The sequence below is a fragment of the Macaca thibetana genome, chromosome 20 (assembly GCF_024542745.1).
Source record: "Macaca thibetana thibetana isolate TM-01 chromosome 20, ASM2454274v1, whole genome shotgun sequence".
NCBI classification, from domain to species: Eukaryota; Metazoa; Chordata; class Mammalia; order Primates; family Cercopithecidae; genus Macaca; species Macaca thibetana.
The window spans coordinates 36241215-36529572 of record NC_065597.1 but is presented as its reverse complement, the minus strand read 5'-3'; the positions used below and the strand labels follow the sequence as shown (position 1 = coordinate 36529572).

Sequence of the window (288358 nt, the reverse complement as noted above, 5' to 3'; positions counted from 1 at the left end):
CAACACACATTTTCACACATGCAAACTCACCCTTATTCATACACACATACCCTCATACACACTCACCAATAAAAACTTGCAATATACACATTTTCACACATGCAAACTCACTCATATTCATACACACATATCCTCATACACAGTCAGCAATAAAAACTCACAACACACATTTCCACACATGCAAACTCACCCATATTCATACACACATACCCTCATACACACTTACCAATAAAAACTCGCAGTACACACATTTTCACACACGCAAACTCACACATATTCATACACACATACCCTCATACACAGTCACCAACACAAACTCACAACACACACATTTTCACACTCATACGTGCACGAACTCATACACTGATATACACATACTCACCCACATGTTAGTAGACTCATACACATTCCTGCATGCATTCACACACACATTCCACATGCACACACATTCTCCCACACACCTGACACATACATCATGCTTTCACAGATCAAGGTTCCAGTACCACATCTGTGTCACCTCCAGTACATTTTCATACACACTCTCAAAAGAGATCTCTGCAAGAAATTCCAAGACTTCCCACCCTCTTCCCGGCCCGCCATCATCCTTTTGGGTGTATTCAGGGGCAGCCAGGGCCACAGTTATCAAACTGTATCCCAAAGAGCTCTTCCACTCTGCAATCTGCTTTTGCCTGAGATCTCTGTATCCTTTACTGAGAAAGTCTGATTCATTTCCCAGAAATTTTTATCTGCTATTAATCTTTCAGGATACAGTTAGTGTTGTGATATATTCAGATATTGTTTTTGGGCGGCGGGGGGAGGGGAGGGCAGATTTCAAGTGGCCGTCCCCTGGCAGTTTCAGAGATTACTCAGTGCTTATAAGCAGCTCAGAACTGTGTGACAGCATTTCCAAGCAAGGGACTTACAATCATGTTTCATTAATTCGACGTGAATGAAGCCTCATTTCTGGCCTTGAGGAGCTTAAGATGTATGTGAAATTAATAACAGAACAGATGTCTTCACAATTTGGTTCCTCTGGAAAAAAAAAAAAAAAAAGAACCTGATTACTTTGAAAACTTCAATGCTTTAAAATGCAGACCCAGGGAGTGTTTACTCCAGGGTAAAGAGTTATGCCTTGATATCGTCCACGTCTCAGAACTAAGTGGAATTTAAATGTCAGGTTTATATTAAATAGTCATATTCCCCATCATGACATATAATAAACAACAGCTTATTACTTTCATTAATAAGATGTGTTGGACATTTAAACTAAAGCTTTGGAGAGAAAGCCTGTATCTCCTGAGCAGGAGGTGCTGGGGAGACACAGGGGACACGTGGGGGTATATTCAGGCAGCCTGGTTTTTAGCTTTGCTTTCTGATAATTTAATCATTGATTCCTCATAGGAAAACAAAATGCATCTGTGCTCACACAAAACTCACCACTTTATAAAGAAGTTGAGCCGCCTCCCGCGGATGTGTGTGCCGGAGGCCGAATGCTGCGTTTCACAGGACACTTGAAGTCCTGCCTCTTTATTATTTCTTCCTGCCTGAAATCTTGTTTCTTTATCTAGGCTTCTGTGACACTAAGTGCCTCTCAAGCTGAATTTTAACACTCCTCAGGGCGCAAGTGTGACTGCACACCAGGGGGGCTGGGTTTTTATTTCTGAAAGTCCAAAGAGGAACAGTGTAATGGAAAAATTACCCAAGGGGAAGTTATTCTGGAGGAGCAGGAAGAGAGAACAAAGGCCCCCAGGCACACGGCCAGGAGTTTCCCTTGCCCTGAGTAGGCAAGTGAATGAAGTTTTCAGGGGAAAGCGGTTCTAAATGGGGAAGCCCAGGGTTCCCATGTTAGGCCTCAGAATCTGGTCTACTGTAATGACTATTACAACCACTGTAATGACCCTTCTCTCTTTCTAGTGCCACTGTGTGTCCTTGAAACTGTCACCTTCCCACTTTCCCCCATGGAGAAAACAAGAGCATTGGACCAAATGGCCAGCTTCTCACTTTGACATTCTCCATGTCCTCTAAATTTGGCTTCCATGACATGTATTTTACTATGTCTACCTACTCCTCTCCACCTCCTTCTCCTCAAAATTGGACTGGGTGTCAGGTGCCATGGTATAGTCACCTCTGCTGATTGCCGCAGATACGATGGTCACAGGAAGCTCATGGGCAGGGGGTCTTCTCTGGCCCCAGCTCTCCCTGTGGATGTGGCCTTGGGTAAGATGCATGCTATGGGTGCCAGGCGTGGTGGCTCAAGATGCATGGTGTGGGCACCGCGTGTGGTGGCTCGTGACTGTAATCCCAGCACTTTGAGATGCCAAGGTGGGAGGACTGCATGGAGTTTGAGACCAGCCTGGGCAACATAGTGAGACTGTCTCCACAAACAAATAGAAGGCAAGCATAGTGGCATATAGCTGTAGTCCTAGCTACCTGGGAGGCTGAGCTGGGAGAATCGCTTGAGCCCAGGAGGTCAAGGTTGCAGTGAGCTGTGATCATGCCACTGCGGTCTAGTCTGCGTGACAAAGCAAGAGCCTATTTCAAAAAAAGAAAAGAAAAAAAAAAGATACGTGGTGTGTTTGACTCTTGGACTTTTTATGTGGAAAGGGATGGAATGACCCTCACCCAGGACTGTCATGAGAATGATACAAGCTGGTGCACACTGCGTTTGGTATACAGCATAGAAGCATAAAAGCTCCTGTTAGTATTCACAGCTAGGGATCACAAGCAATGTGCAGGAGAGAGGTAACCAGGGGTGAGTGCACTTTTGGAAACTCCCTGGGCTGCCACAGTCCCCTGCACTGGTGTTGAAGGAGGATTGTCTAAGTCTTCCGTATTCTTGACTGATATGGGGGCGGTACATGCACAGCAGTGGACACCTGGGCCAGGATGCAGAAGGCAGGCTCCATGCAAGGGATTGGGGGCAGCTCAGTGTCAGGCACTTATCACCCCGAGTGTGTATCCCAGTGGTGCTATGTAGCAATGCCAGGCCTTCTCCCTCTTGAGGGAAACCAGGGATGTGGAATTTTATGTGAAAGCTTCTAAGCTTTGAGTAGAGATCACTACAAGTCTGCAAGCCATTACTTGAAACCACTGGGGCCAGTCATTTAAATTTCAGTATTTAAATTTTCAGATTTCAAATACTATACAATGAGACCACCATTTAGAATGCGACATCTCCAAGGGGGGTCTGGGAAAACATGTCACAGCCAAGTCCATTAATACTTTGGCATCAAAATAATTATACTCACAAAGAGTGGTGAGACATGGGACTCAACGCTTTCTCTCCTTGTGGGGACCAGGCCAAGCCCCCACCACACTAGCAGAGTCAAGGCAACTGTGGTTGAGGCCTTGTGACCCAGTTTCCTGCAGCCAGCCCCACTCACTCCTAGAAGAATCATAGGAGCCATAACGCTTTGGGATTCCTGAACTGAAAAGGCCATGACAACCACTGTGTAAACCCCACAATCACTGCATAAGGTCACCACACAGCTCCAAGTGACAGAATCCCAAGCCAAATAGGTTTAAACAAAGAATAACAATAGCAATCAAGTTTATTAGGTTATAGGAGAGAAAAGTCAGAGGTGTCTGTTCAGAATCACCTGGATCCAGGTGCTCGAACAATGGCCCCTGGACTCAGTTTCTATCTCTCTGCTCCATGTTTGGCTGTGTTGGTTCCATATTCACACAGATACGTACCTCGCGGTAGCAAAAAGGCTGCCAGAAGCTCCAGCTCCACATATTTCTGGGATTGGTCCCCAGGCAAACAGCATCTCTTCTGTCCCTAGAACAAAAGCCATGGGTTATCTCTAGGGCTCTGAAGGGGTCCCTTGCCCATCCTAGAGCCAATCACAGTGGTCAAGATTCCCTGTCTGCCTAGAACTAAGGATAGGTTCCTTCTGGCCCATTCTACCCAGAGTTCAGAGTCAGAGAAACTGAATAGAGGCCTGGGTGGGGGCAAAACCGTAGGTGTCTATTACCAGGGTGACTCAGAAAACCCTTTCATTTCAACACAGCAGACAATGAAACTAAGAGAGGAGGTGAGAATTGGCCAAAGTCACACAGCAGGGTCACTGGCAAAGCCAAGGCTGTGATTCCAATCTCTCACAGTTTGGAAATCCCTGCATTGTGCCACATGTGATTAGTGGAGCCTGCTTGGAGGCCTTCCCCCATTTCCTATGTCTCCTCACCCCTAAGGGGGAAGAGATGATGAAAACCAATACGCTAACAAGAATATGTCCTCATGAGTGCACACTCGCACGCACACACACAACCCTCATGAGCAAAAAGATCACAGCACTCCATTAGCAAGCTTGTGCCAGAGTAACTGCAATTTCTCTTTTCTTCTCTTATACATCCCTCATCTCTGGAGAGGTCTCCACTGAGTCCAGTGCAGAGTTAGCACTCAATAAATGTCGCTATTATTATTGTTGTATTTCTCATACTATGAATTACTCTCTTCCACACTCTCCTTGGCCTAATCTGTTAATTTACCTTGAGGTACAAATGATTAAGCAGAGTGAGTATGAATGGCCAAGCAGAAGGACCAAGGGAGTTGGCGTTTTTAATAAGAGCCAGAGCCTGAATTCAGCAAAAGGCATAAAACCTTCATAATTATCAATGAAGACCGGTTTCTCATTCACCTCATTTGATTTTTAAAAAACAAAAAACAAAACCAAAAAACAATCCTATGAGTGAGATTAGAAGGGAATCATCTCCAACCACAGATAAGAAAGCCGAGCACTCCCAAAAAAAAATTTAGCTAAGGTTTTCCAGATTTTCCTGGGAAAACTGGGATAGAACTGGAGTCCCAGTTTAGAAGAGTTTTACTAAAGGTACATGTGTATGCATGCATGCACATAAGCATCCACACACTCATACTATTAGAAATACAGGCCTGGAGTGGAGACTCATGCCTGTAATCCCAGCACTTTGGGAGGCCAAGGTAGGAGGATCACTTGAGGCTAGGAGTTCAAAACCAGCCTGGGAAGCATGGCAAGACCTTGTCTCTACCAATAGTAAAAATAATTAGCCGGGCATGGTGGTGCACATCTGTAGTCCCAGCTACTTGGGAGGCTGAGGTGAGAGGATCACTTGAGCCCAGGAGCTGCAAGCTGCAATGAGCCATGATTCCACCGTTGCGCCCCAACCTGGGCAACAGGGCATCCATATCTCAAAAAAAAGAAAGAAAAGAAAAGAAGGGAAAAGAAAAAAGAAAAGAAAAGAAAGAAGGAAAGAAAGAAAAGAAAGAAAGAAAGAGAGAGAGAAAGAGAGAGAGAAAGAAAGAGAGAGAGAGAGAAAGAAAGAAAGAAAGAAAGAAAGAAAGAAAGAAAGAAAGAAAGAAAGAAAGAAAGAAGGAAGGAAGGAAGGAAGGAAGGAAGGAAGGAAGGAAGGAAGGAAGGAAGGAAGGAAGGAAGGAAGGAAGGAAGGAAGGAAGGAAGGAAGGAAGGAAGGAAGGAAGGAAGGAAGGAAGGAAGGAAGGAAGGAAGGAAGGAAGGAAGGAAGGAGAGATATTGCAATACAAAAACAATGTATTTAAAAGCTCACCAAGTCATGAACACTCATAGAGCCTTACTTACATTACTCATGCCCTGATTTAACTTTGCATAACAGTATTAAAAGCTCCTTGGGCCAAATCTTTAAGTCAAGTAGGAAATAAGCTCCATTCCCTACCACCCCCAATCATTACCCCCCGCAAGGCCACCACATTAACCTCATTTCCTACCTCCCACTTTTATTTATCTCAATTATGATGAAGATTTTTTTCCCTTTGCTAACAAGAACTCTATTCAATTCAATTAACATTTACTGATCTCCTAGAAGGTAATTAGTATCTCCACTTAACTGACCAGGAAACCGAGATTCGAAAGAGTTTAAGTAACATGTCTAAAGTTGTACAGCTAGACCTAACCATTTCCTCCTGTCATCCTCTGGCCGAGGTGGCCTGTCATTTGATTCTACCCAATTTCTCTCTTTTTGAAGCCAGGAAGCATGGGTGTTCAGGTCCTAACCTTGAAAAAGGTGGGAAGAAAGCAGTTTTTCCTGGCCCCCACTTCAGGCCGAGTCAGGTGCATTCATTCACTCGACAACATTTACTGAGTTCCTACTATGTGTTAGTTCTCCTAGGCTTGAGGTTTTGAAGGATTTGGAGGGTAGAAGAGAAAGGAGAGAAAACAGTCCTTTTTAATTAAAGTATAATTGATTCCATAAATGTTTGTTCTTGGGCTAAAGCCTATATTGGCAAACACCAATGGAAAAATAAATTCAAGAATCAAGTCAGCAATATTGTATACATATCTCATCTACATCTATATCTATATTTATGCATAATATTCTATTTTAGTAGGTAATACATATACATTAGTAGGTAATACATCTATATCTATATCTATGTTTATGCATAATATTCTATTTTAGTAGGTAATATATACATGTGGTAGAAAATTTTAAGTTACAAAGTCTCTTTCACATACCAGCCACCCAGTTTCACCCCGTAGAAACAATGACTTGTTTCTAAGGGTCTATCCAGAGAAAGAGAAGCATGTACTATTGAGTCTGCTTATTTCTCCAGAACCTTTTCAAAAGAGTATACTGTCAAACTTTTTTTTTTTGGCCAATCTAACCAATGAAAAATAGTACAATTGACCCATGAACAACATGGGGGTTGGAGTGCCAACTCCCATCACAGTCCAAAATCTGTGTGTAAGTTTGGTCTCCCCAAAAATGTAACTACAAATAGCCTACTGTGGACCTTACCAATAACATTAACAGTTAACACATATTTTGTATGTTATAAGTATCATATAGTACATTCTTACTATAATGAAAGCTAAAGAAAAGAAAATCATTAAGAAAAGAAAATATATTTACTAATCATTAAGTGGAAGTGTCTTAAAAGGCAGGCACAGTTCATGTAATATATATATTTTTTTAATGTTGAGATGGAGTCTTGCTCTGTCACCCAGGCTGAAGTGCAGTGGTGTGATCTCAGTTCACTGCAACTTCTGCCTCCAGGGTTCAAGCGATTCTCCTGCCTCAGCCTCCCAAGTATCTGGGATTACAGGCACCCACCATTATGCCCGGCTAATTTTTGTATCTTTAGTAGTTAAAGAGTTTCATCATGTTGGCCAGGCTGGTCTCGAACTCCTAACCTCAGGTGATCTGCCTGTGTCGGCCTCTGAAAGTGCTGGGATTACAGGCATGAGCCACCTGCACCTTGCCTTTATGTAAATTTTTCAAAAAAAAATCTTCGTGTAAGTGGACTTGTGCAGTTCAAACCCATGTTGTTCAAGGGTCAACTGAATTTCATTTTCCTTGAGTGGTCTGCTCATATTCTCAGCACATTTTTCTGTTCAGTCATTTGACTTTTTCTTATAGATTTATAGAAATTCTTTATGCATTCAGAAAATTTGTTATTGCAAGATGGGAACTGCAAATATTTTTTCACATTTATTTTGCTTTCCTTTAATGTTTGCTTTTTTTTGTTATGCAGCCTTATAAAGATTTTCTTGTAGGCAAATTGATCAATGTTTTCTTTTATGGTTTCCAATGATTTAGTCATATTTTGAAAAATCTTACCAATTCCAAGATTATTTTAAATTTTCTCTATATTTTCTTCAATTCTTTTATGTTTTATTATATGTATAAAAACATTGATTCATCTGGAATTTATTTTTGTATAAGTTGTGAGGTAGGGATCCAACTTTATATTTTTTCCAGATGAGTACCCACTTATTACAAATATTTATTAAAAGATGTATTAAATGAGCCTTCTTTACCCTAGTTTTTGAAGTTCCCAAACCTTAATAACAGCTGTTATTTCATTAATCTTCACTTAATTCATTGCTGGAAGGTTATATAATGACTTCAAACTGATAATACCACTCACAATGCTTGTGGGAGCCATTTTGCACAAAGTTTAGATGATATAGATAACACTGCTTTGATGAAGGACAAGGACAGTAAGTACACACCAACCAAAGAGCTACATCCAATTGATGTCATAAATAAAAAACATGGTGGGAATACTTCACATTATGCAACTCTGATTGTGTTTAGGTTTCAGCCACCAAGAGAAAAAAAAAATTAAATACCAAAACGGGATATGAAAGTGCATTGCTCTGTAAGTAAAAATCTGTCACGTGAAAGTGGAGGAGAGTCTTATGTGAAATGCAATTCCTAGTACACATCGACTCATCCCCAGCTAGGACAGCTTCCAGAACGTGCTGCTAAACTTGAGGTTGTGACCCTACAGCCATGACACTCAACCGCCCCTCAACCAGAGCTCACCTCATTGCTCTACAGCAACAGTTTTAACTACTGGGGCTTGCCTGGAGCTTGAGGTGATCCTGGGACCTGCCTCCCACCAGGGAAGGCCTGAGTGCTCTTTAATCTTCTTAGAGCAAAATCCACTGAGCAAAATTATAATTTGATATGGCTGCGCTTAACCAATAGAAACTCATAAACCATCTTAACATCATAATGCATTGTGAAAAAGAATTGCTAAGTACCATGAAACATATGAGAACCCCAGGCTTCCATTCATCTCTAGCTTTATGCTAGAGCAGCATATTAAAGTGATTTCAACTTCAGAGCAGAGCTCCCCAAAGAGTGCTCCAGTCTTAATTAAAATGTCAATGAAATACAAAAGTGCATAAGGGACATTTTCCGGAATCATTGCTTTTTAACTTCTGGATGGCCAGCTGATCCTTTCCTCAAGTCTGCCTGCATGCCCACTCAACACAGGCACCCAAACTACCTTTCTTTTCTGCCATGGGGAACCCTTACCTAGACTTTGTTTTTTTGTTGTTGTTGTTTGTTTGTTTTGTTTTGTTTTGTTTTTGAGACAGAGTCCCACTCTGTCACCCAGGTTGGAGTGTAGTTGTGTAGTCTTGGATCACTGCAACCTCCGACTCCCAGGTTCAAGCGATTCTCTTGCCTCAGCCTCCCGAGAAGCTGGGATTACAGGCACCTGCCACCACACCCGGCTAATTTTATTTTATTTTATTTTTTTGTATATTTAGTAGAGATGAGGTTTCGCCATGTTGGCCAGGCTGGTCTCAAACTCCTGACCTCAGGTGATCCATCCGCCTCAGCCTCCCAAAGTGCTGGGATTATAGGCGTGAGCCACCACACCCAGCTGCGTAGACATTTTACCATTCCCCTGGGATACTGGAATGAGGTGGGCTGCAGAGTCTTCTCTGCATCTTAAGGCATTTTAAGGCATGGGTTAACATCACCTGGGTGCACAGCCCAGAACTGCAGAATGCTGGATGAAGGGGAAGATTAAGGCAAAGTAAGAAAATATCAGCCTCAGACTAGCTGGTGCAGCATCAGCAAACTGAGGGGAACAAGAGAGACAAAAGATTTTCTTTAAGTGAAGAGTTGATAATGCAGATACCTATGGGACTGACCAAGTGATGTAGCTGAGGATATTGGGGAGGTGTGGGGATAGTAGGGAATGGTAGGGACTGTGGTGAACCAGAAATTATTCTCCCTTCAAAAGGGGCAGCTGCTCTTCAGCTTCAAGATTGTTTTCATGTGTAGTGCAAACCTGGTGTTACTATGTCTTTTGATTTTTTTTTTTTTTTTCCTCAAGAAAAGCTAGAGCCAGCTGTGGTAGCACTTACCTGTAATTCTAGCTAGTTGGGAAGTTGAGGCAGGAGGATTGAGCCCAAGAGGTTGAGGCCAGTCTAAGCAACGTAGCATAACCCTCTTTAAAAAATCATAATAATAAAAGCCATGAATCTGCATTTTCAATATGTGAAATCCCCTGATCTTGTACTGGCTACTTATTATTTGAAATCCTTGTGAGGGTCAACTGTATTATACACACACAAAATGTGTGTGGACAAACTCTGGCCTTCAATCCTGGGAGGGGGCTGTTAGGCCTCAGCTTTTTCCCTTTTCTTAATTTTAATATCCATTCATCCATCCCTCTATCCATCCCTTTATCCATCCATCCATCCATCCATTCGTGTATCCATCCATTCTTTCATCCATTTAATTTTTTTATGTTTTATTTTTATTTTGAGATGGAGTCTCACTCTGTCACCCAGGCTGGAGTGAAATAGCGCGATCTTGGCTCACTGCAAGCTCCGCCTTCTAGGTTCACGCCTTTCTCCTGTCTCAACCTCCCAATTAGCTGGGACTACAGGTGCCTGCCACCACGCCCAGCTAATTTTTTTTTATTTTTAGTAGACACAGGATTTCACCGTGTTAGCCAGGATGGGATTAGAGGCATGAGCCACTACGCCTGGCCCATCCATCTGTTTATTAATTCATCCATCCATTCATGCATCCATCCATTCATTTATCCATCCATCCATTCATTTATCCATCCACCCATTCATTTACTCATCTATCCATCCATCCATTCATTCATCCATCCATGCATTCATCCATACATCTATTCATTTGTTCATTCACCTATTCATCCATTTATATGTCCACCTCTGCATCTATTTATCTACTGAATATTTGTTAGTGCTTTCAGGTGTAAGATAATGAGATAGAAACGGGAATGAGTCCAACCCCAAATCCAATCTCATCTCCAGCCTTATCCTGGTCCTATTCTTGACTTTAGAGAAGGAGACAGCCAGGTATAGGTTTTAAATAATACTGTGTGCATACTTTTACAGGCCAGGGATTAAAAGTCAATGTTGGCTGGGCCCCATGGCTCATGCCTGTAATCCCAGCACTTTGGGAGGCTGAGGTAGGAAGATTGCTTGAGGCCAGGAGTTTGAGACCAACCTGAGCAACATAGCAAGACCCTGTCTCAACAAAATAAAAATAAAAATAAAAAAGTCAGCTGTGTATGGTGATGCATGTCTGTAGCCCCAGCTACATGGGAGGCTGAGGAGGGAGGATCGCTTAAACTTAGGAGGTCAAGGCTGCAGTGAGCTATTATGGCGCCACTGCACTCCAGTCTAGGTGACAGATGAGATGTCTCTAAAAATAACAGAAAACTAAAAATTTTAAAAGTCAATGTCCTTAGACCTCTCTTGGCCTCTCAGTTGTGTGTGACCTTGAGCTGATGCCTTTCCATCTTTAGGTTTCTCCTTTTCCATAGCACAAACCAGAGAAACACTTATGAGACTCTAAGTTGGCACAGTGGTGATTTCTGCTCAGTCCTTGACCTCATCTCAGGCCCAAGGCCAATGTTGATCTTTGTACTGACATCACCTCTGTTTAGAGAGCTTGTCTTAATAGGCTCTCCTGCTTGAATCTGCCCATGACTTCCTCCTTGTGCCCTGCCTGGACCATAGCCACAAGAAATGCCTCCATAATTGCTGAGATTGCAGCATTTCAAGTTTTTAACAATGGAGAGCCTAGGAAAGTGGCAGCCATCACCACCTCAGAGAGTAGTGACTGCCTGGGCTTCAGCCAGAGAGCTATTGCCAAGTGCGGGACTTTCTCCTCTGTCCCCTGGCAGTCCTAACCATGTCCTTATGCATGGTGGGGGCACGTACTGTTTTTTTTTTTTTTGAGACGGAATCTCGCTATGTCGCCCAGGCTGGAGTGCAGTGGTGCAATCTTGGCTCACTGCAAGCTCCACCTCCTGGGTTCACTCCATTCTCTTGCCTCAGCCTCCGGAGTAGCTGGGACTACAGACACCCACCACCACACCCGGATAATTTTTTGTATTTTTGTTTGGTAGAGACGGAGTTTCACCATGTTAGTCAGGATGGTCTCAATCTCCTGACCTCGTGATCCGCCCACCTCGGCCTCCCAAAGTGCTGGGATTACAGAGGGTGGGGCACATACTTTTAACAATGCGGGGAAGGCAGACCCTGCCTCACAGGTGGTGGCCCTTCTTGCTGTTGATGTGAGGTCCCTGGGAAGACGCCAGCCATAATCATCCACTACCTGATGCCACAGATAACTTGTGAGGGCAGCCCTTTGACTCCTACTTCTGTATCCCTGGTGCCTTGCACAGAGATGGCACATAGCAGGGCAACGTTGGTAGATTAACCGACTCACTGGGGAAAGAATCGTTTCACTGATGGATAATTCAGGAGCCAGAAAGGAGAAGAAACTTGCCTAAGGCCTGTTCCTCTCTTCTCCTTCTCACTGTCTTCATACACACCACACACACACACACACACACACACACACACACACATCCAGATACCACACAGGCACACACAGTCACACATAGACACTCACAGAGAGATACTCAGTTCCCAGACAGACACATTCACATGCAGACACTCACACTCACACATAAACACTCAGATACCAGACACACACACTCACATGCAGACACTCACACTCACACATAAACACTCAGATACCAGACACACACACTCACATGCAGACACTCACATTCACACATAAACACTCAGATACCAGACACACACACTCACATGCAGACACTCACATTCACACATAAACACTCAGATACCAGACACACACACTCACATGCAGACACTCACATTCACACATAAACACTCAGGTATCAGACAGACACACACACATTCACACAGGGACACTCACACACTCAGAATGGAAACACACACACATGCACAGACTGCTATAGTCTAAATGCCTGTATTCCCCAAAATTCCCATGTTGAAATCTTAACTCCCAAGGTGATGATGTTAGGAGGCAAGGCCTTTGGGCAGTAACTGGGTCATGAGGGAGGAGCTCTTGTGAATGGGATCAGTGCCCTCATAAAAGAGGCCAGAAAGAGACCTCTTGTCTCTTCAGCTACATAAGGACATAGCTGGAAGTCACTGTCTCTTAACCAGAAAGGGAGCCCCAACCAGACACTGAATCTGCTGGTGCCATGCTCTTGGACTTCCCAGCCTCCAGAACTGTGAGCAATAAATTCTGTTATTTTAAGTAACCCAGTTTATGAAATGTTGTTATGGCAGTCCAAATGGACTAAGACACAGGCACACATACACAGACAGACATACACAGACAGACACATAGACACACCCATAGAGGTACATGCTTACACACTCAGACTCACATATGTACAGACCACATACACATAGACACATGTATATATAAACACATGCACACAAACGTGTAAACACAGGCACATAAAGACACACATATAGACACACACTGTCACACACACATACACATATAGACCCTTCTCTAACATTTTCCCTGCATTTTGCTCCTGGAATCCACTCCTGTATCAACAGTCATTCACCCAGGGCTCTTGCTCAAACTCTTTGTCCCAAGTGCAGAGGTGCCCTTTCTCTTACACCTCTGTCAAAGTTACACACGTTGTCAGGTTCATGCTAAATATTTGACTTCTCATTCAAGTTGCCCCCTCAGGAAAACCTTATTCTTTAAACAGAGGTCTTGTTCCCGGGCCTTAGGGAAAAAAATAAACCTGGAGGGACCTTTCCACTGGTGGGGAGAGATTTCCTCAACATTCTTGAAATCCAGTCTTCAGGAAGCATTTACTTCTCTTGAGACATGAGTAGGGAACCCACCAATTCATGGCTTAGGGCAGCCTTGACCTTGAGCTGGATAAAACATTTTTGTCCAGAGTTGTAATAATGCAATGTAGCTTTTTTGATAAAAAGCTTAAGATGGGCTGGGCATGGTGGCTCACGCCTGTTATCCCAGCACTTTGGGAGGCCGAGGCAAGTGTATCACCTGAGGTCAGGAGTTCGAACTAGTCTGGACAACATTGTGAAACCCTGTCTCTACCAAAAATACAAAAATTAGCCAGGCATGGTGGTTTCTGCCTGTAATCCAGCTACTTGGGAGGCTGAGGCAGGAGAATCGCTTGAACCCAGGAGGCAGAGGTTGCAGTGAGCCAAGAACACGCCACTGCACTCCAGCCTGGGTGACAGAATGAGACTCTGTCTCAAAAAAAAAAAAAAAAAAAAAAAGCTTAAGATGGTGCTGTTAGACCATGAATGCCCACTTTCTCTGTGCCTGTTTCGCAGTGTTTTCATTTTCCTTATCGGCTTATCTTTTTCTTTGTGTCTTAGATCATGAATCCGTATATGTCTCCTGCACACAGTCACTGGTTTGGAGTCTTTTGGGGTCTGTTTTCTGATCATCCATCCAGCAAGAGACCTTTATTCAATTGCTGTTCAAAATTTATGACACTGTTTCATCTCCAGCAGACAATTTGGCCATAATTTAACATTTGTGTCCTTTCAAATAACTCAAACACTTTTTGTTCCATTGTCCTAGATGCCCTATTTGGGAGGCAGGGATGGGAAAGACATGCCTGGGTTTGCTTTGGCTTTGTTTGAGCCAGTTGCTGAGAAGTAGTGTATGTTTTGTTCAGCTCATCTGTCTTTCCAGCTTTTGATCAATAGCAGAGTGTGTGTTTTTTATCCAAAAACTAACCAAATGTATTCAACAGATTATACATTAATTTTACCATCATGACATCGTATGAACAGATAATCCACAAAAAAGCTCCATATTTCCTAAAAGTGAATTTAATTATAAGTAGTAATGTGTGCTGGAGAATTATAATTATGAAAAGTCATGTTCTGTAAGTCTGAAATGACAGATTATATTTCAAGGGCTTATTGCAGAGGAATTAAAGGACCCAGTTTATTAGTTGTAAATGTATGATTATTGCAGCTTTGCTTTACACACACACACACACACACACACACACACACAATCACAGCATATTCTAGCTGGATTTAATACATATAATCCTTTCGACAAGAACCGTATTTTGCACCAAAAGCTGCCACTCCATTAATTTGTTTGTGAGACAGAGACAGGCAACTAATCTTTGTCTTCTGATCCCTGAATAGCAATAATTTCAAGTACTTTGTGGGCATGTTTTGTGCCCCGTACTCCTATCCGCACAAAGCGATTAAGAAGTTGACATGGATTGAAGAACAGAAATATTATTGCCCAAAAAGAAGCAGAGAGGGTCTCATGAAGGCTGGGAGGTGCTGACGCTGCAAAGGACTTGGGCCTGGGCTATTTGTTCATACAACAAATATTTATTGAATGTCCGCTATGTTCTAGGCACCATACTAAGTATATTCTACCTGCTTCCTCAATTGAGCCTCTCAGAACAACACCAGAAGGTAGATATATTGTAAACTTATTTCACAGATGGGGAAACTGAGGCTCAAAGAAATCAACTAACCTGCCCAGGGTAACCGAGTTTATGAGTGGTAGAGGCGGGACGTGAATGCTGGTGTGTTGGTGAAAACACACACTTTGGGGCAGTCTGGCATGTCTACAGCAGCATCAAGTGGAGTGAGAGGGCTGTGTTTATAACACTCTCAAAGACAGAGCTGGGGAAGGAGGAGGAGTCAATTGTCCTGGGTCAACCTGTGGAGGATGGCATCAAGGGAAGCCCAAAAGGATAGAGTGAGACTTTGTAGGCACAACATCGAGCTACACCCTGAAGGAGTAGAAAGTTTCTCCAGGCACAGAAAGAGTATTCCTGGCAGAAGGAACAGGTTGCAAAGTAGACAGGTTCCGAAGAACATAAAAAAAGGCCCTTGTGTTTGCAAAGGTGTGACAAGGACTTAGGGTGTGAGGGAGAGCTGAGGAGAGGGACAAAAGGCAGAGGCAGGAGGTAAGCCTGGGATAGTCCATGGCAAAGAGCCTTTACTGCCAAGCTAAGGAGCTTAGTTTTCTCCTGTAGACAATGGGGAGCCAATTCATGAGCAGGAGTTGGTTGTATTGGAGGATGAGATGGTCAACTCACTTGCCTACAGGGCCGAGTGGGTAAGAGATATGAGGAACAGACCTAGTGAGATTGGGTTCAGGACTGTAATCCCAGCACTTTGGGAGGCCGAGGCAGGCAGATCATCTGAGATCGGGAGTTTGAGAGCAGCCTGACCAACATGGAGAAACCCTGCCTCTACTAAAAGTACAAAATTAGCCGGGCGTGGTGGCACAGGCCTGTAATCCCAGCTACTCGGGAGGCTGAGGCAGGAGAATCACTTGAACCTGGGAGGCAGAGGTTGCGGTGAGCCAAGATTGCACCATTATATTCCAGCCTGGGCAAACAAAAGTGAAATTCCATCTCAAAAAAAAACAAAAAACAAAAAACAGGCCGGACACGGTGGCTCAGTGAATCTGCTTTGACTCACTGAGTGTGTCAGAAGCAAAATTGTGTCTGTTCTGAGCCTAGGCTTCAAGTGACCTTGCACATTTCCATCCTCTGCCTTCGAAGCCGCTTCCACCATGAAGACAAGCCCAAGCTGCACTGCTGGGGACCAGAGTCCACATGGAGCAGAGCCACGCCATCCCGTGGGCTGCCTAGACCCGCCCAGCTTAGCTGACCATCAGCTCTGCAGACAAAAGAGAGCCCAGCCCATATCAGCCAAGCTCAGATCAGCAGAACCACCTAGCCTGCCTGTAGACTAATTTTAAAAAATGTTGTATGAAACCATTATGCTTTGGAGTGGTTCATTAGGCAGCAATAGCTAACTGATATAGCAACTAATTCATGTTTTAAAAAGCAGCTCGGAGGCCAGGCGTGGTGGCTCATGCCTGTAATCCCAGCACTTTGGGAGGCCAAGGCGGGCGGATCACGAGGTCAGGAGATCTAGACCATCCTGGTGAACACAGTGAAACCCCGTCTCTACTAAAAATACAAAAAAAATTAGCTGGACGTGGTGGTGGGCACCTGTAGTCCCAGCTACTCGGGAGGCTGAGGCAGGAGAGTGGCATGAACCTGGGAGACAGAACTTGCAGTGAGCGGAGATTGTGCCACTGCACTCCAGCCTGGGCGACAGAGTGAGACTCCGTCTCAAAAATAAATAAATAAATAAATAAATAAATAAATAAATAAAAATAAATAAAAATTAGCTGGGCATGATGGCATGCACCTGTAATCCCAGTTACTCAAGAGGCTGAGGCACTTGAACCTGGGAAACAGAGGTTGCAGTGAGCCGAGATCACACCACTGCACGCCAGCCTGGCAATACAGTGAGACTCTGTCTCAAAAAACAACAACAACAACAAAAAAAAAGGGCAGCTCTATGTGACTCCCTCCCTCCCACTACACAAAAATAGAGGGTTCAGAGACTCAGTCAACAGCATTTCTGGTTCAACAAGCCTCGAAACTAGCTGAGTTCTATGTTGCTGGGGTGGGGGAGAGGAGAGGTCTAAGGACATGTCATACCCTGACACCATTCTGTCCTTTTCTGGGGGGTCGTTTCCAATCATGGACTCCCTTACAGCCTCAGAATCTCCAAAAGCAGCTCGCCCAGGCCCCACCCAGCTTCCCTCCTGCAGTGCCTGTGCCCAGTTCATGCACCAGTCTCCAATCCAGCCATCTCCCCTCACCCCTGGCCCTCAGCTCCATTTGTCTGGGGCTGTGACACCCAAGGTCTTGGAGCCCTATCAGGTTGGTGCAGAGGTAATTGCAGTTTTACCATTGAAAGTAACGCAAAACCACATTTACTCTTGCACCAATGTAATAGATGCTAAAAAAAATGGCTTTGTTTGGGAGCTCGGGACAACAGCTGGCCGAATTCAGAGAAGCAGGACTGACTGGGATCTCCACAATCCTCACTCCCCTGGGGAATGGCCCCTCCAAAAAGCACCCTGCAGCCCCCTGGGCTGATTTCATGGGGATATGCAGGAAGCCAGCCACTCCTGCTTACAACTACTCAGCACTGACTGTTTTTCAGACACCATTCTCAGCATCAGATGAGCAAAATCTAACACTCTCAGACGCCATCTGAGGTGGGCTGACTGAATATCACCCGCGGAAAAACGCGGATTTGTAAAAGAAGAAAAAGAATCCCCCTTTGCTAGAGTGGGGTCCTATTTCCAGCAGCCAAAGAGGCCAGTGCTGAAAAACGCCCAGCTGGTCTCCAAAGCAGAATCTCCCGATGAAACAAGCCTCAGAAAGCATTTACTAGCATTTCAGGTCATGGCTGTTACAGATGAAACGGTGCCTCACCTTCTGCACCCCTCTGGCCCCCGCACCTTCTATCTTCCTATCTCAGGAATTCTCCACAGAGACCTGGAAGGACAGCTGAGTGGACCAAGAGACCACGCAGGGCCGCTGTGAGGGGCCAGGGGACATGGAGAGTGAGCTGCCCAGGGCAACTGCAGAGAAGGGAGCTTGGGGAACAGAGGGAGACCACAGGGAGAAAGAGCTGAGTGCAGCAGCCTGAGTCCGTGATTTTCAAGCCCCCCAGCTGGCCTCCCAGGGTTCTTGTAATCATACTCTGACTCCCTTCTCCTTAGTTAGCCTAAGGGGGCTTCTGTTTCTTGTTCCCAACTGCTGCCTCACTAAGATAGCCTCATTTTCAGATCTCTCTAAGGATTGCAGCCTTTCCTGCAATTCCTGCCTGGGATGGCTGCTCCTCCAGGCCTGGCCTGGATGGAAGGTTCCAAGTGAGAACCTGCACCATCGCTGCTTCTGTGGCATCGTCCACCTCTGAGAACCACTCCAGAGGACAAGCAAGGCTGCGGAGCCTTCCAAGAGCTCCATGTGTCTGTCAATGTCTTCAAAACCTGGTCTCAATGCGTCCTTTTTGCACCCACAGCCAGATAGCTAACCACACACACCAGGATAGAGGGGCCCCGCCCTTTTTCTATCATGGGAAAGGAAATTGCCCAGGGAAGGCCTTGCCCAGTACAGACATGGCAGGCAATGCTGAGAGCTACAAAATTAGAATGCAGAGACTTTGGAATCCTTCTAGAAGATATTGTCTTTCAGCTATTAAGACTATAAGGGTTGGGCATGGTGGCTCACACCTGTCATCCCAGCACTTTGGGAGGCTGAGGTGAGGTGGGAGGATCACAAGGTCAGGAGTTTGAGACCAGCCCGGCCAACATGGCAAAACCCTGTCTCTGCTAAAAAGACAAAAATTAGCCAGGCATGGTGGTGCACGCCTATAATCGCAGCTACTTGGGAGGCCGAGGCAGGATAATCACTTGAACCTGGGAGACGGAAGTTGCAGTGAGCCGAGATTGCATCATTGCACTCCAGACTGGATGACAAAGCAAGACTCTGTCAAGGAAAAAAGAAAAAAAGAGAGAGAGAGAGAGAGAGAGAGAAGGCAGGCTGCCTAGCCTAGCTTTGTCATGACTAGTCTACTTCCCAGCTAAGCAACATTTGTGCAAGCTGTTTCACCTCTGTGTGCCTCAGTTTCTTCATCTGTAAAATAGAGGTAATCATTTTACACCTCTCGATAAATGCCTTTTAAATGGATTAATGAATACTTGTAAAACACCTGACACATTGTGTAAGCCCTTGTTAAATGTAAACTTTAAATGTTAAACGGTTTCTTTCTTTCTTTCTTTCTTTCTTTCTTTCTTTCTTTCTTTCTTTTCTTGTTCTCTCTCTCTCTCTCTCTCATTCCCTCTTTCTCTCTGTCTCTCTTGGAAGGTCTTACTCTGTAAGTAGTACAGTCTGGAGTGCAGTAGTACAATCATGGCTCACTGCCTACAACCCCACCCTAAGTCCCTCTGGGATTCCATGATGGAGGTACTTATTCCAATTAGGGTCAAGCTAGAGGAGTAGGCGGCTGTGGCCTAGCTGTCAATTCGTCAGGACTGGTCATTGGGGAGGAAGGGCAGGAACCAGGTGAATTCACTAAGAGTGGGGACAAGAGATGCAGAAAGGTCCAGATTTGGAAACTGACTTGGGTATCACAGTTAGGGCTCCAGAGGACTCCAGCCTGCAGTGGGAGTTTGTAAGTGTCTGAGTTGTGGCTGGGATGGCAGTGGACAAAAGTCAAGCTGTGCCAGTTTTCCTATTTGAAGAGAAAGGGAGCAGGGGAAGCAGAGTTCTAAGTGGTACCGTTGAGAAGGCAAGCTGTGTCCTCAACCTGGCCTGGCGGGAGGACTGGGTTGCAACTTACAGGAAAGAGGATTGACTGGATTCTTAGAAAAACAAGAGCCAGGGCTTGTTGCTACGCAGAGGGATTGGGGTCACCAGCTGGCTGCTGTTACCGTGACTGATTCCTGATGCTTTGGAATTCAAGGGCAGGAGGCACTTGGGGCACTGGCTGAACCTTGGCTCCCTGACCCCTCCTCAGCCCCCTTCCTGGACTCCACAACATATAAGACATTCTGATGGTCTATTTCTCCTTCCTTCTCATTGTGCTCTTCATTTGGTGGAGTGTGTGGTAGGGATAAAATCTTAGAGATGTTTATCTGAGCCATAGAGACCTTATGGGGGGTGCATTGGAAATAGACAAGCAATCCCAAGCTCACCTTGCCTGGGTGCCTGCGGAGGGCAATTGCACACTACTGGTAGAGTGTGGTGGGGACCTGGGCCTGAGTGGTCAGGGGAGACCTTCCAGACAGGGGCTGGTGGAGTAAGGTCATGCCCATAGGTGGGAAGCCACCCACACAGAATCACAGCATCTCAGAAGGGCAGTGCCAGAAAAATCCCCAAGGACCTCATTTTCCTCGGAACACAACTCAATTCTTTGGCTTGGCCAATCAGGCCTAGGGCATCTGGACCCAACTTCATCTCCCTTCATTCTTCCATTGTATCAGTAGGGTCATTTGCATGTAGGCCACAGAAGGAAACTCTGTCCAACACAAGCAAAGGGGGATTTGTCAGAATAGGATAAGGGAGCCAGACAACTGGAGCAGACATCAAGATGGGAACACCAGGCCTCAGGGTCCCACAGCTCCTGTGCCTGGGCTGCCATTGTTCCATCTATATCTATGTCACTCAAGGTCATATGCATGGGCTGGGCACGGTGGCTCACGCCTGTCATCCCAGCACTTTGGGAGGCCTAGGTGGGCGGGTCACCTGAGGTCAGGAGTTCGAGACCAGCCTGGCCAACATGGTGAAACCCCGTCTCTACAAAAATACAAAAGCTAGCCAAGCCTGGTGGTGGGCACCTGTAATCCCAGCTGCTCGGGAGGCTGAGGCAGGAGAATTGCTTGAACCCAGGAGGCGGAATTTGCAGTGAGTCGAGGTCATGCCCTTGCACTCCAGCCTGGGTGACAAGAGTGAAACTCTGTCTCAAAAAAAAAAAAAAAAAATCATATGAGTGTCCCATTGGCTGAGCCTAGACCACAACCCCACCCTGGCAGGGTAGTAGGAGGGAGGCTTAGAACTCTCTTGGCTTCTGAAGAGGGCAGGACAGTAACCCAGTCCACCTTCCCAGCAACACTGTCCTCAGTAGGAAGAGGGACAACTCCCAAGGAGGTGGGGACACAGGTTCTCCAACCAAATCCACAAAAGCTCATTGTGCCTGTCACTCACTCTGCTCCAGCCACAGTGGCCTTCTTTCTGTTCCTCAAATACCATAAGCTTGTTCCCACCCCAGGGCCTTTGCACTTGCCATCTGCTCCCACCCCAGGGCCTTTGCACTTGCCATCTGCTCCCACCCCAGGGCCTTTGCACTTGCCGTCCGCTCTACCTGGAACACTCTTCCCCTTGTTCTGCATGTGACTGCTTCATTTTCCTCCTTCATGACTCACACCAAACAAGGGCCTCCAAGAGGCCCTCCCTGACCACCCATTCTCAAGTTGCCCCATCAGATAATCCTGACCTCATCCTTACCAGGTCTCCCAGCCATCTAAAGTTACCTTGTTTATGAGTCTGTTTGCTTTGTATTTGCTGTCTCCCCACCGGAATGCAAACACCACAAGAGCAATACTGGAATGCAAACACCACAAGAGCAATGACTGTGGTTAATTGCTGCTATACATCCAGCACTCAGTACAGGGCTTAATAAACATTTACCAGGAAAATAAACATATAGAGACAGAGAGCCCCAGAGGGAAGGTGCCTTGGCCAAGGATGCCCAGAGAAAATACTGATGTCATTGAGGGTGCAGAAACCCAATCTTGCCTGCTCCGGGAGCACTGGATGGCACCAGCCTAAGAATGTGGGCACCACAGCAGATTGCCTGGGTCAACGCTCACTCTGTGTGTAACCTTGAGTGAGTTTCTTAACTTCTCTGTGCCTTGGTATCCTCATGCATAAAGACATGATCATAATAATAATGCATTATCAGGCTGTGACAAGGATCACATGAACTAACATACGTAAAGTACTTAGAACAAGGCCTAACAATATTGTAACACTGTCAACAGGTGCAAGCTATTATGATTGGAAGCCTTCCGTGTCCTTATTTCTGATTGCCCAACCCCACCCTCGGTCCAACCAGGATGACGAATGGGCAAGCCAGATAGCTACAGTAATCGACAGACAGACAAACAGGAGCATCATATGACCCAGGGACAAGCAAGTCCCACCCCAGTGACACTATCTCACTGTTGCAGAGCTCTTGTTTGCAAAGTGTAGCTAGGAGAACCCAGGCCTCCTGATGGCAAATGCTCCTTCTTTCTGCCCCCCCATGTGCCAGGAGTGAGGAGGGAAGATACCTGCTGGCTCACTGTGTGGTCGTGGGTGAGTACATGTGACTCTCTGGGTCCCCCTTTCCTCATCTTTAAATTGCAAACAAGAACCTCAGCCTGTCCCGTCCCCCTCTTAAGAGGATAAGTAGTGCCAACAAATAGTAAATGAGCTTTCCAAGACGTAAAGTGGATGCTGATTTTATTACCAAACAGGTGAGGAGCAGGTGCAAATGCTTCAGCAGAAGTCCCTGTAAGGTCATGATTCTCAAACTTAAACTTTTCCAGATTTAAGAATCACACTGGAATCTTGTTTAAAATATAAGTTATATGGATGCATTCCCCCAAATTCTGATTATGTAGCTCTAAGATGGAGTCCCAGAATTTTTTAAAGAGCCTCATCCTCAGGTGTTGCTGAGGCTGAAGCTAATGGACCGTGATTGTGCGTTAAAGCCACTAGATGGTGCCATGAGCCCAGAGAATGGGCTGATCCAGGCGGCTCTGAGCCTTGAGGATGCTTCTCCAAAAGTGGCCACCAGATGGCGCAGCCTATCTGCAGAAGGAGGCGCGCCTTAGAAATGTGGGATCCGGGCTGGAGTCACCCCGCCTTAGAGAACCTGTGGTCTGAGAGATGCACAGACCCTTCCATACCCAGGTAGTTCTAAGCCCAAGGAGGAGCTCGGCGGCCAGGGAGGCCCAGTTCTATTTCAGGGTAGTGAGCATCCAATCCCATCCTCATCAGAGCCTCATCTGCCAATGGTCTCTGCACCTCCTCCCAGCATAGAAACCTTGCACTCAGTAGGTACTCACCAAAGACTTTTGATCACTTGATTTGGACAGATACACACACACACACACACACATACACGCATACACAAACATACACACACACACGCATACACATATGTACATATATATCCACACACACTATACATACACGCACATATAAACATACACATATACACACACATACGCATACGCATACACATATATGCACATACAAACACACACGTGCATATATACACACATATCTACACACAAACACACACGTGCATATATACACACATATCTACATACACACATATACACGTATACACATACACATCCACACACATATATACACATACATACACACAAATATAAAACACATATACACGAATATATACACATACATATATTTGCACATATAACACATATATCCACACACACACACACAAACCCCTGTACACACACACACACACATACACACAGACCTGCTTGATGAACACTGTAGGGAACACATTATTATAAAGATAGTGATCAATTACTACATTTCTACTGCATACATTCCAGGCACTGTAAACACCAACAAATTCTTGCCACAGCCCTGAGGGAGAGTCGCTACAATTATTGGACAAATAAAGGGAGTGAGGCTCTATGAGGTTGTCACCTGGGGTCACATGATCTGGAAGCCATATTCAGTACCCAGATGTGGCCGCAGATGAAGGGCTCGGAATCAAGGAGGACTTTCTGGAGGCAAGGAGTTTTGAGCTGCCTTTGAAAGTAGGGTAGAGTTAGGCCAGGCGCGGTGGCTCATGCCTGTAATCCCAGCACTTTGGGAGGCCGAGGCGGGCGGATCACAAGGTAGGGAGATCGAGACCATCCTGGCTAACACGGTGAAACTCCGTCTCTACTAAAAATACAAAAAAAAAAAAAAAAAAAAAATTAGCTGGGCGTAGTGGCGGGCGCCTGCAGTCCCAGCTACTGGGAGGCTGAGGCAGGAGAATGGCTTGAACCCAGGAGGCAGAGCTTGCAGTGAGCCGAGATCGCGCCACTGCACTCCAGCCTGGAAGACAGTGAGACTTAGTCTCAAAAAAAAAAAAAAGTAGGATAGAGTTGCCGATGTGTCAAAGGGAGGGCGTGTGGAGAACATCCCTAAACTAGGGGAAACCAGTGAGCTGAGGGTGGTGGAGGGGCAGAGGGATGTTGGCTGCAGGGATGCCACAAAGGGGCACGAGACAGCAGAGTGGGGAGCTGGGCAGACAGAGAACCCAGCAGCGGGAGAGGTAGCGCAGTTGCAGAGGAAAGAATCAACGATTTGGGTTCCAGCACTGCGCTTACTTGCTGTGTGTCCTTGGTCAAATTCCTTAACTTCTCTGGGCTCACTTTTCCCATCATATTCGTAGCCTAGTCACCCCTGAGTTTATTGGGAGAACTGAGTACAACAACCTGTGTGAAAATGCCTGGCACAGTTCCTGGCTCAAAGTGAGCCCAGGGGATTGATGGTTGTCCTCCCTTTGTTGTGTAGCCCAGGCAAATCCTTTCCTGTACCTCAGTTTCCCCATCTCTCCAGGAAGGCTATGTAATGTGGTGGTTAGGTGGAAAGACTGTGGCATTAGAGAATGCCAAGGCATATCCTGATGCTGACATTAAGTGTGTGACCACAAGCGAGTCATCTTCTCTGTGCCTCAACTTCCTCAACTATAAAAGAGGTTGCTAACCATGCCACCCATTTCAAAGAAATATCCTGGAAATTAACATCTGTAAAAGACCTACCACGGTGCCTGACATGCAGTCAGTGCTGAGTCTTTCTCCCAGCGTTGGCTGTCGTTAAACAGGGAAATTGAATTGGCTCATCTCTGGGAATTGCATAGATCTGACATGCTGGTCTTCAGTTAGCAGCCCCTAACTGCCCAAGGACCCCACTTCTGGCTATGCCCCAACCTGGGTCTGTCCTTTCTCCGACCATTTGTGGTCTTCCATTCTACAGGAAGGCAGGCCTGGAAAGGCTACCAGTAACAAATGTGGGGCTACCATGTTCCCTCTCCTCTGCAAAAGTATTGTCCCCAACCCCACCCCACCTGAGTGACAGTGCCTTAACCCAAAGGACCAAGTGTCCATCAGGAACCCACAGTGCTATGGGGGATTTTCTCAGGACGGACTGCCTAGGAGGTCCAGACTTGGAGACAAAGAGTGAGCAGGAGATTTATCAGGGAGTGCTCTTGGAGTTACCACCCTCAGAAGGGGAAGGAAGGAAGCAGAATGGGGCAGGCAGAGAGGTGGGCTGCTGTGCAGTCTCCACAAAGACCTCGTCCCACCTCACAGGGAAGCTCTAGAACTGAATGGCACATCAGAAGTGTTCTAAATTGGGCTGGGCACAGTGGCTAACACCTGTAATCCCAGCACTTTGCGAGACTGAGGCAGGCAGATCACTTGAGGTCAGGAGTTTGAGACCCTACCCTGGCCAACATGGTGAAACCCCGTCTCTACTAAAAATACAAAAATTAGCCAGGCATGGTGGCACACACCTGTAATCCCAGGAACTCAGGAGCCTGAGACAGGAGAATCACTTAAACCCAGGAGGAAGAGGTTGTAGTGAGCTGAGATCACCACTGCACTCCAGCCTGGGCGACAGAGTCAGACTCTGTCTTAAAAAAAAAAAAAAAAAAAAAAAAAAAAGAAGAAAAGAAAAAAAGAAGTGTTCCAAATTGGGAAAAGGAGTGGAGCCTTTCTGATTGGGCACCAACCAGCCTTGGATGCCTGAAGCCCCAGGAAAGGTCGTGAACTTCAGGGAGGCTGGTCTTTTCTGCCAGGGCAGCATCATACTAGCAGCTGGGCACAGGTCCTCCAATCAGAGACAGATCTGGGTGGGTAGTGTCCTCTCTGCAGCCTCCCCAAAGACAGGAGCCCAAGCTGATCTGAGCACATTCCCGTACTGCACAGGGAGCTCACTGCTTGGTTTCCAACTAGCTCCCCATAACCTGGGCTTCCCAGGGTTGCTCAAACAGCAGCAGGAATGTGGCCCCTTCCTCACTGATGTCCTGGTGCTCCACGGGGGCCAGATCTCTACTCTGATCTCTTCCACCCCATGGTGCCAAAAGAGGAAAACCCAACCCCCAGGGGCACAGGAAATGGCAAGATCTCTGCCTGGCTTAGTGACCTGCAGATAGACAGACTCACACCAGGACCTGTGGCGATTCACTAGCCTTATTCACTGAGGACTCCTTCTCTGGGGGATGAGTCCTGCCAGGGAGAAGCTCAGTGGTGGCCTTTCCAAGGTAACACTTCTATTGCCCAGGGAGCTTCTAGGTACAAATAATAGAAATGTTACTCAAATTGGACTAAGTGTAAAAAGGGCTCACTAGATTGAAAAATCCAAGACTAGATTGGTTTCAGGTATAGCTAGATCCAGGATCTCAAACAGCATCACAAGGCCGTGTCTTCTGCTCCCTTGCTCCTCTCTGAGGAGCTCCTTGCCCCAGACAGACACGTTCAACAGTCTCCTGTGCCCGTTCCTAAAGTTAGCATCATGTCCCTGAGGGATCAAGTCTCCCACCGGCCTGGGGCATACACTGGTAGGGACACCTGCTTTCTTGAGGACAGCCTAGTGTGCTGTGAGCAGAATAGAGAGTGGGGGTGAGCAGGCACAAGCAACAGCTGTCTCAGCGCCACGTCCTGTCCTGTCCTGACCATCCCAGCCAGAGGCCACACGTTTGGACAAAACCAGTCAGAGGCTGTGGCTAAGAACACAGCAGGGAGAGATGGGGAAGTGGGCTGGGGCAGAGTCTTGGAGGACACAGAGACTCAGGGACTCAGAGACCCCAAATGGGGGTGGTGGAGAGAAAATGGGATGGGGGAAGCAATGAGCAAGGTGGGGGTGGAAAGCAAGGAAGCCAACTGCCCGCTTGTCCTTGCCAGCCCAGCCAGCATCTTTAAGCTGTCTTAAGGTCCTGGAGTCTACCCATGAGTCCAGGCTAGGCCGAACAGGTTCTCACCAGTCCTCTGTCTTGCTGAGGTCCCTTAGGGAAGTGGGCCTACCTTATGAACCCTTTAAAGCCTCATTCTTTTTATTTGCTGTTGGGAAGTCCCACCTAGAGCCTACCCTAAATTTCTCCTGCTGTTGGTTACAAATAAACAATTCTATCTTCAGACTCCCAAGTCTAAAGTGGTCTATCCTTACCTTACCTCCACATGGCAGAAAGGAGAAGCTCCAGGACAGAACCTGTGCCTTTATAAGACAAGAAATCCCTAGAGCTGGGCGCGGTGGCTCACGCCTGTAAACCCAGCACTTTGGGAGGCCGAGGCGGGCGGATCACAAGGTCAGGAGATCGAGACCACGGTGAAACCCCGTCTCTACTAAAAATACAAAAAATTAGCCGGGCGCGGTTGTGGGCGCCTGTAGTCCCAGCTACTCGGGAGGCTGAGGCAGGAGAATGGCGTGAACCCGGGAGGCGGAGCTTGCAGTGAGCCGAGATCGCGCCACTGCACTCCAGCCTGGGCTGGGCGACAGAGCGAGACTCCGTCTCAAAAAAAAAAAAAAAAAAAAAAAAAAAATCCCTAGAGTTTTGAGTCAGCCAAATGACTCCTGAGCATCCCAGGGCAGAGCCCCCAGTGCTCTGCTTAGCCTTTCCTTCTACCCTGGGGACCACCCCACCATCCACAACTCCAGTTACCGGGCCTGCCTTTCCATCTCTCCATATCTAGGGAAGTGTCATTCATTTCTTCAACCACGTATTTATTCAACAGATGTTTACTGAGCACCCATTATGTGCAAAACCCTGTTCTGAGTACTGGAGATACAGCTGACATTCAAGTGCAGGAGTCAATTTTAAAAAGTCAGAAATCAAAGTAACAAGATTGTTTCAAGACAGCAGTAGCTGCCAGCAATGAAATTACACAGGAGTGACTGGTTTTAGGGGATGATCAGTCAAGGAAGGCTTCGCTAAGGAGGTGGCACTGGAGCTGAGACCTTAAAGATGAGAAGCTTTGCAGTTCAAGGGAACATTTAATGCAAAATCCAGTGGGGACAGATGTGTCAGTTGGGTCCTCCAGGAAGCAGAGTCTGAGATGAAGCTATAAATTTGGGGGACTAAGAAAATAAAAGGGGGATGAAGCATATTTGAAAAGAGAGAATCTCAGACCTCCAGAGAGCTCTGAAAAGTATCAACCCACCCAATGGGGAGCTCTGGAGAAAGGATAGGAGTCCCACATTTAGGCAGATACGCCAGGCTCTAGCCTCCTGCCACGCTTAATCATTAGCTGGGGCTTGACTGAAAGGAGGATGGCTTAGGCTTAAAGGCTGAGGCTGTCATTTCACTGCATTCTGCTGCTGAATGGCAAGTTCTTTCTTTCTTTCCTTTTCTCTTTTTTTTTTTTTTTTGAGACAGGATCTCGTTCTGTCTCCCAGGCTGGAGTGCAGTGGCGCAATCTCGGCTCACTGCAACCGCCGCCTCCAGGGTTCAAGCAATCCGCCCAACTCAGCCTCCTGAGTGGCTGGGACTACAGGCATGCGCTACCACTCCTGGCTAATTGTTGTATTTTTAATGGAGATAGGGTTTCACCATGTTGGTCAGGTTGGTCTCGAACTCCTGACGTCAAGTGATCTACCTGCCTCAGCCTCCCAAAGTGCTAGGATTACAGGCATGAGCCACTCAGCCCAGCCTGCAAGTTCTTTCTTAAAAAAGGACCCCAGCAGCCACCTCTATGCGATCTTTCAGGAATAGAGAGAAGGCTGGTGTGGCCCAGGCTGAAAGAGCAAGGGAAAGAATGCGAAGATAGAGGCCAGAGCTGGGCTCTCCTCTTTGCCTCCCTGGGTGGCTCTGCACCTCCCACCCTCAGACTGCATTGCCCAGCTCCTGTGCTCCCTGGGCTGGACTGGGTTCTGCCAATGGGAATGCGGCAAAAGATAAAAAGGAGAGAGGAGAATAAAGTCATTGTGTTTATTTCCGGATTCCTCCTGGGAGGTCACCTGGGGCTGGCTGCTTCATTCATGGCCTCTGCTGTGTGCAATTTTCCCTTCTTTTGGGTTCCAGGAGTTGCTCCCTCTGGTCAGCCCTCTGGGCCTGGTGCTTCTGGCTCAGGTCCCTGCGTGCCACCCCTTGGCTTCCCTTATACCCTACCCCTGTGCTTTGGAATTAATCCGTCGTCGTCAGCAGTAAGCTCTCCTCGAATTATCCTTATCCGGGAGGGCCATCTGCTCCCTCCTGGGATCCCGATTGCTGCAAAGAGGTCATGGCAGGGTGTGGAGGGTTCTGCAGGCCATGGCAAGGAGTTGTGGTTTTATTTTAAGAGTGAGTCAAAGTTGGCAAAGGGTTTTAAGAACAGTAGCCAGGACTTCTAAGCCTCTGGAGCTTGGAATCCATGAGCCTGGAGTTGAGGCGACCCCCAGAGAACCTAAATGTTCTGGGAGGCCGTGGCCCTGGGGAAAGCCCTGCCTCTGCTCCTTAAGGGTTGTATGTCCTGGCGCCCTTTCGGGCCCATGAATGCTTCTCAGATGTACCTGGGACCTGCAGCAGGACAGAGGGCAGGGACCTCGGGCAGAGGGTCTCTCTAGCCTTCATGCTCTTTCTGGCCTTTCCTTCTACCCTGGGGATGACCCCACCAGCCCCAACTCTGATTACTGGGCCTGCCCTTCTATCTGCCCATATGTAGGGGAGAATCATTCATTTCTTCAACCATTTATTTGTTCAACAGATATTTATTGAGCACCTACTATGTGCAAAACCCTGTTCTAAGTACTGGAAACACAACTGACATTCTAGTTCAGAAATCAATAAAGAAGTCAGAAATTAAAATAACAAGATTGTTTCAAGACAGCAGTAGCTGCCAGAAAAGAAATAACACAGAGGTGACTCATTTTAGGGGATGATCAGCCAAGCAAGGCTTCGCTGAGGAGGCAGCACTGGAGCTGAGACCGTAAAGATAAGAAGCTTTGCAGTTTCTTATCATTAAGATGGGAGGTTTCTCGGCTAAGATGTTTCTCAGCTAAAGTCTTTCACTATTTCAGTCAAGACTTTCAGGTTGCAAGTGACAGCAACTCAACCCAGGCAGCTTTAAGCAAAAACAAAACAAAACTCAAGGGTTGACAGGAGGAGATTTATTGGCTCACAAACTAGAAAATGAAGGATACATCTGGCTACAGGCAGGGCTGGGTCCAGGGTTTCCACTGATTTTTTCGCTCTGTTCCCATTGGAGAAACTTCAACCTCGGGAAGCCTCTAACCTTAAAGGTAGTTCCAACCTTAGGTCAGACCAACTTCATTTATAGCTGAAAGTGTAGATGCATCCCAAATATAGGCATAACTCCTAGATGCTGCAAGTTCAATTCCAGGCAGCCACCATGAAGCAAATATTGCAATAAAGCAAGTCACACACAATTTTTGGTTTCTCAATACACATAAAAGTTATGGGCAGGGCATAGTGGCTCATACTTGTAATCCCAGCAATTTGGAAAGCTGAGGGGGCAGCATTGCTTAAGCCCAGGAATTTGAGACCAGCCTGGGCAACATAGTGAGACCCTGTCTCCACAAAAAAATTAGCTGGGCATGGTAGTGCATACCTGTGATCCCAGCTACTCGGGAGGCGGATGTGGGAGTATCACTTGAGCCCAGGAGGAAGAAGCTGCAGTAAGCCATGATTGTATCACTGCACTCCAGCCTGGGTGACAGAGTATAAGACCCTGTTACAAAAAAAAACCAGTTATGTTTACATTATGTTATAGTCTATTAAGTGTGTCATAGCATTATGTTTAAAAAACAATGTACGTACTCTAATTTAAAAACACTCGATTGCTAAAAAAAAAAAAAAAAAAAAAAAAAAAAAAAAGCGAACAATCATCTGAGCCTTCAGTGAGTCATCGTCTTTTTGCTGACGAAGAGTGTTGCCTCATTGATGATGGCTGCTGACTGATCAGGGTGGTGCTTGCTGAAGGCTCGGGTGGCTGTGGCAATTGCCTAAAATAAGACAATAATACAGTTTGCTGCATCGATTGACCCTTCTTTTCACAGAAGATTTCTCTGTAGCATGAAATGCTGTTTGATAGCATTTTATCTACACTAAAACTTCCTTCAAAATTTGAGTAAATCCTCCCAAACCCTGCCACCACTCCTTTATCAACTAAGTTTATGGAATATTCTAAATATTTTGTTGTCATTTCAACAATGTTCACAGCATCTTCACCAAGAGTAGATTTCTGTCTCTAGAAACCATTTTCTTTGCTCATCCATAAGCAGCTCCTTATCTGTTCTAGTTTGATCATGAGATTACAGCAATTCAGTCACATCTTTAGGCTCTACTTCTAATTCTAATTCTCTTGTTATTTCTATCACATCTGCAATTACTTCCTCCACTGAAGTCTTGAGCCTCTCAAAGTCATCCATGAGAGTTGAAATTGACTTCTTCCAAACTCCTGGTATGTTGATATTTTGACCTCCTCCCATGAAATCATGAATGTTTTTATGGGCATCTGAAACGGTGAATCCTTTTCAGAAGATTTTCAATTTACTTTGCCCAGATCCATCAGAGGAATCATTATGTATGACAGCTATAGCCTTATGAAATACATTTCTTAAATAATAAGACCTGAAAATCAAAATTACTCCTTGATCCATGGGCTGCAGAATGGATGTTGTGTTAGCAGGCATGAAAACATTAATCTCATACATCTCAATCAGAGCTCTTGGGTGGCCAGGTGCCTTCTCAATAAGCAATAGTAGTTTGAAAGAAATGTTCTTAAGGGCCCAAGATTTTTGAATTAGCAGGCAAGCATTGGCTTCAACTTAAAGCCTCTAGCTGCATTAACCCCCGACAAGAGAGTCAGTCTGTCCTTTGAAGCAGGCATTGACTGCTCATCTCTAGATATAAAAGTCCTAGATGGGATCTTCTTTCAATAGAAAGCTGTTTCATCTACATTGAAAATCTGTTGTTTAGTGTAGCCACCTTCATCAACGGTCTTAGCTAGACCGTCTGGATAACTTGTCACAGCTTCTCCATCAGCACTTACTGCTTACCTTGTACTTTTATCTTATGGAGACGGCTTCTTTTCTTAAACCTCATGAACCAACCTCTGCTAGCTTTAAACTTTTCTTCTGCAGCTTCCTCACCTCTCTCAGCCTTCACAGAATTGAAGAAAGTTGGAGCCTTGCTCTAGTCTAAGCTTTATCTTAAGGGAAGGTTACGGCTGCTTTGTTCTCCTATCCAGACCACTCAAACTTTGTCTGTATCAACAATAAGGCTGTTTCACTTTCTTTTAATTTGTGTGTTCACTGGGATAACACTTTGAATTTTCTTTAAGAGCTTTCCTTTGCATTCACAACTTGGCTACCTGGTGCAAGAGGACTAGTTTTCGGTCTCTCAGGGCTTTTGGCATGCCTTTCTCACTAAGCTTAAACATTTCTAGCTTTTGATGTAAAGTGAGAAATGTGCAGCCCTTCCTTTCACCTGAACACTTAGAGGCCATCGTATGGTTATTAATTGACCTCATGTTGATATTGTTGATCGTAGGATATAGGGAAGCCCACAGAAAGGGAGAGAAATGAGGAATGGCCCGTCAGTTGGTAGAGCAGTCAAACACACACATTCACAAGGGTGATTAAGTTCACCCTGGTATATGGATTAAGTTCACCCTGGTATTCGCTTTCACTCGCGTCCGTGTGAAGAGACCACCAAACAGGCTTTCTGTGAGCAACAAGGCTGTTTATTTCACCTGGGTGCAGGCGGGCTGAGTCCAAAAAGAGAGTCAGTGAAGGGAGATAGGGGTGATGCCATTTTACAAGATTTGGGTAGGTAAAGGAAAATTAGTCAAAGGGGGTTGTTCTCTGGCTGGCAGGGGTGGGGGTCACACGGTGCTCAGCGGGGAAGCTTTTGAGCCAGGATGAGCCAGGAGAAGGAATTTCACAAGGTAATGTCATCATTTAAGGCAGTGACTGGCCATTCTCACTTCTTTTATAGTGGAATGTCATCAGTTAAGGCAGGAACCGGCCATTGGGATGTATATGTGCAGGTCACAGGGGATATGATGGTTCAGCTTGGGCTCAGAGGCCTGACATTTGTGGCACTTCAAAACAATTAAATAGTGACATCAGAGATCACTGATCACAGATCACTATAACAGATATAATAATAAGGAAACATTTGGAAATATGGCAAGAATTATCAAAATGTGACACGCAGACATGAGGTGAGCACATGCCATTGGGAAAATGACATCAATAGGCTTGCTTGACGCAGGGTAGCCACAAACCTTCAATTTGCAAAAATGCTATATCTGCACAGCACAATAGGGCAAAGTGTGAATCAAATGAGGTAACCTGTACCTCCAGCTAAACTCCCAGAATTAATTTTCCTTGGCTCCAACGGATTCACAAGCCAGTATCTGAATCATCACCTCGCCAAGATGTCTGGATCTGCTTTTTAGCCCAGCCTGGGTCACATCGCCACTGTAGAGCCAGGAGGTGGGTCATACCTGCTGAACTCAGACCTAGAGTTGGGGAGAAGTGGCTTCCCAATGGGAAACTAAGGGGCAGCTAACCAGAAGTAGGAGAACAGGGTCTTGGGAAGGCTTACATGGCAGATGGCCACTACCTCCCTCAATGCTCTGTCCCCTGCTTAGCATCCCGCATTGTCATTTCTGCGTCTTCATCAATAAAACACTATCTTAATGCCACTGTACCCCAGCACCGAAAACAGTGTTCATCAAAAACGTCCGGAATAAATGACAGAATTCATGTCAAATCACGATGTCTTCTAATCACAGCCCACGTAGTTTTCTGGGGCTGCTGTAAGAAAACACTAGAGACTGGGTGGCTTACAACAGAAATTTATCCTCTCAGAGTTCTGGAGACTAGAAGTCCAAACTCAACATGCCAGCAGGGCCATGATCCCTCTGAAGCCTCTGGAGAAGAATTCCTTCTTGTCTCTTCTGGCTTCTGGGTTGCAGGCAATTCCTTGTCTTGCAGGCATTCCTTGTCTTGCAGGCATTCCTTGTCTTGCAGCTACATTGTTCCAATTTCCGCCTCCATGGTCACATGGAGTTCTTCTCGCTGTGTGTCTCTGTGTCCAAATTTTTGTCTTCTTATCATGATAACAGGCATTGGATTAGAGCCCACTCATCTTAACTTGATTGTAACTGCAAAGACCCTATTTCCATGTGAGGGCACAGTCACAGGCATTAGAACTTGAACATATCTTTTTGGGGAATACAATTCTATCCACTAAACAGCATTTTTGCCTCTACATTAAGATTGACTAAAAGATGCTGCAGTAACAAACATATCCCAAAAGCTCCGTGGTTCATTGTATAAGAGTTTGTTTTTCACTTACGAAGTCTGTAGTGGGTCTAGTTGCTTTCACTTTATGACTTTGCCAGATCAACACGGGGCTCCCAGGGTTACCATGGCAGGGGAAGAGAGATTTACAGGAGTGCACAGGAGCCCTGGAGCATATTGCATGTGCTCACCAACAAGCCCATTATCATCAGATACTGCCTGTTCTCTGCTTGTCCCCTGGGCCATTCTAGGCCCCAAGTGAGGGTTCTTGGATGTCACACAAGAAGGAATTTGAGGCAGTCCATAAAGTGAAAGCAAGTTTATTAAGAAAGTAAGGGAATGAAAGAATGGCTATTTCATCAGCAGATCAGCCCCAAGAGCTGCTGGTTGCCCATTTTCATGGTTATTTCTTGATTATATGCTAAACAAGGGGTAAATTATTCATGCTTCTCCCTTTTAGACCATATAGGATTACTTCCTGATGTTGCCATGGCACATGTAAACTGTCGTGGGGCTGGTGGGAGTGTAGCAGTAAGGCTGACCAGAGGTTTTTCTCATCATCATCTTGGTTTTGGTGGGTCTTGGCCAGCTTCTTTACTGCAACCTGTTTTATCAGCAAGGTCTTTATGACCTGTACCTTATACCAGCCTCCTATCTCATTTCGTGATTAGGAATGCCTTAACTTGCTGGGAATGCAGGCCAGCAGGTCTTAGCCTTATTTTACCTAACCCCTATTCAAGATGGAGTTGCTCTGGTTCCAATGCCTCTGACATAGTCACTGCTGGGCACAGAAGCCTCTCTCTCACTGAATGCTGATTCTGCAGCCATTGCCATCTCTGAATGGGCACCAAGCCCGTACACTGGAAACTGATGCCCTTGGAATGCCATAACCACAGAGGCTGTGAAGAGGTACAGTCAAAGCTCCCCTCTGCCAGAGGAGCCCCAAAGCTATGTTATGTAGACCCCAAAGATTTTCCGAAAAGGTTAAAACTCAAACTGAACAAGTGTAAATGAGCTACACCTAGTGAAGGAAGTCACATACAAGGCAATACGACAGAGAGTGGTGAGGACTGTGGCAAACCAGCTAAAGGGAGCAGTCACTACTCAGCTTCAGCAAATTACTGCCATATGGAAACTGGCATCCAGTATTGCCAGATTTTTGGGAAATTTTTTTAAAAAAAGAAAACCAGAAAGTCAGATTTTTACATGAAGTGTCCCAAATTTCAAAATGCTGTTCAGGCTGGATTCAGCCCACAGGCCACGAGTTTGCAGCCCCTGCTTTAGTGAGACAACTTTTTCCATTTTCACTCTCAGCTCTCAGCTCTCCAACTTGGCTCTCTGGCTATTCACAGGACGTGGACACGAGCCCAGTGGGGCTGGGCCAGCAGGCAATCCCCCTTCCCAACTGACCTCAGTCTTGCCCTCTCCAAAACAGCCAAGGTCTCTCACTGGGTCAGGCTGAAGGGCCTGGTTCCCTCCTGCCGGGCAAGGTCCCTCCCAAGAGGCTCCTTTAAAACTGACTCTGGCAAGTCAGCAGCACACACCCCCCTTCAGACAAGCCTGAACTTGTCCGAAGCCCACTGAGACCCAAGCCGCAGAGACTTTTCCAGCTGTGATGATCAAGACTCATAATCGTGACCTCCAAAGCCCTCCACAAGCATATTGCTCCTGATTCTTTCAGCCCCTGACCTTGCTTCTCAAACTATTCCCTGCTGAACCCCAGTCCTATCTGCCCCCTTCCTAGGCTGGTCCTTACTGACCCCTCCAGCTCCATCCCCTCACCCTGTGCCCCACCTTTTTCAGACGGAAAAAACTTCCTTCTCCAGTGCCTCTTGCTGTTTTTCATCTCTGGGCCTTTGCCAATGTTCCCTAGATTGTGCCTAAAACTTTTCCCATATTCCCCACCCAGCACTCCACATCTTTAGCTCTTCAGGTCTCAACTCAGAAGTCACTTCTTCCAGGAAGCCTTCCTTGATTGTCTTTGCTAGTTTAAGGGCTGAAGTCAGGTGTTCCCAATAGCCTGCGAGAGTTTCCCATCGCAGCTTATCTCTCAACTGTCTTTCCTGACAGAGGGAGAGGACATTCCTCAGAGAATGTTGTCATGGGGAGAACCTCAAAATTGGCATCCAACCTGAGAGGCCACATGGATTCTTGGCTTGGCTCAGGAAAGGATTCAAGAGTAAGTGGGGAGTTCCTGGAACTGAGGGCTCCTCCCCTTTTTAGACCATATAGGGTAAACCTCCCCACATTGCCATGGCATTTATAAATTGCCTTGGCACTGGTGGGTGCTTCCTTTAACATGCTAATGCATTATAATTAGCATAAAATGAGCAGTGAGGATGACCAGAGGTCCCTTCCTTTGCCATCTTGGTTTTGGCTGGCTTCTTCACTGCATACTGTTTCATCAGTGGGGTCTTTGTGACCTCTATCTTATTAAACCAGTCTTGACCAATTTCTATCTCATCCTGTGACTGAGAATGCGGACCCTCCTGGGAGTGCAGCCCAGCAAGTCTCAGCCTCATTTTACCCAGCCCCCTGTTCAAGATGGAGTCGCTCTGGTTCAAACGTCTCTAACGCGGGGCCCGTGACTACTCTGTTTCCCAAGGTGTATCTAGCATCTCGCACTACGCGAGGCCAAGTTAAGGCTTACACATTTGCAGAAGGAAAGAGGTAGCGAAGCAACCTGGGACGTTCCACTGTTTCTGTTTCCATCTCTCTATCTCTTTCCATCTCTGTTCATCTCATTCCTCTCTGTCCCCATTTCTAAATATCGAAAATTTCTGTCTCTGACCATCTATCATTGTGGCTGATCATCTGTTTCTGACCATTCCTTCCCGTTCCTGACCCCAGGGAGTGCAGGGAGTCCTGGCCCAGCCGGCGTTCCTCCAAGTAGTACCACTCTCTAACCTCAGGACGTCAAGGGCCTAGAGCGACAGCGCCAGATGTTTCCCAGCAAGGGGTTCTGAGGCTGTGCGCCCAGATCTCGAGAGAGGGAAGTGGGGTGACGAGGTCTTGCACTGAGGGTGGACGCGGAGGCCAGAAGTAGCAGGCGGCCGGGGAAAAGAGGTGGAGAAAGGGAAAAAGAGAGAAAAGAGGAGGAGGGCGAGTAGGGGGGTGGGGCAGAGAGGGGCGGGCCCGAGTGCGCCCCCCACCCCCAGCCCGGCCCTGCCAGCTCCCTCCCAGCCCAGCCGGCTACATCTGGCGGCTGCCCTCCCTTGTTTCCGCTGCATCCAGACTTCCTCAGGCGGTGGCTGGAGGCTGCGCATCTGGGGCTTTAAACATACAAAGGGATTGCCAGGACCTGCGGCGGCGGCGGCGGCGGCGGCGGCGGCGGCGGGGGCGCGGGGGCCGGACCATGAGCCGCTGAGCCGGGCAAAACCCAGGCCACCGAGCCAGCGGACCCTCGGAGCGCAGCCCTGAGCCGCAGAGCAGGCTCCAACCAGGCGGCGACGCGGCCACACGCACGGAGCCAGCGACCCCCGGGCGACGCACGGGGCCCGGGAGCGCAACGATGGAGGCGCTAATGGCCCGGGGCGCGCTCACGGGTCCCCTGAGGGCGCTCTGCCTCCTGGGCTGCCTGCTGAGCCATGCCGCCGCCGCGCCGTCGCCCATCATCAAGTTCCCCGGCGATGTTGCCCCCAAAACGGACAAAGAGTTGGCAGTGGTGAGTTGCTGCGCTGGCCTCAAGGAACCAAGTTTAGACAAACTTCGGAGGCAAAACATGGGGGTGTCTCTCCCCCTGCCCTCGGCGGTGGGCACACAGTGTGGGGGAGGGGCTTCGGTAAACAGCTTGGGGGGTCTTTGGTAAGCTATTGGAGTGATGTCTTGCAAACGGTGGGGGATCTTTTGTAAGCAGAGAAGACCTTTGATAAACAATTTGGCAACCTTCAGGATACAGCAGTGGGGCGAAAAACAAGCCAGAGAGCGGGAGAGGGGTGACCTGGCAAACTACTGGAAAGGGACTCTTATGTAAATGGCGGGGACCTCCTCTAGTATCTGGGACATTTGGCAAGGGGGGGCGGTCTTTGTAAACAATTTTTGGACACATCTGGGCAGTTGCTAAGGGCTCTCGCCAAGCGTCTTGGTAGGCCTTTGGCAGACAGCTAAAGGGGTCGTTTTTGCTAATGTAGGACTTTGGGAACGGGGCTCTGGCACACAATTTGGGTAAATTTATGCGCGCATAAGGATGGGAGGGAGCTTGGCCAACGCGGGGCTTGGCAAACTTCTAGGAACCTTCAGCACAGATCCGGAGAGGGGCCTTTAAATAAACAGCTCAAGGGGGCCATTTGGGAAGTGATTGGGGCAGGAGGGAAGCAGAGAGCGCATCTTTTTTCACCTGGCTTAATGGACAAATTGGTCAAGGGCTGGGCCTCGGAAAGTTTCCTCGAACTTCTCCAAAGGGTCGGAGGAAAGAAGGAGAAAGCTTGCCCGGCAGGAGGGAGGAGGAGTGGGGCAGGCGCTGGAGGGCCTGGCGCGTGGGGCGGGGGCGGACTGCGCTCCGCTCGGGTCGGAGAGCGGCCAGCGAGTCCTCCTTCCTGGCTGGGTTCCCAAACTGCGGTTCAGATGTTGTCTTGTGAGCGTGCGCGCGCCTGGCTGGAGGGACACTGAGCCTGGCCGCAGTGTTGCGTAAGTAGGGCCTGAGGAGGGAGGCCAGCCAGGGACCCTTCAAGATGTCCTTTCCACTCCGGGGGATATCTGCTCCCTTGTTGCCTCAGCCACCCTGCCCTCCAGCCTCCCCCTCAACCTGTCCGGGAGAAGACGCCCATGACCTCTGGTCACCCTAGGAACTCCTTCAGGAGATGACACCTACCCTCTCCCAACTCTCACCCTTTCCAGGCAGCTAAGTCTCAGCCCCCTCTGGATAGATGGGTTGGGAAACCTCTGTACATTTTTAGAGGGCTACTTTTTTCAAGGGTCTGGAGCTGGCTAGCATAATGATGTGGCTGTTGGGTGGGGCTGAGAGTGGAGCTGTGGGACAATGACAAAGCTGCTTGGGTTCCTTACACTTTTTCCAGCCAATGGGTCACAGGATGAACCCCTAAACTGGGGCTCAGCCTGGGGGCCACATGGGTTCTTGGCGTGGAACAGGAAGGAATTCAAGAGCCAGCCAACAGAGTAAAGTGAAAACAAATTTATTAAGAAGCTAAAGGAATAAAAGGGTGATTATTCCATAGGCAGACCAGGGAATGGGCTGCTTGAGTGAGTATACACACGGTTATTTCTTGATTATATGCTAAACAAGGGGTGGATTGTTTAGGAGTTTTCCGGAAAAGGGATGGGGAGTTCCTGGAACTGAGGGTTCCTGTCCCTCTTAGACCATATAGGGTAACTTCTCCATGTTGCTATGGCATTTATGAACTGTCATGGCGCTGGTGGGAGTGTCTAATGTATTAACATCCTAATACATTATAATTAGCATATAATGAGCAGTGAGCACGACCAGAGGTCACTTGCATTGCTGTCTTGGTTTGGGTGGGCTTTCTCCAGCTTCTTTACTGCATCCTGTTTTATCATAGGGGTCTTTGTGACCTGACCTGTATGTTGTGAAATCAGTCCTGCCAACCTCCTGTCTCATTCTGTGGCTAAGAATGCCTGCCCTCCTGGGAATGCAGCCCAGCAGGTCTCAGCCTCATCTTACCCAGCCTCTACTCAAGATGGAGGTGCCTGGTTTGAACACCACTGACAAACGGAAGTCTGTGTTGTCCAGAGGCAATGCAGTGGGGGTCTTAAGAAGATAGCTCTGGACTTAGACCCCTTGGCTTCAAATCAAAGGGTGCGTGAACTAACTAGCTGGCCTAGTGATGATCTTGGGCAAGTGACTTCTCAGTTTCTTCATCTGCAAACTGGGAAATTCCATATCTCAGGGTTAAAAGAGAGGTAATCTTAGGTGCTTACCTAGCACATGGTAAGTACTCAATAAGCACTAGTCATTATTCCTATTATATTATTATTATGTCCTTGATTTCCCCTTTCCTAACTACTTCCAAGAAGGCTAGGACCATTGTCAGAAGATCTCCTGGCTCTTTTCACCGTTCCAACAGGGCACTTATCACATACTTCATTTTGGTTTTATTTGTGATCTATCAGCCTCCCTGCTAGGATTGAACTTTAGAGACAGAGCTGTCTATCTTGTTCACCAATTTATCCTCAGCAGTAGCACTGGGCTTGGTACGTGGTAGGTGCTAAAAAGTATTTGTTGACTAAATAAATGAGTCTGTTGCTCCCTGAACCTCTTTGCAGGGACCTGCTCAGTTTTGGCCTCAGTTTGGGCAAGGCCAGTTGTATGGCTCCTGAAGGACAGCACTGCTTTATTTTTGCAAATGGCTGATTCAGGATTTGAACCCAGGTTTGTCTGCTGCCAGAGCCCATGCACATAGTCTTTGAATCTCTTTAGAAGAAAAAAGGAAGAAAAAAGTCCCCAAGTCACCAGCTGCAAGGTAGATAAAAGAGTTGATAGAGGTAAAAGAAGGATGCTGGAGTATCACGTTTCCTAGCACAGGCTCTGGAGCCAGATTGCTTTGTCCCAAATCCGGATCTACCATTTGTGAACTGTGTGATCGTAAGCAAGTTTCTTAACCTCTCTGTGCTTCAGTTTCCTCCTCTGTATAATAGGGATATTATATCTACATTATAGAGTTTTGAGCATTAAATGAATTAACATATTCTGACTTTCATGCCTGGGCATATAGTCAGCACCCAGCACCAACAAGCGGTAGCTATGCTCTCTATAGCTGTATGTCCTGTCGCTCAACTAAGGGGTGCCAGTGCTGATTTGGGAACCCAGTACTCCACCCAGTGCTCTGGGACCCCTGGCTTATATCTTGTCTGGACTATGGCACTGGGTTGGGGGCTGATTGCTACAGCCTGCTTTGGTTAATACTGTGCCATCTTAATGTGGCTGCTTGCCTTGGGGGTGTGCATTTCTTTCAGCAATACCTGAACACCTTCTATGGCTGCCCCAAGGAGAGTTGCAACCTGTTTGTGCTGAAGGACACACTAAAGAAGATGCAAAAGTTCTTTGGACTGCCCCAGACAGGCGATCTTGACCAGAATACCATCGAGACCATGCGGAAGCCGCGCTGCGGCAACCCAGATGTGGCCAACTACAACTTCTTCCCCCGCAAGCCCAAGTGGGACAAGAACCAGATCACATACAGGTGCCAGGGCAGGGCTTGGGGAGGCAGGGCCATTGGGCTGAGGGACACGAGCCTCCTTGACCCATGCATTCTCTCCACTCAGGGGATCCATGAAGTGTCTTTTGTGAAGGCTTGGCATCTTAGGGAGTTTCAATACACAGTTCTTAGAAAATGAAGTCAGACAGACTTGAATTTCATACTTGCTAGCCATCAGACATTGGGTTCCTTTTCAGTGCTGTGAATGTTGGCTTTCCAATCTACAAAATGTGGCTTTAAAAATGCCCTTCCCCACATGGTTGGTTGGGGAACTAACCTAGACTGAACTAATACAAACGACTTCTATGATTTTTGACACAGAGCAAGAGTGTAGTAATGCTAGCCATTGTTATTGTTTTTAGATGAGGTCATTGGGATGGGCAGAAGGAACGTGATGATTGGTAGCTAATTGAGTTTAGCAGCCCAATTGGGTTATAAATTGTTGCTAATTGGGCTGAGAGCTGTGCTCTGTATGGCTGCTGCTGGGTTCCAATGGTGAGATCTTTGCCTTATGCCCCATAATGCACACTTATGGCCCTCCCCCACCAGCCAGAAGTGACAGATGGAACTCCTGAGCTGAGGCCTAAAAATGTTGGCTGGCCTGGGACTCCCTGGGTCTTCAAGGTATCCTGGGAAGTTTGTTCTTGGCAGTGAGCCCTGCCTAACCTACACACACATACATGCAGGCACATGCTCACATATACATGCACATACTTGTGCACCCTTCCCATGCTTGTGCATATACTTGTATGTTCACATACACACACACTCAAACTTTTTCACATATCTGTGCACACACACATACTTGCATATGCACACACTTATGCCCATGCATACACACTCACATGCATTTCTACCACCTCCAGGATCATTGGCTACACACCTGACCTGGACCCAGAGACGGTGGATGATGCCTTTGCTCGTGCCTTCCAAGTCTGGAGTGATGTGACCCCACTGCGGTTTTCTCGAATCCATGATGGAGAGGCAGACATCATGATCAACTTTGGCCGCTGGGGTAGGCAGAAGATGGGGCAGAAGAGGGGCCAGCAGGGAACAGCGTCGAGACGAAGGGGCGAGATGGACATTAGAGGGATGTGGGGATCCTGAGGGCAGCTTAGATAGGACAGTAGATGGTGTGGACCCTGGGGGTGGTTTAGATGGGGGCAACACAACACGGAGTGGACACTGGAGAGCCACGTTGACATAGGGGCAGATGGTATGCTGTGGTGTAACCTGGAGGCCGTCTAAACCCGAAGCAAGTGGTCTACTATGCTGTCCAATATGGCAGCCATTGGGTAGAATATACATGGCTATTTAAATTTAAATTAGTTAAAAATTTAAAATCGGTTTCCAGGTCACATTGGGCACATTTCAAGTGCTCAAAAGACACAGGAGGTTAGTGGCTATTGATTTTGGACAGCACAGACAAAGAATTTTCCTCTTATCACAGAAAGCTCTGTTGGATGATGCTGGTAGATACTGAGGAAGTGTAGATATATGAGAGTGGTTTGGAAACAATGGAGCAGTGTAGACATGAGAGGAAGGGTCATAGAACCCGGGGCCAGGTGGCCATGTGAGTTTATGGTGTGAACATTGCCAGTAGCACAGACATAAAGGTAGGTGGTATAGACACTGAGTGGTAAGTGATGAAGGTAAAGAGCATGGGAAACAGTGTAGACAAGTGGGTGGGTGGTACAGGCCTTGGTGACAAGGTGGGCATGAGGATTCGTGTTGCAGATATTGGTGATAGTGTGACATAAAGGCAGGATTGTGGTTAAGAGGGCGGTATTGACAAGAGGGTGGGTGGCATAGACACTGGGGCTGATGAGGATGGGGTGAGGACACTAGTGTGGTAATGTGTGTATGTGGTAGGTATAGTGTCATCGTGGTAGTGTAGACAATGAAGGTAGCGGGTATGGATACTGGGAGTCATGTAAACCTGGGAGAGCAGTGTAGACCATAGCATGGTAACAACCGGGTCAGCAGATCTCTACCGAGCCCCAGTGTTTGCAGTCCTGGATAACCCCACTGGGATGACGGAAGGGGACAGGTGCTGGGTGGGCTGACAGGCTCCACATGTAGATGGGGTGGGAGGGGTTTCAGGGTCTAGGTGGCACAGCTGGAAGCTAAGACCCAATGTGTGTTTCAGAGCATGGCGACGGATACCCCTTTGATGGTAAGGACGGACTCCTGGCTCATGCCTTTGCCCCAGGCACTGGTGTTGGGGGAGACTCCCACTTTGACGATGATGAACTATGGACCTTGGGAGAAGGCCAAGGTGAGAAAGGGGCCCTCTGCATGCCCCAGACCTTCTCTCCTGTCCTCTCTCCACTCCATCTGCTTGGACCGGAGAGGTGGGAGGGGAGCAAAGTCACACATCTGGGTGAGTCAGAATCTTGGTCTCCAAAGAAGGCATGGAGAAGTCCAACCTCCCCCTTCCATGTCACCCTTTAGTGGTCCGTGTGAAGTATGGGAACGCCGATGGGGAGTACTGCAAGTTCCCCTTCTTGTTCAATGGCAAGGAGTACAACAGCTGTACTGACACTGGCCGCAGCGACGGCTTCCTCTGGTGCTCTACCACCTACAACTTTGAGAAGGATGGCAAGTACGGCTTCTGTCCCCACGAAGGTGAGCATCCACTCTAGTACCCAAGACTTTCCACCTCAAGCTTCCAGCTTCCCCGGCTCTCCACTGTGCTCCACCCTCCACACTCTCCAGGACTGGCTGGCACTGCCAGTCAATGAGCATCCCTCCAACATCCTTCACTCAGTTCCCCCCCAACCTGATCTGAGCCATTGTTGTTTCTCTCCCACCAGTACCATGATGAACATAATACTTTAATTAAATCAAGTCGATTTTTTTTTTAAGTTTCACCATTAGCAATCATTTAGGAGTCACAGATTTGATGTGCTAATTATTTATTTCTTACATATATTGGAGTAAACTTAGAACTATTACAATGCCCAGTGGTTCTCTCTAGAACCAGTCTTTATACTTCAATCAAGATTGATACTTCAAGGGCATGAGGAAAGGCTTGCTGGTAGCTGGAAACCTAGCAGTGTGATAAGGAGGCAGGACTCAGACCAGGGCTGGACTCAACCTGGTTTGCGAACTCCAACCGAGGAATTTCACCTATTGCTCCAGCCTTGGTCCTGATGCTGCCTCTGCTAATGCGTGTGTGTGTGTGTGTGTGTGTGTGTGTGTGTATGTGTGTCTGGGCACAGGGGCTATACCATCTGCCTCTCTTGGGCACTGTCTTTTTCTGCCTCCTGTGTAGCTTGTGTCTGCATCTCTGTGTCTTGATAAATACTGTAGGCTTGACTCAGTATTTGTGTTTGTGTGCTTGTCAGTGCCTGAGACACAACATTTTCAGATATTTTGAAGCCACATGGGGGAAACCTTTTAAAATGGGGTATAGATATTGACATACACACTCAATCCTTTCTAAAAATATCCTTAACACACTTCATAGTCTTGATGGTGTATGTAACTTCATAGTCTATGAAGTCATCATATTTGATAATTCTGCAGATTGAAAGCCCAGAAAACCTGGGGAAAACAGAAAAAAATCTAAAAATTTTTATCACTATCTTCTTTCCCATCTCACAAAGACTCTTTAATCTACATAGACTAAAGACTGTCTTTTTGTCTGTAATTTTACATCTGTGAATCTCCCTAACCCCATTGTAACTGAAAACTAAGCACCAACCATCTTCACAGAACGAAAGAAACAAAGAACTAGTTAATTCCTTTCCTGTTTACACTTTTATTACCAGAGCTAAACTTTATATTAAGTAAGAGTTTAAGCCATTCACCATTAATAAGTCAGAAATTTTGAAATAAAAATATTTTTTGTATCTTGCGTTTCCCGGTAAGGATTACATGTGGCATTAACCCTTCCCTGTGTTACCCCTCTGATAGGAACAGAATGCTTTGATGATAGGTAGATGTGGAAACAGCTGTATTTCATAAGTTTGGGAAGGGTTATTCCCTACATTGGACATTAGTTATTTACTTTGTGCTTAGCCAGATGCAAGTACGCACAACACGCACGTGTCTGGGTCTCGAGGCAGAGATTCTTGTTACTCAGCCCCTGCTGACTGCTGAGTCAGTGTCTGATTCTTGCCATCCTTGTCAGGGGAATTTGGGAGGAGACAGGGGCTTCCTGGGTGGTAGAAATGCGGCTGATGGGAGGTCAGAGGCAGGGGGCTGGCATTGGTCAAAGTTAACACTTTGCCTTTCTCAACTCTGAGGCCACTAAGGTATCTGGACTCAGTCTTGCCTTTTCTCTAGGTGATATTTTTTTCTGGCATTGCGGGACAAGGTCTTTTGGTAGAGAGGGGAGCAGTGAGGATACAGGACTCCAAGTTCTGTGGTGGGAGGCCAGGCACTGGGCTCCATTCTGGCCATGGTGGAGTTAACGGGGGCTGGTGAGGTCACCTCTGGCGCCGTTGTGCACAGATGGTCCTTGTTATGGACTTGTGGTTTTGCTAGTTGGCAATTCCAGAGACACACCATTTTTTAGCTTTGGGTGGATGAGGGGAAGATGGGGAGAATCCAAGACACACAGGCCAGGCTCTGAACCCCACTCCCTCCCCCAGCTTTCCAGTTATGGCCCCTGTCTTGAAGATGTCAAAGTAGAAGCCCAGAGTGTTTAGTAAAAGGAACCTGAAGGCACCACCTTCCTCTCCCTCCCTCCTCCTCTTCTCTCTTTCTCTCCCTCCTACAGAGACTGCAACAAGGCCATCCTGGAAGGGGCCTGGGGTTGACAGGAGGTAAAGCTTTCTTTCTGTATATGCGTGTGCACACACACATCTACATGTATGAGAGTGACAGACTGAGCAAGAGAGATTGAGATTGGTGTGTTTTGTAGTTTTTAGTTACAACCTTCATTCACTTGTTTCATTTATGTGACCATGAGCAGTTTGAGAACCAGCTTTGTCCTAGCCTTGATTTCTCCACCTATCAAACGGAGAGAGATTCTCGTGGTCCTGCCTGCCATGACTGTTATATTCATGTCATACATCATTATTTCATGAAATTTGCATGGTACAGGCATGGACCAGGCAGTGTGGACAGTGACCTTGGGGCTGAGGCAGGGTTCTAGAAGCCTTTGCTGTGTCCCAGGTGTCAGCCATTTTGTTGTTGGGTGGTCCATAAGATCCCAGGGGAGGGATTGGGATAACCAGGGAAGCAGGGCTTCTCTCTGGGAGCTCAGAGAAGCAGCTCCTTACCAACCAGTAGAGATGTTTCCTTAATATTTTAACAATGCATCAACTTCACTGATGTGAACCGGCAGATGGGCAGCCGGCCAGCTGTATGCCCATGGAGGCATGTCTCATTCATATCCTTCTCTCTCTCCCCTACCCCTAGCCCTGTTCACGATGGGCGGCAATGCTGAAGGACAGCCCTGCAAGTTCCCATTCCGCTTCCAGGGCACATCCTATGACAGCTGCACTACTGAGGGCCGCACGGATGGCTACCGCTGGTGCGGCACCACTGAGGACTATGACCGCGACAAGAAGTATGGCTTCTGCCCTGAGACCGGTGGGTGCCACTACCTCTCCCTCCCTCAGGGCCCAGCACCTGCTGTCTAATAAAAAACCCATAAGACTCCCTGTGCCAACCTCCTTTCCCCAAGACAGGGATGCTAAGACATCTGTGCGAATGACATCCACACCCAAGATGTCCGTGCAGCTGGTCAGGATACCTGTCACCTGGTATGGCCTGGACACTGAAATCAGAACAGACATTGGGTATCAATAGTTGAATTGGTGACACCTAAATGTCAGGCCTGCTCAGGATCCTCTCACTGACCTGCATCCCTTTTCTCTCAGACTCTCTGACAGATACTTCTCTCTCCTCCTCTCTGACCCTTCAGTCTCTCTTCCCTGCCTTTCCTGGTCTGTATCTCCACCTTTTAGTCTGTTTTTTATTAAGAGCTCCCTGCTTTCTTCCCTGTCCCCCTCTTGCCCTCCTTCTCTCCATTTCTCCCTCCTTTCCTTCTTCCCTTCCTCCACCAGGAATTTACTGAGTGCCTGCTTTGTGCAGCAGATGCAGAGGTTGGTCTCAGAAAAGCCCTGCCCAAGGGGGCTCACAGTTGAGGAGCGTGTGCTGGTGCCATCAGCTTCATCCAACTCCCTTTGCCCCTAGCCCATCTGCCCCTTTCCATGGGAGGCTCATTAGAACTCTGAAATCTGGCTTCCTGGGTTTGAATTGCAGCTGATACTTCCTAGCAGTGTTGGCTCGGGGAAATTTCATCATCTCTCTGATCTCCTGTTTCCCATCCATGAAACGGTGTGCCATTCAGTCCCTCCTGCACAAGGCTGTTGTCAGGGGTGGGGTGAGATGAGTCTAACGATACAGTGCCTGGGACTGAGTCTGATTTAGGTGTGGCTTGCTAAGGTCAGCATCATGTCATTGCTTCCTGGTGGTAGCCTCAGACTCTTTGCTGTGCCTTGACCTGTATCCCTAACCCCACAGCCATGTCCACTGTTGGTGGGAACTCAGAAGGTGCCCCCTGTGTCTTCCCCTTCACCTTCCTGGGCAACAAGTATGAGAGCTGCACCAGCGCTGGCCGCAGTGATGGAAAGATGTGGTGTGCGACCACAGCCAACTACGATGACGACCGCAAGTGGGGCTTCTGCCCCGACCAAGGTACGAGGCCCTGGTCATTGGACAGAGACCCTGGACATCGCCCTTGCCCCTAAACTTGCTCCCAAAACCTTCCTGAGACCTCACCCACTTCAAGCATAGACACTGCCCCCCAGACACCCATCTACCCAGACCGGCCCACCTGGGCTGAGACAATGCCCATCTCTGGTGGAACCAAGGTCCCTGCTTAGATACTGCCCATCCAGGTGGAGGCACAGCCTCCAAAACCAGACCCTGGCAGACCAGATGCTGCTACCTGCCTCCTGGGCAAGAACCGGCCTTCCTGAGGAGTCACTACTCTTGCCTTCCCCTTCAGCCACCCTCCAGGTGGGCTTGTAACTACCAAAAAATGGCTGAGTTCTGAGCACAGGTTACCAGAGAGACAATTCTCCTGAGACATTCCCACTGCACAAAGAAGTGCCTTCAAGGAGCTGGTGGGCAGCAGAAGAAAGGAAAAAAGAAACAGCCTCATGCTTGAGCTGACCCCATGGTCCACGCAGCCCTGGGGAAGCCCCCAGAGCCCTCCCTCCCCCATCAGTCAGCACCATCTGTTACCAGGTGTAAATGGTGGGTCCTTGTCAGTCCTGGGTGCTGAGGATGCAGCTGGCTGGGACAACTCTCTGCCCCCTAGGACTCACAAGCTTGGGGGAGAGAGTGCCCAGGAGACAGCTTGTGACCTCACTGTGTGCTTGGTGCAGTGAGCAGGGTGCTTGGGGCCCTGTGCCCACTCCAGGTGCAGGGCCCAGGGTTACAGGGTTACTTAAAGCTCCCTGATGGCCCACAGTGGCCAGGTGAGTGGGCAGGTCCAGGGCTTGTCAGAATTAGGCAAGCCTGTCTTTATGTTACTTTCATTCTTTATAATCATCATGAGATGGAACTTGGCAGATGTCAGTGGACAGAGGCTGGCCAAAGAAGGTTTTCTTATCCCTTGCTAAATTCGTTGCTAGGACACATTCTGATTTTACCAGCCTTCTACCTAAAGGTGGGATTCTCCATCTTCCTGAGTAGTTCAAGGATCCAGAGCTCAGTGACTCACCCAGGGTGAATATTATAGTCTCCTAGAGCTGCCATGACAAAGTGCCACAAACTTATGGCTCGAAACAAACCCCATGTATTCTTTCATGCTTCTGGGAGCTGAGGTCTAAAATCAAGGTGTCATTAGGGCCATGTTCCCTCTGAAGGATGTGTCACTCCAGTCTATGCTTCTGTCATGATATGGATGGCCGTCTTCCCCCTCTGCCTGCCTCTCTTCTTTTATTTATTTATTTATTTTTTGAGATGGAGTCTTGTTCTTGTTGCCCAGGCTGGAGTGCAGCGGCACGATCTCGGCTCACTGCAACCTCCGCCTCCTGGGTTCAAGTGATTCTCCTGCCTCAGCCTCCCGAGTAGCTGGGATTACAGGCATGCGCCAACATACATGGCTAATTTTGTGTTTTTAGTAGAGACGGGGTTTCTCCATGTTGGTCAGGCTGGTCTTGAACTCCTGACCTCAGGTGATCCACTTGCCTCGACCTCCCAAAGTGCTGGGATTACAGGTGTGAGCCACCGCACCTGGCCTCTCTCCTCTTCTTATAAGGTCACAAGCCATATTGGATTAAGGGCCCACTCTGGTCCAATCTGACTTCATTTTAACTTGCATCTTAATTACATGTGCAAAGACCCTATTTCCAAATAAGATCACATTCACAGGTCCCTAGGGTTAAGACTTGGGCAAATCTTTTCTGGGGGGACACATTTAACCACAACAGGGTGTGACAGGTTTTGCTCGCTGGCTGTGGCTCAGCGTGTGCAACCACGCTAAGCGGGAATGGTTTCTACTGCTTTCACTTGGGCAGAAATGGTAGTAACATGGGGCCAGCCTGTCCCCACTATCTTACCTCTTCAGAGAACCTGAGGAGCTGGGTTTGTAGAGCTTATCTTTTATAGAGAGACACAAAAAGCCAGGAAGCAGGATTTTAAAATGAATAGGGTTTTAAATAAAAAATTCACAGATACTACTTGTCCTCTTCCTTTATAGCACATCTGTCCTGATACTAACCTGGAAAGAGACAAGAGGACTTTGGCTGACCCCACTTGGAGGCAAAAGGCACTAATCCCAAAATTGTGTATTAATCCCAGAAAAAACAAATCAATACATGCCGCTTCCAGGGCTCTCTAGCCTTACTGTGGGGCTGTCCTCAAAAGTCTGCTTCACTGGGTCAGATCCTGACTTCTCTCTCATCTCTCCTCCTGTCTTTCAACCCTCTCCCCTCCCTGCAACCCTCAGGGTACAGCCTGTTCCTCGTGGCAGCCCACGAGTTTGGCCACGCCATGGGGCTGGAGCACTCCCAGGACCCTGGGGCCCTGATGGCGCCCATTTACACCTACACCAAGAACTTCCGTCTGTCCCAGGACGACATCAAGGGCATTCAGGAGCTCTACGGTAAACCTTGGGGGGTGGGGGATAGGGTGGGGGGAGGTCATGTAGCCTGGGATGGAGGCCCAGGGGTTGGGATCAGCAAGATCTCATCCAGCCAGGAGTGCTGGAGACAAGGGCAGGAAGCGGGAGTGTTGACCTAGTCCTGGGAAGGCAGAGCAGTTCTGCAAGGGGATACTTGGATAACTCTTCCCTATCTGAACAATGCTAATATCCATGTCACTCTTAGCTCTCCATTTCTGGGTTTCTCCCATTTTCTAGGTGAGTAAGGTCACCTGGTGCAAGGTTACACAGGTTTGAGCAACCCAGTGGAGTTTAGAATCCAGAAGAATAGCCAAGTACAGGACAGAGTTTTCCGTCATGTGGAATTACCTTAACAGTAGGCGGGTGGAAGCTTCTGGTTTTCATAATAAGCTTTGATTTTAGTATGTAATAGAAACAGAACAACCAGTGCCTTAAGCCAGTGATTTACTTATTGTTGGTGCTTACAGTGAGGCTAGAGTTTAAAAAGTCTGTTCAGTTTTTTTTTTTTTATAATGAAATATTTAGCCGGCCGGGCGCGGTGGCTCAAGCCTGTAATCCCAGCACTTTGGGAGGCCGAGATGGGCGGATCACGAGGTCAGGAGATTGAGATCATCCTGGCTAACATGGTGAAACCCTGTCTCTACTAAAAAAAAAAAAAAAAAAAAAAAAAAAAAAAAACAGCCGAGCAAGGTGGCGGGCGCCTGTAGTCCCAGCTACTCAGGAGGCTGAGGCAGGAGAATGGCATAAACCCGGGAGGCAGAGCTTGCAGTGAGCTGAGATCCGGCCACTGCACTCCAGCCTGGGTGACAGAGTGAGACTCCATCTCAAAAAAAAAAAAAAAAAAGAAGTATTTAATGGTCCTGGTGATATCTGAGCCAGGCCAAAATAGTGAAAATGGTGATGAAGTTTGGGGACCGCTAGACTCAGGAAGAAGCCCAAGGTCTGCCGTGAAGGGTGCTGGGTTCAAGCGTGGCCTCTGCCCCTCACCAGCTACAAGATATTGTGCAAGTCTTTATACCTCTTTGGACTCAGTTTCCTCATCTCTAAAAGAATTGCTTATCATGAAGAGTGCCCCACTCTCAGTGCTGGACACACCAGTGGCCCCCTGACTGCCCTGACTCTTGTGGGTCTAAGAATCTGAGCTTTGGGTTTGAGTCCTTGGGCAAGTCACTCAACTTTTCTGGGCCTCAGTTTCCTCACCTGTGAAATGGTGCAATAATGATACCCCACTCTCAGGGATACAGAGAGGACCGATTTGGGTGATATCAGTAAAAAGCGAATCTAAAGTACAAAAGGCCCCAGGACTCCCAAAGTCCAGGCATCTTCTTGTTATCTTACGGAGCTTACACTAAGGCCAGAAGACAATTTCTTCTGACTCTTAGCAGATTGGGTGGGCACCCCTGGGGGCTCAGCCTGGTGGGGAGAACCTTTGCAGCTGCAGAGAGTCTAAAGTCAGGCGTTCTCCCCCAGGGGCCTCTCCTGACATTGACCTTGGCACCGGCCCCACTCCCACGCTGGGCCCTGTCACTCCTGAAATCTGCAAACAGGACATTGTCTTTGATGGCATCGCTCAGATCCGTGGTGAGATCTTCTTCTTCAAGGACCGGTGAGTGCAGGAGCTTGCTTCTTGTCCTCCTTGTCTCCTGTCCTCTGCTCTTATACTATTACTCTTTTCCCTCACTCTTTGCCGAAGGCCCCACCAAGTGCTTCGCAGAATGACCTGTATTAGGCGGTTTCTGGTGTGAATCAAACAACCTCCAGGTTTCAGTAGATTTTTTGCACCCAAGCATTTTGTTTGCTCTCCTATAGTCTGTGGGTCCACTAGTTATCTTGGCTTCCAGCTTCAGTTTGGGTTCAGGTATGCTCTGCCTGTTGTTCTAATGGGATTAGCAGCTACACATGGCAGATGACATGGTGCTAGAGGCCAAATTGAACTACACAAGTGCATTTAAAGCCTCTACTCACATCTTGTCTGAGAATATTCCACTGCCTGAAATAAATCACATGGCAGATCCCAACACCTACCCTAGAGGGTGGTACTGCAAAGTCGCATGGAGATGTACATGAATGCATAATCCTAAAATCGAAATGGAGGGAAGAATTGGGAACAATAATTCAGTCTACCACAGGCCTTCTTCTAGAATGGCGTTGCCCTCAAATGGCCAGATTACTCTGTGTTTGGGTGGTGAGCGACTGCAGAGTAGAAAGAGGTGGTATTCTACCTGCTATAGGTAAAAATCACCACTCAGTTGACTAAAGGCTGAGGTTTACCCTAATGTCCTAGCTCCCTGGAGAATGGCAGGCAGTATCTAGGACCTCATTAAAGGGTACTGTCCTTCCATTCTTCTATCATCCATCCATCTACCCATCCATCTATCCATACCTGTATCTTTCCATCCATCATCCATCCAGCCAGCCAGCCATCTATTATCCATTATTTATGATCCAGCCATCCATTATTCATTATTCATCCATTTATCCATTCATAGAGCGTAGTAGTTGAGAAAATGGACCCTGAAGCCAGGTTGTCTGGGTTAGAATTCTGTACTTGCTACTTACTGGTTATATAATCATAGCCACGTTAATTAAGTATCTTCTTTGTACCTTGGTTTCCTCATTTATAAAATGTGGCTAATATTCCAACCTATCTCCTAGAGTTGTTGTAAGGATTAGATGAACTTAGCGCTGAGAACAAAAATAATGCCTGACACAGAGTAAGTGTATTCATATTAGCTATTATTATTGACAAATAATTGTTTGACATCTACTGTGCCAAATACTTGGCTAGGCTTTAGTAGCTGGAGGAGGAAGAATGATGTTCTTGGGACAGTGGGGTTGGGGGCTGCTAGATCAGTGTTCTCAAAGACAGGAGCGTGGGCCTCCCATAACAGAACCACCTAGAGTGTGAGTATTAAAAGGTGGGTTTCTGCCCCCAGAGTGTGAGTATTAAAAGGTGAGTTTCTGCCCCAGCTTCAGACCCTCCTGACTGGAATCTCTGGGGATAGGCCCCAGGAATCTGCATCATAGCAGATTCTCCCAGTGATTCTGATGCACATTGAAGTCTGCATCACAAGTACAGTTTGAGAAATAGGCATATAGAGAACTGAATGGCAGGATCAAAGAAAAGTGATCACAGAGGCATTAGGTGCTTTTGTGGGCACATCCCAGTCAAGGAAGACTTCACAGATGCAGCAGCATTTAAGCAGAGCCTTTAAAGGAGAAGCAATAATCTGATGGGGGTGACAAGTTAGGAGGTTCTTTGAGACAGAGGGACCTGCAGAGCCAAGCCATAGTGATGTGAAAGTTTCTGGATTAACCAGCGAGAATCTGGTGAAGCTAGAAGATGTTCCATAAACTTTCAGGAAGGATTTCCTCTACTCTAGGCACTGGGCCAGATTCTGGGGTGCAGATGCTTTGCCCTTCACAGGGTCTGCTGGCCAATGGGGAAATGGCAAGAATGCAATGAGAGATGAGACTTAGAATGTAGTGAGAAATCAGGTCCCATCAGGCCTCGAATGCCCAAACCAGGGTATGTAACAGCAGATGTCAGCGCTGCTCTGCAGTCCTCATTGTAAGGATCTGGCAATGTCCTTCATCTGGAGCACCTCCCACTAAGAAAGCCCTGACCACACACACAGATCTCAGATGTGTGGGGCCTAGGAAAGGATGCAGAGCCCAGACCCAGGCTGGAGCCATCCCTGGCCTACCACATCACAGTTTTCTTTCAAAAGGAACTTGATGAATGTTTAATGGGTTTGTTTGATTAACCAGTAAATATTAAACATCAACCACGAACAAAAATTGCTGCTAGACACTGGTGAGGGTGGGGGTCGTGAAGGACAGTATCACAGGGTGATTAAACTCAGACTTTGGAGTCAGATCTGGATTTGAATCTTGTTAATAACTAATTTACTTAGTCATTGATGTAGTAATAACTAAGTAATTTGAATCTTAATCTCTGTGAGCTTCATTTGCTAAATAAAAATTGTGACACCTTCCTATGTTAGGATGTTTTGCTGCAAAAACAGAGATGATCCCTCTGCAAACTCAATCCAGCCTAAACAGTAGAAAGAAATTGCTTTCATGTGGTACAAAGTCCAGGGGTAGAACTGCCTGCAGGGGCAGAGAGAGGGTCAGTGACTTGATGTCTTTGTCCACTGCTAGCCTCTGCACTGAATTCATCCTAAGGCCGGTTCCCCCTTATGGTCATAAGAAGGCTACCAGTGGTAATTGGGGCTCTAATCCCTCCCCTCTCCCAGGAAGTGAGAGAGAAAGAGACACGCACAGATACATACACACAGACCCCCAGATGTGAAATAAGTCTGTGTGTTCCGTCTTAACACTACTGTAAGTCATATGGCAACTGCTGAATCAGTAACAGTGCCAGAGAATGCTAAACTCTGATTGGCTTCGACCAGTTCTCAAACTTTGGCATGCATTAGAATCATCTGGAAGGCTTGTTAAAACACAGATTCTGGGCCCCGAGCCCAGAGATTCTTATCTGTAGATCTCTGGAAGGACCCAATCATTTGCATTTCTAATAAGTTCTCAGGTGCACAGATGCTGCTGGGCAGGAGACTGCACTTGGAGAACCAGTGGCTTAGACCAATCAGTATCTACCCCTAGAATGGGAGTCGGGGACACAGGGTCTGAGGAGGTGAAGGCTGGATCATAAATGTGGAGTTTTGTGAGGAAGGATGGTGGGGAAATAGATAATAAATGCTAGGTAGACCATCCAGAGTGCATGCTGTCTTATAAGATTGTGAGGATTAAATTACAAGGCACAAAAAGCGCATGGCACTTAGCAGGACCTCAATAAATGATAACTCTTACTCTTGACAAAGTACACAAATTCATTTCATTTTAATTCAGGAAATACTTGAGTGTCATCAGCTACTGCCCCAATTGGCTTCTAATCAAACAGGAGAGTTAAGACAAACAGACACTACTGTTCCAGGCACTCAGAGTTGATGATTTTGAGAGGCTTAGAGAGGGAAAACACAATATGGACAGAGGTAGTCAGGGAAGGCTTCCTGGAGGAGGTAGAGGGAGAGAACAAGGTAGGAGGATGTTTTTCAGCTCCGGCAGATTGCAGATAGAAGCTCTGCCCATTCTCCAGTCCTTCTCCAACCTTCCTTTGATCTTGCCTCCCACTCCCATCAAGGGATCATCTCTGGGATGTTTCTGGGTGGGTTTGGGGGGTGCGTGTGGTTTGAGCTGCAGGGTGACTGAAGATGTGGTTTCCTGTGCCCCCTTGCCTCCTGCCAGGTTCATTTGGCGGACTGTGACGCCACGTGACAAGCCCATGGGGCCGCTGCTGGTGGCCACATTCTGGCCTGAGCTCCCGGAAAAGATTGATGCAGTATACGAGGCCCCACAGGAGGAGAAGGCTGTGTTCTTTGCAGGTGTGTGGGAAGCACCCTTCCTTGGGCCTCAGCTCCACAGGACTCTGCACTAGGGCTCCTGTGTGTCCCAGGCTCACTCCCCCTCCCAAACCACAGTTCCTATGCACCCGTGGGTGCTCCCTCTCCTTTATGGATTCATTCTTTCAACATCATTTCCCACAGTGTGCAACTCATCTGGGAGACTGGTTCCGACACCCAACATCAGATAGCATTAACCTTCAGTGTACACATTTCATTTTCTTAATTCTTTTCAATCATCTCATTTCTTTTCTAGAAGAAAAAAAGTCTCAGTTTAGTGCTGGTGTGTCCCTAACACCTTTGTAGTGATACAGTCTTTGGCAGGTAACAGTTTTAGTTCGAATGTTTTAAAGAAGATTTGTTTTCATTTTTACTTTTAAACACAAATTGATTTTAACAGAGGTAGGTAGTTATAATAGGGTGAAGTTTCAAATCAGGACAGAAACGGATTATTCAGTAACTGATATTTTGACAGTCAAAAAACATTTTTTAATAAATTTGTTTTTAAAGATTTCCAAATGAAATCACTGAAAGCTGAATATTAAGTAAATAATAGTACAAGGAGTCCCTAGAAGTGGTAAAATCATCAAGGTGAGGTCTGTATGGCTAAGGTTTGGGAAGCCCTGCTTGTTTAACATTTATTGGAGCATTTCCATGTGCTGGGCTTTGCCAGACCCTGGGGATACAGGCTCTGCCCTCACGTTGCTCACAAACTACTTGGGGAGACAGACAGCTGGGGGTTCTGAGGGGGTAAAGAAGGACTTAGGAGGTCCCTGCCCTGGTCTGAGGTGGGATCCTAGAGAAGATAAAGGCTCAGCCAAGACTATGGGTACTTATTGTCTCCACCACCTGGCTCCCATCTCCCCCATCCCACCATAATCATGGGTCCTGGCCAGGACAACTGCTGGCTCCTACGGCACCTTTTTGCAAATTAGCAAAAGGTGCCTCTTCATGGCAGGCGAGGCCCTTAGAGTGCACGACTTGGTGAGCAGAGTGTGAGCTGGATTTATCCCCCAACTCACTTCCTTGACCAGGCACCTTCTGTAATTGACTTCTGAAGTCCTCTGTGTGAGCCCTGATTCTGGGCACTGCAACCAGGAGTGAGCAGGAAGTTGCACTCTGTTGGGAATGGCTGCAGTGGGGCCCGAGGACAGACAGATGATGGGAGGAACAGGCTGGCCTAGGGCATGTCAGCACCAGCCAACACACCCTTTGCTTCCACCCTAGGGAATGAATACTGGATCTACTCAGCCAGCACCCTGGAGCGAGGGTACCCCAAGCCACTGACCAGCCTGGGACTGCCCCCTGATGTCCAGCGAGTGGATGCCGCCTTTAACTGGAGCAAAAACAAGAAGACATACATCTTTGCCGGAGACAAATTCTGGAGGTAAGGGAGGGCGGTGGGTAGGACAGCAGCACAGTTGGCTGTGAGAGACAGAGAAGCCGTCCTGAGGCTTCAAGCCTCCTGGGTCGGGTTCAGAGGTCGGTGGGCTCTGGATGCCCTCTCTCTGGTCTCTAACCTCTGAGATATTGCCAAAGGTGAACCATTCTTGTCACATTACTGATATAATTCTGGTTGGAACATCCTTTCCCTTTGCAGAATTCCTTTGATTGGCCCATGTCTGGTCTGGACCCCCACATTTTGAAATGACTCACTGAAGAAGGGGGTAATAAAAATAAAGATAGTAACTGCTCCTACTGACACTGTGTGCCAGAGACTGTCCCAAGGGCTCTGTGAGGTGGGAATTATTACTCCTCCCATTTTACAGATGAGGAAACTTGGGTTCAGGAAGGTTAGGTAACTGTGGCTGGACACAGTGGCTCATGCCTATAATCTCAGCACTCTGGGAGGCCAAGATGGGCAGATCACTTAGGTCGGGAGTTCCGGATCAGCCTGGCCAACACGGTGAAATCCTGTCTCTACTAAAAATACAAAAAATTAGCTGGGCATGGTGGTGCATGCCTGCAATCCCAGCTACTCAGGAGGCTGAGGCAGGGGAATCACTTAAACCCGGAAGACAGAGGTTGCAGTGAGCCGAGACCATGCTACTGCACTCCAGCCTGGGCAACAGAGCGAGACTCCATCTCAAAAAAAAAAAAAAGAAAAGAAAAAAAAAAAAAAAAAGAAAGGTTAAGTAACCAGCTTGGAGTCACACAGCCAGGTAGGGACAGGTTGGGATTTGAACCCTGGCATTCTGTCTCCTGGGAAAACGTGTTAGTCTTCACCACTATTCTGTACCTGAGATGGTGGGGTAGGGGATTCCAAGAGATGGGGGTACATGATGGCAGAGGACAAAATATTAAGAAGACTTAGAGATGGGTGCAACAGTCATCCATAGAAACCAGCATCCAAATCAGACCTTTTGGAAGGAACAGGCACCCTGTGGCGTGGCCACAGCAGGCCCGTGGCTGTGGGTACAGGTTGGCAGGGGAACAGTTTGGAAGTAGGTGGTTCTGTGCTCCAGGTTATCTACAGGGAAGGGTCCAGTTCTGAGGGGCTATGGTCATGACCAGGGAACCTAATACCCAGGAGTGGCTGGTGAGAGGTAGCCCAAACCTCAGGAGTTTGACTGTAATTCTTCACACTTTCTAGAAAAGGAAACAGAGGTCCAAAGAAATTAAATAACTTGTCCAAGCTATTGAGATATGTGTGTTTGCACAACGCCAGGATTATAGCTACTTCTCTTGTATTCTAACCGAGTGCCCCCTCCACTATACCTGCCAGTCCATTTGATTAGTGGGGAAAGAGTGATTGGGGCACAAAAACTTGTGGTGTGTCTTTCTATCCCCTCCCTCCTGGTATCCCCACATTCCTTCTGTGGCTGCCACTGCATCTGGGCTCTACCCAAGAATTTCAGAGGGTACTCCCCGAGGCCTTTGTCTGCCATCCCCAAAACAATCCCATTTACTTCCCAAGGCCTCTGTCTTCTCCCCCTTCCCTCCTCCCCACTCTTCTGCCCCCCAGCTGCCCTGCATTCAGAAACTCTTTATATCCCAGGCCTGCCCATGTCAGGGTGGAATTCCAGACATATTGCTAAGACACTTAGCAACCTAAGCTGATTGATATCTCAAGCCTCAAGAAAGAAAACAGTCAGGCAGGAAACCACAGAGCAGGCTTTCCACCCACAGGCTCCAGACACTAGCAGGCGCGTGTGCACACACACACACATACACACACACACGTACTGCGAATGACATCTCAGCATTGTAGGAGCCCTCAATCTCCAAATCTTAGAATTGTGGCTGGTGAGCGGCACAGACCCACAGAAACGTGAATCTTAGAATCCTAAAGCTCTGATGTTTTCAGATTACGGTGTTGGAAGGACTTTTTAAATCACTTTCCCAGGCACTGTATCTATGTAAACATGCAAAAACAGACCTGTTCCCAGCATATAGGAGCATGATTGTGTGCACACGTGCGCACGCGCGCACACACACACACACACACACACACAGAGGCATGCAGGTTGTGGCAGTGCCTTGCTGGGTTTCCAGGCAGAGTTATTTGCCTCCCAGTCCTTTTCCATAGAAGCCCACCTCATAGAGCCAGAGCCAGGACAGACAGCCTGCTCTACAGAGGAACCACCCTGAGACTTCCTGAAAAGGGGCAGAGCTGAAAGGCCTATCAGAAGCTCTGGGCTGGCTTCCAAAGGAGACAGATCTCTATTCCAAGAGAAGTGGTGAGGAGTCTGCAGAGGCCCCCGAGGCGTCTTTGCTGGAGAAGGAGAGAGAGCCCCACAGTGACAGAGGCTGAGCAGCTGTCTTCAGCATGCCAGGAAAGGCTCAGGCCCTGCTTATAGAAGCTTTCACTAAGCCACAAATATATGTTCAACATCTGCTGTGTGCCAGGCACTTAGCTAGCTGCTGGAGAGACGGAGTCAAGAAATCATCCCACCCTGCCCTCATGTAGTAGAATGAGGGAAAATTATGTAAACACATTTGAATCGGATAATGATGGCTGTCAGTATGGGGCCTCTACCACAGCCCAGCCTGAGACTATGCATATCACCTATATTTCTCAGTTGAGATAGATACTGTTAGCTCCTTTTCCCAAGTGTGGAAACTGAGGCTAAAGTGGCTGAAGGAAAAGCTGGGACACAAATGTCTTGTGTTCTTAACACCTGCTATACACGGCAACTTCTAAAGCTGCAGAGAATACCACATCTTCGGACACCACAGTGCTTGCATTCTTTCTGGATGAAAAGAACTTGGAAGCAAAATAGTTCTCTTATCTGAGCCTCAGTTTTCTCATCTGTAAAAGCGGGCTTGACTTCTGCCATCCCCACCTTCTGTGGGTAGAATGAGAAAGAAATAAAGTTCAAGCGTGGGACACACATCTCCAAACCATCCTAACACTAGGGAATGTAGTTTGAGGGCTCAGTGGAGGTGCCTCGGATGGGAGTGTTGGGATTTTGAGCTAGGGAACTTGGTTTTGGTGCCCCAGGCCATGAGGAAGCATGCCAGGTTTTGTAAGAACGAGTCTAAAGCTGCAGCTGGGATTAAGGAAGGCTTTTCTGGCAGTTATTTGGGGTGATGGCTGAGGGAGAAGTTCCCTCTAGAAGGGAGCATATAGGGAAAGCTGCTGTTGGGGTCCAGGGTGGAGGTGGTCAAGGCTGGCTGCAGAGAGGAAGAGAGCCCACTAGGAGGCACTGTGGAGCAAAGGGTGGCTGCTACCAGGATGGGATTGAAACATCCGTTTAGAAACAGCTCCAGTTGGGCAAGACTTGATCTTGTTTACTAGGATATCCATAGCTCCCATAGTGGGAGCTCAGTAAATATTTACGGAATAATGAAGTGGAGAAGCAAAGGAATCAACGTGACAGCAGCGTTTAAAAAGTTCTCCAAAAATCTTAAAAAACAGAAGGGTTGCTAGCCAGGGAAAAGGACATACCAACCGGCGCCCAAAGTATCTACCTAAATTAAAGGCGGGGCCCAGGATTGCTGTGGCTGGAACTGAGGTGGCACCCTGTGACTAACAGGCCTTGGACTCACACATACCTACCACCTTGCATTGTAACCTCACTGCCCCAGCCGTGATCATCTCCCAGGGCAGGGATTGTCATCTCCCTTGATAGATGAAGAAGCAGCAATTTTTCCAAGCCACAAAGGGAAAGAATGGTGGGGCAGGTTCCCATCCCTGGGCTTCTAGTTTAGCACTCCTGGGATTACAGCAGGGATTTGCTTGTAAGGGAGCTAACATTTCTTAAATACCTACTAAATATTTATGAGACATGGGGATAGAGGCTCTGCATGCGCTATTTTATTTAATGCATGCATTACATTAAATACAATAAATTAGACACAACCCCATTTTACAGCTGGTAAAACTGAGGCTGTATGGAAAGCGGTTAACACACTGTTTGGCATGTAGTAAGTGCTTTATAAATGTTAGCAATAATCATGAGATTGTTTTTATGGGGTCATCCAAAGTCATATAATTAAAAGTGGTAGATTTGAGGTTCAGACTCAGGTCTGATTCCATGCTCTTCCTTCCACTGCAGCCGGCTGCTTCCCTGAAGGGCTAGGTCTGGTTTCCCAGGCCTAGCCAGGAGCCATCAGCTGGGTGCTCCCATCTAGGCTAGGGGGGAAGTGTCTTTTAGAGAGGCCCTGCTGGTTCACTGTGTCTGTTTCTTTACAGATACAATGAGGTGAAGAAGAAAATGGATCCTGGCTTCCCCAAGCTCATCGCAGATGCCTGGAACGCCATCCCGGATAACCTGGATGCCGTCGTGGACCTGCAGGGCAGCGGTGAGCCACCCAGGACTGTCTCCGCTTTCTAGGACTCCCCGCCCCTAGCCAGGGCCCAGCTCCTTGCAAACACACACTTCTTCATTGTGCAGGGCAGGCAGGCAGGCGGCGCCCGGGAAAACAAATCAACTCCTTCATCCCGGTGCTGGGAAGGTTTCCAGATCCCTGACCTCTGCTCCTTGGCCTGGCTCCAGGCAGTAAGACCCAGAAAGGCTTCTTACAGCTGCAGGGCCTGGAGCCAGGGCAGGGGAGGACGGAAGACCTGGGCTGGGGGAAGAGGAAGGAACATGGGCTCCGTGCTGTGGATTCATTCTGGGGTTTGGTCCAGGCCCTTTTGGGTTTCGTAGGCCTGTGACCACCTCCCATTAGCAGAAGGATGGCTCCATTTGAGACAAGGCAAACTTTGTCATGCTCTGTTGCTCATGTGGCAAAGATCCCCTACTCAGCCAGTTTGCCCCTGGCCCCTTGCTGATTAAAACACAACCAGTAGCAGCGAGGGATAGAATTTGGAGTTTGAAAGTCATACTCTTGAGGAGGCATCTGTGAGCTCTCTGGGGTCCTGGAAATGGATCCAGTTTGGCTTTTTTAGAGGAGATTTTAACTAAATTCCACAGAATTTTTTTTTTGAGCACCTACTGTATGCTAAGCACAGGTCCTGACCTCCAGTAGCTGAAGGTCTTATATGTCCAAGAAAAAGCAGTGTACAATCAGATGCTAGACTAGGGATTATCTTCAAGAATAAACATCTATTGAGCACCTACTGCATGCTAGCATATTAATAGTAAATGAATTATGTATGTCAGGAGTCATAAATTCCAACAGCTCCATGGATCAGGCAGGTAGCACAAATGAGTAAAGCAGGCAGGGGCAGACAGTGGGGAATTGTGGAGTCTGCGCTGAATCAGAGAGCACGTGCCTCATTTACAGGAGACAGTTGCTTCTCACCTTCACATAATTATTGGCGGGCAAGATTAGGAGCTTAGGCCAGGTGCCATGGTTCACACCTGTAATCCCAGCACTGTGGGAGGCCAAGGCAGGAGGATTGCTTGAGTCCAGGAGTTTGAGACCAGCGTGGGCAACACAGTGAGACTCTATCTCTGCAAAATATATTTTTAAAAACATTAGCTACACATGACGGCACACACCTGTAGTCCCAGCTAGTGGGGAAGGTGAGCAGAGAGGATCATCGGAGCCCAGGAGTTTGAGGCTGCAGTGAGCCGTGTTCATGCCACTGCACTCCAGACTGGGCGATAGAGTGAGACCCGGTCTCAAAAAAAAAAGAATGGAGTCTGGTATTGTTAGATATTCTATATTAGACATTCTATTTTTTTTAATAGAAGCCGGATATCTGTATTTTTGTATGACTTTTCTGGATGTTTACATGTTGGCAAGTTATTCAGATTTAAAGACAAAACTAAACAAAAAAACTTGTGAGAGTCAAATAAAACCCATCTGTGGGCCTGATAGGACTGGACGTATCCAGTTTTGCCACCTCTGGTACATGGACTGTGCTTAGTTTGATGTTTGTGTTAAGTGGGGCTATTGTTTTTAATAATAGCATATGTTATCTGACTTAATGCTCACTGCAAGCCCTAGAAGGTTGATATCTTTATCCTCATCTCAGAAATGAGTGAACAGGGAATAAGAGAGCTTATTTCACAGCCATTTTCCTTCTTCCAGTCCCAGAGGGGGCTCTTCTGGGCTTTTGTTGTGTTTTGGTTTTGTTTTTATTTTATTTTCTTCAATCAGCTCAGGCTGAAACAATTGAATTTTGTTTTTTTAGAGATAAGGTCTTGCTCTGTCACCCAGGCTGGAGGCACAAACATAGCTCACTGCAGCCTCGAACTCCTGGGCTTAAGCGACTCTCCCACATCAGCCTCCCAAGTAGCGTGGCCTACAGGAATGCACCACTATACCCAGCTAATTTAAAAAAAAGAAATTGTAGAAACGGGGATCTCTTTATGCTGCCCAAGCTGGTCTCGAACCCCTGGGCTCAAGCAGTCCTCCTGCCTCAGCCTTTCAAAGCTCTCTTCTGGTTTAAAAACTTCTTCCCTATGCCAGGCAGAAGTTCAAAGTTCCTGGGAACCTTCTGTGTGCCAGAATGTCAGGATAAGGGGGTCACAGTCTCTTCTTTATCCCAGGTCACAGCTACTTCTTCAAGGGTGCCTATTACCTGAAGCTGGAGAACCAAAGTCTGAAGAGTGTGAAGTTTGGAAGCATCAAATCCGACTGGCTAGGCTGCTGAGCTGGCCCCGGCTCCCACAGGCCCTTCCTCTCCACTGCCTTCCATACACCGGGCCTAGAGCACTAGAGAACGACCCGGAGGGGCCTGGCAGCTGTGCCTTCAGCTCTACAGCTAATCAGCATTCTTACTCCTACCTGGTAATTTAAGATTCCAGAGAGTGGCTCCTCCCTGTGCCCAAGAATAGATGCTGATTGTATTCCTCCCAGGTGCCCCTTCCCCCTCCAATCCCACCAACCCTCAGAGCCACCCCTAAAGAGATACGTTGATATTTTCAATGCAGCCCTGCTTTGGGCTGCCCTGGTGCTGCCACACTTCAGACTCTTCTCCCTCCACAACCTTCTGTGGCTCACAGCACCCTTGGAGCCAATGGAGACTGTCTCAAGAGGGCACTGGTGGCCCGACAGCCTGGCATAGGGCAGTGGGATGGGGCATGGCCAGGTGGCCACTCCAGAGCCCTGGCTTTTCACTGCTGGCTGCCTTAGAACCTTTCTTACATTAGCAGTTTGCTTTGTATGCACTTTGTTTTTTTCTTTGGGTCTTGTTTTTTTTTCCACTTAGAAATTGCATTTCCTGACAGAAGGACTCAGGTTGTCTGAAGTCACTGCACAGTGCATCTCAGCCCACATAGTGATCGTTCCCCTGTTCACTCTATTTAGCATGTCCCTACCGAGTCTCTTCCTCCACTGGATGGAGGAAAACCAAGCCGTGGCTTCCTGCTCAGCCCTCCCCGCCCCTCCCTTCAACCGTTCCCCATGGGAAATGTCAACAAGTATGAATAAAGACACCTATTGAGTGGCTGTGTTTGCCATCTGTTTTAGCAGAGCCTAGACAAGGGCCACAGACCCAGCCAGAAGCGACAACTTAAGAAATCCGAATCTCTGCTCCCTGCAGGGCACAGGTGATGGTGTCTGCTGGAAAGGTCAGAGCTTCCAAAGTAAACAGCAAGAGAACCTCAGGGAGAGTCAGCTCTAGTCCCTCTGTCCTGTAGAAAGAGCCCCCAGGAAACAGCAATTCTGTTGCTTTATTGTGGCATCTGTTCAAGGTTTGTTTCCTCTTTAAGTCTCAGTTTCTTCATTAGCAATCATATCAGTTTTAATGCTACTACTAATAACAATGAACAGCAACGATAATATCCTCCTCCATTAATAGAGTGCTTTCTATGTGCAAGGCACTTTTCTTGTATCACTTAATTTAACCTTTCCAACCACATAAATAGAAAGAGGCTATTATTAGTTGAATCTTATTGATGAAGAGACTGATGGCTCAAGAGAAGTGCTTTTTCCAGGGTCCCATAGCTATTAGGGACCTACGAGGCCAAAGGATAGCCTAGCAGAGGAGCTTTAGCCCTCAAACCAGAATCTCCACCACCCTCTGCCACCCTCAAAACCACTCCTGCTACCCTCCCCCACCCCCACAACCATGCTGGGTAAACACAACTAGGGGAGAAATAATGTGCTTGCTTCTAAACACAACTGGTATTAATGGATAAGCTCCTTACTCCTTCCCTACCAGTCTACCCACCCCTAATCTATATAGAAATTCTGGAGCTACTGCTGAACAGAAATGGAAGGCCTGGGGTTTTTCTGAGGCCCTTTCTGGCTCCGATAATCTGATTGATAGTATATTGCTTCTGGCCTCTTATGATGGGGCTGGTGATGAAGGTGGGTAAGGAGTGAACTCTACAGGTGACCTCCTCAGTGAACCTGATGTCATTGTTTCTCTCTCTGTTTTTCTTTTTTTGAGTCGGAGTCTCTGTCGCCCAGACTGGAGTACAATGGCGCAATCTCGGCTCACTGTAACCTCCGCCTCCCAGGTTCAAGCGATTCTCCTGCCTCAGACTCCCAAGTAGCTGGGATTACAGGTGCACGCTGCCACACCCGGCTAATTTTTTTTGTATTTTAGTAGGGATGGGGTTTCACCCTGTTGCCCAGGCTGGTCTCAAAATCCTGAGCTCAGGCAGTCTACCCACCTCAGCCTCCCAAAGTACTAGGATTACTGGCGTGAGCCACCGCTCCCAGCCCCATCTTTTCTATCTTTTATCTTCCCATGGCCTGCCCCTTCTGGCTCAGATTCTTTTTGTTTCTTCTTCTTCTCCTTCTTCTTCTTCTTCTTTTTTTTTTTTTTTTTGAGACAGCGTCTTGCTCTGTCACCCAGGCTGGAGTGCAATGGCATGATCATAGCTCACTTCAGACTCGATCTTCTGGGCTCAAGCAATCCTCCCACCTCAGCCTTCTGAGTAGCTGGGACTGCAGGCATGCAACAGCACAGCCAGCTAACTTTTTACTTTTTTTTAGAGACACGGTGGGAGGAGGGGGTCTCACTTTGTTGCCCAGGCTGTTCTCGAACTCCTGGGCTCAAGGGATCCATCCTCCTCAGCCCCCAAAGTGCTAGGATTACAGGTGTGAGCCACGACACCTGGCCTGGCTTAGGTTGTTGACAGTTGGAAACACATCTTTCTGTGCAGGTATCTGGCTAAAGAGTCTCAAGGGTCTGCCAGTCCCAACTTGAAGACCCCCTAGACTGGGGAATCTTCTGTCATGGCTGTAATACACTGTTACTAATGTTACATTGAGAGAAAAGTCAGTGGCATAATAATGCTTAAAACATGCCATTTCTTCAGTGTTTCTCTATGAACACTACACATGCATTATTTTATTTAATCCTTGCTACAATTCTATGGAGTTAGAATAAATCTCTCATTCCTAGACAAGGAAGCAAACTCAGGTTAAGTGACTGACTCAGAGCCACACATCTATGTGGTCGGGCTGGAAGATTGTGAGATTCAGAGGATAATTTTGGAGAACTCCAGGGCTCAGACTCAGATTTTCATCCTGGCCTTCCTGCCTGCTGTGAGCAGAGTTGATCAGTAGGGATGAGTTGATTATCATCTCTTTCCTTTAACTCTCAGCCACTCAGGGTTGATCAACTGTTCTCAGATAATGGGACAAACCCCTGCCCTCCCACCCCCACGAGCACCTACATAGGTCCAAACAGGCTTGAACTTCCTCAGTGTGAAATGGAGCCACAGCCCAATACATTTCCCTTTTCTGGTCAGGTTCCTCATCTAGCGAGGAGGGCAACTGTAATTTTTGCCTTTTCCGGTAATAGTAGCTCAGTTTTCCTCTAGAGGACCATCTCTCCCCTGTCAGTCCATTATGTTTTGAGTGAAACAAATTCCACTCCTAGTGCCATCATGGGTGTTTTAATATTAGTTCACTTAATGGAAGAGCCCGGGGGAAGTGGTTGCTCAATGGCATTACTGGATCCAAGTTCTGATTATCTGAGAATACATTTATCTCCATTTTACAGAAGGCAACTGAGGTTCATGGAGATAGTGATTTGGCCAACGTCACAGGCCCAGTAAAAGGGACTGAAAATCCAGGTCCGCCTGACGCTAAAGCAGGGAACTCTGCCTAGTGTCTCTCTGTGGAGTGTTAGGGATCCTGGGGTACCCTTCAAGGTCTTGGCTCTGAAGGAAAAGCATTCCTCTCCGAGGAGACAGGCTATATTACCAAGGGGGTGGGGCCAGATGCCTGAGGGGGTGTGGCCAGAGCCTGGGGCGTGTCAGAGCCGAAGGGGCAGGGCGGCAGCAGCTGGCTTCTAGGTAACTTTAGCGCCTGCGCAGAGGCTCCCCAGCGTCGCCGTAGGCTGGGACTCTAGTGGGTCTTCGGCACAGTAGTGGCTGCAGCGCCCGAGTAGGTCGTTTCGGCCGGGTTCCACGCCCGGCTCGACCATGAGCCGGTCCGCCCAGGCGGCGGCAGTGGCGGCCACAGTGCCAGCTGCCGGCGTCGGGAACGTAGGGCTGCGGCCACCCATGGTGCCCCGTCAGGCGTCCTTCTTCCCGCCGCCGGTGCCTAACCCCTTCGTGCAGCAGACGCAGATCGGCTCCGCGAGGCGGGTCCAGGTGAGGGGCGTGGGTCTGACAGGGGAGGTGGTCTGAGGGGGATGTGGGTCTGAGGGGAGAGGTCGTCTGAGGGGGGCCTAGGTCTGAGGGGGGTCCAGGTAAGGGGTGTGGGTTTGAGAGAGGAGGGCGGCCGAGGGGGGGCGTGGGTCTGAGGGAGGGAGGTGGTCTGCGGCGGGCGTGGGTCTGAGGAGGGAGGTGGCCTGAAGGGGACGTGGGTCTGAGGAGGGAGGTGGCCCGAGGGGAGCCAGGGTCTGAGGCAGGTCCAGGTGATCGGTGTAGGTCTGACAGGGGAGGGCGGTCGAGGGGCGCGTGGGTCTGAGGGGCGTGTGGGTCTGGGAGGCAAAGGAATCAGAGAAAGAAAGAGCAGTGGATCTGAGAGGAGAGGACTCTTGAGGGACCGTGAGTCTGAAAGGGGCAGAGATGTGCGTCTGAGAATTGAGGACATTTAGAGGATGATCTGAGCGGGCACAGGAGGGGAGAAGATGCAGGGAAGATGCGGGTCTGAGAGGAGGATCCGAAACAGGAAGAGACAGAGCTGGCTGGTGGCGCAGGCTACAGTCCATGCCCCAGAAGGGAGAAGGAATCTGAATCTGTGACAGAAGTTTCAACTTGAGTTTATTAGAGTGTAGTGGGAGGCAGATCTACCACGGGAGAGTAGACTTGAAGAAGCTTTTTTTTTTTTTTTTTTTTTTTTTTTTTGCCTTAGGAAAGAGAGAAGTCAGTATGGGATGGATAAGAGTGAGGCAGAAGGCAGAAAGCCCAGGTCTGTGATTAGAACAACAGGTAAGGCTGGAAAGATTTAGCCGAGCAGGAGCATGATGGAAGGTGCGAAGTCAGAATCAAAGAAAAGGGACAACTGAGTCAGCGTAGGTTGTTCAAGAAGTTTTGGTCCAGAATCAGTCTTCACCTAAAAATGTTTCCTAAGTAGAAGCATGAGAAGTAGTAGCCCAGACTGTTTTCCATTGTTAAAAATGGCTATACTGTTATTCACAAAGAAAGTTTCCTTTCCTTTCCTTTTTCTTGTAAAGGGTTCCTTTTACCATTGGCAGTTGCACTCTTTGGACTTCCTCTTTGTTGAAATTAGTGATCAGAGAACAAGATAGGCCCTGCTAACCACATTTGTCCTGTGTGTTCTGCAGGGGGACAGGGGGAACAATTTTGAAGTTTTCATGTCCATCTCACACATTACTTTGGATTTGAAGTCGTATAATATTTGCAATCAGCTTGTATGCACTAACACCATTGTCTTCTACAGTGGGGGAAGGTTAAGTGCAGAGCTAAGCAACACAGGTGGCGGCTTGAGTAATGGTAAATGGGTGTCTGGTTGAAGAGGAATGTGAGAGAGGAAGAAGATAAAGAATATGGTAATACCGCTTTGTGAGGAAATTAAACGTTTAAAAATGTGATCTTCATGTCTTTAAATGAATAGATATTCTTTTTGTGTCTTGACATTCTGAAACATTTGTAAATACATAGACCATTGTTCAAGATTAAATTTAGTCTGATTTAGTTAAATCATACTTAAATGAAAATATGCCCATCTATTTGACTTCATATTTTGGAAAGAATCAGAATGGAATGTTGATAAATATTTATATTGAACCTATAATAAATTATTAAGTTTTTCCATCACCTGGTTTGTTACTGTTTAAAGGTCTCTTCCAAATAACTCTCTGAGAGCTATAGTATAATGGAATGATAGCTAGTCAATTATAGGACCTGGTCATTTATTAGTTGTGTGACTTTAGCCAAGTCACTTAACCTCTCTGAACTACACTTTTCTCGTCTATTACATTGGAATATTAATAACTCAAAGGAGGGCTAAAATTAAGTGAAATAATCTGTTATTGTTTGTTGATCTTAATATTGATAATATTGATAGTTATCCTATTTATTTTCTAGAAAGTATATACTGTACTTAAAATTTACTACTTGGATTAAATGGGATTTAACAAAGTCTGGATATTAAAAATACTTTTTAAATTTATATAGATCAGAGATACCAAAGAGGTTTCAATGGCTTGAGTCATCTGGGTAAAGGGAAGATTTGAATAGGCATGGTAGAAAAACAATGTCCATATTATCCAGTTTAAAAGATGGACATACTTTCATTTAAGTATGGCTTAGTATAATTAATTTAGGCTAAATTTAATCTTTAATGGTGATCAATGTCTTGCTTAAGGACTGTTGTCCTCACATTTCAGTAAGAAAGTTAAACAAATAAGTACAAAAATATATAATCTCATGTTTTAGTAAGTGTAATGAAGGAAAACCAGAGAATAACACTGAGAGGAGGCCACCCAATGGAGATGACATATTATCAAATGGAAATATGATGGGGAATTCTCTTAATTTGTCAATGAGTTAACTCAAAATTGATTTACTATTAAGCACTATTATTTGTTGCAAACCTTGAAGATGGCACAGAAAAAAAAAAGTTGCCTAATATTTCGCAACTTGTTCAGCTAAAATCCATATGGGTTGCTCAGTGTAGATATGAGTGACTCTTATGCTAATATACTTTAACCTCATTCCAACTCTTTCTTCAGGGTCTATGCTATATGGCCTTTCTTTCAGTCAAGATTATTTCTTGGTCTTTTAATAATGATACCTCTTCAAAGAGAATCTCAGCCAGTGACCTACCAGAGTAACTTGGGAATTTGAGTCATCTCATCTTTCTCCACAGTACTCTTCCCCAGTATACCACCATACTTCATTGCACCACCATTCAAATAAATATAACATTATCTAAAAATAGTGTGCTTACCATGTACACAGAGCTTCAAGAAAAATCTCCTGGATCCAAGATCCCTTCTATATTATAGTTCTGAAACTCCTACTCATCTTAAAACATATTCTGTTTTATAGGAAATAAGACTGATAGCAAAGTTTCATTATATTTGTAAGTCAGTTTTCAAGTGAAAAATAATTTAACAGGACTAGTTTTAGTCTCAGGAATGGTGGAGTAGCTTAATGTAGACAACCCTTTCCATGCATAACAATTATAAACTGTAGTCAAAATAGGGAAAACTTCATGAAGGCACTATAGAGCAACACAAATCAGACAGAAACTGGAGGGATTTGTTGCTTGAAATAATAGTTCTGTACTGTGAAACATTACCCCAACCCCCTTTTTTCACTGAAGGTTGTCACTTGACACCATGTGAAGGGATTGTTAGAAAGCTTCAGTCTTATTGGCCTGATATATCAGAGCACAAAGTTCAGGACTATCAGAGTGGCTAAAAATTGAAGGAGGAAGTCCCAGAAAGGAGGAAGCTAGAAATGAGGGAGCCCCTAAATTGGCATATAAATTATCTCAAAACGTTGGTCAATTCCTGAACTGTATATTTACAAAGGAGCCTTCAAGGGCCCTGGAGGAAAGTAACAGCTGGAAGGAAGAAGAAACTGGGCAGACATTTCAACTGATAGACGCTACAGGGAAGGCACAGTTAGAATCCCACCAAATTAAGAAGACCTTGGCAAATATCTCAGGCTTTACACTGAAACCTCACAAAGGTTATACCATAGGAGAAAAACTAGTCCTATACCCTAGGACTAAGGCTTCAATCTAAGTCTAAGGGCTAGCTTCAAACAAATTTTCCCTTAAAAAGTATAAAACTAAGGCTTCACAAGGTGAATGCAATCAGCCAGAATTTTACCTACCTACTAGGACAGAAATGAACATTCTTGAGAAAAGGATAACAGAATCCAGAATATCTGTAATATATCACGCAAAATGGCCAAAATACTATAAAAACAATATTAGACATTCAAAGAAATAGGAAAATGTGACCTATGATCAAAAGAAAAATCAGGCAATAAAAATAGACCCTAAGATGATCAAATGTAGGACTTTGCAGAAAAATACTTTAAAGTAGCTATTATAAAAATGCTCAAGGACTTAAAAGTAAAGAGTGGCATAATGAATGAATAGTTGGAAGGAGCTTAGCAGATAAATAGAAAATGTAAAAGAGAACCAAATGGATATTCTAAAACTGAAAACTGTTATATCTGAAATGAAAAATTCACTGAATGGGCTCAACAACACATTGAAGATGGTAGAAGAAAGTATTAGTGAACTTGAAGATGGGTTACTAGAAATTATTCAGTCTAAAAAGCAGAATGAAGAAAACTGAGATGAGACATCAGCAAAACTGGTGAAGTAAAGGCCTCTGAAAATTATCTTCTCCATAAAGCAATGAAAACACAAAAAAATTATCAGAATCAACTTTGTCTTAGCTCTGAAAATTAACCAAAGGCTTTCAACAATCCAAGGAGCATTTATTTAAGAGTGCTGACTCTTAGTTAAAATAGTAGGCTTTGTTACAGTTTAATTTTATTCTCATCCCTCATCCTCATCTCTGCAGTAGCCTTAAAAACCAGCGTCCTACAGTCATAATGAAAACCAGCAACCTGTCAGCCACTAGAGGGGGAAAAATAGTGTTAGAGCATTTTCAAGCCCCATTACCAAGGAACTGTCATTATTGGCCAGTCTGGTGGCTGCCTGGAAGGCCTTATTTGCAAGACTGTCTTTATTTGATTTGTCTTGGTGCTTACACAGTGCAAATAGCCTTTTCTCAAGGGTGTTTGTCAAAAACAATCAGAGGAAAGCGAATGCAGTGGTGCACACCTGTAGTTCCAGCTGTTCAGGAGGTTTATGTGAGAGGATTGCTTGAGCCCAGAAGTTCAAGGCCAGCCTGGGAAAAATAGGGAGACTCTGCTTCTTAAAAAGTAAAAATAAAAAAATCAAAGGCAATTGCTTAACATCACAGCTGCCTGAGACAGTAACAGTTGGAGCAAACAGTAGGCTAGCCAAAAACCTTAAAAGAAAAGTTAAGGGATGAGATGATCATAGGGGACTTTAAAAGCTTTGACATATTCCTAGGAATCTAGAAGGCTGTCCACCTGAGTAAGGCTTTATTCATGCTCAAGGCTATGCACATGTCCTGAAAATATCGAAAAATACCCTAAGCTCTCACCTCTGACTAACCTTGAGGGACTGTACAAGCAGAAAGTGAAGGCTAAGGCAGAGTTGTCATCTGTCACCTGACTGTTTGTGATGTGCCCCTATGTGCACAAAGAGACCCTTTGCAAGCATCAGGAAACTTATTGGTTTCAGGTGCTTAAGAAAATCTGTAATCATTAGCTGATTACTAAGCTAACGGGTCAGAGACTTTAACTTTAGTAGCCACAATGACAAAGAATACAAGCTTTACAAATTAGTTTATAAAAGACACTAAACAAACAAATAACAACAAACAGCAACCACGACAAACCCTGGAAAGGGATGAGAATCATTTCCAGGGTTGCTATATTATTTAAGATGTTTAGTTTTAATTTAAAAATTGCAAGGTGTGTAAAGAAAAACAAAGTATAGCTTATAAGTAGTTTAAAAAGCAGTCAATACAAACTTTCCCTGAGGAAGCCCAGACTTTAGTCTTACTATACAAAGACTTTAAATCAGATATTTAAAATATGGTCCAATAACTAAAGGAAACCATGTGTGAAGAGCTAAAAGAAAATATGGAGCAGGGTATCACCAAATGGGGAATATCAATACAGATGCAATGCGTGTGTGTGTGTGTGTGTGTGTGTGTGTGTGTGTGTATTCACTAGAGGGGCTCAACAGCACACTATATCTAACAAAAAAGGAATCAGCAAACTTGAAAACAGGTCAACAGAGATTATCTAGTTTGAGGAACATAAAGAAAAAAAGATGAAGAAAAATGAACAGAACCTCAGAGACCTGTGGATACTATCAATTTTACCAACAGATTCATAATGGGAGTTCCAGGAAAGGAGAAAGATGCAGAAAGAATATTAGAAGAAATAATGGTCAAAAACTTAATGAATTTGATTAAAAACACTAATCTACATTCCCAAGGAGCTCAAGGAACTCTAAGAATAAACTCAAATATACCTATATCTACAGATATGTTATGTACATTATGTACAAAGAATCCTCAACAAGATTAATGACTGATTGCTCATCAAGAGCCACAGAGACCAGAAGGGAGTAGCAGGATGATATATTCAAAGTGCTGAAAGAAGACTGTCAATAAAGAATTGTATAGCTAGAAAACTATCCTTAAAATGAATTATAAACGAGCAAAAACTGAGAGAATTTGTCATTAGCACACACATGCCCTAAGATAAATAATAAAGGGAGTCCCTCAGGCTGAGATGAAAGGATACTAGACAGTAACTCAAATTCACGTGAAGAAATAAACAGCAGTGGTAAAGGTAACTACATGGTTAGATGTAAAGGACAGTACAAATGTAATTTTTTTTTGTTTGTAAATCTTTTTTTCTCTTATCCAACTTTAAAAACATCTACATAAAGCAATAATTATAAATCTGTGTTGATGGACATACAATGTATAAAGACATAATTTGTATAACAATAATAGCAAATAGGAGAAAGGAGGGAACGGATCACAGTTTTTGTATACTATTGAAATTAAGTTGGTTGATCCGAACCAGATAATTATTATAAGTTAACATGGCAACACTTAGGACAATCACTAAGCAAATTCATTTTTAATATAGCAAAAGGAAGAATGAGGAAATTAAAATGATACACTAGAAAATATTTAACACAGGAGAAAGCAGCAATGTAGACATAGAGAAATTTAAAAAGACCTAAGACATATCGAAAACAAATAGCAAAATGTCATATATAAATCCTACCTTATTAGTAATTACATTAAATATAAATTGATAAAACAGTCCAATTAAAATGAAGATTCACAGAATTGATAAAAATATATAACTGTGCGCTTCCTAAAAGAGACACACTTTATTTATTCATTTATTTGTTTACTTACTTCAAGGCAGGCTCTTACTCTGTCGTCCAGGCTGGAGTGCAGTGGTGTAATCACAGCTCACTCTAGCCTTGACCTCCTGGGCTTAAGTGATCCTTCCATCTCAGCCTCCTGAGTGGCTGCAACTATAGGCATGCACCACCACACCCAACAAATTTTTGTATTTTTTATAGAGATGGGATCTCCTTATGTTGCCCAGACTGGTCTCAAACTCGTGAGCTCAGCAATCTTTCCACCTTGGCTTCCCAAAGTGCTGGGATTATAGGTGTGAGCCACCATGCCTGGTCAAGAGACACACTTTTGATTCAAATACACAAATAGGTTGGAAGTAAAAGATGGAAAATGATATACCATGCAAACAGTAGCCGAGAGAGAGCTGGAATGGCTGTATTACTATCAGATAAAATAGACTTCAAGACAGAAATTGTTGCTAACGAAAGACATAATGATAAGAGGATTGATTCATTAAGATGTAATAATTATAACCATATATGCATCAAGCAGCAGAGTCCAGAAATACACAAAGGAAAAAGTGACAAAATTGAAGGGTGAAAGACAATTCAACAATACGAGAGACTTCAATTACCAAATAATGATAGAAGGTAGAACAATGAGACAGTATCAATCAGGAAATTGAAGACTTGAAGAACCCTATAAACAGACTAGATCTAACAGATATGTATGTAGAACACTCAACAACAGCAGAAAACACATTCTTCTAGTGCCCATGGAACATTTGCCAAGGTAGATCTGTATGTTAGACAATAAAACAATTCTCAATAAATATAAAATGGTTAAAATAATACAAAGTATGTTATTTGACCACAGTAGATTGAAACTAGAAATCAATAACAGAAAAAAATTCACAAATATGTTGAAATTAAATTACTTCTAAATAACCAACGATTCCAAAGTAATAATAAAACAATAGAGAAAAATAACAACTCTAAAAGTTGGTACTCTGAAAAAAAATTGACAAATATTTATCTGCACTGACCAAGAAAAAAAATGAAAGAAGACTCAGATTAAGAGAGGACAATATTACTGACCTTTCCAAAATAAAAAGGATTACAAGGAATTATATAAACAAATGCATGCTAACAAATAACTTAGTTCAAGTGGACCAATTTCTAGAAAGACACAAAATACCAAAACTGATTCAAGAATAAATAAAAAATCAAATAGACCTATAATATATAGAGATTAACTAGTTCTTAAAAACATCCCACAGAGAAAAGTTGAGGACCAGATGACTTCAGTGGTGAACTGTACCAAAGGGTTAACAAAGAATTAACACCAATCCTTCACAAGCTCTTCCAAAAAATAAAAGAAGACAGAGCACTCCCCAACTCATTCTGTGAGGCCAGGCCTACTCTGATACCAAAACCAAAAAAGGACATTATAATAAAAGAAAACTACAGACCAATATCCATTGTGAATATATATGCAAAAATCCACAATAAAATGCTAGCAAACTGAATCCATCAACTAATAAAACGAACTATACCATGGCAAAGTGGTATTTATCCCAAAAATGTAATTTTGGTTCAACATAGAAAAATTAACATGAGCACCATATTTATTGAATAAAGGGCACAAGAACATCTTAATAGACACAGAAAAATGATTTGACTCACTTTCATGATAAAAACCACTCAATAAACTAAGAGTGGAAAGGAGTTTCCTCAGCCTCATAAAGGGCATCAGTGAAAAATGGCTAACATTATACTTAATAGCGAAACACCAAAAAGTTTTCTTCTAAGATCAGGCACAAGACAAAGATACCTACTCTCATCACTTCTGTTCAACATTGTACTGGAGGTTCTAGGAAGGGCAATTAGGCAAGAAAAAGAAAAGACATCTATATTGGAAAGGAAGAAGTAAAACCATCAAGAAGGCATGATTTTTTAAACAGAAAATCCTAAGGAATGCACAAAAACACTTGGAGCTAATAAATCAGTTCAGCAAGGTGGCAGGATACAAGATCAATATACAAAAATCATGGCATATTTTTTCACAAGCAACAATCTAAAAATGAAATTTAAAAACAGTTCAATTTAAGTTAGCATCAAAAAGTTAAATATTTTAGCAACAGAAGAATTCTGCATTGAAAACTACAAAATATCATTGAAAGAAATTAGAGACGACTTAAATAAATGGGAAGACATCCTGTGTTCATAAATTTGGAAGACCTAAATTGTTAAGATAATGACACTCCCCAAACTGATCTACAGATTAGTATAACCCTTATCAAAATATCAGCTGGCTTCTTTATTTTTTGCAGAAATTGATGAGCTAATTTTAAAATTTGTACAGAAATGCAAGGGACTACAACCAACCAAAAGAATCTTGAAAAAATAAAACAAAATTGGAGAACTCACATTTCTCATTTTCAAAACGTACTGTGAAGCTACAGTAATCAAGACTGTATTGTACCAGTAAAAAGACAGACATCTAGATCAATGAAATAGAATTGACAATACAGAAGTAAATTCATACATCTGTGGCCACTGATTTTCCACAGGATTGCCAAGACGATAAAATGGGGAAAGAGTAGTTTTTGCAACAAATGGTCTGGGACAATTGGATTGACATGTGCAAGAGAAGGAAGTTAGGTCCTTACCTCATAACATATACAAATTAACTCGAAGCAGATTAAACTACTAAATGTAAGAGTTAAAATCATAAAACTCTTAGATGAGAACGTAAGTGTAAATCTTCATGACCTTGAATTAGGCAGTGGTTTTCTAGACGTACAACAAAAGTACTAGCCACCAGAGAAAGAATGGGTAAAGAGGACTTCATCAAAATAAAACGTTTTGTGTTTCAAAGTACACTACAATGAAATCGAAAAGATAACTTACCGAATGAGAGAAAATATTTGCAAATTATACATTTGATAAGAGTAGAGTGTTCAAAACATATAAATAACTTTTAGAACTCACCAATAAAAAGATAACCCAACCCAACTATCCACCCATACTTCTATATCCAATGAAAATATTATTCAGAAATGAAGGGAAAATGAAGACATTTTCAGATAAGAATGGAGGGAATTTGTTGTCAGACCTGCATTCAAGAAATGGTAAAGAAAGTTTTTTGGATTGGAGGAAAATAACACCAGATTGAGACTTGGATATACAGGAAAGAATGAAGAACACTGGAAATGGTAAATATGGAAAGAATGATATAAAACTTTTTTCTTTATATTAATTTCATCAAAGAGCTAGAAAATGTAACCATTTAATACAAAAATTATTGTTTTCTTGGGCTTATATATATTTAGTGGTAAAACACATAACAATACTGAAAGGGTGGCGGATGGGATGGAATTGTACTTTTCTTACACTTTCTGTGAAGTGGTACAGTATTAACTCTGAGTACTTCATCTTATGCTAAGCACACATTGTAATCTTCAGACCAACTGCTGACTAAAAGTACAAGAAGGTATAGCTAAGGGGCCATTAAAGAAATTTAAATGGATCACTAAAGAAAAATTTCATGAACTCAAGGAAGAAAACAGAAAATGAGAAACAGAAACATGAAACTGATGGGAACTGATGGGATATATAGAAAAGAAATAGCAAAACAGTAGATTTATACCCAAATAATCAATAATTACATTTAGTATACATTAATTAACATCCTAACTTAAAGGCAAAGATTTTCAGACTGGACAGAAGAATAAGACCCAGCTCTACATTAATCCACAGTACATACACTGTAAATGTAAATACAAAGATAAGAAGGAAGAAAAGATAATGTGGAAATAGTGTAAGTGTAAGAAGCTGATGTGACTGTATTAATATCAGATAAAGTAGACTTCAAGACATGTCATGACATCAGATATAAGGAGGAACATTTTGTAAGGTCAGTGGGAAAACTTAGCAGCACTTAATGTTTATGTACCTAATATCAGAACTTTGAAAACTTGAAGCTAAAATTGAGAAAACTAAGCAAAGAAATAAATAAAACATAATTGAGGATGGTAACACACCTTTCTTGGTAATTGACAGAACAATCAAACCAAAGATTAATAATATAGAAAATTTGAACATTGGTAACCACTTCTACTGAATTGACATTTATGGAACACTACCTCCAAAAGTACCAGAATATAATTTCAAGTACACATTTAATGCTTACCAACATAGACCAAAGGCTGGATCATAAAAAAATCTCAATCAATATCAAAAGTTTGAAATATTACAGAGCATGTTCTCTGAACACAATAAATTATATTAGAAATCAATAACAAATATATCTGATAAAAATCCACATATTTAGAAATCAAGCTGTATAATTTAAAATAGTCCTTGGGTCAAAAATATATTACGAGTGAAATTATGAAATGTTTTAAACTAAATGTGAACAAAATGCAATGTATCAAAATTGTAGGATGCAGTTAAAGCAGTGCTTGCCAGTAAACCAATACATTTAAATACATAGAAAAGAAGAAAGGTTTAAAATTAATGATTTAAGTTTTTACCTTCAGAAGCTGGAAGAACAAATTAAACACAAAGTAAGTCAAAGAAAGGAAATAATAAAGATAAGAGCAATAATCAGTGAAATAGAAAACTACATAGAAAATTAAAATCAAACATTTGTCTAATAGATTAATAGAATAGATTAATGGAATTGATAAATCCTTACCAAGACTGATAAGAAAACAAGACAGAAAATACAAATTACCAGTATCAAGAATGAAACAGCATGTATCATTATAGATTAAATGGCTAATAAGGGAACATTATTAACAACTTTATGCCAGTAAATTTGAAACATACATGAAATGGACAAAAATCCAGTGTATCAAAAATAGACACAAGAACTGGAAAATATGAATAGCCCTTTATCTATGAAGGAATACATTTAAAGAAAACGTTTCACCAAGATTATTTTACTAGTAAATTTTGTCAGACTTTTAAGAGTACAATAAAATCACTCACACAAGCTCTTTCAGAAAGTAGAGAAGTGTGGAACAGTACCCAACTAGTTTTATGGGGCTAATATTACCTTGATACCAAATCTGAAAAAGACATTATAAGAAAAGAAAATTATAGATCAATATTTCTCATGATCATAGCCATAGAACTCAACAAAATATTAGCAGGTCAAATATGGCATTGTATAGAAAGGATGATACTGTATATCACTTCCAAGTTTATCTTATATCAGGAATATAAGGTTGATGTAACATAAAATTCCAATTTCAATGTAATTCACCATATAAGCAGAACATATGATAAAATGCCTGTGATCATCTCAATAGATGCAGAAATTTCATTAATTCACCTGACAAAATTCAATACCCACTGGTGATAAAAATATTTTCTTAGTAAGATAGAGATAAAGAGAAACTCTCTCCATCAGATACAGGGCATCTACAAAACACCCACAATTAATATCATAGTGGTAAAATATTGAATCTGTTTCCTCAAAGGTTTGGGATAAGACAAATATCTTGTTCACCACTTCTGTTCAACATTATGCTAGGGATCATAGCCAGTGCAATAAGAAAAGAAAGGAAATAAAAGACATATGGATTAGAATGGAAAAAGTATAACTGTCGTATTCACAAATGGTATAGACTGTATATGAAGAACTTCCTAAGGAATCAACAGAACAACTAACTATGAAAACCAATAAGTGAACTTGACCAGGTCATAGGATAAAAGATCAAAAGTCAATTTTACATTTATATACTATAGGAGCAAACAATTGCAAAATGAGATCAAGTAATCTAATTTATAACAGCAATAAAATGGCATTCAATACTTAGGAAAAACCATATAAGACCACTACACTGAAAACTACAAAATATTTCTGTGAGAAATTAATGAAGACTTACATAGAGAGATATACCATGTTTATGAATTGGAAGAATCAATATTATTAGAATGACAATTTCCTCCAAATTGTTCTGTAGATTCATTTTGAAATCTCAGTAAAAATCCTAACAGGCTTTTGTGTATGTGTAAAAACTGACAATTCTAAAACTTATATGGAAATGCAGAGTATCTAAAATGCCTTCAGAAAAATGATGAAGAAGAATGTATGGGCGGACACACACTACTTGATTTCAAGACTTACTTCAACACTGTAGTAAATAAGGTAGCAGAGTATTGACAGAAGTATGATGAACAGATCAATGCAACAGAAAGAAAATCCATACATTAATATTCAATTGATTTTTTGCAAAGTTGCCAAGAACATTGAGGAATGTTAAGTCTTTTGGTGCTGCAACAACTGGATAAATTTATGGTTAAAAATGAACCTTAATCCACACTGCATACCACACAAGAAATGTCATTTAAGATTGACCATAGATTGAAATGTAAAAGTGAAAATCATACAGCTTCTAGAAGAAAAGAATATAGAGTATCTTCAGGAACTTGAGGTAAAGATTTTTTCAGAAGGACACAGAAAAGAATTAAACATAAAATAAAAGTTGATAAATTAAACTTCATCATAATTAAAATTGCTTTAATCAAAATATACCACTAAGAAAATGAGAAAGCAAGCCACAGAATGAGGAAAAAAGTATTTTCAACACATATATTGACAAAGGGCTTGTATACATTTATATAAAGAACTCTTACAAATTGATAAGAAAAAGACTAACAAACCAGTAAAAATGGGCCAAAGACTTGAACAGACACTAATATTAGAAGTTAAAGGAATGACCAATAAGTATATGAAAAATGTATTCAGCATTATTGTTCATCAAGGAAATGCGGGTTAAAGCCACATGAGATATACCCACTTTAATGGCTAACATTAAAAATAAAAAACTGACCATACCATATGTTGGTGAGGATGTGGAGCAACAGGAACTCTCATACCTTGCTGGGGATATAAACTGGTGAAGTCACTTTGGAAAACAGTTTTATAGTATTATATAAAGTTAAACATGCCCTATGACCCAATGATTTTATTTTCAGTGAAATGAAAATGTATGGTCACACAAAGATTTGAAAATTAATGTTCATATGAGCTATAATAGCTGAGAATTTATAATAGGCCAAATGTCTATGAACAAGTAAATAAATAGATTGTAATATATTCATACAATGGAATAGCACTCTCCAATTAAAAAGAGTAAATACTGATATATATGACAATATGGTTGACTCTCAAAAATAGGAAGTGATCAAGCCAGATATAAAAAGGTAAATAAATGCTATGTGATTTTATTTATATGAACATCTACAGCAGGTAAAACCACAGTGAAAGAAGCCTATCAGTGGTTGCTTAGGTTTGGGGAGGGTGTATTAATTGCAAAGGGCAAAAGAAAACTTTTTGGGATGATGTAAATATCTTGATTGTGGTGGTCATTGCATAAGGGTATGCATTTGAAAAACTCATAATCTATAAACTTAAAATAGATGTTTTTTCTTTTATGTACATTATACCTTAATAAAGCTTTTTAAAAGTCTGCCAACACCAAATGCTGGCAAGGATGTACAGCAGCTGAAAATTCTCACACATTTCCACTTATACTTTTAAATGACACAACTTTGGAAAACTGGTGGTTTGCTATAAAGTTAAATAACATCTATGAGCCAGCATTTTCACTCCTAGGTATTTACTTAAGAGAAATGGAAACATATTCACATAAAGGCTTGTACAAGAATATTCATAGTGGCTTTATTCATAATAGCCCACAATTGGAAACAACTCAAATGTTAATCAGTAGGATAATCAATAAGCAAATTGTCATATGGTCACATAGTTGAATAATACTCTGCAATTAAAAAGAATGAATTACTGATGTATGAAACAACATAGTGGAATAAAAAGTATTAAGTGGAAGAATGCATAAAGTATGATTCCATTTATGTGACCTTTAACAGATAAAACTAAATTATGGTGATAGAAATCTAGTATTTGTTACCTAAGAATATAGGGTTTGACTAGAAGAGGCACAAGGTGACTTTCTGGGAGTGGTAAATATGGTTTGTGTCTTAATTGTGGTGGTGGTTACATGAGTATATATTTATTAAAACTCACTGAATTGTATACTTTAGATCTGTACATTTCCTTGTGTTACTGTTTAATATTCTAAAGATCAGATAATTAGAATATTTTGGCATTTTTTTTCTAAATTATTTGATGGTGCTCAGAATCATGTAAGGGCCAGTAGAGACAGAAAAAGAAGGCTACTGTTTGAGTAATATAATTAGCTTATAGAAAAAAAGACAATGTGTCATACATAAGCACAATCTATTTTACTCAAACGGCAGTGCAGTAAAAGAATTAAGAGCACAAACTTTATAACCAAACTAAGTTCAAATCCTGGTTCTACCACTTGTGATCTTAAGCAATTTAACTTCCTCTGTGTTACTCCTTTCTGGTTTGTAAAATTTGAAACTTAAGGTTGTAAAAACTAAAAAAGTTACTACATGCCAAGTGCTTAGAATGGCTGGTATATTACATAGTAAGAATTCATGTATTATTTGCTATTCTTATTTATTTACTTTTCATTTCTTCTTAATTTTTTTATTTTCGCATCTATCTCCTTATTGTTATTGGTTATAAAGTTCTGGCAGGTATATATATAAAACAATGTATTTACTTCTTCACACTCTGATGCCTTCACTCTTCTACCTAAAGCTCTCAAAAAGCAATTTCTCCTTCTTACCTTGCTAGCTCCTACTTACTGCAAGATTGTTCAGGCTACAATTCCTCCAGGAAGCTTTCCCTGGCTGCTAAATCAAATACACCTTTTCTTTGTTCCCCCAACATTCTCTATTCGCTTTCATGGGTATGCAGATCATTTGTCTTATGGTTTTCTTTAGTGTTTCTCTTGCTACACAGTAGGCTTTGTGAAGTCAGATATAATTTGTTTTTTTCTTTGTGCTTAAATCCTTGTCTGGTACAGGGTAGTAGTCAATTCATCCTTGACTAAATGCATGAACACCATAAAAGTCTCCTGTTACATGTTTCTGTTTGATAGCTTTGAATTAAAATAATGGCCATTCATTTATTTTTACCAACTTTGACTTTCAGATTTTTCTTCTTGGGATTATCCTGCTTCCAATTCGTGTCTTATTGGTTGCTTTAATTTTATTACTTGCATGGCCATTTGCTGCAATTTCAACAGTATGCTGTCCTGAAAAGCTGACCCACCCAGTAACTGGTTGGAGGAGGTAAGAAATGATTTTGTCCAAAATATTAGGACATAATATTAAATTAACATACATTAAATCAATGTAAAAAGAGTTCATCATAGTTTAGTCAGTGATTTTATCTGTCTACTCAATAATAAATTTTACAGTTTTATCAGCCTACTCAATAATAAATAATTTATTTTTATTTCTCATATGAAATATGTAGAAAGTACTGCCCAAATGCCAACTACATTATGATAATCTCCTAAAAGTTGTAATTTCCTAATGTTAAAATATTTTGTTTTCTGAGTTACTGCCAAATGCGATACATCCCTAGTTCAGAAAGATACCCAACTACTGTACTTGAAATCACTGAAGCTACAAAATACCTTGCTCTCTTCTGTTCTTCCTCAGTTTTCACATTTGCTTTTCTCCCTCTACAACTTTCTGCAGTGGCATAAGTGGATTAGTTATATTATTTTTATTAATTACTTTAGTAGTAATTTCTATTATAACAATTATTAATAATAATTATTAACCAATATAGTCTAGTTATTTTAAACATTAGCATGAGGCAGAATGGAACTGCTTTTCAGGCATTATCTAATTAAGATGGTAATAGAGGAGAAACTGATCATGAGTTAACAAAGCTACTGGTAAAAGTTTATTTTTATTGAACAGAACCAAATTGTTGTGATCTGTATGCCTTAAAAGTGCAGCCTCTTATGTGGACTCCACGGATTCCATGTGAATTCCAAATCTGTACATGGGTTTTAGGGCATTGTCAAACTCTTTGAAATTGTTGCCCAATTTTTGTACGCAAGAATATTTTTGTATTTAAATCTCAAATGTGAATGCATCCTCCAAAAATTTTGAGAAAGACTGTTATAGAAACTTTTAAAGAAATATGTAGTTTGCTGTTCAGTTCATGTTCCAGTGAACAAATGTCACTATCAAAGTGGAAATGGATTCAGTGCTGGCAATGCCCCAGAGAACTCTCAGTTCTTGCAAATCATACTCCTTTGTTTTATAACTCAAGGTTGTGTAGTATAAAACAATGCTTCAAGGGATGTTTTTATGACTCACCAATTCTTTTCAGATTACCTCTTTGGTTTTTATTGTCAGTGGCTTATGAAAACTTAGGATGATAGAAGGAATAGTCTAAGTAATCCAGACAATAGATATAATAAATGTTAGAAAAGAAAGTTTTACTTTTGTCAATTAAAGCAGTATCTCTTTCTCCTCTCAAACAGGTAATGTCGAAGTTATTATGTGGGACCAGACTTAGAGCCATTCTTTAAATATGTTAAATAGGAGTGTTTAATGGCTCAGAATATGGGATAAATATAGTTGTCAGAAGCTACATCACTATGGATAAAAAATAAGAGGTGTGAAAATTTGATAAAGGAATATACTTCGTCTCATTACATTAGTAGAAATCTCATCTCTAAACTAAAGGAGAAGAAAGGGAGGTACAGTTTCTGTGCCCTCTGGGAAAGTATTGTGGTTTTCTTTATCTCCTTCTTGTGAAATAAAAGTCACAGAAACTTCTTTGGAGCTAGTTGCTAATAGCTCCTCACTATATTATTACAAAAATGTGAAGAGAATTAGACGAAAATCCTATTTTTAAAAGCTGAAGGCCGGGCGCGGTGGCTCACGCCTGTAATCCCAGCACTTTGGGAGGCCGAGGTGGGTGGATCATGAGGTCAGGAGATTGAGACCTTCCTGGCTAACACGATGAAACCCCGTCTCTACTAAAAATACAAAAAAATTAGCCGGGCGTGGTGGCGGGCGCCTGTAGTCCCAGCTACTCCGGAGGCTGAGGCATATTTTCATATGAAATACTCTGACATATTTTGGTTTTCTTATTGTATTACAGAGTAAAACCTTGCTGCTAGCTTTAATTAACAAAGCTAATTATGTCTTTTCTATATTTTCAAAGGAAAATTACTCAAACAGCTTTGAAATTTCTGGGTCGTGCTATGTTCTTTTCAATGGGATTTATAGTTTCTGTAAAAGGAAGGATTGCAAGTCCTTTGGAAGCACCGGTTTTTGTTGCTGCCCCTCATTCAACATTCTTTGATGGAATTGCCTGTGTTGTAGCTGGGTTACCTTCTATGGTATCTCGAAATGAGAATGCACAAGTCCCTCTGATTGGCAGTAAGTACTTGTAAGGTAACGTAGATAAAATATTTTCATGCTCATGCTTTAAATTAAAATAATCATATATAGTTTATTGATAAACTTTTTAAAAAGTTTAAACATTTCAAACGTATTTACTTTATTGTAATAAGTTACTACATGGAAATAGTATATTTATGAAAAAAGATTAGACTTCCCTTTTATAGCTTCATAACTCTTTAAAACTTTTTATCACTATATCATTATGTCTTTCTGTTCTTGTATATAGCCAGAAAGACTAGTTTTCAGATACTACTCATGCTTGATTTGAGAGAATTTAACCCATGTTTGATTTGAGAGAATCTGTGAAAACACAGGTATATGCTGTTTCATGAATTTATCTTCAGGATGTTAGGCTGCTAAATGCAGTAAGTGATTTCTCCTCACTCTGTTTTCTTCATTATTGCCCCCCAAATCTCCATGAGGGACCTATGTGTAGCTCTTTGAAAATTATGATGTGGAACAATAGGTACTTCCTGCCATAAAAAATAATGACGCAAGTGAAGTGTTTTTCCTACCACATGCTTTGGTCTCCCTCAAGAATTGTCTCCAAGTAACTACTCCCTGTTGTCCCAAGGTTATTGCAAACATCAGATGATGAGAGAGTGTGAAAGTTCCCTGATGTTGCCTCAGTGCTCTGGAAAAGTAATAGTAGTTCTTGCAGCTTTGTCATTCAGCTAAGACACTTTTTTTTTTTTTTTTAATGTAACTTCCATGCTTTGTGTAATGTGGCTTTTTCCTGAAAAATTGTGTAGCAATAGATTTTTGGTAAATTGAAGTTGATTTTTCATGTGCTAGGAAGCTATTTCAAAAAAATGTTGTGCTGAAAATTGCAGTATTATGAGTAATGGTTACTCCTACTTATGTGTACTATGAATTCACTTTTCAAGGTATTCCTAAAGTAAAACAATAATCTTGTAGCATATTCCAAAGGTTTAATGTCAATTGAGGAAGAAGACCTTTAGGAGACCTTTAGGGAGAAAATTATATTTGCTTTCTTTTGTATTTTTGCTGCTTACTTCTGTTAAATTAATAAAATGTTTTTAGTTGTAAATATCCACTTCTCCTTTCAAAATTAGAAGCTAAGTTCTAATAAATTGTTTTTGAATGGTTCTCTTTGATTTGCTCATTTAAATTTTCCATACAATGTGTTATATATCCAGCATTATTGCTGTGGTTGCTTTAGCCAAAAAATGGCTTGCCTGTGACTTTTCATTTGTTTTAAAGGAATGTTACGGGCTGTGCAACCAATTTTGGTGTCCCGTGTAGATCCGGATTCCCGAAAAAACACAATAAATGAAATAATAAAGCGAACAACATCAGGAGGAGAATGGCCCCAGGTAAAACATGGTAGATGTTAATTTAAACATATTGGGAGTTTGTTAATTGTATGTCTGTAGACTTATTCATTTGGATCCACAGATATTGCTATCTGTGGACACCTATACTAGGTATCTTTAGCATAATAAGTGCAGAATAAATACAGTAGCAAGTATTAAGAAGTCCTCTTCCCCATGAGATACTCCATGGAATTAAATGTATCATTCTTTTTTATTCTCCAAACTCTTTGAAGCAATTTTCTCTTTGTGTTATAAAAATTTGATTCTCTAACTCTAAATTTAATTACCACTTTAAAGATGAGATAGGAAATACCTTAGTATCTATTACCGTTATACTAAAGTATCTCCTATTTCATGTTTTAGAAGCTTAATTATATAAGCTCAGTTATACTCAATATTGTGGTGGGTAAATGATTAAGATCTTTAATCTCACCTGAGGTATATTTAGATAGTGCTTTTCAGTTCAAGGGGCATATCAAAATCACCTGTAGAACTGTTTTTCAAACTTTACCATCTCACCACCCCCTTCCCTTGAATGCGGGGGTTGAGGGGGGTAACATTTACTGCAAAATAAGCCAAGGGTGATTCTAATAGGAACCCCTTTATCTTTGCCCAGTTGAAAACAACTCATCTCTAGCAGACTAATAGTCCTACAGTTATCTGGCCACACATGATGACATGAAGATGTTAAAGTCCAAGAGAAAGTATGTGACCAAACAGGTTGTTTTATAAACCAAGGCATGGAAGGAATGATTAAAAAGAGGATTGTGAATAGGTGGCATTGGGAGTAGGGTTTGATTTTTCTCTGTGGATCCAAAGAATATATCTAGCAGTGGTAGGTGGGAGATAACAAATAGATAAATTTCAGCTCATTTTGCTCATCTTGAGGAAGAACTTTCTGTCCGGAAGTGGAATGGTCTGATGTGTAATCCTTTTCTAGAATTTTCAGGCATTGGCTGAACTACCACTATTGTAGAAAGAATTAAAGCATTAGAGATGCTAGGTGACTTTTATGGTCCCTTCCAGCTCTGAGATTTTACAATTCACTGTATATCCATTAATTGTTAGTAGTTTAGTTGTTGAATTTTCACTGAATAAAATATATTTGATATTGTATCCTATTGTTATAGGAAACCCACTTTTAAATTGGAAAATGGAATTATATCTATTCATAATTTTTATTTTATAAATAACCTGTTATTGTGGCAATGTAGCCCAATAATGTTTTCCCTATCTAATTATCATAAAAACACTTTGCTAACTGCTGTGAGTGCAGGATTTTACTTTATTTTATTTTATTCACTTAGCAATTTATTCATGGCTAAATTTTAAAAGCATCAGAAAATTAAGTTGCTATTTTACTTAGTTAATGGGGAAGCTAACATGCTGCTTATCTTTTACTTTGAAAACATGAAGAAGTATGTTAAAAGCTAAAAACACTGCCTCAAAAAGAAAAAAAGATATTAAGTTGTATTCCACATGTCAACTAATTCAAGTAAACATAAAGCACATTGTACACATATCTTTTTTCCTTTGTCCTCAAGACATGCCTGAACTATATGTTGTGGGAGTAAATATTAATGGGAAAACTGAAACAAAATTGGAAATTATTTGGTTAAGCATATATAGCAGAAGAAAGAATTTAATGTAGCCTAATGCACACTTTGACCATGAATTATGCTCTCCATCTTTTAGGTTTATTCAGATCATTAGTTTTATCATTAAGAGACATTTGTTAAAACTTAAATCCATTTTCTAATTAAATTAATAGACAGCACTTTCTTTACAAGAAAATTGAATAATCTGATGGTAGCTTTCATTAGAATCAAGTGTTAGCCTTTTATTTCATTTTTGTTTTTGAAGCATTGGCAGCTGTTTGTGAAGTCATAAGAAAGCAAGTAAAGAGGTAATTTATTAATTAGATTGAAATATTAAATCTATTCCTTTTTTCCCAAGATACTAGTTTTCCCAGAAGGTACTTGTACTAATCGTTCCTGTTTGATTACTTTTAAACCAGGTGAGAAAAATTAAATTATGTATTCTAACAAAGTAATATGGAAGATTTCACAAATGATTTTATAGAAATACACAAAATAACTCTTGAGCTTGCTCTGAACATTTTTTTCTTTTCTGATTGCAACTTTTTAACACTGTGGATCCACAGAACTCACTGCTTTGCTTTCTCTTTTGGTGTCATAATTCCTCTCCCCTTGGAGTGTCCACTCCATGCATGTATGCTTAGGATGAGTGGCTGTGTGTATGTTTGGGAACCCTCACAGACACGTGAGGTTCTATGCCATCAAGTAGAAAACCTATCTCATTATCATTATAATGTCTTCAGTTGCTTTCTGTGGTTCATTTCTTTTTTAACATTAGAAGTCAGTGAATGCAGCTTTCATTATAATTTGTAATACTTTAAAATGTTTTTGTATTAGCTGCTAGAATGCTCAGCAGCAAAGTTATGACTCACTTCTAGCAAGTATGGTGGTTCTTGCTTCAAGCATTTGGTTTCATGTAGGCTTTCTTATTTTTTCTTTGTCTCGATTTTATCATTACTTAAAAAATTCTGTTGAATATTAACACTTGGAAAATGAAAAAAAGTGGAGAAATAAATCAATGAATAAACAAATATTTTAAGTGGCATAGGCACAGCATTTAATATTTTGCTTCAGTAGTTCTTAATTCAAAAAAAAATCCCTCATTTTGGTAAGTACTAGGGATTTATCAACATTTAGCAAACGATTTCTGTTATACATACTCTTAAAATATTCAGTCTATTTATACTATTTACTATTTTGTCTTTATCATAAAACTTTTATTCACATAAAAACACATTATAAAATTTCAACATGGTTGCAGGAGCCTTCATTCCAGGAGTTCCAGTGCAGCCAGTCCTCCTCAGATACCCAAACAAGCTGGTAAGCATAGTATTTCACCACAGGAAGAATTTCAGTATTCCAAGTAGCACAGATTCTCTGGAACCCCTTTTAATATATAAATAAGGCTGTGAACAGATAAATGGTGGAAGCAAATGGGAGAGCTCATTCTGCTCACCACATCTAGTTTTTAAAATTTTGCAAGATAGGCACATATCCATTGATACTAATATTAAATATTATTTTGCTATTACTGAACTTCAGGAAGATATTTTCTTAGCCTCTACTCTGTTGTCACCATGTTGGTGTGATTAATTCCCAGATTAGGGTCTCATTAGAATGAGTAGTTACAAATTTGTGATTTTCATTAACTCTAGAAGGAAAATTTTCTTGATTCAGTGTTCATTGCTAGTGAAGAAGTATTGAAATAGCAGGATAAATATGGAAGAGGCTTGGTTTTTCATTATTGCACTAATTGTGTGAGCCTTGGTAATAAGTAGCTTAATTAAATAAGAAAACACCTGAGAAAACTTAACATCTTTTTTTGTTTGTTTTTTGGGTTTTTTTGTTTTTTTGAGACAGTCTTGCTCTGTCATCCAGGCTGGAGTACAATGGTGCGATCTTGGCTCACTATAACCTCCACTTCCTGGGTTCAAGTGATTCTCTCTCCTTTCTCAGCCTCCCGAGTAGTGGGGATTACAGGCGTATGCCACCATGCCCAGCTAATTTTTGAATTTTTAATAGAGACAGGGCTTCACCATGTTGGCCAGGCTGGTCTTGAACTCCTGACCTCAAGTGATCCACCTGTCTTGGCCTCTCAAAGTGCTGGGATTACAGGCATAAGCCACCAAGCCTGGGCTAACTTAACATCTTATATAAAGTCCAGAGTTGATTCAGGAAGTAGTCTCTTCTGTTCCAGTTGGATACATTGTTGTCTTCTAGATATTGATTGTACCACCATTTTCCTAAAGAAAGATTTTTGAGGGGATGTTTTGGTTCTGAGAGGAACTTTCTTTATGAGAGAATTTATATTAAAAGCCAGGATATAATTATTAGTTATCTCTAATATGTAAGTTTAAGGGTTATTGATCAAATCAGTTTTGTATTTAGAGGCTGGTTTTTCAACCTTGGACATCTATGGTTAAAAAAAGAATTAAAATCTATAAAACTTTTATTCATTGTACTTCTGCCTATAGGTTTGATTTATTGTGTGTTCATATTATTTTATTTCCCCCAAATAAGATTTTTTTTGAAAACTGATATATTCTGAGTTTTTTGTAAGCAAATTAATTATCCAGATATATTCATATTAGGAGAAAAGTGGCTAAGCATGTAAAATAGTTTTTAAAAAATTAGAGCAAGTCATTTCATCAAAAGTTGTTGACATTAGGAAGATCTTTGCTTTGCAGATATGTAATCCAAGAATTCATAGGTCAGTTCACTGTTCTTTAATAATAATGTATTTATTTTACTTCTCAACGTGTTGCTTTTAGTTTCAGAAAAATATAAATGAATCCCCATATTAAAATAAGATCTTTATTTTATTTAGTGTTTTTCCTCCAGACTAACAGCTAAAATAATTTTGTTATTATAGGATACTGTGACCTGGACATGGCAAGGATATACATTGTAAGTCACTTATGTCCATTATTAGTTTATATACATTTTATTTTAGTGAAGAAAAAGAAAGATCATTTATTCATTCTTTTAAAAAGTGTTATTTTAAATTCTTATTATATTTAAAAACATAAAGATTTCTGATCAGAGCCCTAAGTCTTATAACTGATAAGTCTCTGTAGAGAGCATCAATGTCTTGCACTATCTTGACCACTAACCCCTCAAGTCCCCTGTATGCAAAATTCTAGTCATCTGTCTCATTCAAATGGGTCTCAAGTGTTTGTCTGCTAGTTTGTAACTGACCTAGTTTGCATCATAGTTAGCTTTAATTTTGCAGTTTTATTTCCATTGCAGATTTGGCATTATCCAGTGTCTCTATCCTTACTTACTATGTTGGTTTAAGCCATTCAGAAAAATTTAGTCATATGGCCTGAAATAGCTATGATGTGTCTGATATGAGTTGAAAAAATAGCTAACCAAGATTTCAGTTCTGTTGTTGGATTTGAAAAGCATTGGAATCAGCAGTTTCTATAAGTACTTTACTTAAGAGAGAAGAGGAATACAGTTTCATTATTAAGCAAGCTGATGTGAAGTAGGCCTTTAAAAAGAACAGAACATGTAGAAACTTGGTTTCTCTCAAGATCGTTTGTTTAGTTCCCTCTGAATAAGTGAGCCTGTTTAAATTTTGGTGAGAGCCATATGAAACACCTGGATTTGAAGACTTCCTTTAGGGTCTTACCCAGTTTTCATATTGTTAAGCACAAAGCTCAGATAACATTGTTGATGGATAGGTGACAATCACTTGGAAATATTTAAGGAAATCATCAGTTGCCTTAGGCACATTGTAGGCTTTTTTTAGATACCTTCAGCGTAATCCAGCCAACTTCTGAAATCAAAACTGCGTAATTTCTCCACTTTGTATATATATACATTGCTTTGAAATAATAAATTTAAATCAGAATATGTAACTGATGGGACAATAGAATAAATATTAACACATATGAAACATTTATATTCTTGTTATGCTCCAGTCCTTGATAATTAAAGATAAGCAAATAACACCAAAAATAAAGAACATAAATTGTAAAGGATATCTAAACAGCATATTATCTTTCACTTACCAAGAAATCAATTTATTCATTTAACTAAAATACATGTTTCATGCCATTACTTATTTTGAATTCCTGATTGCTTTTAGACATGGGATAATTGGGAGAAACAGGTAGTATGAAAGTATTTGGGAAAACAAAGTGCCTTAACAATGGATGCGTAGCATACTTCCACTTCCTGAGGTGTGCCATCCTTTGGGCCTTTACAGGTTAAGTTCCTTACAGAGATAGTGATGTGGCCAACAAGACTTTTTTTGGTTGCCCAGCAGTCCAGATTAATGTGGTGATCAAATAGGAGAAAGCTTTTCTAGAAGAGTAACTGAGAATAGAAAATATAATAGACAGGTTTAGTTAATCTAGCCTTCTCAACTGAGAAGTATGTGAGAAGAGGAAAAGGAAATTAGGAGAAAGAATTCAGGAATGAAAGGGAGAAAAAATATTTCAAAAGTCAAAAAATTTTCAGGACTTGTAAACAAACACAAAATCTTTAAAAGGCACAGCTTTGTGTTGTTCAAATGTCACATTGCACCTATCTATTGCAAATCTCACGTCCACTTTTTTCTTCTCATCTACTTAATATTGTTAGCACTGTGTCTGTTACTTCTAAATCTGTTTTCTCAATTGCCCTTGCTCAAAGTGCTACTCCAGATACGGATTCTAAGAAACAGATTTTATACCAAAACAAATATCCCAAGGGAAAGGAGACTTAGAATAAACTTAGAGAAGTTTTGTATCAGTCTAAGAAGTATTTGGTCTGTCTGTAGGGTGGACAAGACAGGTTAGATTTTATGTGTGGTTTCATATTTTGTACAGTATTCAGAATTTTCAGAATAGAATATGCATCTATTAAAGTAATTGAATTCTACAGCTCCATTTAAATAATTAAAAACAATTTATGCAAGATAGTGTGGATTGACTTTAGAGTTTATAGATAGTAAAAAATGTTTTTCTTTCAAATGGAAGACTTGTGAACTGACACATTAACAATTTATAATTAATTATGAAAGTGATATATCTACTTTCTAAATTCTTTCTTTTAACTAAATTCTTAAGCTCCTAAATTCCTTAAATAAGTCGCCTCAGGTAATTTTTACAGATAAATTATATTTTAATTTCTTAACAGTGAAAAGAGATTGGTTGGTTCTTTTCTTAAATGTGTAGTTTAATCCATTCTGCCTGGTTTCTGGGTCAATTGTCTAATGAGACTAAACTAAAAATCCAGTAGAAATCTTATCCAGAGGGTCTAAATATGTACTGGAAAGCTGTAAGTAGGAACAGCTATTTCAAACATTATCTTTGAGAGGGTTGCTTAACTACTTTGAAGACAGCCTTTGCCTGCCTTTACAATGAAATTTGAAACTTTCCAGATTTCCTCATAACTAGAACATTTATTAATAACTGGGACAATTTTGATAAAGCTTCCGCTTTTACAGAAAGGCCCATTGATTTAATGTCAAAAAAGAGTTCAGAAATGTAATGATCTACCTAGGAGTTTTCTTATAAACACATTTACATACCTTGAAATGTGGCCTTGGGTATATTCCCTAGGGACTTGGGCCTTTGAGTCTGTGTTGTCAAGGAAACTTCAAATTTGTGGTTTAGTCTGTTGAGCTGAGGGTCTGACTCAAATACGTATTTGGTATTCATTTGGTGATTTAACTTTTGAATAATAATTGTCAAGAATACTTGTCTAAGCTGGGCACAGTGGTTCACACCTGTAGTCTCAGCTACTTGGGAGGCTGAAGTGGGAGGCTCACCTGAGCCCAGGAGGTTGAGGCTGCAGTGAGCTATGATTATGCCACTGTACTCCAGACTGGGTGACAGAGTAAGACCCTGTCTCAAAAAAACAAAAAAAGATTAGTTGTCTAGGCCCAAAAAGTGTTATAGCTGCAGTGTAGCATTTATAAATGCAAAATATATATGAAGTGTGATGTGGGGGTATTTGTGTATAAAGAAATGGTTGTTGAATAATGTAAGGTGATACTTGCATTACTGTATAAAAATAGCCTTTTCTTTTTTCTCTTCAGCATTCAGCTTTGCATGCTTACTTTCTGCCAGCTCTTCACAAAGGTAGAAGTTGAGGTAAGTCATTCAAAATGTAGCCTTGGAACTTGAGATTTGGCCTTGCCTTTAATTTTGAACTTCTAGTCTAGAAAGACCAGATATAAAGGTCCATCACCCATAACATAAACCCTGGTGTTTTACAAATTGTGTATATAAACCTAGCCTGTCAGATTTAGCCCTTGAAATCATGTTAGAAAACACCTCTAGATTCTGAAACGTAACCACCCTGGCTGGCCAGAGGGGCATCACCTTGCTCTCATCTTTTTACTCCTTTAATGCTGACACCTGCCAAATTGAATGATGTATTTTCACATCCTGACAAAAGGAGCTGACCATAGCTGATAGAGCCCCATACCTCTTTAAAGAAAATATTTTATGAAAGCTAAGAGATGCTACTTGGGGTCTAGGGGAGAGACATAGAGGTCAGAAGACTTCACTGTGAAATCACCCTGCACATGAAAAGTCCAAGGAAATTCTGTCCGGGAGGCAGCACGTATTATCATTCACAGGACAGTCTTTTGGTTTGAGTTACAGTGGCAGGTAGTGAGAGAGGAGTTATTATAACATTCTGAAAATTTCAACCAGGTTTTTAAGGCTCTAAAGGTTGGTTCCAGAGCTGTTCTTAGTTTCTAGATATGATGTAGAATGGACCCCTGAATTCAGAATCCAGTGGGTTTTAGCAATACCCTCAGGTAGTCTCTGAAGAGAGACGGTTTGATCATGGGTCTCCTGGATTTTCTAATTGCATCCATGGATTGTGTAATGAAAACCTTAAGTTTGCCTGTGTCATACAGAGTTCTGAGTGGGGTCTAGTGCCTAAGTGACAGGACTGTGGAATTTAATTCACAAGAATACTATTTTGCTCTGTTGGATAGCTTAGTGATTTGGCCATTTAGAGATTGTTAGCAATACCAAATGGTTTAGGAGGGCAAATTACATTTCAGAATGAGTTTAGTGAAATTTTCTTGAGATTTGCATGGTTTCTGCCTGTCTTGAAAATATCTGTTTATTAATTATATTTCACACCTCCCCACTTTTAAAACCAGCTCAGTATCTCTCACTGTGGCCAAAAAACAAACAAACAAACAAACAAACAAAAAAACAGAAAACAAAACACACACTTGTTCTTGGGTTTTTCTTAGAGGTTCCTGGGGAACAAAAACTAATAAGTTTAGAAAGTATCAAGGTAAAGAAAATGAATTTTTTTTTTCTCAAGACTACTCAGTGCCTTTGAAATGTCTGACTTACAGAACCTTTTTCTCTGGATATTTCCCGGAACCAGTGTTCTATAGAATACACTTCAGGAAGCCTTATATCATACTATTTCTAAATACTCTGAGCACTGCTCTTGCTTTTCCAATAGCTGCTCAGGTAGTCTAGGCCTGTTTTACTTTTCTAAAAAAAAAAAAGAAAACTCATACTTTAAAAAAGCCATGCTATCTTCTCTGCAAGATATTGTCTCTTCCTCTCAATGCACCCCTCTGTAGATAAAACAAGATCTAGCAGCACATATAAATATTGGCCCGGCGCGGTGGCTCAAGCGTGTAATCCCAGCACTCTGGGAGGCCGAGGCGGGCGGATCACGAGGTCAGGAGATCGAGACCATCCTGGCTAACACGGTGAAACCCCGTCTCTACTAAAAAAAAAACAAAAAACTAGCCGGGCGAGGTGGCGGGCGCCTGTAGTCCCAGCTATTCGGGAGGCTGAGGCAGGAGAATGGCGTAAACCCGGGAGGCGGAGCTTGCAGTGAGCTGAGATCCGGCCACTGCACTCCAGCCCGGGGGACAGAGCGAGACTCCGTCTCAAAAAAAAAAAAAAAAAAAAAAAAGTACACAAAGCTGTCTTTTTTGCCGTAGCATGTCAATGGTCAAACTGCATTACAACAGAGGTATTCAGAGTCCTCTTTTTGTTTTTTTGTCATGACCATTATTACCACATTTCCTTTCTGTGTCATGGCTTTCTTTTTTTTTTTCTTTCATTCTTTAAAAAAAAAAAAAATTACAATATTTGCATTCTCCAGCCAGTTCTAAAACCTGTTTGGATCATATTTTTCTGGCAAAGAAAACAATGTATTATTTGTTCCATAACTTCACAAATAAAATGACTTTCAGCTGCTTGAAAATAGCCGCATCGACAGAGATTTGATGAATTAGAATTGCGGTGCAGAACAAGAGGATGGGAATTTGTGGACTTCAAATTTAGTACAGATATTCTTATTTTAATTACTTTTACTTTAAATTTATGACTCCCCCTTTCACCCAGGTGACTCCTGAATACTTTATGATATTTTAATATTTTAATACTCACTGTTGGATTTAACCGAAATGTATCCCAGCAGCCCTTCAGGCACTAAGTATACCATGCCCTGGCTTGAAGCTCTGTAAGAGCTGGGCCATCTCTGAAGTTCCAGCTTTTCCACTATGTCTGACGAGGCCCCGCTTGAGATTGGTTTGTGGTCTCAGTACATTTAGTTGCTCCAGTTTCAATTGTTTTGGTTGTTCTCAAGTAACCCCCTTTTTTCTTTTTCTTTAAAATTGATGGAAATCCTTGCTACTATCTTATTTTAAACATGGTTTTGGAACTTCTTGAATATTAGGTAAACCTAATGTAAGATGTATTATTCAAGAATATGGTATTAATTTTATGGTTTTTCAAATGAACTTTGAATGAATTATTAAAGTGCCCTTTTAGACACTCTTGCTTTTGTGAGTCACATGACACCCCATTATGTTGACTGCCATATCCTTTAGTTTCACACGTTTCCTCTCAGTAATGATGACTACCGAACTCTTTAATTACCAAAATCATTAGATATCTAAGATGTAATGAATCTAATATTTAGGAATATTTTCGTTTGTTTTTTTTTTTTTTTTTTTTTTTTGAGACGGAGTCTTGCTCTGTTGCCCAGGCTGGAGTGCAGTGGCGCGATCTCGGCTCACTGCAACCTCCGCCTCCCGGGTTCCCGCCATTCTCCTGGCTCAGCCTCCCGAGTAGCTGGGACTACAGGCGCCCACAACAGCGCCTGACTAATTTTTTGTATTTTTAGTAGAGACGGGGTTTCACCGTGGTCTCGATCTCCTGACCTTGTGATCCGCCCGCCTCGGCCTCCCAAAGTGCTGGGATTACAGGCGTGAGCCACCGCGCCCGGCCAGGAATATTTTCTTACCACCTCTTCCCAGCCCTCTCTGCTTCCCAACATAGAAACATACAGTGTTTTTGAAAAGGTTATTATATTCTCGACTCTTGGATCTTAAAAATATAGTTAGTTCTAAACCTCATGTCCTGTGTAACTGTTCTGCTGGCATCCTTGAACAATGATGAAGATGTCTGTCTACAGTATGGTTCTACTAAAAGCTATTCTTTGAATTGTAATGCGGCATAATGGGTGTTCTTAAAGTATCTTTTAGTCATACTTTTATTAACCAGCTACTTCACAAGTATACGTTTATAAGGATATGGCTTAGGGCATAGGGAATAAAATAGCTAGTAGGAAACATTACAAAATGTGACCAGCTACTTCACAAGTATACATTTATAAGGATATGGCTTAGGGCATAGGGAATAAAATAGCTAGTAGGAAACATTGCAAAATGTGACATGAATTAAGAGTCTGCTAGTTTATCTTATGAGAGAGAATACATGCTAAGTCACACTATAAAGCACTAAGTGGGCCTCTGCTAGTTTATGAATGGAAACAAGCCATTTACACTGACTGTGCAGTCAGTTTCCTTCATAGGCTATATCTCAGTTTGTATTCAAAGCATGTTGACTTTAGAAGCCATCTAGTATATATTATAGATACATAAAAATTGTCTGTAGTGGGCATATTAAACATGTAATAAGTCCCCCCTTATCTGTAGGGGATATGTTCCAAGACCCCCCCGTGAATGCCTGAAACTGCAGAAAGTACCAAACCCTATATATACTCACTTTTTTCCTAAACATACATACCTCTGATAAAATGTAATTTATAAAATAGGCACAATAAGAGATTAACAGTGATAACTAATAATTAAATAGAACAGTTATAACAATATAGATAAGAGTTGAATGTGAATGTGGTCTTTCTCTTTCTCTCTGTCAAAATCTCATTGTACTATACTCATCCCTCTTCTCCTTGTGATGAAGAAAGGGTAGCGCAGGAAGGCATGAAATTTCATCACCCTACTCAGAATGGCATGCAATTTAAACTTATGAATTGTTTATTTCCAGACTTTTTCATGTAATGTGTTTGGACCATGGTTGACTGTTGGTAACTAAAACCACAGAAAGTAAAATCCCAGATAAGGGAGACTACTGTATTTTCATTAGGAAAATTCATTTACAAAGCTTATAGTGAGCTTATAGTAGCTAGTTTTAGGCCTAAAATGCTCTGTGATGGGCAATTCATTTCCTTAAAATAATAGAAAGGTTTTTTTTATTTAAAAAGAATTTCTGATTTAGGGAAAGATTGCAATTAATGATGAGTATTATGATCAACAGCTATATGTATATATCACTTTTAAGATCTGTAGAGAGTTAATTACTTAGGGAGGATTCAAAGACATTTATATAGTTTATTTAAGTATCCAAATGCACTACAATTATTTGTAGTTTTTAATCTAAAATGAGCCTTTTAGAAAACCTCAATCACACAACTACACACACACACCGCCCCCCCCCCATATATATACTTGTTCTAACAAAGCTAATTTCTTCTGGAACTTGGTAAAATTCTGGAATATGTGAATACTAATAGAGAAATAAAAAGGGTATTAACTAGAGTTTTTGTTCTAATCCTGTTACTACCTACCTGTATGTGCTTGAGAAAATGAAACCTTTCTAAGCCTGCATTCTCACTGACAAAAATGGGGATAATGACACCTAATTTATAGAGTTTTGAGGAGTCATAAGGTTACTTATGTGCTGGCACATAGTAAGTGTTCAGTAAGCACTAACTTTTACTTTCTGTCTCATCTGGATGTTTCTGTTCTTTTGGGAAGGAAGCAGCAAACATTGTTTATAAATATCTTCCTTATTTTGCATTTTTTCTCTTTGAAGATTTAAAAGAAGAATTATAGAAAGAACTAGAACTGCACATTTGTTAAGATTGTCCTTTTAAAATTCTTTTCTGTTTGTTGCAAGGAAAAAATAAAAGATTGATTATAGTGTCATAATTCCTCAATCTTCCTCATCATTTTTTTTTTAGTAGAAAGGAATGTTCTTGATGTAGTCAAGAAAAAATGAATAAACTAGCTTTAGTGATACGGAGCATTTATGTAAGTGACTGGCTTTGGTTGATGGATGTCTTAAATAGTAGGCTGAAGAATTTTATATCTTGCTTGTATGCAATTTAAGGACCAAGAGGAAGTGGGGGACTCTGGGACCAAAAGCACAAACAAGAGATGTTAATCTGAGAAACATGTCACTTAGTCTGCTCCTCATCTGGGACAGGATGGTGCAAAGTTAAGTATGGTGAAGGCACAGAGAATACTGTATTTGAAAGGAGAGGGGAGTGGAGATATGAAGCCAGTTTCAGGTGCAAAAGAAGGGAGTAAGTTTACATAAGCTGTCTTCTTTATAAAGTTGAAAGTGAAATGCCATTTGTCCAGGGAGAGTGAGGTAAAAGTGGAATTGCAACTTGAAAAGCATGGAACATATTTAACATTTTTAGCATCTCTCAGTGGTCCCTAACAGGAATATGAAGGCAAGATCAGGAGAGGTGGCTGAGGATGTGTGATTGGCACTGTGGGCATGGCAGAAGTGAAAGATTCTAAGTAACAGGTCATACAGAAGTATCCGACTCCCAAGTCCAGTGTAGATAGGCAGGGAGATGTTGCCAGAGGGAGTGGAATGATTAAAGAGGGATGATTAGATCCAGATGTGACCATTAAGTTGTCATGGTCTATGCAAGACCAGATTAGGGGAGAAATAAACACTAATGGATAATGAGGGGAAACTGATTGAAGAACTTATCAGAAATTAGAGTCATAAGTTTGTTTCCATGGCTGAAGTAGAGTCTAGAAGAATATCTGTGGCCAAGATGTCAAGTGAGTCATCAATGTGAGTACTGAGGATACTGAGAAAAGATGAAGTTAGAAAGGAAAACTTCGGGGCTTGAAGTCATTAGGGTATATAGGTGTGTGTTGGGAACCATAAAAGATAGTGGCAATCATGTTCCCCTTTCTTTGATTGATTTTCCTTTCCAAATAAAGGATACATTCATACTGTGAGTCTTGAATGACTGTACAAAATGGAAATGTGATATAGAGGGCAAGGTCTTATCCTAGGAGAGGTGACTTTTTATTAGAATTTCCACTGAATTGCTTCTTAGGAGGAATAGGGCCTCCAAGGCCCATGGGTGTCAAATTTAGGATTTTAATTATTTTGTACTCTCAGTGGATCTTTATTCCTCAAGAATAAGATGCCATGCCAATATGAGAGTTATTAAAAATCATTTTATGAAAAATACTACCTGCACTAATAGAAACCAAACCTGTATTTCATTGTATTATGTTTGGTTAACAGTGTGGCAGCAATTTGTTTTTCAGGTTTTTCAGTATGTGCTTTTATGACCTACAAATCAAGTGTATTACAAATGGTTGTTTGGCTTTTTTAAAAGATGAAGAATTATATGGCAATTAAAAATTTTAATTTCTTACACTGTTTTGTTAGAGATTTTGTGAACGTTAATTTCAACTTACTGTTTTTTTCTTGGATTTTATACTAAGAAAGTTCAAGAAATTTTACTAGATCAGGATGCAGGGAATTTTTAGAAATACTTCTTTGCAAAGATAGTTATTCTAAATATATAAGGATGTGGGGACCTCTGGTGGCTTAGTTTATTTTTCCATCTTAAAAAACAACTATGCAAAATAGAGAGCCACACACAGAATTCCAATGGGAAGGACTTCAGAGATCATTTAGTTAAATGTTTTCATTTGACAAGAGAAGGCACTGAGGCTCCTAAAGGCTAAATGACTTTTCCAGGATCACACGGCAGATCTCAAGCAGCAACCCAGTCCAAGAACTCTTTCTGCAGCTTGCAGCTGCCCCCTTAGAGAGGAAATAATCAGATAAATGTGAAAAGTAAAAATGTCCTATAGCACATTATTCTATAATTCCATACATTTTCTCTTAAAAATGCCACTTGCATCCATGTCATCCTCCACATCCTCACTCCCTCTACTCAAGGTCTTATTGTCTCTCCCACGATTGCAGCTGCTTCCAGACATTCTCCCCACTCTTAGTCTCTTCTTTGATGCATCCACTCCTTACTGCTGAAGTTACCACTCAAAAACTTGGACCTGGTCATGTCATTCCCTTGCTTAAATGTCACCTCTGAGATACCAATGCTCACAGGTTTCTTAATATGATTGACAAGACGTGAAAACAGGTCCATTTGGGAAAAAAAATGGTATTTTCAACTACTTCTAGTTACATTCTTTATTTATCAAATGGAAGTGGTGGGATTTACCTCAAGGAATTGTTTAGAGAGTTAATCATATAAAGCCCCTAATATAAGATACCCGGCACACAGTAGATGTTTAATGGATGGTAACTCTTATTGGTGGATTTAGCTCATTGTTTCATAAATTTCTACCCTACTGAATGGAGAGCTTCTTGAGGGCAGGGACTTTGTTGTCATGTTTTTTAGGGCTTAGTGCAGCACCTGAGCACCTATTTTGGGGAAAAATTAATGAAATAAAATAATGTATGTAAAACACCTAGCATGATGCCTGGTTTCTAGTTATAATTCAATAAACAGTAACTATTGGCAAAAATCTCACTTATCCTTAAAAAGCCACCATCAGGTATTAGTTCTTCTGTAGAGCACCCTTAACCGAATTAGCTTTCTTGTGTGCACTCTCTCCCTAGGCACCACCTTCCTCTTTGGCTGCATTTCCTTGGCCCCTGACAAAATTAATCCTTTCCTACCTCTTGCTCTCATACTCCAGGAAGGATGGTTAGTGGAGAAAATAGGGTTTTTTTGAATCTGACAAATCTTGGGCTGAATTCTGGCCATGTGACTTGTATGCCTTTAGGTAAGTTAATTAAGCTATTGAGCCCCATCTATAATTGGGGGCAATAGAGGTAATGACACTTAGCATATGGGGTTATTAATGTGTTGTTCTATCTTATTAAAATATTGATCTTCTTTAGAGCAGGCAATAGGTTCCTACTAATCTTGCCTGGTATATAGTAGGTGCTGAAAAATATGTAATAACTTGAATATGGCACTAAAACCTTGTTAATGTTAGAAAACCATAAATAAAAACAAGAACAATACAATTGAGGCATCACAGAACATCAAGTGGAGAAAAAATACAATTAAAAATGCTAAAGCAAAAAATGATGGTAAGCAAAAAGCTGTAAAGCCAATACTAAGATTTTTTTTAAAAAGCAGAATAAATGACTAAACAAAGTTCAACCAAATAGTAAAAATATGGTTGACATTAGAATAAATAGAGAAGATGAAAGACAAAAAGAAAAGAAAAAAAAAGTTCACATAAAGGGATGGGAGTAGTTGAAAATGCAGCTCGAGGAGAAAGATTTTAGTAGCTATAGCTTTACACTTCCAGAATTCCAGACACTGGCTTGTTTCACCCTCACAGTCACCAGGGAAGTAGTGATCATAGCCCTCTTTTTAGAGTTGAGGAGATGGTTCAGCAAAGTTAAAAGACATACTAGTTAACACACAAGCAGACCCAGGGCTTAGAAACAGATCTCCTGAATCTAAGCCCAGTGTCCCATTACCTCATATAAGCTATGTTCTAGAAAGGTAGATGCTTTAATATATTGATAATGTATAAATTAATTTACTTGGCATTTAATGTCTTAGGCTTAAGACATTGTTATAGAAAGGTATATTTGTCTTTCAGTTTATGCCAGTTCAAGTACCAAATGATGAAGAAAAAAATGATCCTGTCCTTTTTGCTAATAAAGTCCGGAATGTAATGGCAGAGTAAGTGTCTATATTTGATTATAATTTGTAAATAATTTGAAAATTATTTGTACATGTTGTTTAACTCGTTTTAGGGATTTTTTTTTAACCCCTGAAGGCCTCGTTCCCCAACTCATTTTGATACATAAAATAATGTGCCCAGGGATGAGGTCAGTATAACAATCTATAAATATTTTCCCCAGCTGCATACCACAAATAAGGAAATATGTCTTTACTGGAAAGACTGGGGAGGGTTCAGTAACCAGAAAAGACCAGTCAGTGCCTTGCACAGGGTGGATTCTCCTAAGCTGGCCCGCCACTGTCAAATGAGCCTTGTGATGATCTCAGTGGTTCCTGACGTGGCCCACCTTCTATTCCTTCGACCTTCATATAGCTGCCCAAGGCTGAGTGTTTCTAAGGTGTTACTGACTGTAGCACCAAAAAGGAGAAAGTTTGCCATGTAAAAAGATGCATAGAAGAGGGAAAAAGTCACCTCTTCATGGATGGCTATAAATTAGGATTTAGAAACTATAAAACATAAGGTTAATATTTTCCTGCATATAAGAGAGTTGTAACTGGCCATTATTCTGACTAGATAAATCAACCCCTATCTTGTAATGAAAGAATGTTTTATACTATACCACCACCCAAGCAGCCTCAGAGCCTTCCAGGTGTGCACCCTCTTCCCACATACCACCTCCGTCATTCCCAGTAGTAAGTTTGGAGCTAATAGACCAGCAGTGTTTATTCTCTTAGTAAAAATTCAATGAGAACTCTGAATGTAGCTATATGTTTTATTCTAATATATGTATCTTAATATTTTTCTGCAGAATAACTATTTTCAAAATAGAATAAATGTTTGGCAAAAAATTTGCTATTAAGTGTATAAATATGTGGTTGTTTTATCTAGTTTCTAGATCAGCTACAAAGTTAGTTTTTATGTTGTTTTCTTCTCTTCCTTTCTTATGTTTTCATGTCAGCTTATATCCAAAAGGTAGAAAGCAAGATAATTATCAGAAATTGAGAGAACTGGGCCGGGCGCGGTGGCTCACACTTGTAATCTCAGCACTTTGTGAGGCCAAGGTGGGCGGATCACAAGGTCAGGAGTTCGAGACCAGCCTGCCAACATGGTGAAACCCAATCTCTATTAAAAATACAAAAACTAGCCAGGCATTGTGGCATGCACCTGTAATCCCAGCTGCTCAGGAGGCTGAGGCAGGAGAATTGCTGGAACCTGGGAGGCGGAAGTTGCAGTGAGCTGAGTTTTCATGCCACTGTACTCCAGCCTGGGCAACGAGCGAAACTCCGTCTCAAAAAAGAAAAAAAAAAAAAAATGAGAGAACTTATATCAGATATTTTGGCTTCCCAAATTGTGCTTAGAAACAAGAGAAGGGATTTGTTTAGACAGCCTTTTTCTGAATTCAAAGGTGTGGAGGTAATAATGACTTGTGATAAAGAGTAAGAAAGACCTTGATTAGCTGCACAACCTTGGACAAGTCTCCTCCAAATCCCCTTCTCCTCACATGTGAAATGGGAGTTAAAATCATTGCCTTGTCTTTCTCATGGTTTTGATTATTAAGAGACTCAAGTAGGAAAATATATGATAAAAGCATTTGAAAACACAAGTACTGTGGTAAGCCCTCAACTTATTTAACATTATCCTTACATCAACTCTATGGTACAAGTAAGAAAGCTGACTCAGGGAGGTGAGTAGTTTGCCCAAAGTCACATTAGGTAGTGACTGTCTGGGCTAGAACTCAAATCCACATTTCCTGTTACCAATGCCCAAGCTCTTAACTATTATACTATACCATTTATTATTCTAAGTCCCAAAATATTTTAAAATTTAATTTTACATCTTATATATTCTTATACCAAAACACTTATTAACCAAAGAGCTTAGAAAAAAATATTTTAGACAGAAAAATTTGTTGTTGTTGTTGTTGTTTTGAGACAGAGTCTTGTTCTATCACTCAGGCTGGAGCGTAATGGAGCGATCTTGGCTCACTGCAACCTACACCTCCTGGGTTCAAGTGATTCTCCTGCCTCAGCCTCCCGAGTAGCTGGGATTACAGGTGCCCACCATCATGCCCAGCTAATTTTTGTATTTTTAGTAGAGACGGGGTTTCGCGATGTTGGCCAGGCTGGTCTCGAACTCCTGACCTCAGGTGATCCGCCTGCCTTGGCCTCCCAAAGTACTGGTATTACTGGCTTGAGCCACCGCACCCAGCTGAAAAAAATGTTTTATTCTGATTGTATTCATTCAAAATTTAATGTTTCTAGCAATGATTCAACAAAATCTAATACAGTTTAAAGACATAATTTTATGATTTTCACTGAATATTTGTGAATAAAAATTTAGTGAAGAGGAATCTTTATCTCATGTACTGCATGTTTTTTTTGTTTTTGTTTTTGTTTTTTGGTATTCAGTGTTTTTCCAGTTCCTATAAATATGTATTTTTTTTCAAATTTAATTCACTATCATTTAATCTGTGTGTAGTGAAGTAGGAACTAGGAGCTATACTTTCACTTAAGGATGGAGGATGTTTAGGTTTAGAAGAAATATTAACTTATCAATTTGCTTCAGTATTTTTGGAAGATTGCTATGTAGCAAGAAGGTGATCTCTAGCTATAAAAGATGAAAAACATAGATAGCTAGCAATTTGGATAGACTGTTTACTTACACTATATACAAATGCCATTTATATGTTTTTTTTATTTTATTTATTTTTTGATATGGGGTCTCCCTCTGTCACCCAGGCTAGAGTGCAGTGGTGCAATCTCAGCTCACTGCAACCTCTGCCTCCTAGGTTCAAGCGGTTCCCCTGCCTCAGCCTGCTGAGTAGCTGAGACTACAGGTGTGCCACCATCATGCCCGCGTAATTTTTGTATTTTTAGTAGAGATGGGGTTTCGCCATGTTGTCCAGGCTGGTCTCAAACTTCTGGCCTCAAGTGATCTGCCTGTCTTGGCCTCCCAAAGTGCTGGGATTACAGGCGTGAGGCACTGCGTTCGGCTCCATTTATCTGTTTAAACAGTACCCTCCACAGGCATTCTCTTTTTGTCCTTACAGTAACCATTTGGAATAAGGACAATATTCATTCCTATGCACAGATGAGAAAAGTGAGGCTTCATCCACAGCTGGTAAAAAACTCCACTAGGACTCGAACCTAAGTCTTCTAATTACTTTCGATGAGACTGAAGGCAACTATTATCATTATAGTTAAAACACAAAACAAAACTTATCAGCAACACAGACAGAAGCATGTAGATATAAGGAGATTAACCTGATCCTTAGTAAGTCTGCAAAGAAATGGAGAAACATGTCTCTTTGTCAAGAAAAGCGAGAGTTACTGGTTTAAAAAGTAGTAAATACTTTTTCATTTGCTGTTGTTTGGAACCAGTTAAAGCCTAATGAAATATGATTACTTTTTTTTTAAAAAAAAATGAATTTTAGTTTGCTTCTTAATACTTTCAGAGCTCTGGGAATACCAGTAACAGATCATACCTACGAAGATTGCAGATTGATGATTTCAGCAGGACAGCTAACATTGCCTATGGAAGCTGGGCTGGTGGAATTTACTAAAATTAGCCGGAAATTGAAGTAAGTGTATTTTAAAATGACTGTACTTTCATAAAGTTGTTCAAAGGGGATCTGAAATCCTATCTGTTTATTTTCTCCTGCTCTAGTTCCCACTTGGTGTTTATTAGGAAAGTCGGAGATGTGAATTTATCTCACATTTTATTCATCTACTTTTGCTTTTTCAAGAACAGTTAACTCAGAGAGATGTGCATTGGCCACAGGAGGAGACCAAGGGATAATAAATATGGATCCACACAGATCTGCCTCCTTCTTCAGAGGGAGTTAGTGACTCAGAGAAGTTAGTCCTGCCACCTTCTTACAAGGACAGCATCATTAGATGATACTGGCATGTGGTAGTCAAAACTTCACATGTGAAACATGAATTGATTTGTATAGTTGCAATTCTTACCATCACTGAATATTAAATACTTGCCCTAGATCTACCTTTTTTTCTGGATACCTATTTTTTAAAAAAGGCAAAAATTCTTCTTTGTGCTCTTATGATCTAGTTTAAACCATTGAGAACTTTCTTGTTGAGCTATTTGCTGTAAAAGGTATAACCCTCAACCTCCCTCTACCCTTATTGCAGTTAATTCTGTTCTCAACCCTATCTGGAATTTGCAGAATTTATTAACATCCTGTCTATGAAGGAGATGAAGAACCAGTTACTATATGAAAGTTCAGTATTAAAGTATAATATTTTGATAACTGGTATAGAAAATATTATTTATATCGTAAGATAAAAATGTTTTGCTTTTGTTTGCGTATTATGGTCACAGTGTTCTGTAGATTTAAAAAGTTTAGATAGTCACTGAAATTGGGCTAAGAAGTATGTGTTAGCTCATTTGTTTAATTCAACAAAGCAGAAATAGGGTATGATGTAAGCTACAGTACATTTTCCAGTGTTTTATCACAGTGGTTTTTCATAACTAATCTTGGAGGACATGTGTATAGTCTAATGAATCCCCCTATCATAACGTTTTGTGAAATATGAATTCATTATCAGCCTGAAAGCTTCTTGAAAGCAAGAATTGTTATTTCACCTTTAAAAACTTAGTAACGTGCTATGGACTCACTAAGTAATGTTTAGATTTAAAATACTTGCTTTCTTATTTTCTTCTCATGAATAATTTATTATTCCACTACAATGTTCTTCTTTTTATTTACTTTTCTTTCCCTGAGATATTTAAGATAATTGTCAGTTATATAAGTATCCTTTAAAAGATTAAATGCCTGCATATATGTTCAATATGTGCTTTTAAATACCTATTTTATTCTCCTTTACAAATTTAACACTTAAAATATTTTTCTCTCAGATACATTAGTAAAATAATGCCCATAAAATGTCCATGTGAATTGTAAAGGGCTAATAACATGTATCTATAATTCTTTGTGTGTTTAGATTAGATTGGGATGGTGTTCGTAAGCAATTGGATGAATATGCATCTATCGCGAGTTCCTCAAAAGGAGGAAGAATTGGAATTGACGAATTCGCCAAGTATTTAAAGTTGCCTGTTTCAGATGTCTTGAGACAACTTTTTGCACTCTTTGACAGGGTATGTTAAAATTTAATCTTTCACATTTTTACTCTGTCAGTCCTACAGTGAATAAATCAATATGGTAGACAATTTGAAAAACTTGATAGGTCAGTGTTAGAAGAATCAAGGCTGAGCCTATGGTTTAATTGCATGATTTTGTTTTTTTCTCCTTCATAGCAATATTAATAATTGTGTGTGTGTATTGTAACATTTATTATAGTGTCGTATATAATATATGTATCTATTATTTTAGTGTAATATAATATAATATAATATATCTATTATTTTAAATACCAGGTCAGAAATAAATATTGTGGCCATATAACCACATTTGTGGTATGGAATTGAAAGAGTTTATATAATTGGCAGAAATTTTAAAATTTATATCAAAACTCATGTATTGATGACATGCGTGTTAGAATTTTATTCTGAAGGTTTTAGACTTCCACAAACCTGGATGAAGACCAAATAGATTTTTATTTTCAAGTGACGTTTTGTAACAAAGATTTTAATTAAAATCTGGCCATTTTCCATTATATTGGGGATACAGTTTGCTGCTTATGAATATTTAAGTACATGCAATTAGATAACTGAATTGTCAAAAAGTTTCCCTAGGAAAACTGTATCATGACTTCAGGTTTTCTATTTTTTAATTTGTATTTTAATATATAAAATTGATAGTATACAGAAATTAGCCAGGCATAGTAGTGCACAGCTGTAATCCCACCTACTCAGGAGGCTGAGGTGGGAAGATCACTTGAGCCCAGAAGGCGGAGGTTGCAGTGAGCCAAGATCATGCCACTGCATTCCAGCCTGGGCAACAGAGCAAGACCCTATTCTCAAAAAAAAAAAAAAATTGATAGTAAAATGCACTCTTTTGGTTACAGTTCTATGAGTTCTAACAAATGCACAGAAGCATGTAACTACCACTGCATTCAAGATACACAACAGTTGAAAAAATATATATATTTTCTTGCAGTTATTCCATTTGTAGTCAAGCCCTTCCCCCAGTTTTAAGTCCTGGCAGCCACTGATCTGTTCTCCATCTCTATAGTTTATCTTTTTCCAGATGCCATATAAATGGAATCATACAGTATATAGTTTTTTTGAGTATGGCTTCTTTCACTGAGTATAATGCATTTGAGATCCAGGCATGGTGTTTTATAGATCAATAATTAATTCCCTTTCACTGCTGAGTAGTATTCAATTGTATGGATGTACCATAGTTACTTTATTCCCTAGTTGAGGCAATTTGGTTTGTGTACAGTTGGGGACAAATATGACTATAGCTGTCATTCTAAGCATTTGTGTATAGGTTATTATATAAATGTAGGTTTTCCTTTCATTTCACTTGGGTAAATACTTAAGAGTAAGAACCCTTTATTTTATCTTATCTGAGAATTAGCTTATTTTGCATTCATTCTGAAGGATATTTTTGTTGTACAGGCAGGTCTTGGAGATGTTTAGGGTTTGGTTCTAGACCACTGCAATAAAGGGAGTATCACAATAAAGTGAGCCATATGCAGTTTTTGGTTTCCCAGTACATAGAAAAGTTTATTTATAATATAGAGTAGTCTAGTGAGTATGCAATAGCATTATGTCTAAATAAACAATGTATATACCTTATTTTAGAAATACTTCACTGCTAAAAAATGTGAGCAATCATCTGAGGCTTCAGCAACTTGTAATCTTCTTACTGATGGATTGTCTTGCCTCAATGTTGATGCCTGCTGACTCATCAGGATGGTAGTTGGCTGAAGGCTGGGCTGGTTGTGGTACTTTAAATAAATAAGACAACAGTGAAGTTTGCTGCATTAATAGACTCTTCCTTTCATGAAAGATTTCTTTGTAGGCTGGGTGCAGTGGCTCATGCCTGTAATCCCAGCAGTTTGGGAGGCCAAGGTGGGTGGATCTCCTGAGGTCATGAGTTTGAGACCATCTTAACCAATATGGTGAAACCCTGTCTCTACTAAAAATACAAAATTAGCTGGGCATGGTGGTACTTGCCTGTAATCCCAACTACTTGGGAGGCTGAGACAGGATAATTGCTTGAACCTGGGAGGCAGAGGTTGCAATGGGCCGAGATCATGCCATTGCACTTCAGCTGGGGCAACAAGAGCGAAACTCCATCTCAAAAAAAAAAGTTTTTTTGTAGTATTCGATGCCATTTTATAACATTTTACCACTGTAGAACTTCTTTCAAAATTTCGGTCAGTTCTCTCAAGCCCTGTCATTGCTTTATCAACTAAGTTCATGTAATAGTCTAAATTAATTGTTGTCATTTTAACAATGTTCACAGCATCTTTATCAGGAGTAGTTTACATTGCAAGAAACCACTTTCTTTGCTCATCCATAAGAAGCATCTTATCCATTCAAGTTTTATCAAGAAATTGCAGCAATTCAGTCACATCTTCAGGCTCCATTTTTAATTCCAGCTCTCTTGCTATTTCTACATCTGCAGTTACTTCCTCCACTGAGGTCTTGAACCCCTCAAAGTCATCCATAAGGGTTGCAATTGGCTTCTTCCAAACTCCTGTTAATATTGATATTTTGACTGTTCTTAATGGCTTCTAGAATGCTGAATCTTTCCCAAAAGGTTTTCAATTTACTTTGCCCAAATCCATCAGAAGAATCGCTAGCTATGGCAGTTATAGCCTTATAGCATTTCTTATGGCAGTTATAGCCTTATAGCATTTCTTAATAAGGCTTCAAAGTCGAAATTACTCCTTGATCTATGGGTGGCAGAATGGATATTGTGTTAGCAGGCATGAAAACAACATTAGCCTCCTTCTATATCTCCATCAGAGCTCTTGGGTAACTAGGTGCATTCTCAATGAGCAGTAATATTTTGAAAGGAATCTTTTTTCTGAGCAGTAGGTCTCAACAATGTTCTTAAAATAATCTTTAAATCATCCTATGAACAAATGTGCAGTCATCCAGGCTTTGTTGTTCCATTTATAGAACACAGACAGAGTAGATTTAACATAATTTTTAAGGGCCTTTGGATTTTCAGAATGGCAAATGAGCATTGGCTTCAACTTAAAGCCACCCACTGTATTAGCCCCTAACAAAAGGATCAGCCTGTCTTTTGAAGCCTTGAAGCCAGGCATTGATTTCTCTCTAGCTATGAAAGTCGTAGATGGCATTTTCTTTCATTAAAAGGCCATTTCATCTATGTTGAAAATCTTCATCAATTATGTTAGCTAGATTTTCTGGATAACTTGCTGCAGCTTCTCCATCAGCACTTGCTGCTGTACCTTGTACTTTTATGTTATGGAGACAACTTCTTTTCTTAACCTCATGAACCAACCTCTCCTAGCTTCAATCTTTTCTTCTGTAGCTCCCTCACCTCTCTCAGCCTTCACAGAATTGAAGAGAGTTAGAGCCTTATTCTGGATTAGGCTTTGGCTTAACAAAATGTTGTGGCTTTGACCTTCTATCCAGACTATTCAAACTTTCTTCATAACAGCAATAAGACTGTTTCACCATCTTATCATTTGTGTGTTCACTGGGGTAGCACTTTTAATTTTCAAGAACTTTCCTTTGCATTCACAGCTCGGCTGTTTGATGCAAGAGACCTAGCTTATGGCCTGTCTGGGCTTTTGACATGCCTTCCTCACTAAGCTTAATCATTTCTAGCTTTTGATGTAAAGTAAGAAATGTGCAACCATTTCTTTTACCTGAACACTTAGAGGCCATCGTGGGGTTGTTACTTGGCCTAATTTCAGTATTGTTGTGTCCAAGGAACAGGGAGGACCAAGGAGAGGGAACAAGACTGGGAATGGCCAGTCAGTTCATGGAACAATCAGAACACACACATTTATCAATTAAGTTTGCCATCTTACATGGGCAGAGTTTGTAGTGCTCCAAAATAATTATAAAACAGCATCAAAGATTGCTAATTATATATCACCATAGCAGATATAATAATAACAAAATTTTTTGAAATATTAGGAGAATTATCAACACATGACACAAAGACATGAAGTGAGCAGGTGCTGTTGGAAAAATGGCACTGATGGACTTGCTCATGCAGGGTTGTTACACATCTTCAAATTGTTACAAAAAATACATTATCTTTGAAGTTCAGTAAAGCAAAGAACAATAACATGAGATAAGCCTGTATATAAAATTCTGAGTGGACTGTTCTTTTCTTTCAACAGTTTAATAATGTCCTACTTTAAGTTGCCTCCATGGTTTTGCAGCCCTACTAGTTGTTCTTCAAGTTTTGACTTTCCTCACCAATCCTCCTCCTATGCTATTTTGTCCAGAGGTAGTTGCTTTTTGTATTTTGTTCAAAGTTTCCAGTTATAGTTGAGAATGATACACTGGCTAAATTTTCCATCCATCTTGGCATGTAACAAAAGTTCCAGCTTTATATTTACTATTGGGAAAAAAAAGTAGTTTGTAAAGAAAACATTACTTGATGACCAAAATAACCAGGGCTTTTTTCTTTTTTCCCAGAGCACAGTACATTCTTCTAATGACTTATTCTGTGACCTCATAGATGAACTATTCTTTAACAAGATGCTGTTAAGCCACCTTCTTTTAGGTGTAGTGCCTGGACCTCTCTTCTGGGCTTGCATGCAGCATACAAATAATCTGTTTTCATGTATTAAATACTAATGTATGACTGCAGCAGTATTACTAAAAAGTGCAATGAAGATTTAGGGGAAGAAATAAGTAAATTATTGTTTGTTTGTTTGTTTTTTTCTTGAGACTGAGTATCACTCTATCTCCCAGGCTGTAGCTCAGTGGCATGATCTCAGCTCACTGCAACCTCTGCCTCCCAGGTCTAAGTGATTCCCCTGCCTCAGCCTCCCAAGTAGCTGGGATTACAGGCATGCACTCCTACACCTGGCTAATTTTTACATTTCTAGTAGAGACAAGACTTCACCATGTTGTTCAGGCTGGTCTTGAACTCCTGACCTCAGGTGATCTGCCCACCTTGGCCTCCCAAAGTGCTGGGATTACAGGCATGAGTTACTGCACTGGCCACAAGTAAATTATTGGATGTAACTGTGCAAGTTGGAAAATTAGAGGTACCTTTTTACTTGTATGATTACTAATATTTCTAAGATTTATATAGAATTTTCCACTATGTTTTTGGAAACCATGCGAGTAATTTTAAATAACATTTCTATATATATGAAACTAGTAATGGGAAAGAATATGGCAGGGACCTACAAACCAGGACAGGAGGCAGGGAAATAGGAAGGGACATGAAACAGGGACAAAGGACGAAGTTTATAGCGTATCTTAGACATTGTGCTCATAAGGAGTTTTAATCAAAATTAAAAATAATATCTGTAGAGCTTTCCCTGTCCTTCAGGTGTCAAACTATTATAGCTAGCAGTTACAGAACTGCTATGACACCATTTCTGTCTTTTGATGATTGATGATACCTGCCAACACCCTCATTGTTTGTACAGCACTGTTGAGTATAGGAAGATTTGAGTGGGGAAGGGGATATAAACCAAAGATTAAAATAACTGCCAGCTAGCTGATTGACTAACTCAGACTAGAGAGAACAATTGGCCCAGGCAGTTGGAAGACTGGTGAGCCTTTGTAGCTTATTTGGTTACCACAGTTTTGCATGAACTGATTTGGTAGGCTGACATATTATTTTATAATCGTGGGGTTTTTTTGGTTGTTTGTTTGTTTTACTTCTTTGTATGATATGTCTGAGGTTTAGATATAAACCATAACTGTTCTTCAAAACACTTTTCTTTTGATCTCCAACATACTGGAAGGTAGAGAAAATAGTCTGGAGAATTAATGATTAATGCATTTTCACCTTTCTTTCCTTCCTTTTTCCTCTCTCTCTCTCTCTCTTCCTCTCTCTCTCTTTCTGTTCTGAACACACCTGAATGTCTGTGCCTGTGAAGATTTACTTTGTTTTGAGAAGTTCAATTGTGCAATTGATGCCACACCTTATACACATACCCACTTTCCATGCTAGGCTTGTTTTCTCAGTCTCTGTAAGTGATTTAGTAGAGGGACGTTTGATGGGAAAGGCAAGAAATTTCAGCAGCTCCATAGCTTGTTTCTCTCAGGGTGGTTTATCTTGCTAAACTAAGTGCACAATGGGAGGAAAGGGAGGAAGGATGGGAAAGAGAAAAGGTAAGGTGTCCCTGTTGCTCTTTCAGCAGGTAGAAATTCCTGCAGTGGAAAATGCTCCCATACGCCCTTCCCATATTCCCTTCCCACTTTATCCTCCTTTCTCCCTTTCTTCTTTTTTTTTTTTCTCATCTTTTCTCAAGTCTAATGCTGTTGTGGTTGGCATTTAGGGGATGGAGGGAAAACCTCAATATCTCTCCACCACTCCCTTACTTTTTCTTCCCACCTGCATTCTTGGTTAGTCTGCAAAAACTTCATAATATTTTTTGTCTCAATTTATCCTACAAAAATATGCTATTAGCTCCTTCTAACATGTCTTTAGATTCTCAGATATTTGATGGCAGACAATTTGAAGGTCCAACAGAAATGTGGTATTCATGATCTAAAGCATGGCATAGTTCACTAGTTTGGGATAATTTCCTTTGGAAGGTCTCATATCTTGGAAAAACAAAAAAGACCCTTTTCAACTTTAGGTTTAAGTTAGCTTCTTTATTTTCGTGAATGTGTTCTTAACTCTGGTTCAGAGGTTCATTGGGGATTAGTTAAATGTCCAGATGAGTGAGAGCTAAGGGCTTAAACAATGGTTTAAAACAGTGGCTTCTCAACATTTTGTATGTTTATAATTCAGATTAAGAGTAGATGTTATGCCAGCACACTTGAAGGGATTCAAAGACACTTAACAAGATTAGGAAAGTTTTACAGTGGCTAAATCAGAATTAATTATAATACAATCATTTTTACAGTTATAACAATGTCTTGCAATGTCCATAGCAACATCATTCTTCATTTCATCCTCCTTCAGCATGGTGTTATTCAGCAGTTGTGTGCTGCCCTGGCAGCAGTATCTTCTGTACCTATAAAACAGTTCTCACATATTTGTGTAAGCACATAATTTTTTTTGCAAGCTTGCCAATATACCATATTATCTGCCTCTTACCTCCTACCACAAGCAAGTCATGTCTCTTCCACACTACATCTCAAGATGCATTCATCTTAATTTTCTATCTAACACTGTCACCATACTCACTAGCAGCAAAGCTGTATTTCAGTCAGGAAACTTTTTCTGCAAAGGACCAGATAGAAAATATTTTTGACTTTGCAGACCATATGGTGTCTGTTACAACTATTCATTTCCACTATTATAGTGCAGAAATGGCCATAAAAATACATAGATGAATGGCATGACTGTGTCCCAATAAAACTTTATTTACAAAACAGGCACCAGATTGGATTTGCCCCTCCAGCTGTAGTTCGCTGGTCCCTACTGTATTTCCTAAGCTGATGAAAACAAAGCATGCTTGTAGGTTTAAGAACTGGATTGAAGGATTACTATAAGTCACTATAAGTCTGACTTATAGTGACTGTTATTAATTCGTGGGTATTCTACATCTGATTTAAAGGGATCACTAAGACTCTTTATTATTGACTAATCTGTCTAGCTCTTGTAACTATCCTCCCATAGTTGTAAGTAGTGGTGTATCATTCATCTTCACAGATGAGAGGAAAAGAGTGAGGAAATTGATTTCTAATTCTCAGCTGTAGCCTGGCATGAGCTCACTTTCTCTTTTTACCAACACCATTATATGCATCATAGATTATTCCTTAGGAAAATTTAGATAGATAGTTATGATTTCCATTCTGTAAAAAATTTAACAACGGTCATGATTTTTCCCATTTCTGCCTCCTAACAAGTACTTAGTTCTTCTGGCATTACTATGTACTTTGTTTAAATATTAGACAGGAAAAGTTTGTGTATACTTTAGCACTTTGGCAATCCAGCCTTCTTGGCTATTGTAAATTTCTGTAGATGTTTTATTACTGTTTCACATTATGTGGAATGAATGTGTTTCTTTATTCCAAGTTTTTCCTGTCTGCCCTGTTCTTGTTCTTGGTATTAGTTCATGTGTTAAATCTTGAGTGCCAATAATAACAAACATTCTTGCCTGCTCCTTCCTGTTAGAGAAGGTAGGGTGCTGTAGTGTGCAGGTTTTCTGCTCATGCTGAGAGTTAGGACAGGGCACTTAGGTGGCTTAAATGACTGGAAATAAACAGTGAAGTCTTCTATCTTTTAAGTTTCCAGTTAAGGTTTTATATGTAATATAGTATTTCATAATTCACATGAAAAGAACATTTTGATTCTAATCCCAGTTAATCAGGATTTGCTATATGAATTCTACTCCACAACTTATATGATATAGTTTACAAAAAAAAAAAAAGGCTATAACTTTCTGGGTGGGACACATAAACTTTTCTATTCAGTTACATGCCTTGAAAGTTTGGTTCTATATGTCTGAGTATTTCCCTATTCAATTCTCAGGTTCACTTAGTTCCTCCATTTAGTCCGTCATAGTATTTCCTATGTCCGAGTGTAGTTAACTAAAATGTCCATTTAGACATGAGAATTATATGCTTTACTTTTGGCTTCTCAGTGCAAGTATACTTGGGAGATGCATAGAGGAAACAGAAAGGAGACTGTAAAATTAAAATGTAAGTTTTTAAACTAGAGCAAGGTAGTAATTACTGGCCTCCTCCAAGAGCACAAGGAAGTAAAGAACAAGGTTTTGTAAAGAGAAAATTGTGTCATATCAATTCAATTTCCCTCTATGACAGAGTGACAGTCCAAGATGATAAGGAAAATGAAATAGATTTCATCTATATGGACTCTAGAAAGGCTTTTGATTTCATCCAACATGACATTCTTATCAACAAATTAGGAAGGTCTGGTCCAGATCATGTTGCAGTTAGATGAAAGCCTGACTTGACAGAAAGGCTTCATCTAAAGTGGGAGTTGTGATTCCTTCTGTTATTCTAGATGAGGTTCAGTTCCCCTTGGAATTCTGTTTGGAAAGCAACATACTTAATAGGTTTCAGTCACCAGACAATATGTCAAAGTGGGAATAAGGGTAAGTGAGCATGTCTTTAAAAGTTGTGGAACCAGACCGAGATAAAGAAAGATTAAATTAAATTAATATATAGCATAAAAATGTCTAGGCGCCAGAAGGAAACTAAATACAAGAATGATGTTGCTGTCACAAATCTAGATTCACAGAATTGTAGAGCTAAACAGACATTTGGATATCAAATTGCCTATCTTCTTTATTTTGCAGAAGATTGCCAGCTCAAGAGAGGAAGTTACATGCCCAAGGCCACACAGCTGGTTAATTGCAGGACTGGGACTAGAATTCCTAGTTTGGTATTCTTTTTTACTACAAACTGTCACTATTGACTTTTAAAAAAATAATTCTCTTGAGGCATATTTTACATATCATAACTCGCCCAAGTATACAATTCAATAATTTTTTTTGTGAATTTACCAAGTTGTGCAGTCATCAACTTTCAAGCAGTTTTAGAACATTCCCATCACCCCAGTATGATTTTTTATGTCATTAACTGTTAGTTCCTGTCACCTAGTTATCCCCTAGCCCTAGGCAACCACCAATCAACTTTCTATCTCTATAGATTTGCCTTTTCTGGACATTTTATATAAATGGAATCCTATAATGTATGTCTTTTGTGTCTGGCATCTTTCACTTAGCATAATGTTTTAAGGTTCATCTATCTTGTAGCATATATCAGTCATGATTTTATTGCTGAATTGTATTCTTTTATGTGGATATATCATATTTTGCTTATCTGTTCACCAGTTGGTGAACATTTAGGTTGCTTCCACTTTTGGACTATTTTGAATAATGTTTTAAATAACATTGTGTCTCAGTGTGTACTTTTTAAGTCTAATAACTTGGTTCCCCAAATTGGGACTAAATTATCCATCAGATGTGGCTTCTTCCCCTCCTACACTTTTTTTTTTTTTTTGCAGATATGGATGGTAGAGTTCCCACAGACAGAAATTAAGGTTGCTATTAATGTTCTAATAAATAGCCATAGGGGATTAAATCATCCAGAGGAGAAAAAGCTTGTTAATCTAATAATAGTCTTTTATTCTATGATGGCTTATGAGAAATTGTTAGCCAAATGCCCTCCATCTTCACAGAAAATAAATGAGAAGAATTGAATTTAAACCACAGCAAAAAAACACTTCAGACGGGCACAAGGAGGCACATTTTATGTGACAGTCGATATTATCAAGTTAATTTGCAATATTATAAAAACAAAGTTCATGTAATTTTCTCTGAGAGAAGCTTGTATGAATGTGTTTAAATCTGTCTAAAGCCAGATGGCCCCTTGTGATTCCCTAAAAGGAAGACAGTTCTTCTGTGATACTTTTGCTGAGTAGTTAAAGAAGACATTTGGCTTTTGGTGTTCACAGAGGCCATTTCATTGTGCCTATGAGAAATAAAATCAGTTGTTGGAAAGTTTTATACAAACCACTCAGTGTGGCAGAAGACAGGACATTGCTCTCATGTCCTGGACAGAGCGATGTCCCCTCGCTACTATTCTCTCCCTAATAATAGCTAGAATAATCATTATTCAATTCTAGAATTACATAATTTCCAAAGTAATTTCACATCTAATCTCCTTTTGACTTTACATTTGAGCTGTCAGTAGTTTCTACAATTATTTGTGAGAGAGACTCTGCCACATAGCAGTCAAAGCCCTTTCCAATTTGATTCCATCTTATTGATCTCTCTTTATCTCTCATCACTCCTAGCAATAGAGTCTCATTACATTGTACTGTTCACCATCTCTTGAATACCTCATATCCTTTAGCTCCTCTGTATTTTTGCTAGACTGTCCTTTTATATATCCCTTATCTATTTGGAGAACTCTGACTCAGTCTCTAGTCAGGTCTACACATGATCTCTTCTATAGGTAAATGTTCTCCTTTCCTTTGCCTCAGTGGAATTCACTGATTCCTTTTTGCGTGCCCATACTGGTTTGGTATCATAGGACAGTGCACTAGCTACATGACCTTGGATAACTAGCTTAACTTTTCTTGAATTTTTCTTACCTTATCTGAAATACATTTGTATCTTCCAGAGGAATTCAATCAAACCTAGGCTCTAAAACATATTACATACAAATACAATAGATTAGTATTAATAGTAGAAATGTGAACATAGACTTCATATTATAATTGTAACAGTTTCCTATAGTTCTACTTGATTCTTGAGCACAGCCATCCTGCTTTATTCACCTCTGTAACCTAAGTACTGAGCCCAAGTCCTGATACATAATAAATCAGATTGAATCATTTAAAGTAAGCAAGGGAGATATTATTATTATCATTTTGTAGATTTGAAATTGAGACCCCAAATGCTAAGTAATATAATGACTTAATCATTAAGTCCTAGCTACTTTTCCCCAAGTTCACCAATAGAACTTCCAACAACCTCTGGAGGATTTGTACTCTGACTATAACTAGTATTAAAGGTAGGATTTCTCAAAGTATTATCTGGGCTACCTGTTGCAGACTGACTTCTGAAGATGCTTATTAAAAATATAAAATCAAATCTCAAAAATACAATGTTGGGGGGGGGGAGGGGTGGAAAGCCAGACACATAAAACCTGAAATGAAAGAGAAGACATTGCTACCAATTTTACAGAAATAAAAAGGATGGTGAGTAAGTACTATGAACAACTGTATGCAACAGATTGCATAAGCTAGATGAAATTGTCAAATTCCTACACAAACTACCAAGACTGAATCATGAAGAAGTAAAATATATGAATAGACCTATAATTAGCAAAGATATTGAATCAGTAACCAAAAACCTCCCAACAAAGAAAAGCCCAGGACCAGTTGGCTTCACTGGAAAATTCCACCAAACATTGAAAGAAGAACTAACACCAGTTCTTTTCAAACTCTTCCAAATAATTAAAGAAGAGGGAATACTTTCTGATTCATTCCATGAGGCCAAAGTCAGATAAAAACACTAGGAGAGAAGAAAATCACAGAACAATATGCTGTATGAACATGGATGCAAAAGTCAACAAAATACTGTCTAACAGAATTCAATAGCACATTAAACAGAATTCAACAGCCAAAGTCAGATAAAAACACTAGGAGACAAGAAAACCACAGAACAATATGCCATATGAACATGGATGCAAAAGTCAACAAAATACTAGCAAACAATTCAACAGCACATTAAAAGTATTATATACCATGATAAAGTGGGATTTATTCCTGGAATGCAAGATAGTTCAGTATATGAAAATCAATTAATGTAACACAGCATATTCTCAGAATGAAGGGGAAAAATCATATGATCATCTCAACGGATGCAGAAAATGCATTTGACAATATTCAGTACTCTTCCCTGATAAAATCACACAACAAACTAGAAGGAAAATGCCCCAACATAATAAACACCATATATGAAAAGTTGATAGCTAACATTATGTGCAGTGATGAAAGACTGAAAGCTTTTCCTCTAAGATCAGGAATAAGACTAGGATGCCACTCTCATGCTTCTACCAACATGGTATTGGAAATCATCACCAGAACAGTTAGGCAAGAAAAAGAAGTAAGAGGCATATGAATTAGAAAGGAAGAAGTAAAATTATCTCTGTTAACAAATGATATGATCTTATTTGTAGAAAACCCTAAAGATCCCCCCTCACACATACAAAAAACAGAACTAATTAAGGGACTTAGCAACGTTACAGGATATGAAGTCAACACACAAAAATCAGTTGCATTTTATACACCAACAATGAGCAATTCTGAAAAGGAAACTAAGAAAACAATTCCATTACAATGGCATAGAAAAAAATTAAAATACTTCGAATAGACTTCAAGAAGGAAGCTAAAGACTTGTGCACTGAAAACTACAAAGCACTGCTAAAAGAAATTGAAGAAGAGACAAATAAATGGAAAGATATTCCATATTTATGGATTAGAAGACAATATTAAGAGTCAGTACTTCCCACAGTGATCTACAGATTTAAAGCAATCCTTTTCGAAGTCCCAATGTTTCTTTACAGAAATAGAAGAATCAATCCTAAAATTCACAGGGAATTTCAAGGGACCCTGAATAGCCAAAACAATCTTGAAAAAGAATAACGAAGTTGAAAGCCTGACATTTCTTCATTTCAAACCTTACTTCAAACCTACAGTAATCAAAACAGTGTAGTACTGGTTTCAAGAAAGACATATAAGCCAATGGAATAGAATAGAGAACCCAGAAATAAACCCTTGTGTATATGGTCATATGATTTTCAGCAAGAATGCCAAAACCATTCAGTGGGGAAAGGACAGTCTTTTCAACAAATTGTGCTGGGAAAATTATATATCCACATGCAAAAGAATGAACTTACCTTACACATATACAAAAGTTAACTCAAAATGGATCAAAGATCTAAGCATAAGAGTTGAAACTATAAAACTCTTCAGTGAAAACAGAGGAAAAACTTCAAGACACTGGATTTCTCAATGATTTCTTGAATATTACACCAAAAGCACAGGCAGCCAAAGAAAAATAGATAAATATGACCGCATACAAATTTTAAACTTTTATGCTTCAAAGGACACTAACAACAGAGTGGAAAGGTAACCTGCAGAATGAAAGAATGAAAGAAAATATTTACAAATTGTATATCTGATAAGGGATTAATATCTAGAATATTTAAAGAACTCCTGCAACTCAACAACAAGAAACCCAACAAATAACCAGATTTTAAAATGGCCAAAAGATTTAAATAGACACTTTTCCAAAGATCTTCTTTGGCCAGTAAGTATTAATACATTAAAAGATGTTCAACATCATTAATCATTAAGGTAATGCAAATCAAAACCACAATGATGTACCACTTTACACCCATTAGGATGGCCATTATTAGAAAACAAAACAAAAGAGAAAATAACAAGTGTTGGCAAGGATATGGAGTAATTGGAACTCTTGTGTATTGCTGGTGGGGATGTAAGTGGTATCGTCAATATGGAAAAGCATATGGTAGTTCCTTAAAAAGATAAAAATAGAAGCATCATATGATTCAGCAATTCCACTTCTTGGTATATACCCAAAAGAATTGAAAGCAAAGACTCAAACAAATATTTGTATACCCATGTTCATAGCAGCATTATTCCCAATAGCCAAAAGGGCAACCCAAGTATTCACCAATGGGATAATGGAAAAACAAAATGAGTATATTAATGCAATACAATATTATTCATCATTAGAAAGGAAGGGAATTCTGACACATGCTACAACATGGATGAATCTTGAAGAAATTATGCTGATTGAAATAAGCAAGTCACAAAAGAACAAATACTGTACAATTCCACTTATATAAGGCATGCAGAGTAGTCAAATCATAGAGATAGAAAGTAGAGTGATGGTTACCAGGGGTGGGAGAAGGGGAGAATGGGAGTTATTCTTTAAAGAGTACAGTTTCAGTTTTGCCAGATGACAAAAGTTCTGAAGCTAGTTGGTGGTGATGGTTTCACAATGCAAATATACTTAATGCCACTGAACTCTATACGTAAAAATGGTTAAAATAGTATATTTTATGGTATACATATTTTATCACAATTTTAAAATATTTAAAATTTTTATAATGAAAAAGTAATAGATGAAAGAGTCTGTACTTTCTGATTTAATTTATTTAAGGTGCAGAAATAAATCTATAGTATTAGATATCAGGACAATGGTTATCCTTGGAAGAAGGAAGTAACTGGAGAGAAGTATGAAGAGGTCCCTGGGGTGCTGGTGATGTTCTATTTCTTGATGTGGATGCTATAACATGTATGTGTTCAGTCTGTGAAATTCTTTGAGCTATCCATTTGTGATTTATATGATACATTTTTTACATGAATATTACACTTCAAAAAAGATTTTAGCAATGTCGATCACAGACCCCACAGCAGACCTATGGAATCAGAATATCTGGGAGTGGGAACTCAGGACCTTGCATTTTAAAAATCTCTGTCCTAAGTTTTTCTTAGGACTACTTGATTTTGAGAATCTTTGCTAAAGGAAGAGGATTAGATAAATATTCTTCCAATGCCCAAGATTTCTTCAATTCTATCCTAACAATAAATATTTCTTAGAAAAGAAATTTTTGATTTCCTTGCATCATTTACCTTCTTCCTGTTAGGAAAATGCACATCATGTTTTAGGTGCTGAGACACAGGACTAAGAAATCAATGACATAAAAATGCAGAGTTTAATATTTTTTCTTTAAAACTATTATCCTAAGGTGTCATACATACTATAATTTATGAATATCTGGAAGAGTGAAAACAATTTTATTGAGGCCTTGTAAAATATGGCAGGTTCTAGGACCTCATGGAACTCAGGTATCTTCAGGAGGATGTGAAACATCACATCATGGGGCGTGGTGCAGTGTGAGCAGGTAAAGAAAAGCCAGTTCTTCCACATGTAAACACTTGAACTCCATTTCATCTTTTCTCATACCATCCCTAAGATTGCAGCAGCTTTCACATTTGCTTGTTAAACTGAAAGCATGTTTCTTGCAAAGGCTCTATTGGAAGGAGCAGATCGAGGTCTTGGAGAAGCTCTTGGAGGCCTCTTTGGAGGAGGTGGTCAGAGAAGAGAAGGAGGAGGAAGAAATATTGGAGGGATAGTTGGAGGAATTGTGAATTTTATCAGTGAGGCTGCAGCGGCTCAGTATACTCCAGAACCGCCTCCTATTCAACAGCATTTCACCAATGTGGAGGCCTCAGAAAGTGAGGAAGTTAGGCGATTTCGGCAACAATTTACACAGCTGGCTGGACCAGATATGGAGGTGGGTGCCACTGACCTGATGAATATTCTCAACAAAGTCCTTTCTAAGCACAAGGATCTGAAGACCGACGGTTTTAGTCTTGACACCTGCCGGAGCATTGTATCTGTCATGGACAGTGACACGACTGGGAAGCTGGGCTTTGAAGAATTTAAGTATCTATGGAACAACATCAAGAAATGGCAGTGTGTTTATAAGCAGTATGACAGGGACCATTCTGGGTCTCTGGGAAGTTCTCAGCTGCGGGGAGCTCTGCAGGCTGCAGGCTTCCAGCTAAATGAACAACTTTACCAAATGATTGTCCGCCGGTATGCTAATGAAGATGGAGATATGGATTTTAACAATTTCATCAGCTGTTTGGTCCGCCTGGATGCCATGTTTCGTGCCTTCAAGTCTCTGGATAGAGATAGAGATGGCCTGATTCAAGTGTCTATCAAAGAGTGGCTGCAGTTGACCATGTATTCCTGAAGTGAGCACTGAGAAGTCAAGAGGAGGACAGGAGGACAGGACTGAAAACCTTGCCATGCTGTACGCAGTTGCTGATACCCTGTGCAACAGCTGTCATTTCCTGGCGAGCTCTTTCACAACCCTACGTATTTCTGATTGTGTGCTGCCTTTTACTGCTGAATTAAAACAGATATTTCATGAAAAATGTTCTGAGTGGTTTGTATATCAGGTTTTTGAGATTTGGATTTATATGGACTTACATATATATGATGGGGAGGTTGTGGGGTAGAATTCTAACGGAGTAGATTTTAAAAGGTGTTGCTTATTTGGTGAATAAATTCCAAGGAGTAGGAACTTTATTATTGTTGTTATTGTTGTTAAGAATGAATTTTTTAAATCCTGGAATAAATCAAGAAAACCCTCAGGAGATACATTTTCCATTTTAAGAAGTTGGGGAGAGAGGTTCAAAATCTGTTTTTCTTGTAATTTTACACCTGGTTCTTTCCATTATGTAAAAAAATGAAAAGTGCTTTTTAGGAAACTTATTTAACCGTAAAGAAACAGGTTCAGACAATGAAATTAAGCAGTTTCATATAAGGGTAGCATTTTTAAAAAATGATGGAGCTACTACCTAAAATTCTAAAGTTCTTTAATTCTGTTTCTTTAGTAAAAAGCACATAGCAATTTTGTTTTGTTTTGATACATTTGTAAAGAGAGTCAAAGACATTGGGGAATAAAACAGTATACACTCATAGTTCAAAAATGTCTCTAGCTGCCTTAATGAATCAAAATGTTCGCTCTTACACGTACTTCATACAAAATCAGGCATGCCCTGCTGACGTTAGCCAGCTCTTGTCGTGTCTTGTCCTGCCTTAGAGCAAGGAAAATTCTTTCGTTCATCTTTGAAAACTACAGGCAGGAAACAAGCAGCAAACAAAGAAGAAAAAAGAAAAACACATGAACAGTAATCAGTTAAATGGAATGTAAACCAATATAGAGAACAAATATTGCTGACTATTGCAATTGTTCTCAGCCCTGGCTGCAATTTGGAATCACTGGGAGAGCTCTTTAGGAATACTAATACTTGAGTCTCCAAATATGTTAAATAAGACTTTTTAAAAGTGGGGCCCAGAGATGAATATTTTTAAAGCTCCTCAAGTGATTCTGATGATCAGCCAAGGTTGACAGCCTCGATTGCTTTAAAGTAGGGCCGCCTCACAGTATTTTTCAAGCCTGTCTCAGCCAAAACTAAGGCCAAACAGGAGAGTCAGTGTTGCCAGCATTCAGGAGAAGGAAGATAGAAATACCAAGAAATTGCCACCCAAAAGCTGGGGTAGTTGTGCCTTTCTTGTGTACAGACCTTGGTTTGGTTTTATAATTTTGATAACAGGCTATTATAGCAGAGCAAACAGAATCCAGAATCCCGGTGCCAGTAGACACAGCTAGAGAGGCTGCATTGTAAGTGCTCAGTTCCTCTGTCTGCTATTTAATTGGTCTCCACCCATTCTGCTTCTCTGATTTTTAATGCATTGTCTCTATCCCAGGCTACTTTGGAGGGTCATCCTGAGTTTGCAGATAAATTCTTCCTTCCTCTTTGGACTCATTTAGAAGAAAGTTGTAACTATGGAAATGATGTAACTAGCCTGTTAACATCCACAACTTCCTGTTAAAAATCCCTAGTGAAATGTGGAGAGGTTGGCTTTTGGCCTTCGTGTTCACCATCATCACCATCATATAATATTTATGAAACACCACACACATATAATTCTGAATGGAGCCAAGCACAGAGATCACATCCACTTTCCTCAAGGGACTTGTAATTTAACCTTGGTCTGGTATGCTACTTAGACCAGGTGTGGTTACACAAGAAGGAGGCTGCTGCCAGCAACCACACATTAATATCAATCTCTCTATTTTAGAATAAGTCCAGGAATATGTTAGGCATGGATGTAGTAAAGTAGCCAAGAAAGGGGAAAGCTGCCAGACATCTTTTAAGGTCTCAGAATATTAGGTTTATAATTTAACCTTTCCACAGGATGGTTGTGGAAAGAACAGTGTAACCACATTTTTGTTCCTCACTTTACTGTAAATGTTTCATAAAAGTTAAAACAATCATCTCACACTAGGAGTAGTATTATTGCCCTTGCTCCTCAAGTTAAAGGATTACCTACTTTTACGATTCTCTTCTAGCATGCTCACGGAAAAGCATCCCGAAATTACCTAAGTTTCTCTCCTGTTCTCTTCTGAATTTGTGTAAGTAACCTCAGACATCAGAGTGGATACTAGAAACTAAAACATCTGAACTTTTCCCAAGTAACCAAATATTTAGCGTTGTGCAGAACCAATAGCCTAGCAAGTGATTGAATTTCTTAGTTTTCATTCAATATTTGTAAAGGCACATTTTTAATGTTAGAAGCAATACTTAACTTGACACCTTTTTAAAAATTTGCCTGTTCTGTATGCAAGACTATTTATAGCCTAAGATTTATATAAGATCATTCATATAACTCCATGCCATTATTTTCAAATTTCTAACATTAAGTAATTTAATCAGTGTAAATTGAAAATCATACTCAGTGATAAAAATATATGAAATTATACATCTACATTTTTAAATTTCAAAATATCCCATGTGATTTTGAAAGTAACTTTATCTTGATATAATCCACTAAATTTTATAACCTATAAAAAAGGAAAAGAACCATGTGCTCTGTAACTATGAACAGCAAACTTCCAAAAACATTCAAAATTTGTATGTGATCTTAAAGGTCACTTTAAAAATATTTTTGGGTAGTGGTGCATGTGTTTTTAAAAGTTGGTTTATCTAGCTACCCCAGTCAGAAATCTTATCAGTACTGGCTAGACATGGTAGCTCAAGCCTGTAATCTTAGCACTTTGGGAGACTGAGGCAGGCTGATCGCTTTGAGCCCAGGAGTTCAAGACTAGCCCGGGCAACATGGCAAAACCCTGTTTCTACAAAAAAAATTAAAAATCCCCACAACTAGCCAAGGAAGTTGGCACACGCCTATAGTCCCTGCTACTCAGGAGGCTGAGGTAGAGGATCGCTTGAGCCCGGGAGGTCCAGGCTGAGTGACACAGGGAGACCCTGTCTTGAAAAAACAATTATTAAAAAAAATCTTATCAGTAGTATTACACAACTACACATATAGTGGGGACTTAAAAAATATTTGTGGAGGCACTTACGACGTATGGATATTTAATGTGCCTACTGATCTTGAAGAACCTTCTGAATTGCTTTTTAAAAATATTTAAGTATATTAAAACAATTTTATTCCTAGAAAATTGATACAATTTATATGGTTAGAAATATGCTCTTAATCAGAATATTCAGTTAAATAGAATACTTCTTCGCATACTCTTCTGCATAACTGAGAATTTACTGTATTTTAATACTAATACTCCTTTCGATTTATAGAGTATCTTTCAAGATGTGAAGACTTTTTTTCTGTTGGTTGCTGTCAAGTAAATTCTGTTTTATGTAAACATTTTAAAATTATTTTGACGACATTGATTATCTCTCATTTACAGGGATGATATATATCAGTTATAACACAACAAAGAAAAATAGTCCCTCTTCTTGAGGGACTATCATTGCAAAATGTATTCAAAACCATATCCTTACATTTTGCTGAACATAAAAAGTTATAAAGAGTATCTAATTCCACATGAATAAAGATGTTGAATAAATTCAATGGTGACACAACTGGAAGGAACTGATACCTGAGAATCAGACACATGAGAATCACCACGTATTTTTTCAAGAGTTTTAAGTGGACAATATTTGAACAAGTAGCCTAGAGCTTCCTGCTGGCCCTGAAAGCTGGTGTTGTGTGACTGAGCAGATGAAATGTGCTGGGGGGCCATGAGCTCACAGTGACCTCCCCTCACACACACTTCCATGCTTTTCTGATCCTGCTGACTTCCAGGAAAGGGATGGCGCCCACTCTCTGGAGTTTCCATGAGACCATTATCTTTTCTATTTGTACTTACCCAATGCAAGTCCTTAGTTCCAACTCTGGACTTCTCTGGGCTCCAGATTAGGACAGGTTATGGAGAGGGATTATGGCCTCCCTCCAAAGAGCTGGTCTCCTTTGAAATGTGGCTCTGAAATATTTTCAAGTCTAGATTTTTTTTTATTAAGTTTATAATTCTTCCTGGGGACCTCAGTAGGTTTTTAAAGAGAAGAACCAAAGATTGTGGAATAATTCTTATCATGATACTGATTCAATATTTAAGAATTAAAAATAGTATATTTTGCTGTATAATTTTTATCTATTTTGGGGTACATTTTATCAAGCCATTTGCTTTAGTTAGCAGCCAGATTAACTAAATTTTAATTGCAGCTATGGCAGTAGTTAGTTTTGTGACCTCAGAGAAAGTTTTGTCTCATTTTTTTCATTGGTAAAAATGAAGAAGTTGAATGGATGATTTATAAGATTCCTTCCAGTTCTAAATTTTGTTATTCTGAATTTGGAATCTTAACAGTGTATTGATTTACTAACCCAATAATATAATCTCTCAGAATAATTTCCATGCTGCTTTTTCCTTCACATTACTAGGATGAAAACATTCATATACCCTCTCTTGTGATCATCTGCTTTAACATTCTTTGTCATTCAGAACCACTCATATGTTAATGAAATTAGAGGTCCAGAATATTACCTTGTTCTGTGACTAGTGGTAATGTTAAGAGTTTGTCACACTGCTGTTTCTCCATCTGCAAAATGACTTAATGATGCTTGACCTGTGTTACACATAGGGTTTGGTAGTATAGATAAAAACTGGATGTCTCACAATAAAGATACAACATAAATTCAAAGGAGTATTTCCAATTATTCAGATAATCTGTGATAGTAACTTCAGTGTCCATAAATCATTCTTGGATCTGTTCTTAAGAACTTCTATTTAAGACTTCTATGTTGCTTAGTGGAAAAAGTTAATTGCAGAAGAAATGTATCTATGTTGAGCAATATAGCCATGTTTCAAGAAGCTCCTCAGCCTCTAAGGCTCAGTAAAAACAGCCCTCCAGAGTGCATAAGAAAATTAAATGGTGGTGGCAAAGATGGAAAAGATTTCCTTTAATACTCTGCCTTCTCTGAAACTTCTAGAGTGATGAAAATGTAGATACTGACTGTGGTGCTGGTTACCATGGTGTATACATTTGTCAAAACACATCAAACTAAGCTGGGTGTGGTGGCACATGCCTGTAGTTACAGCTCCTCTGGAGGATGACGTGGAAGGATCTCTTGAGACAAGGAGTTCGAGCCTGTAGTGCGCTTATGATCGTGCCTATGGATAGCCACTGCGCTCCAGCCTGGGCAAGAGAGTAAGAGCATATCTTTAAAAAAACCAAAAACCAAAAAACACGTCAAACTCTACATTTAAAATGGATGCATTCTGTTGAATGTAAATGTAATCAACACAAATAAAGCTGATTAAAGAAAAGGAAAAAAAAACAAACAAACAAACAGAAAAAACAGCTCTCTGACAAACTGGTAATCAGACAAAAGGAAGTCAGAGGACCTGAATGTTTGTTTCAGAAATAAACCTTGTTCCTTTAGGGAAATCTCGAAACTTCTGTTTCTACCTTCTCTGGTGGGAAAGTGAGATTAAATTATTGCTCCTTTTAGTTTCCGCCCTGCAGTAAGATAAAGTAATATGGTGAAAATGATTCTTAACTTTTTAAGTTTGGGTTGCTTTGAGAAGCTTATAAAAGCTACATTTTTCTCTAGAAAGATGTCATAAAAATTGCATACCATTTCAGGGGCTTCACAGCCCTCCCTTCCCCAAATTCATCCATGAAACTCCAGCAAAGAATTCTTGGCTTAGTGTTTAGAAGTGAAAGTTCTATGAACCTAGAGTAGTAGGTAAGGGTAGATGAGAAAAAGTTTGTTCTTGTTTTTTTTGTTTTTTTGTTTTTTTTCCCTTAGCCCCGTCTCTGTGCCGCGGAATGAGAATACACTGTTACACGAAGAAAACAGCCCTTGCTTTTAAGAAACTTTTGATTGAAGTGTAGATACTTCATCACAGACAATTATCATACTCTTGTGGTGTCAAATATTATTATTAGTCTATCAAATTAAGTACTGCCCTAGCTTTGTTGTTACTAGCTCATAGTTTATCTGGGAATGTATCACTTGAAAATTTTGCTGCCAAAATGATTCTAACACCTGGTATTATAATCAAGTACTTACAGTTCTCTTTCTTTCTCCTTCCTCCTATACTCCCTCCACCTCTCTATCTTTTTCTAACACTTCCATCTCATTTGTCTGTTCTCCTCTTCTCCGTCTTTCTTTTTTAGTTCTCTGTCTGGTCTCTCTTCTTTCAGTCCTCCCTATTGTCTGCCTTATCTCTCTCTCTGTCTCTCTCTCTGTCTCTCTCTCTCTCTGTCTCTCTCTCTCTTCCTTTTCTCCTAAGCTTTCTTCTCTCCATTTTCATCTTCTTAGTGCTCCTGTCTAGGTAAACAGTTAATGTACAGGGAAAACTCTGTATTTAATCAGCCCGAATTACAATGATCAATTTCTTCCTTTATATTGCCATCAGGAAATGCCTCCTAAGGTGTATTATACTAGTTATGCTTTATTTTCATTGGCTTAGAAGTGCAAGATCTTCTGGGGTGATTGATGTCCCCCAGGGCTATTAAAGTTGCCCAAGTTTGCTTCAGTTGCTCCTGGTTTACTTCAGATTAAGCCTGGAAGAAAGAAAAAATGTAGCTGTGATTATTGCCGTTTTTCTTTTCTTTCCATTTTCCACATGTGGAAGATTGCTTAGTAACCCTTTAGGACCCTTAATGACCCTTTGATGTTGGTCTTTATGGCAGGACCACCAGTAATTGTGGAATGAACACTTCACTCACACAAAGGATGAAACTCACAGGTCCTGCCTCCCAGAGGGGCTCCAGTCATGGCAAAGCTGAGCTCAAGAACCCACACTGGGTGCCATTGAGCCATGATAAATGGCCCCAGTCATAAATAGTTTATATTTATTGCTAAACAGAAAATATATTTTTCTTCCTTCTTGGGAATAGTTGGGCTACTTGCTTGCTGTTCCTTCTCAGTGAGACTTTTCTCCAAATAGGAACAGTGAATGATGATGTTGAGCTATAAGACATACCTGAATTTCACCTTGTAGTAGGATTAATAGTAATTCCACTAGTGGCCCTTCTAATTAATTTCTCCCATCCTTTCACAGAACCATGACGGCAGCATCGACTTCCGAGAGTATGTGATTGGCCTGGCTGTCTTGTGCAACCCTGCCAATACAGAGGAGATCATCCAAGTGGCATTTAAGGTAATGTCAGCCCCATTGAAAGCATCTTGGTCTGCCTTGTAAACAAGTGTTGACTCTAAGTGTATTATTTGGAAATCAGTGAATCTATTACATGATTTTATAGATCTGCTGTGACATGTACAGGACAATAATGTGATTAAATCAGTTGCTACTGAGAATAAAGAAAACACAAGCATTTGTTTACGCAAAAAGTCTCTAGAAGTAGCCTAATTAACAGCATCAAGATTGAAGAGCAGGAGATTTCACAAGCTAACTTAAAAAATTATTTCTTTTCAGCTTCCCCATTTTGAAGCCCCAAAGGGGAAATTTATAAATAAACACCACCTGTCACTAGTCATCCTAATTCACTCTCTGGAAAGTTCTGATCTATCCTTATTTTCTCATTCTGTATGTCAGTGATATTTTCAGTGGTACTTTTTTAAAATGACATTTGTTTTGTCATTGTGGCATCAAGTGAACACCATCATAAATGTCCCAAGTTCCTGCCCCTCATGGCTTTCTGTAGTATCGCATATATTTTCACAGCAATACAGGGGTCTAAATTGGGAGCTGATGAATAAAATTCATATCCCTGGTTCCCACAGAGCTTGATGAAAGTTTGAATTTTGAGGACCATTTACTTACAAGTGCAAAAGAAGAGGGAAGAATACATTCCCAAAATGTGGGTTCTGTTCTGAGAGTAAAGGGGCTTCATCTAATCAGTATGTTTAAATATGATATGCCCTTTTTGTTCTAAGGTCGTCTCTCAAGTAAAAGAGAAACTTGATTTCTCTCGTTGTCTTGCTAAGCTGTGTATATTTGCCCTTGTTGTACAGCCACGTAGTTCCCTTGCTTTCGTCCAGCAGGAGAGCTGCAGACCTTCTCTGTTTCTGTTTTCTTTTTTTCTTTTTTTTTTCTGAGACGGAGTCTCACTCTATTGCCCAGGCTGGAGTGCAGTGGCGCAATCTCGGCTCACTGCAAGTTCCACCTCCCAGGTTCACGCCGTTCTCCTGCCTCAGCCTCCCGCGTAGCTGGGACTACAGGTGCCCACCACCACGCCTGGCTAATTTTTTGTATTTTTCATAGAGACACGGTTTCACCATGTTAGCCAGGATGGTCTTGGTCTCCTGACCTCACGATCCGCCCGCCTCCGTCTCCCAAAGTGCTGGGATTACAGGTGTGAGCCACCGCGCCTGGCCTTCTGTTTCTGTTTTCTACTCATCTTTTCCTGACTTTCTTGGAGAAGAATGTCTCCCTGCAATTCCAAGAAGTCTTTTCCCCCTCTATTATCTAGAAAGACTTTCTTCTTCCAAGAGTTCATTTCTTATGTCTTAGAGGCCACTTGGGATGAGCCTTAGGAATTTTCATGCGCACTATCATTGATAGAAGAGCCCCTGAGTTTACTTTTTATTTCAGATTGGTTTAAACTGAGTTAACTGCTAGGCCTGTAAAGAACCTAAATGGTTGATGCTTAGCAGATGGTCATAAGGCAAGGGCCAGACTTTTTCCAAAGTTTAAATCCTTCAGCTTTTACAGACTTATTCATCATAAAACCTAAAATTACACCCAGCTAACTTATTCTGATCTAGATATTTCTGTTTCTGTTTGGGGATTGTATGTGTAATTGTAAGTTTAGTTGAGCAAATGGTCATTTTTGGTTTACCAATGAAAGACCTGATATAAAATTTGGCCTTTAATCACAGTAATTACGTTTTGAAAGAAGCTGTGAGATTTTTATCTAGCTTAGACCTTGGTTTGGGGAAGGGGAAGGGAAGAAAGGAAGGCTTAAAACTATAATTACCTTTTTTTTTCAGTAAGGCAAGAATTATGCTTTACATTGGTTATTTTTTAACCCTCCTTTTCAAATGTGTTTTATGTTTTGGAAGTGTTTTTGCATACTTTTTATTTAGTAGTATCCTTTTATATATAGGATTCTTTTACATACTTTTATTTGGATAGCACTTCACAGTTAATTTCCCATCTTTTATCTTATTTCACCTTCACAGTGACACTTAGAGGTAGAATAGTAGTCAGGATTCTTCATTTGCAAGCAGTAAGATAGACTGGCTGACTGACGCCAAAGTGGAATTATTTGTAAGGCCAGGGAGTAGACTCAAGGGAAAACTCACAGCCAGGCAGATTCAGAGGTCCTGGCTGCAGGAATATCCTTACACCCTCCCTGGGCACTGCAGTTAAAATGAGCAAACTTCAACTCTGTTCATAATACACATTTCAGGGAGGGTCCAGCTGGTCTTGGGCCATGTGCTTGATGGGAAAGACAGAATGTTTTCATTAAGATTCCACATTATTCTGTGCAATGGGGAGATATCAGTCCCCATTTCAAAGGAAACTGAGGTGTTAAACTTTCTACCAGAGTCCGGATCATGCATGGGGTTTACCTTAGATCTAGGAACTTTGTAGTGGGTAGTGACGAGCAAGTGAGGGAAATTGAAGAGTTTAGTGAGGGGAGTTATGGCAAAGGGCACATATAGAAGAAATAAAAGTCTCTAGTATGGACCATGTAAAAGGAACTTACACAGAAGTGAGAGACACCAAAGCACCAAACCTGGCAAGAATTTAGACTGTTCAGATGAGTTGGTGCAAACTGTTTAGAAATGGAAGGCCTCTGAAGAAAGCTTAGAGCTTGTGAGGAGGGAGCTATGACTGAGTCCCAGCAATTACTGTGTGAAGTCCAAGGCACATGAAGAGCCTGAGGTCTACAGTTTGTGAAAACAGATGCCAATTCACTTTTCACTTTTCAACTATTGTATCCCCTAACTAGGGACTGAGTGGTAAGAAATGGAATTGAGACCAGAGCTTTGTCTGCTGGGGCAACAAATCTCAATTTCAAGTTACATTTTTTTTATTCTCCTACCCTTTAGGGACCATTAAAACATGATTCAGTATTTGCTTATTATTTTTTTCATAGTTATCACCCCTTATCTAATACCTGTTTTTCTCCGTTTTTGATCTTGTATTTGGTCAGAAGTAGAAATCTCAACATCAGGAACTCTAGATATTATCTGCCTGGATTTGGATGCCCCCTGTACTACTTGCAAGTGGTGTGACCTTGGGAAAAGTTACCTAACTTCCTTGTGCCTCAGCTTTCCCATCTGTAAGATAGGACTGACAGTGGCACCTACCATAAGACTATTGTGAGGGTTGAGTGAGTTAATACATGTAAAGTGATTTGAACACTTTTGATCAGTGCTTATAAAAAGTAAGTACTCATATAATTAAAAATTCTTAAGACCCAGGAGAGGATTTTGAATATGGAATATTAATTATCCATCAGTTATCCTTATTTTGCTGCATGACTTTCAGTCTACTCCACTCTACTGCCTTTTCCCCTCCTCCTAAAACATATTCAGTCTCTCCCTTCCTAAAATAACCTCTTTTGTGCTTGGGTACTACCCCGATTATCTCTTTCCCTTTGTTTCATAATTTCTTAAAATGAAGAGTCCATACTTCTTGCCTCTGCTTTTCACTTCTATTCATCTCATGATTCCCATTACAATCTGGCTTCCGGTCCCCTGAAATTGTTTACTAAAGTCATCAGGATCCTCTGATAATCAAATCCAACAAACGGTTTTGCTTCTTGCTTGGCCTTCCTATGGCATTTTGCTCTGTTAGCCCTTACCACTGTTAGCATCTCTTTCTCTTTCCTGAACACACCCCCTTAGCTTCTAAGATGCATGCTCTTATTTCCTGGTTCTCTTGTCTGGCTGCTGCTTCTAAGCCTTTTCTGTCAGTTCCTCTTCACTACTCATACCTCAACTGTTGCTGTTCCCAGGCCTTGCTTTACTTTGTGCATTCTCTACAGATAAGCTGAAACATGCCTATAGTTTCCATTTTTACCCAAATTCATATCTCAAGACTCCTCAGTTTCCTAAACTGATATTCTGAATCTCTTATTTACTCCTGGAACCTCTGATTCAAATTTAACCTATCTAGATCTAATTCTTGATCTCATTGGCACTTGTTCTGTTTTCCCACTTCGGTTAATGTAATCAGCTTTCACCCAGTTGCCTAAGCTAGAAGATATCATTTTTACTTCTGTCCTTTCCATCACTACAGACCCCTTATTGATATGCAAGTCTTGTCTTTGCTTTTTATGAATTCTATCCCTTCCTATCCTTCCTACATCTCAAAACCAGACTCTTAATTGGTTTTCCTGCCTCTGGTTTTATCAACCTCTTGCTCCCAATTCATCCTCCATACTCTGCCTCAAAGTTTTCTCAGTTCTCATGGGATCATACTACCTTCACTCCCATTATAATCCTACAGGATTTGGTGAGGAATTATATACACACCATGATCTGATTCCTGTTTGTCTCTATCTCCTGACTGGAGCCCCAAGCAATCACTTGCCATTCCCTGTATATTCTGGGAACTTCTCTTAATGTTCTAAGACCCAACTCAAATGTCAACTCCTGTGAAGCCTTCTTGGACCTCTCTGGGTAGGATTCATTATGTTCCCCATGGAGCTCCCCTGTTATGTACCATCAGTATAGCTCCTGTTTTAATCCTGTCTCTCTCAACCGTCAAGCTACAGGTGTTGTGAGGGTAGCAGAGATGATACTTTCTTAATATACATATTTCTAGCCCGTGCCACAGTAGATGTTTGAATTATTAAAGACTTTATTTTCTAAGATTATTCCCTACCACTATGACCCTGAGGGAACTAATTCTTACATTTTATTTTCTTCAGCTCTTTGATGTTGATGAGGATGGCTACATAACAGAGGAAGAGTTCTCTACCATTCTACAGGCTTCCCTTGGAGTGCCTGACCTTGATGTTTCTGGTCTCTTCAAGGAAATAGCCCAAGGGGACTCAATTTCCTATGGTGAGTAGGCAATTTGGCCTCCTGACTTAGTTTACAAGGAGGGCATCCAGACTATGGACTGATGATCAAGAGTGCTGTTTGTCTTAACTAATTACATTAATAATAGACATAATAGTAATAATGATGACCACAGTAATAATAGTAGTAATGGCATAATAGTAATAGCTAATTATGAGGACTTATATGCTAGGCACTCTTCTAAACATTTTATATATATTAACCCATTTAACCTTTATAGCAAGCCTATCTAATCGGTATTCTTAATTATTCTTATTTTACTAAGATGCAAAGAATTTAAGTAACTTATCTAAGATAATTTAGTTAAAGAACATCAGAACCACAATTCAAAAACCAAAACAGTTTGGCTTTGGAGCCTGCACTATTGACTCTATACTTTAGTGCTCTCACTGTAAAGTGTGTCAGTGTAGCCCGGCAAAACTGAACAAGTAAACCAAATAGGTTGCAACTATAGTAAAGGAACATGGACTGAGGCACCAACAATAATAGTAGCTAAACCATTTATTGATGTTTACTATTAGTGACCTATGTAACTTTTCACATTCCTTGTCTCATGCCATCTTGCTAGCAGCGCCTGTGAGTTAGGGTCTATCAGGGAGAAAGACCTTGTGGCAAAGTGGCAGGTCTATCGATCAGTAACTGTCTTTTCTCTTGATGACTCAAGTCTACCCATCAAAACAAGTTGCACTGGGCTGAAGTTTCTCTATATTCACAGTGTAGTTGTTGAGAAACACACCTCAATGGAGAGGCCAAGATAATTGTTTCCCCCTCTTGGGTTTGATGTGGTCATGGATGTCAAACTGGCTTATCTTCCCCAGTCTTTCCCCTGAGGCTGGAGGGAGACTCCTCTTTAATTACTCTTTCCTTATGGTGTTCAAGAGTTTCAGCTTGTTAACTTTCATGGGATGGGAAAAGTAGATCACATACTTCTCTTACTTTTAATTACTGTCATTTAGATAATTAAATGCCTAGAGCACTTAATCTATTGAGTTCATTTGAAAAAATAGCATAAAATGGGAAGTATAAATACTGAAATGAAACTTATGAGTCATAAACTCATTTGTACTAATTCTTCCCTGGCTATTTTCTTTTCATAAGTAAGACTATTACTCTAAACTACTAAATTTTGAAAAACTATTGGAATAACTACTTCAATGGAAGCTAATACTAAAAATGATTTGTAGAAAACCATTATAACCTGTTGATTTAAGTAATTTTGCAGGGAAATCTGCTTTGTTTTTTGGAGTTCAACCTTTTTCTTTGCAGAATACAGAATATCTCCCCTTATTCTGCAAATAGGCAAATCTGCTATTTTTTTCAAGCATGTTTGAAGTATTTAAGTATAATTTTGTTTAAAAAGTAGATATTGATATCTGTCATGAATGTGACCATTTAAATTGTTTAAATGTGATCCTTTAAATCAGGGGTTCCCAACCCTTGGGCCATGGACCGGTACTGATCTGTGGCCGTTAGGAACAGAGTTGCACAGCAGGAGGTGAGTGGCAGGCGAGTGAGCATTACTGCCTGAACTCTGCCTCCTGTCTGATCAGTGGAGGCGTTAGATTCTTGTCGGAGTGCATGAACCCTATTGTGAACTGCGCATGCGAGGGATCTAGGTTGCATGCTCCTTATAAGAATCCAGTCCCTGATGATCTGAGGTTGAACAGTTTCATTCTGAAACCATCTCCTCCATCCCCTTTACAATCCATGGAAAAATTGTCTTCCATGAAACCAGTCCCTGATGCCAAAATGGCTGGGGACTGCTGCCTTAAATTACTTTATTTTCAGTTTTCTGTTATCTAAATTAATGCTCAAATTCCACGTAGAGTCAATCACAGGACTTCTAGAAATGAGTTACTCTTTAATGCCACTGACATCCCAACAGAAGATCTTGATCTTTTGGCCATAGTCTTGAAATTAAAGTTCTTGGTTTCAGTAAATCAACTGTCATGCTCACTTATCTTCGAAGTCACTTAAGTCTTCTATGTGTCTCTGTCATTGAAACAGACTCATGTAGATAAAACTTTATTTTTATTTCTTTCTATAATGTATCCCTAGAAACTAGAAACTTTATTTTGGAAGTTAATAAAGAACAATTAGTAGTTTGCCTGATTTAGAAATAAAAAGTGGTTTATTAATGCAAAACAACATTGCAATTGCAAATAATGATTTGGGTTCAATCTGGTGACTTCCTCATCACTAAGACCTGTTTGTATATTTGTTTTTTTTGAGATAGGGTCTCACTCTGTTGCCCAGGCTGGAGTGCAATGGCATGATCACAGGTCACTGCAGACTAAGACCTATTTTTATATTCAAGAGTAAGGTAGTCTAATGTGTCATGACGCAGACCCTTGCTTATCAGAGGATTTTTAAAAAGTAAATGGATAGAAATAGGACATTAAATTTATTTAAATTTAAACATTAAAGTTAAAATTATTTTATTATAGAGCCAAATGGCAACTAATCCAAAGACCATGCTGTCTTTGCTGTAATAAGCTCAATAAAGTTTTTTCCACCCAAAAGTAGAGAGTAGAAGGATTTAAAAATAGAAGACAGAATAATATTTCAGAAACTCCAGGTTACTGGAGGATTGAGGTTCAAATCCTGATAATTAACTAAGCCTTTTATAGCCCTATCCCAGCTTCTAAAACACTTGAGATAAAAAGAACTCCTCTACTTGGAGGTCTTGTGGTATGATTATTATATATTGTACACTTTCCTATCCATTATTGATTATAAATCAAGGCTCAGCTTTTTAAGACTGTGTTTTTCTGTACCAGAGTTAAGGGCTCAAATAATTCTAAAAACCAGTTATAGAAAGTGGTGGGTAATAGAATTTTTTAAACATTTTTTAAATTGCTAGAAATAACAAAAATACAGAAAACTAAATAAAACATATAACGCACAATGAAGTTTTATAAAGTGAACACCTGTGTAACTACCACTCAAGTCAAGAAATAGAGCTTTTCCACAACTCCAGAAACCTCTGTGTGCCCTTTCCCAACCACACCTCTACCTCTCTCTTAAAGAAGAGGGTTGTTATCCTGACTTAAAAAGGAATCTCTGCCTTGCTTTATTTTACTTTAACAGTTCACCCCTAAAGTATGTCTCTTTAAATATTAAATTTTAGTTTTGTCTAAGTTTTTGAACTTTATATAAATAGACTGATACAATTATGTGTTACTTTATATCTTGCTTTTTTCATTAAACATTATGGCTTTAAGATTAATCCACATTGTGACTACTAGCTGTTCATTCATTTTCATTGCCTTATAGCCTTATGTTCCATGAGTATGACACAATTTATTTATGCATTTCTACTGTTGATGGACATCCAAGTTGTTTTTATTTTTTATCTATTATAAATAATGTTGCTGTGAACATTCTCATGCATGTCTCTCAGAGTACAATATGCACAAATTTCTCTAGGATATATACCTCAGAGTAGAATTAATGGGTCAAAGAGTATGTATATCTTCAACTTGACTAAACAATGGAAAAACTATCTCCCAAAGTGGTTGTACAACTTTTATTTTCATCAGCAATATTCATGTGTTGAGTAGTAGAATTTTGTAATAATTGCATTATTAGAGTCATTTATTAATCTGCATCATGTCAAAAGAAGATTCACCCCAACTTATTGGATTTTTTTCTTTCTCTTCTAGAGGAATTTAAAAGTTTTGCCTTAAGGCATCCAGAATATGCTAAGATATTTACAACATACCTAGACCTCCAGACGTGCCATGTGTTTTCCTTACCAAAAGAAGTCCAGACAACCCCCTCCATTGCCAGTAATAAAGTCAGCCCTGAAAAGCATGAAGAGAGTGCCTCAGACAAAAAAGATGACTGAAAGCAGTATTTCCAATAAGGAAAACACAGTAGCTTTTGCTTGAAATTGTAAAGGCACTTATTGATAATACTTTTAATGTGTTGGTAATGATGTTTAAAATTGAAAGATTTTTTAAATAAAAATGATAGATTTTCTTACTAAAAATGTTTTTATTAACCTTGCTTTTATTGGAAAAAATCAAGCAATATTTCTTTTTCTTTTATATTATATCGTAGTTTACTGATTCGTTTACTGGTGATACATATGTTTTTATGGATTTTCCAGTTTAATTTGCATATACAAATGAATGCAATGGTCTTACTATTGGTGAGGATTGAGCAACCTTATATAAAGTTTTAAAAATATAAACACTTTTTAATCTACTTTCCTCTAAAAATCAATAATATTCTATTATTTCTAATCCTTTTCCATTTGGGAAATAAGAATGAAGAATCTGAGAATTTTACATCTATAACTTTAAAGATTCATTTTCCATTTAAATTTCAGTGTCTTGGATCACTGAATATGGGAAGGGAGAGCTTCATTAATTAGATGCAACTTCTTAAGAACTTATATTCTCTTTAACATACATCTCTATTGTAGTTTTTTTCTCTTTTGTTTTTTGAGGTGGAGTCTTACTCTGTCACTTAGGCTGGAGTGCAGTGGTGCGATCTTGGCTCACTGCAACCTCCACCTCCCGGGTTCAAGTGATTCTCATGCCTCAGACTCCTGAGTAGCTGGGATTACACGTGCCCACCACCACACCCACTAATTTTTATATTTTTAGTAGAGATGTGGTTTTGCCATGTTGGCCAGGCTGGTTTCGAACTCCTGACCTCAGGTGATCCACCCATCTCAGCCTCCCAAAGTGCTGGGATCACAGGCATGAGCCACCGTGCCCGGCCTGTTGTAGATTTTCTTAACTACTTGCTAAGGAAATCATATCCTTTTACATGAACTACAGGTTTAGAACTTGGTTTTAAGACAACTGCTATGGCCAGAGGGTAAATGGGAATTGCCTTATTGAAGGTAACGTTGATTGGCTAATGAGAAAATGAATTGTTTGCCACAGAGTTGAATTTAATTTGAGTTAGATAGTTCAGAATGTAGCACTTGCCCTATAAATGAATCAGATTTGTTCTATTTATATAATATTAGAATTAATATATTATCTTCCAAGTGGGAATTTTATTTTGTTAAGTAGACTCTCAAATTTTAGAACTTGTGTGAAGTATCTTCACAGAAAACACAAAAGGTTTCAAAGTATCACCCAAAGCTAGGGAATCAAAAATCCTACTTTATTAATGCAAGACCACAATTTATGACCCGGGCAGGAATCCAACAGCAACATTTTTCCTTTAGGTTAAGCAATAATTTTTCTGAATTGCCATTTTTAATGGGTCTCATACATGCATATTGCTAATATCATTCACGTTTGAGATTTTCAACAAAGAACCAATTTATTAATATAATGTACAAAAATAGTTGGCTTATTTTCTGAATTCAGTCTTTGAAATAAAACTCCTTGTTTTGGCTGTGTTTCTGAATGTATTGGTGATTCACCTCCAAGCTAATTTTTTAAAGTCATTTTTGAAGTTGGGAAGTCTCATGAGAGATGTTGAAGTATGTGTTTAATCAAGAGTCATGATTTCAAACTAGTTTTACATATGAAGCAGTTAGTGTTCTAATTTAATGGGTAAATGTGTGTTTGGATAATTAAATACCTGAAAATTTTATCCTTAGGTATATGTAATTATTTGCCTCTTATATGTCTTTTTTTTTTTTTTTTTTTTTTTTTTTTTTTGAGATGGAGTCTGGCTCTGTCGCCCAGGCTGGAGTGCAGTGGCCGGATCTCAGCTCACTGCAAGCTCCGCCTCCCGGGTTTACGCCATTCTCCTGCCTCAGCCTCCGGAGTAGCTGGGACTACAGGCGCCCGCCACCTCGCCCGGCTAGTTTTTTTGTATTTTTTAGTAGAGACGGGGTTTCACCGTGTTCGCCAGGATGGTCTCGATCTCCTGACCTCGTGATCCGCCCGTCTCGGCCTCCCAAAGTGCTGGGATTACAGGCTTGAGCCACCGCGCCCGGCCTCTTATATGTCTTAAAGCTATTTAAACAAAGTGTTCAATGAGCCAAAACAATTGTTTAAGTAATTAGAACAGTACGTCTTTATCATAGTGTCTGTCATATGCAATGAATGTATGTAATACTAAAAAATCATGACTTTTATCAAAGAAAAACCACACATTAATCCTATTAATCATGAAAGCATAGCACTGTAAATTAAAGGTTTTCTATGACGCTCTTGAAAGTGATCCCACTGCTTTTCTGTTTTAGAATAATATTTTATGCTCTTTATTTCCATTTCTGTGAATGTGATATTTCTATTTTGTGATTATGTTACTGAATAAACAAACTTGCTACATAAAATTCTTAGCAATTAAAAAAATTCTGGTTCTGCCATTTTGTCTTGAATGTAATATACCTTTTTAGTATCATGTTTACATATTTATGAATATGATTAATCATCTTTGTTTGCATTAAGCTTTATGAAATGTCAGAAATAGTTTTACTCTAATGAAAAACTCAAATTTTGCCAAAAGTAGCAATATTCTTAAAGACATTGAATTTTAACTGGTTGAATTTTATATAGTAACACATGTCATGATCATCAATATTATTGCAGACCAGGACTCTGCTTATATGCCTTGCTAATAACAAAGATTTCTTTCACAGAGGCTTTTCTCCTCTTAAGATTTAAAGTAAGAATTACATTTTATTAAATCAGTTAAATGCACCATGGTTTCATATAATAATATAAAAAAATACTCTTTGAAGTGAGAAATATTTTATCCTAAAACCTCTAAACCATAAAAATTCAATTGAAACAGTTCTGTTGAAGGATAATGACATACTGACTGCTTATAGACCAAGTTGCTCGCATTATGTGTGTTTAGTCCTCCTCTGCCACTGCTTTTAGAGCCTTATAAGGCTGAGTGTGATGATAATGCTAGCTCTTATGGATATTTGAAGGAGACTGCCTCCCTTTTAGAAGACATCTGTTCTACTCTCTGCATGAGGCACAGCAGTAAAGCTATCTGATTCCCACAATCAGAACTCTCACCTTCAAACTATTACCGAATGCAAGGTGGTTCATTGAAGGCTATTAATTGATGCTCAAATAGAAGGGCATTGACTATATTGGAACAGATGGACTCTCTACTACAAAAGTCTTTGGGTATTTGTTTCTTATATAGAAAATGCTAACATGGATAGAAAGATACTGGTACAAGACCATTCCTGGGAAAGCAGACTTTTTACATTTGTTTCCTTTTCTGCGCATTTGAATGAACGCCTCAAGTTTTTGTTAAATTGTTATATCAGAGTGATAAATAAGTGCTATGGCTTGATAGAGGTGAAACTCTTCATATATATTCAAAATACGTATCACAAACTTTGGTAAATAGGATAGTAATCTGAAGAACTTTTGCCCTTTTTACCTCATTTACTGTAACTCTTGTTCCTAGGTAATCGTTCTCTCCCAACAAACCTCTCAAGTGTCTGTGTAACAACCAACATGTTCTAACAAATTGTCTCCATTGCACTTCAGCCAGCTCCCTATTTTTTATAACGTATTAACTTTATCATTTTCTTATTTTGAAGGAACCTATGCACATTAGCAAAATTAAAAAGGTAGAGAAAAATATAAACAGAAAAAATTATGTTTACTTCTACCACTTTAAATCAACTATTACCAGTTTTACACATATTTTACTCCATCTTTTTTCAAAGTTTCTTACATTTTCAAAACAACAATGTGTATATGCTGTTTTATATTCTACTTTTTCACTTATAGCATAACATTTTTCAATGTCATTAAAATTCTCTGCAAATGTAAATTTTAAAAAGTGTACCTACTGTTTTTTGGAAATCTGTAACAAACTATGTGTAATCATTCTTCTAATATTAAACATATTGTGTCTAGAATTTATTTCTTCTGGTGGGTTCTTGGTCTTGCTGACTTCAAGAATGAAGCCGCGGAGTTCATGGTGAGTGTTACAGCTCTTAAAGGTGATGTGTCCCGAGGTGGTGGTTCCTCCTTGTGGGTTCCTGGTCTCGCTGACTTCAAGAATGAAGCTGCAGACCTCAGAGTGAGTGTTACAGCTCTTAAAGTTGGTGCGAACCCAAAGAGTGAGCAGCAGCAAGATTTCTTGTGAAGAGCAAAAGAATAGAGCTTCTACAGTGTGGAAGGTGACCCGAGCCGGTTGCCACTATTTGCCCAGGTGGCCAACTTTTATTCCCTTATTTGGCCCCACCCAGGTCCTGCTGATTGGTCCATCTTACAGAGTGCTGATTGGTCCATTTTTACAGAATGCTGATTGGTGCATTTACAATCCTCTAGCTAGACACAGAGTGCTGATTGGTGCATTTACAATCCTCTAGCTAAACGGAAAAGTTCTCCAAGTCCCCACCCGACCCAGAAGCCCAGCTGGCTTCACCTCTCCATATGAGTTTGACTTTCATTTGGGATCTATTAAAAAATCCAACTCAATATTCCATAGTAGTTCATAATTAGAAATAGTTTGCTAAAACTTACTGAAAAATCTGCTGAAGATTTTATAATTATTAAAATTGGTTTGAAACTACTTTTATTACAGGAAAATTTTGATATTATTATAGATTACATCGAGTATGGTAATTTTAACCATAACTTAGCCTGAAGGTAATTTTATGTGAAGTTAACAGGTTCGTGTCTTTTAAAAGTGAGTAGATTTCATCTTTTCAAAATATTTTTTCCTTTGTAAAAGTAACAAACAACAATTATTACAATAAGCAATAATAATTATAATTGCTACCTATTTGGATTACCTATTGGCCTACTATGTATTAGTCATTGTGCTAAGTGATGTACAGGCATCTTATTTACAGTTCAACTCATTTGAACCTCAATGACTCATAGTTTTGTTTGTCCCTTATTTTATTTAACAAAATTTAAAACTATTTCTAAGTCACTCATTAAATGACAAAGCTTAAATCAAATTTTGTCTGATTGTAAAGGCCATACTAATCATTTATATAAAACAATACAGCTGCCTGATTTATAGAATTTATAGATTTAGCTTCTGCCATATATTTTCTTACTGATGAATGATATATATCAAATGTTGACTTAGTTTTTAAATGGAAGACAGAGACGGTTTAGAATGGCCTATTTTCAGTCAGCCAAAAATGTCAAAACCTTCTGAGTAGTCCAGGTACTGGAAATCAGAGACAATTTGAACTTCAGGATACTACAATAATTTTTTTCCTTTGTGGGTAGTGGTGGAGCATGAATTCTCTACTTCTTATCAGTCCTTCTGCTGTGATGGCCCTTTTGGTCACACCTCTGTTCTCAAAATAAGAATATAATCAAAAAAGTAGAGTTTGAGGGAACTGAGGACTAAGTCAAAAGTGGGATACCTAGGACTTCATTCTAGTTACTGTGGAATTATCTCCTTTGCTTTTCTTCCTGTTTGTGCTTTTTCTATCCTGTTAATTCTCTTGCCTTATGGAAAGCACAGTGATTATTTCAAAGCATAAACCAGACATCACTTCTCCAGTTTAATTTTTTTCAAAGGCCCATTGCATTTTGGAAAAAAAATCAAAATATTCAACATGGCCTACAAAGCCCTGTCACCCTTAAATAGGGTGTTGAGTCTGGCTCGTACCCACAGTCTAAATCTCAACTGTCTCCAATCTCCTCCCTCATTAAACTCCTACCAGCAAATCTTTTCTTCAAACTGGCTAATGCCCTATTCTAGCCTCAGAGTTTTGTGCTGCTGTTCTCTTAGCTACAGTGTTCTTCCCCAGGATTTTTATCTGGCTTTCTCTTCCTCATTTAGTCTTTTGAACAAAGAGCTTCATTGAGATATAATTCAGAGACATACAATTTATCCATTTAAGGTATACATTTTAATGTTTTTACTATATTCACAGAGTTGTACAACCATCACCACACTCTAATTTCAGAACGTTTTCATCTTGGTTCAGATTTTAAATCAAATGTCACATCATCCAGTAGGAACTCCAATCACTAATTAGAAATGCCCATTATGTTTCTACAGACATTCTCAATCCCACTACCTGTTTTGTTATTACACTTGAACTTACATGAAATTATTTACTTGTTTATACATTTATTGTCTGTTATTCCTAGCACATAGAAGGTATGCCTGACACATAGTAAACACTCGATCTTTGATGAATGAATGAATAATGATAACATTAATTTTTTTTTTTTTTTTGCTTATTCTGCCTTGTATTGTGTAAGATTAGAGACAATCCTTACAACAAACTTGAAAACCCAGACTTATGATCTCTAAAACTCATATGTAAATTAAGGCTCAGAGAAGTTTTCATCACTTGCTCAGAGTTACATAACTGGTGAATACCAGGGCTACATTTCAAACCCAAGTCTGCCTGACTCTAAATAAAGGGATGTTTGATTCAGCCAAAGTAACCTGAACCCTTAAAATAACCAAACAATTGTTTGACAGGCTTTAACTTCCAGTAACATGGAAACTAGATAACCTGAGAACCTGCTGGGCACAAAACCCCTAGAATACTGAACACAATATCACAAACGTATTTTGAAATGCACAAGATGAACATGCAAAATACTGAGGGAACTCCTCAATGGCCAAAAGTGGAAAGCAGCTGAAAACCAGAACTGTGTAAAAGCCTAAAAGTTACAGTTGTCCTGTAGACATTTGTCAATCTCAGTAACAAAGGGACTTAGTATTTTTTGGCTATGGAAGACAAAAGACAAGCTTTTTGTATAAGGTGGGAATGTTCAACTCAGACCTCATAGCAGAAAAAACAGATGAAGGGTTAGAGGCTCAGTAAAAGAAAGAACTGGAAAAATCCATCTTCTGACAGAAAAGACAATGAGGAAAGTTTTCTGTCTTGGGCTGGGTGCTTGGTTGGAGCAGGGGGGAAGAATCTCTGATTTTTCAAAAAATTTCAATTAAAAAATGTTTCAAAACTCATTTTATGGCCCAGTCTGTGTATGTCTTGTTGAATGTCCCATGTGCATTTGAAAGGAATATGTATTCTGCATTTGTTGAGTGTAATGTTCAATAAATATAAATTAGGTTCGGTTAGTTGGTAATGCTATATAAACCCTCTATAGCCTCACTTTTTGTCCGCTTGTTCTATAATTATTGAAAAGGGGATATTGAAATTGTCAACTGCAACCATGGTTTTATCAGCAGTCAGTTTGTCTGACGTCCTGCCCTTAGATTCATAATCACTTATGATTTTCATTGTCTTGATGAATTGACCCTTTTATCATTATGAAATATTCCTCTTTAATTCTAATAATGCTGCTAATGTTACCATAGCTACTCCAACTATGCCAACTTTCTTATCATTAGTGTTTGCATGGTTTATATTTTTTCATCCTTTTACTATTAACTTGTGTCCTTATTTTTTAAATAAATATTTTTAAACATCTCTTAAATGAACATTTTATGACTCATTCAGGCCTTGATTTTTTTTTTCTATCTGACACTTTCTGTCTTTTAATTGGAGCATTTACTCCACCTACATTTTATGTAATTATTGATACAGTTAGGTTTACTACCATACAGAGTCTACTATCTTGCTTTTTGTTTTGTTTGTTCCATCTGTTCTAGGATACTCTCTCTTCTTTTTCTGACTTCTTTTGAATTAATCATTTTTTTGACATTTTATCACTTTATATTTTCTTTTGACTTATTAGATATAATTACCTATTTTTAATGGTCGCTCCAAGGCTTACAATATCTTTCACATCTAAACTGTATCTTTAATGTAATATAGTCTACTTTCAAATAATAGTATACTTTTTCACCTATAGCATGTGAACCTTACAACAATATACTTTCATTTTACTCTACCTTATTATTCTGCTATTGTCATATGTTATTTGTGTGTTTTAAACCCCACAAGACACTTTAATTATTTTTGTTATAAATAATTACCCTTGAGAGAAAGTAAGGCTTTGATAAAGAAAGGTATTTTGTATTTATCTACATATTTACTATTTCTGGCACCCTTCATTTCTTTATGTAGTTCCACTTTTCATCATTTTCCTTAAGCATGAGGACCTTCCTTGAACAGTTCTTGTAGCACAAATCTTCTGTCGATAAGCTCTCTCAACTTTATTTTGTCTAAATATGTCTTTATTTTGGCTTCATTTTTGTAGAATATTTTTGATGGATACAGAATTCTAGGCTGATTTTTTTTCCTTCTAGTACATTACAGATTTCATTGTCTTTTTCTTTTTATTGTCTCTGATGATAAATTAACAGTAATTATCTTCCTAGTTCTGTTGTATGTAATTTATCATTAGGCTACTTTTAACGTTTTTTTCTTTATTACTAGTTTTGAAAAATTGTATTATGATTTGCCTTGGTGTGATATTCTTTATGCTTTTGGGGTTTATCGAATTGCTTGGATCTGTAAGTTTAGAGTTTTCATGAAATTTGGAAAATTTTCAGCTATTTTTTTTCAAATAATTTTTCTGCCCCTAATCTTTCTCATTTCTCTCCTCTAATTACATATATGTTAGACCATTTGAACTACCCCATAGGTCACTGAGTCTATGTTAATTTTTTTCATCTTCCTTTTTCTGTATGCTTTGGTTTTCATATTTTTTGTTGCTCTTCAAGTTCACCAATTGTATCTACTGCAGTATAAATGTTTCATTTCAGATACCACATTTTTTTGCTTATTGAATTTTTATTTAGTTTTTTTCTTAGCTTCTATTTGGCTAATGAGAATTCCTATTCTCTCATTGTGTTCATAGATTTCCTAAATTTCTAGAATATATTTATATGTAGTTTTAAAATTTTTATTTCCTATTCTGTCTTTGTTATTCCTGTTTCTATTTCTATCAGCTGATTTTCCTCCTAGTAATAGGTCATATTTCCTTTTTCTTCACATGTCTGATAATTTTGTGTTATATCCTGGACATTATGGATCCCACTTTATTAAGTGTCTAGATTTGGCTGTCATCCTTAAATCGGGTGTATAGTTTTGTTCTGCCAGGTAATTAATTTACTTGCAGATCAGCCTGGCTCTTTCTAGGCTTATTTTAAGGTTTTACAATAAAGGAGCCATAGTATTCTTTACTCTAGGATTAGATTAGCCTTGTGCCTAAGGTGTAGCCTTTCTGAGGGTCTCTTTTGAATCTCCTGGATATTCAACAAAGTCTCTATGCTCTGGCTCTATGCTCTATGTTCCAACCTTATGTGAGCTCCAGTAGTTATTCAATATACAACTTCCTTTGTAGATATTCTTACCTCAGTACTTTTTTGTTTCTTCAATAGATGTTCTTTATCTGGCCTCATGGAGTCTTTCGCTGAGCATGTGTGGCTTAGTAGCTATATTAGTCTACTTAGGCTGCCATAACAAAATAACACAGACTGGGAGGCTTAACAAACCAGAAATTTATTTTCTTACTGTTCTAGTGGTTAGAAGTCCAAGATCAAGATGCTATTAAGGATGGTTTCTGGTAAGATTTCTGGTTTATAGACAGCTGCCTACTCATGTGTCCTCACATGATCTCTTCTCTCTATACATGTCTGGAGAGAGAGACAGAGAGAGCGCGCGCTCTGGTATCTGTTTCTCTTATAAAGACACCATTCCTATTGCATTAGAGCACAACTCTTATGATCTCATTTAACCTTAACTTACCTTTCTAAAGGCCCTGTCTCCACAGACAGGCACGTTGAGGGCTAGGGTTTCAACACATGAATTTAGGTGAGGGGGATGAAGACACAATTCAGTTTGTAACAATAGTTAACCAAAGACTTAAGGGGTTTCTTATAGAGATTTCTGTAGCTCTATCTATAACCAACTTCCTTTTTCTCAGTACCATACTCCACACTTTCCAACCAACTTAGCCTCCTCAGGCTCTAATCTCTGTCTCCTTAGCTAAGTGACACTTCTGTATTCTGTTTGGGCTCTTGCACTCTACAAAACAGTCCAGAAAATTTTCTAGACAGAATAAAACAGAGTGGTCATTATATCACCTCATTTGTTTTCCTTCTCTTGGGAATCATAGTCCTGCATTGCCTCTTGTCGGAAGTCTGAAAATAGTTTTCATATATTTTGTTCATTTTAATAATACTTTATAGCAAGAGGGCTAACCAAGTACTAGCTATCCCATCATAGGTGGAAGCAGAGTTTCCTCACTGCCTCCATCACAAGCATTTTAAAATATAGAGCTGACCTCACATGTTTTCAAAGTTTGAAATTTACTGATATGGTCTATGAATCCCCAATGCTGAAAATTAAGAATTCCCTGGGATACCAACTAGATAGAAATGTAAATCTTTGGAAGGATACATCTTCAACCTAACATGTGATGGATTGCCAAGTAAAGCCCAGCCAAACCAAAGTTCTAAAATTATGAAATACGCAAGGAGATAAGGCAAGAGTCAGCACAAACAAACATCGGGAAAAATCTCAGAATCTTTGGATTATAGAATTGTTGAATATAAAAATTAAAGCAAGATTTTAAAGGCTATTTAATAAAATGATGAAACTATGAGAAGTGAACATGGTACCATAAAAAAGACCAGATCTATTTGAAAAAGGCTTCTAGAAATAGAGCATCTAGAAAATAAAACTATATATTACACTAAATAGATTAGTTAAACTGTAAATACTGACACAGCTTTACAAAAGAATTAGGAAACTGATAATAGATTTGAAGAAACTGTCCAGAATGCAGCATACAGAGGCAAAGAGAGAAAAATGAGGAAAAGAAGGTAAAAAAAAAAATACAAGAATAAGAATAATTGGCACAGATTTCATTGGAATTTGAGAAGAGAGTAGTAAGAATGAGGGAAAAAAAGCATTGTTTGAAGAACTAATAGATAATTCTATTCTGGAGTCAACAAATGTGAATCCCTTGGATTCAGAACTGTAATGAGCCCCAGGGAAATGTATAAAACGAAATCTGTACCTCAATTCAACATAGTGGACTGCAGAAACTAAAAGAAGATTTTTAAAGCAGCCAGAAGTAAATATATTACTTACCAAGGAACAAACTTGTCAGTAGCACTGCTAGATTTGTCAGCAGCAACCACAAAAGCCAAAAGACAGTGGAATAGTATCTTTAAAATGCTGAGAGAAAATAACTGTCGACCTAGAATTGTATATCCTACTAAGCTAATTTTTAAGTATTGAGAGTAAAATAAAGCTATTTTCAGACAAACAAAAACAGTTTGTAACAAAAAAAATTTATTCAAGAAGCATCTTAAGTATATACTTCAAAAATAAAGAAAATGAACCTTGATGTAAAGACCAAAATTCAAGGAAGAATGATAAATAAAATAAGTGGTAGATAAATCTTTTTAAAAAATTGACTGTAAAGAAAAAGAAATAGGAGGAGGAAGAGGAGAAGACAGTGGACAGTGAATAAATATCAGTAAAAAGTGGAACTAAAATACTACACAATCATAACATATAAAAGATGAGAGGACTATGATCAGGTTTAAAGCCTTAGTCAGGAGTAGGATTGAGATTTGGATTTCTTTAGATTTTATTAATTATCTGTGTTAAGATTTTAAGGGAACCATGAAAAGAACAGAAACAGCTGGTTAAATGTGGAAACTATTGTGGGAATTTTAATTTAAAATTTTAATTTCATTAAAAATCAAGCAACCACTAGTGCATAAAAGAGACAAGAACATGGAAGAAGCAAGGTAAATATCACAAAAACAATATGACTGAAATAAATCCAAATTAACCAATAAGCAAACTGATATAAATGGATTAAATATGTAAACTAAATTATCAAGATAGCTAAAGTTAATCCAGTGCTATGCAGTTTGTAACAGATATAAGAAAAGTTTAATATCAGAAGAAACCCTATAAGCCAAAAGAGATTGTGGGCCTATATTCAGCGTTCTTAAAGAAAAGAAACTCCAACCAAGAATTTTACATTCAGCAATCTAAACTTTGTAAGCAAAGGAGACATAAGATCCTTTTCAGACAAGTGAATGCTAACAGAATTTGTTGCCACTAGACACACCTTACAAGAAGTCCTTACATGAGGAATCCTAAATATGGAAACAAAAGACCATTACCAGCCACCACAGAAACACACTTAAGTACATAGACTGTTGACATTATAAAGCAACTACACAGTCAAGTCTGCATAATAACTAGCTGGCAACATAATGACAAGATCAAATCTTCTCATATCAATATTAACCTTGAATGTAAATGGGCCAAATGCCCCAATTAAAAGGCACAGAGTGGCAAGTTGGATAAAAGCAAGACTCAACTGTATACTGTTTTCAGGAGACCCATCTCACATGCATTGACACCAATAGGCTCAGAGTAAAGGGATAGAGAAAATCCTACCAAGCAAACTGGAAAAAAAAATAGGGGTTGCTATTCTAATTTCAGACAAAACAGACTTTAAACCAACAATGGTCAAAAAAAAGACAAAAAAGGGCATTACATAGTGGTAAAGGGTTCAACTTAACAAGAAGACTCAACTATCCTAAATATATGGGCACCCAAAATAGGAGCATCCGGATTCATAAAACTGGTTCTTAGAGACCTAAAAAGAGACTTAGATAAACCATACAATAATAATAGGAGACTTCAACACCCCATAACAGTGATCATTGAAGCAGAAAACTAACAAAGATATTCAGGACCTGAACTCAACATTGGGCCAAATGGATCTGATAGACCTCCAAAGAACTCTCCACCCCAAAACAACACAATATATATTTTTATCATCACCACATAGCACATCTTCTAAAATCAACCACACAATCAGGCTAAAACAATCCTCAGCACATCCAAAGAAAAACAAAATCATACCAACCACACTCTCAGATCACAGTACAATAAAAATAGATATGAATACCAAGAGGATTGCTTAAAACCCTATAATTACATGGAAATTAAACAACCGGCTCCTGGATGACTTCTCAGTAAACAATGAAATTAAATCAGAACTCAAGAAATTATTTGAAACTAATGAAAACAAAGATACAGCATACCAGAATATCTGGGACATGGCTAAAGCAGGGTTAAGAGGAAACTTTATAGCACTGAATACCCACATTAAAAAGTTAGAAATTTCTCACATTAACAACCTAATATCACATCTTGAGGAACTAGGAAAACAAGTGAAAGCCAACCCCAAAGCTAGCAGAAGACATGAAATAACCAAAATCAAAGCTGAACTGAATGAAATTGAGACACACAAAAAAAATTCAAAAGACTGATGAAACCAGAATTGGTTATTTGAAAGAATAAATAAGATAGCTAGACTGCTAGCTAGACTAATAAAGAAAAAAGATCCAAATGAACACAATCAGAAATGACATAGGGGACATTACCACTGACTCCTAGAAATGCAAAAAACAACAACAACAACAAAACACCAGAGATGATTACAAACACCTCTATGCACACACATATAGAGAACCTATAAGAAATGGATACATTCCTGGAAACACACCTCTCAAGACTGAATCAAGAAGAAATTGAAATCCTGAACAGACCAATAATGAGTTCCAAAATTGAATCAGTAATAAAAAGTCTACCAACCAGAAAAACTGAGGTGAAAACAGATTCATAGCCAAACTCTACCAGACATATAAAGAAGAGCTGGTACCATTCCTACTGAAACTATTAAAAAAAAAAAAAAAAAAAAAAAAAGAATTAGGAGGCACTCCTCCCTAATGCATTCTATGAGGCCAGCATCATCCTGATACAAAAATCTGGAAAAAAAGAAACCTTCAGGCAATAAGTCTGATGAACAAAGATGCAAAAATCCTGAACAAAACACCAGCAAACTGAATATAGCAGTACATCAAAGAGCTATTCCACCACAGTCAAGTAGGCTTTATCCCTGGGATGCAAGTTTGGTTCGACAAAGGCAAATCAATAAATGTGATCCACCACGTGAACAGAAATAAAAACAAAACCACATGATTATCTCAACAGATGCAGAAAAAGTTTTTGATAATATTCAGCATTTCTTTATTTAAAAATCCTCAGTAAATTAGGCATTAAAGAAACATACCTCAAAATAATAAGAACTATTTACAGCCAACATCATACGGAATGGGCAGAAGCTGAAGCATTCCCCTTAAGAACTGAAACAAGACAAGGATTCCTACTCTCACCATTCCTATTCAACATAGTACTGGAAGTCTTAGCCAGAGCAATCAGGCAATAGAAAGAAATAAAAGGCATGCAGATAGGAAGAGAGGAAGTCAAACTATCTGTGTTTGTAGACACTATTATTTTAAACCTAGGAAACCTGATTGTCTCTACCCTAAAGCTCCCAGATCTGATAAACAACTTCAGCCAAGTTTCTGGATACAAAATTAATGTGCAAAAAACCCTAGCATTTCTATACACCAATAATGTTGAAGCTAGTGTCAAATCAAGAACACAACCCCATTCACAATAGCCACAAAAAAGAAACAATGCTTAGGAATATAGCTAGCCAAGGAGGTGAAATCTCTCTATGAGAACTACAAAACCCTACTCAAAGAAATCAGAGATGACACAACAAATAGACACAAACAAATGGAAAAATATTCCATGCTCATAAATAGGAAGAATCAATGTTGTTAAAATGGCCATACTGCCCAAAGCAATTTGCAGATTCAGTCCTATTCTTATTAAACTACCAATGACATTCTTCACAGAATTATAAAATAAACTGTTCTACAATTTTTATAGAACCAGAAAAAAAGAGCCCAAGTAACCAAAGCAATCCTAAGCCAAAAGAACAAAGCTGGAGGCAACACATTACCCAATTTCAAACTATACTACAAGGCTACAGTAACCAAAACAGCATGGTACTGGTACAAAAACAGACCCATAGACCAATGAAACAGAGTAGAGAGCCCAGAAATAAAGCCATACACCACAACCACCTCATTTTCGACAAAGTCAACAAAAACAAGCAATGGGGAAAGGATTCCCTATTCAATAAATGGCTGATGAAATAACTGGCTAGCCATATCCAGAAGACTAAAATAGGCCCCCTTCTTTACACCATTTACAAAATTAACTCAAGATGGATTAATGGCTTACATGTAAAACCTAAAACTATAAAAAACCCTTAAAGAAAACCTAGAAAAATACTATTCTAGATATAGGCCCTCGTAAAAATTTTGTGAGAAAGATACCAAACGCAATTTAAACAAAAACAAAAATTGACAAATGGGACCTAGTTAAAGAGCTTCTGCCCAGCAAAAGAAACTATCAATAAACAGACAACCCACAGAGTGGGAGAAAATATTTTCAAACTATGCATCTGACAAAGGTCTAATATCCAGAATCTGTAAGAATCTTAAATTTATAAGAAAAAGTCAAAAAACTCTATTAAAAATGGGCAAAGAACATGAATAGACACTTTTCAAAAAAAAAAAGACATACACACAGCCAACAAGCATATGAAAAAATGCTCAACATCACAAATCATTAGAGAAATACAAATAAAAAGCATGGTGAGATACCATCTGATACCAGTCAGAATGGCTATTAATAAAGTCAAAAAATAACAGATGTTGGCAAGGCTGCAGAGAAAAGAGAATGCGTATACACTGCTAGTGGAAACATAAATTAGTTCAGCCACTATGGAAAGCAATTTAGTGATTTCTCAAAGAATTTAAAACAGAACTACCATTTGACCTAGCAATTTCATTACTGGGTATGTACCCAAAGGAATATAAATTGCTCTGCCATAAACACACATGCACATGTATGTTCACTGAAGCACTATTCACAATAGCAAAGACAAGGAATCAACCTAAATTGATTATCCAGTAGACTGGACAAAGAAAATGTGGTATATATACACCACGGAATACTATGCAGCCATAAGAAGGAGCAAAATAACATCCTTTCCAGCATAATGGATGGAGCTGGAGGTCATTATCCTAAGCGAACAAATGCAGGAGCAGAAAACCAAATACTACATGTTCCCACTTATAAGTGGGAGCTAAACACTGAGTACACATGGGCACAAAGAAAGGAACAATAGATACTGGGGCCTACTTGGGCGTGGAGGGTGGTAGGAAGGTAAGAATTTTTAAAAACTGCCTTTTGGATACTATGCTTATTACCTGGGTTATGAAATGGTATATGGACCAAAGCCCTGTGACACGCAATTTATCTATAGATGTACTCTGAAACTAAAATAAATATTAAAAAAAAGAAAAAGAAGCTGAATATCAAAGAAGAAAAAGATATACCATGCAAAATATAAGTTTATATTAAAATAAGTAAACTTCAAAGACATTAGGAAGGATAAAGAGAAGTCATTATATGATGATAAAAGGTATAATTCACTAGGAAGATACAATAATTCTAAACCTACAGGCATCTAATGATCTAACATCAAATATATGCAAAGAAAAAGTGACAATTAACCAGGAAAATGAAGAATCCATAATCACAGAGAAAGATTTTAATACATTTCTGTCAGTAATTGATAGATAAAGCAGAGAGTAATTAGTAAGATTATAAAATATTAGAACAAGTTAATTAATAAATTGGAGCTAATGAACATACATAGAATACATATAATTGTGCACTCAACAATTAGAGACTATATGTTCCCAAGCATACATGAAATTTGACCACATACTGAAGCACCAAGAAACACTCTAACTAAAATTTAGCCAAGTTAGAATTCCATGGCAGATATTTACCAAAACCCCCCAAAACACATCAAAATAACATGTGGGAAAGATACAAAAATATATATGTATATGTATCTCTCTCTGTGTGTGTATATATATATACATACATACATATATATAATATATAAAATGAATTAAAGCCAGTAGATAAGTGGATCGATAGGAAGATGGATAGATAGATACATGAAAAGAGAGACAGAGAGAGATTTTAAGAAATGGTCTCACATAATTGTGGAGGCTGGCAAGTCCAAGATCTGCAATGTTGGCTGGCAAGGAGACCCAGTGGACAGTTAATGTTGCAGTTGGAGTCCAAAGACAACCTGGAAGCAGAATTCCCTGTTCTTTGGGGACCTCAGTCTCTTTTCTCTTAAGGCCTTCAAGTGACTGAATGAGGCTTACCCACATTGTCAAGGGTAATCTGCTTTACTCAAAGTCTACTGATTTAAATGTTAATCTTCTCTAAAAAATGTCCTTACAGCTGCATCACACTGGTATTTGACCAAACATTTGAATACCTCGACCTAGCCAAGTTGACACATAAATTTAATCATCAAAGCTCCACTCCTTGGTACCCATACAGACCCCCTTAAAGTATGCCAAGTGAAAACAGCCAATCCCCCAAACTTACATGTTACATGATTCCACTTATGTAACATTATTGAAATGACAAAATTACAGAAATGGAGAACCAATTAGTGGTTTCCAGAGACTAAGGTGGGTAGTGTGGATGGGAGTGGGTTGGAAGTGGCAGTGGCTATAACAAACAAAATGAGGACTCCTCCCTCCTGGTGATGGAAATGTGCTGTATCTTGACTATATCAATGTCATCTGGTGGTAATATTGTACTGTAGTTTTGCAAGATGTTACCACCGGAGAAACTGGATAAAGGATGCACAGGATCTCTCTGTGTTATTTCTTACAACTGCTTGTGAATCTATAGTTATCTCAAAATAAAAAGATCAGCTTTAAAAACTTCTAGAAAAATGAATTAAGAGAAAAACAATTTTAAGTATCTAAAAATGGGCACTACCACATATTGAGAAATATTTTTTTTTAATCATAAGCCAACACTATGAAACACATTCTTCAGATGAAACAAAATATTCAGGAACAAGCAATGTTTATTCATGAAACTCACAGCAATGTAGTTTGTTGGGGTGGAGAGATAAGAAGGAGAATGACCTCTTAAAATTAATCTGCTTTGCTTCAAAGGAGACTCCTTTTACATTTACATTTCCTATATTTTACAGAGAAAAAGGTATATTTCTCATCTATTCTGACTCTTAAGGTCATATTTTAATCCAGGGGTGTCAGAATTTCCTGAGCATGAAACAAAGGAACAATTTGAAATAGTGACAGGTGGGAAAATATAATCGGCAAATAATTGGGTAACAAATACTTTTGTAAATCAGGTGGTTTTCATTGTTTTCAACAAAATTGGAGGAGGACTACTCAACTCATGAACTGGTGAATAATTACAAATAATCTGTGATAATTGATCACTATATGATTTTTGGCAAATAAATGTAATTCAAATAAATTTTTTATAACACACTCTTCCATTCCCATCTTTTATATATTTCAATAATTTTTTTCAGGGCTTTTATCTATAAAAATGAAAATAGGAATAGTACTAATGATAAACCATGACCTTTTAGCAATAAGCAATGTTCATGAACAGATGCATGAACTAATTAGAAAGAAATCCTGCTCATCTCATAAAAAGATGCACTTCCAATGAAAGTTTGCTTTTGTATTTGATAGTAGTAAAATATATAATACATTCCATTCAACACATTCAATACAGAAGACATTTTAATGCTTATGGCCTTAATTTACACAAAAACTAAGAATATCGTGATAGGGTGATAAATAAAAGATTTTAAAGCAAAAACTTGTGAAATGGAAATACACAAAGAAGAGGGAATATTATAAAACTTCTGACTGAGAAAAGTTTGTTCATGCATTTTTGTTATTTTTGTAGCTATTTTAATTAAAATATGTAAACAATGGAATGCAAAAATCTATCTGGAAACACTCATGTAAACCACACTCTTATTTCAAAAAGTTCCATAAAGTCTATTTGCAGCCAATAATCCTCATCACCACAGAGACAACTACTGTTTTAATTTCTATCATTACAAATTAGCTTTGCCTGTTCTAGAAACTCATATAAATGAAATTATACAGTACATGCTTTAAGTACATAAAATATGCACCCTTTGGTGTCCAGCTTCCTTTGCATTATCTATGAGATTCACCTATGTTGATGAATACTATTGCAGAGTAGGATTATATTGTACGAATATATCTCAGTTTGTTTATCTGTTTTCCTAATGATAGATATTTGAATTGTTTTGAGTTTTTCCTATTATGAATAAGAGTATTCAGAGAATCTGTTTTGAACATTCATGTACAAGTGTTTTCTTTTAACTTTTGTTTTAGATTCAGGGGTACATGTGTAGGTTTATTATATAGGTAAACTCATGTCACTGGGGTTTGTTGTACAGATTACTCCGTCACTCAGGTACTAAATCTAGTGGCCAATAGTTATTTTTTCTGATCCTTTCCTCCTTCTGCCCTCCACCCTGAAGCAGGCCCCAGGTCTGTTGTTCCCCTCTTTGTGTCCACGTGTTCTCATCATTTAGCTCCCACTTACACGTGAGAACATGCAGTATTTGGTTTTCTCTTCCTGCGTTAATTTGCTCAGGATGATGGCTTTCAGCTCCATTAATTTTCGTGCAAAGGACATGATCTCATTCTTTTCTATGGCTGCGTAGTATTCCATGTTGTATGTGTACCACATTTTCATTATCCCATCTACCTTTAATAATCTTTGCTATTGTGAATAGTGCTGCAATGAACATACACGTGCATGTCTTTATGGTATGATTTATATTCCTTTGGGTATATACATAGTAATGGGATTGCTGGGTTGAATGGTAGCACTGTTTTTAGATCTTTGAGGAATTGCTACACTGCTTTCTACAATGGCTGAACTAATTTACACTCCTATCAACAGTGTACATGTGTTCATTTTTCTCTGCAACCTTGCCAGTTTCTGTTAGTTTTTGACTTTTTAATAATAGTCATTCTGACTGGTGTGAGATGGTATCTCATTGTGATTTTGATTTGCATTTCTCTAATGATCAGTGATGTTGAACTTTTTTTCATATGTTTGTTGGCTGCATGTATGTCTTCTTTTGAGAAGTGTCTGCTCATTTCCTTCGCTCACTTTTTAATGGAGTTGCTTGTTTTTCTTCTTGCAAATTTGTGTAAGTTCCTTATAGATGCTCGATATTAGACCTTTGTCAGATGCATAGTTTGCAAATATTTTCTCCTATTCTGTAGGTTGTCTATTTGCTCTGTTAATAGTTTCATTTGCTGTGCAGAAGCTCTTAAGTTTAATTGTATCCCATTTGTCAATTTTTGCTTTTTTGTGATTGCTTTAGGTATTTTCGTCATGAAATCTTTGCCGGTTCCTATGTCCAGACGGTATCACCTAACTTCTTATCTTACAGGGTTTTTATAGTTTTGGGTTTTACATTTAAGTCTTTAATCCACCTTGCATTGTTTTTTGTAGATGGTGTAAGGAAGGGGTCCAGTTCCAATCTTCTACATATGGCTAGCCAGTTATCCCAGCATCATTTATTGAACAGGGAGTCCTTTCCCTGTTGCTTGTTTTTGTCAGCTTTGTCAAAGATCAGATGGTTGTACGTGTGTGGCTTTAGTTCTGGACTTCCTACTCTGTTCCATTGGTCTATGTGTCTATTTTTGTACCAGTGCCATGTTGTTTTCATTACTGTAGTCTTGCAGCATACTTTGAAGTCAGGTAATGTGCCTCCAGTTTTGTCCTTTTTATTTATGATTGCCTTGGCTATTCATGCTCTTTTTTTGGTTTCATAAGAATTTTAGAATAGCTTTATCTTATTCTGTGAAGAATGTCATTGAAGTTTGATAGGAATAATATTAAATCTGTATATTGCTTTGGGCAGTGTGGCCATTTTAATGATATTGATTATTTTGATCCATGAGCATTAAATGTTTTTCCATTTGTTTGTGTCATCTCTGATTTCTTTGAGCAGTGTTCTGTAATTTTCATCGTAGAGATCTTTCACTTCTCCGGTTAGCTGTATTCATAGGTATTTTATGCATTTTGTTGTAATTGCGAATGGGATTGTGTTTCTGATTTGGCTCTCAGTTTGGCTGCTGTTGGTGTGTAGGAAGTTTTTGTATGTTAATTTTGTATCCTGAAACTTTGCTGAAGTTGCTTATCAGCTGAAGGAACTTTTGGGCCAAGGCTATGGGATTTCCTTTTTTTTTTTTTTTTTTTTTTTTTTTGAGACGGAGTCTCGCACTGTCGCCCAGGCTGGAGTGCAGTGGCGCGATCTCGGCTCACTGCAAGCTCCGCCTCCCGGGTTCCCGCCATTCTCCTGCCTCAGCCTCCTGAGTAGCTGGGACTACAGGCGCCCGCCACCGCGCCCGGCTAATTTTTTGTATTTTTAGTAGAGACGGGGTTTCACTGTGGTCTGGATCTCCTGACCTTGTGATCCGCCCGCCTCGGCCTCCCAAAGTGCTGGGATTACAGGCTTGAGCCACCGCGCCCGGCCAGGATTTTCTATACATAGAATTATATCATCAGCAAACAGGGATCATTTGACTTCCTCTCATCCTATCTGCATGGCTTTTATTTCTTTCTCTTGCCTGATTGCTCTGGCCAGGACTTCCAATACTATGTTGAATAGGAGTGGTGAGAGAGGACATTCTTGTCTTCTGCCAGTTTTTCAGGGGAACGCTTCCAGCTTTTGTTCATTCAGTATGATGTTGGCTGTGGATTTGTCATATACGGCTCTTATTATTTTGAGGTATGTTCCTTCAATACCTAGTTTATTGAGGGTTTATAACATGAAGAAGTGTTGAATTTTGTCGAAAGTCTTTTCTGCATCTATTGAAATAGTCTTATAATTTTTGTCCTTAGTGTTGTTTATATGATGAGTCACATTTATTGATTTGCATATGTTGAACCAAGTTTGCATCCCAGGGATAAAGCCTACTTGATTGTGGTGGATTCACTTTTTGATGTGCTGCCAGATTCAGTTTGCCAGTATTTTGTTGAGGATTTTTGCATCAATATTCATCAAGGATATTGGCTTGAAATTTTCTTTTTTTTTTCTTGTGTCTCTGCCAGGTTTTGGTATTAGGATGATGCTGGCCTCATAGAATGAGTTGGGGAGGAATCCCTCCTCCTCAATTTGTTTGAATAGTTTCAGTAGGAATGGTACCCGCTCTTCTTTGTGCATCTGGTAGAATTCGGCAGTGAATCTGTCTGGTCCTGGGCTTTTTTTGGTTGGTAGGCTATTTATTACTGATTCCATTTCAGAGTTCATTATTGACATGTGTAGGGAATCAGTTTCTTCATGGTTCAGTTTTGGGAGGGTGTATGTGTCCAAAAACTTATCCATCTCTTCTAGGTTTTCTAGTTTGTGTGCATAGAGGTGTTCATAGTAGTCTCTAATGATTACTTGCATTTCTGTGGGGTCAGTGGTAATATTCCCCTTTGTCATTTCCGATTGTGTTTATTTGGATCTTCTCTCTTTTTGTCTTTATTAGCCTAGCTGTCAGCCTATCTATCTTACTATTTTGTTTTCCCAAAAACAAATTCCTGGATTTGTTTATCTTTTAAATGGTTTTTCGTGTCTTGGTCTCCTTCAATTCAGCTCTGATTTTGGTGTTTTCTTGCCTTCTGCTAGCTTTGGGGTTGGTTTGATCTTCTTTCTCTATTTCTTTTAGTCATAATGGTAATGTTAGGTTGTTAATTTGAGATCTTTCTAACTTTTTGATGTGGGCATTTAGTGCTATAAATTTTCCTTTTTTTTCTCTCTCTCTGTCTCTCGAGATGGAGTCTCCCTCTGTCACCCAAGCTGGAGTGTATTGGTGTGATCTTGGCTCACTGCAACCTCTGCCTCCTGGGTTCAAGCGATTTTCTTGCCTTAGCCTCCTGAGTAGCTGGGACTACAGGCACACACTACCACACCCAGCTAATTTTTGTATTTTTAGTAGACAGGGGGTTTCACCGTGTTGGCCAGGATGGTCCCGATCTCCTGACCTCATGATCCACCCGCCTCGGCCTCCCAAAGTGCTGGGATTACAGGTGTGAGCCACCGCACCCGGCCTAAATTTTCCTCTTAATACTGCGTTTAGCTGTGTCCCAGAGATTCTGGTATGTTGCATCTTTGTTCTCATTAGTTTCAAAGAACATCTTGATTTCTCCCTTAATTTCATTATTTACCCTACAGTCATTTAGGAGTAGGTTGTTTAATTTCTATGTAACTGAATAATTTTGACTGATTTTTAAATTATTGATTTCTATTTTTACTGTGCTGTGGTCTGACAGTGTGCTTGGTATGATTTCAGTTCTTTTGCATTTGTTGAGGATTGTTTTATATCTGATAGTGTGGTTGATATTAGAGTATGTGCCATGTGGTGATGAGAAGAATGTATATTCTGTTGTTTTTGCATAGAGGGTTCTGTAGATGTCTATCAGATCCCTTTGGTCCAATGTTGAGTTCAGGACCTTAATATCTTTATTAATTTTCTGTCTCAGTGATCTATCTAATACTACCAGTACCAACTTATTATTGTGTGGTAGTCTAAGTCTCTTTGTAGGTCTCTAAGAACTTGTTTTGTGAACCTGGGCACTCCTGTGTTGGGTGCACGTGTGTTTGTGGACCTCCATTTATACTTCTCTAGAGCAAATACCTAGAAATATCGATAGGTCATTAAGTGACTGTAGGTTTACCTTTATAAGAAACTAAAATAGCTTTGCCAATTTACATTCCCATCAGCAATGGATAAGAGCCATGATCACTCTACAGTCTTACCAACATTTGATGGTGTCATCATTTTTAATTTTATAGGTTGTGATTTTCAAGGAATTTGTTTATTTCATCCAAGCTTTTTATTTTATTGCAATAAAGTTGCTCATAGTATTCCTTTGTCATTCCTTTGATATCTGCAGAATCTAAGTGGTAGCCTCTCTCTTATTGCTGACATTTATAAAGTATATCTTATACTTTATGAATTATAACTGTTGCTTATTTTCTTTTCAATAGATTTGTGTTCTTATCTTTCTTATTACCTTTCTTCAAGTTTTGGTTTTCATTTGCTCATATTTTTTCTAGCCACTTAACATGGATTTTAAGATAATTAATTTTAAGCATTATTTCATTTCTGCCAAAAACAAAATTTCAATGAATTGAGTTTAAAGATCTAACTGTCTTTTATTAGTGATTCCTGAATCAGGAAGCACCCCATCTATTAAAAAAAAAATAGAAAATTGCTCTGTTGAATATGGCTGAATGATTATTTTCATAAAGTAGGTTGAGCAGGAACAAAGAAACAGAGCAGTACAAAAGGCAAATTGGTAAAAATCAGGTTACTTCCATGCAACTTTCCTTGGAAAGGTTAAAGCAAGGGATTTCATTATCATACCAGCTCAGGTTAACTGGTCTTTCTGATTGGTTGCTGTGAATCTCCTATTTTTAGAAATAACTGGTCTGTTTGAAGATTTTCCTGCTTCTTTAACATTTCAGTTTGATTATGTGGTACTCAACACAAGTGACTCCAACTATTCTACAGTTAAACAATTAACTTCTAAACAAGCCAAAAGTCAAAGAGAAAATTAAAAGAGGAATTAGAAAATATTTGAAACTGAATGACAATGCAAATACAAAATTTGTGGAAAGCAATGAAAGTAGTGCTTAGAGAAAAATGCATAAATTTAATTGCTTATTTAGGAAATGTTAAATAAAATTTGTGGGAGGCCATTGTTTTAGACTGAGCTCCTGAACTAGACTCCAACACAAAAAACCATTTACTTTCACCCTATTTATGTCCATATATTTAAAGAATATCTTTTCTAGATATCCTATAAGTGGGTCTTGCTTTTGTATCAAGTATTGACATTCTCTGCCTTTTGAGTGCTTAGTTTATTTACATTTATTATAATTATTGACACAAAATATACCATTTTGCCATCTTTTCTTTCTTGTGTATTTTTTCTTTATTTAGATTAAATGAATGGCCTTTAAGATTCATTTTAACTCATCTATTGGATTTTTATCTATTCCTCTTTGTATTATTCTTTGGTGATTGCTGTAGGGCTTACATTATACAACTTATCAAAATCTCAGTATTGCAATAATTCATGTACAATATAGGAACTCTCAACATTATAGTTCCATTTATAACTCTAATTATTTGTGCAATTGTTATCACGTATATACCTACATTATTACAAGTGTAGCAACTCTTTATAATTTTTGGTGCAAAGAATCATGTCATATACTTGTTTAATTTGGAAATCATAACTGCCTTCAGATCAGTGTGGGTCTCTGCATTTCAGTCCATGATTGAGGGATCCTACTTTTCCATTTGGATATTGGCCTAGCATTCCATATGCACATTAGTGCCCACTGTTCTTTGCCCTTAGAGTTTCTAAACCTGAAGTTTTCTTCCCAAACACTATGTTGCCAATAAGCAGATTAGTTTTTTCTTCAATAAAATAAAATAAGTCACACTTCTTTTAAATAAATTTAGAGGAAAAAATAAATGCAGACTTATATTTATCGAGTTATTTACTATTACTCATGTTCTTTATTCCTTCCTATAGATTTGAGTCACCATCTACTGTCATTTCGCTTCAGCCTCCAGAACTTCATTTAACATGTTTTGTAATGCAGTTCTGCATGTGAGAAAGTCTCTGTCTTTGTTGATTTGAAAATTTCTTTATTCAATCATTAATTCTGAAGCATAGTTTTACTAAATATAAAATTCTGGATTGGGAGGGCTTTTTGGCACTACTTTAAATATACCATTTCCATTGTCTTCTGGCTTCTAATGTTTTGCATACGAAGTTAGCTGTCATTTTTATTATTGTTTCTCTGTATGTAATCTGCCATTATACTCAGCCTGCTTTCAGTCTCGGGAGGCCATTTAGGCAATATTTTCCTTGCTCTCTTATGTCCTATTGGTTTCAGCCCATGTGGAGACCTAGCAGGAGATCAGAGGATGGCAAGAGGATGAAGTCAGAATACTTATCACCCTAATTTTTCCCTATAGTGTTCTTATGCTGACTACATCCCTTTGCTGAAGATCACAGCTCATTTCAAGGAAATGAAATGTTACTGTCCTATCAGAATTCTGATAACTACTTCCTCCTTCTGGCCTAAAGGTAGTAATGGCCTTCACTGTTACTAGTCCCAGAGTACTGTATCCCATGTGGTTTCCCTGGATCTTGAACACATCTTTATGAAGTAGACCCTTTTTGAAATCCCCCATAAGTTACCCTAATTTGACTGTTCAATCGGTTTCTTTCAGGGATCCTTAGAATTCAGGTCATTTAGAATTTAAAATAAGCCCTGAGTGCTCCAGAAAAATAGTCAGTTTTTACTAAGTCTGGCCTTGTGAGAGAGGCCTGGAATATTTTCCTAAAAGAAACAATATCCAAACTGAGTCTGGAAGCTTGCATTAGCTACATACAAGCAAGGGAGGGATCCACAGAGGCTTGGTGGTCTAAGTACTGCCCACAGTTTAGTCTGACTTGGAGTAAATGAGAGCCTAAGAGTAATGCATGAGGTCAAGCATGGAGAGATAAATGGCAGCCTGGTTGTGAAGGGCCTTGTGTGCTATGGTAGTTAGTTATAATTTGAAACTCAAGAAGTGTGATTGATATATAATGCTTGGTTTCAAAATATATTGCAATTGATAACATTTCCAGGAACCTTGGAAGCTTTTGTGTAACTTAAAGGCAGCAAGAGCATACAAACCTTATCTTGTCAGGAAATCCTAAGGATTAACAAATTACTGTCTAATAGGGCAGCAGCAAGATGCCCTAAAGTAATTAATGCCCCCAGGATATTGTACTACATTTGCATTTTTTACTCTGATGTCAGACCAAGGTTTATTAGGCACTGAGGAACCACCACTGCCCTTTCCTTGTAGGATTTGTGTGTGACATCTCTTTCTCTGGCTCCTGTATATGCCTAATTCCTTAGTGTCTGGGCTGCTAAACTCTCTTTACCACCATGACAAGGTAAGAACCTAAAACTTGAATTATCTTCTTGATTCTCCTTCCATTTTATATAAAACTAATGCCTGCATCCACTTGTTTTGGCAGTTGAAAGAACCACAGAATGGCTTTGCGCCCAGTCCTAAGTAGCTCAGTGTGAAAGTGACAGAGAACAGTGTCTCCCACATACACCCATGTCACTTAGCAGGGAGCCCCTGTGGTCGGACACACCAGTAAGATGTAGTTCAAAGAATATCAAGTTTTAGCCTGTTATCAGTTTATCAAGTGAGTAAAAAGAGGAACAGAAGGAAGATGACCAAATAGGAAAAACTCTGGTCTGCAGCTCCCAGCATGATCGATGCAGAAGACGGGTGATTTCTGCATTTGCAACTGAGGTACCTGGTTCTCTCACTGGGATTGGTTGGACAGTGGGTGCAGCCCTTAGAGGGTGAGCCAAAGCAGGACTGGGCGTCGCCTCACCGGGGAAGTGCAAGCGGTCAGGGGATTTCTCTTTCCTAGCCAAGGGACGTCATGACAGATAGTACCTGGAAAATCGGGATACTCCCACCCTAATACTGCACTTTTCCAGTGGTCTTAGCAAACGGAACACCAGGAGATTATATACTGTGGCTGGCTTGGCAGGTCCCATGCCCAAGGAACCTTGCTCACTGCTAGCGCAGCAGTCCGACATCTATCTGCGAGGTGGCAGCCTGGGTGGGGGGAGGGGCGTCCGCCATGGCTGAGGCTTGAGTAGGTAAACAAGGCAGCCTGGAAGCTTGAACTGGGTGGAGCCCACCGCAGCTCAACGAGGCCTGCCTGCTTCTGAATACTCCATCTCTGGGGGCAGGGCATAGCTGAATAAAAGGCAGTAAAAACTTCTGCAGACTTAAACGTCCCTGTCTGACAGCTCTGAAGGGAGCAGTGATTCTCCCAGCATGGAGTTTGAGCTCTGAGAATGGACAGACTGCCTCCTTAAGTGGGTCCCTGATCCCCATGTAGTCTAACTGGGAGACATCTGCCAGTAGGGGCCAACTGACACCTCATACAGCCAGGTGCCCCTCTGAGACGAAGCTTCCAGAGGAAGCATCAGGCAACAATATTTGCTGTTCTGCAGCCTCTGCTGGTGATACCCAGGCAAACAGGGTCTGGAGTGGACCTCCAGCAACCTCCAACAGACCTGAAACTGAGGGTCCTGACTGTTAGAAGGAAAACTAACAAACAGAAAGGAATAGCATCAACATCAACAAAAAGGACATCCACACCAAAACCCCATCTGTAGGTCACCATCGTCAAAGACCAAAGGTAGATAAAACCACAAAGATGGGGAGAAACCAGAGCAAAAAAGTTGAAAATTCTAAAAACCAGAGTGCCTCTTCTCCTCCAAAAGATCATAGCTCCTTGCCAGCAATGGAACAAAGCTGGATGGAGAATGACTTTGATGAGTTGACAAAAGTAGGTTTCAGAAGGTCACTAATAACAAACTTCTCCAAGCTAAAATAGGATGTTCAAACCCATTGCAAAGAAGCTAAAAACCTTGAAAAAAGATTAGACGAATGGCTAACTAGAATAAACAGCACAGAGAACACCTTAAATGACCTAATGGAGCTGAAAACCATGGCACAAGAACTACATGACACATGCACAAGCTTCAATAGCTAACTCAATCAAGTGGAAGAAAGGGTATCAGTGATTGAAGATCAAATGAATGAAATGAAGTGAGAAGAGGAGTTTAGAGAAAAAAGAGTGAAAAGAAATGAACAAAGCCTTCAAGAAATATGGGACTATGTGAAAAGACCAAATCTACGTTTGATTAGTGTACATGAAACTGACGGGGTGAATGGAACCAAGTTGGAAAACACTCTTCAGGATATTATCCAGGAGAACTCCCTCAACCTAGCAAGGCAGGCCAACATTCAAATTCAGGAAATGCAGAGAATGCCACAAAGATATTCCTTGAGAACAGCAACCCCAAGACACATAATTGTCAGATTCACCAAGGTTGAAATGAAGGAAAAAATGTTAAGGGCAGTCAGAGAGAAAGGTCAGGTTACCCACAAAGGGAAGCCCATCAGACTAATAGCGGATCTCTCAGCAGAAACTCTACAAGCCAGAAGGGAATGGGGGCCAATATTCAACATTCTTAAAGAAAAGAATTTTCAACCCAGAATTTCATATCCAGCCAAACTAAGCTTCATAAATGAAGGAGAAATAAAATGCTTTACAGACAAGTGAATGCTGAGAGATTTTGTCAACACCAGGCCTGCCTTACAAGAGCTCCTGAAGGAAGCACTAAACATGGAAAGGAACAAGCGGTACCAGCCACTGCAAAAACATCCCAAATTGTAAAGACGATCGCTGCTAGGAAGAAAATGCATCAACTAATGAGCAAAATAACCAGCTAATATCATAATGACAGGATCAAATTCACACATAACAATATTAACCCTAAATGTAAATGGGCTAAATGCACCAATTAAAAAACACAGACTGGCCAATTGGATAAAGAGTCAAGACCCATCAGTGTGCTGTATTCAGGAGACCCAACTCACATGCAGAGACACACATAGGTTCAAAATAAAGGAATAGAAGAAGATCTACCAAGCAAATGGAAAACAAACAAAAAAAAGCTTGGGTTGCAATGCTAGTCTCTGATAAAACAGACTTTAAACCAACAAAGATCCAAAGAGACAAAGAAGGTCATTACACAATGGTAAAGGGATCAATTCCACAAGAAGAGCTAACTATCCTAAATATATATGCACCCAATACAGGAGCACCCAGATTCATAAAGCAAGTCCTTAGAGACTTACAAAGAGACTTAGACTCCCATACAATAATAATGGGAGACTTCAACACCCCACTGGCAACATTAGACAGATCAATGAGACAGAAAGTTAACAAGGATACCCAGGACTTGAACTCAGCTGTGCATCAAGCAGACCTAATAGACATCTCCAGAACTCTCCACCCCAAGTCAACAGAATATACATTCTTCTCAGCACCGCATTGCACTTATTCCAAAATTGACCACATAGTTGGAAGTAAAGCACTCCTCAGCAAATGTAAAAGAACAGAAATCACAACAAACTGTCTCTCAGACCACAGTGCAATCAAATTAGAACTCAGGATTAAGAAACTCACTCAAAACCACACGACTACATGGAAACTGAACAACCTGCTCCTGAATGACTACTGGGTAAAAAACAAAATGAAGGCACAAATAAAGATGTTCTTTGAAACCAATGAGAACAAAGACACAATATATCAGAATCCCTGGGACACATTTAAAGCAATGTGTAGAGGGAAATTTGTAGCACTAAATGCCCACAAGAGAAAGCAGGAAAGATCTAAAATCAACACCCTAACATCACAATTAAAAGAACTAGAGAAGCAAGAGCAAACAAATTCAAAATCTAGCAGAAGGCAAGAAATAACTAAGATCAGAGCAGAACTGAAGGAGATCGATACACCAAAAAACCTTCAAAAACTCAATGAATCCAGGAGCTGGTTTTTTGAAAAGATCAACAAAATAGACCACTAGCAAGACTAATAAAGAAGAAAAGAGAAAAGAATCAAATAGACACAATTAAAAATGATAAAGAGGATACCACCACCAATCTCATAGAAATACAAACTACCATCAGAGAATACTATAAACACCTTTATGCAAATAAACCAGAAAATCCAGAAGAAATGGATACATTCCTGGACACATACACCCTCCCAAGACTAAACCAGGAAGAAGTTGAATCTCTGAATAGACCAATAACAGGTTCTGAAATCGAGGCAATAATTAATAGCCTACCAACCAAAAAGAGTCCAGGACCAGATGGATTCACAGCCTAATTCTACCAGAGGTACAAAGAGGAGCTGGTACCATTCCTTCTGAAACTATTCCAATCGATAGAAAAAGAGGAAATCCTCCCTAACTCATTTTATGAGGCCAGCATCATCCTGATACCAAAGCATGGCAGAGATGCAACAACAACAAAAAAGAGAATTTTAGACCAATATCCCTGATGAACATTGATGCGAAAATCCTCAGTAAAATACTGGCAAACCAAATCCAGCAGCAGTCAAAAAGCTTGTCCACCAAGATCAAGTTGGCTTCATCCCTGGGACACAAGGCTGGTTTGACATATGCAAATCAATAAATGTAATCCATCACATAAACAGAACCAAAGACAAAAACCACGATTATCTCAATAGATGCAGAAAAGGGCCTTGACAAAATTCAACAGCCCTTAATGCTAAAAACACTCAATAAACTAGGTATTGATGGGACGTATCTCAAAATAATAAGAGCTGTTTATGACAAACCCACAGCCAATATCATACTGAACAGGCAAAAACTGGGAGCATTCCCTTTGAAAAGTGGCACAAGACAGGGATGCCCTTTCTCACCACTCCTATTAACATAGTGTTGGAAGTTCTGGCCAGAGCAATCAGGCAGGAGAAAGAAATAAAGGGTATTCAATTAGGAAAAGAGGAAGTCAAATTGTCCCTGTTTGCAGACGACTTGATTGTTTATTTAGAAAATCCCTTTGTCTCAGCCCCAAATCTCCTTAAGCTGATAAGCAACTTCAACAAAGTCTCAGGATAAAAAATCGGTGTGCAAAAATCACAAGCATTCCTATACACCAATAACAGACAAACAGAGAGCCAAATCATGAGTGAACTCCCATTCACAATTGCTTCAAAGAGAATAAAATACCTAGGAATCCAACTTACAAGGGATGTGAAGGACCTCTTCAAGGAGAACTACAAACTACAAATCACTGCTCAATGAAATAAAGACACAAACAAATGGAAGAACATTCCGTGCTCATGAATAGGAAGAATCAATGTCGTGAAAATGGCCATACTGCCCAAGGTAATTTATAGATTCAATACCATCCCCATCAAGCTACCAATGACTTTCTTCACAGAATTGGAAAAAACTGCTTTAAAGTTCATATGGAACCAAAAAAGAGCCCGCATTGCCAAGACAATCCTAAGCAAAAAGAACAAAGCTGGAGGCACCATGCTACCTGACTTCAAACTATACTACAAGGCTACAGTAACCAAACAGCATGGTACTGGTACCAAAACAGAGATATAGAGAAATGGAATAGAACAGAGGCCTCAGAAATAATACCACACATCTACAACCATCTGATCTTTGACAAACCTGACAAAAACAAGAAATGGGGAAAGGATTCCCTATATAACAAATGGTGCTGGGAAAACTGGCCAGCCATATGTAGAAAGCTGAAACTGGATCCCTTCCTTACACCTTATACAAAAATTAATTCAAGATAGATTAAAGACTTAAATGTTAGACCTAAAACTATGAAAACCCTAGAAGAAAACCTAATCAATACCATTCAGGACATAGGCATGGGCAAGGACTTCATGACTAAAACACCAAAAGCAATGGCAAAAAAAGCCAAAATAGACAAAGGGGATCTAATTAAACTAAAGAGCTTCTGTACAGCAAAAGAAACTTCCATCAGAGTAAACAGGCAACCTACAGAATGGGAGAAAAATTTTGCAATCTACCCATCTGACAAAGGGAAAATATCCAGAATCTACAAAGAACTTAAACAAATTTACAAGAAAAAAATCTAACAATCCCATCAAAAAGTGGGTGAAGGATATAAACATACACTTCTCCAAAGAAGCCATTTATGCAACCAACAGACACATGAAAAAATAATCATTGTCACTGGCCATCAGAGAAATGCAAATCAAAACCACAATGAGATACCATCTCACCCCAGTTAGAATGGTAATCATTAAAAAGTCAGGAAACAATAGGTGCTGGAGAGGATATGGAGAAATAGGAACACTTTTACACTGTTAGTGGGAGTGTAAACTAGTTCAACCATTGTGGAAGACAGTGTGGCGATTCCTCAAGGATCTAGAACTAGAAATACCATTTGACCCAGCCATCCCATTACTGGATATATACACAAAGGATTATAAATCATGCTAGTATATAGACACTTGCACACATATGTTTGTTGCAGCACTATTCACAATAGCAAAGACTTGGAACCAACCCAAATGTCCATTAATGATAGACTGGATTAAGAAAATGTGGCACATGTACACCATGGAATACTATGCAGCCATAAAAAAGGATAAGTTCATGTCCTTTGTAGGGACATGGATAAGGCTGGAAACCATCATTCTGAGCAAACTATGACAAGGAGAGAAAACCAGACACTGCATGTTCTCACTCATAGGTGGGAACTGTACAATGAGAACACCTGGACGCAGGGTGGGGAACATCACACATCATGGCCTGTGGTGGGGTAGGGGGAGGGGGGAGGGATAGCCTTAAGAGAAATACCTAATGTAAATGATGAGTTAATGGGTGCAGCACACCAACATGGCACATGTATACATATGTAACAAACTTGCACGTTGTACACATGTACCCTAGAACTTAAAGTATAATAAAATTAATAACGTAATTAATTAATTTAAAAAAAGAATCTCCAAAAAAGAACTCTAAAAAAAAGTATTATGAAATACTTTTTAAAGTAATTTAGGGTTTTAAAATACTTTTTAAAAAGTATTTTAAAGTTTACTAAAACTAGTAACCATCATTTTGTTAATATCACATATCCAATGTTCAAAATCTCATAAATGTCATTGATTTTTATGGATATTTTATATGAATCAGGTTCAAAATAAAGACCACTTATTGCTATTGGGGAAAAAACAAAACAAAACAAAAAAACAAAAGGAAAAGACCCTCTCCTCCTCTCTGTAGCCAAAAGTAGGAAAAAGAAGCAAGAAAGTCTTCTCTGTTAATTAAGAAGATTACGCTAGAAAACATCTAGTTTTAGTATTTCTTCCATCCCTGAGATTCTGTGTTTCTCAGAGTTACTTCCTCAGTAGGCAGCTGCAGGCATTTTTGGCTGTGGCATGCAGTTTTGCCACATAGAAAGATAGAGCATATGTGTCTGTTGAAGAAGGTTCAAGTGGATTAATTGATAATTTGGGAAGCTGGAGTTAGGAGAAGGCTAGAACCCCTTCTAGGGTGGTTGCTTGAATTAGCATTGCTGAATTTTAATTCACTTCTCTATAGTAGAAGTTTCCCCAAATGTATTTTATTCACATACACACACAAAGTTTTATTCAGTGGAAAAACATTTGTAATATAAACTTGCAAATTTTTCTAGATTTCTTAGAGTCAGTCATCTGCTTGTCAGCGTTTCAGGCTAGAAGGCACTACAAATTAAATTGAGATAACTGAAGCAAAATCTCTGTTCTTGGCATAATTGTTAGGAAAAATCAATTTCTTCTGAAAGGTAAACACAGGCCTTCTGAACAGCTGATGGGCCTGCTGAAGTCACTTTTCACTGGATGTGGGGTAACTTTCAGATGCATAGGCTAGAGGAAAGCTCAAAGAAAATGGATGGAAAGGTTGGGAAGGCTAAAATAAATTCCTGGTATAGCTAATTTCTGTAAAACATAAGTGTTTTTCAGTAAATAGATTCAACCTGAAACAAAATGAGACATTGGTTTGCTAATCTCTTACCGTATCATACATATGGCACTGGTTTAATCTTTACAAATTCCATTTCCTTTTCATCCACATCCAGCCACATTTGTAGGCCTCACCTTACCTATCCACCCCTGCTGTGATATTTTTGGACTAAGAAGTAACCACCTACTCTCAATCTGAAAGTTTCCTGGAGAAGGAAAACAAAACATAGAAATCCTAAAAGAGGAGTGCTGTCACTTTCCCAATGGCAGTTGCACTCATTATGTAAGTAATATGTAAATGGAAACCAAAACTGTACGGATGCTGCCTTTAAAACTGCCCAAGAGTGCCCCTTTCCCCATCACTAGCCCACAATGTCTGCATCATGCACATTATAAAGAAGTCTGGCAAATGGAAAACAGCTATGGGAAGATATAAACATAATCCACAAATGGCTCAGAAGAGAAGGAACCAGACAATTGGACCTGTGATATGTTCTATGGCACCCTGATCCTCAGAGGACATTTTTAGTGAATGATTTTGCTTTCTAGCTTGGGCTCACTCATAACAGCCATAAATATACCCCAGTTTTTTTTCATTCAGTCATTGATTCAGTAGATCGTTGGAATCATGAGGTCAAAAAGTTTTGTTTGTTTCGTTTTAGTTCTTTAATGGTTTTCAAAGTAGCATCATAAAGAAGCTACCTTTTGGGATCCTAGCAATGTCTGGAAGAAGCAGTAACTCTCTTTGACAAATGAAGGAGGTGAGGCCCTGTGAGGCAGAACAACTGCTTGGAGCCAGCTCTGAATACAGACAGAGGTCCCGCAGCTCTGAGGACACAGTTGTCTTAGTATTCCAAGATCCCTAACTTGTCGGCCAGCTCTGATTCCTACACGCCACCATCGAGCCACTTCAGTCTCTCTCAGCCTCAGTTTGCACATCTCTAAAAGGAAATAATGATCATTGCTTTGTCTACCACACAGGACCTGAGAGAGATCAGATGAAATTAGATGAGAGAGGGCTCTTGGACACTGGTGAAGCCACACATGGGTAAAATGACCTTGAAGGGAGCCTCACGTGCTCACAGGGTGGCCCTTGAGCCACATCAAAGGCTTGCACTTCCTGAGTCATTGTTTGTGTGTTTATGGATGAGTTCCTGTAGAGGTCACCCAGCCCCAGTGCCCTGATAGCTCTGACGCATGCGCTCCAGGATGGGGCCAGCATCACGAGACAGTGAGGGGAGATGGGAGGGTTGTGGGGGTGGGAGGAAAAGCCTTGTTTACTCCCAGAGAGCTTGCCTGCCAGGCTTGGGGCCAGGATATCTATGCACCTTAGGTCAGGTGTTGCACTCAGAAGAGGCTGCAGAGGGCAGCAGCTCGGGAAGAAATCTAGGCACTGACCCTCTAGCCTAACCCTTCCCCATTCCCATTCTACACCTTCACTGTGCTTCAGCTGTTCTTCTTCTAAGTGAGCCTGTAATGCAGAGAAAAGAGCTCCAATGTCAAGATATGTAGGTTCTAGTCCCTCTGTTTATCCACAGACTTACTGTCATGTCCCTTACCTTCCCTGGGACTCAGTTTCCTCATCTGCAAAACGGGGATACTACTTCATCTATATACTGTCACTGAAATTTTGTGAGGGTCAGTTCAGACCAGACTCATGTGTGTGTCTCTCTGTGTGTGTATGACTGTGCACTCCTGTGTGCAGGTGAGAGATAAAGAAACAGAGGCAGAAAGAAACTGAGAGAATGAGAGTGAGAGAGGCTGGGCGCGGTGGCTCATGCCTATAACCCCAGCATTTCAGCAGGCTGATGCAGGAGGATTGCTTCAGTCCAGGAGATCAAGACCAGCCTGGGCAACATAGCGAGATGCTGCCTCTATAAAATAAATAAAATAAAATAAAACAGAGTGAGAGAAAACCTTGGGAAGTATAACACCCTATGCAAATACAAAGTATTTTTCTTTCTTTTCTTTTCCTTTCTTTTTTTTTTTTTTTTTTTAAAGACAGATTCTCACTCTGTTACCGAGGCTGGAATGGAGTGATGCATTCTTAGCTCACTGCAACCTCTTCCTCCCAGCTTCAAGCGATTTTCATGCCTCAGCCTCCCAAGTAGCTGGAACTACAGGCGTGCACCACCACACCCAGCTAATTTTTGTATTTCTAGTAGAGACAGTGTTTTGCCATGTCGGCCAGACTGGTCTCAAGCTCACGGCCTCAAATGATCTGCCCACTTCAGCCTCTCAAAGTTCTGAGATTACAGGCATGAGTCACCATGCCTGGCTGCAAAGTATTTTCTTTAAAGCTGACATTATTATCTGAGCTTTGGAAAATTCAGAGACCCCAATGGATATAATGTGATATATTTTATTCCAAGGTTCTCTGAGCTCAGTAGAGATCTTGCCTGAGTTGTCCTTCAGATATTCTAGGATACCCATTTTACAGATGTGTGGAGGGAGACAGAGGTAGGACCAAGGAGATTGGGAGGATGTGTACTCATTTTCCAAACCACTTCCAAACGACGGCCAGGAAGAAATGGAATGAAGGAATGCACTCTGATTGATCCCTGACATAAATGATGGCTCTTAATTCAGTTTGGATGTGGGCAGTGTGGGGTGGGGGTGGATTGAGTGCTTACTATGTTCTAGGCTCTCACCATCCTGTTGACAACTCCTGATGAGTATAAATTACCTTCCTCAGAACAGGCAGGCTTTCTTGTCTTGTCAAATGGGATACTTTAGCAAAGTGAGCCAGAACTCCAAACTGGAAAAAATATCAAGCTTATTTTCTAAAGTTTGAATCAAACCATATATTTTTTTCCCCCTTGAGTTACAAAGGAAAGCTAAGTTACAGCTTCTCATTTATCCCCAACATCTGCTAATACATCCGTTCCAATATGAATCAACTTATCATTTTTTCACTATAACTAGTGTACTATAAAAATATCTAAATTCCATCATATTATCTGAACTGACTGGATTTGGTCTGTGGCCAAGGTTGTGCCACATAAGAAAAGACCACACCCACTTAGGACATCACCAGAGTTTCAAGGTCCTTAGTCTGAGCCCAATCAGGAGAAGCAACCAGAAAGCTTCTGGCCCACATCTGGAGCAACTCACAATACTGATACTTCTTTAGGGAAGGAAGAGAAAAGGACAGCTTTCTGGGACCTACGCTAATAATACCTAACCACTTACAACCCAGATAGGACTGGTATGTCTGATGGAGTCAGCACATCCTGACCAGGGTCACATTGTACAGATGAAACAGGATTAGGAAATGCCACACCAGCATGCCAGCATCCTGCTTCACCCACTTTGCCCCTAAGTGGGCCTGTGGGTGAGCCAGCATGGGCTGAGAGACCCAGTTAGCTCGGGTCATTCATGGCAGCGTCTCAATTGATTTTGTCATTGAAGTCATCCTTTGGCCATCAGCTTGGAGGCAGCAATGGTTGGCAGTTTCTGAAAAGAGACCTTGGTACTTGTTATGAGTCTAACGTCTTTTGTCCCCCTGGCTCCTAAAAGATATGTTGAAGTCTTATCCCCCCAGTACCTTAAAATGTGATCTTATTTGCAAATAGCCAAGAACGCCAAGGATTGCTTCAAATCCAGAAGCTGGAAGAGGTGACAAAGGCTCCCCTGCAAGTTTCAGAGGGAACGTGGTCCTTCTGACACCTTGATTTCAGACTTCTAGTTTCCAGAACTGTGGAATAATACATTTCTGTTGTTTTAAGCCACCAGCTTGAGGTACTTGAGGTAACAGTCTTAGAAAACCAATACAGCACTTTATGTGAACATATTGTTTCCAAAGATAGAGCTGAACAAGCTTCAGCAACAACCCTTTAGATCCTCAGGCCTCTACTGCAGAAGCGCATGCCCACACACTCTTGGGGCAACTGGGCAGTGTGCACATTAGAAGGACGCTTTCCCACTCACTCCTGACTATACAGCACAACATCGGGTCAGACCCTAAATGCCAAGTCAGACAGTCAACAAAGTAGGTTGGTGCCGGCACTGTGCTAGCAGCTAGGGGTATATGGTGAATATGTTGATGAACAAAGTCCTGCCATTGGTGAGAGCAGAGAGAAGCCTGAAGAATGAAAAGGTGGGGCAGAAATCAGCACCTTGTTTTTTTAGGGCCTGCTATTTGTCATGTGATGCTATACTAGATGTCTGTCTAGAGTCAGGTTGGAATTCAGTATCTTATTGCTACCGAGTATGTGTTGTTAATGTTAAGATCTCTGTTTTAATGTTAATGCTGGTCCGTTGTGCTGGAATTCCAAAGAGAGGAGGGTATAACTGTTATAGTAGATAGTCAGACATAAACAGGATAGGAAAGGGCCATCCCCTTCCCCACAAAGGAATGTCAGGTGACCATCAGGTGATGGCCAGGTGGTTGTTAAACTGACTCTCTAAAATAACATTTAGTCACAGCTGGTGCCAGGGAATAAATGTCTCCCAGTAGATAGAAAACATCTGAAGCTGGTGATTAGCAACTCCTGATAAGATCTCAAGAGTTGAGCGAGGGGACCCAACATACATACTAAGAGGCAAAATGGCAAAGTTTACCTGGTATATGACCTTATAGGAACCATCGACTAGTAAGGGCAGAGAGTCCCGAGTGAGCATGCATGCAACTTCAGTAAACTCACTGAGCATGCAGCCCCTCCCAGGCGCTGGCAGGCTACTGCGCATGCAGACAGCCCACTCCAAGGGAAGAATCAGGGGAGAGGCAACCCACAGAAGCATGCCAATGTATAAAGCCCAAGTCAAAGGTTGGACCACATACTTGAATCTCTCAGGTAGCCCTTGTGGCCCTCTTCCAAGTGTACTTTACTTCCTATCATTCCTGTCTAAAACCTTTTAATACATTTTCATTTCTGCTCTAAAACTTGCCTTGGTCTCTCACTTTGCTTTCTGTCCCTCTGTCAGATTCTTTTTTCTGAGGAGGAAAGAATTGAGGTTGCTGCAGACTCCTACAGACTCACCACTGCTAACATACTTTGGTGTTGCATGACTTGGATATATTTCCTGGTGGTAAGATACCTCTATGCCTCACCTTCTTCAGCTGGAGCATGCACACCAAGAGGCAAAATGGTGAAGTTCACCAGTATATGACCTTCCTCTAGGAATACTCAACTGGTAAGGGAAGAACACCTCAAGTGAGATGTGCACAACTTCAGTAACACACACACATGTGGACAGGGCACCCCAAAGAAAGAATCAGGGAAGAAGAGATGCAACCCCTTCCACCTGGAAGCATGCCCATTCATAAAACCCAAGTCAAAGGTCAAACCACACACTGAATCTCTCAAGTTGCCCATACATGTCCGGAGGCATTCAACCCTTGTATGCAGTTTCATTCTCCCTATTCACTCTCCTGCCTACTAACCAACCCCCAGAATGATTCCTCTCAACCCCAGTGGCTCTGCTTCCCCCAGCTGATCTCTCAGCTCACTCTGATGGGTGGCTGGCAAGGGTGGGAATGACCTTGGAATCTGCACCAAGTAGACCGGAGACACTAATGGCCCTCCTGTACAGGAGGCTCATACAAATGGCAAAGCTAAAGTCTAAAACTGTTCAATGTGTGGGGTTTCTCCTTGCTTTTTTAGCTGAAATCAGCTCTTTCCCAAAAACCTGCCTTGCCTATTCTCTTGTTTTCTCTGAATGTATTCTGAAATGGCCTTGCACACCCACCAGACTGTCCACCTCAGGGGCAAGTCTGCCTTTTCTGTTTTCACTTCACATGCTGCATGACTTCCTTCTCTGCCCTAAAAACACTCTCTGTTATGCATGCGCTTATGGCTCTTGCTGCATTTGCATGGCAGCAAAGACGTGGGCTCCCTTGCAGATATCCCCTGAGACTTGTACTATTTTTACCCTACCAGCTCACATGACCTCCAACCCTTCACATGTCTGCTGGCATATTGCTGGGACAGATACTCATCAGAAGCCCAGCTCTGCCAGTCCTTATGACTTACTTACCATATGCTTTTTGTTCCGTTACACATCAGGGCTAAGTTCTCCTGTGGCTTTCGAAGCAGTTTGTCTGACTGAATAGGGCCTCACTCTGGGTCCTTTGAGGACCCCCACCTGGATTTTTTGAGTTAGCACCCACTCCTTTGGGAGGAGGGATATTCTTCCTTTGCCATTTGTGAGCCCTTATCCCAGGGCCTAAGTCTTCTGGAGGTTCGTTCTTGATGTCAACAGGGTAAATAAATGTCACCCTCTGGAATCCAAGGGCTGCTATTTTTGTAAGTATATGAAGGCTTTTCATGAGCATTCCTCTTGCTTCCTCCCACTTCCTCCTGTAGCCTCTATTTCTCTAATCAATTCCACGCCCTTCTCAGTATGCGTCAAGACCTTCAAGATCATATTCGAAGGGAGGGAAGTCCATCCCTCTTGCAGCAGTTAGCTGAGAAACAGGCTTCTTGTTTACCCAAATAACATGAGAAATGGGAATCTGAGAAAAGAGATAATCATTTTGTTGCGAGAATGCTCCATGTGAGAGTAATGTCATGAAGATAAGGATATAGGCTGGCCTAAGGCTTCAGGTACAAGAGACCTATAGGACAGAGATGAAGTTTGGTCCCAGGCTAACAGATTACCATTAGAACAGAGATGAATGCAAGATTAGGGGTATATGGCAATACCAATTCATTCCAGAACCCCAATGATGAATAGGGGCCCTCCTGTTCACTCCAGTATCTCCTCTGTTCTCAGGTGGGTAATCGTGACGAGATGGGACCTAGGTTAAGTACATGGTAAGATCAGTTTATTCTATAACCCTAAGGATGAATGGGGGATGCCCTGTTCAGGATCATAGGAAAGTAAGAGGGAATGTCATCTTTTCCTTTTTCCTTTTTTTCTCTTCTGTTCTCTTTTTTTTGCAGATGGATAACCATGTCTCCCTGCCACAGGACATGCCCCTTGGGTGCATCCTGAAGAACTGGGAAAAGTTTGATCCCCAAAATCTTAAAAAACTAGGATTCCTTTGTAATACTGTTTGGCTTAAAAATTAACAGGGAGAAAATTATAAAAGTCAGTCTTAGAATTTAGTGTCCTTATGCAGGAAATCCTCAAATTAGCCTCCTCAGTCTTTTATAACCAAGATCAGGACAAGCAGAACAGGGCTAAGAAAAAGGAGAAATGCAGGAACAAGAGGCAGGCTCAACTATTGGCTTCTCTGCAAACCTACCAACCTGCTCCAGGTTGGCCTCAGAATACCCTCCCAGGTAACTGCCATCAGTGCAGGAAGCCAAGCCACTGGAAAGCAAACTGCCCCAGTGGGATAAATGGGAGAAAGGCCCACAAGGCTTGCCTCCTCTGCCACAAGCTTGGACATAGGAATCAGCACTGTCCTGAAGGCTGAATGTTCTCCAGGACAGAATCCCAACCCCCGGTGGCCTTGAGCTGAAGTTGCTGTGCACTCCAGCAGGCTTCCAAATCAGACATTGTCATCAACAGGACAAGGGAAACTCTGGAGTCAGCAAGTAATATGATAAATTTCCCTTTTGGGCTTAAGCGCTACCTAATCTTTGCTAATCTCCTTCTCTAAGCAACTCTCCTCCAAATCCTATTGGGTAATGAGGGCAAATGTCATACCCTCCCTTCAAAAAAAAGATTCACACCCCCTTTATATTACTTAAGGGACCAATTAACATTCTCCCACCAGTCCCTGGTAAAGTTTATACACACCTCTTTGAGGCAAAAATATACTTTCAAGATGGATGCCTACTTAACATTTACCCAACATTTGAATTCATCTTTCCTTCTAATAGTCCTATTTGTCCTGGGAAAGCTACCTAAATCTTTAACCAATAACTTCAGCCTAGACAGTCCTACCTCAAGGGTTTAGAAATAGCCCACACTTGTTCAGACAAACTCTAGCAAAACTAACTGAACAATCTTTTGAGAGGGGTATAACTTCCACAGTATACACACAACCTCTTCATCTGTGCCCCCTTCACAGGACTCACACAGCAACATGCAATACAAATCTTGACTTTCTAACAGAAGGAAAATGACTTGTCTAATCCAGAGGTTATAAAGGTAAAGAGATAGTTTTGGTACGGAAGGTTATAAAGAAAATAGATATTATATTAAAATGATAAGTTCTTGTCCTAAAGTAAAAATGACTGTTTTTTTAAAAAAGAGAGATGTTTAGAATAAGTCAGAAAGTCCAAGTATGTCATAGATAGTAATAAAAAGATTTGTGAAAAGGAATTTATAAAATAAATGTTATACAATTTTAAAGGTTATTAGTTCTACTAACTGCTTTAAGGTCATAAACTGCTACTATGACTCTCAACTGTACAACTCGCCTGCTTTAAAGCTAGGTAAGACCTAAGAACATACAGAGTTAGCTGTGCCCGCTAGCTATGCTGGAAAGAGTCAGAGCTTATCTGCACTTTATCTGGTGTCCTTGGCTCCAAACCTAGTACATAATTAGAATTATTTACTTACCAGGTTTTCACCAAAAGTTAAATTGGTTAAGAGTTAACAGTGTAACACGTACTTGAGGCTACTGGAAAAACAGTTTTACATGCAAGGCATGTAAGGAAAGTAGAATGTGCTTTTGGCAAAAGATAATAAAAAGGCATGGGAATATAAATTTTTTGGCCTAGTTTAGAGGGTTAAAGGATTGTTTTAAGTTAGATAGGATAAAGCTGAAGATTTGAGGAAGTTGTGAAAGATTTATAAAAGATTAATCTTCTAAAAGAAATCATGTGTGTGAACATACTAGCTAAAATTAAAGGAGCATTATGTAGCCTATCCATAAATTGAACATTGAAATAAAAGCACAACTTGATTTTTCTTAAAGCATTATTCTGCTCTTTAACATAAAATTGTAAGAGGCTTATGAGAATCTTACCTTATGGTCAAACTGGTTAAGATTGGATAGATTTGTCTATAAGATTTTATTAAGAACTGGGTTTGACATCAATAGTACATGAATGCAAAGGTAAAATTTGGCTTTCTTAGGATTGTATTGGTATAAATGTGTTATTGGTATACATTCTAAAATTATGCAAAACTCCTATAATTCTGATATGACTTAGTATACATTATCAACAATAATTATAATTGTCAATGTTAAATTATTGTGTGATACCGAGGTAACAAATTTTCTTGTCAATTGTATCTTTGACTATGACTACCCTAAGACTTTTTGTCATCCATGAACAATTGTTGTGATGTTTTCATCCTCTTTAAAAGCTGGTTTTCTAATCAGCTATAGGACTCGAACAGGTACTCTTAAATGCAGGTTTCTGATAATTTTGGAGACTGTGACACTAGAATAGGGGAAAAACTTTCAGGACCCTCATGGAGAGCTGAAATGTTTATGAATATCAAGATTAAATAATAGAAGACTAAAATAATACTTTTATGAATTTTTGCTTAAAATGTTGGTAATCCTTTGTTTTTCAAAACCAAGAAAACTTTTCTTTTGAACTATTTACAGCTTTTAACAATAAAGTATACTCCAATAAACAAAATTTGGAGAAATTTCTCCAAAATTTGGAAACTATGAGTATTCTTAACTTATGGCAATATAGTTATTTGCGTAAGTGCGAAAAGAATCTGTTTTCTTTTGTAGCAGGACACAATTGGAGACGCTGGTTATTTTACCAAGGCTTTAAGTGGAATGACATGCTTTCCATTAAGGAATCAAATTTGACTTACAGAGCCAATAAAGCCCCTTGGGAAAACTGGCCTCATACCTTGCCTATACACTCCCTGTGCAGAATTCCTGACTTGTGGTAAGTAAAGAATGTCAGTTTTTTACAGGCCTAGGAGGCCAAGTTATCTTGGGACCTCAAGAGAAGAGAAATTTACCCAATTTATACAGATATTTGATGGCACAGTCCAATGGCTGGATTTAAGGATTTAAAAAATCTTATCTAAGATGTCTTATGAAATGAAGTTCCATCAAAGCCAATTTAAAAAGGAGCCTATATGGCAGATAATTATTCTTGCTGCCCTTTATGCAAATAATTGGGCCAAGTATAACAAGATGAAAGCTTATTTTGCAAACAAATCAGTCCTATGATAATTTGTTTTTAATAAAAATGAGGACTAGAGAGAGAAAATTATTTTTTAATGACCATGGTATGCCTGTTATTAGATTCTAACCTCATCAGTTGTTTTTGAGTTTTTGTCTCTAATTTAGGCTAACCCTGCTTATTCCTGGAACCAACCAGTGATCTCTGGCTGCAGCTCAGATGAAACAAGAGGGATCAATATTCTAATTCTGGGCACATACTGGAATTGGCTAGCAACCCCATGCACCCAAGTCTTAGCAGGCATGACTATAGTCACCAGCTACCTGGGCATGTCGGCAGCCTTAGGATTTTTTGGAGCTGTCCTCAACCCCTTGTTTTATTTTGCCTCTCACCTTCAGGCCATCAAGCTCTAGATGATCCTCAGTGAGGGATGCCATACTCTCAATATTCAAGAGTCACTCTTCTACAGGGAATTCCTAGACTGCCCATCAGAGGAACATGACAAAGGTGAAATCCTGCCCTTGTCTGCCTTGGACTTGGATGGATACCACTTCCACCAACCCACAGAGCCACCCTGCCCTGACATCTAGCGAGAGGCCAAGACCCACAAAAGAACCACCACTATCCCTCCATCACCAGGAAGCAATTACAGAAAAGTGATCTTTATCCATTTTCCCCAAAGAATTGGGGTCTTGGACTCTTGGAAAGGGAAATGTTTCAGTAGGTAGGTAGTCAGACATGAGCAGGGCAAGGGAGTCCTCTCCCCACCAGGAATGTCAGGTGATCATCAGGTGATAGTCAGGTGATTGTTAAACTGTTTTTCCAGAATAATAATTGGTTGCAGCTGGAGCCAGGGAAAGGCAGTTTCCCAACAGATAGAAAACACATGAAGCTGCTGATTGGCAGCTTCTGATAAGATCTCAGGAGTTGGACAAGTGGACTTAAGCATGCACCCTAAGAGGCAAAATTGCAGAGCTAACCTGGTATATGACCTTCCTCTAGGAACACTCAACTCATGAAGGAAGAACACCTCAAGTGAGCATGCACACAAGTTCATTAAATGCACTGTGCATGTGGTCCCTCCCAAGTGCTGGCAGGCCAGACTGCCCAGCCCAGAGGAAGAATCAGGGGAGAAAAGATGTGACCCCCTGAAAGCATGCCAATGTATAAAACCCCAAGTCAAAGGTCAAACCATGCACTTGAATCTCTCAAGTTGCCTATGTGGCCCTCTTATAAGTGTACTTTATTTCCTATTGTTCTTGCTCTAACACCTTTTAATAAACTTTCGCTTCTGCTCTAAAACTTGCCTTGGTCTCTTATTTTGCTTTATGCCCCTCAGTTGAATTCTTTCTTCTGAGGAGGTAAGAATTGAGGTTGCTGCAGACCTGTACAGATTCACTGCTGCTAACATGATGAAACATGCCTGACCCCTGCCTTCCCATCATGGCCCAAACTAGTTTTTCAGATTTACTTAGGAATCTCCTTGGCCAAGAGCGGGGGCTCCATTTAGTAGTTTGGGAGGCTTAGAATTTTATTTTTGGTTTACACTCCAAACACCAGGTTTGCCTGGTGTTTGTACAGTGATGTACAATGCCCCCACCCTGAGTGGTGTCACTCTGGAGTTTATTTCTGGTTCATCTAGGACACCATAAATGTGAACACACATTGAGATTCTACAGTCCTTTGAGGGTAACAATAACCATGATTTTATCAGATTACATAATCTTCTGTTTCACGTGTGTAGATCTGAGATCACACTGCCTGCAGGGGCTCTGCTTTTTCTTCTTTCCCGTGGGAAAGATGCTAAAGCATAAAAAGATGCAAATGCATAAAAACAAACAAACAAAAAAGTATGCTAAGGGAGCCCAGGGAAATGAAGGTTCACACCACAACACCATGCACTCAGAGAAAGAAACATCCTGCAGGATGGATACTCCTTTATCAGACAATGGGGTGGGCAGTGGGGTAAGATTGCGGGGGTGGGAAAGAGTGCCCTAGATGGAGAGAATGGTATGTGCAAAGATGAATGGCAACGCTCCCACAGGTAGGAGTTCAGATGGATGCCCACCAATGGCTAAGGAGGTTGGTGGGAATGGAGACTCCTGGGTGTTCATATAGAGGCAAAGTGATAGCCCTTTCCCAGACAGTGATAGCCCTTTCCACCACCATCAGGCCAGTGCTGGTGCAAAGAGGTGGAAGTGTCCAGGGCAGGGATTCCAAACATCACAGAGGCTGGTCAGAAACATAAGGCAGGTAGCAAATAAGGAGCCTGGGGCCCACCAGAAGAGCTTGTGACCTCTCCTAAACTCAAGAGTGGCCAGACAGCCAGGCACAGTGACTCACACCTGTAATCTCAGCACTTTGGGAGGCCTAGGTGGGCAGATCATTTGAGATCAGGAGTTTGAGACCAGCCTGATCAACCTGGCAAAACCCGATGTCTACTAAAAATACAAAAATTAGCCGGGTATGGGTAGCACGTGACTGTAATCCCAACTACTTGGGAGCCTGAGGCAGGAGAATCACTTGAAATGGGGAGGCAGAGGTTGCAGTAAGCCAAGATTGCACCATTGCACTCCAGCCTGGGAGACCCTGTCTCTCTCTCTCTCTCTCTCTCTCTCTCTCACACACACACACACACACACACACACACACACACACACACACACAGAGTGGTCAGACAGAGCTCCTGATGCTTTATAAGGAGCCAGAATCGCAGAAGTTTTATGTGAAATTTCCTGGATTGCAAAGCACTGGGTGTACCAAACAAACACCACTGGGGGCTGTAGCTGGCCTACAAGGCGCTAGTTGGTGGTGACTCCCGGTAATAGAGGTAACTCCTTCCATGATCCGCCCTGAACATTGGGCTCTGCAATGCCACAGCTTCCCTAGTGACCCTTGGCAGGCACCTTCTTCAGTGATTCCAAATAGTTATGACCTGTCCTTGGTGAGAGAGGAGGGGCAGGTCTCTTGAGGGTAGTGAAGCAGTACAAATGTTTGCATTTCTCAGGGATGCAATCGATGTAAACCAGATAAATGAAACCAGAGAAAGTCAGTGGCTGAGGCAGGGATGAAATGTGTCCCCGTGGCCTCTTAAGCAATTAGCTTTGATGTCCCTGGCAGCTGTTGAATTCCAAAGGCAATTCCAGTGGCTTTGATTTGAAGCCAGTCTCTTAAGACCCACGTAAAGGCAGGGACTACCCAGAGAAGAGCAAACCCAGGGTGGGTGGTGGTGATGGGGGTGGGGAGAGGGAGTGGTCGTTCCTGTCCTCAATGTCTGCAGAGTTACTATGTAGAAGGGTGAGTACACACTTATTTTGTGTGGATCCAGGAGCCAAACCCAGGGCCAGCCGGTGGAAGCTAAAGGGAGGCAGATCTTGACCTAAAGAACTCCCTAACAATGGGAGATGTCTGAAGGTGAAATCAGTTGTGTGTGGAAGTAGCAAACACTTCGTCATGGGAGGACTTCAAGCACATGGGAAATGGCCACCCTTGGGACTAAATGGTAAAGAGAAGGGTTGTTTTGGATAAACTCTGAAGTCCTTTCTATCCTAGAAATTTTGTGATTTATCTTATTAGCAATATTTTGTGGTATTCAACTGACCCATCTATTTGGGGTCTTGACTTTTTATTTTAAGAAAATGTGCAGAAACTTCAGAATTCTCTTTCTACTCTGGAAATGAGACTCTCTGCACATAAAATGTAACAAGTGGGAGGTAACCCAGAACCATGATACTTCAGAGGCACAGGTAACAGGGAGTGACTGGCAGTGGCTTCATCTGTGTCTGCCTGGGAAGAGTTAAAGTATTATACAAGCCAGGCTTCTGAAAAACGGGAAGGGGGATGGACAGATGGGATACAGGAGCCTGGAATTAATAAGAAGTCAAATGGCTGAGTCACTGAACTAATTTTAAAGTCTGAAGGTAACAGGAAAACAGAAAATCAGACAATTGGAAAGTAATGAAGGTTTTGTAAAGACCCCAAGTGGCCAAAACAACAGGAGAAGTCGGGAAAACGTAATTACAACACTGATGTGAGCCCTTTGAGCCAGACCATCCTGCCTCTGGCCCTCCCCTCTCACTCGAGTCCTGCCTGGTCAGTAGCAGCTCCCCGCCCCAGGACACAATTAGAGGGTTGGGGGGGGGTCACCATTCACTCAAAGCATTCTTGGGTAGTGCCGCCAGTGACAGTGTCCATAAGTCCATCATGGCCACTCACTCCCTCTTGGTAAGAATCTGTCTCCCCCTGACAAAGAAAGTCAGAGCAGGTGTGAATGCTGGGAACCGTTTCACCCATTATACAGAGGGAAAAGCTGAGGCCCAGAGTGGATCCTGTGCAAAGTGCAATGGGGAGGATTGAGGTATATGAGATTCAATTCATTTTTCCCTCCTGAATTAACAGAAAAGGCCCATACTGGGAAAGTTGGAGCTTCAGCTTGTGCTTCTGCTTTAAAAAGCATCATCTCTAGGGATGAATGTGGACAGTCTCTCAAACTCAATAACTGGCTTTTAAGAAACAGAGACTTCTCATGTTCCACATTCTAAAAACCCACCTTTTCATTGACAGGGTGAGATTTGAGGATGTACTTAAGAACCACCAAAATCTGTGTTCTGTCCTATTCACAGACTGATCAAGAGAGCCAGCAGCCTTTGAAGCTGCTTCTGTTTGTCTGATTTTAAAAGGCAGAGAAAGGCCCAAAGATGGTTTCCCAGCAGGATGGGACAAGTTAGCAAGTTTTCTGAGCCAGGGCAATCGTATCTATAAAGAACTAGAGAGAGAATGTTCATTTAGTCTTTAAATTTATTTCTTTATATTTTTTTAGAATCAGAAAATGTCCCCAGACGGTCCTTGTGTGATGGACTTTAGAAAGTCATTACAACCACTTCTGTTTTCCAGCCAATCTTTCTCCTCCTGCCTGGATGAAGAGCCTCAACTCTTCTCACCCTCTCCCCTCCTGGGTGGCTCCAGGGCCTCCTGACCAGTCCCTGCTTCACCCCTGCCCACCACCCTACACACAGCAATGGGACGGATCCTTTAAAATACAAACTTGATCACACTACTGAGCTATGAAGCCTTCAATGGCTTTCCCACTGTGTTCAGAGTAAAAGCCATCCTCCTTAGAGTGGCCAAAAGGTGACTTAAAAATCAGGTCACTCCCACTACTTCATTCACTCTCATCTCCCCTTGCTCACAACTTGGATGACACTGCCCTTCTTTCTCTGCTCAGCCTCCCTCCAACTCTCCCCAGTGCTTTTGAATTTGGTGCTGCCTCTTCCTAACTCACTCCTCCCTGGCTCTCTGCAGGGCTGGGCTCAACTCAAGAGACCTTGAAGAGGACATTTCTGAGCAGCTGGCCACAGGTCCTTCCCAGACAGTCTGCGTCTAACTTACCACTCTGGGAACTCGTCAAGATCTATCCACATCTTACTTATTTCCTTGTTTATTTGTTTCTAGACTTTTCTCCTGGCTTGACTTTAAGCAGGAAACTCACCTGTCTTGTTTACCACTATAAACCTGGCTCATAGAATTGTTCCTGATACACAGGGATGACTCAAGAAATGTTTAATAGAGGCAAGGAAGGAAGGGAGAGAAGGAGGGAAGAAAGAAGGGAGAAAGAAAGGAGGGAGGAAGGGAAGGAGGTAAAAAGAAAGATTGGAGGGAGAGAGGAAATCTCTCTCTCTCTCTCTCTGTCTCTCTCTCTTTTTTATTTTTTTTTAACATATTCTAGTTGGTTTTTAGCCAGAGAAGGGTGATACTTAAAACATGAGGCTTAACTATGGGCTTTATGGCCTAAGAACAGCAATGTTTGGGACAAGGTAAGAATAGCTGGGGAACCCCCAAGTCTCACCTTGCTGGCAGTCAGCTGTGTTGCCTAGGGGTGGGACAGACAGATGCTAGGGAAAGCAAAGGGAGCCGCCAGTGGGGGCAGAAGGAAATCAATGGAGGACCTGGGAAATCTCAGCCCTCATAGGTTTGCAGGACCTCTTCCTGCCTGGGAGACTCCAGCATCTGCCTTTCAATGAACAGCATCAGGACTAGCATTGCCCGGAAGAACCTGGAATCAGTGAGAGGGTTGGTGGAGTGCAAATATTTGGACCAGAGAAAGGGAACGCCTTGGAGACAGAGCTCCGAAGTTCTGCAAATACAATATCTTCATTTAAAGACTGGTCTGTAATTGGCACTCTGCACACAATTGTGCATTTACAGATGATGGCATGGGGTTCTGGAGGCCGGCTCCAGGGAGATGAGGGTGCATGGACCTTAGGCTTCGCAGAGCACAAGACTCCTGTGGATGGAAACAAAAGCAGCTATAGCCACCAGCAGAGAAATCTCTTCTTATTTTGTTTGTTTGTTTGTTTTGTTTTGTTTTGTTTGAAACAAAGTTTCGTTTCTGTTGCCCAGGCTGGGGTGCAATGGCGTGGTCTCAGCTCACTGTAACCACTGCCTCCTGGGTTCAAGCAATTCTCCTGCCTCAGCCTCCCAGATAGCTGGGATTACAGGCACCTGCCACCATGCCTGGCTAATTTTTTCATATTTTTAGTAGAGACGGGGTTTCACCATGTTGGCCAGGCCGGTCTCGAACTCCTGACCTCAGATGATCCGCCCACCATGGTCTCCCAAAGTGCTGGGATAGAGAAATCTCTTCTAAGCAAGAGAGTTGTGCACACAGCACTGGACAATTTGCCGGGTGGGGCATGAGCTCGCTAGGGCATTGGGAAGGGGCTGGTGAGGATGGTGGTCAGAGGCGCCTGGTAAACCTCAGATTCTATAACATTCAGACCAGGTCCATTTCCTGCTGATGCCCAAGTGGACTCTCAGAAGCCATCAGGAGGGTGCTCGGCTCATCAGGGGAAAGTCAATTCCCCGGGGCTTTCACTTATAACTTTGTTTGCAGATAGCAAGCCTTTTCCGCCCGGCTCCTCATCCTGAGCCTTTCTGCCTGTAACAATCACATTATTTAATTTAGACGAGTGAAGTTACCTTAGATCAATTATACTTATTTTTCCTGTGTAATTTCCAAAGCTTAATATCTCCATTCGGGCCCAGCCTGGGGGACAGGTTGTCTAGCAGAGTCCTAAACGATTTCAGCCTTTAATTCAATTGTACTTTTACCATAGCCCGGCAGCGAGCATAATTCTTTTATCCCTAAGATGTCTCATTAGCAATAATCTAATAGCACATATTAAAATATAGGTCACCGAGGTGGGCTGCCAAGTGGAAGGCTTGTCATAACTTTGAAGGCTGGACAGCTGCCTTGGTGGGACTTGGTCCCCCAATAACACACCACCCTGACTCTAGGCTTAATTCTAAAATGATCAATAAAACACAACAAAAACAGCTTACTTTCTGCAGTTCAAGGTTAAGAGCCAACGTTGGATACGGAATAGAGCTGTGGGGTAGGGTAAGGCGGAGGGGAATGTTCTTGCCAACATGACGTAGTAGGAAAGATCTCTGGCCTCAGGCACTTGGGCTGGAACCTCATCCCAGTTGTGTCGTGAACATGCAGACTGACCTGCGGTACAGCTCTTACGGCCCTTGACCTCGGTTTGCACGCCTGTAAAAGGGGAAGATACTGGGCTTAGAGCCAACGTTGCCTGAATTCTGGCACTCCCTGATCAACTTGTCCTAGTATGAATTTGATGTTTCCTTTAAATCAACTCATTCTTCTTAATTAAATACATTTGTTTTAAAAAGGAAGCTCAAGTATCAACATGGAAAAACCTCAAGAATATTTGCAGGAGGATTCATGCGGAATAAGGCCAACTGTATAAACTTTAAACATGCGCAAAAGTGATGCATAAAATGGTTTAGACAGGCAAAATAAATCTATGGGGTTCAAGGTACAGATAGCAGTTACCTTTGGGGAGGAGGGAGATGTTGACAGGGAGGGGCAACCAGGGGGACTCCTCAGATTCTGATCATTTTTTTCTTCTTCTTTTAATGGCCTGGATATGGTTTCATGGGTGTTTTCACTATGTAAAAAGTGCATTTGTAATCACTTCAATTTTCTGTGTGTTAAGCCTCACACAAAGATAAATATGTTTTATATAAAAAAATTTATATATATGTTTTCATATATAGTTTATATGTATAAAATTTTAGGGATATACACAACATTTTAGTTATATGTAAATGTACATGTGTAATTGTAAGTAATAATATATACATATAGTGCATACATAGGTACATATACAGTATATGTATATATTGAATATGTGTGCTTGTGTGTATATGGTATGTATATCGATTATTCCTAATAATATATCAATTATTCCTAATACTATATTATATATTTATATTTAATAATACATATTGTTATATATTTATGCATTATATGTATGTATATCATATATTTAATATGTGCTATTAGGTAAGTATTATGTATGTAGATAAGACGGATTATTCCCAAACGTGTATCTAAGCTTTCACTGTCTGGCATCTATGAACACTACAGAGCAGGTATCTAGTGAGAGCAGAAATACTCTGTAGTGACAGTGTAGATACATGCTTGGGAATAATCCGCATTTTTTAAGTTACCAGTAAGAAATAAAGAAAGAAACTTTATACTGTCATCGTATAATAAATAAAACACTAATATCACATGCCATAAATAGATAACTGTAAAAATAAAGCAATGAAAAGAAAGCACTGATAGGAGATTCTAGTTCGATGTGGTTTGGGCCTGAAAGTTCTGACCCAAAGCCTGACTTCCCTCTGTTGAACTGGCGATTAGTAAGTGAAAGTCGTTACAGACACATGAACACCAGATTGAGACTCACTCCTTCCATAATCAGGGCTAAAAAAGCATGAAAAGCAGTGGCACTTTCTCCCTCTGTGATTCAAAGTTACTCAAAGAAGGGCCTGCACAGCCCTGAGCCATTGCCCCTTTTCCTTGGGGCTGCACTTCTTTACTTTAGGAGAGATCTGCAAGGTCCCTCTAAGCTCTGACCATCGTGGTCTCTAAGGGATGGGGGCATGGCGAGAGGTCTTGTTACAGGTGGGCTGGAGGATAGGGAGAAAAAAAGGGAGGGACACTATTAGCAAAATTGGAAAATTTTGAAACAAAGCCCCACTCCATTCTCCAGCTACCCGGACTGGTTCTCCCTGAGCCTGAGGCAGGGGCAGGCAGGCACTCACTCCTCGGAGGGCAGTCCCCAGCCTTCCCAGACACAGCCATTCCACCTCCCTCCTGGGCTACATTGAGCTGGGGTCTGATTCCTTGAAGCACGTGTTTGTGGCTCTGGGTCTGCTCTTGGGCCACACAGAATATATGTGTAGCACCCCCTGGTGACTGCATGTCCATTCCTGAGGCCAGCAGGTCTGTCCCTCAGTCTTCTCCTAAGGCCTAAGTCTCTCCATCAACTCCTGACCTAACTCTCCCCAGGACATGCACTTCAGCTTCAGCTCCATGGCTCGCATCCACACGTGGGCAGTGTAGACCAGCTGCCAGTCCCCTTACAAGAGTTCAGTGAGGATTCCTGTGGCACTTGGAACAGGCAGGGTGGCCTCATGATGACCTCTTCCCACCTCTGTTATCACCAAAGATCCTTCGCAGCCTGGACCCTCCCCTCACTGCCACCCCCACCTGGACTTCCAACTCTTCCCAGCCTCCTCATCGAAACCTATCTTTCATACATCTCCTTCCTTCAGAGTGATGCCAGAGCAATGTTCAACTACCTGCTCTGAGAAACATTCCATAGAGAGGACGTAGGTGTGGGAAGACCCTGGGACCACGTGTCGGAGTCAGGTCTGACCTCTTGCTCTGCTACTATCCCGTGTAATTTCGGGAGTGGAAGTGAGGCAGGGAGGTACAAAGTGGGGCAAAGAAGTGGAGGGTTCTTCTGCCAGCTACCTGGGAGGAAGGGCAAAGCCCATGACACACAGCAGTAAGGGGAGACTGGCAGCGGATGCTGAAGACCTGGAAGGTGGGCAGGACAAAGGCAGAGGGGACAGAGAAGAAAAATAGAAGAGAAACAAAATGGGGTTGGGGCAGATCCTAGTACTGCTGGGAGGGGTGGATCTAAGAGCTTGAGGTGGGAGGTGAATCTTGAAGAGGGAAGGACTCTAGCTGCTTGAGGGGAAAGGGTCAAAGGAGATGGTGGTTGACGAACCACAATGTCTGGGTTCAGAAATGCATCAGCCATGGCCTCAAGTTTCCCAGCCAAAAAGGGTGAGCAGCCCTGCTGAGAATAGGGAGCTCGAGCAGAGAGATGGAGTGAGGCAAGTGAGGCCCAAACTGGCAACCGCCGAGCCATGGAGATAGAACAGGGGTGAAGAGTGTATGCCCTGGAGCCCGCCGGGATCGGGGCTTAAACCCCACCCTCTGTCCCGCTCTAGCGATGCAGTCCAGGACAGGACATCTAGCCACTTTCAGCATTGTCTTCAATCTGTAAAATGAGAACAATGATCGTCTTGTATGAAATGATACTTAGCATAGTACCCTCACCCATTTTGTTAAGTGAATAGAACTGTCAAGTGTATAGCAAATGTCTATCGTGTTTATAGTATGTGCTCATCACTGCTGATGCACTTTGCAGTCGCTGATGCAATTAAGCCCTCCAACTCCCCCAATAGATAAGATACTATAATGAGCCCAATTTTATTATCATTATTATTATTGAGACAGGGTCTCACTCTGTTACCCAGGCTGGAGTGCAGTGGCGTGATCATGGCTCACTGCAGCCTTGACCTCTCATGCTCAAGCGGTCCTCTTATGTCAGCCTTCCTGAGTAGCTGGTACTGAAGGTGTGCACCACCACGCCTGGCTAATTTTTGCAATTTTTGTATTTTTTGTAGAGACAGAGTCTTGCCATGTTGCTTAGGCTGGTCTCAAACTCCTGGGCTTAGGCAATCCACTTGCTTCAGCCTCCCAAAGTGCTGCGATTACAGGCGAGAACCACCGCACCCAGCCCTAAGCCCCATTTGATAAGTGAGAAAACTGAGGCACACATCAGCTCGAGGCAGCAAAGCTGCTAAGTGAAAGCCAGGATTTGAACTCCCAGGCGGTACAGAAGTTGAGTGCCACTATTCCTGCTGATCACATTAAGGGATCCAGAGATCAAGGGCCTCCTAAGAAACTAGGAAGGGAAGGTGGTGGTATTTACCAGAAAGAGGGGTAGCAAATCATCACCCTGCACCCTACCTCCTAGTTCCCCTGTCCTTACCCAAAGACCACCCAGCTTTCATTTTGAGGGTTGAGAATACAGAGGAGGAGGCAGACTCCTTAAGAACATGTTTCAGGCAGGTGTTCTCTGTATGTAGTCCACAGAGGGTGAACTACTGCATGTACCACTATCACTAAATAATTTAGTAGGTTCAGGATCCTGGGCACGAATGCAGAGCAGGACCAGCCCAGACTAGGTGCATCCCCCAGGCCTTGGCTTCATTGCAGACAACCCTGAGCTAAGGCCTTATGATTCCCTTGAAGAGGGTGCAGTTCACACTTCTGTTCCTTCACCCTTCCATGCCCCTGCTCTGGGGGGTTGATGGATGCTCCTGCTGCCTCCTAGATAGTCCCCTAGACAGTGAACGTGAGGCAGCTTTTTTCCCTTCCATGTTTCAGAAGGGACCCATTCATATCTTCATGGAATAGAGAGCCCAGGCAGGAAATGGCTGTTTTTTGCCAAGCGGTCAGAGCAAAAGGAGGACACACCAGTCTGAGGGAGCTGAATTGCCCACAAATTGCCACAGTCACTCTCAACTTGGGACAAAGGTTATGAAACACGTCACTAATACTGGATTTACTATTTTTTTAAAGAGCAACAATTATTTATTTTACTCATGAGTCTTCATTTGGGTCAGGGCTTAAAGGGAATGACTCGTTGATGTTCCATGATGTCAAGGGTCTCAACTGGGATAACTTGGTTGGCTGAAGCTAGAATGACTAGGGGCCGGCTGGACATTTCTTTCTCTTTTTGTGGTCTCAGAGCCTCTCTCTGTGATCTCTCCAGCATGGCACCCTCAGGGAAGTTGGACTTCACACATGGAGACTGAAGGTTCCAAGAGAGAGTTGTGGGCAGAGCTGCAAGGCTTGTTTTACTTACCTCACTTGGAAAGTCCCAGAGCATTATTCCTACCACATTCCACTATTCAGACAAGGCCAGCCCTGACTCGGTGTGGGAGGGCGTTCCACAGGGGCCTGAGTATTGGGAAGTGCAGATCACTGGGGAGCCATCGTGCTGGCTATATGATTTCCTATTACCTTACTGAACAGATTCTGTTGTGATTTCACATTTACCATTTTATTATAGAGGATATTGCAAAGGATATAGATGAAGAGATGAGTAGGGTGGCTTTTGGGGGAAGAGGATTGGAGTTTCCATGCTCTCCCTGGTGCACCACCCTCCAGGAACCTCCCCATGTTCAACTATCTGAAAGCTCAAGTTATTTTTTTAACAGGAATAAACATGCCACAAACATGCAGATTCCTAGCTCCCACTGCAGACCCACTAAATTCAAATTTCTGGGGTGGGGCCCAGGAATCTGCACTTTTAACAAATCTGCCAGAGGCATGAGCTGGAAAAGTAGAAAAGAGGCAAAAGGTCACTAGGAAGAAACAGTGACCTTTGAGGACACAAGTACCACTGCATCGTAGAGCCTTAAGAAATGTGACCCTTCACACAGTGCTACCCACTAATTATCTTCACAGGTGTTGTCATCCCCATTTTATAGGTGGGAACGCTAAGGCTTAGAAGCCAAAAGTCACCTAGCCAGCAAGTAATGAAACCAGGCTTTCAACCCAGCTTTTGTTTTGTAAGTCCAAAGGCCACACTTGTTATACCAACACATATTTGCTATTTTATCCCAGTCTTGTAATTTGAAGTCAGAGAAATCTAAATTAAAATTCTGGAGAAGATCCCTGCCTCCCACAGACGTAGAGAAATTAAATGTTTTGATACCAACAACAATAAGAAGTAACACGTATGTGATACCAGGCACTGTCTAGGTGCTTTACATGTATTTACTCATTTAATTCTCTCAGCAGTTCTATGAGCTAAGTGCCCTTATCCTCATCATCATCTTACCCATTTCACGGATGAAGAAACTGAGGCCAGGCCTGGTGGCTCATGCCAGTAATCCAAGCATTTCAAGAGGCTGAGACAGGTGAATTGCTTGAACCCAGGAGTATGAGACCAGCCTGGGCAATGTAACTATACCCCACCTATACCAAAAGGAAGGAAGGAAGGAAGGAAGGAGGAGGGAGGGAGGGAGGGAGGGAGGGAGGGAGGGAAGGAGGAAGGGAGGGAAGAGGGAGCGAGAGAGAAAGAGAGAGGAGGGAGGGTAGAGGGAGGGAGAGAGAGAGAAAGAAAGAAAGAAAGAGAGAAGAACAAGAGAGAGAGAAAGGAAGAAGAAGAAGAAGAAGAAGAAGAAGAAGAAGAAGAGAAGAAGAAGAACAAGAGAGAGAGAAAGGAAGAAGAAGAAGAAGAAGAGGAAGAAAGAGAGAGGGAGGGGGAGGGGAGGAGGAGAAGGAGAAGAAGAAGATGAAGAAGGAGAAGAAGAAACAGACAAGAAGAAAAAGAAGAAGAAGAAGAAGAAGAAGAAGAAGAAGAAGAAGAAGAGGAAGAAGAAGAAGAAGAAGAAAGAAGAAGGAGGAGGAGGGGGGAGGAGGAGGAGAAGAAGAAGAAGAAAAGGAGACGGCGGGAGAGAGAGAAAAAGAAAGAAAGAGAGAGAGAAAGAAAGAGAGAAAGGAAAGAAAGAAAGAAAGAAAGAAAGAAAGAAAGAAAGAAAGAAAGAAAGAAAGAAAGAAAGAAAGAAAGAAAGAAAGAAAGAAAGAAAGAAAGAGGGAAGGAAGAAAGGAAGGAAGGAAGGAAGGAAGGAAGGAAGGAAGGAAAGAAGGAAAGAAGGAAAGAAGGAAGGAAGGAAGGAAAAGAAACTGAGACACGGAAAAGTAGGGGAACTTGGCCGGGATTTCACAGATAGTCCACAGAGGAGTCAAGGTTAAAATTGAGGCTAGTGGCTCTTAAGTTCATGCTTTTAGCCTAGATACCATTCTGTCTCTCCAGGCTCCACAAAAGCTTTATTTGCTGTTTCCCAAGAATAGATATCAGAGAGCCAGTGAGACAAGTAAGAAAGAAGTGGGAAGATAACTGTAAGAATCACTTTGGTCCGAATGTATTCCTGGTGAAGCCATTGGGAAGTGTTTTCTGAGCAAAAAGAAAAGAGCTCAGACACTAGAGGGCAATAATTTTAAGAGACTGAGATGGATTTCATGCAGGAGTTTGCATATTCTCTCCAAACTCTATTTAAAATGCTGTGTACATTAGAGAAGACAAATACATGGAAACATGTACTGTGCTATTGGATGGGAAGACTAAACACTGTGATGATGTCAGTTCTCCCTCAAATTGATCTATAGATTTAATGCAATAACAATTGAAATTCCAGTGGGGTTTTTCATGGAACTCTGCAAGGTGGTTCAGAAATTTGTAGGGAAGAGCATGGCCAAGACATTTCCAAAGAAAAGGAGCTCGAGAATCTTGCTCCACCAGATAGGAAAGTGTATTATAAAACAATGTTAATTAAGACTGTGTGGTGGCCGGGTGCAGTGGCTCACGCCTGTAATCCCAGCACTTTGGGAGGCCGAGGCAGGCGGATCACAAGGTCAGGAGATCGAGACTACGGTGAAACCCCGTCTCTACTAAAAAAAAAATACAAAAAATTAACTGGGCGCAGTGGCGGGCGCCTGTAGTCCCAGCTACTCAGGAGGCTGAGGCAGGAGAATGGCATGATCCCAGGAGGTGGAGCTTGCAGTGAGCCAAGATCGCGCCACTGCACTCCAGCCAGGGGGACAGAGCAAGACTCTGTCTCAAAAAAAAAAAAAAAAAAAAAAAAAAAAAAAAAAAAAAGACTGTGTGGTAATTCTTGGGCACAGATAAATAGATCAACAGAACAGAAGAGAGAGCCCAGACAAAAACCCGACTGTACAAGGAAACTTAGTTTATGATAGATAATTCTCTGATGATTAGAGCAGAGAAGATGAAACTACTTAAGGACTGGGTCAGGACAATTTGTTATCTGTTAGTCAAACGAAAAATAATGAAATGGAATCCCTACTTCACACCCTATACAAAAATCAACTCCAGGTGGACATCAATATGAAGGACAAAACTGTCAAATTTTAAAATATAACTTTGGAAAATATCAACCAGGGACATATTTCTTAAACCAGACATAAATACAGAAACCAAAAGAAAAGATTGCTACATTAAATTACATTGAAGCTAATAACCTCTACTTATCAAAGTCACCCAACAGAGCAAAAAGCCTTACAATGCATCCAAGAAAAGATGTTGACAACATTTCAAAGATTAGTACCCAGGATATATTATTAAGTACTGTGAATTAATAAGAAAAAGATTAACAAGCCTATAGAAAATTGTACAAACAATATGTATCATCATCTCACAGAAGAAAAAGAAACACAAATGACCCATAAGCATTTGTGAGAAGATGTTGAACATCATTAGAAGTCATGGAGGTGCAAATGAAAACTACAGTGAGATACCATTTCACACCCAAAAGTTTGGCAAAAGTTAAAAGCCTAGGTAATACCAAGGGTTAGGGAGGATGTGAAGAAATTAGATATGAAGAATTGACATGGTGGTAGAGGGAGTTTCAATTAGTACAAACACTTTACAGAATGGTTTGGCATTACTTAATAAAGCTAAACAAATACATACCCTACAAACCAGCAATTCACTCCTAAGAATAAACGCTAGGAAAAGTCTTGCACATTTGTGTAGGTGACATCTTAAAGCATATATAGACAGTATTTTTCAAAATGCAAAAACAAAAACAAAACAAAACAAAAAAAACTGGAAACAATCCAAATGTCCTTCACAGTTGGGTGAATAAATAAATTGTTATTATTCATACAATAGACTGAATATAAACAACAATGGAAACGAGTGAACTACAGCCAACCCCATCAGCAAGGATGAATCTCAGAAACATGATATTGGGCCAAAAAAGTCACAGAACAATATCTATAGTGTGATTCCTTTTACATAAAGTTTGAAGAAGAATAAACTAACAATGCATTGTTTAGAAATATATTCATAGATGGTAATATTATAAAGAAAAACAAAGAAGTGGTGATTGCCAAACTCAGGATAATGTTTATTTTGGAGCAGGGAATAGGGGTGAATGTGCTTAGGGGGTGTGGGGTGGATGCGGGCTTGTGAGGTATGGAGATATTTTATTTCTTAACCCAGAGGGGTAGGTGGGTTCTTGTGTGTTCATATTATTATTATTTGAACTGTGAAAAAGATAATACATATTTTATTTTAAGAGATTCTGAGATGAGAGATAAGAGAGATAAGAGATTCAAGCAGGATTTGCAAATCTGCCCCAAACTCTATTTAAAATGCTGTGTACATTAAAAAAGACAAATACATGAAAAGATGTACTGTGTACACTTTTTTCTTAAGTATGATAAATTTCATACTAAATTTAAAAATGCTGTGTGTGTGTGTGTGCTGTGTGTGTGTGTGTGCGCGCGCGCATATTTCTGGATGGAAATTCCATGCCTCATCAGATTATCTAAGGAATACATAGTGTTCTAACAGAGTGACAACTGGATGTAAGATTTCTGAGATTCTGTCCAGTTCTGATATTCTCAGGTGGACAGAGCTCTTGTACAGGCTGGCAGCCTGGTCAGCTGGCCAAACCTCCCTCTGTCTTAGAGAGGAAGCTAAACCAGCTGTGAGTCTTCGCCCTCCATAACTCACATGACTATCTTAAGGCCAAAGGATATATCTGGGGTCTCATGTAGGGGAGGGCAAAGTTCCTCTTTTCCTCCTGGGAGACTGAGTCCCTTTGCCTTGGGCATCTCCTTCCCTTTCTCCTTCCCTGGCTCTTCGACATGTGCTCTGCCTCTTTCTTCTTTCTATGGTCCGTCCACATCTTGCTGATGGAGTTGGCCATTACTGCACAGCCTGAAAACAGCAGAGCCCGAGTCAGGACCCAGGGTGCTGTCTCACAGCCCAGTGCTTTTCTGCCACACCACTGGCCACTCCTATTCTCTTCTCCCCCAGCACCTCTGTCCCTCTCTGATCTGACTTCCCATGGGGACTGCAGGGCTCAGTTGGACTTGCATTGGCAAGTCCACCAAAGAATGCATTTATCTATTCATCCATGTCACCCATGGAAGGACTTTGAGTTTTGTTTGTTTTTGAGACAAGGTCTCACTCTGTCACTTAGGCTGGAGTACAGTAGTACAAACACAGCCCACTGCAGCTTCCACCTCCTAGATTCAAGCAATCCTCCCACCTCACCCTCCTGAGTAGCTGGGACTACAGGTGCGCCCCACCACCCTTGGCTAATATTTTAAAAAAAATTTTGTAGAGACAGGGTCTCACTATGTTGCCCAGGCTGGTTTCAAACCTGGGTTCAAGCACTCCTCCCACCTCAAACTTCCAAAGTGCTGGGATTAGACTTTAGATTTTATTCTGAAGGAGATAAAAACCATTGGGGAGAGACAGTGATGGGCTCTGAACTTTTTTCCAGAAGGTCTTTCTAGAAGCTATGTGGAACTTAAACTTCGTGGAATAAGGGGAGAAGTCAGGAAGACCATTCGGAGGCTATCACATTAATCCAGGCAAAAGGTGATGAGGCTTGGATCAGGGAAGTCACCATAAGGTGGGGAGGTGTGACGTGATTTGGAACCAGCCATTTGCAGTAGGACTGGATGAAGGTCAAGAGAAAGAGGAGTCAAGGCTGACTCCAAGGTTTGTGGCCCAAGGAACTAGAAGGAAGAAGATGCCATCACCTTGGTAGGGAGACTGTGGAGAAGCAGGTGTGGTGTGGGTCAGGAAGGGGAGGTCAAGGATCCTACTTTGGACATGGTGACTTCCAGGTGCCTTTGATTACCCAGGTAGTGATGTCCAGTCTGTAGTTTGATAAAGGCACATGAAGTTCAGGGGAGCAGCCCAGGGAGAGGATGTGAATGTGAAGTCAGCAGGCAACAGATACTCTTTAATGCCAGTCCCTGAATGTGGTCAGCTGGGCTAGGAATTAAGAGAAAAATCTAAGCACTGAGCCACATCTGTGCAGGTCGGAAGTCTCAGGTATTCCCAGGACTCTTTAGTGGGAGGTGTCCTGAAGGAGGCGGATTTCAGCTGATGTAGGTCTTATGCTATTTGTAAATCCAGCACAACTTATACCAATGATGAATGAATTCAGGGCAGGTCAGCTGCAGTGTGACATAGGCCTATTGTCCCCTGATCAAGAAAGAGAGACAAAACGAAAAGGAAGAAGGAAGGAAAGAAGGAAGGAATGAAGGGAGGGAGGGAGGGAAAAAAGAGGAAGGAAAGAAGTGAGGGGGTGAAAGAAGGAAAGGAAGGAAGGAAGGTAGGAAAGAAGAGAGAAAGAAAGGGAGGAAGGGAGAAAGAAAAAAGGAAGAAAGGAAAGAAAAAAGAAAGAAAAAAGAAAGATGAAGGAAGGAAGGAAGGAAGGCAAGAAGGAAGGAAAGGAGGGAGGAAGGGAGGAAGGGAGGAAACAAATATGCAGGTAAACCTCCCCTCCTTTTTTTCCTTAGTCTCCCCATTGGTGCCATGGAGGTGTAGGTTCTGATAGCGTCCTCAGTGGACACAGGCCCTTGGATTCTAAATGTGTCCCAGCCCAGTCGCTGTGTGTCAGGGCTCCAATGTCTGTGGGGAGATGGTCAAAGATGGACTCACAGAATCAGCCATTGCCTTTTATCCCATGGCCTGTGTCACCAAGTGCCATGGTAAGTGGAAGTGATGCCTCCCCAGAGATCACATTAGCTCTGATAATGCTCCAGCCTCCCGTGCACAACTTGCCCTCAGGCCACCTGGCTGGGCAGGAAGAAGGGCACCTAGAGAAGCCACATGGCCCCATGGCAGGGAGTCTGGGCCAGAGACGGAGAGAGACGCCTTCCCTTTCAGCCCAGTCCCAGCCTAGTGTTCTCGCTGCTGACCCCCAGTAGTCTCTGAAACTACAGGTGGAGCTCCCAGACTTGTTGATTGGCCCTCTGATGGTGTGCATGTTAGGGGGAAATCCCTCCCTCCACCCTTGTAGCAAACACTTCCAGCTCCATGCCCACACCCCTTATCATCCACTGTTCCTGCCAATGCAGATCCAACCCAGTGGCTTCGTGCTGCCAGTACCTGGGGCTCTGCTGGTAGCCTTTCTCTGGCAGCAGGACAGGCTCATCCCTCTCATCAGACAGGCTGGACTTGCTGGGAAGTTGACACTCTGGGGGCGTCCTTCATGGATAAATGCTCCAGTTTCCTTCTCCTCAAGCAAGACAACACTGAGGCATGCTCTATGCAGTCTCCCCGAGGCCCCCACCAGGGCTGAGCACCAGTTTCCCAGCAGCAAGTGCTCCTTTATCTGCTTTCTATTGGTTTCCTTCCCTTTGCTGTCTCACTTCTCCTCTCCCCAACGAGTGCTTCCAGGATTATCTCCTAAATAAATTATTTGTATTCAAATCTTTGTTTCCAGTTCTGTTTCTTGAGGAATCCAATACAAAATGAAACCAACCAAAGACATCAAACCCAACCAAAGAAATAAATCTCTTCTAGTTCTGTATTGTACATGTTTCTGGAGCACCATTTAAGTAACAGAATACATCAGGCACTGTCCTTGACCCTGGTAGGGAGGTCTCACAAATAACGGTACAGGCAAATATACACAGCAGTATAAAAGAGGAGTCTGACACTGTTGTAGGAGGTGGTTATCAGGAAAAGCCTCATAGTGAAGGTGACTGGAGGTTTTGGAGGATGAATAGGAGTTCTCCAGGTAGAAAAAAGAATGATGGAAGCAGAATATTAAAAAATCTAGAAGTGTATAAAAACACACGGTATTCTGGGAACCACTAGCAGTTTAGTATCTCTCATATTACTGGAGAATAAAGCATATTTTGGAGGTGATAAAGAATTTGTGGGAAAAATGAGGAGAGAACAAGAATAGCAGGAGGTGTGGTTAAAGAGCCAGAGTCTTGTCTGTATTCCTCAAGTGTTTAGGCATTATCTTGGAAAGGTTGGAGGATTTTTTAAAATTGTGGGTTATCTTTTTCTGTTTGATTAAGTATCAAATGCTCATTGTCGAAAAGTTGGCAAAAGAAGTGTAGAGAAGAAAATAAAATTACCTCAAATCCAGAGTTAATTAAATCATGTTTATGTGTTGGTGTGTTTCAGAGGAGTTTCAGGCAGAGGAACGAGGTGGTCACACTTGAGTTCTAGGTAGAGCTCTGGCAGTTGGTGATGATGATGCAGCTGGAAAGATACTGAATGTGGAGTGACCAGCTAGGAGGCTGCTGCAGTGAGGGGTGATGAGGGTTCTTTGTTGTGGCTTTGCAGGGTGTTTCAGAGGTGGGATTCTCAGCACTTGAAAACCAGTTGGATGGGGTGTGGGGTAGAGGAGAGGAGGGGACCATGACTACTAGAGAGATTCTGAGCATCTCCACCATGACTTGGTGGAGGGAGCAGAGGCTGGAAGCCAGGAGACTTGGGTTCTCATTTCCACTCTATGACCTCCAATCTGTGGAACCCTGGATAAGTCTCTTAAGCCCACAGAGCCACAGTTTCCTGACCTGAAACATGGAAAGATGATTCTCTTCCTGCTTTCCTTACAGGATTGTCATGATGGTCCAATAGATCAAAGGAGATAAACACCTTTCATGTGTGGAAACCTACAGTTCTGAGCTCTTGTCCTCAAACCTCTGCTCAGTCTTTTCCCTCACCTGCCTTTTGTCCTCTGCCCCCAGAAGGCAGGGGAACCCACACCCCTCTAGGTTTCCCTTCCTCTCCCCTCTGCATCCTGCCCAGAGGACGTTTGTCATGATTGTCCTTCTGGTACAGATGCTCTAAACACCCCCACGGACCACCATTTTTTTTTTTTTTTTTTTTTTTTTTTTGAGAGGGAGTCTCCCTGTGACTGGAGTGCAGTGGCGGGATCTCGGCTCACTGCAAGCTCCGCCTCCTGGGTTCACGCCATTCTCCTGTCTCAGCCTCCCGAGTAGCTGGGACTACAGGCGCCCACCACCTTGCCCGGCTAATTTTTTGTATTTTTAGTGGAGACGGGGTTTCACTGTGTTAGCCAGGATGGTCTCGATCTCCTGACCTCGTGATCCACCCGCCTCGGCCTCCCAAAGTGCTGGGATTACAGGCGTGAGCCACCGCGCCCGGCCACCACCATTCTTTCATTCATTCACTCATTCACTTCACATGCTGGTTGATGCTCTAGTATGTTCCAGGTGCCAGAACATGTGCTATAAAAGACAGACAAGGTCTCTGTGCTCATGGAGCTCACGTACCGCCCAAGGGGGGACATAAAATTAAACAACTAGGACCAATTCCGAGAGTGATGTAACAAAGGAATAAATAGGGTGATAGGATAGAGAGTGAGGGTGTATTTTCGATTTGAGTGGTCGGGAAGGGACCTCTGGACTGAAACTTGAACAACTCAGGCAGAGAAAACAGCAAGTGTAAAGGTCTTGGGGTGGGCTTGAGGTTAGGATGTTTACAGAATGGAAAGGTCAGTGTGGCTGGGTTGATCAAGCCCCACCCATCCCACTTAGCACTGCCACCTCTCTGAAGCCTCCTTGGATCAACAGGATGCTTCTCTTGCTGATTCAGCTCCACCCTACTCCCACACATCTGTGGTCACAATCCATCCTGACCACACTGGGTTATGACAGACCCTACACACTGGTCTGGGAGCTCCTTAAAATCAGGGGCTATCTCCTCTCTAGCCAGCACTGTTCACGCACACATGAGCATCTGCTACATGGATTAATACATTGATCAATAGATGAATCAATGAATGAGAAAACGACTATCAGGTCCAAATGACTCAGTCCTTCACTTGTCTAATTGTTACCTTCTCAAATTCCCTGACCCCTTATGCAAACTGCAGCCCCACTGACCCCCCATTCCCTCACCGTCATACAACGTGTGTATTTATGATGTTTCCCGTTTCCTCTATCTCCGCTGGTAGAAAGTAAACTCCATGAGGTCAGGAATCTCCGAGTTGTGTTGCGTCAGCGTAATCCAAGAGCCCACAACAGTGCCTGGCACACAGCGGGCATGTGGAAGAACAAATGTGTGAAGGGGTGAATGCATGAAGAATTGAATGAATAAATAGTAGTTCTCAGCTTCATAGAACACGGGTCACAACCTCAAATGCCCTGCTACCCTGCCCATAAATAACAGAGATGCAGGAGTAAGTGCTGGGCTGTGACCTGTCAATATGCTAAGTCGCTCAAACAAAATTGCCCAACAGCCTGCTGGCCGCCTATTTGCAGTACTGGGACCTGAACCGCACATTCCCATTTCATTGATAAAGAAACTCTGACCAGATAGTTTAAGTGGCCTGCTGCGGACGACAGAGCTGGTGCAGCACCGGTCGCTGCTTCCCCAGGCCTTTTTTTTTTTTTTTTTTTTTTTTTTGCCTCCTCTCTGACACGACGCAGACCCCAGTTTTGGAGAGTCTATCACTCGCTCCCCGTGGTGGGAGATCATAGCCTGGTGTCCTTGGGAGCGGCGAGCGGTGCTCGGCGCAGGATAGAAAGGGAGTGCGCGCCCGGGTCCCCCAGATCCCTGGGAGCCCGCGCCACGCTCCCGCCCCTGCCCATCCCCGGCCGCGCTGTCAGTCTCCATTAGCGCTAACAGGCTCCAGACGGAGCGGGCCGGGCGCTGGGTTAATGCAATCGGCGCGTTACCTGGGGCGCAGGCTACATTACCAGCCCGGCCCCCGCCAGGCACGGCCAGAACCAGTCAGCCCGCGCCCTGCCGGCCGCCCCGCGCCTCCAGCTCTTCCCCGGCCCCGCCCGAACGCCACGCGGCGGAGCCCAGCCCCAGCCCGCGCCCCAGAGCCTGCCAAGGCGCCGCCGGTCGGGGGCCAGCAGGGCGCAAGGCACCAGGGATCCCCTCGCCGCCGGACACGTGAGTGCGCCCTGAGCGCGGGACCGGGCTAGGTGTGCCGGGGAGGTCCGGGCCGAGACGCGCCAGCAGAGGGCCAGCGAGTTTGTAGTGCAGTGACGTTAAGTGTCCGGGGAGGCTCCCCGAGCTGTTGAAGTGGCGCGGACCCGAGCTGGGGAGTGGGTCGGCACGCTGCCCTCAGCCTGGGTGAGTTCAATCCCAACCATTTGGGGCAGGCGAGAATGGGTGAACGAGGAAGAGTGCTGCAAGGTCGTCAGCCGCACCGACAGGGCTGTCAGAAGAGGCGTGCCCCAACCTCTGTTTCCAAATTTTTCCAGCGGACGCGCGCCCGTTTCTGGGAACCCTGCGTTCGCTCAGCGCGCGCTCATCCCAGTGTCCAAGGCACTCCCAGGTGGTCTTGGGAGTTGCAAGTAGGGAAGAACGGCCCAGTAACCACCTCTTTTCCCTTTATCCAAGCAGTGCCTCAGCGTGCCCCCAGGACCGCTAAAGTTCCTCTCGCCAGCCGCATCCATGCTTCTGGCGCGAATGAACCCGCAGGTGCAGCCCGAGAACAGCGGGGCGGACGCGGGTCCAGAGCAGCCCCTTCGGGCGCGCAAAACTGCGGAGCTGCTGGTGGTGAAGGAGCGCAACGGGGTCCAGTGCCTACTGGCGCCCCGCGACGGCGACGCGCAGCCCCGGGAGACCTGGGGCAAGAAGATCGACTTCCTGTTGTCCGTAGTCGGCTTCGCAGTGGACCTGGCCAACGTGTGGCGCTTCCCCTACCTCTGCTACAAGAACGGCGGCGGTGAGCGCGGGGTCGGGCTGGGAATTTGAATTTGGGAGGTCCGCTGTCTGCAGCGGTGGCTGGGACAGGAGCTGGAATACACACGGAAGGGAAGCCAGGAGACGGGCAAATCTGGGGCGCAGAAAGAACTGGACAGGGCTAACGGAAAAAAAAGAATCGGAGTCCTCTGGAAGGTCATTTTCCCGGGCTCTTTGCAGAGTACCTCGAGTTCATTCCAGCGGAAGTGTCAGGATTGTGCACCCTGGAAGCAAAACAGCGGAAGAGTTAAATGGAGGCATGACCCTAAAGTCATGATAGGGGTAAGGATGGAAAGGAGAGAATCTGGGGTGCCAGGTTGGGTAGGGGAGCCTGACCATTTGCTGGTCTGCTGGAAGGGAGGTGGAGGTTCCAAGAGCTCTTGAAGGGGCACCAGAAGTGGGTGGGATTTGACAACCAGGCCCACAGTGACCCTAAATCTAGCACTCTGAACCTGGGGGCAGGAACCTTTGGGCCAGGAGCAGTGGGAATACTTGGGTTCTCCGAAAGCACCTGGGGAGGCCCTGTGGTCTTGGGGATAGAAACACACAAGAAGAAGCCAGTATCAGAAAGAATGCCACTCTCAGGGAGCACAGCCCAGGTGAAATCTGGCCAGTAGGTGCCAAGAACTGGCCTGGTGCTAAAGTCAGGAGGCCTGGATGATTGGGGTGAAACGTCTACCTCCTCAAGTCCTAGCTGCATTGCAGGGAGGAGTGGGAGAGGGGCCTGAAGAAGACTCCAGTGGAACAGCCCTTCTCCCGCTGGGTGGTCCAGTTGGCCACCTGCCTGAGAATGAGAGCCTAGAGATCACCTACAGCCAATCCAGGAAGAATAACATAGAACCCCGGGCCACGGAAGCGGCCTGGGAGTCAGGGTGCTGGCCCCCATGCCCTAGCTCCTTCCTGAGGGGCTTTGCTCCCGGGGTGCCCAGTCCTGCCACTTTTGCTGGGATGAGCTCAGAGGTACCCTGCAAAGAGTGTGGGAAAATAGGCCTTCTAGAGGAAGAAACTGGAGAAGGAGGACCCAGGTCTGAAAGCCTGTCTTTCTCCACTGGGCTGCATTGCTTGGTGGTAGCTGTGACTCTGGACCTAAGGGAGGTCAGAGGGAGGAAGGGCAAGAATTTGGATCTGGGTAGACGGAAAGCTCATGACCTGTTCACAGGCTCTAGGACTTTCAACCCTTGCTTCTATGTGTACTCTGGACACTTGCTTTGGGATGGGCAATACTTAGTGTTTGCAAAAAAGGAGTGGGGCCAGGCGTGGTGGCTCATGCCTGTAATCCTAGCACTTTGGGAGGACAAAGTGGGCAGATTGCCTGAGCTCAGGAGTTCGAGACCAGCCTGGGCAACATGGTGATACCTCATCTCTACTAAAAATACAAAAACTTAGCTGGGCGTAGTGGTGCACGCCTGTAATCCCAGCTACTCAGGAGGCTGAGGCAGGAGAATTACTTGAACCCAGGATGTGGAGGTTGCAGTGAGCCGAGATCACACAACTGCACTCCAGCCTAGACCATGGGTAACAAAGCAAGACTCTGTCTCAAAAAAAAGGAGTAGGATCACCGTAGAGCACAGGTGGCTCTCAGCAGAGGATGCTGAGTAAGAAAGCAGTTAGCTCTTCCTATGAGACAGTTAACCCAAGGTTGGAGCTGACAGATGGAGGTTTGTGTCCATGCCCTCCCCAGCACCTCCTGAGATGGGTCTGTCATTGTCAGGTACTCTGAGACCAGATAGCTGGGACAGCAGTCCTGAGCTTCAGGAGCATCTGAGATCTAGGGCCTGATCCCTGGGGGAAAAACTTGCGACTCTGCAAGCTCAGTGTTTGTGTCTGGCCCTGGAATGGTCATGGGCAGAGAGAGAAAGGTGAGAAAAGGAGAAGCTGATCCAGAGGTGAAACTTTCCCACGTTTGGCGGCTATAGCCTCTCAAGGGTTACTGGGCAGGTTTGAGCATTGCTGTTTGGGCCCAGGACGGGAGAAAATGCAGATTCTCTATATTTTTTAACAAGCTGGGAGATGATGAATGAGAGACCTTAAGACCCGCCATCCCGCCTGTCCTCAGTGACCGCCCCAGACTGCTTGTCTCTAGACAGTGGAAGGCTCTATCATTAATCAGCAATATTTTTCTGGTTCCTCTTGGTGTGAGGCACAGTGCTAGGCTCTTCAGGGGTCATGGTCACCAAGCGGCATGAACCACCACTTCTGCCTGCCAGGAGCTTTAATCACCCAATTCTTTATTGTCATGCTGCTACAAGTTCTTCCCATTGCACTATGTGTTTGTTGAAACTAAAAGCATCCAGATGGCCAGTTTGACAAGTCAGCTAGATGGATATTCCAGGGCTTTCATTGACACTGTGTGCTCATTTAGTCATTGCCAGCAATGCAAATAAAGAGCACCTGTTGTATGCAGGGTACTAGACCAGGTTCTTAGGATGCAAAATGGAGCAAACTCGTCACAAGTTCCAATCTTTAGGTGAAGTTGGCCAAAAACTTCTTCTCCTGGGCTTGCTAGCTTAAAACACAACTCACTCCAAGTTGTTCGGTGGTTTGTCTCTTTGTGGGTCTGTCTCCCAAACAGGAAAAGGCACAATGAGGGCAGAGACTGTGACTTTTTTATCCCTGTATGTCTAATGCCCAAGATAAGGCCTAGGTCACAGGAATGTGGTAGAAGGTACCCAAGAAACTGCTATTGAATAAGTTAATGAAATGCTCCAAGCCCTCAGAGACCTCCAACCGTATTCAGAAACAACAGAAACACTCAGCGGTAACAAATAAAGTGAAGCCACATACACCGGTGGGGCAGGGGCAGTCTATTCATTCGTGGTCTTGGCTGTGGAGTCCTGGGTTCCAGTTTCTAGCTATATGGCTTTGGCAAGTCTCCATGCCTCAGTTTCCTCACTTGTCAAATGGAAATAATGGTGTTCAGCTTGGAACATTGTTGCGAGGACCAAATATAATAACTCATGGAGAGTCTGGCATGGAGCGTAGCCTTAGGAAAGGTGGCTGCTGATTTTTGTTAATGTCATTATGGTGATGTATGACATGGTTGGAGAGACAAGTGCTTTAGACAAATGCTGTAAAGGCCTGAGGAAGGGCTGCTTAGGAAGGGCTGGGTGGAGGTGGGCTGTGGTTAAAGCTCAGCTGCTCTGGATGGGGTGGGTGCAGACAAGCAGTGAGAAGGGAGGCGATCTCCAGCTGTGCACCTGGGATAGGAATGTACATGGAATCATCTCAGAGAACAGGAGTGCAGGCTGGCTGCAGGGCAAGCCGGGAGAGATAAGGGTGCAGGGGCAAGTTGGGGCCAGGCTGCAGAGGCCTTGAATGCCAGGCTAAGGGGTGGGGATATTATACCAGTGAATTTCCATTTCTGGTTAAGATGTTCACAGTTGGTGTCAGGGAGGAGTGCAGTCCTCCATCTCAGAGTATGAGGTAACTCCTTTTCTCACTTACCCCTCATCCCTTCAGACATGCTGAGCTAGCCCCCTCTGGGCTTTATCTCTGCTGAGGCCTCCTGGCTTCTCTGTCTTTTTGTGGATCAATTCTCATTCAGTAATTCCCAAATTAGCCCCAGAGCTGAGCAAGTGGTCAGGAAGGTGGGTCTCCTGCAATTGCAGAAGCAGCCGGAAGACTGGCGTTTGAGTCTGAGCTCTGCCTCTCACTGTGTGACCTCGGGCATAGTACAGCCCCACTCTGAGCCTCAAGTTCCCAGCTATAGCTGAACATGACCTGGGATAATACCACAAGATTTATTCCTTTCCAATGCCCTGGCTCAGGGTTACACCGAAGCCAGGACTCACCCGGCCTGTTATTTAACAGCTGTCAGTGTGCTCTTCTGGTGCCAGTATTAACACTATAACCTCTGCAATTCTGACTGTTCTTGCTGGCCCAGACTGGAGGATGTTTTGAAATGATGAAGGTGCCAATGGTTTAGGCCCCTGGCTAATGTTTTCTGAATACATTACTGGAAGAGATCAGCCTGTCTGATCATCTTCCCCATGACCAGCTGCTGGGATGCACGGGCTGCGGGAGGCTTTGGGAGCGGAAAGCCACTCTCAGAAATTCCGGAGCTTTGTTCAGAGTCTTCTCAAACAGCTGGTCTCCATGAGGAGGCAGTACCAGGTGATGATTCTAGAGTTTCCCTTTGCACCTGTGATCCTGGTCTGTGCTGGTCCCTGGGGAAGAGCAGGAAGATGGACTGGGTGCTCATGTTTGCCTTTCTTCCAGGGAAGTGGCTGCTGTGAATTAACCTTTGCACATGGCTGCTTGTGTTTGAGTCCCGTCCTGAGGACAGCTTAGAGCTGTGCATTGTAGAGAAATATAGTCTTTAGGTTCAGGGTCTGAGTCTAACTTTTGCTAGAAAGGTAACGACAGACAAATCACTCACCTTTGCTGATCTGAGCTTCAGTTTCCTTACACAGAAGAGGAGAATAACCACAGCACCTTCTTGCAGGGTGAGATGGCATCAGAGACAATATATGTAAACTCCTCGAAATGATGTCACATAATAGGGGCTCGATAAATGTAGTCATTAGTATTTTGTTGTTGTTCAATGATGTTAACTGCATGCTAGACTTAGGAGTGGGGCAAGATCCTGATTTTGGAAGTAGCAGAATTCATCCTAAGATGAAATTGATAAAAGGAAATAATGCTGGAAAGTAGTCCCACTTGGGTCTGGAGCCCAAGCATGACGGACTCAGGAATCAGGGATTGGGCTTTGCTCCATCTCCTGACAGCCTAACCTTATCTCAAAATAGATTCCTCACCTGGCAAATGGGGTTTATAATTCCTGCATGGGGTCCCAGGACCTTTTGTGGTTCTGCGTCCCCAGTGGACTCTCTTCTCTCCCCAAGGAAGCTCAGAGTCTCAGGGACCCCCAGCCCTTTGGGAGCCCTTGTGGCTGAAATATCTGGGATCCTTAACACCAAGTGTGAAGTAGTGACGGCTAGAGAGGTCAGGAATCTCCAAACTCAGTGCTCTTACATCTGGCTTGGCTGCAGGGGGCCATCTACACACCAGGCTTGCCAAGCCAGACACTGATTGTCGCTCAGATGCACAATGAGCCAGCCAGCTGGTGTGGCACTCAGCTGACAAGTCTGTACACCCCTTGGCAGAAATGTGGTGCTCATCTGGGACCCTGATCTGAGGTCACTGGCATGGTTTGGCTTGTTACTCCAAGCTTGTCAAAAGGATCTGAAAGGGGCTGTTCCTGACAAGATTGGGATTTAATAGGGATAAATGTTACATCCTGCCCTGCAGTCCCAAACCCAACTGCCTAAGTAAGGATTAGGCCACAGCAAAAGTGGAGAAAGGCCCTGGGGCTTTTCACATCCTTCATGTGAGTCACTGCTGAGATCCATCATTTAGCCAAAAAAAAAAAAAAAAAAAAAATTTACGAAATGCCTGTCATATGCCAGGAATATGGAGATGAGCAAAAGAAAATCCTTGCCTTTAAGGGTGCTCATGGTCTGCTGCAGATCTCCTAAAAGTCTGTCATTTTCGATTCTAATATTGGAGGTGTTAATCCCAAATGAGGGAAGTGAGGTCCTGCTCTGTTATTTGTGGGCCGTATTTCCCTCTGTGATGTAGTTCTGAGCAACCCAAACTCCCTCTGATGTGTTTCTTTTAAAGAGACCAGGATGGAGGAAGTGGAAACCAGAGTCTTCACAGAGATTTTACTAAAGCCACAGCTTTATTAGGAAAAATCAAGTCCAGATCCTCCAAAGTGACTAGCAGATGGAGAATTACCACATGAGGAGGGGTAGCCCCACGCCAGTTTCCCTGAATTCCACCCCCATTTTTCTGCCTAGAGCAGCTGGGTTTAATCCATCAGGGGAGTGGGTGTGTTTCCTCAGTGGGCCTGTTTCCAGGTCTTCCACTCAACAACAACAATCAACACAGAAGACGTCTGTGACCAAATGTTTGGGGGTTTCTCCCAGCACATCAGGCAAGCAATCAAGTCTGCAGCAGACACCAGCTGAGTGCCTCCGATTCAATTCAATTCTGGTGCTGTCTACCTGGAGATAGCATCAGATCTCACAGGTTGAGGGCTCAGTCCCACAAGAATGCCCCCCCACTTTATGTTCCTATCATAAGCCCCAGGTTGTTTTACTGTGCTTCCGACCCACTGTCTATAAATCAGGGTTCCTCCCATCCCCTGCTTGGGTTTGATTAATTTGCTAGAGCGGCTCACAGAACTCAGAGGAACACTTTATTACATTTTCTGCTATGGTTTAGATACGGTTTGTTTGTCTCCACTAAAACTCCTGTTGAAGTTTGAACCCCAGTGTGGGAGTGTTGGGAGAAGAGGCCTAGTGAGAGGTGTTTGGATCATGAGAGTGGATCCCTTATAAATAGATTAATGTTCTTTGGAAAGGGTAAGTGGGTTCTTGCCCCACTCTCTTGGTTCCCCTCTTGCCATGTGATCTCTGTACCCCTGCTCCCCTTTCATTTTCTGCCATGAGTGGAAGCAGCCAGAGGCCCTCACCAGATGCAGCTGCCCAACCTTCAACTTTCCAGCCACCACAATCATGAGACATATAAACCTCTCTTCTTTATAAATTCCCTAGCCTCAGGTATTCTGTTATAGCAATGGTAAACCGACCAAGGCGCTCCCTCACCTTCACCTTGGGTCCCTCCAGCTGAGCTCTTACCATAGATCTGTGTACTACTATGATACCTATCAGTCTATCTGTCTATCCATCTATCTGTCTATCTATTGATCTATTGTTCCTGGCTCAAAATACCAAGAGCCCTTGTTGTAACATTGGGGCACTTTAGGCCTCAGAAAACAGAACCTTTTCTCTTTGACCTTCTCCTGCTCTCCTTCCATTTGCCCCCTTATCTCTCCAAGGCAGGACTTTTCCCTGGCCTGCCTTTCTTGGAGCTGGCAGTAAAGAAATTCTCTGATCCATCTTTCTAATTGTGAGTCATAAAACCCCCATTTCAGAAGGAGTCCTGCCCCAGGCCCTGGGGGAAGGAATGCTCCACAGAGACCGAGAAGAATCTGAACAGACAGGCCTTGCTGGGCTTTCCCACTCAGCATATTAGTATTACATCATACTCTGTTCAATCATGGTGGCCAATCATGCCTATCCAATGACGCCTCCATAGAAGGCCCAAGAGGACAGGGTTCAGGAGCTTCAAAAGAGCCAAACGCATGGAGGTTCCTGAGTAGGAAACGTCTGAGGAGCCATCTCAGCTTCAGAACTCTTCTAGGGTCAGCTAAGGTTTGGCCTGGCATATCCTGTCCCCCGCTGTGGCCGGTGGTTCCATTCCCTCAATCTCTCCACTGCATGCATTCCCCTCCCACTACCTCTATGCCATCCTTCATGCAGCACCACAGGGCATTCTTTCTAGGTAACGGCACTGGCAGTGGCCTGGGGGCATCCTTTGTCCTGCATTTGCTCATGGTCAGCACTCTTGTTTGCATGCAAGAGTAGAGTAGCTAGCCCCACTTGGGACAGGGACATGAGGATCCTGGAGCACTGCCACAGAGTCCTGTGTGTGGCCTCCAGCCAGCGTTCGTGCTGTGCTCCACAAAGGACCCTGCCACACTCCACCACACAAGAGAGCCTTTACTTCCTGTTTCCAGCGGACGGAGCTGCTGCGCATCTGCTCTTGAGTATAATGACAAGACATGAGTCCCATTTACAGAGCACCCACTAAGTACCTTGCACTTCACCTCCGTCATCTCTAATTATCACAGCAAACCAGTGACACAGGTGTTATTATCTCATTTACTAAGGGGGAGCTAAGGCTCAGAGAAGGTACATTTAGAAAAGGTCACATAGCTATACATAGTAGGGCTGAGGGACAGGATTATCTTTAGGTCCAGGCATGAAGGCCTGCCCTACCTCCATGCTTCAGAGAGCACAACTCTGCCCCCTTTCCATCTCATGGGAGGCAAGTGTGCCTGCCCATCCAGCACACTCCCCATCCAAATACCCCACCACCTTCCAATACCCGGACGGTGGAATTCTCTGCCCAAACAGCCTCAGGCACCCTTCTGGGTCTACATGAACCTCTTGCTGGGTTCCCTCTTCTGTGGTGTGGGCTGTGCTGCGAGAGGTGGGGGTGTCTGCAAGGTCTGTGGACATAGCTCGGACACCTATGTGCAAGAGCTCTGACATGGCTAGACGGAGCTGGGAGGAAGTAGGGGCAAGGCAAACGGGTCTTCCCCTGTACCTCCACATTCCAGCCTGGAGCTCCAAGAGCTGAGAATTCCAACCTTGAACTTTATCATAGAACTATTACAAAGATCTCTTTATCAAAGTAAGAAGACAGAACATGTTTTATTTAACAGTTGTTGATTTGTTACCTTTAAATGTGTCAAAGTGGGAGCGGCCCTGTCTCCTGACTAAAGTTTCACGTTCTCCTGCATCCCGATGCCTACTGTGTTGTTAGGGCACCCTTAGGGTGTTGAGGAAGGGGGACAAATCTAGCTTCCCTAAGCATGGACCAAGGTTTTCTTGGGGCTCTGGTGCATGACACCAGTAGCAACAGCCTGTAGCTGAGCTCTGTGTATCAAGGAAACTATTCTGTGGATTGGCACTTCTTGCATATATATCAGGGTGTGGCCAGAATTCACAGTTTGAGGAATCCTGTCCTCAACAAACTAGGTGTCAGGGGAGTCTCTCTCCTTCCTGAAGCCCCTCTTTGACCACACTCCCTCTACCTCTCCCCAGATCCCCAGCAGGTCTTGGCCACTTCACCCCTCACTGAACTCCTCCTCTAGGCTTTCCAGCCCTTTACCTGGGGTCCTCCTCACCTGCTAGGGGCTGCTCCAGCACATCCCACTCTAAACCTAATGACCCCTGGGCTTCCCTTCCTGGGTACTTGGCATTTGCACAGAGGCTTCCAGAGCCCTTCTGTACCCAGAAGAGTTTCTCTCTAACAGTGGGATGGGAGGCAGCGTGGTTAGGCCAGAGGTGATGGGACTAATGCTTTTCTTACTAAATTCATTCAAAGGTCACTGCTCAGATTTTCTTTCATGGTCGACAGTTCTTTTTCTCATGTGGTTGTGTGAGTGTGTCAACACTCAAAAGTGTGTGTCCTTTTGCATAAGTATGCACAGGTGTGCATTTGTGTGCATGCATATGGTTTTTGGAGACTCCCTGGCACTGGGCACTGAGCCCCTCGTGAGGCATGCCCTGCCTGTGTTTTTCCAGGTCTGCCCTCACCAGCCCAGCACCCATGCAGCCAGGGCATTCCAGACCCAAGATAAGATTCTAGCCTTTCAGTTCTGAAACTCTCAGACCCTGTGTGAGGCTGGTTGCAGCTGGCACTGCCACACATGGAGATGGAGCAGGACCACATGGGTATGGTAGTTACAAGCCTTGCAGAGCAGTAATTTTTAGGGGGTCTGCAACCAGCCTCGGTTTCCAGAGAACCACTGCAGAGCTGTTTATAAAAGAGGCAACCTCAGTTGACTTCACTCATCCCTGGAGCCCCTTCCTGACTCTTCAGCTTGAAGAATTTACTTCTACAAGAGGAGAAGGAAACTCTCCCAGGTTTCCTTCTGCAAGAGGCCTTGGGCAAGCTAGCTGTCCTCTTTTAGAATAAGGTACTGGCCACGAGTAGCTGGCTGTTTTTCATTCCTACTAAGCCATTTCACCACTCTTTGGTCTTCTTAATCTGTTTCCACCTGAATGAAGCTTTGGTTGGCCCATATCAAATGCACGCACAGAGAAGAGCCACAGGTGCATGCAGACCCATCATCTCCCCTCCTTTTCTCATGTTGTTGTGCCTCCCAGCCAGCAGAGGAAGAATGACTCCAAACTGGGCAGTTTACCTATGTGTTGGCAGTGCCACCCAGAGGTTTAGAGTTGAGGAAACTGGCCAAAGTGAGATGACTGGTTAACTGGCTGATGTTGCTTTTCCCCTTCCTTGGCCATGCAGCAGAGTATGGAGTTGCTGGGGGCAACCCACAGTGGCGAGGTCTGAGCAGTGACTCCTGGCTTTTTCCTTCCCCATGTTCCCTTGGGCCACCGACTTCCATCTTCAGGCCTATCAAAGAGTTTTTGTTTATTTGTTTTGTATTCATATATATACATATATATATATATTTTTTTTTTTTTTGAGTCAGCATCTCACTCTGCCACCCAGGCTGCAGGGCAGTGGCATGATCATAGCTCACTGCAGCCTCAAACTCTGTTGCCCAGGCTGTTCTTGAGTTCCTGGGCTCAAGCAATCCTCCTGCCTCTGCCTCCCTAAGTGCTGGGATTACAGGCATGAGCCACTGTGCCTGGCCCTATTAAACAGTTTAATACACCTATCTAACTGCCCCTTGCCCTGGCTCTAGATCCTCAAGGGGAGTAACAGTTGGCCACAAGGCAGAGTAGGGCTGAGACATATCCAGGTTTGAAACCGAGCTTCATACTTGCTAGCTGGACAAGCAACTTAACCTTTCTAAGCCCCAGTGTCCTCATCTGTAAAAGAGATTGTGGTAATTCTCTCTCAGGGGTGGTTTTAAGTAAATAATTATGTAAAAACTTGTGTGCAGCTTGGCATATAACAGGTGCTCAACAAACAGTACTTGTTACTTTTGCCAACCCCACTAACTACCTCCATCTACATCAGCACACCAGCACCACCATTACTGTCAGCAATGTGCATAGAGACCTGGGTCAGGTAGCAAACCAGCCCTCTCTATGTGGGAGAGGGAGAAAGGCAGAGAATGAAAGGAAGAAATGAGGAAGGAGAAAAATGGCCCATGGCCACTCCAGAGACTTCCAACCTGGAGCAGTGGCTGTAGCATTGGGCCAGCCTATGACCAATAGACCAGATGGCTTAGCTGGTCCCAGATCCCCCATTTCAGAACAACCTACCCTCTGATCCTATTCAGACTCATGTCCTTCATTTAGGTTGGAATGTTCTGGAATCTTTGGGGCATGTTGGAAACAGCTCTGGAGTTCTTGAGCCAGGCAGACCTGGACCCAAATCCCAGATCCACAACTTACCAGCAGGTTAAGGTCGGTCAGGTCACTTAATTTCTCCAACCCTCAGTTTCCTCATCTGAAAAATGGGTATAGCAGTTGCTATGTCAGAGGGTTTCTGGGTAGTGTAAGTGGGATCACAGATAGCCAGTGCCCAGGTCCTGCCTGATACACAGAAGATGCTCATTTCCCAGTAGTTTTACGTTTTTCCCCTTTCCACCCTGCCCCCCACCACTGATCCATCTTCCACTCACAAGGAACTGGGTCTCTCAGCACTGGGGCCAACGCTTCATGCTTCCTACTTAGGAGAGGTGCCCTGAGAAACAAGTGGAGACTGATAGTCTGAGTAGCTGAGTGAGTTTGACCCTAGGTATCATGTGACTTTGCCACAGTTCTTTGCTATCTTGAAGCCTTAGTTTCCACATCTGTAAAATGGAAATAATAATGATCTTTGATCTTTGTGGTGAGGATTGAATGAAAGTGCTTGGAGCTCAGAAGGGGATGAGCAAGTGTGAGCTCCTGGTATCTATTGTTAATATTGCTAATGTTACCATTGTTAAAGTATTTCCTGTTTTCTTGATGTGGGTAGGTCAGAGAGTATTTGGTTTCCAGGGTTACAACACCTTAGCTAAAGGCCAGTGGTAACAGGAGTTTAGATCTGGCCTGGCCACCTCCAGCTGTGTGTGGAAAGGAGCTGGTGTTTTGCTTTGGGCACACTTGCAAGCTGGGGCTCATATGACATGTGTCCCAGTGAGTCACCTTGCAGAGTCAGAGCCCACTAAGCACACCCCGGGCTGCCAGGGTGTACTGAGAATTGTCTCCGCAACTCAGATTCATCTAAGTCCATAGGAGATGCTCATATCCCAGTAGTTTTACCTTTTCCCCCTTTCTGCCCTGCCCCCCACCACTGCAAGGGAATTCTCCCAGGAATTAATCGCTGCCTGGTGCCCAGGGACCCCATCAAGTTTCTGTGATGTTCTGGGTGGATAACTTCCCTGGTCAGGGACTTGAACCTCTGCCCCTTTGCTTCAGCCGCCTATAACAGTGGGGACCTAGTGGGTTGGAAGGCCGGAATGTGAATCCTGCTTCCATTACCTACCAGCAGCACCAACAGGAGCCATTAGACTCCCTTCTCTGCCCCTCAGCTTGCCCTGGGGGTACGTAATGACCCTGACTGGTTATTATGTTTGCAGGCTGTTGTGAAACTCTAAGAAGAATCCGGTGAGATCATGTTTGGGAAAGCCACATGCAACCCTAAGTGATATGGATACCAGCAAAATTAGAAACTCCGTCATGTAAATTTAGGCACTGTCTCTTTTCCTCTGGTCTCAATTTTCTTGCCTGTAAAAGGAAGGGTTTGGGTTAGATTGACATTCCCAGAGTGATGATTCATGAAAGAAAATGTTCAGTGTTTAAATAAATCTGGTAAAGGCTACACCTGTGATCCCCCTCCTGACACATCACAGCATGCACTTGTGTATCAAAGGCTAGGAGAAGCCTGCAAGAAGCAAATCTATTTTGCTTTGCTTAACCTAGATTTTACTAATTTGACCATAGAATCTCACTATTATGGTTATGATTTTTACTACCACAAATACTATTACTGTTATGATGATTAGTATTGATTGCTGTGCGTCATCTTTGGAAACAGCCAGCTGAGCAGATGCCCAGGATCTTTGCAGCTCTTGCAGACATGGATCCAAGACCAGGGTGGAGGGGGCAGGGGTCTGTCAGGTCACACTCTGCCCCTGTGTCCTCCAGGTGCCTTCCTGATCCCGTACACACTGTTCCTTATCATCGCGGGGATGCCCCTGTTCTACATGGAGCTGGCTCTGGGACAGTACAACCGGGAGGGGGCTGCCACCGTGTGGAAAATCTGCCCATTCTTCAAAGGTAAAGAAGGGGTGGGAGGAAGTTTCATGGTTGTTCATAAAGGCTTCCCTGTTGCCCCTGGGGAATCTGTTCCAGTGGTGAGATCTAAGGTAGACCTCCTGTCATGTGGGGTTCACAGGTATTGACAAGGTCAAGACTGTCCACCATTCCAAGTTACATGGAGAGCATTCAGTGTGTTGGGAATAGCATTAGCATAGAAATTCTGGAAACCTGGGTTCTAATCCAGCTCTACCTGCTGAGTGACCAGAGAGTCTATTTCCTGTATGGGAAATTTTTACATAAGTATCAGAAGTACCGAGCACATATACCACTAGTCTCTCCTTTTGCTCCCATGGCAGTCCTTAGAAGTTGATCATGGATCTTTTTGAGCCCAGCCTGAAAGCTGATTCGTACAATAGCCACAACTAGTTGATTGCAGCTGAAATACAACATGAAGCCTACTTGCATTTGGGACTAAGAACACATCTGCAGAAAGTAGCCAGAGCAACTGCTATTTCTTGGCCCCTATACAGCTGGGAGAAGGGCATGGAGGAAGAGTTAGTCTCTCCCAAGCACTGGTTGGAGAACTGGGCACAGGTGGCAAGGAGGGCCAGTGTGACTCCCATGAGCCTCTTCTCAGCTGGCATGTGTCTCCTGAGTACCTCCTCTGTACTCAGTCCTGTGGGAGATACAGCTGGTGCAAGAGCCTTATAAGACATGTGCATTCGTTACTTTTCTTGTTGTTAATTGTCAGAAATTCAACTCAAACTGGCTTCAATATAAAAGAGAGTTGACTTCTGTTACAGTAAAGTCCGGGGATTGGCTTCAGGTATAGATAGATCCAGATGCCCAAATAATGATGTCTGGAATCTATCGCTCTTTTAGTGTTTCAGATCTGTTTTATTCTGTTAGAATCAGTCTCAGGTAAATTCTTCTCAAGTACCTGCAAAGATGGCCATCAGCAACTCCAGTGTTAGATTTTACCAAGTTTAAATTTTACCAAAAGCAAACAAATAAACAAACAAAAACCCCTATAGAGTCATAGCTTTCTTAAAGGTTCCAGGGAAGATTCTCATTGGTTTAACTTGAGTCATATGCCCATCTACTAACCAATCACTGTGACTGTGAGAAAGCAGTGCTCTGATTGGCCGGGCATACATCTCCTGATGGAGGAAGAGAGGGGAATAGCCTCACCCACACCTCACAGGCTAATCATAACTTAAGGCTAATTCCTTAAAAAACAATGTTGGGTAGGTAAACAATATATCTATCCTAGAAAAAAGCTATAGAACTACCCCTAAAGGAGCTTATGATACATTGAGGCACACGATACTGGCACCTGAAGCAGGTGGTTGAGAATAGGACCCAGAAAGCACACAGGGCTGAAATTCCAATCAGGGAGTGCTTGGTTGGGTTTCCCCAGAAGCAGTTCGGAGACAAGGATTTAAGTGTAAGTAGTTAGTGTGGGAGGTGATCCTTAGAGAGCAGCAGCTGGGGGTAGGGAAGGGGAGACAGCCATAAAGGGCGTGCACCAAATCAGTGCCTCCCTGGGCAGGGAGCTCGGTCCCATCAGGGGAGAATGTGAACACCCGTCAGTGTTATCCTCCCCATGGGGCGAGGGAGCTGGATACTCACAATCCAGCTCCTAACATGTCTGCCCACTGGGAGCAAGAAGGTGGTTGAGTGGGCAGGGGAGCTCCAGTGGAAAGAGAGAGTTATCAGGCAAAGAGATGGCAGGCGCCTATGGACTCTGGCAATCTGCTATAGCACGTTTCCCCGATCCCCGGGCCGCGGAACAGTTAACTGTGCAGTCGGCGGCCTGTTAGAATCTGGGCCACACAGCGGGAGGTGAGCAGCGGGTAAGTGAAGCTTCATCTGTATTTACAGCTGCTCCCCATGTCTCGCATGACCACCTGAGCTCCGCCTCCTGTCAGATCAGCCGCGGCACTAGATTCTCATAGGAGCGCAACCCCTACTGTGAACTGCGCATGCGAGGGATCTAGGTTGTGTGCTCCTTATGAGAATCTAACTAACGCGTGATGACCTGAGGTGGAACGGTTTCATCTCGAAACTATCCCCATCCCCAAATCTGTGGAAACATTGTCTTCCATGCAACTGGTCCCTGGTGCTGAAAAAGTTGGGGACCGCTGTGCTACAGGAAACGAGAGGCGAAGGGAATGGGAGTGCAGTGGTGGAGCCACACCCAAGGAGAGGTGGCTGTGGGGCTGGTCCTGGGAGACCCCTGCCTTACTCCCTGTTCCCGCCCAGGCGTTGGCTATGCTGTCATCCTGATCGCCCTGTACGTTGGCTTCTACTACAACGTCATCATCGCCTGGTCACTCTACTACCTCTTCTCCTCCTTCACCCTCCACCTGCCCTGGACCGACTGTGGCCACACCTGGAACAGCCCCAACTGTACCGACCCCAAGCTCCTCAATGGCTCCGTGCTTGGCAACCACACCAAGTACTCCAAGTACAAGTTCACACCGGCAGCTGAGTTTTATGAGTAAGTCACAGACCCCTTGTGCTGGGCCTGTTGAGGCCAGTGCTTGATATAACCTGAGCCAAATACCAAGGAAAGCCACAGACCAATGAGACACATGCCGTCAGGATATTAATGTTTACTGAGCGGCCACTGGCCTGATGCTGGGCGAGGGGCTGAGGACACAGCTATGGTCGAGGTAGTTGGAGGAGCTTGCATTCTGGGGGAGGGAAGTAGAGGAGGGAAGATAATACACAAGTAAACGGGTAAGGGAGTAAGGATGTTTTAGAGTGTGTGTGCACTTCAGGGAATGCAACTTTCTGGGGTGTGTAACTGCTCTTAAGGAACTGAAACCAGGTATGTGGGAAAAATCGATCCTGGAGGGAAAAGAACGGTTGCGTGGGTAGTCAGGGAAGACCCCTCTGAGGAGGTGACACGGGAACTGATGATGTCAGAGAAGGGAAGAGCTGGGGCTTAAGGGCAGGCGATGAGCTGCAGGTTGAACCCAAGTTGATCTGACCCTGAAGCTGTAGTCTGACTCACCCTGGGCTGCTGTTCCTCTGGAGTTCCCATAGGGGAACATAATCAGAGCTTGGAGAAAATTCAAGAAGTGGGAAGCAGGCCAGCTGTTGGCAACTCTGGGAAATTATCTGGACCATGTGTGCATGAGAAGCACTGGCCGTTGGTGCAAGACAGAGTATCATTTAAAAAAAGAAACTTTTATGTTGAAATACTGATATACAAAACAAGTAGTAAAAATAGTGCATATACCCATCACCCAGTTTCCCCTAGTGTTGACGCCTTGCGTAACCATGGTATGAGTTTGAAACCAGGAAATTAATATTGATACACTGTTAGCTAACAAGCTGCAGACCTTATTTGAATTTCACCGATTTTCCCACTCATATTCTTTTCTGGTATTTAATTGCCACGTTTCTTTAATCTTCTCCAATCTTTGCTCTTCGTTGATTTTCATGACCTTGACACTTGAAAAGTACTGGCCAGGTATTTTGTGAAATATTGATTTGAGTTTGTTTGTTGTTTTCTCATAATTAAACTGAGGTTATGCATTTTGGCAAGATTATCCTAGAAATGATGCCGTGCCCTCCTCAGTGCATTCCATCAGGGGTGGGGAGACATGCTATCAATGTCTTGTTGCTTGTGATGTTAACCTTGCACACTTGATTAAGGTGGAGATTGCCAGCTTCCTCCTGTGTAGAGAAAGTTATTTTCTTTTTTTAAGTAATAAGTGTCTTTTAGGGACATACACTGAGTTTATACAAATATCTTGATTCTCATATTTTTGTCCACATTTCTTAGCATTCATTGACGATTCTTGCAAGTAAGGACTATTACCATAATGTTTGTCTAGTTATAATTTCCATCATTCCTTCTATTTTATTTTATTTTTTTACTTTTTGAGACAGAGTCTCGCTCTGTCACCCAGGCTAGAGTACAGTGGCACCATCTCGGCTCACTGCAACCTCCACTTCCCACATTTAAGTGATTCTCCTGCCTCAGCCTCCTGAGTAGCTGGGATTACAAGTGTGCACCACCACGCCTGGCTAATTTTTGTATTTTTAATAGAGATGGGGTTTCAACATATTGGCCAGGCTGGTCTCGAACTCCTCACCTCAGGTTATCCACCCATTTTGGCCTCCCAAAGTGCTGGGATTACAGCCGTGAGCCACCACAGACAGCCTATCATTCCTTCTAGATTAGTTGATTGGAATTCTTCTTTAAGGAAGAATTGTCCCTTCTCCCCTATTTATTTATTTATTCAGTTATTCATTTATATCAGTATGGGCTCCTGGATATTTATTTTATTCTGTGGTCTTAATCCATACCTATTATTGTTGTTGTTATTATTATTATTTTATTTCAACTTTCATTTTAGATTCAGGGGTACACAAGCAGGTTGTTACATGGGTACATTGCATGATGCTGAGGTTTGGGGTGTGATTGAACCTGCCACCCAGGTAATGAGTGTAGTACCCAATAGGTAGTTTTTCAACTCTTGTCCCCCTCCCTCCCTCCCTCCTCACTCTTGTTGCCCTCAGTGTCTCCTGTTCCTGTCTTTATGTCCATGTGTACTCAGTATTTAGCTCCCACTTATAAGTAAGAACATGCAGTATTTGGTTTTCTGTTCCTGGATTAATTTACTTAGAATAATGGCCTCCAGCCACATCCATGTCCCTGCAAAGGACATGATTTTGTCCTTTTTGTGGCTGCATAGTATTCCGTGGTATATATGTACCACATTTTCTTTTTCTTTCCTTTTTTTTTTTTTTAAAGACCGAGTCTCTCTCTGTTACTCAGGCTGGAGTGCAGTGGTATGATCTTGGCTCACTGCAACCTCTGCATCCTGGGTTCAAGTGATTCTCCTGCCTCAGCCTCCCAAGTAGCTGGGATTACAGGCGCCCACCACCACACCCGGCTAATTTTTGAATTTTTAGTAGAGACAGAGTTTCACCATGTTGGCTAGGCTGGTCTCAAACTCCTGACCTCAGGTGATCCACCCGCCTCAGCCTCCCAAAGTGCTGGGATTACAGGCATGAGCCATCGCACCTGGCCACCACATTTTCTTTATTCAATCCATCATTGATGGGCACCTAGGTTGATGACATGTCTTTGCTATTTTGAGTAGTGCTGCAGTGAACATCCACACGCAGGTGTCTTTTTGGTAGAATGATTCATCTTCCTTTGGGTAGATGCCCAGTAGTGGGATTGCTGGGTCGAATGGTAGTTCTATTTTTAGTTCTTAGAGAAATCTCCAAACTGCTCTCCACACTGGCTTAACTAATTTACATTCCCACCAACAGTGTATAAGCTTTCCCTTTACTCTGCAGCCTTACCAGCATCTGTTATTTTTTGATTTTTTAATAGCCATTCTGTTGGGCGTGAGCTCATAACCATCATTATTTAATTTGTGGCTTCCCTGAATCCTCTCAGCCTCTACTTCATCCATTTATGTCCTTGAGGAGGGTGATGACTGACTTGTTTTCAGCCACCTGATTTAAAATGTTTACATAGTGCTCTGTGCACAATGTAGCATCCATTGTCTTCATCCCTCAGGCATGGGTCAATTCCATTTCATCAATCCCTACACAAACATGCTAGCAGGTAAGCAGAAAGTACCTGTTACAAGCTGTGGGGCAGACAGGATAGATACCACGTGAACTCCACCCTCAGGGCACTCACGGTCTAGAGCAGAGGTCCCCAAACTTTTCTGCTTAAGATCATAGAGTAAATATTGCAGAATTTGCGGGCTACATATGTTCCGGTTGCATGTTCCTTGTTTTATTTTACCTCTAAAAAATAAAACTATTCTTAGCTCACAGGTCATAGCTAACCAGTCCACAGCTCAGATTTGGCCTGGGGGCCATGGTGTGCTGAGTCCTGGCCTAGTGCAAGATTTCCCAATAAAACTTCCTGCCATGATAGAAATGGTCTATATCTGTGCAATCCACCACAGTACCCACTTGCCAGAGGCATTTACCAAACAGTTGAAATGTGGCTAGTGTGACTGATGAGCTGTATTTCTAATTTAATTTTAGTTTATTTACCTTTAAATAGACGTATGTGGCCAGTGCAAAAAAGTGTGGAAAAAAAAAAACCATATTCACAAGCAACAAAACTTTAGTGCTCCTCTCCTTCAGTCCTATGGATTCCCCAAGCCCAGAACCTGGGAAAGAGTCCTGATTATCTGGAGATGGGGGTTATCCTGAGACCATCTCTTTCCCTGCCATCTTGGTGCAGCAGGCCCAAGGGGATTTAGTTTGGTCGAAAGTGACCTCTGGAAAGTCAACTGCCTCCTGGGGCTCAGGGAGTCAGTGTTCTCAGGATCCAGGAAATACCCTCAATGGTTCACTGCAGAGAATTTGCTAAGGGTCCTGGACCTGCACCCACCTGTCTTCATCCATGATTCCCATGGACTTCTAACATGCATGTGTAAAAATTGTGTGTTTTAGAATTTTTCTTGGAGAGGGTCTATAGTTGTCATCAAATTCTCAAATACCTCTCCAGCCCTCCCGGAGGATCTGAACCACTGCTGTTGCTGAACGCAAGCATCTGCTGTAAGAAACCTGTCTTCCTCACCATCACATTAATAACTAACCTCTTACCATGTGTATGAGGTTTTCTGCTAACTTCCTCGTATGTATTATTTTGATTTAAGCCTCACACCTACCCAATGAGGTTTCTGTAACTCTTATCCTCATCACACTCTTGGGGAGGCTTCATTTCACAGTTGAGACAGCAAAGTTCACAACCACACAACTATTACTGCACAGAGCCAAGATTTGGACCCAGCCAGCATGCATTTGCAAGACCCTGAGAATGGGCATCTCCTTCCATTTTGCACTGTAGGAGCTTACTTCTCCTCACTCTAACCCCAGCCCTGCCTGGCAGGGGAACGGCATACACCCTTAACCTCTGTGTTATATTGGCCTCTATCCATTACACGTGTTTGTTATTATGCAGAAATATTGTCATGGTCACACATCATATTTACCCAGTTTAGATTGCATCCCAGCCATAGTGCAAAGCACCCTTTCTATACTATAGTTTAATCCTGACCACGGTGGTCTAAAATTATTTTTTTGAATGAGAAAACAGGCACAAATCAGTAAGTGACTTGTCCGAGGTCACAGAGTTTAGAAGTGGCATTAAAAGTTGGTTTGGACCTAGGTAGTCTATCTCCAAAGCCCAAGATCTTAGCCCAGCATTCTAAACCTTGACTGCACATCAGAATCACCTGGAGAGCATGGAGGCCTGGATTCTACATCCAGAGATTCTGATTTCATTGGTCCGGGTACAACCAGGGCACAGAAATTTCCATCAATAGCCCCTCCTGCAATTCTAACATCCAGCCAATGTTGGAAGCCCCTGTTTACTCACTGCACTCTCCTGTCTTGGAGTAAGACTCCTGCTGGAGTCAGGCTGACATCTCTTTAGTCCCATGTCATGGAAAATCTAGGGCCTCCTTCAATCTTCTGAGGAGGAGCATGGTCTCAGAAAATTCCAGAACCATCAGAGAGCTTGCAGGTGGGGGGTTTTAGGCCTTTCTGTCTTATGAACATGGTTTAGAGGGGAAGGTGGTAAAGAATAGTGGAGCAGAGAGTGCTACCGACACATGTGATTGGTTGAATGCTCTCCCCCTTATCCTCCCATGAAGGAAAAAGCATGATTTTTCTATTTGCTCTTGGCAACCCTTGTTTTATAAATTAAATTGGGAAATGATAACTTTGTCTCTAGTCCAGTTAGCATTTGATTTCTCCTCTGATGTCTTCATGGCTAGTATGTCGGCCCCAGCAGAGACACCCAACAGGAGGGAGAGGTGAGATAGGTTTTGAGACCCTACTTACTTTAATTACGGCCCTAAGCTTCCTCCAAGCTCAGCTGTAAGCAGAGAGTGGTAGGAAAAGATGGCCTCCTCATGCACTGGGCTGAAAGGGTTGGGGGATGCAGGTAGAACTGAATGCAGGGTTGTTTTTTGTTTGTTTGTTTTTTTAAAAAAGATGGGGTCTTGCTCTGTCACCCAGTGGCACAGTTTTGGCTCAATGCAGCCTTGACCTCCCAGGCTCAAGTAATCCTCCCACCTCAGCCTCCCAAGTAGCTGGGACTACAAGCATGCACCACCACGCCTGGCTAACTTTCTGTGTTTTTTGTAGAGATGGGGTTTCATCGTGTTGCACAGGCAGGTCTTGAGCTCCTGGGATCAGGTAATCCACCCACCTCGGCCTCCCAAAGTGATGGGATTACAGGTGTTAGCCACCTCACCCAGCCTACAGGGCTTATTTTAGGAGCCTTCTGCCCTACAGATCTTCCCTCTTTTTTTCCTCTCCTTCACCTTCCCTCCACTAACCGTGCAAACCTTCATTGCTACCATCAGCCAAGCACTGAGGATCTCCTCACATCCAAATCCCATTTAATCTTCACAGTTCATGGAGGTGGAAATTATTCCCATTTTACAGATAAGAGAGTAGAGGCTCAGGATTTAGGTAAGTGGCGGAGCTGGGAGTGCAGGGGCCTCGTCAAGTAGATAGGAGTTCTTCTCACACCGCCCTTTCTTGCCTGGAGCCTGCCTCTGTGCTTTGTAATGCACAGCACTGTCATCAGCTGCCTCTGGACTTCTTTTTAATGGCATGCTGCCCTTTTGTCTAAATGTTTTTGCTTGAAAAATGTCCCCTTAACTCAGTTTGGGAACTCAGTAAGTGGGACTCCTAGTGCCAATCCTGAGGAAATAGAAAATTTTTTCTCTTTCCCCAAACCTCCTGGCCAATTCTGTTATCACCCTGTACTCATTTAGGCTGATGGACTGAGCATATCATTTAAGGGAACAAAACTGCTATTCTCCCCAGACTCTGGGCCCGAAGCCAAGCAGCCCCACGCTAAAAGAAACTCTGCAGCTCTGTAACTTTATCTGTAAAAGGCCACCTTTGGTGAACATGTGCCTGGCAATAGAAAACTTCCACCCCATGCTGGTCCCTGGTGAGGAAGAAAAGTCTCCCTCCACCCTAGTATTAATCATCTGTGCTAAATATCAAGTGAGAAATTGAGCTTTTTTGGCGTGTAGACTTCAGAAAGCCTGGATGGTACACTTAATGATGATTCATTTTCATTAAACTTCTGGAAAACTAGAACAAGTTTCTTGTACTAACCCCCAAGGCTTGGGCCTGCTGGGGAGAGGGGGCTGGATTCTCATCGCTTTTCTTGGGCGTAAGCTTGGGAGTCCAGATCTTTTCACTGATGAAATACCTAAACAACCTCTACAACCCTGAAAGTGGACTTCGCATGCATGGGGCATCAGCTGGGCCAGTGGGGGGGCATTTCAACCATGAGATTGGACACCAGAGGCATTTTGGCAAGGTTCAGGGGAAGGACGATTGGTTCCATGCTTTTTCCCGCCCCCCCCCCCCATTATTTGGATAGTCAAGTCAACCAAATGACAATTGACATTATTCAACACCTGTCCCATAAAACCACAGGAAGTAGTGGAATTAAGCATCAGATAGGGTCATTACATGCCTCTGGTTCTCTTTTTTTGAGGCAGATTCTCACTCTGTCACCCAGGCTGGAGGGCAGTGGCTCAATCTTGGCTATTGCAACCTCTGCCTCCCAGGTTCAAGTGATTCTCCTGCCTCAGCCTCCCAAGCAGCCAGGACTACAGGCGCACGCCACTACACCTGGCTAATTTTTGTATTTTTAGCAGAGGGGAGTTTCACCATGTTAACCAGACTGGTCTCGAACTCCTGATCTCAAGGATCCACCCGCCTTGGCCTCCCAACATGCTGGGATTGTAGGTGTGAGCCACCACATCCAGCCTGGTCCTCTGTCTTTTTAAATATGCCTATGCCCTGCCACCCTTTCCTCTGCTTTCTCTGTCTCTCTTAGGACATAGCAGAGGGGTCTAAGTCAGGGGATCATTTTGAGTTAGGACTAACAGAATGAGAAGTTTGCCAGGTAGACAAATTGGGCTCGGATGTGTGTTCTGGCTGAAGGAACAGAAGGTTCCAAGGCCCAGAGCCATGGATGCACCCTATGACCAGGGACTGACAAGTAGCTTGCTGCTGCCAGGGGTGAAAGGCAGGGTGTGGCAAGGCCGGGGATGAACTTGGCACGGGATGGACTATGGAAGGCCTCAGATTCTGAGAGACTTACATTGTTATCCTCTGGACCTCGATGCTTTCAACTTTTTCGGTTGGATGATTCTTTGTTGGGGGACAGGGGTGCACACTGTCTTATGTATCTGATATTTAGCAGCATCCCTGGCCTCTACCCTCTAGATGCCAGCAGCATCTCCCTCCTCTCCAGGTATAACAACCAAAAATGTCTCTCTAGACATGCCAAATGTCCCTGGAAGGCAAGGCAAAGTTGCCCCCAGTGAGAACCACTGTTTTAGGTGCTAAGAAGCCTCTGAGGCTTTGGAGGCAGGAGAGTGGCAAGGTTAGAACAGCACTTTGGATGGATGGTTCTGCAGTGGCACAGACAGTGGATTTAAGGGGCCTGACAGGAGGCGGAGAGACTGGATTTGGGAGAGGGTGGGAGTCATTTACAATAACTCTGGAAGGACAGTGTATTAGTCAGTGTTCTCTAGAGGGATAGACTAATGATATACATCTCATATGAGTTTATTAAGTCGTATTGACTCACACGATCACAAGGTGACATCCCACAATAGGCTGTCTGCAAGCTGAGGAGCAAGGAAGCCAGTCCAAGTCCCAAAGCTGAAGAACTTGGAATCTGATGTTCGAGGGTAGCAAGCATCCAGCACCAGAGAAAGATGTAGGCCAGAAGACTACACCAGTCTAGTCTCTCCATGTTCTTCTGCCTGCTTTTGTTCTGGCCACACTGGCAGTTGACTAGATGGTGCCCACCCAGATTGAGGGTGAGTCTGCCTTGCTCAGTCCACTGACTTAAATGTTAATCTCCTTTGACAACACCCTCACAGACACATCTGGGAACAATACTTTGCATCCTTCAATCCAGTCAAGTCGACACTCAATATTAACCATCACAGACAGAATGTGGGTCTGGCCTGGGTTGGGGAGAGTGGGGGTGGTGATGGAGGGAGCAACCAAGAGACAGCATTAGCGGGGACCAGACACGGCAACTGATTGCATGGGGGAGATGATGCAGGGTGGGAGTTTAAGGCCACAACAGCTGGCCTGGGAGCTGCAGGGATGGGGGCCATTCTGGGGAGGGGGCATTGGTCTGGGTAGACCTTGATGACCTACCCAACTCTGCTCCTTCATTCACGCATGCTCACATCCCCTCTCCCCACTGCTCCCTCCCCAACACCGTGTACCTCTTGTCACCTTTCCGGCCAGCAGAGAAGGCACCTGCCACCTTCACAGCAGAGTCTCCCCAACTGACCCCCTCTACTGAGTTTTCTGGGTACCCTTAACTCCATTGCTGATACCTGCTGCTCCTTGAAGCCTAGGACTCAACCATAATGATCATTATAATTACCATTTATTGAGCATTTCCTGGGTTCAGGGTACTATTATCTGATATTCTATAACTCGGCCCTCATCAGAACCCTTTTACTGAAAAGAGAAAGACTCGGTGATGGGGAATGCTTACACTCACTACTGTCCCCTTGCCTGAGAGCCCCAGGGGGCTGGAGCCATCACCTGTTTCTCCACAGCCATGCCACCAGCCCCTGGCACACTGCCTGGCTCCGAGCAGAGGTGCAGAGAGAGTTTGTGGAATCAGTAAAAGGATTTGGGTCACACAGGAGCTGGTGGTAGGGCTAGAGTGAGAAGCCAGGTCTATCTGACCCCAGAGCTCAGACAATTTCTGTGCCACATTTTTCTATTTTTCTTCACATTCTTTCAAATAACAGACATCTATTTTGAGTGGATAAATGATGAAAGAGTGAATGAACCAGCATCGCTGGTGGCCTTCAGCCTTTCTTTCACCTGCCTGGAAACAAATTTAATTCCTACCCAAGGATAAGCTAAGTAAGTTTCCAGACTCAGGGTATATGTTTTCCTTACAAGCCTGGAATCTTCCTGCATCATTCGTGATGATTCCAGCAAGGGCTGTCATCTGCCTCTGGCAGACAGACAATTGATCTTATCCACTGCAGGTGTGTATAATTTTGCCATTAATGTGTGTTTTGGAATTAAAGCCACCTTCCAGGGAAGGATGATATGTTAAGCTGTTTGCCTCTAACACCTTAGTATAAATTTATTTTGTTTTGTTTTTGAGATGGAGTCTCACTCTGTTGCCCAGGCTGGAGTGCAGTGACAAGATCTCCACTTGCTGCAATCTCCATCTCCAGGGTTCAAGCAATTCTCATGCTTCAATCTCCCAAGTAGCTGGGATTACAGGCATGCACCACCACACCCAGCTAATTTTTGTATTTTTAGTAGAGATGGGGTTTCGCCATGTTGGCCAGGCAGGTCTCGAACTCCTGACCTCAGGTGATCCGCCTGCCTTGGCCTCCCAAAGTGCTGGAATTACAGGCATGAGCCACCATGCCTGGCTATGTAAATCTATTAAGCAGCTACTTTCTGAATGGACCTCTAGCTGAGCGCAAACGCCTATAAAATGAGACAGGGAAGTTTCCACATGGGAAAATGTGTGGTGCCCTGGGCAGTATGAAAGATCTGGGCAAAAGGGTTAGAAATTTGCCACAAGTGATGGGAGGAGTTGCTAAGAGAAAGATTGAGAGTGTGTGGGAGACTGACCCTCTTTCCTTCCTCGTTCTCCTTGGGGTGATCCTGGAATCTCATTTTCAGTAGTAGAGGGATTGTTGGGTTTAGCAAGAAAGGCTGGGAGCATTTATCTGTTTCTAATCCAATGATCTCTCATGAGCTAACAGGTCTAACTGCCAGTTCTGGGCTTAGCACTGGGGAACAGGAATGGTTAATTCACCTCCTCATCCTGGGAGACCCTTGTATACAGTTAGCCCTGACCTTGCAGGAACAGGCAGACTCTCTTAGCAACTGAGTCAAGAGCCACAGGAACTGGAAGTGTTGAAGGATTCCTATCAAGGGTGATCGGGGGGCCTCCTAGGAGAGGTGACACTGGATTTGGGCTTTGAAGGGTGTTGGGCAATGTGCAGCTGACTGTTGCCTCTGAGTGTGAGACACAGAGAAGAACCCAGTGGGAACTCGTTGTGGGGGCCCCTGCAGCTCCCTTGAACCTCCCAACATGTGTCATGCTTTATTGTGAATTTGCATGTAGTGTTGCTTCCCATGCTACGATACAAGCCCACCAGGCAGAGTCAGGACGGTGCACGAGCAGTTCCTGTGTGTGTCCAAGGCCCAGATGGGCTGGCTCACAGCGGGCCTTCAGTGAGGAATGAACGATTAGGGTGCAGAGCAAATACCACACCAAGTTGTTCCCAGTTCTGTTTGCTTTGCTTTGCAAGGGTGCAGAATGGTCAGGGCAATCCCTCTCCCCTGGGACCTGCTGTATTGTTTCAGCAGTCTGTCTCATTTGACCTTTCCTTAGCTCCTAACCGACTTTGATTAGATTCTCATTAGCAAACGGTCATTTTGTTTACAATTCTCTTTATCATTTCTTCATTGTAGATTGTACAAGGGACCCCAATATTCTCAGACCACCTTAGGATTATTCGTTTTTCTTACTTAAAAAAACCAGGCCGGGCGCGGAGGCTCATGCCTGTAAACCTCAGATAGCCTGAGGTCAGGAGTTCAAGACCAGCCTGGCTAACATGGTGAAACCCCGTCTCTACTGAAAATACAAAAATATAGCCCAGCATGATGGCGGGCTTCTGTAATCCCAGCTACTCAGGAGCCTGAGGCAGGAGAATGGCGTGAACCCGGGAGGCGGAGCTTGTAGTGAGCCAAGGTTGTGCCACTGTACTCCAGCCTGGGAGACGGAGCAAGACTCCGTCTCAAAAACAAAAACAAAAACAAAAAACAAAAAACAAAAACCAAAAACAAACAAAAAAACCAAACACTTTATTGATAGCTAACATATTCCAAAGGAGTGACTATCATCAAGTGACAGCTCAGAAAATGATACCTGTTGAACGCAGCCAGTAACCTCACCCAGCTCAGGAAAGAGCATGATGAGTGTCCTGAAGTCCCCATCGTGTTCTCTCCCAGTCAGTAACCCCCTCACCCCCGTCCCAGGGTACACCTCCCCTGACTTCTAATCCTTTAGGTCAGTTTTGCCTGTTGCTGAATTTTATATGACTGGAGTCAGACGGAAGTGCTCTTCTGGCTTTGACTTCTTTTTCTCAGCAGTATGTGCGAGAGTCATCCCTCTGGAGGTAATTGCTGTATAATACTCCACTTAGGCCGGATGTGGTGGCTCACACCTGTAATCTCAGCACTTTGAGAGGCTGGAGCAGTTGGATTGCTTGAGCCCAGGAGTTCGAGAACAGTCTGGGCAACATGGCAAAACCCAGTCTCTTCCAAAAGAATACAAAAATTAGCCAGGTGTGGTGATGTACACCTGTACTCCCAACTACTTGGGAGGCTGAGGTGGGAGGACCACCTGAGCCTGGGTGGGCTGAGCCTGCGGTCAACCTTGATGGTGCCACTGCACTCCAGCCTGGGTGACAGAGTAAGACCCTGTCTCAAAAAAAAAAAAAAAAAAAATACTCCACTTTATAAATATATCCTAATTTATCCATTCCACTGTTGATGGATGTTTGAGTACTTTGCAATTTGGGGTTATTATGAATAATGCTGCCATAAATATTCTAGAGCATGTCTTTTGGTGAACATGTGTACAATTTTCTATTGAGTCAATACCTAGGGCACAGGGTAAGCATATCTTTAGCTTTAGTAGCTGTTCTCCAATAGGAGAAATCCTCACTCTTGTCTCAGTCTCTAGACCAGGGATTCTCAGATTCAGCAATATGAACCTTTTGGGAGGGGTCATTCTTTGTTATTGGAGACTGTCCTGTACACTGCAGCATGTTTAGCAGCACCTATAGTCTCCATGCCAGTAGCACCACCTCTCCTTAAGTCATGACAATAAAAAACATCTCAGACGTTGCCAAATATCCTCTGGGGTGGGGCTCGGGGGCAAAATAGTCCTCCCTCCTGCTGAGAACTGCTCTTTACAGTGTGAGTTCTATGAGGACAGGAACCTTCCCTATTTATTACTCCAAGGCTAGGCGAGCAACAGGCACTGAAGAGATTTTTGTCTTTCAAAAGCAGCCATAAGCCTGGAATCTCCCCAGATGATTTGCCTCTCCTAGGACAGAGTGGTCCTGGGCACAGGCCATGGCTGACCAGGGCAGGCCCATTGTGATGCATGGCAGTGGCTGGGACCCCTGAGTTAGGGGAGAGTGGCCAGGTCCTGTCTCCATCAGTGTGCATTTGCAGGAACTGGCCTGTGGTCATGGCTCCCGTCGTCCTCCCTGACACCATTTACCCTGGTCCCCTCCCCTCTCCTCTGGGCAGGCGTGGTGTCTTGCACCTTCATGAGAGCAGCGGGATTCACGACATCGGCCTGCCCCAGTGGCAGCTCTTGCTCTGTCTGATGGTCGTCGTCGTCGTCTTGTATTTTAGCCTCTGGAAAGGGGTGAAGACATCAGGAAAGGTAATATCTCTTTGTTTCTCTTTTGGTTGGGATATCAAACTTGGCAGGTGTGATTATTTCTAGCAATAATTATGTAGTTAGTGGACAAAAAAGATGGAGCTGGAAGTGCAAAGCCTGGGCTCAAGCCCCAATTCTGCCACTGACTTAGACAAACCCCTTCCCTTCCTTTCCCTTCCCTTCCCCAAGTCTGTGTCTTGCCAACAATAGGTTGAAGGGGTATAAGTGGATCAGAGTTTCTCACACTTTCCTGCCAAAGCTTCCTTAATAGCAGAGACCAGGGACTGGGATACCCCAAAGGCCTCAGGACAAAGTCTAGAGATGCTATCAATATGCCGTTGATAAATCTTGAATCTCGACCTAAATCTTCTTGCAAATGTTGCATCCTACTCTGGAATATGACCATAAAATCAATAAATCCCCCCTCTGAATTTTTGAGGAAAAAAACAATGCTCTAGAAGATATTCAGATGTATGCTGGATTTTGTGTTTCCTCCGATACAGAAATAAGTGCCCCCAGAGTTCCAGGTGCCTTGATGAGAAGAGCATAGATTTAGATGACCCATGAGGGCCAGTCCAGAGCTGGCATTCTGAACTTGGGTGACACTGTCTCCCTGTAGTCAGCCTCTCAAGGGTGTGGAATATTCAGGAAATGGCTCCTGTTGATTTTTAGTCTGAGGAACATCATGGGAACAACAACCCCATTTGGGCTCTACAGTGTCTATTTAGAAGCTTGACTGTATTAAAGAGGATGTGGATGGGAAATGTTCTTTCCAGTGTTCTGGTTAGCTACTGCTGTGTAACAAACCACTCCAAAATGTAGTGATGCAAAATAACAACCATTTTATTGTTTCTCACAATTCTGTGGGTTGATTGGGATCAGCTGGGTGGTCCTTCTGCTTCATGTGATATTTCTTGGACTACATGGCTTCAGTGGGCTGGCTATTCTAGATGGTGCATACACATTGCTGGCAGTTGGCACTAGCTGGGAGCTAAGTTGGAGCTGCCAACCAGAGCATCTTCGAATGTTTCCACATAGACTTTCTATGGTGCTTGAGCTTCTCAGAGCATGGCAATTGAGTTCCAAGAACATGTCCCAAGCAGACAAGCCTCAATGGTGTACAAGTAGCTCTTCCAGTCTCTGCTTGCATCATTCTTGCTATTGTCCTGATGGCTAAAACAAGTGTTTTGGTGAAACCTAGTGGCCATATGGGAGGGAATTACACACAGGTGTGAGTTCATTGGGGGCCACACCTCAACAGTCTACCTTAATCAGATGGTTGTTCATTTGGGAGAAGCCTCATTAGGCAACTGATTTTGGAAAGGGGGTGTGCACCAGAGTTCTCTCTGATACTCTTAGAGTTCTTGGTCATACCATTGAGAGCAAAGAAAGTAGCAGGGGAGCAGCAGCCAGTAGGGATGAAATCCATCGAGAACTGAAGATAGAATTTCCTATCAGCATGTTGGAGACACAGTATCTACCCTAAGAAAACACTCAAACAAAATGCAGACCAGGGCTTGGAGAAAGTCTAGGGTTTAGCAAAACCAGGATAGGACCATTACCATTCTGATGCCTGGCACCTAGTACGTCTTCAGTAAATATTTATTGGGTGATTGAAGGATGGGTGGGTATATAAGTTTGGGGAACTTCATTAAGTATTCTTTTGAATTTAATTCAAATTATCAACCACTTATGGACACCTACTATGTACCAGGCTTGATGCTAGTACTAGTGATGCGAGAATAAGACAGGTTCCTTCTTCAGTTGCTTTAGTCTATGTGTATTGCAGGCAGGTTATGGATCAACCAATGTCACCAGCTTCTTGGGTCTCTATCCAGAGACATATGTGTGCGTCCCCATTTAATAAAAACCAGTGGTCACAAACTATGTGCAGTGTTATATATCTTGTTATTTTTTAAGCTTAACTTTACCTTGGAGATAATTTCACATCCAGTAGTCGAATTACATTTCAATAGAAATACAAACTGTGGGTTTAAAAACCGTAATTAAATCAGCTTAATGGGTCATCACACTTTTTAAAAATAAAAAAGTCTAGATAATGAGAGATCATTGCACATAGTAAAGTAAGAGCTGTCTGTTGGAATTTTTGTTTCAGTTACAGCAATCTGTAAGTTTATGTGTATTTTGTCTTGATATTGAAGGTATTTCTTAGCATGAGTCGTGGTCAAAAAGTGTGAGATGCTGCGTTAGTGGAGAAAGGAAGCTCTTTCAACTGAAAGTGTCTCCAAAGACCATAGAGAAGGTGGCATTCGAGCTGGGTCTACAAGGTCAGGCAGGCACAGGTAGAGGTGGGGGTGGAGGGAAGGGATTCTCAGTGGAAGGAACTACATAAGCAAAGCCGTAGAGATGCGGAAGTCCCAGGCCAGCCTGGTCTAGCACTCGCTGCACCTTTCCTAGGTACCAGGAACAGAGTTCTCCTGGCCTCTGCAGGCACAGACAGAGACCCTGGGGGGAGACAGGGCCCACCCCTGTGAACTGTAGAAGATGTATGAGCTTTATACTGCTTCTGGCCTTGACATAGGACAACCATAGACTTCTAATATTGCACTCCGAGATTGGGTTCCCCACGGCCATCACCAAAGAGAGTAGAGCCTGTCTCACTTAGTTTAGCTCTTGGCTAGAGTGGAGTATATGTTGTCTGCAGGCAGGCTGATGCAAAAGAGACCAGGAGGAGTGGGGCTGAGCATGCTCAGTTCTTTCCAAAATGCACCTGCAGAGAAGGTGGTGAGGCACGAACCAGGGTATTACACTAGGAAAGTCCCCCATGTAGAAACACAATGAGAGAGGAATATGAGTCCCCTCTGCATGTGCCATCCGAAGCCACAGCCCACATTTTGCATAAGTCCCTAAGCAGGCATGCCACAGGCAGTCCATGGAGATGAGATTTCTAGACGAGATTTCTAGAATGGGGAGCTTCACTCAGGACATTCCTGTACTCTGTCTTTAATTGTTTTTATAAACTGGCTTATGAGAAAACCAAGAGTATTGCTTATTTCTTTCCAGACTGAACCTGGAACAGGACATTGAGCTTTTCTTAGCAGGCTTCCATAGCCTCAGAGCTGGCCTCAAATGAATTGCAAATGTTCATACCTCCAGTCTTGGCAAGTGAAGGCTGTGCTGGTCCTGGCTTGCTTTAGTGACTGGATTGGACTCAATTATAATGAACAGCATCGTTCACACATGAGTGAGGCATAGACTAAAATATTTGTAGCTTGGTGTTTTCTTCAGTAACGTCAGTGCCTACCCCACACCCCATAAATCCCGCTTTGTAAAATTATGTCTTTATTGTTAGTGAAAATGTCCCTAAAACCCAGTTCAGAGGATCACGAATTCTTAATCAGTAAAGGGTAAATTGATTCAGATGCACAGTGATAAAGTGCAGACATGTGTCATCTGTTTCCAAGTCAACCTTAGAGCAGGTCCTGGGCCGTGTTTTTCAAACTCTCATGTGTGTAAGAATCACCGCAATGGCTCGCTAAAACTCAGATTCCTGGGTCGTTCTTTGAGAGAGCCTGATTCAGTGGGGATGAGGTGAGAATTTGCATTTCTGACAAGCTCCCAGGTGATGCTGATGCTGCTGGTCTGTGGACCTCACCTTGATCTAGGCAGCCCTCTGCTCGATGCCTGGATTCATAGCAAGGCTTGCACCACTTTGGTGACAAGCACCTCACCACCTTCCTGGGCAGCTCTTTCCCTTGAGAGAACTCTATCAATTTGAAAGTTCCTTCTTTTATGGAGCCAAGGTCCTCATTTTGATTGTGAGCCATCAGTTTGAATTTGGCACCCTGGAACCCCACAAATTATCCATAGAAACACCAGCAGGTATGGATTTAAAGTGATAGAAAGCAATGACCTCCCTTAGGGACTAAGGACATTTGCCAAGACCAATGAGCTGCTCATTACTTTCTTGATCTTGTGCTCAAAATTGGACTAAGTCTAGGTTCTCGTGGCCAGAGCTGTGTTGCAAGTTGGAATTCTGAGAGCTGAGAAGCCTGGGGTGGAGATGACAGAACCCAAGCCTTTCTTCTGTTCACCCATTGTGCATTCAGGGTACATGTGAGCATGAGTGAACTGTTGGCCAAAGATCCAGGAATCCTTCTTTCAACACAAGATCTTAGGCAGCTGAAGTAATACCCACTGCCAATTCTGAGAATCTTCAACAGGACTCAGATGGTTTAGCTTTGAACGCATGGGCACAGACAAAACAAGTTCCCTGCTATCTTGATGCTTGACTATAATAGTCAGGGTCTCAGCTCAGTCACGGCCTGATGTATTCCTTAGGGAAACTGAATCCATAGCCATCAAACATGGCCAATGCAGGGCCACCTCCAGGCCCAATGGGAGATTCCTTGGAGTCAGAAGTCAAGATACTGTTTTCTGATGACAGGAGTGTAGTCTTACCTGGTTTGCTGGGCTGGGCATTGCAGCTGGGCTGCAGCTATTGACATAAGCTTTAGGAGACCAGAGCAGTTAGAACCAATCACAAGGAGATGTGAGAGCTCCTCCTTGTGCCTTTTGCCAAGAGCTTACACCTATTTGTCCCAGATCAGGAGACTGAATCCAAGATTGATTAACATAAGGTCACCCAGATGCAACAGCTTCACTTCCCAGGGCATGTTTCCCTCCTTATTTGTTATGCAATTTGGCCTTCCTGTTCTTGCCTCCCTGAAAGAAAACAAGTGGAAATATCATTTCCACAAAGACCTTCTTAGAACAAGGGAGTGATGGAGAAACAAGTGGATAACATGAAACAGAGGAGGCTTTCCTGATTCCTTCTGAGCCCAGAAGATGTGACTACCACTATGCATTTACTCACTCCAATGCTGACTCAGTTACTCATTCATTCACTTGTTCATGCATTTATTCTTTGACTTAGTCATCCACTAACTTTCTGATTTATCACTCACCCACTCATCCATCTATCCATCCAGTTATCCATCCATCCATCCATCCATCCATCCATCCATCCATCCATCTACTCAACCCTCCACCCACCTAATCACCTTATCCATTCTTTTAACCAGCTACCCAATCATAATCCAACCATCCACTCATCCATCCATTTCCATAACAATCCAATCATTCATCTGCACCGCTGCCTAGTCCAAACATTCATATAATAAACATTTATTAGGACTCACATGTGTCAGGTTCTGGGGATTCAAGTTTGAAAAATATAGGATTTTACTTCTAAGGGGCTCATGATCTAATGGGAAAGACAAGTAAAAGAAGAGGATAAATCCCCATCCTTAAACATAAGTATGAAAAACATATGACTTTATTTTCTATGTCTCCATTTTTGTTTAGAGCCCATATCTTTTTATCCTGGCAAAGAACTTTCATGTTTCAAGGTTTCCACTTTCTCCTTAGGGATGCGTGAAGATTCTTGGGGCTACGTAGTTTCAGGGCTTTGCGGGGGTGGAACCATCTGGCATTTAAGTTATAAGTCTTCTCATGTTTCAGCTGAGTCTTCCTTGAGTCTGACTACCTTGACCTTAACCTGAGTTTTTACTTGGGCACAGCCTTCTTTCTGCAAGGCTACCCATGGCTGTCTCTGCCTAGTGGTGATTTTTCACCTTGGCTGCACAATTTTATCATCTGGGGAGCTTTAAAAAAATACTCATTTCAGGTCCACGCTAGACCAACTAAATCAGAAACTCCAAGAATGGGATCTGAGCTTTAACATTTTTACCTATAACTCCCCCCAGGGTATTTGAATGTGTAGCCGAGGTTGAGAAGGAACAGCAAGGAAACCCACATAACACTCCCATCCCTGCCTCTACCTTTCTTTTCTGTTCCTCCAACCTGGACAAGGGGATGGGGTGTTTCTTTTTAGTCTGGAATAATCTCTTCCTTTGTGTGTTCCTGAACAAGATACATTGTCTGTGTCCCACATCTGTTCCCACTAAGATGAAGAATGGTCAGAGGTTCTGCTTTCTGTCCAGCCACATCCCTTCCTGGGCAATGTGCTTAAGAAAGAAAATATGCTTGAAGGGGGGTAAAGAAAAAGAGGAAGATGTAAACAAAAGGGAGAGAGTGGAGGAGAGGGAGATGAGGGAGGGGAGGGCAAGAAGAGAGAGAGGGAGGATGGAGAGAGAGAAAAAGAGAGTGGGGAGAGAGAGAGAGAAAGAAAGAAAGAGAGAGAGAGAGAGACTGAGATTTCTAAATATCCTGCCAGTCAGATAGGTGCATGCAGCAACCAGTAGCAATGGTGTGATGGACACAGGACTGATGGGGAACGGGGATAGCACAAAGGTGGGTGTACTTAGTTCTGCCTGGTCCATGAACTGCACCTTGATCTAGACAATCCTTTGCCAATGGCTGTATTCATAGCAACACTTGGACAACTTCAATGACAGGTACCTCACCACCTCTCTAGGCTCTTTTCCTTTAGAGAGCTCTATCTATGGGAAAGCTGTTCATTTTATGGAGTCAAGAGTCTTTCCTTGAAGGAGTCAGGAGAGGTGGCTTTGTGGATGAGGAGGCATCCTGTGCTATGAGGACCTAGTCTTTGCCCTGCTGTGCCCTTGGCTTCCATCATAGTACTATCCCCAGTGCAGCTGACTCTCACCCTGGGTTCTGAGATGCTCTAGGGTATGACCTGTGTCCGTCTACTGGTCTAGCCCTGGATTCTGCCTCAGGGCCTTTCCTAGAACTGGAACTTGTAGCATGTGCCTTGGGTAAAGGAAGGTGGGAAAGAGCATGACTGGGAAAGGACTCTGTGCCCCGCCAGCCCACCACGGGATTGGGGCCAGAGCAAGGCTCTCACCTGAACTTATCCATTGCCCAGGTGGTGTGGATCACAGCCACGCTGCCTTACTTCGTGCTGTTCGTGCTCCTGGTTCACGGCGTCACGCTGCCCGGCGCCTCCAACGGCATCAATGCCTACCTGCACATCGACTTCTACCGCTTGAAAGAGGCCACGGTCAGTGCTCAGTGACCACCAAGCCTTGGGCCAGGCTTGTGGGAGGGTTTTCAGGAGCAGGTGATGATGGAAAATCTGGTCCCAGCTCTGCCACAAATGAGCAGTGTAGCCTTGGACAGGATCCTTCCCTGTCTGAGCTGCAGCTTCCCCATCTGATCAATGTGGATTTGCACCTGATAGTCTCCATAAGCCCACCCATCTCTCTCTGGAGGCCTGAGTTTCTGCGGTTCCATCTGGTGGTCTTCACAGACTACTCTTTTTGAGGAGAGAAATTCCCTGTGAAGAGGACATAATGTCCTGGGACCTTGCTCCTGTCCTGTGCCCACAGCTCCCTAGCCAACCCCAGTCACCCCCTGCCCTCTTGCTACTCTCAGATCCCCAAACCTGGTCTTTGCCACCATCCTGTGATGTCAGCACAAGGATAGTCTTAGCCACTAGGGAGGCCCTGCCAATTCTCTTCCCCAACACCCTCATCCAACCACTGCCCCTGTCCAGAGGCCCAAATTATGGTGAAAGTGGGTGAATTTGGTAGTGGAGTCCAGTGCAGAGCAGGGAGGGTGGGAGCAGAGACTATCATAGAGATACTAGAGGTACTCAGTACCTTGAGCATCTTAAGATAACTGCTGAGATTACTTCCAGCCTCCTCTTGCAGGGCCCCTCAGTGAGAACACCTCAACATGCTATCTTACAATTCTCCGGGCTTCTTTATTTGAACCCATAATAATCCTGGCAGGCCTAAGCAGCACAGGATGAAGAGGGATGCATCCCAATATGCATCTCCATAGTTGTAATGCTCCAACATACTGCAATGTTATAGACTAGTAACCAAGAGAAAACCTATTTTCGTAGTAGCTGCCAGAAAGATAACAGAGCATAAGACACGAATCAGCCTTGTAAATTGAAAAATAAGTCAGACTTCTATGTGTTCTGTGACTGTTTATGCTAAGCCTTTCAGATGTGTAGAAGCTAAGCCCTCAGTGCAGTATCAAGGAGCAGATCTGTCTTCCCCCATCAGATCATGCTGCCCTCTGTTTGCACAGCTGGGGAAGCCTGGACTAATACCAGTGGGAGCATGACAGTCATCTCTTAAATCTGAATTGCAAGGCTGGGCGTGGTGGCTCACGCCTGTAATCCCAGCACTTTGGGAGGCTGAAACGGGTGGATCACTTGAGGTCAGGAGTTCAAGACCAGCCTGGCCAACATGGGGAAACCCTGTCTGTACTAAAAATACAAAAATTAGCAGGGCGTGGTGGCGTGCACTTGAAATCCCAGCTACTCAGGATGCTTGAACCCAGGGGGCAGAGGTTGCAGTGAGCCAAGATTACGCCACTGCACTCCAGTCTGGGTGACAGAGTGAGACCCTGGCTTTAAAAAAAAAAAAAAAAAATCTGAATTTCAGCTCTTAGTCTGAGCGGGTGAAGTATAATTATCCCCATTATACAGATGAAGAAACACACAGAGAGAAATGAACTTGACTAGGGCTAGAACATGAGGCAGAGAAGTTAGAAAGGAATTCAGATCTTCAGGCCTCCGGCCATGTGCTTTTATCACCCAACGGATGGAATAAGTAAGCCCCATTGGCCCCCAAGGAGTCACCATTGTCTATGGCTTGTAGAAGCCTACTAGGAATGGCCCTCACTTTCTGAAAATGCCATCTCCGTAACTCCTAAGATGGCCATAACCCTGTGTTCTTGCCCCATTCACACTCTAGCCTAGAACTTTTCATTTTGTTAACTTTCTTTGAAAATCAGGGCATGAAATGGAGTGAATGAGTTCCTACAGGGTGAGCTCACTCATGACTACCCAAGGCTGGGAGATGCTAGAGAGGCCCAGCGTCTCTCTGCAGTTGTTTTGTACAGGATGCAGGGAAGGGAGTTGCCAGGGCTGCCCATCTCTGGTTCAGACCATGTTTCTTCTGGTCTCAGAGCATCCCCAGGGTTTCTCAGCCCTTCCAGAGCAGTGAGGTGTTCCAGTGGTGTCGGAAGCAGAGGCTGATGGCTTTTGTCTGCTGGTTTCAGGTATGGATTGATGCCGCAACTCAAATATTTTTTTCCTTGGGGGCTGGATTTGGAGTGTTGATTGCATTTGCCAGTTACAACAAATTTGACAACAACTGTTACAGGTAAGATTCTTCTCAGAAGTCTGAGAGCTCTAAATCCTGGGGATTGACTTTTGTGGGGATGGCAGAGAGGGCTCTGGTCTGGAAGCCAACTCTCCCTGCGCAAGCCAAATTTTCTTCTTGTGAACCATCCTGGGCATTCTATAAACTGCAACATGTCCTCTAAGGGTTCTGATGACCACATTTCATTTCAGGATGCCTCTTAAACAAATGTGGGGTGTGGAATGGGAAAAGTTGAGGTTACCAGCACTGGGAGATGGGTAGTTGTGACAGAGCAGAACTGTGAAGATTTCAGTATGGATTCTGTCCATCAGATGCCCAGGCAGGCAGTGGTGGAATATCCCAGCTGCTGAGGGCCTGGCTGGGTCAGAGGTGAGACTCCATAGGAGACTGAGACTCAGAAGGCCATGATCTAGCTCAGTTCAGGAAGCACTCAGTGCTACCTCCTGCTGGCCCAGTGCTGTGGGGACTTCAGGCACAGGCACAAATTTGGGTCCACTTCCATTACACTCTATCCAAGGCTTAAGGCAGAATCACAGTGTCTTTGGTACATGACAGAGTCTGATGAATTCATACCAGCGGGACAGGCTATAGGGAGGTAAGGAAATGGGGTGATCAGCCCCCTGACAGAAGAAAACCAGTGCATGGAGGTGAATTTGAGATGAGCCTTGGAGGATAGTTAGGATTGCGCTAGGCAGATGTGGAGTGGACAGCAGGCACTGGGGGAGAAGGGGGACAACACAGGCAAATGCAAGGAAGTGGTTTGTTTATGGACCAGTTTATGGTTTGTTCAGAGTTCACCTTGGGAGTCTTGGAAGATAAATGTATAAGGAAGGTTGGGTCTTCTTCGCAAAGCTCTTGAATGACAGGATGAGGAGTTGGAGGCACTGGGGAGCAACCATGGAATGTTTGTTGAAGGAGACCGGTGACTCAATTCCCTGGCAGGAGTTTGCCAGTAGACTCTGGTATCAGGCTGTTCCATCCATAAGCAGTTAGCCTACTTCCTGCACCAGTGATGGTGGGGCCCTGGATCCATGTGGCAGCAGGAGCTGCTGAAGGAGGGATGGCCTTTGATGCTGGGGCCAGGCTGCAGGTTCTATAGCCAGCCCAGCAGTCAATGCATAGGGTTGAGGGTGTCAAGGGACTTGACCTCACTGTGCTTCTTCCCCCAGGGATGCCCTGCTGACCAGCAGCATCAACTGCATCACCAGCTTCGTCTCTGGGTTCGCCATCTTCTCCATCCTTGGTTACATGGCCCATGAACACAAGGTCAACATTGAGGATGTGGCCACAGAAGGTGGGTGGGCAGCCCTCCTGGGCCCCAGCCCACTGAGGAGGGAGCTGAGAAGCCCACCTTATTCTTGGCTGCATGGCTCTTACATGGCTGTAGGACCGCTAGGCTGTCCATGGAGGTGTCCAAACCACCAATGTGATTGACTTTCCCCTGAGGTTATTAGTGGGAATTCCAAGCAGTCCCAAGCCCCATGCACCCTGCGAGTCAAGGTGGAAGGAACAGATTTTGGAATGTCCTCTCTGTACCAGCCCTGGGCTAAGCACTTGAAATACCTCCACTTAGTTCTCACAAGGCTGCCAGGCAAGTGTCAATAGACTCACTTTATAAATGGGAAGACTGAGACTCAAGCTAAATATGTTGTCTGGCATCACCCAGCTAGTGAGCAATTGAATTGGGGTCTCTGAGGACCCCAAGCTTTTGTGAGTAAGAGTAGACCCCTTGTAGAATATAGGAGGTGGGGTTTGCAGCATGTAGCCTGTAGCTGTCCAGGCAGGGAACTGCTCTCCAGCCTGGCTGTTGGGGGTCGACCTCTCCGATGCACAGGTGAGCTGTAAGTTCATTCTGACTTCATCTGTTATCTCTAGACCTGTGTTCTGTCCACCCACACATGACTGAACAATTGGGCCCGCAGATGCTCCCCTACTATGTGCAGCTCAGACCAATGGTTTCAGCCATTGATGAGGTCCTTGATGTTTCTTACAGGAGCTGGCCTAGTGTTCATCCTGTATCCAGAGGCCATTTCTACCCTGTCTGGATCTACATTCTGGGCTGTCGTGTTTTTCATCATGCTCCTGGCGCTAGGCCTTGACAGCTCAGTGAGTGACCCTGCTTAGGATACCTGTCCCCCATCCCACTGGTCCTGACTCCCTTCCCCAACACACAGTGCTGGGCCTGAAGTTCCCACTATTCAAACACCAGGTTAATAGTTGTTTCCAGAAGGCCCTATTTAAATGCAGACAAAAAAAAAAAAAAGTGAGTCCTCACTCAAAAAGATAAGACTTAGGCCAAAGCCAAGAGCCATAGGAATCCCTTTGACATCTTGGAAATCCAAGTAAGAAGAGACTTCAGACAAGTCAGCCTTATGCTTAGCTGCCCCCGTCCCACTTGTTTGGAACCCTATTTGAGAACACAAGGCATAGGGTTGTGGTGCTGTTGTGCTGACATTCAGATATGTCTACCCTTACTTAGTACATCATGCCTGGAAGTTTGCAAAAAATCTTATGGAAGAGCTGGCACTTGGGTTTCCCTCCACTGCCTTTTGCTTTCAATCATCAGATCTGCCAGGAGCAGGGTGTTGAGAAGGATTTTGAGGCTGCTTCTGGGCTTATAATGAAGAATACTGATTTTGATTAACAGTGTCTGCCAAGAGGAGGGGAGAGGAGAGGAAAGTGGTAGCTTGCGTGCTTCTCGTCTACCCTCACAGTGTCCTTATAAGGAAGCAATCTGCCCATAGCAGTGGGATATGAGACCCTTTCAGACTCTAAGAGTCTGGAGTTTGAAGTGACCACTTTGCTTGATCATTAGAAAGGCAGCCAAAAATCCGTATCAAAAACTGCTGCCTGAAGTTCCCATCACTAGAAGCTCTTCTGCAGGAGTTGTTTCCAGAGACCCTTATTGACATGTAAATGTGTGACACAGGTTTTGGTGTTTTACTGCTTTCACTCCACTATCAGCTTATCTGTACCCACTCCGGCTGAGTAGGCAGGAGACAGGTAGCTGTTGAGAAGGGGAGACAGGAGTTAACTTAACCCTTACCCTCTCCCGCATAGTTTCTGAGTTCTGAGTTTGCCTCAGAACAGGACAGAAATGGGACAAGAGGATGGGGAAGAAGGCAGGACGTGCTGATTTCTCAAGAGAGGCAAGGCAGCCTGCGTGAGTCCTGGGCTGCAGGAGGCGCTAGGAACCCTGGGGCCTGAGACTGAGGTCCAGAGAGACCCTCATTCCCGCACCCCACCCCGCCTGGTTCCCTCCAGATGGGAGGCATGGAGGCTATCATCACGGGCCTGGCAGACGACTTCCAGGTCCTGAAGCGACACCGGAAACTCTTCACATTTGGCGTCACCTTCGGCACCTTCCTTCTTGCCCTGTTCTGCATAACCAAGGTGAGTAAGGGCTGGTCTCTGGTCACCTGGGGGCCTCTGAGGCTGCATTTCAATAAAGTCAAGCATTCCTAGCCTTGGAACTGGGGCTGAGCTCAGGGAGAACAATGCGGGATCCAGCATCCTCAATTCAGCGGCCTGACCCACTAGGGTTAGGCCCAGTTGTCTTCTTCCATCTCTGATGTTGAGGATTCCATGCAGCTCTGTTAATTGCTTATTGACTTGAGGGGCAGCAAAAGTCTCTTTGGAACCCATCTAACTCTTTATTGGCTGAAACTGAGGTGACTGTGATGTCAATACAACAGCACCACAACCCTATGCCCTGTGTTCTCAAATAGGGTTCCGAGCAAGTGGGACAGGGGGCAGGTAAGAGTTGACGGACACAACAATCAGTTCCCACGTTTGACCAAAGAGGGCCTCTTGGCTTCTTCTCTTCCTGTGCCAGGGTGGAATTTATGTGCTGACACTCCTGGACACCTTTGCTGCGGGCACCTCCATCCTTTTTGCTGTCCTCATGGAAGCCATCGGAGTTTCCTGGTTTTATGGTATGTGAGTGTGTGGAAAAGCCTCAGCTCCCAGTCCTAGAATCCTTTAACCTGGAGGTGCAGCGAGGCCTTCCATTTCCAGAGCAGCCACCAAAAATTCCAGAGTCCAGCAAGTCAGTTTTTGGGAACAAATCTCAATCCTTGGCTCACCTTTGGATGAACCTGCTTTTAACAGGAGGCTGCAAAGGCCCCTGAGGTATCCAGCATCAGCTCCTGAAAGAGGAACGCTTAGGAAAATGCTGACCCCTGAGTCATAGAATTCATTCTACCGGGGGTTGCCAGATTTAGCAAACACAACACAGGTTGCCTACTTAAACTTGAATTTCAGATAAATAACAATTATTTAGTATAAGTATAGCCCAAATATTGCATCAGACATACTTATACTATTTTTTTTTCATTATTTATGTGAAACTCAAACTTAACTGGGTATCCTGTGTTTTTTCTGGCAAACTTATTCTGGAATGAACCGAGAGAATATTTTACAAGCCCTTAAATGTGTTCATTGTTTGTTTTTCCCCACAAGCGTCACACCAACATGTTAGTTCTCACTCTGCTGCCGCTCAGAAAGAGATTCAATAGAAGAGTCTGGGCTCTCCTATCAGATTTAAGTCAGGGAATGTGCTGTATGCATAGTTGTTGTTGTTATTTTCAGAGCAAGAGGAAAGAGCTGGGCTTTGGAGTCAGGCCAACTAGCTCTGGAACTTGGGGCAAATCCCCTCACCTCTTTGAGCCCAGGTTTCCCTCTGACAGGTTAATTGGGGTGGCACATGAAAGGGGATACTGTCCTAGAGTTTGTCCTCTCCCTTGTTCTGCATTACAAAGTCCCTATCCTCAAGTCTCCCGAGTTCTGCATGTCAGCATCTCGCCTCACTGCCCTGTTCTCCAGCTCGGGCCAGAACCTCACGGGAGGACCTGGCCCTGGCTGTCGCGGGGGCCATAGTAACAGCCCTTCTCTGTGTGTGCACAGGAGTGGACAGGTTCAGCAACGACATCCAGCAGATGATGGGGTTCAGGCCGGGTCTATACTGGAGACTATGCTGGAAGTTCGTCAGTCCTGCCTTCCTCCTGGTGTGTAGTGTCTGCAGGGAAGCCCTGTGTGTGGGGAGGGGGCTGTGTCCAGGATGGAGCTGGGTGGGGATATTTGCTGCTTAGGGGAGGAGGCTCTGGGATCCAGAGGCCCTGGTCATTCAGAAGGGTCACTTGGGCTGCTCGGCCCTGTGGATAATGTGGCAGACATCCACCTTACTCGGGGGTTCTTGAGCTGGGGCCAGGTTCCTGGGGGCTGTTATGCCTCCTCCAAAGTCACCTTCTGTTCTTCCTCTTTTCTTGCTCCCTGTCATATCTGCCTCCTTTTGATTCTCACTTGCTTCTTGATTCTTTCTCATTTCTCCATATCTTTCTCTCTTTCTCTCCTTCCTTATTTCCTCCCTTTGCTGTGATGCTCACTGCTCTTCATTTCTCTCCCACCTTTCTTCCACTTCCTTCTTTCTTTCCTTTCTTGTCTCTCTCCTGCCCTGTCTTCCTTTCTCTCCCTTCCCTGCCCATCTCTAGTTCGTGGTTGTGGTCAGCATCATTAACTTCAAGCCACTCACCTACGACGACTACATCTTCCCGCCCTGGGCCAACTGGGTGGGGTGGGGCATTGCCCTGTCCTCCATGGTCCTGGTGCCCATCTACGTCATCTACAAGTTCCTCAGCACGCAGGGCTCTCTTTGGGAGGTGAGCTCTGGGCCTCCCCAGGGGAATAGGGCGGGAGGTGGCTGAGGGGGACGACGGGAGGACTCTCATTCCTGTTGGGGTGGGGGCAGGGAGACAGAAGGACACAGACACTAGGGTCAGATGGACCCACCTCATTGCCCAGGTTATTTTCCCCCATGAGCCTCAGTTTCCACATCTGTATCTTGAGGATAGTATTACCTACCCCGGAAAAAATGAAGTACTTAGCACAGTGTCTGGCATGCAGGAGGTGTTCAGTACATGTTACTTGGGGGTGAGATCAGCCCTGGAGTTCACTAAGGATTGATTAGACAGACTGCCTGGACCCAGCTCACTCTCGCGTCTCCGTCTAAGCTTTGTCATTTCCCCAGATGTCCCAGCTCTCCCCATCCAAGCACACTGTGATCTGCTCCTTCTGGTTTTCCCCTGCCTCTTTCTGGAACCTAATAATCTGATCAGCCTAAACCAGAGATTTCTGAACTATATTTTCTTTCTATGCATTCGGCATATATGTCAATATTTATACATGTGTATATATATGTACATGTGTGTATATATACATAATATATACATATATACACACACATATTTATATAAATATTTAGGAAACAGTGCCCTTTATTCTGAAATTATGTCATTCCTGTTTGATTAAAATACCCTTTCTTTCGTAAACTAATAGTGGTAGTCTTTTCCTCATATCCTTACTTTACAAAACAAAGATTTCATTCCTTCATTCCTTTATCCACTCACTTGGAAGGTACTTATTGGGACGCAGATATATGCTGGGCAGTACACGAGGTGCTAGACAAAAATTCCTGACCTTATGGAGTTCACATTCTAACGAAGGGCAGGTAAATAAAATGAGGATGGAAGGCATCCTTGGGAGCTGTGCAGAAACTCAAGGAAGGGAGTACCAGACAGAGAGTCCCCACCCCCATTCTTTGTGATATGTTTCCTGTCTGTGAAATCCCTAAGTCTGGGGACCTCTGTTCCTGGTCATTGGGAGGATCGGTGTTCAGTGACCTCATTCTAGACATGGGAACTGGGACCTGAGCCTTCTATTCTCCACACTTTGGGAGTGGAGAGGCTTCCCGCTATCAGTGATCAATTGTTGGTTCAGAACACACGGCTTGAGACCCCACACGTGCCTCCACTGCAGGAGGGCTTCCCTGATTCCTGCAGGGCCAGAGGCTTCCTTCCACACTCTCCCTGCCGCACTTTCTCCATTCTGGGTCTAAGACGATGTGTGTATTTGTTCATTGCCAGTCCCTTACATGGGCTGTAAGCTCCCCCAAAGTAGAGACTGCATGGGTCTCCTTCAAGTCTGGATCCACAGGGCCTAGCCCCATGTCTGACCACAGTAGGCAGCTCAAGAAACAGTGGCTGAATGAATGACTCAATGGACCAGCTCCACAAATAAGGCTGGAGGTGTCTTGTACAGACCCCGAATGCTATCCACGTGTGGCTGCAGGGTCAAATAGCAGGTGACCCTCATCTAGGGGTGCAATCAAGCTGCCAGAAGGGTGTCCCTGGGCCAAGCTGAGGCCTCCTCCCCTTCTCTTCCTTTCAGAGACTGGCCTATGGCATCACGCCGGAGAACGAGCACCACCTGGTGGCTCAGAGGGATGTCAGACAGTTCCAGGTGGGTGCAGCCTAAACCTCTGGGGTGGAGATCACAAAGGCGGGCCCTGACTGTTCCCTGCTGTGCACTGCCCAAGGCTGGACCTCACAGCCAGAAAACCCAGAAACCCAGTGTGAGCTGCTTTTTCCCCTTAGAAACATCGGGATGGGGGACAGGGAGGCTCCCTGCGAGCCCATGGCCTCAGGCTTGCCATGTGACTTTGGGGAGGTTCTGCTGCCCTTTCTGGGCCTCTGTGACAATTAGGGAATCGACCTACATGTTCCCTGAGGTCCGTGAAGGAAGTGGGTATTTTTCTGCCTCCTTTCTGCTTCCTGCTGCCCCCGCCAGCTGGCCCTTGCTCCTGTCGGTCCCCACCATGTCATCAAGTCCTCGCCATCTTTCTCTGCAGTTGCAACACTGGCTGGCAATCTGAGCCTGCCTGGAGGAGAAGGAGGAACCCCATGCCAATGTCCAGGTCACAGGCATCAGCTTCACTCCCACCCCGGACACCGTCTTGGGATTCCTCCCCTGGAAGCTGTCATTTCTTATCCTCTCTTCTTTTCGCAATTACAAATGATTTCGTGACTGTAGTTTTTGTTCACCTTCTGTGCATCTGGCCTGGGGGCTGTTAGCTCAGAGGAGAGGAGCAAACAGGAAAATGACTTCTGTTCTGTTCCCGTTGTTTTGGGGGAAGTCTCTCCCACTTTGGGATCCTGCCGAAGCTAGGTTCATGAGGTCGGAAACCTCCACCACATTTGCCTAGACTTTGGGCACAGAAGTTCTTAGTCCACCAAATCAGAGAGAGGATGGGCTTTTGATCAGACACCCAAAAAACCCCAAAAATCAAACAAAATCTGGCTGAGTTTAGGGGGGTGGTTAGGGAAGGTACATAGACCCTCCTCTTGCCCACCCTAGACCCCCCTCTCATGCCTGAGCCTCAGCCTGGGAGTTAGATTTATTTGTCCCTAAAATGAAGTCAGTGGATAGATGCTTTGAGGGATTTTGAGTAGAAACATTCATAGTTAATTTTCACTCTGGCCAATCTGAGTTTGATTTGTGTATTCTGGAACATTCCTCCAGCTTTTGGTGGTCAGATGGCCCAGAGCTATGGGAGCCAGGAGGAAGAGGGTAAATGAACCTTAGTGAGCAGGTTCCAGGAGGTACCTACATCAGACAAGCTGGTAGAGGCCACGTGGCAAGCCACATCTACTGAGGCCTCATGCTGCTCTTGCTCTGTAAGACATGGAGCCCAGAAACCCATCTGCACGTGCTGAGATCTGCCTGGGGAAACGGGGACAGGGACCAAGTGAGGCCACATGTGTGTCTTCACCGTGCTCTCCTCACAAGGCCAGGTGGGTGCCCAAAGGGAGCCTGGCAGGCTGTCGTGTTAATTTATTGTTCGTGGACACCTACACAGCCTGCCTCTGGGAATCCCACCTGGAGTGGACCAGGGGTCTTGAGAAATGGAGAGTTGGCTGCAAAAACTCTCATGCACTAGATGTGGCACCTTGGAGGGTAGGGCGAGACAAGCAGCCCAGAAATACTCTCTCAAGTTGAGGGGAGAATATTGAGAGTGGATGGGACAGGTTGATGGTTTCAGAGAATTTCTAAGCTTCTACTTGGATCTGCTTCTGATACAAACTTGCACTTGGTGCCCTCTGGTGGTGGTGGTGCTGGTTACTTTTAGTTCAGTAAGAGAAATGATTCCTGGTTTGCTAAATTGGTGGCATCTTTGGGAGGGGTTTCTGTTTATCGTTAGAGTCTCTTACGCCCTTGTTGGAGGGATTCTTATTCTGACTGTGGGAGCTTCTGTTGCAGGCTCTTGGGAAAAAGTAAAGAAGCCGCTGCACTCACACGTCAAGAAGGTGCTTTGCCTCAAACTGGGGTGTCATTGAGCCTTGGTGGATCCTGCATGAAGAGGGTTATGAGGGGACCAAGGTGGGGCAGGAAGATGGTTTTGTCTCCCAGGGTTCTGAGGTTTCCTTGCTGGGTCAGGGTCCTCAGGTCATTCTCTGGAGAAAAGAGGGAAAATGGGGAGACTTTGAATCTTTCCATATAAAAAGGTCAGCAGAATGCCTGAGACAGCCCAGGTGGCAGGTGTCTTGGAGCCCTGTGAACAGTGAGGCTGAAGAATGGAGGAGAACAATCAGGTCGGGGTCTGCATCCCATTAGTGACTTTGAATCCTCCCATAAAAGGTAACTTCTTCCTAGGTGTTACCATTTTTCTTTTCCTTTTTTTTTTTTTTTTTTGTACTAAAGCACTTTTATGCACATTACCTGCCATCTGCCCAGTGAGGACTGCAGGGCTATAGCTTCTGTCTCCCCATTTCCCAGGTGAAAAAACCAAGACCCAGAATTTTAGTCACTCTTGCTCAAGGTTTCTTAGCAACTAAGAGATCAAGTTGGACCTTCAGTTCACATCCCCTGACTCTCAGCCCAGATTATTTTGAAATTCCCTGCACAATATGGTTCACCCAACCCAGGGCTGTCATTTGTAAAAACTCATTCAAACGGCAAAGGAAAATTTCTTAGCAAAAGAACAATGTGTTGGAGGTTGGGAAGGGGGGAATGAATGCCATTTATTTTCCTCTAGCTGGTTTCCAGAGAGGAAATTATTTAGCTGCTCTCTTTTGGTGACAATAATCACTCTTTGGAACAGTTGGATGTGAAAAGCTGAGTCTTCTTGTCTGAAATGAGAGCAAAAGCCTTGTGCATTAGAGCAGGGGCACGCTTCCGAGACAGCCTGCCATTTCCTCTTTGCCATCTGCATGTGGCCCCTTCTGCCTCCAGACATTTGTCCCGGCATGAATCGGGGATGTGGTGCTAGCGGAACCAACACCAAACCAGCGCAGTGGTTCTGCCTTGTGGCGGAAGTTGGCTTCTGAATCTGGGGTGGGAACTTGGCTCCAAGCCTGGGTCCCCTGGGAGCATGGGGGTACCCAGAAAGCCCTTGGAAGTTCTCGGGGAGGTGCTCGGAGACCATTTGGGTTTACCTTTCCACCCACATGTAATGGAGAGAGAGTATGTGCTTTATGTTAAGTCATCTTTGACTTCCTTTGTGCAGCTTGTTTTTAATAGCAGAAGTCACCCGGGACAAGGGTGCTGTGTACTGTATATGACACTTGACACTTTTGATATTTTGTCAGGTTTTTAAAGAATTATTGTTTTTCATGAAATGTAAAATATTAGTTTGAGAACATCACATTTACATCTACTCAATGTCTAGTTATTTAGCACCCACCTTTTAGCCTTCATTCTAGATGAAAACGAGACAAGGGAGAAGGAGAGCTACCAACTCTTGCCAGATATCCTGCTGAACAGAAATCCCTGAAGCTGCCTTAATTCTCAAAGGGAGTTACCACTGAGATGGGAGCCAGTTCCTGCTATATGATCTGTTTTCCAGCCTTGCTAATGTGAGACTGAAGCATTCTTACCAAAGAAATCGTTTCTTAGTAAAGAAGCCCATTGAACTCACTTCATTTGTTTATTTCCTTCGAAAGCCACAGAAGAGAGAAAAACAGAGAAGGTGTGTGGTGCGGTGGAAAAAGCACAGCATAGAGTTTTACAGACTTGGGTCTGCAGCTGACTAGTTGAGTGGCCTGGGGATAGTGGCTTCCTCTTTTGGGGCTTCAAGATTCTCTGTCTTTAAAATCAGGGGTTATATCAGATCATGAAAGTTCCCATTCCATTAAAGAAAGCCCTGCATGTCTCATAATGATGCTCTCCTGTTAAATTTACAATGAAGGACGCACATCACTTAACCGTAAGAATTTTCCAAACTGAACCGGTGACCAATGATCTCTCTATCAGAGAAATGTCAGATTTCTAGCCTCCAGAACTTTGATTTTTCTGGACATTCAATAGTTTCTCTTTCTCAGATATTTTTCAGCTGATGCCAGAAACACTTGGTATTTGTTTTTAATCCAACCCTTCTGTTTTGAGGCATTGGAGGGTAACACATTGTCGTACCCTGTGAGTCCCAGGATCCACAGCTCTGCTGTGGTCTCAGAAGCCACTGAAACATTGGTGAATGTGAAGTCACTTTGGGGTGCCTGCCCTCATCCCTCTGTCTCTCTGCTTCTGTGTAAATAAAGACTGTTTCAATTGTGTCCTCTCTGTGTCATGGACTGTTCCAATGTCATGCAGATTTCTGTGTCTGATTTGGATTTATTTTAAAAGTTGTTCTCTTCATGGAAATGTAAGTGTCCAGAATAATAAAGAATATTTCCTGGGCTGTGTATCTGGTAGTAGAGTTCTGAATGCTTTCTTCCATGAAGGTGGAATGCTACAAATTGTGTAAGGGAGGTGGGTGAGTCTATGATCAACTTCCTACTAGTAAAGAAGAGCGTCTGGTCATAGTGACCCATCTTTTCATCAAATAACTCTTTTTATAACCTATGGAAAAGGAGATTGGAAGGGGTTAAATCTGTAATCTTAGCTTTAAGATTAACATGTATTTTTAAATAAAAAGAGCTCACCAAGTGATACCAGGTTTAGATCAGTTTAGTTTTTATTTCTAAGGCTGAGTTTCGAGGGACTCAGAACCTCCTGTTGGATTGAATTAAATACACAATTTGGTGCATGTGTGAATTTTTCTGGGGAGAGGGATACATTCACATTTAGACCCTTAGAAGATCTAAGTCTTTGTCTGGGGAAGATGTAAACTGAGTATTGTCATTGTTTGGGGAAGATGTGAACTTACAGGTAATTATTTTTAATGCAAGCCAGCAAGTAGATAGTGATACCAATATAAAAGAGGTGTTGTCAAATAATTGTTCAGTCAATGTCTTCAAATATGTAAAGCCTCTCAGAGAGTGTGTGGTGGGTCCAGGTGCTGAAATGGTGCCAATGGTAGGAAGTCCAGGAAGATAACTTGCAACATTCGACCAGAACAGAGAATGGGCTGTTGCTGGAAGTGGTAATCCCAGCTCTGGAGATATGCAAGCAGATAGCAGGCAATGTCTCCTGGGGATGCAATGTCAGGTGGAATTGGGGGGAGGGGGGTTGTGCAACCTCTAAGATCACTTCCATTTGGAGCGCCTAGGTTTTTTGGTTTGTTTGTTTTTTGCTTTTTTTTTTTTTTTTTGACAGTCATAAGCCAGCCTTGTACAGCAGCACTGGGAGATGCAAATATATTCATGCAAGGACCCTGGGGTAGGAGTGGTTTGGCCTCACAAATTAGAGTTGGGCAGATATCCCAGAGAGGCTATTATCATTCTGATCATTTTGTTTCAACCCAAAATTGGAGTTGGGCTTTATTATAGTGAATCAAACAGAAGGCAGCTGCACTTCCGGCATTCCCTTGTGCCTGACGAGATCTGGTAAGCAGTGGTCCTGTGGGAGGAGAGGAGGGCGGCTGGTCCAGAGAGGGAAAAGGCAACTCTTTTGTGGGGGTGATGGAGGATCTGGTGGCCCAGGCTTCCACCCTGTCCCCTAGACTGACAACACAGCAGGAGAAGCCAGAGGAACACAGATAAGCCTCACCTTAGGCACTTGGTGGGCTTCTGAATTTTCCCCAATTTAATTGCACCCCATCCTACTTCTGGAGATTGGATAGCTCCATTTTTATCTCCTCCCCAAAGGCACTGATACATGTAGTCTCTCTCTAGGGCTCCATTTGTTCCTCTCTACAGCGACTTGGGAGTGGTCAGAACTGAGTGTTCACGAATGGGCTTCAAAATTTTTCAGAATCTTCTGAGATTAAATTCAAACTTTTGTTTGAATGAATTTGTGCTCAATTTTGAGGAAAGAGGATCCATACATTCATCAAGTTTTCAAATATTTAAAACCCACAAGTATATATTACCTTGGGGCCTCTCCCTTCTGATGATACATGGCATCGGTCTCTGCCCTTCACCCCAAACTAAATGAGGATGACAATAGACCTTATTTCTGAATCTCAATCACCCTGCATTATGTTGACTTTGTTTTTTTGTCTGTTTGTTTCTGAGGGAGCGTCTCTATCACCCAGGCTGGAGTGCAGTGGTGCGATGACAGCGTACAGCAGTCTTGACCTCCTGGGCTCAAAGTGATCCTCCCACCTCAGCCTCCTGAGTAGATGGGATTACAAGTGCATGCCACCACAGTTGGCTAATTTTATTTTTGGTAGAAACAGTGACTTGCTAGGTTGCCTAGGCTGGTCACAAACTCCTGGTCTCAAGCCAACCTCCTGCCTCAGCTTCCTGAGTAGCTGGGATCACAGGTGCACGTCACTGGGCCTGGCTTGACTTTTCATATCAGTCATCCCACAGCAAATACCTCATTTTTTCCCCTGACAATGAGCCTGCAAGATAGGCAGCAACAGGAACACTGCACACACTAGGCAAGTGAGACAACTGAGGCTGGAGTTGAGAAGTGACCCACCTAAGGTCACACAGCTACCGATGGACAAAGTCAGGTCCCCTTCATGCCTGGGTCAATGCTCTTCACATTATATTCGCTGCCCTATGGAAATAGGGTAGAGTGGGGACCAGACAAGTCCTGACGGGTACTACAGAACTGTGGGAAGAGACTGCAGAGCTATAAGGACTTGGTCACCTAATGGGAGCTTCTTGCAGGGGACTGGGAATATTGCTTTGTCACACAGTCTCAAACAGGACTGGAAGGATCAATGCTGTTAGGGATCAATGCTCAGGAAAAGTTCTGGTATCCCAGTGCCCACTTGAGACCAACAACTCTGATGTGATGATTGAGTCATGTTGGAAAAGTCATTGCTAAGCCTTGACTCTCCCAGCTGTAAAATTAGAATGTTGGATTGGGTGATTTTCTAAAGTCCTTTCTGTTTCTGACTCTATGAGATACACTCAGGGAGCCTGCACGAAGTTGATGGGCTAATTCATATGAAGACATAAATGGCTACTTTGTCAGGCAGACAGTGACAGATAAAGGTGAGAGTTGCTGCCTTTTGTTCATCCTATAAGTTTAGTGCAGGGCTTGGCAAACTATTTCTGTAAAGGTCTCTGTCGCAACTTCTCAACTGCTGTTGTAGCATGAAGGTAATCTTATTTATAAATATCAGGTGGTGGGTTGGATTTGGTCTGAGGTCTGTGGTTTGCAGACCTTTGGTATGGTGGAAAGAGTGAAGGGTCGGAAGTTGGACTAGACCTGGGTTTGAGTCTCAGCTTTACCACTGACTGCTGTGAAAACTTGGACAAGTTATGTAAAACTTCCAAAGGCCTTCTTGTTTCTGAAGAGTGAGAATAAGATTCCCACAAGGGAGTTTTCAGGAAGATGAAACAAGGTGATGTACACTTAGAGCAACTCTCTGTGGCTGCAGTACCTGGATTCAACCCCTGGTTCCAGCACTCCACAGCGTGAATCCCTGGGCGAGTTACATAACTTCCCTTTACCTCCGTTTATCTTTGATAAATGGGAAAGACAGTAGTGACCCCTGATAAGACCATGGGGAGAATTAAATGTTAATATTGTATTCAGAATAGTACCAGTTACACCGTTTATCTTATTGTATATTTGGTTCATGTCTGTTACAGGATGAATGTCTATTTCCTCCTCTCATCACCTCTGCCCATTTCAAAGGCAACCCAGCTACCACCGTGTTTTCACAAAGCCAAATCAGTGTCTGTTTCCTCGTCCTCTTGGATCCCCTCCTTAGGACGGTGCCCTCCTTTGGATGATGTCCTTGAATTTGGGTCTGGGTAGCCAAATCCAGTTTTCCCTGGGCCTGAGTGCACGCAACCACCTGGGCAGAAAGTTCAAGCTTCTGGAAATCCCGGGCTCCACAGACCTTTCCTCCTGCAGGACCCAGCTCCCCTGTAAGCCCTCGGCTGTCAGCCCCCATTAGACCAGTGGCATGGTAGATGTTACTCTGGGCTGGCCCTGGTCTTGGCTATGACCTGGAAAGGGAGGAGACAGAGGTAGACTCCTCAAAGAGCTGGCAACTGTCTGGGTCCTGGTGTCCTGCTTATTAGCTACCAGCTCTGCCAGCCTCAGGCCTGAGGAAGGCTGGGTTGGGTCAGACTAGCAGGGCATGAGGGTAAGGGTTGGGCTGGAGTACATCAGAGAGGACCACCCTGTCCCCAGAGAAGGCCCAGGAAGGGCCACAGCCTGGAATTCCCAGGAGTCACAGAGCCACCCTCTCTGCAGCAAAGGATAGTTGTTAGGTGGGGAGTACTCCTCACACCCCTGCAGCTCCAGGCTGCAGTCCAGACTCCAGCCCAGGAGGGACAGACACGGAGTCAGAAGAAGACAGGCCTAACACAGCAGTAGCACCTGGTCACAGTCAGCCCAGCAACAGGGCACCTGCCTGCCGTCTACCTCGAGCCATTCCCAGGACCCTGCTAAACCTCTTTTCTTGCACCACGGCAACCAAACTGCCCCCTTGTAGTTGCCTTTGACCCCTGACCCACATCTGCAGTCACTTGGTGGTAACAATCTCCTATCAAGGGGAGAAGGGACAGGGTAGGGCCAGCATTCGAGGCATACCCACTCACATAAGGAGAGCGTTGCAGCTCTGGCCTGTCAAATGAGCTGCAGAGCCAGACCAGGGAGTGTCAGAGACAAGATTAGGGAATCTGGGGCTCCACAGTTACATTTGTGGAGCCCTTGTCCTTGAGTTTTGGAGTTGGAAGGACAACACAGCACAAAGAGTATGTGGCTTCATTAAAACAGTTGAGAGGATGAGGCCAAATCCCGGCCACACATGCCCTCCAAGGTTTGGAGCACCAGCACCTTGGACAAGGCCAATTGGCTGCACTGCCATTAGTTAGCAAATAGGTTGGTTTACCTTGTGTCAGTTACTGTTCTGAGCGCTTTACAAATATCAGTCACTGAACCCTCCTAATGACTCCATGAGATAGCATGATTATTCTCATTTATAAATGGGGGAAACTAAGACACGAAAAGATGAAATAACTTACTAGTTGTTGGAACTGGGATTTGAACCCAGGAAGTCTGGCTCCAGTCTGTGTCTTTAACCATTCATTGATCTGCCCCCTTCCCTGGTTCCCGGCCACATGGCATAACACGGTCAGGCTGGTATGGACGTGAGTCCTCCTCTACTTCCATCCCTTCTTCAATTGCAAATGCATAATACTAAATAAATATCTTTACTTATGTGTATACATATGTAAGTTTACACATATATATAATTTAACACACATATATGTGTTATACACATATATGCCTATTTTTAACAAAAATATGTTAATGTATATGTGTGTGTATACACATGTATATATACGTATACACACACACACACATTTAAGTTCCTACAATGTGCTAGGAAGCAAATAACTTGCTCTAGATCACATAGTAAGAGGGAGTTCAGTTTGGACAGAGGCTCCCTGTCTCCTAGGAAAAGTACCTATCCTGGCTTTCTCCAGAAACACCCCAATCCTGTACTCTCTGGTTCTTTATGCCAGATACAGGTTTAGTCTGGGCTCACTAGCCAAAAGCAAAAAGATGAGGCACATATATGTTAGGATGCAAGTGACTGCATCTTACAGAAATGTAACTATGGTTTCTTCATAAATGGGGTTTTCTTATCCTCTTGTAACAAACAGGCAGTGGGCCAGGGAGAAGGTGTTGAGCAGGAAGAAGATGGAGAAGTAACTTTGGTCCTAGAGAAGGACTTCAACAGGGGCCCCTGCCTGGATGTGTCCAGAAGCCTCAGATGGCTCTGGAGCTGCTTTAAAAAGTAATTAAAAAATCAGATGCCTTCCAGCTTCTTGTTCCACTATCCATAGCATGTGGTGCTCATCCTCATGGAGAAAATATGGTGAAGCCACCTGCAGACACCTTGCCCACATTTCAGGTAGGAGGAAGGGGGAGGGAGAGAAAAGGTAAAGGCAGAAGACAGTTGAGTCATCTCTTGTCACACTGGAGAAGAGTGGTTTCCCTGGAACCCCTCCACAGTCTGCCCACACCCCATCGGCCAAATCTGTGCAACACAGCAACCCATGACTATAAGAGAGTCTGGAGAAGTAAGAACTTTTGCTGGGTATGTTGCTGCCCTGAACAGAATCATGGTTCTCTTAGGGAGAGGATGGGAAGGACATTGAGGAGATACTGATCACTGCCTCCCTCTCTGCAGCTTCCTCGACCCAGGTTCCCTCATCTGCTGAGAACAAGAGCATCCCTGTGGAAAGCACCCTGGACAGAGAGGCCACAGATAAGGGTATCTATGTTCTATGGTCTGATATTAGTTACTCCCTTGGGCTCAAGTTGTGGTGACTCAGGACTCAGGTCTTGCAGGAGGAAGACAGACAGACCTGGGGATGGCATTCGCAGAGGCACCCCTGAGCTGGTGGTTAGATATGTTCATTGAGCAGAGTATTTCTGCCCATTCTAAGTTCCCTCTCCCCTTCCCCGGCCTGACAGGTGCCTTAGCAACAACGGAGGGAGATTTCTAACTGATAATATGAGCACCATGGCCACCAGGTGGCACCAACACACAGTTCTGCTACTAAGCAGAGGCTGAACCCAGACCCTTACTCAGAGCCCATCTGAATCCTCAACACTCTCTGGAACCAGGGGAGTGAAAAGCAGTTTTGTATGAATGAAAATATCCATTTTGTTTTGTTCATTCACTTATTCATTGATCAGAATCATAGATGGTCCTACTATGTTCCAGGAAAGGACAATGGAAAACAGAGAAGGAATAGTCCTGCCCGGGAGGAGCTCTTAGTCTAACGGGTAGAGGGATTATGTGTTGATAAGGAAACATTTATTGAGCACCTATTGCATGCTCATGGAAAGCCCTTTAGTGACTCCTCATTTCCTTCTAGGTAAATTCAAGTCCTCTACCTCCCTGTCTTCACCTCACCCCACCTCTCTCCACCATCACCCTACACTAGCTCCACATAATCCAAGCACACCCTGTCTCCCTGAGCCTCAGCCTTGGGCTCTTCCCCCTCTCTCACCTTTCTGAACCTGGTTAACTCCTGTCTATCACTCAAGATATCAACCCCTAAAAACTGCCTTTCCCAACCTATCCATCACCACATTTGCCGTGTTTATTGAAATGATCTTTCAGAGGATGAGTAACTTTTGAGACAGGAGGCAATAACTGCATGTTCATATTTGTATGCCTGGTGCTTAGATGAGGATCTGGCACATGTAGGCCTTAAGGGGATGGTTGGGTTTATAGAGATGAATGAGACAAAGGCATCTCATAACCTAGCAGATAAATCACGCACAGAGCCCCATGTACGTATATCAGAGAGGGCTCCCCATAGCAGGCGGTGCTAGAGTTGTGTCTTAGGGAAATTCCAGGTCATAAGAATAGCAAAAGTGACAGCACAGAGGCATGAATCAGTAGCAGAGAGTACAAGATCTGCAGAAATTTGCAGGGTCCAAGCAAAGGGGCATAAAATTCAGAATATGAGAGGCATCCTGTGCTGAGATAAGGCAGTGGAACTTTTTCCAGAAGGCAAAAAGGAGCCAAGGGTTTTAGATGGGTGGAATGATACAATCATAATTGGGTATAGATGGTGCATTAGTGAACGATTGTGGTGTAGCAAAGTATCCCCAAACTTATAAAGACAACCATGTATTTAATTTGTAAATCTGCCGCCCATCTAGGAAGTTCTGCAGATGTGGACCAAGTTCCACATGTTGATTGGGTTTCCTCACGTGTCTGTAGCTGGCGTGTCAGTTGGAAACTGGCTGGTCTTATATTGCCTCCCCTGGGATGTCTTCCTTCCATGCAGTGTCTCATTCCCCAGGGAAGTCATGTGGGTTCAAGGGAGTGATTGGACACCTGTAAGGCCTTTGATGGCCTTGGCTGAGAACTGGCACACCATCATGTCTGCCATATATTATTTTAAAACCACATGCAAAGGCTGATACATAGAGAGGTAAACACAAATGTGGCCATTCAGATGGCTCAGTCTGCCTCTATAGCAGGGAGAGTAGTGATAGAGGGACCAATTAGGAGTCTTACACCAGCCCAGGTGGGAGGCAAAGTGTGGGTTTAAAACAAAGATTTTAGTTTATATTTTTAAGTTCAAATTTAACTTTTTAAAACTATTTATTTACTTATGTATTTTTATTATACTTTAATTTCTAAGGTATATGTGCACAGTGTGCGGGTTTGTTACATATGTATACATGAGCCACGTTGGTGTGCTGCACTCATTAACTCATCATTTACATTAGGTATATCTCCCAATGCTAAACTTCCCCTTTCCCCCCACCCCACCACAGTCTCCGGTGTCTGATGTTCCCCACCCTGTGTCCAAGTGTTCTTATTGTTCAATTCCTACCTATGAGTGAGAACATGCAGTGTTTGCTTTTTTAATTCTTGCGATAGTGTGCTCAGAATGACGGTTTCCAGTTTCATCCCTGTCCCTACAAAGGACATGAACACACCCTTTTTATGGCTGCATAGTATTCAATGGTGTATATGTGCCACATTTTCTTAATTTAGTCTATCATTGATGGACATCTGGGTTGGTTCCAAGTCTTTGCTATTGTGAATAGTGCCGCAATAAACATACGTGTGCATGTGTCTTTATAGCAGAATGATTTATAATCCCTTGGGTATATACCCAGTAATGGGATGGCTGGGTCAAATGGTATTTGTATTTCTAGATCCTTTGGGAATCTCCACACTGCCTTCCACAATGGTTTAACTAGTTTACGGTACCACCAACAGTATAAAAGTGTTCCTATTTCTCCACATCCTCTCCAGCACCTGTTGTTTCCTGACGTTTTAATGATCTCCATTCTAACTGGTGTGAGATGGTATCTCATTGTGGTTTTGATTTGCATTTCTCTGACGGCCAGTGATGATGAGCATCTTTTCATGTGTCTGTTGACTGCATAAATGTCTTCTTTTGAGAAGTGTCTGTTTATATCCTTTGCCTACTTTTTGATGGGGTTGTTTGTTTTTTTCTTGTAAACTTGTTTAAGTTCTTTGTAGATTCTGGATATTAGCCTTTTGTCAGATGGGTAGATTGCAAAAATTTTCTCCCATTCTGTAGGCTGCCTGTTCACTATGTGGTAGCTTCTTCTGCTGTGCAGAAGCTCTTTAGTTTAATTAGATCCCATTTGTCAATTTTGGCTTTTGTTGCCATTGCTTTTGGTGTTTTTGACATGAAGTCCTTGCCCATGCCTATGTCCTGAATGGTATTGCCTAGATTTTCTTCTAGGGTTTTTATGGTTTTAGGTCTGACATTTAAGTCTTTAATTCATCTTGAATTAATTTTTGTATAAGGTGTAAGGAAAGGATCCAGTTTCAGCTTTCTACATATGGCTAGCCAGTTTTTCCAGGACCATTTATTAAATAGAGAATCCTTTCTCCATTTCTTGTTTTCCTCAGGTTTGTCACAGATAGGATGTTTGTAGATGTGTGGTATTATTTCTGAGGTCTTTGTTCTGTTCCATTGGTCTATATCTCTGTTTCGGTACCAGTACCATGATGTTTTGGTTACTGTAGCCTTGTAGTATAGATTGAAGTCAGGTAGCATGGTGCCTCCAGCTTTGTTCTTTTTGCTTAGGATTGTCTTGACAATGCAGGCTCTTTTTTGGTTCCATATGAACTTTAAAGTAGTTTTCCAATTCCGTGAAGAAAGTCATTGGTAGCTTGATGGGGATGGCATTGAATCTCTAAATTACCTTGGGCAGTATGGCCATTTTCACGATATTGATTCTTCCTATCCTTGAGCATGGAATGTTTTTCCATTTGTTTGTGTCCTTTTTTATTTCGTTGAACAGTGGTTTGTAGTTCTCAATGAAGAAGCCCTTCACATCCCTTGTAAGTTGGATTCCTAGGTATTTTATTCTCTTTGAAGCAATTGTGAATGGGAGTTCACTCATGATTTGGCTCTTTGTCTGTTATTGGTGTATAGGAGTGCTTGTGATTTTTGCACATTGATTTTGTATCCTGAGACTTTGCTGAAGTTGCTTATCAACTTAAGGATATTTTGGGCTAAGACAGGGGTTTTTCTAAATATACAATCATGTCATCTGCAAACAGGGACAATTTGACTTCCTCTTTTCCTAATTGAATACCCTTTATTTCTTTCTCCTGCCTGATTGCCCTGGCCAGAACTTCCAACACTATGTTGAATAGGAGTGGTGAGAAAGGGCATCCCTGTCTTGTGCCAGTTTTCGAATGGAATGCTTCCAGTTTTTGCCCATTCAGTATGATATTGACTGTGGGTTTGTCATAAATAGCTCTTATTATTTTGAGATATGTCCCATCAATACCGAATTTATTGAGAGTTTTTAGCATGAAGGGCTGTTGAATTTTGTCTAAGCCCTTTTCTGCATCTATTGAGATAATCATGTGATTTTTGTCTTTGGTTCTGTTTATGTGATGGATTACATTTATTGATTTGCATATGTCAAACCAGCCTTGCATTCCAGGGATGAAGCCAACTTGATCATGATGGATAAGCTTTTTGACTGCTGCTGGATTCGGTTTGCCAGTATTTTATTGAGGATTTTCGCATCGATGTTCATCAGGGATATTGGTCTGAAATTCTCTTTTTTTGTTGTGTCTCTGCCAGGCTTTGGTATCAGGATGATGCTGGCCTCATAAAATGAGTTAGGGAGGATTCCCTCTTTTTCTATTGATTGGAATAGTTTCAGAAGGAATGGTACCAGCTCCTCCTTGTATCTCTGGTAGAATTCAGCTGGGAATCCATCTGGTACTGGACTTTTTTTGGTTGATAGGCTATTATTAATTATTGCCTCAATTTCAGAGCCTGTTATTGGTCTATTCAGGGATTCAACTTCTTCCTGGTTTTGTCTTGGGAGGGTGTATGTGTCCAGGAATGTATCCATTTCTTCTGGATATTTGTGTAGAGGTGTTTATAGTATTCTCTGATGGTAGTTTGTATTTCTGTAGGATCGGTTGTGATATCCCTTTTATCATTTTTCATTGCATCTATTTGATTCTTCTCTCCTTTCTTCTTTATTAGTCTTGCTAGTGGTCTATCAATTTTGTTGATCTTTTCAAAAAACCAGCTCCTGGATTCACTGATGTTTTGATGGTCTTTTGTGTCTCTAACTCCTTCAGTTCTGCTCTGATCTCAGTTATTTCTTGCCTTCTGCTAGCTTTTGAATTCGTTTGCTCTTGTTTCTCCAGTTCTTTTAATTGTGATATTAGGGTGTCGATTTTAGATCTTTCCTGCTTTCTCTTGTGGGCATTTAGTGCTATACATTTCCCTCTACACATTGCTTTAAATGTGTCCCAGAGATTCTTGTATGTTGTGTCTTTGTTCTCATTGGTTTCAAAGAACATCTTTATTTCTGCCTTCATTTTGTTATGTACCCAGTAGTCATTCAGGAGCAGGTTGTTCAGTTTCCATGTAGTTGAGTGGTTTTGAGTGAGTTTCTTAATCCTGAGTTCTAGTTTGATTGCACTGTGGTCTGAGAGACAGTTTGTTATAATTTCTGTTCTTTTACATTTGCTGAGGAGTGCTTTACTTCCAACTATGTGGTCAGTTTTGGAATAAGTGCAATGTGGTGCTGAGAAGAATGTATATTCTGTTGACTTGGGGTGGAGAGTTCTGGGGATGTCTGTTAGGTCTACTTGATGCAGAACTGAGTTCAATTCCTGGATATCCTTTTTTGCTCTCTGTCTTGATCTGTCTAATGTTGACAGTGGGGTGTTAAAGTCTCCCATTATTATTGTGTGGGAGTCTAAGTCTCTTTGTAGGTTTCTAAGGACTTGCTTTATGAATCTGGGTGTTCCTGTATTGGGTGCATATATATTTAGGATAGTTAGCTCTTCTTGTTGAATTGATCCCTTTACCATTATGTAATGGCCTTCTTTGTCTCTTTTGATCTTTGTTGGTTTGAAGTCTGTTTTATCAGAGACTAGGATTGCAATCCCTGACTTTTTTTGTTTTCCATTTGCTTGGTAGATCTTCCTCCATCCCTTTATTTGGAGCCTATATGTGTCTCAGCACGTGAGATGGGTCTCCTGAATACAGCACACTGATGGGTCTTGACTCTTTATCCAATTTGCAAGTCTGTGTCTTTTAATTGGTGCAGTTAACCCATTTACATTTAAGGTTGATATTGTTATGTGTGAACTAGATCCTGTCATTATGATATTAGCTGGTTATTTTGCTCATTAGTTGATGCAGTATCTTCCTAGCATCGATGGTCTTTACAATTTGGCATGTTTTTGCAGTGGCTGGTACCGGTTGTTCCTTTCCATGTTTAGTGCTTCCTTCAGGAGCTCTTGTAAGGCAGGCCTGGTGGTGACAAAATCTCTCAGCATTTGCTTGTCTGTAAAGGATTTTATTTCTTCTTCATTTGTTAAGTTTAGTTTGGCTGGATATGAAATTCTGGGTTGAAAATTCTTTTCTTTAAGAATGTTAAATATTGGCCCCCACTCTCTTCTGGCTTGTAGAATTTCTGCCAAGAGATCCACTGTTATTCTGATGGGCTTCCCTTTGTGGGTAACCCGACCTTTCTCTCCGACTGCCCTTAACATTTTTTTCTTTCATTTCAACTTTGGTGAATCTGACAACTATGTGTCTTGGAGCTGCTCTTCTTGAGGAGTATCTTTCTGGCATTCTCTATATTTCCTGAATTTGAATGTTGTCCTGCCTTGCTAGGTTGGGGAAGTTCTCTTGTATATTATCCTGAAGAGTGTTTTACATCTTGGTTCCATTCTCCCTGTCACTTTTAGGTATAACAATCAGACATGGATTTGGTTTTTTCACATAGTCCCGTACTTCTTGGAGGCTTTGTTCATTTCTTTTTACTCTTTTTTCTCTAAACTTCTCTTCTCACTTCATTTCATTCATTTGATCTTCAATCACTGACACCCTTTCTCCCAGGTGATTGAATCGGCAACTGAAGCTTCTGCATTTGTCACATAGTTCTCATGCCATGGTTTTCAGTTCCATCAGGTCATTTAAGGGCTTCTGTACACTGGTTATTGTAGTTAAACATTTGTCTAATCTTTTTTCAAGGTTTTTAGCTTCTTTGCAATGGGTTTGAACTTCCTCCTTTAGCTCAGAGAAGTTTGATCGTCTGAAGCCTTCTTCTCTCAGCTCATCAAAGTCATTCTCCGACCAGCTTTGTTCTGTTGCTGGTGAGGACCTGCATTCCTTTGGAGGGGGAGAGGTGCTCTGATTTTTAGAATTTTCAGCTTTTCTGCTCTGTTTTTTTCCCCATCTTTGTGGTTTTATCTACCTTTGGTTTTTGATGATGGTGACGTACACAAGGGGTTTTTGTGTGGATGTCCTTTCTGTTTGTTAGTTTCCCTTCTAACAATCAGGACCCTCAGCTGCAGGTCTGTTGGAGTTTGCTGGAGGTCCACTCCAGACCCTGTTTGCCTGGGTATCAGCAGTGGAGGCTGCAGAACAGCAAATATTGCTGAACAGCAAAAGTTGCTGCCTGATCATTCCTCTGAAAGCTTCGTCTCAGAGGGGTACCCGGCTGTGTGAGGTGTCAGTCTGCCCCTACTGGGGGGTGCCTCCCAGTTAGGCTACTCAGGGGTCAGGGACCCACTTGAGGAAGCAGTCTGCCCATTCTCAGATCTCACACTCCATGCTGGGAGAACCACTACTCTCTTCAAAGCTGTCAGACAGGGACATTTAACTCTGCAGAGGTTTCTGCTGCCTTTTGTTCAGCTATGCCTTGCCCCTAGAGGTGGAGTCTACAGAGGCAGGCAGGCAGGCTTCCTTCAGCTGTGGTGGGCTCCACCCCGTTCCAGCTTCCCTGCTGCTTTATTTACCTACTCAATCCTCAACAATGGTGGGCGCCCCTCCCCCAACCTCGCTGCCACCTTGCAGTTTGATTTCAGGCTGCTGTGCTAGCAATGAGCAAGGTTCCGTGGACTTGGGATGCTCTAAGCCATGCACAGGATATAATCTCCTGGTGTGCCATTTGCTAAGACCATTGGAAAAGCACAGTATTAGGGTGGTAGTGATCCCATTTTCCAGGTGCCATCTGTCACAGCTTTCCTTGACTAGGAAACTTGCACCAAAAAAGAAAAAAAAAAAGGTCATGTCACTGTTTGGTGGTCTGCTGTCAGTCTGATCCACTACAGTTTTCTGAATCCTGGTGAAACCATTACATCTGAGAAGTATGCTCAGCAAATTGATGAGATGCACTGAAAACTGCAACTCCTGCAACCAGTCTTGGTCAACAGAAAGGGCCCAATTCTCCACGACAACAACAAACTGCACGTCGCACAACCAACACTTCAAAGGTTGAACTAATTGGGCTATGAAGTTTTGCCTCATCCGCCAAATTTACCTGACCTCTAGCCAACTGACTACCATTTCTTCAAGGATCTTGACAACTTTTTGCAGAGAAAATGCTTTCACAACCAGCAGGATGCAGAAAATGCTTTCCAAGAGTTCATCGAATCCCGAAGCATCGATTTTTATGCTACAGGAATAAACAAACATATTTCTCATTGGAAAAAATGTATTAATTGTAATGGTTTTTATTTTGATTAATAAAGATGTGTTTGAGCCTAGTTATAATAATTTAAAATTCACAATCCAAAACCACAATTACTTTTGCATCAGCCTAATAATTGTACACATTTATGGGGGCATGTAGTGATGTTTCACTACACATAAGGTACAGTGATCAGATCAGGTTAATTAAGAGAGCTATCATCTCAAACATTTAATATTTCTCTGTGTTGGGAATATTCAATATTCTCCTTCTAGCTATTTGGAACTGCATAGTACATTATTGTTAACTATAGTCATCCTAAAGTGCTGTAGAACATTAGAATGTATTCCTCTTATTTAACTGTAATTTTGTCTTGTCTCCCTTAACAAATTTCTCACTGTCTTTGCCTTTCCCTACCCTTCCCAATCTCTAGCATCCTCTGTTCTAGTTTTTTCTCCTATGAGATCAACTTTTAAAGCTTCTCACTATGAGTGAGAACAAGCTTTGTTTGACTTTATGTTCCTAAAACAAAGGTTTTAATAAAACACTACAAAAGGTTGGGCAGGCCAAAGGTACCCCAACATAAAAGGCCCCCAAAGAAGTCTGATCTATTTACCCTAAAAGCCAGAAAGGAAAGATTACAATGAGACACCTGACCAAAAATTGCAGGGGGCTATGATTAGGGAGGTTAATCAACTGACAAAAGGGCCAAGGTCCCTTTGCTAAACATCTTGCTGGAAACCCAAGCTTTGTGCACAAGAGTGGGTGAAATGGTCAGGAGTTGGAGAAGAAAAACTCCAGCGCTCCTTGATACCAAAGCCCACACGTGCTGTGGTGAAGCCCCGACATGGGCTCTGGTTAGATTTACAGAATATACAATTGTAAAGGCTGATAGGATTATGAAAATTGGATTATTTGAACAGGCTTTATGTAAGGAAGCAGTGTCTCCTTTGCCTGAGTACTTTCTTTGTTTGTTTGTTTTTGTTTTGTTCTGTTTTGTTTTGTTTGAGACAAGTCTTGCTCTGTCATCCAGGCTGGAGTGCAGTGGCGTGATCTCGACTCACTGCAATCTCCGCCTCCTGGGTTCATGCCATTCTTCTGCCTCAGCCTCCAGAGTAGCTGGGACTACAGGTGCCCGCCGCCACACCCGGCTAATTTTTTGTATTTTTAGTAGAGACGGGGTTTCACCGTGTTAGCCAGGATGGTCTCAATCTCCTGACCTCGTGATCTGCCCGTCTGGGCCTCCTAAAGTGCTGGGATTACAGGCCTGAGCCACTGTGCCTGGCCTGCCTGAGTGTTTTGTGGGAAGGGGTATTGTCTGGCTGGAGAACACTTCTCCTACCTAGTATTATAAAACTGAAATCTGTTGATGAAGTCCTAATGGAGACTACAGTTAGGAATGTAAGAGTTGAGGGAATTAAGGTGAACATTTGAATGAAAACTAATATGTTTGGGCAGGCTTTATGTGAAGTGCTTGCATCTCCTTTACGTGATTGTATTATGGGAATAGATGTTGTATCTGACTGGGGAATGTTTCCCCTACCTAGCACTGTAAAACAGAAGGCATATATATCCAACCTCCAAGCAATATTAATTGAACATGATAAACGGGAACCAGTAAGATTGTCTGAGCCCAGACAGTGTAGATTAGAAGCTGGAACACTGGTATGAACAAATTCTCAGTGTGATAGCCCTGGAGGGGGTGGGGTGGGGATAACATAAACCAGGACTTATGGCAAAAGCCTGTGAATGCCTCCCAGTGATGAACACTGGGACTTCGAATTAGAGAATTTCCACTTGAGGGTCACTTATTACCTCGTGATTGGACATTAACTAAAGCTACCTCAGTGGCTGAAGAACATAAAATGATCTTAAATTCTGAAATACCCATGATATCTTGGGTGATGTCAGAGAAACAATCTACTGGGGTTAGGGGGAAGGTAGTGTTCAGAAGTATTCCATTAAAATGAGTTCAGTGGAAATAGAATTCAATGGAAATGGTTTATACAGGATCATGCTATCTGGGAGTGCAAGGAGGAGGCACTCACAAACAGAGAGCCTCTTTCACCCTAGGACTGATTCCAGAACTGTGTGAGGACCTTCTGAGTTATATCAGTTGTACAGTGCCCTATAAACCATTCTTAACTGAGCACTAAGAGCTTTTTGTTCTGTGGACAGCAATTCCAAGGTGAACAAACATCCTGTTTGGAAGGCCACCACTTTGTTTGAAGAAGGCAAAACCAAATCAGCTCAGTGGGTTGAATTGCATGCTGTTTACCTAGCATGATGGCATGATGGAAGAATTGAACAGTGTGAAAAGCCCCTATGTTGGGGCCAGTGGCCTGGCCACACACTCAGGCCAGAGGGCAATGGAAACCTGGCCTAGTAAAAGGATGGTCATATGGGGCATGGTCCTATGAGAATTTGACAGGTTCATTAAAGTAGGACATGTCAATGCCCTTCAGAAGAATCCCTTTCCAGATTTCAAAGGTAATTGGAATTGGTAAATAGACATCCCTGTGTGCTTGCTTAAGGTGGTCACCTGGCTCTGTGAAATGAACGGACGCTGGGGTAGGGCAGCAATGCAGCTGGAATGAATCTAGGCATATTCCTTTTGCATTCTCTGAGGCACAAAATGCTAATAAGAACTGCTCTGTTTACCAACAAGACGCAGACATTCCAGAGGGCTATGTGGCAGACTTTGGTGGGAAGGCCCTGAACTTAGCTGGCAAGTGAGACTGATGGTGGTAGCCCTGGGGTCGGGGAGCTACAAATGGGTCTTGACCAGAATAGACGCTGTCTCTGGACTGGGCTTTGCTTACCTGGTGGAAGATGCAAATACTCAGAATGCCATAAAAGAACTGGAATAGAAGATATTGCACCAATTTGGATGGCCAAGTCACATTTCCTCAGACCAAGAAATACACAATATAGCCTATAATGTCCAACAGTGGGCAGACAGATCTCCTCCTCAGAATAATAGTTTGATAGAAAACTGGAACAGACAACTAAAACATTGGTTGTCTGAAATGGAAGGAGATCAAGGCATGAAGGGCTGATTTGCACACCTTCACAAGTGTGTGCTCACACTCAGCAGGAGGGGATGAAGGAGTGCCCCCACCAGATAGATTCCTCTGATTTCCTGGTGAATCTGGGAAGGAGGAGATGGGGAGAATGCTGGTGTGACTATGCAATTCTTAGTAGGGAAAGAATATGCTGATATAATGACTATAAATTTTTTATCTTCTTCACACTATATCAACTTTTTTTTTCTTTTTCCTACCTGATGCAGTGGTTATAGGATCAGGGCTGATTCCAACTACAAAAAAAGCATAAATTCCTAAGGGCCTGATGGGGTGGGTTGTGCTCTGATCCCATCTGTAAAAATTGGGGTTCATAGTAAATGCATTTATATTTTACCAGGTGGTAGAAATACCTCACTAGTTCTGCACCTGTGTAACTTCACCCTATCTGAATGGGAGTGGACTAAGGGGGAGGCACTTGCTAGACTAGCATTGTTGCCTGCAATCTGGACTAGCACAGTGGTCAAAACTAATGTACCTTCCAAAAGTTGGAAAGTTTAGGTAAAAATGGGGAGAAGGAGGAAGAGTAGCTGAGGGCAAAGGAATGAATAAATGGGTTGTGTAATGAGGGAAATCCAATATATACTAACACCTCAAAAGAGGCTCAGAGCAAGTGATGATATTGTCTCTTAGCTCAATTATACAGATGCCTAAAAGGCTAAAACTGTATTTTTGTAGAGTCCAGTCTTGCTTTTGGAACCCAACAAGATCTCTCCAATAAGTCTACCAACCCAAGTGGTCTCTCCCTGGGAGACATTTTCATACAATATAGTGATGGAGTGAGACTAATTATTAATGATAGAATGGGATTCTAGTAATGTGCCAGTATTTTTTTGAGTTCTATATTGTTTGCTGTAAAGGGTCTCTGGCTAGAGTGACCCAAAAGGATGGACTGTGACATCTTAAGAAATGCATATTTGGGTCCTGGCCTCAGCCAGGGACCCCTGCAGTCTGGAACATCCAACAAAAGAATCATGGGCACAGCACCAGTGATAGGAGGGGCCTCTTCCAAGGCCCAGGAGCAAACCTGGTGAGGGGGTTACCTCTCCTCCACTGCAAAGCAGAGTCTGGCTGCAAATGAAAGGAAATACAGAGGAGACACACTGCTAAGAGCCTATCTACTGCCCATTACCCTTAAGCCACTCTGTATCTTTTAAGATCTAGTAGATCATAGCCTAAACTATCACATCAAAAATATTTTGCTATCATGCCCTCCTGTGAAACCAAGGGCATGAACTTAACCACAAATAAAGACTCTGAACAGAACCTTGACCTTCTGAAAACACCCAGAAGCCAACTGACAATACTCAACTTACACCACAGTAAAAGGAACATAAGCCCTCCCAGATGAGAAAGAATCGGTGCAAGAACTCTGGCAATTCAGAAAACCACAGCATCCCCTTACCTCCAGATGAGTTCACTAGCTTTCCAGAAATGACTCTTAACCAGACTGAAATGACAGGCATAGAACTCAGAATGCAGATGGCAAGAAAGCTCATCAAGATTCAGGAGAAAGTTGGAACCTAACCCAAGAAATCCAGTAAAACAATCCAAGACCTGAAAGACAAAATAGCCATTTTAAGAAAGAACCAAACTGAACTTCCAGAGCTAAAAAAATTCACTACAATAATTCTATAATATAATTAGAAGTATTATCAGCAGAATAGACCAAGATGAGGAAAGAATCTCACAGCACAAAGACCAGTTCTTCAAATTGACTCAGTCAGACAAAAATTTAAAAAAAAAATTAATGAACAAAAAAACTTCCAAGAAATATGTAGAGACCAAATCTACAACTCATTGGCATTCCTGAGAGAAAAAAAAGAGAATAAGCAACCTTGCAAAATATATGCGGGGTTAGAGTCCACGAAAATTTCTCCAATCTCGCTAGAGAGGTTAACATGCAAATTCAGGAAACACAGAGAACCCCAGGTAGATGCTATACAAGATGACCATCCTCAAGGAGCATAGTCATCAGATTCATCAACTTCAACACAAAAGAAAAAATCTTAAAGGCAACTAGAGAGAAGGGTCAAGTAACATACAGAGAGAACCCCATCAGGCTAGCAGCAGACCTATCAGCAGACATCTTACACCCCAGAAGAGATTGGGGGCCTATTTTTAGTGTTCTTAAAGAAAAGAAATACCAACCAAGAATTTATATTCCTCCAAACTAAGCTTCATAAGTGAAGGAGAAACAAAATCCTCTCAGACAAGCAAATGCTGAGGGACATTGTTTCAACTAAACCAGCCTTACAAGAGGTCATTAAGGGAGTGATAAACATGGAATCAAAAGAACAATACTGGTTACCACAAAATCACACCAAGAATATAGCCCACAGGTACTATAAAGCAACTAAACAACCAAGTCTACGTAATAACCAGCTAACAACACAGCAACAGGCTCAAAATCTCAAATGCCTATACTAACCCTGAATGTAAATGGCCTAAATGCCCCCACTTGAAAAGGCACACAGTGACAAGCCAGATAAAAGACAAGACCCAACCATCTGCTGTCTTCAAGAGACCCATCTCACATGTAGTGACACCCACAGGTTCAAAGTAAAGGGATGGAGAAATATCTACTATGCAAATGAAAAACTAAAAAGAACAAGAGTCACTATTTTTATATCAGATAAAATAGACATTAAATCAATTTCTATTAAGAAGAACACACACAATACCATTCAGGCCATAGGCATGGGCAAGGACTTCATGACTAAAACACCAAAAGCAACAGCAACAAAAGCCAAAATTGACAAATGGGATCTAACTAAACAGAAGAACTTCTGCACAGCAAAAGAAACTACCATCAGAGTGAACAGGCAACCTACAGAATGGGAGAAAATTTTTACAATCTACCCATCTGACAAAGAGCTAATATCCAGAATCTACAAATAACTTATGCAAATTTACAAGAAAAAAATCAGACAACCCTATCAAAAAGTGGACAAAGGATATGAACAGGCACTTCTCAAAAGAAGACATTTATGCAGCCAACAGACACACGAAAAAATGCTCATCATCACTGATCATCAGAGAAATGCAAATCAAAACCACAATGAGATACCATCTCACACCAGTTAGAATGGCGATCATTAAAAAGTCAGGAAACAACAGGTGCTGGAGAGGATGTGGAGAAATAGGAATGCTTTTACACTGTTGGTGGGACTACAAACTAATACAACCATTGTGAAAGACAGTGTGGTGACTCCTCAAGGATCTAGAACTAGAAATACCATTTGACCCAGTCATCCAATTACTGGGTATATACCCAAAGGATTATAAATCATTCTGCTATAAAGACACATACACACGTATGTTTGTTGCAGTACTATTCACAATAGCAAAGACTTGGAACCAACCCAAAAGTCCATCAATGATAGACTGGATTAAGAAAATGTGGCACATACATACCATGGAATACTATGCAGCCATAAAAAAGGATGAGTTCATGTCCTTTGCAGGGACATGGATGAAGCTGGAAACCATCATTCTGAGCAAACTATTACAAGGACAGAAAAGCAAACATTGCATATTCTCACTCATAGGTGGGAACTGAACAATGACAACACTTGGACACAGGGTGGGGAACATCACACACCAGGGCCTGTGGGTGGGGTGGGGGCAGGGGGGAAGGATAGCATTAGGAGATATACCTAATGTAAATGATAAGTTAATGGGTGCAGCACACCAACATGGCACATGTATACATACGTAACAAACCTGCACATTATGCACATGTACCCTAGAACTTAAAGTATAATAATAATTAAAAAAAAGACAACAGAAAAAGGACAAAGAAAGGTATTACATAATGCTAAAAGGTACAATTCAACAAGAAGAATTAACTATCCTAAATAAATACACACCCAACAGTGGAGTCCCCCAATTCATGAAACAATTCTTCTTGGACTACAAAAAGACGTAGACAACCACACAATAATAGTGGGAGACTTCAACATTCCACTGACAGCATTAGATAGATAATTGAGGCAGAAAACAAACAAAGAAACTCTAGACTTAAACTTGACTCTTGGCCAATTAGACCTAAAAGGCATCTACAGAGCACTCCACCAAACAACCGCAGAACAAATATTCTTCTCACCTGCACACAGAACAAATTCCTTTTTTATTTTTATTTTTATTTTTTGAGATGGAGTTTCACTCTTGTTGCCCAGACTGGAGTGCAATGGTGTGATCTTGGCTCTCTGCAACCTCCGCCTCCCAGGTTCAAGTGATTCTTCTGCCTCAACCTCCTGAGTATCTCTGGGATTATAGGCACCTGCTACCATGGCCAGCTTTTTTTTTTTGTATTTTTAGTAGAGACCGTGTTTCACCACGCTGGCCAGGCTGGTCTCGAACTCCTGACCTCAAATGATCTGCCCGCCTTGGCCTCCCAAAGTGCTGGGATTACAGGTATAAGCCACCACACCTGGCCACACAGAACATATTCTAAGATTAACTACATGCTCAGTCATAAAGCAAGTGTTAAAATTTTTTTGTAAAGTTGAAATCATACCAAGCACACTCTCGGACCACAGTGCAATAAAAATAAAAATATTATCAAGAACATCTCTCAAAACTGCATAAATACATGGAAATTAAACAACTTACTTCTGAATAACTCCTGGATGAATATCAAATTTAAGGCATAAATCAAAAAACTATTTGAAATTATTGAAAATAGGGATGAAACTTACCAATATCTCTGGGATGCAGCTAAAGCAGTGTTAAGAGGAAAGTTTATAGCACCAAATGTCTTCATCAAGAAGTTAGAAAGATTACATTAACAATGTAAGTTTGCACCTAAAGGAACTAGAAAAAAAGAACAAACCAACCCCAAAGCTAGCAAAAGAAAAGATAACTAAAATTAGAGAAGAAGTTGACATTGAGTTGCAAAAATTCATACAAATGATCAATAAAGCTACAAGTTGGTTATTAGTAAAAACAAACAAGATCAATAGACCTCTAGCTAGATTAACAAAATCAAAGAAGATCCAAATAAGCACAACCAGAAATGACAAAAATGATGTCACACCTGATACCACAGAAATACAAATGATCCTCAGATAATATTATGAACAACTCTATGTGCACAAATTAGAAAATCTAGAGAAAACAAATAAATTCCTGGCAATATTCAATCTCCTAAGATTGAATCAGGAAGAGATTGAAATCCTGAAGAGACTAATGAAACTCTGAAATTGAATCAGTAACAACAACAATAACAAAGACCCTACCAACCAAAAAAAAGTCCTGGATCAGATGAATTCAGTCAAATTCTACCACATGTACAGAGAAGAACTGAGACCAATTCTACTGAAACTATTCCAAGAAAATCCAAGAGGAGGGACTCCTCTCTAACTCATTCTATGAATCCAGCATCAGCGTAATGCCAAAATCTGGTATAGACACAATTAAAAAACAAACAAACAAACAAAAAACTTCTGACCAATATCCCTGATGAACATAGACACAAAATTCCTCAACAAAATACTAGCAAACCAAATTCAGCAGCACATCAAAAAGTTAATATACGATGATCAAGTAGGCTTTATCCCTGAGATGCAAGAATTGGTTCAACAAGTACAAATCAATAAATGTGATTTGTCACATAAACAGAATTTAAAGCAAAAACAATATGTTCATCTCAATAGACAAGAAAAGAACTTTTTATAAAATCTGACATCCTTTCATGTTAAAAACCCTCAACAGACTAAGCATTAAAGGAGCACAGCTCAAAATAATAAGAGCCATCTATGACAAACCCACAGCCCACATCATACTGAATGGGCAAATCTGGAAGCATTCCCCTTGAGATATGGAACAAGACAAAAATGTTGACTCTCATCACTCCTATTAAACATAGCCCTGGAAGTCTTAACTAGAGCAATCAGGCAAGAAAAAGAAATAAAAGGCATCTAAACAGGAAAAGAAGAAGTCAAACTGTCTCTCTTCACTGATGATATAATTCTTTACTTAGAAAACCCTAAAGAATCCATGAAAAGGCTACTAGAACTGATAAATTATTTTAGTAAGTTTCCAGGATACAAAGTCAATGTACAAAAATTACTAGCATTTCTATACATCAATAACATCCAGGCTGAGAGTCAAATCAAGAACACAATCCCATTTACAATAACCACAAATAAATGAAATACCTAGGAATATAGCTAACTGGGGAAGTGAAAGATCTCTACAAGGAGAACTATGAAACACTGCTCAAAGAAATTGGAGATGACACAAATAAGTGGAAAAACATTCAATGCTCATGGATAGGAAAAATCAGTATCATTAAAATGGCCATACTGCCTAAAGCAATTTACAGATTCAATGCTATTCCCATCAAACTACCTGTGCTGATTCTTCACAGAGTTAGAAAAAACAATCCTAAAATTCATATGCAACCAAAAGGGAGCCAGAATCATCATAGCAATCCTAAGCAAAAACAACAAAGCCAGAGGCATCACATTACCCAACTTCAGACTATACTATAAGGATTCAGTAACCAAAATAGCATGATACTGGTACAAAAATGGACACACAGACCAATGGAACAGAAAAGAAAACTCACAAATAAAACCACACACCTAAAACCATCTGATCTTTGACAAGGTCAACAAACACAAGCAATGGGGAAAGGACTCCCTATTCAGTAAATGGTGCTGGGATAACTGGTCAGCCATATGCAGAAGAATGAAACAATTGAAACACAGCCACACCCATTTGCATAGGTATCATCCATGGCTGCCTTTACTATCACAGCAGTTGCCAAAGAGAGAACATGGCCTGCAAAACCTAAAATATTTACTATCTGGCACTTTATAGAAAAAGTTTGCTGATACTCTAATTTGGATCACTGAGTGACCATATGGAGGGCAACCACATTGTTGACCTGAACAACAACACTCTACTTCTTCATGTAAATGAAAAATAAGCCATTGAAATTCTGGGCCTATTTGAACCATAGTTTACCCTACTCTCACTAATAATTCTTGCTTAGCAGTCACAGGGTGATTGACTGGTGAATGTACATGGCCTGATCGTCAGTTGTTTGAGCCATTGAGGCTGACTACTTATGCCCATGGGAGTATAGCTCTCTCCTCTGAGACCCACTAACAGGCCAAAAATTCCTCCAGATACTCTGATCAGTCAGTCCTAGGACCTGATTGACCTCAGGGAGTCTGACCTCCTAAGTATAACGGTCCTGGGAAGGTGTAAACATAATACAATTTCTGCCCATTGAACTGAATGTTAACAGGAAGACGTTCTGTGAAGCAGAAGGAAATGACCTTGGTGACGATGACCCTTCCCAAAGGTAGGTAACCCTTGCCTTGTCACCTACCTGGTGGTCATGATGGCGATCAAGGCTGGCCCTGCTTTCAAGTAACTAACTGGCCTTCAATGGTTCACTTTTCCCATTGAGTGACTTTTTTCAGTTACACACTCTTGTAAACTAGAAGTGCTTTTACTGGCATTTCTTTATGCACTGCTTTATTTTTGCCATCATTTTAATTTAAAAAACGCAGTCACACATATTTCCATGCATACCTCTAATTTATGGCAGGCTCTATAGGTCTTGCACTTATGGAAACAGTATAAAGTCTCCTTTTTGAGTGAGCATGTTGAAGTAAAAAGAGTGACTTCTTTTAAAGAAAACTGCTCATAGAAGTACAGATGATACACTGATGAGGCAAAAAACCATGATATTAGTGTGAGAATAACTGAGGTTCCAGAAACACTGCATATGCCTAGGAGAATGTCATAGAATCCTGGATTCATGGAGTGCGGAGCCACAGTGAAGGGTGCGTGAGAGATCCCCTCCCCCAGAGCCACCCCCTGTCTTTCCACAAGGAATTCCCAAATGTCAGTGGATTCTCAGACTTCTGTCTCCCAGTTCAGTGTTCTCCGCCACAAAATCTACACCTGATCAATCCCATGGTTCAGAGACTAAGCTGAGTGAGGGGCCCAGCAGGACATGGACTTGCTGCGCCCAATGCCTGCTCTAATACGAGCTCTCCATATATCTGCTGAGTAAACTGAAGGAGGTGGAAGGATTTGGGGGAGTTCATTTAAAGCCCCCAGATATGCCCACTCTCCCAAGTCCTGCCCAACTGCTTAGAAGTTAAGGCCAGTTCCTAGGATTTTACTTTCCACGTCATATAGTTCCACATGGGAAACCAGAGGGATTCCCCAGGGAAAAGCAATGACCCAAATCAACTGCCACTTAAACAAGAGACGTATTGCTTACAGTTAAAGTAATGTAGGGAAATTATACTTATTATGCAAAAAAGAGATCTATTGTAAGGCTTGATAGGCTCCAGCCTCACCCATCACATCTGCAGAGTCATCATGAACCAGAAATGGGTTTCAGAGGCTGCTGCCAGAGGTAGGCAAAACCTAGGAGTGGACAAAAAATTCTCTGTTTGCAGAATTGGCTGGTGTTCCAAATGGGCATGTGATTGAGCAGTGGATGAGGAGAAGAATTCATTCTTACCTTTTATATTTTGTGAGCAAAGCGTCATGAAAATCATCAGCCAAGAGCCAAGGCTGTTTCCCAGGTTGCAAAGGCCAGCTGGCTGGGGCATGAGGCAGGATGGTTAATGGGCGTGTGTGCTCATGTACGCCCTTGCATATGTGTGTGTGTGCGCATATGCACTTGTGTGTTGTGCTGAGTGAGTGGGAGTAACCTGGTTTTCTACTTAGGAGAGCCACCCAGATTTTCGCCTGTGGATAGAGATAGGGATGCTTTTTCTTTCCGAACCCAGCCAGGATGCTTTTTATTAGCATGCTGTTTGTCAACCAGGTTTCTGTCCTGGATAAAGCAAGGGAGGAACCCTAAAGTTCAGGTCAATCTTTGTAGAGTCAATTAGCTCTGGGGACTGATTCTCTTGCTGTCACAGCATCCTCATTCCCATCACAGAATGACCCTCACCAGCCCGCAAGTGGCTAGAATGAGTGCTAATGAGCACCCCTTTTTGAATTTGGGTCTCCAGAAGCTTCATTTCAGCTACAGTCCATAGTCTTAGGCAAGAACTCATCAGCAGCTCTGGGACTGTTGTGTGATTTATGGCTGCTGGTTGCCCAGTCTTTCCTTATGTCAATCGTGGTCTGGCCTGGACAAGGGCAGGCTTGCCAAGTAACATTGGGAAAATAGAACATGGCTCTCCAGGTACCTGGCTCTTTTCTTTCTTTCTTCCTTCCTTCCTTCCTTCCTTCCTTCCTTCCTTCCTTCCTTCCTTCCTTCCTTCCTTCCTTCCTTCCTTCCTTTCTTCCTTCCTTCCTTCCTTTCTTTCCTTCTTTCTTTCTTTCTTTCTTTCTTTCTTTCTTTCTTTCTTTCTTTCTTTCTTTCTCTCTCTTTCTCTCTTTCTCTCTCTCTCTTTCTTTCCTTCTTTCCTTCTTTCTTCCTTCTTCTTCTTCTTCTTCTTATTGTTATTATTATTATTATTATTATTATTTTAGTACAGATGGGGTCTTGCTATGTTTCCCAGGTTGGTCTTGAACTCCTGTCTCCCACATTGGCCCCCTAAAACTGCTAGGATTACAGAGGGGCAGGCATCATGCCCAGCCTCCCCTACCCATTTCTAACCCTTTAGCCTGACCGTGCTCAGCCTGGGTCAATGAACTGACAAGCCAACTGTGTACAAAATCGTGGTGTTTTACCTTAGATAAGGCTGCCAATTAGAACATCTTCCTGATGTATTAAAGCAAGAAAAATGGCTGCCAGCCACACTGTGCTGGAAGGCAGAAGCCTCAAGTTCTGGTTCTGACTTTGCCATTGAGTTACTGTGTAACCTTAGGCAATCCCTCCCCGTCTCTGGGCCTTAATTTCTTCTGGGAATAAAGAACGGACTTGGTTGAGCCTATGTATTAGTCTGCTTAGGCTGCCAGAACAAAATATCACAGACTGAGTGGCTTAAACAACAGAAATCAATTTAAGATCGTGAGACAGCATTAATCTCACAGGGTTATTTTGAGAACTGAGATCCTGCATACAAAACTCTTGGCATAGTGTTTGCCACACAGTAAGCTCTCAGTAAATATTTGTCAATGAATGTATGAAGAAATAAAAGTGGAAAATGCAAATAAGTAAAAACACTGACAAGGTTACAGCCAGAAAATGGCTGTTGTAATTCTAATTAGGTATATAGCCTTCCAGTATTTTCCTATGCAGACAAATACATATGTCACTACTAAAATGGGATATTATACTTATCTAGATATTCCAAAAATATTTCATTATTTTAATGAAATATAAGTCACAAACCATAAAATTCACCTTTTTAAAGTGTACACGCTAGTGGTTTTTAGTATATTCCCAGAGGTGTGCTAACATCATCACTATTTAATCCCAGAACATTTTTACTACCCCCAAGATAAAACTCATGCCCATTAGCAGTCATTCCTCATTCCCGTCTCTTTCCCCTTCCAAAGGCCCCGGCAACACCTTTCTGTCTCCATGGATTTGCCTATTCTGCGTAATATGCCTGTTAAATATTAAATTAATATGTAATCTAAATTACATATAAAAAGCATCATACAACGTGTGACCTTTCGTGGCTGGCTTCTTTCCTTTAAAATGTTTTCCAGCTTCATCCACGTTGTAGCATGTTCTTCTTATGGCTGGATGATATGCCTCTGCATGCATAGACCACACTTCATTTCCACATTCATCAGGTCATGGACATTTGGGTTTTTTTCTACTTTTTGGTTAGTATGAATGACACTGCTCTTTGTGTACAAGTTTTTTTATGGACATGTTTTCAGTTCTCTTGGGTAGCCACCTAGGAGGGGAATTGCTGGGTCATATGGAGATTCTATGTAGAACTTTCTGAGGAGCTGCCTACACCACACAACAGTTTGTAACCTGTTATTTTCTCCTTTCATAACGCATCCTGTCTTCATTGTTAGCAAATAGCTGTGCACATCACTATTTTGAGTGAATACATCATATCTCCTTAGCCAGCTGTACCAGAGTGTGTTTAGTGAATTCCCTATTGTTGGACATTTAATGATCCCATGAAAGAGGCTTTAAGTGACTTCCTTGTGTCCCCAGCAGCTTGTAAATGACAGCTTTCCAGGTGTGCCCAGAGCACTCTGTATCACCCTGATTCGGTGATTTCACATTGCCTTGACATCACCCCTGCTGCTTCTCCACCCCATCTGTCTTGTCTACCAATGGAGGTCCCTTCAGACACTGAACCATGTCTTGAATTGGCCTTTGTATCCATTATACGTGGCCAGGTGCCAGGCATTGTGGTAAATGTTCACAGAATGGATGAGTACATGAATGGATGAATGATTAAAGCCAGGGGCTATTGAGAGATGGAATCATTTTTACATTCTGTCCAAAAATTCCTGTTTTGGAAGATAGTGATTTACCTGACATTGGAGCTGTGTGACAGAAGGCTAGGCCAGTTGGCAGGATATTGTGAAGCTAATTCAGGCATTAGAAAGGAGACTGGTTAAAATTTAAGATCGCTTCCAAACTTGAGAACCTGGAATGCTAGGAAACACAAGCCCTGGGAGCTGAGATGTGTGCGAAGTTACCCAGCTGAGCTGTGGGACTGTGAGTGGCTCTAAAATATTTAAACTTTTTCTGAGGATCTCAGACCAAAGTATCCCTTTGCCTAAAAGCATCCGCCTGCTGGTGCGGGCCTTTCGGGGCCTTCACAGTGTACTGAAGTTAGAGTCCTGCAAGGGAGAAACCCTTATACAACAAGTAGTTGGTAGAATTTATTAGCTCTCTGTAATTTGAGAGTGTCGACCAGACTGCTTTGGTGAAACAGGCCAAGGTGCTTTTATTGCGGCTTCTAAGGATAGAAGAGGAAAGGCAGGACAGGCAGGATGAGAACTGGCGAGATGGGACTGTAGGTAGGCGTCGCCCAGGGAGTTCTGGAGATAGGGAAAACTTTTCTGAAATTTCACAGTTAGAGCAGGGCGGTAGCTCAGGGCGGGGCTGAGCTCCTGGCTGGACAGCGCAGTCCCCATCAGCTACAAGAAGACCTTGCAGGCCCCGAGACCAGTCGTCCTTCCAGGATGTGGCTCCGCGCTCTTGTCCTGGGCACTCTCGCTGCTTCCACGGTTTGGGGTGAGTCCTTCTGAAACATAAAGATGCTGGGCACTTTTTGAAATCCTTGTTCTGGGCCGCAGGTGCGTAAAAAGGTGAGGTGGACGCAGATGCGCAAAAAGGCAGACACAACAGGTCCGGATCCGCGGTGGTGCGCGCCCTCCGGGCTTGGACTTGGACTTGGAGCAGCTAAGCCCAGTCAGCCTGGCCCGGGCGGAGACGCAGAGAAGGTGAACACACTGAAACCGCCCTGCACTGCTTGCCCCAAGGAGGCCGGCGGCCGGACCACCTCACGCCGCACACACGAGAACTTTAGGCAGCTCAGTTGGCCATCCCCAGGCTGAGGACTGGCGAGTTGGGATAATTCAGGGGTCTCTGGGGCACAGGGGCTGTTCCTAGTTGTCTGGTACCTAGCTCTGGCATAATTAGGGCAAGTGGGTAGTGGCCAGGGGATGGCAACCCGATCAAAGAGGCGGTTGGGGTGTGGGCTCCGGGTTGGCTGGACCCTGGGAGGGACAGTTTCTCCAATATCAGCAAAGCCTCAGATGCCAGAGCATCAGAATACAGGAAGCAAAACACATGGTACATAGAGGGGGTGCAGCGAGGGGCCTCAAAATACCCCTGTGCCACTTTATAGACAGAGAAACTGAGACTCACATAGGGAAATGTAGTACAAATCATGCCTGGGTCTGTCTCTGGGTCTTGAATCCTGACAGCCCAGGCCCCATCTGCATCCTGTCTTCCTCTGGCAGCCTGACATTGTGAGAGCTCTGGAACTGTGGGGAAGGGCAGAGGAAGAGAGGAACCCTACTTGGAGCTGAATATTCCTTTACTTCTGGTGACTCCTGGCAATGCCATCCATTTCCTTCCTTAGGAAGACCATACAGGCTGCCTCCACTTCCTTAATTTCCTTCTCTGTAAATTGGGCATGTTGATGCCTACCCAGCAAGGCTTTTTTGAAGATTAAACAAACTGGAATGCATGCCTGACACATAGTAGGT

General features: G+C 42.4%; 5 protein-coding genes and 2 long non-coding RNA genes across 9 annotated transcripts in view; 5 read left to right on the top strand and 2 right to left on the bottom strand.

Moving 5' to 3' along the window:
* LOC126945116 (uncharacterized) overlaps positions 1 to 1611 on the bottom strand; it is a 3880-nt gene extending 2269 nt beyond the window's left edge. Inside the window, exons 1-2 of the long non-coding RNA XR_007722297.1 lie at positions 1438 to 1611; positions 924 to 1032 (exon numbers count right to left, since the gene is read on the bottom strand). This is a non-coding gene — a long non-coding RNA (uncharacterized LOC126945116). The remainder of the gene's footprint in view (positions 1 to 923; positions 1033 to 1437) is intronic.
* Positions 1612 to 37249: 35638 nt separating this feature from the next.
* Positions 37250 to 64752, top strand: MMP2 (matrix metallopeptidase 2). The gene is made up of 13 exons (XM_050775067.1): positions 37250 to 37937; positions 41204 to 41430; positions 42312 to 42460; positions 43595 to 43723; positions 43900 to 44073; positions 46819 to 46992; positions 47929 to 48102; positions 50366 to 50521; positions 52010 to 52145; positions 55808 to 55944; positions 57190 to 57349; positions 61601 to 61710; positions 63852 to 64752. The coding sequence occupies exons 1-13, from the start codon at positions 37785 to 37787 to the stop codon at positions 63953 to 63955; spliced, it is 1983 nt and encodes a 660-aa protein (XP_050631024.1). The 5' UTR covers positions 37250 to 37784; the 3' UTR covers positions 63956 to 64752.
* Positions 64753 to 65209: 457 nt separating this feature from the next.
* On the top strand, positions 65210 to 142759 carry LPCAT2 (lysophosphatidylcholine acyltransferase 2). Of its 2 annotated transcripts, XM_050775068.1 has the most exons (14): positions 65210 to 67859; positions 83696 to 83835; positions 85739 to 85956; positions 87205 to 87317; positions 89274 to 89334; positions 90177 to 90235; positions 91788 to 91822; positions 94947 to 95001; positions 103845 to 103927; positions 107383 to 107508; positions 108890 to 109043; positions 132453 to 132551; positions 137242 to 137377; positions 141061 to 142759. In XM_050775068.1, exons 1-14 carry the CDS (start codon positions 67689 to 67691, stop codon positions 141243 to 141245), a joined length of 1635 nt encoding a protein of 544 aa, XP_050631025.1. In that variant the 5' UTR covers positions 65210 to 67688; the 3' UTR covers positions 141246 to 142759. The 2 variants fall into 2 exon arrangements, with proteins under 2 accessions (XP_050631025.1, XP_050631026.1); XM_050775069.1 differs by lacking the exons at positions 132453 to 132551; positions 137242 to 137377; positions 141061 to 142759 and adding an exon at positions 118253 to 120570.
* CAPNS2 (calpain small subunit 2) lies at positions 123628 to 125439 on the top strand. The gene has a single exon (XM_050775070.1). It carries the CDS (start codon positions 124515 to 124517, stop codon positions 125259 to 125261), a length of 747 nt encoding a protein of 248 aa, XP_050631027.1. The 5' UTR covers positions 123628 to 124514; the 3' UTR covers positions 125262 to 125439.
* A 7984-nt stretch (positions 142760 to 150743) lies between the features above and the next one.
* LOC126944159 (uncharacterized) lies at positions 150744 to 205925 on the bottom strand. Its single transcript, XR_007721963.1, has 3 exons — positions 205608 to 205925; positions 192839 to 193049; positions 150744 to 150829 (listed from the first exon to the last, which is right to left on the bottom strand). It is a non-coding gene; the product is annotated as an uncharacterized LOC126944159 (long non-coding RNA).
* Positions 205926 to 208642: 2717 nt separating this feature from the next.
* SLC6A2 (solute carrier family 6 member 2) lies at positions 208643 to 258078 on the top strand. 2 transcript variants are annotated; one of them, XM_050773188.1, is made up of 14 exons: positions 208643 to 209185; positions 221892 to 222023; positions 224271 to 224508; positions 237384 to 237522; positions 244331 to 244465; positions 246484 to 246587; positions 247757 to 247881; positions 248581 to 248693; positions 249852 to 249980; positions 250423 to 250522; positions 251493 to 251593; positions 252077 to 252244; positions 253812 to 253883; positions 257123 to 258078. In XM_050773188.1, exons 1-14 carry the CDS (start codon positions 208912 to 208914, stop codon positions 257177 to 257179), a joined length of 1887 nt encoding a protein of 628 aa, XP_050629145.1. In that variant the 5' UTR covers positions 208643 to 208911; the 3' UTR covers positions 257180 to 258078. The 2 variants fall into 2 exon arrangements, with proteins under 2 accessions (XP_050629145.1, XP_050629144.1); XM_050773187.1 differs by lacking the exon at positions 257123 to 258078 and adding an exon at positions 254272 to 255723.
* Positions 258079 to 287326: 29248 nt separating this feature from the next.
* Positions 287327 to 288358, top strand: part of LOC126943848 (liver carboxylesterase 1-like) — a 123567-nt gene continuing 122535 nt past the window's right edge. The window contains exon 1 of the mRNA XM_050772994.1: positions 287327 to 287378. Coding sequence (XP_050628951.1) covers positions 287327 to 287378 — 52 coding nt within the window. The remainder of the gene's footprint in view (positions 287379 to 288358) is intronic.

Coding starts and splice junctions, on each gene's coding strand:
- CAPNS2 (XM_050775070.1), top strand. CDS start 124,515: ATGTTTCTTGCAAAGGCTCTATTGGAAGGAGCAGATCGAGGTCTTGGA.
- SLC6A2 (XM_050773188.1), top strand. CDS start 208,912: ATGCTTCTGGCGCGAATGAACCCGCAGGTGCAGCCCGAGAACAGCGGG. Junction 224,509..237,383: donor CCGGCAGCTGAGTTTTATGA/GTAAGTCACAGA, acceptor TCCTCTGGGCAG/GCGTGGTGTCTTGCACCTTC. Junction 250,523..251,492: donor CGGAGTTTCCTGGTTTTATG/GTATGTGAGTGT, acceptor GTGTGTGCACAG/GAGTGGACAGGTTCAGCAAC.
- MMP2 (XM_050775067.1), top strand. CDS start 37,785: ATGGAGGCGCTAATGGCCCGGGGCGCGCTCACGGGTCCCCTGAGGGCG. Junction 42,461..43,594: donor GATCAACTTTGGCCGCTGGG/GTAGGCAGAAGA, acceptor TGTGTGTTTCAG/AGCATGGCGACGGATACCCC. Junction 48,103..50,365: donor GGGCTTCTGCCCCGACCAAG/GTACGAGGCCCT, acceptor TGCAACCCTCAG/GGTACAGCCTGTTCCTCGTG.
- LPCAT2 (XM_050775068.1), top strand. CDS start 67,689: ATGAGCCGGTCCGCCCAGGCGGCGGCAGTGGCGGCCACAGTGCCAGCT. Junction 85,957..87,204: donor ACAAGTCCCTCTGATTGGCA/GTAAGTACTTGT, acceptor TTTGTTTTAAAG/GAATGTTACGGGCTGTGCAA. Junction 95,002..103,844: donor TCACAAAGGTAGAAGTTGAG/GTAAGTCATTCA, acceptor TTTGTCTTTCAG/TTTATGCCAGTTCAAGTACC.